The sequence below is a fragment of the Schistocerca americana genome, chromosome 8, assembly GCF_021461395.2.
Source record: "Schistocerca americana isolate TAMUIC-IGC-003095 chromosome 8, iqSchAmer2.1, whole genome shotgun sequence".
In the NCBI taxonomy this organism is placed as follows: domain Eukaryota; kingdom Metazoa; phylum Arthropoda; class Insecta; order Orthoptera; family Acrididae; genus Schistocerca; species Schistocerca americana.
In genome coordinates, this window is record NC_060126.1 from 383,565,074 (window position 1) to 383,822,079 (window position 257,006).

General features: G+C 42.3%; 1 protein-coding gene and 1 pseudogene across 1 annotated transcript; both read right to left on the reverse strand.

Annotated features, from left to right (window-relative positions):
* Nucleotides 1-123,774: 123,774 nt before the first annotated feature.
* Nucleotides 123,775-243,183, reverse strand: LOC124545876 (vitellin-degrading protease-like). Its single transcript, XM_047124836.1, has 4 exons — nt 243,063-243,183; nt 185,809-185,962; nt 155,257-155,426; nt 123,775-123,950 (listed from the first exon to the last, which is right to left on the reverse strand). Exons 1-4 carry the CDS (start codon nt 243,181-243,183, stop codon nt 123,775-123,777), a joined length of 621 nt encoding a protein of 206 aa, XP_046980792.1.
* Nucleotides 212,005-212,121, reverse strand: LOC124546171 (annotated as a pseudogene).
* Nucleotides 243,184-257,006: the final 13,823 nt, after the last annotated feature.

The following is a 257,006-nucleotide window of genomic DNA, read 5'->3' on the forward strand; positions in this document are numbered from 1 at the left end:
CGCAGAGACTGTTGCACTTGCGGTTAAAAAAAATCGAGCAAATGACGACATTGAAAATTTAGTAGAAACTCGAGCGTTTGTAAAGAGATTGATGCACTAAGTTTACATCAACTGCCACTGTCATACCTTAGAAAAGATCTTATCGAGAAGTCGAGAATATTCTGATCCTACTTAAAATCGCTAAGCGGGACGAATACTTCTACCCAGTGACTCGTTAACCAGTTTGTTGTGGCAGTAGAAGATAGCGAAAGGAAAGCCGAAGTTTTAAATTTCGCTTTTAAGAAATCATTCACGCAGGAGGTTCGCACAGACATTCCGTCGTTTGACCGCTGCACAGACTCCATTTTAGAGAACAAAGTAATAGGCATACCTGGAGTAGGGCTGCAATTGAAAGAGTTGAAAACATGTAAGTCCCCTTCCCAGGTTCGGGTGGAATCCCGGTTGGGTTGAGGGCGAGTGCGCCACGTCATTGCCCTCTTACTTAGCTTGCATTCATCGCGAATCTCTCACCCAGCGCCAAGTCACAAAGGAGTGGAATAAGGCGCATGTGGCTCCTGTATGTAAGAACGGGAAAAAACCGGACTCGCAGAACTACGGACCAAGATCCTTAACAAAGAATTTCTGCAGAGTTGTTGAACTTATTCTTAGTTCGAATATAAAAATTTTCGTTGAGATGGAAGAACTTCTGTCCACAAATGAGAACGGATTTAAAAAGCATCGCTCGTACGCTAATCAGCTGGACCATTTACCGCACGATGTCCTGCGAAGAATGGATGAAGTGCAAGTGGCAGATTCCATATTCCTAGTTTTCCGAAAAACATTTGACATGGAGCCCCACTATAGACTGTTGACGAGCACATGGAATAGGTTCTCAAATGTGTTAGTGGCTCAAAGACTTCATAAGTAACGGAACCCAGAGCATTGTCCTCGACGGCGAGTGTTCGTCGGACATAAGGGTATCATCAGAAGTGCCCAAGGGAAGTGTGATAGGACCGTTCTTATTCTCTGTATACATAAATGATCTGAGGGGGAGGCTGAGCAGAAATTTACGGCTGTTTGCTGATGACACTGCGGTATACGGCAATGTGTCGTTGAGTGACTGAAGGATGATTACAAGGCGAGTGAGACAAAATATCTAGTCGGTGTGAGGAATGTAAACTTGCTCTAAGGGTAGATAAACCTAAGTTAATGCAGAAGAGTAGTAAAAAGAACCCAGAAATGTAGGGCTACAGCATTAGTAGTGTGCTGCCTGACACTGTCACATCGATTGATGATCTGTTCGTAACGTTGCAAAGCGATATGGAATCGAACAAGCTCGCAAGGCCGGTAGTAGGGAAGACGAATGGCCAACTTCGGTTTATTGGGAGAATTTTAGAAAAGTGTGGTTCATTTGTAAAGGAGATCGCGTGTAACAGACAAGTGGGACTCATTCTTGAGTACTAACCGAGTGGTTGAGATCCTCGCCAGGTCTGATTTAAGGAACACATTGAACCATTTCAGAGGCGGGCTGCTAGATTTGTTACCGGTAGATTCAATCAACACGCGCATATCGCATTTAATAGACAAGAGGGACACATTCTTGAGTACTAATCTAGTGTTTGGGATCCTCGCCAGGTCAGATTTAAGGAAGACATTGAATCCGTTCAAAGGCGGGCTGCTAGATTTGTTACCAGTAAATTCAATCAACACGCGAATATTACGGAGATGATTCGTGAAAAATTGGAATCGCTGGAGGGAAGACGAACTTCTTTTCGCGAAACACTATTTAGAAAATTAGAAAACCGGCATTTGAAGTTACTTCAGAACGATTCTACTGCCACCAACATGAACTTCGCGTAAAGACCACCAAGATAAGAGCAATTGGTGGTCTTACGGAGGTGTAAAGACTGTCAAAAGGTGTTGACTTTACGTCACTCCTTATAATTCGCAGTGCGTTGCTATGGACTATTTCTAACAATAAAATATTATTTCAGTAGGTTATAATGCAGTTAGAATTTTCATGGATATTCAAGCTGTTGATTTTACGTCACACCTTATAATTCCTCGTTCGTGGTTCTGGACAATTGCTAACATGTTTACATTTCTGGTATTATTCGTAAGAAGTATTTCACTATCATATGTTGAAAATGGTGTTATGCAGGCTTTGTATGCGTTTGTAAGCGTTGTTTTTAAACATCGCCATTTACTACCGGCTAATCTCTGCAGTCTGTTTTTTTCCTTTCTCAGCATTTTCATTTACGTGGGTCCGCCAGTTTAATTTTTGATCCACATATAGCGCCATATGTTTAGGGTGTTCATTCTGCTGTATATCTTACTCATCATTTTTTGAGTTACTTTGGTTGAGAATGACATAAATGGCTCTGAGCACTATGCGACTTAACTTCTGAGGTCATCAGTCGCCCACAACTTAGAACTAATTAAACCTAACTAACCTAAGGACATCACACACATCCATGCCCGAGGCAGGATTCGAACCTGCGACCGTAGCGGTCACGCGGTTCCAGACTGGAGCGCCTAGAACCGCACGGCCACAAGGGCCGGCGAGAATGACATAAATAAAACATTTAACAGTAGGTTTTCTTAGTTCATATTTGCATGAAGTTTTCAAGTAACCACTCTTCAAGGCCATTTATCACTGGGTCATTTTATTAGACAATTGTCCTTAGCGTAAGTTAGTTTAAGTCAGATTCAGTACTGTGTATACCTAATGACTGATGACCTCAGCGATTTGTTCCCATAGGAACTTGCCACAGACTTCCAATTTTTTTTTCTTCCCTAATAAACACCTCACATGGCCTCAGAGAAAGAAATCAAGAGGGGCAAAAAAATGTTGTGTAACTAGGGCCTCCCGTCGAGTAGATCGTTCGCCGGTGCAAGTCTTCCGATTTAACGCCACTTCGGCGACTTGCGCGTCGATGGGGATGAAATGATGGTGATTAGGACAACACAACACCCAGTCCCTGAGCGGAGAAAATGTCCGACCCAGCCGGGAATCGAACCCAGGCCTTTAGGATTGACATTCTGCTTGATGTGTATCAGCTGACATGGTTCCTCAGTCGACTATCAGCACTGGTGCCTGACTAATGGGATACGAGGAAATCGTCTGTGGGTACCTCCCGGCATACAACTGATGAGGTGAGTTGGCATTCCTGCGAGCTTCACCATAACACAAAGGCATGTCAGCATAATCTCCAGATGTGTAATTATCCTGCATGAAGTCGAAACTTAACTATAGTACGTAAAGCACGACAAGCAGAGAACTGTAAACTGACTCTTGCTGACCGTCTGCGTCGTTATTGCACAGTGCCAGTCGATATAAAGGGTGAACTGAAGGATGACAAGCATTATGCGAACAGCTTCCTGTACACAGAGTCAGGAAAACTACGTAGCTGTGTTTTTGCAATCCTCCATACGCAGCAATAACGTAACATCTGTGGATGGAAGGGTAGTTACCCAAGTAATAAATCAAATATCTTCTACTGCTGTAGAAACCGTTCAAATGGTTCAAATGGCTGTGAGCACTATGGGACTTAACATCTGATGTCATCAGTTCCCTAGAACTTAGAACTACTTAAACCTTTTTTTTACATCCTTTACAGTCCTGCTACTACGCAAGATCAATAAACATGACGTGTCACAAAACACAACCTTCAGTACCTTCCCCGCCCGGCTAACCGTGCGGTCTAACGCACCGCTTCCCAAGCGGGAAGGCGTGACGGTCCCCGGCACGAATCCGCCCGGCGGATTGGTGTCGAGGTCCGGCGTGCCAGCCAGTCTGTGGATGGTTCTTAAGGCGGTTTTGCATCTGCCTCGGCGAATGTGGGCTCGTTCCCCTTATTCCGCCTCGGCGATTGCTGCGCAAACACTTTCTCCACGTACGCGTACAACATAATTACTCTACCACGCAGATAAATGGTTCAAATGGCTCTGAGCACTATGGGACTTAACATCTGAGGTCATCAGTCCCCGAGAACTCAGAACTGCTTAAACCTAACTAACCTAAGGTCATAACGAGGTACCCTCCGCCACGCACCGTATTGTGGATTGCGGAGTATGTATATAGATGTAGATAACACACAACCATGCCCGAGGCAGGATTCGAACCTGCGACCGTAGCGGTCGTGCGGTACCAAACTGAAGCGCCTAGAACCGCTCGTCCACAGCGGCCTGCTGTACAAACCGTATTTCCAATTTCTGCGTATAGTTCCTTTTGCAAAATGTTCCGAATTTCATCCTCTACAATCTCCAAAAGTTTTAAAATGTCATTCTGTAACACCCGATATAAGTATTCTACGTTTTGGCGGCAATTCTTCCAGAATACGAGGAACAATTCGTGTGACAAAGTTGAAAAATACTCCGTCAATTAGGTTAACATTGATGTAAAATGGGTAAATAATTGTAGTCACAAGTACTGTAGTACCAAACATTGATGGAACCCCTATACAGATTAACTTTGATTGTCACTGTAAACATTTCCATACCTTGAAAACAGTAAATCAGCATCGAACCTGGGTGGGCAAATATTAGCGGTGTTATTTTAGGTGAATAACTGTAGATATTTCAAAGTGTTAAACGTGTTTATCAGCTTTGTTCCTCATAAGTATCTCTCACAATACAGGCGTTATGACAGACAGACATAGCCATTCATTTCTTTATCCTGTTGAAAAGGCCCCATGATCAAACGGTGCCTAGAGGGATGGCCAGCGAGTCGGGTTAACACTGAAAAGTTGAATCATCAATTATAAACTAAATTTAAAATTAGTTGTAGCAGAATTCCTACAAACAATTTGTCTTTAGTTAAATGGAAAATTAACTTCGCCCTCAAAAACGACTTAAATGCTTCAGGCTTTCTACGAACGGTGAGAATTGTGAGCAACAACATCTTATACCCTTCCCTCCAAAGCCACTTTTCCAGTTATTTGAGGAATTCTGAAGGTGGCCCACGATTCCATAATTGTTTTTGCAATACATAATGAAATGTCTCGAGACAGTTCCATTCTGATTTCTGAGCTGAGAAATATGTGATATTTTACCGTATTTTCATCAACTCAAAACGATATCGGATATTTCCCTGGCAGTGATACGGCAGATCAATAGTCCTCGGAAATAAATACGTCAGTTCAGTCAAAATGTCTACTATATCGTAAATACCTTAAGTGCTCCTGTGACTTGTACTGCAGCCTTAGAAGAAAAAGTATTTCTCCAACATGCAGTACTCATTGACAGAAGTGGTTTTTGACAGAAAGTTGAGCTTGAAACAAGCAAAAAGCAACAAGGTAACTCATTATTGATCTGACGGGAACAAACCACGTACTAGCAAAATTATAAAAATACATTAGAAATTCCGAGAAAACAGCAAATCAAACTTTTAAGTTTTATAAAGCGCTATTTTCGGTTCGAGCCACATCCTCTCTCGATGATATACTGGAAGAATTTTTGCTCTGACTTACCCAGAAAAGTAGGCTTGACATCTTGAGCTCTTAACGTATTAAATTTGATTCGATTGAGAAGTTCGAGTATTTTGCGGTAATTCGTTTTCTGCATTTGAAAGGGAACAATGTTGTAACGATCCATACTGAGTTGATGAAAGAGAACATATAAAATGCACCGTCATGTGACACATCGGTTAGAGGGCGTTGACGTTTCCGTGGTGGTCACCTCGAAAATATATAGTTATGTAACTAATTTTCTGTTTGATAAAAAGAAAATTCTTTTGAAACGAAGATCGCTGAATAATACTTGTATTTCACGATGACCGGTATCGCCAAAAGCTTGCTGCCATCATATGACCTACAACGTAACAAAGGAGAAATGACAGTAAAAGGGGAATTTTTCCAGAAGTTAAGTAATGTATAAAAATAAATTACGCGCCTTCTGAAATTTAAAGTGCGTATATAAAGTCACAGAGCAGGAAAACTTTCCAGTCATGATACAACGTAAGCACGTTGATTTGTCAATAATAACAAGATGAAACTACAAAATACACATAGCATCAAACGTGTTCGCTGGAGTGACGTAAGTGTAAGAGCACCAGCGTACACCGACTACATCAAGGCCGGAACTAAAAACATGTGTAGCTCATGACAGCGTGTGCACTTACAGAAACTGTCAACAGTACATCGTTTAGTGACAATGATATAATATATAATCTTGGACACCCCAAAGCTATGCTAGACATTCTTCTCCTACTAAAATATGTGACAATAATAGTAATAATATGCCACTGCTACATACATATGTGGAGTAACTCAGAAAGTATTCCTAAACGTTTAAATAAGCAGAGCACTATTCTAATTTCCTACCAATTTACCCTGGTTTATTTCCACCATAACGTAATAGGAGTTTGGAGAAAAGTCCTTTACGGTGGCCTCGAGGGCAGACTTGTATGACACTTTACATAACCTCCATCTTGGGGACTGTTAATCTTCCACACTCTTGGACTACCACGTTAGATTCTGGTGTCGTCATGTTTGGTAATAAATTACAGTGCTAAGGAAAATTTTCTGCAACCTTTACACCACATAATTCATTGACTGTTTAGCATCCACGTAGATACCAAATTAAGGCAAATATTGCCAGCTGTGGTGTGAATGCACAGAAAACACATCATATACTGATACAATATACCGTGAATTACACACCATAGTGTGAAAGACATAAACAGAGTATGATCTCACAGACCAGATATCCACAGATACAACAATGCCCTTTCTCAATGGCGAAACAACCAGAGAATAGCCTGGGTCGTATCAACCAGTGTGCTGGGTACGCAAGTAAATACTCAAACACGTCACTCTCATTGAAATTTACAATTACAGAAATATTTTTAGTACTATTACAAAACATTTTATACCATCTACATCCGCCCTCGCACCCCCATCCAATACGATTTCCTGGTCCACATTGACCGCACATTATCTATCTACTTGATTGCTGCAAACCTCAATATCCACAGCCGTGCTCCTGCCGATCTACAGCTGTGGCATCGGTTATCAGCACCCTCCAGGGAGACCTGGTTCCCCTCCTCCAACACACCCCACCCGAATCCAACACCACTGCTGACGTGATCCCGGCAGTTCCCAACCTCCTTGGGTGCTTCACTGCGACCACACCCCCATCCTCTCCACTATCTCTGATGGTCGCCATCCCCACCCCGTCCCTCTACCTGACAAACTTCTCCATGATTATTCCCGCGCCAACTGGGATGCCCACCGGGACTCCATACACACCCAGGTCGAACGCCACAACCCTACCCTCCAATCTCCCGACGACATCTCCCGTACTGCTACCTTCTTCCACTAGACGTTGACCTATGCCGTAGCCACGTATATCCTTACCAAAGCCATCCACCCTCACTGCCCAGCCCTGCCCCCACAGGCCATCCTTCTCCTTCGTGAATCCCATAGCCTCCACCGATCCTTCTCGGCACTCGTGACTGGGACACAAGCACTCGCCACTGGCAATTACAACGACACATCTGCAACATGCTTACTGCGAAGTAACGCCGTGCCTGGTGATATGCACACCACTCAACACCACGCTCCCAATAAACTCTCCGACGTATTGGTCAGCTTTCCACCGCCTTACTGGGAACCGCCTTACCCCGCAATACCTTCTTCTCCACGATGGCCGTCCCTTTCCTGACAACCTCAATCTGATGCCTCTTCCTATCGCCCTGGATGTCTCACCTCGGTGTTCAGCAAGCTCTTAGAATTCATCCTTACCCGGTGCATCCATCACTACCTCCACCAACACCACCTCCTCCCCAACACCCATTGGGGCTTTCAACCTTCCTTCTCTCCTGGCGACCAAATCCTACGCCTCCCACCATCTTAACTCCCTTCGCCCCACCATTTTTGTATCGCTAGACCTCGAAAAGGTCTACAGTTGAGTTGTGTATGGCATCCCGGTCTCCTGCTTAAACTCCAGAACTACGCCCTTTCTATCAACTATGTCCGTCTGATTGCCTCCTTCCTCTCCCGCCGCCCCTCCTACTTTACCGTCCATAACACCGATTTGTTCAGGAAATAATTAAAAGTTGATGGCAGCCTCTCTTGAGGGAAGGGGGTGAAAGAGTAGTACTGATACACTGTACCATACCCTATGCGGTGACTTGTGGCATGCAACTGCAGATGTGGATCGCAAACGTATTAATAGCTCAGAACGCCTACAGAAATAACATTGTACGAGATTTCGGAAGCACGTTATGGTACTTCACAAATAAATCAACAGTTCGAACAGGAAGTGTTTGTAGTTGCGTAATGTCCAAATACTATGTCATTCTTGGTTAAGGAACTTGAGGTCTTGTGCGCCGAGCTTACTAATCATTTACTTGTAAATAGTTCCTAGTTTTCTATACGGAAGATCGATGTCGACGGTGGGGGATGTCGACTCATGAGTGCAACAGTGGATGAAAGTTTCCAGTTGATGATAAATAATGCCCATAGACCGAGTACTACGCAGCAGCTGACAGACGTAACAAAGATTATTTTGGCAGCAGGTTCTCCATCCCGATGCGCAGAACGACTGTTCATGGGAAGCCTCGGTAGACACACATTCCTGTCAAAAAGGACAAGAAGGGAAGAAATGCTTTTGAGTAAATCGTGTAGCCAATGAAGAGATGCTCCACTGGACACAGGCGCTGAAGCAAGAGCTCTATGAAAAGAATGTGATTCCGTAAGCAGGAAGTCCCGTGTTTCTTTGGAACACCACCTCTTTCGTTCTTGTCTTACGAAAGGTGGAAGTAGGGGCTCTCAGAGCCAAAGAAAGGTACATATATTTCCGAAATCGCAAGTGCACTCTTATAAGTATGGTATTCACCTCAGGATACAGAGGTACGTCATCTTTGCACAAGTGAAAACTGTACATTGATAGGTTATGTATGTAGTATGACCCACACGTGCAAATGTTGCCTGTTGCCTGTAACAAGAAAGGACAATAAGTGAAAATAAACCAGTGGTGATGAAAAAATAAGAGTGAAAACAGTTTCCTCACTGATGCTGTTGCAATGAAATAGCAAGTTGAATGAATAATGTTTTAGACTGAAACTTTGACCTGCAAGTACGCAAGTATTAGTACAATTAGTCGCCAAATATTACCCGAGTGGCGTTGTATAGATCATCTTCAGCAACCTCTAACTATATTTGTGAACTAAGAAACATATGTGTCTTTTTGACATTAAAATTGCAGCAATTGTGTTCTTACGTACCAAAACAAAGTGACAAAAATGCATACAGTAAAACCACGTAGTTCCAGACACAGATCAATCGTATAAAAAAAAAAAAAAAAAAAAAAAAAAAAATGCGGTTCGAGATAATTAACTGGGTGGGTATGAGTTAATTTTGTCTTATATGACGTTCGCTATTTCAGGGTCACATGCATCTTCATAGGTGACGCGTCTTAATATGACCTTGAAATAGCGAACCCGATATGTAAAAATATAATGAAAAACAAACCAAAGAAGAGAAAAAAAATCAGATGTACAGACGGCATCCGATGAGGCCAAGCACGTCGCTATAAAATATATAACCGAATTCATATTCCGGAAGAACGGCGCTAAAACTGGCTTCAGGACATTAGGCAACATAAAAACACGAGTGTGTCATAACTTGCCACATGAGAGTAAAAAATGTGGGTATCTGGGGTCAGCAAAATATTGGTATAATATTCAGTGTAACAATACCTGACCGTTTCTTTGTGAAGCACCACCCACCCATAGGGGTGATCCACAAGTATTGCAATTACATATTACTTGACGCACAAGTAGAACTAGGAAAAGTATGTTTACTGTTTTAAGGTCTTAATATAAGCGTCTCTATTTTTCCTACTGTAGTATCTGAACATTGCCACTGTGGGTTGAAACCGGTTACTACAGTTACACTGAAAGTGACTGCGTCGAAAATAAAAAGAAATTAACAATGAGTCAATCACCGATTCTTTAAACCATATGTCTTCCCTGCTATTGTTAGCTTCCAATATTACATTGTACAAGTACAAAACCACTTACACTCAGATTAAAAATGTGACAATACGTGACAGGATTTGCTTCTAACTATACGAATATCCAGAAATATAAATCTGTTTTTCTGTGATGAGTTGGTAACATTTAATGGCTACTATAGCGGAATTCGTTTAGAGCGGTGCAAAATAGCTCTAATTTTTCATTTGTATAGTCATCATACAATAATACTAAAGTGAAGTCTTTATGTTTTGTGCTAACTTTGGGTGACACTGTTTCAATTCATTCCTCTCAGGTAGCTTTTTAACGTGACTGTATCAGTCCGATAGACAACATTTGATGTGGGGCACATGAAGTGGCGAGTAACATTACACATATCTACCTTTGGGACAACGCAATTGACTTTCGTTGCCCAATACTTTCTTTCGAATAGTTGGGCTCAAATTAACGAGTGTGCTAGCAGAGCTGAAAAAGATGAATTATCTGATGAGAATGATTTCAATGTGTATGGTTTTAGTATGAGAAGAGGAATAGAGGCTTTTCATCAGGAAACGAAGCACGAAATACAAACATGATGAATATTTTAATGATGAAAAGAGTACGAAGTGGACACTGAAAGAAGTGGAAGGACGTATAGGGAGAGAAAGAGAGAAAACACATTGAATGCAATCAAGAAAATTCGAGACACATAGGAACAAAACGACGAAAACTACGAACTGGGCTCAGGACGCCACCGAAAACGAATTACATAGGAATGACGTTCCGATGAGGATAAACAAACTGGACAACCGTTAGCATATTTTGAAATGTTTGGGATTAGGTGTAGGATAGTTATTGAAAATTGTAGCAAATTGATTGCAAAATCTGAAAGAATGTTTGACCAACTGCAGGGAAGGAGGGTTTAATGCAGGTGACTGTTTCAGTTATAAACGTATTTAGAAGTGATTGAGAAGCTAAGAAAGTTGACGAGGAAGCCAATTTTTACATGCTGTTTGAAGTGAGCGGTTCAATAGTATTACCAGACACGAATATTAATTCATTTTTGGTTTATTTGGTTCAAAATGGCTCTGAGAACAATGGGACTTAACTGCTGTGGTCATCAGTCCCCTAGAACTTAGAGCTACTTAAACCTAACTAACCTATGGACATCACACGCATCCATGCCCGAGGCAGGATTCGAACCTGCGACCGTAGCGGTCGCGCGGTTCCAGACTGTAGCGCCTAGAACCGCTCGACCACCCCGGCCGGCCGGTTTATTTGGGATAGTTAGCTCTAAATTCGCAATGAATTACGAACAATGTGTTATGAAAATAAGATATGCTCTTATAGTTGTGTGTGTAAAGTTTTATAAAACTGTGTTGAAGGGATTCGATAGTGGACAACATGAAAGTGGAACAACAAAGGTAGGATTATGGTCAATTACCTAAATGTAATACTACAAAGGAGGAAACAGCAGAAAGAAGAATTATTTCTGATGGAGAACATGTTCAACGAAACGGGACGTTATGGCAAAATAGGACATAATTTGCTGGCAAACCGCAGACAGGGTGAAATACTGAATGTGAGCTGTAAATTAAACGTTATAATTAAATTTTCCCTGAGACATTTAAGTCTCATCTTCATCTACGGTAATGTTGGAAGCTGAAGAAACTAATCGAAATTTGTCCTGCGGCCGGGATTCGTAGGTGCGTCTCCTTGCTTACTAGGCAGAAAAGCTGATGATTGCACCACCGCAGCACTATGATGAACAGTGCTGCACGAACTGCCCAAGTCAAGTACCGTCACAAACACAAACTTCAATTCATAGCTCAAGCTTATTTTCTCCTACAGTGTCACTATCACCAGGGCTCTCCGGCATTGGAATAGCACCCCAACGTTGGACGTAATGGGCAAGTCCTGTACTACATGTGATCTTATAGATCGTACATGTGATCGTATAGATCGTATAGATCACAACGCTATTCCGGTCCGCAGCTTGTGGTGTAGTGGCTAGCGTTGCCGCCTCTGGATCATGGGGTCCCGGATTCGATTCCCCACCGGGTTGGGGATTTTCTCTGCCCGGGGACTGGGTGTTTGTGTTGTCCTCATCATTTCATCATCATCATCATCATCATCATTAGTGACAGCGGGGCGATTGGACTGTGTAGGAAACTGGACTGCGAAAAAGTTGGGACTTTGAACGGGTGCTGATGACCCCGCAGTTGAGCCCCCCACAAACCAAACGTCGTCATCATCACAATACTATTTTAATGCCGGAGAGCCCAGGTAATAGTGACAATGTAAGGGTAAAATAAGCTGGAGATATGAAGTTTGTGTTGGGGAGGGCACTCGACTTGGGTAGTTCGTAAAGCTGTGTTGACCATAGTGCTGAGGTGGTGCAATGGGCCGGCACGGTAGCTCAGCGTGTTCGGTCAGAGTGTTAGCTGCCTTCTGCAATAAAAAACTGAGTTAATGGACATACGATGCACTTGAACAAACGTCATGGGACATTCGCCCCGAACGAATATAACGACCTATAACGACCTATAACGTACAAAATGAGATAAAAGAATTGTCAGGATTTCTGTCCAGTAAGCAAGAAGACCCGGGCTCGAGTCCCCGCCGCAGCACAAATTTTGATTCATTTCTTCAGCTTACAACATTATTATAAATTAAACGTAAAAAATCTTTTTCGATACCACCACATCGTCTACATTAATCAGTTGAGCAAGAAGTAAAAACAGCAGAAGATTTATTCGTTTTCAGGGAATGAAGAAAAGGAATAGATGACGTTCTGGGAATTGGTTGAAATAAGTGAAACAGAGTAATAACAGTCTCATTATAGTAGGGAAGAAGACAGAATAGTCTGATTACCGATCAGTGTAGTATAAATGACAAGATTAATGACATTACGCAAAAATTTCATGTAGTGAAATGCATTTCACTGATTGATTCTTTGTTTGTTGTTCACTTCAGCCTGAACACAAGTTTTTGACCATTGAGGTTTGATTGCTCGGGCCCATTATTCTACAGGGTTTATACTTGCAATTATCGTTGCTAAGTATGTGACTGTGCTCCTCTGATGGAGAAATAATCGTTAGAAAGCGTGAACTCGACAAGTGCGGGACCACGCACTGTAAATCTACCCGCAAACGCCACGTTTCCAATGTTCGGTACAGAGTCATCGACGTGTACCAGCAGCCTGCAGTGTATAATTAATCTCAGAATGATTGAGTGGTTGTCTGGACATATATCATGGCATGATGCCGACGATAACCGGTGCAAGGCAGAAATCTAATGGAGCTTCTGGTTCATGTTGACAATATACGACCAGTGGCACAAGCTTGGTGGATGTTCAGTGGCCGGCCGGTGTGGGCGAGCGGTTCTAGGCGCTGCAGTCTGGAACCGCGCGACCGCTACGGTCGCAGGTTCGAATCCTGCCTCGGGCATGGATGTGTGTGATGTCCTTAGGTTAGTTAGGTTTAAGTAGTTCTAAGTTCTAGGGGACTGATGACCTCAGCAGTTAAGTCCCATAGTGCTCAGAACCATTTGAACCATTTTTTTGAAGTTCAGTGTCCCAGACCTACGGTACTCTTCTGCTTAGTTCATTGCTGGAACTGTTAGTGTCTTCTTCCCAATGAAAACTGAGCAAACTGATTAATTTGTGAATGAATTCGTCAGTTTGACGTTCTTATGATTTGACTTAATTATGTGAACCACAGAAAAATAGCGACGGATTTTGTAGTAATAGTATATAACTTATCGATTTCTTTCTGCATTTTCTACAAGCCATTTGATTTTTCGTGTAGATTGAGGAGGCAGTCTGCATGTTTCTCAATATGTGAACGTTGGTTTCATTGATCCCTTGTTTCTCACAGGGCTTTTGATGTAGCTGAGAAACCAGTTTCTCAGAACCCCTGAATTTCAGGCACTGTGTCAATTAAGTGATTCTTGTTCTGTCTTATAATTTCGTGTACGAGCTACAAACGGCGGTCCATTGTGCTCCACTTACTCGTAAAGCCTGCGCTTTCCCTTACAGGAGTCGGACAGAAATGTGGAAACACCGCGAGAAATAGCATGCTTGTACGTAAATGGAGATGCTACCCAAGCCTCCAGGTTGCGATTTGTTCAGCTCGAACGGCACCTGTGCAATGTCTCCAATATTTCCTAAGTGCCACTAGTGGTCAGAACAGTATTCTGTATAGCTGTGAGTGCATTATGTTGGACCTCAGAGTATTTGAACGCCGGCAAACTACACTGAAGTGCCAAAGAAACTGGTATAGGTCTGCGTATCCAAATACAGAGATATGTAAACTGGCAGACTACGGCGCTGCGGTCGGCAACGCCTATATGAGACAACAAGTGGCTGGCGCAGTTGTTAGATATGTTACTGTCGCTCGAATGGCAGGTTATCATGATTTAAGTGAGTCTGAACGTGGTGCTATGGTCTGCGCACGAGCGATGGGACACAGATCTCTGAAGTAACGATGAAGTGGATATTTTCCCGTACAACCATTTCCAGAGTGTATCGTATCCGATATAACATCAATCTCCGACATCAACTGCGGCCGGAAAAGATCCTGCAAGAACGGGATCAACGACGACTGAAGAGAATCGCTCAGCGTAACAGAGGTGCAACAATTCCGCAAACTGCTGCAGATTTTAGTGCTGGGTCATCAACAAGTGTCAGCGTGCGAACCATTCGGATGGACATGTACGGCTATGTAGACAACGTCATGATTCCATGAACCCTGCATATCAGCAGGGGATTGTTCAAGCTCGTGGCGGCTCTGTAATGGTGGGACGTGAGCAGTTGGAGTGATATGGGACCCCTGATACGTCTGGATACGACTCTGACAGGTGATTCGTACGTAAGCATCCTCTCTGATCACCAGCATCCATTCATGTCCATTGTACATTCCGACGGACTTGAGCAATTCCAGCAGGACAACGCGACATCTCACACGTCCAGAATTGCTACAAAGTGGCTTCAGGAACACTCTTCTGAATATAAACACTTCGACTGTTCACCACACTCCCCAGACATGAACATTATTGAGCATATCTGGGACGCCTTGCAACGTGCTGTTCAGAAGAGATCTCCACCCCTAGTACTCTTAAGTATTTATGGACAGCCCTACAGGTTTCATGGTGTCAGTTCCCTGCAGCACTAGTTCAGACATTAATCGAGTCCATGCCACGTCGTGTTTTTGCATTTCTAAGCTCGCAGGGACCGTTAACTATATTAAGCAGATGTACGAGTTTCTTTGGCTGTTCAGTGTATTAGTACTCGTAAGGGCGGTGTTTCAGAAAACAAAGGAACTGATATGTTTGGTGTATGGTTGGTTGGTTGGTTGGTTTGGGGAAGGAGACCAGACAGTGTGGTCATCGGTCTCATCGGATTAGGGAAGGATGGGGAAGGAAGTCGGCCGTGCCCTTTCAGAGGAACCATCCCGACATTTGCCTGGAGTGATTTAGGGAAATCACGCAAAACCTAAATCAGGATGGCCGGACGCGGGATTGAACCGTCGTCCTCCCGAATGCGAGTCCAGTGTCTAACCACTGCGCCACCTCGCTCGGTTGGTGTATGAAGAGGCACCGTATCGAAGATTTATACTGCTAAGTCACAACGCGGACGAATGTGCCTGTGGAGTTATCGTGAAGACTATCATTGAGAAGGATCGTGGCGAATTATAAGGGGGGATAGTATTGGTATGAGGTACCATACACACTGGCTTGCGGGGAATGTATACACACTTCCTGACAAAGAAAGCGAATCACCCAGAATACATGGCGTGACGTCAATGTAGCTTCTTACACTTACACAAATCCGAGGTTATTGAATGATTTGCGTTGGAATTCTCTGTGACAGATACGGCGTTTTCCATAGTACATTAACCTTCTTCGTGTTTAGTATTGTTACCAAGCCTGGTTTGGGACGTAGGGGGCGTGAGCAGCGTCAGATGTTGAGTGAAGGACACAGAGATGCGTACTCATGTGACACGGCGTTATCAGTACCCGAGAGAGCTCTAAATAGGCGTCATTGTGGATCCTTATTTGGCCACTGATCAAGTCGTGCAATATCCAGATTAGGGGAGCAGTCGGATGTCACATTGGACCGATAATAATCTGCATGGGAATGTGAGGGCAGACATTCATGGCGTCAAGGTTCCGGTTGGCCACGTCTGAGCACAACAGTGGAGGACTGGGTATTTTGCACCATGTTCATCGTAATCCTTTCACATCTGCACCTGCCGTTCGGCAACAAGTAATGGACTACTTGAAACATTCTGTAATACTGCACCACTGGCCGGAAACTAGCAACAGCCTGTCTAGGGAATTACTGTCCCATGCATAGGCTGTTGTTGACAGCACAACAGCAACAGCCGCCTCAGGAGACTTCGTACAGGATGTTCCCGTTAGAGCGCATAAAAATTTAACAAGACATAGAGGATGCTCCACTGAGCAATTTGAGGCAGGGAACCTGGGGTCGGAGAAACCAGCTTAAGAGGGTAATAGGAATAAACTCACATTACTGTGTATTTTTTATTTACGTTACTTAACTGCAAATATCATCTTTGACGCGATGAGCGTACCATTTGTACTATGTCTTACAACATGTGCTGAAACTGACGGCCATCCACCTTAGTGCAAGCATTACATCGTCGAATAAGATTCTAGCGCACCCTGACAAATGTCCCTGGTGTGTTTCGAATCACAACACAGGTAGCTACAATTCTGGCAACTGATTCCATCTCCATATCTACTGGGCTCTCATACACATGTTCCAGCGTCCCAGTCCACGGCGGGTCTTTGGTTCAACTATGTGAGGCTGACATGGGGTCCACAGCCAACCAGGGCGAGCCACTCTTCGGCTCGCTACCGCGGGCAGTCGTCTCGGCTCCTGACACACGCCAGAGACTTCCGAGGCGAGGGCCACAGATTCGGACGCCGGATAGCGGGCAGTCGTTGCCGCTGCGTTCTCAGCTACGCCAGCAAGGAAGAATCAGCAGGGGGGCTGGCCTACGGCTCCCAGCGGAGCAGTGCGGAGTCAATGGGGATGGTGGCCGCTGAGTCGGCTGCTGATGCAGCCATCCTGACATCATCGGAACTCAAGGGCCGGTCAAGACCAGCACGACACAGCGTTGTGTTGCACAGGCCGCTGGGGTGCTTCCTCAGCATTCCGGGCCACTGTGATGCAGACTGAGGTGAATGGAGCACTGTTTGGCGTCTGATAATACAACTATACTGATGGTTTTCGATATCAACAGATTTCAGCAATAGGATGCTCATTTCTTGTCCTCCAAGTTGAAATATTCCAAGCAATTTCGTCTCCCCACATGTGGTTTCATTCCTACTGCTGATCTCTGATGTTTTCCCGTTGTCGGCCTCTCTAGGGACTGGACGTGTAATCGTTTTTTCTCGCCTGATTCTTTACATTTTTTGGTGTATATTTGGCTTGTTCTACAGCAAGCAAGTGGCTCGCAGGATAACCCAGAATTGTGGGTTTGCTGAATATCATTCTTTTTGACATGCAATCCGATTTCCAATAACATAAAAAATAATATAAAAAGTATGCGTCTTTATATCCACTGGAAATGGTCATGGTGCCATGTAGATATTATGTCACTGGTTGCGTAATCAACGTCGCCACCCGACGAACGTATCCACAACAGACTCTCAAGTCCTTATTGCATGGAACTGGAGATATTTGGTACTCATATTAGGACACTAGCGGCCTGGTTAATGACGTAGAATTCTACACCACTACATTTCTGCCAGGTGATGACAATTTTTATAAACCAGATTCGAAAGGGCTACTCTAGAATCGAAGGTCTCTGTCATGGGGAGACTAATGTTGTAGCTTGCAACACACTACAGATACTAAAATTTCGGCTTCTTTCGCACGACATTTTTAAACTTTCAAGAAAGAAAATTCTTTTCCTCACGTCATTCACCCACTATATAACCAATCCCCACGTAATGTTGTATGTAATTGAGTATAGGTGTAGAGAAATGCATAATCATCATTTTGTTTTGAAATTGTAAGAGCAGCCGTGTTTGGAGCCTACATTACAGGAATTCTGGTCCGCCTGTTACGCAAACAACTGTTGTTATTTAATACTCACAAATGGTGCTGAAATATGTTTGAGCATTGAATGAAACAGTTGTTTGCATAACAGGTAAACCTGAATTCCCAAACAGAGTACGACTGTTCATAACACCTATTATAAAAGACCTTTAGGATAAAACTGTACCAGCAGTTGAGAATACTAAACTATTTTGAAGCAAAGAAATAATGGCCGTAAAATAATGAATATTTCAAGCAGTACAATGTCTTGAACGACGTCGTGAGGCACATCTATGTAAATTGCATGTTTTTAGGATCTGGTAGTAATCTTATAAAGCTGTAAGTAAAGGTGTGGATGCCCTGTACAACCCTGATGTAAAGAAAAAGTTTCTAGCACCCTCCGTGCCAAAATTTCGTAATGATATCCATCGAATTTGCTGGTGCTACTTTGAAAAACATTACTTAATCGTTTTTAATGTGTCACTGGTAGGATTTATTACTGTCCACAGCTTAAGAATGATTGAAGAAGACAAAACGTACAGACATATATTTGTTATGTGTATCATATATTTTTTCATTTATTCAATACAATAACGAATTTTATACAGCACAGTGGCATGTGGCACAGGTTCAAAGGATCTCCACCCTCGATGCTGTTGTAGACTGTACCTTTCTAATCACACAGTTAAATTTTAATAACAGGCGACATTTTATGTGTCACCTGCTGAGCCCAGAACTCTTTTGATGACGCCACCTTCCTGGTATTAGGGAGCTTAGATCTGGCTTATACTCAGAATATGTGTTGTTTACGATTCTTAACATCATATTACTGTAAAACATGTAGACGAAACATACTACAAAAAGTCAAATTAAAAAAATCATAATTAAATTTAAAGAAAATAGCGGCAAGATGTACTACCTACAAAGCTGGACGTACAGAGGAAAATTTCGTAACATTCATCATCTTAAATGGAAGAAATTTGCTGCTGTGAAGAGAAACTTAGAGAAACTTGATCGCCCCAGTCGCACAGTGTTGTGGTTAAGAGTCTCTCACAAAGATCTGTTTGCTCAGGGAACTTGAGGAGATTGGGTTAGATTGTGCGGCAGAAGAACCATGGATAAGGACCCGTGGAATTGGTGGTAGTCATTTTCAACTTTTACTAAGACTTTCTGTACGGTGAAAGTACTTTACACCAACAAAATCTAAATATACATTTCAGGCACTTTGTCTCTGATCCTAAAGTATTCTGTTTAAGATCCTGTGCCATTCGTGCCATTTACAAGCTGATTGTAAAGGATTATATGCCTGGTACGATCCTGTTGTGCTGAAAGTGCTTTGTAAGCGACCTTCTTCGTAGATGAGTTACAGTGATTTATGATTCTTCCAAAGAATCCGAGTTTTGTATCTGCTCTCCCTATAACCACATTCATGTGGTCGTTTTAGTTTTAATCGCTACTAAAGGATACTCTTCGACATCTGATTCTTTAGTGAGGAAGACACTACTGGGCATTAAAATTGCTACACCAAGAAGAAATGCAGATGATAAATGGGTATTCATTGAACAAATATATTACACTAGAACTGACATGTGATTACACTACTGGCCATTAAAATTGCTACACCAAGAAGAAATGCAGTAGATAAATGGGTATTCATTGAACAAATATATTACACTAGAATTGACATGTGATTACATTTTCACGCAATTTGGGTGCATAGATCCTGAGAAATCAGTACCCAGAACAACGACCTATGGCCGTAATCACGGCCTTGATATGCCTGGGCATTGAGTCAAACAGAGCTTGGATGGCGTGTACAGGTAGAGCTGCCCATTCAGCTTCAACACGACACCACAGTTCATCAAGAGTAGTGACTGGCGTATTGTGACGAGCCAGACGCACGGTCACCATTGACCAGACGTTTTCAATTCGTGAGAGATCTGAAGAATGTGCTGGCCAGGGCAGCAGTCGAACATTTTCTGTATCCAGAACGGACCGTACAGGACTTGCAACATGAGGTCGCGCATTATCCTGCTGAAATGTAGGGTTTTGCAGGGATCGAATGAAAGGTAGAGCCACGGTCCGTAACAAAGTGCCGTCAATGCGAACAAGAGGTGACCGAGACGTGTAACCAATGGCAACCCATCCCATCACGCCGGGTGATACGCCAATATGGCGATGACGAATACATGCTTCCAATGTGTGTTCACCGCGATGTCGCCAAACTCGGATGCAACCATCATGATGCTGTTAACAGAACTCGGATTCACCCGAAAAAATGAAATTTTGCCATTCGTGCACCCAGCTTCGTTGTTGAGTACACCATTGCAGGTGCTCCTGTCTGTGATGCAGCGTCAAGGGTAACCAAAGCCATGGTCCCTGAGCTGATAGTCCATGCTGCTGCAAATGTCGTAGAACTGTTCGTGCAGATGGTTGTTCTCTTGCAAACGCCCCATCTGTTGCCTCAGGGATCGAGATGTGGCTGCACGATCTGTTACAGCCATGCGGATATAATGCCTGTCATCTCGATTGCTACTGATACGAGGCCGTTGGGATCCAGCACGGCGTTCCGTATTACCCTCCTGAACTCACCGATTCCATATTTTGCTAACAGTCATTGGATCTCAACCAACGCGAGCAGCAATGTCGGGATACGATAAACCGCAATCGCGATAGGCTTTTGTCAAAGTCGGAAACATGATGGTACGCATTTCTCCTCCTTACACGAGGCATCACAACAATGTTTCACCAGGCAACGCCGGTCAACTGCTGTCTGTGTATGAGAAATCGGTTGGAAACTTTCCTCATGTCAGCACGTTGTAGGTGTCGCCACTGGCGCCAACTTTGTGTGAATGCTCTGAAAAGCTAATCATTCGCATATCACAGCATCTTTTTCCTGTCGGTTAAATTTCGCATCTGTAGCACGTCATCTTCGTGGTGCAGCAATTTTAATGGCCAGTAGTGTATATCGAGGGACTATACGAGAGACCTCAAGCTATACTAAGGAAAGGGGAGTAAATAAAGATGTACTAGGAGATATGATCCTGAGGAAGGAATTTGACAGAACACTGAATGATGTAAGTTCAGTCAAGGCAACTGGAAAAGATGATATCCCCTTAGAATTACTGAGATCCCTGGAAGAGCCAACCATGACAAAAATATTCCAGCTATTGTGCAAGATATGCGAGACAGACCTCGTGAAGTATGTTACAATTCGAGTCCCATAGAGCACATGTGCTGACAGGAGTGAATACTGCCGAATCGGTTTTGATTTGTCATGATTCCAAAATACTGATACGATTTGTTTACAGAAGATGGAAAAACTAGTAAAGGGCGACCTCGGGGAAGATATTTTAGTTGCGAGAAATGTAAGAAAGCGCGAGGTAATATTGACTATACGACGTATACTAGAAGACAGGGGGGTGAGTTACACAGGGATCAAGACACTTACGCTCTATAGACCAGCGTGGAGAGCTACGTCAAATCGTTCAGTCCGAAGACAATCACAACAGCAAAGGCAACAACAACAGGCGTAATCCTACAATATCAGAGCTTTCACGTATCTACGTACGTGCATTTACTAATTCGCATTACATTTACAACAAGTTCTGTCATCTACAGGTCCATTTTGCGCTTCACAACACCGAATATTTCTAGTATATAAAGGTGTAGTCCGGAAACAGCTTCAGAAAGCTACTGTTATTACTTTCTAGGATTTCATTGAATATTATAAAAAGTAATGATCGCATGGCAGTTCTATGCGGCTCATTCAATGTTGTTTTCACTTATGATAATGTCTCAGCACAGAATAATGCACATTGAGATGATACATGATACAAACAAAAGCTCAGTAGACAGTGAGTCAGGATTTTATAACGTTATATCCAATAATTGTATAACACGAGTACGTGAATCTCATTTGCAATAACCACAGCCGTTCAGAACGAAGTTTCTGTGTATACTTTGCCTTTAATTTTTCCATGTTTAGCACTAAAACAACACCCACTGGCGTAAAAAGCACTATATTAACACCGGCACTAAGGATACACATATGCATATAGTTCCAGATTTATTAATAGTGGAGCTCATAACAGCACCAGCACATAACAACGCGGGAACGAAGACAGAACACAGTGTGTTAAAAATATTTAGGTGATACTAATTTGAGAGATAATAGACGTTAACAAAGTAAAGAGTGCTATTTGCTGTATGTTCAGTAGATTAAGTGATTTTCAAAAATAATATTACCGTAAAACACCAAAATATATTTAAAATTCGCTCTAGTCCCCAGAAGCTTGTACACACAAAATTTGCGCCCTAGACAGATACTCAGAACCACCAGATTTAGTAGTAAAACCACTAACGTGACAACACTAGCTGCGCTTGCGTTAATGAGATTCTTTACTAGCGTACCACATGAATGAAAACTTTTTTGCTTTAAGCTGACAACAAGGCTACGTATATAAGCTGTATGAACGAGGTTGTACGAATTCTCGCAGTTGTCATTTTTGATACATTCTTTTTTCATAGTCACTTTCCACAGATTTCAACGATGGCTTTCCCAATTTGCTGCTATATTGTGTTAAGTAGCTCCAAACAACCAGTTATAATCAGAGTATTGCAGATACACAATGGTTTAAGTAATACTATGTGGATATATTGTTTACGATATTTATAGTTTTACCAAAACTGTTTCCACTGATTTGAACCTGTGAGGGCTAGTGTATTTTTGATAAGCGCTGTGTAAATATGGCTCTTATATTTTATTTTGCGATGTAGTTGTTATCAATGATCTCTTCATACATCTTCGCAGTTCCGTTAGTATATTACTGTCAGATATATTGAAGCTTACTAAAGGATTGCAGCCAGCCTGTGATACCGATATACAGCCGACACACACATAACGAAATACAGACTTGCATTTTACCACCAGTCACTTCCGCGTACCTTTGTATTGCTTGTATAACAATTTTGTCTGTTACTGAATGTTTCTTTTACATATACATTCATGTACCTAAGGAGCATAACGTAGAGTGATAATCATAGTGAATACAATTGTTTGATTCTGCAGATGAAGCTGTTGGTGTGAATTTGGTTTTCAGTTCTGATATTGTTTTTCTATTCGCCATTACATCAACCACCATAACATCTACCTTCTGTCTTCAGTTTCATTAGAGTTCTTTTCTAGCATAACAAAAGACAAATCATTGGAATTTACTCTGTGATATCGCGCCAGTCACTCCTTCACAAACGACCGTTATAAAACCTTCATCGACAATACATTTTCCTAGGAGAATTCTGATCGTTATTTTTAATGTAACAATAAAAGGGCAAAGATTACACCAGTAACTATTTCATTTCTGAATTTACGTGTGCTGAAATAACGAGAATTTTGTTGCTTTGCGAGTAAAGGCAAAGTTAAAACGCTGACGTTAAGTAGATGGAAATAACGACACAGAGGGTCATCACTATAAACCTCTAAGCAAAGCGTGATGAGAATGATATGAAACTGTACTACTATCACACCGCACACTCATAACAAAGAGAGTGCTACGGTACTATCATGCTTTCGAATGTGAGCAAGAAATACGCAGCGTTTTCAATAAAGTTAAAATCAGGAGGAATTTTTGAGATTTTTTTCTGTATAATATATGTTTCTGGATGTTCAGCTGAGGATGACGATACTCTTCTCTATGCATATTGTTCCTAAAACTAACCTGGATGCTGGAACTATCCTTCTGTTATCTCCTGAGTCACTTAAATAGGATCGCAGTATGATTTGTATAACGGTGCAATCGTTAGCAACTGGTGACTCGGAAGTATTATCTTGTAGCTAAAACGTTATTTTCATTCTTTTTACACGTTTACTTTATTTTCAATTAGACCTCTGTGTTAACGCAGAGAGAAAAAGTCTTAATGTCAACACAAATTATTAAAAGAAAGAGAAACGAGAATTATCATTTAGTAGCTAAGGGTCATAGTCTCGCAAATTTAATTTAAAATATGTCGAACTGTCGATGAAAAACAATTTATTCATAGAAACCAGTACTTCAGTTTCGGCCTTGTGACCATTATCAAGGGAACTACATTGTATTGTCTAAACGCAGCGTGTGTAGAGAAATGTAGATACAAAATGTCATGAATATAGCAGTTATATTACAAAATAACACATTACTCACGTTATGTTTCGAAAAATAATCGACATTTATAGAACCGCCTCTAATGAATTAGTTATCGACGGGACTTTAAACTATAATCCTCATTCCTACCTTCCTTGAATAAACAATAAAAATCTGATTTTACTAAAGACAGATCTCAATGCTAGAACTGCAAATATACCAACTCGAAAATTTAATTGGCTTATTTGGAGAAAACGTATGCATGAAAATGGTAAAAGACGAGTACTTCGAGATTTTGGTACTTTTAATGATTCAAAAATTACCAATACTTTCTTTAGGAAGAATGACACACACAAATTCACCTGGTTAGCAAGTGGATGTACGTATTTTACGAAATAATTCACCTGGAAAGAGCAATCACAATCATGTGAACGCTTTATTAGGAATAGGGAGCAAGATTTATACGCCAGACAAAATATCGCTTATAAAGTGATGAAAATAATCAACAGACAAGAAATGATCACATATGCTTCAGTTATATAGGAGAGGACGAATGTGTAATTCAATATAAAAACTCTGCTTTAATTCAGACAGTACCTGAACTAAATAACACAAACGTCCTGGACGATATTAATAGGAGGAACTGATGGAAGCTCTAAAAGCGACAAAGGATAGAAATTACACAGATTCAGATGGTATTAATAGGGAAATGTCGAAATATGGAGGGTTATTCAAACATCTTAGACTTTTTCATATTTTTAATCAGCGTTGGAGAAACAAGAACATACAAAAGACTGGATAAGAACCGAAGTAATATTTATCATTAAAAAAGAAACATAGTAACTGTCGAGAAATAAGCCTACTGGATTCGGCCTACAAATTATGCGCCACAGTCCTGAATGAAGGACAAAAAGATACCATAGGAAACGAGTATTTGAATGAGAACTAGGTTTTAGAATGAGACAATCAACGATTGACTAACGTCAATTTGCAGTACGGTTTTGGAACATGTACCGTATTAGAACATTATGAAGTACCTCGAAGTAAACGATTTATTGACACATAGTCTGCACGGATTCAGTAAATATCGTTCTTGTGAAACACAGCTAGCTCTTCATACTCATGAAGTAGTGAATGCTATCGACAGGGGATGTCAAATTGATTCCATATTTTTAGATTTCCAGAAGGCTTTCGACACAGTTCCTCACAAGCGTGTTCTAACCAAACTGCGTGCCTACGGAGTATCGCCTCATTTGCGCGATTAGATTATCGCGAAATAGGGGAGATAGCGTCACAGACATGATACGTGAACTGGAGTGGCAATCATTAAACAAAGGGTTTTTCTTTGTGACGGGACCTTCTCATGAAATTTCAGTCGCCAGTTTTCTCCTCCGATTACGAAAACATTCTGTTGGCACCCACCTACATAGGAAGAAACGATCATCACGATAAAATAAGAGAAATCAGGGCTCGCACAGAAAAATTTAAGAGCTCCTTTTTCCCGCATTCCGTTCGAGAGTTGAACGGTAGAGATACAGCTTGAAGATGGATCACTGAACCCTCTTCCAGGTAATTTATTGTGAATAGCAGAGTAATCACGTAGATGTAGATATAGAAGAACATGATTCTAGACTGTAGAAAATTATAGAAAAGAAACGAGAATTCAATAGGGAAACCCATTTTGGCTTTATAGATTTTGAATAAGCATTTGGAAACGTGAACAAAGGAATGACATGGAATATGATGACTGAATGAGTTTATCCATCTCACCTCATAATTCCTTGCAGGAGTCTACACAGGAACACTGAAATTCTTAAAGATATGGGAAATATAGTCACAAAGGGAATGAACACAAATAAAGGGGCATGTCGAGTGTGCTGTATTTTAATTCTCCAGTGCTCTTCAGGGTATACATTAAATGGAAAATGTTGAACGTAAGAGTACTTTTAGATCATGTTTTAGATAGTGAGACTAAACTAAATTTAATATGCAGATGACCTAACACTGATTACAGAGAATGAAAACTTTCAGATGAGAGTTGCAGCAGATAGCCTCAGATTACAACCTAACTTTGCCTGTATACACGAGGGCGTGATGGAAAAAAAGCCTCCGAATTTTTTATGTGAAAACTCTTAAAGCTTTTTAAATAAAACAAACATTATTCACATGTTGTGCCTGTCTTCTTCACGTCTATATATTTGCAGCCCTCTGCCGACAGAGGCCTCCGAATAGTAGGACGTAATATGGCGCTGTGTAACGTGACTATGTGGGTGCGTGAGGATCAGCGTGCTGTAATCGGATTTCGAATTCGAAGAGTTCGTCCACACATGGCTCAGCATCTCCTTCATCGTGACAACGCCAGATATCACACGAGCGCTGCATCTGCAGCAGTACGTCGCCTTGGGCTCACTGTCATCGACCGTACTCCATACAGTCCCGATTTGGCCGCTTCCCATTTTCATATGTTTGCAAAACTTAAAGACCGCCTTCGAGGACGTTACTTTGACAGTGACGAAGAGGTGCAAGCAGAGTTAAGCTGTGGCTACGTCAACAGTCAAACATTCTACAGAGATGGTATCAACAGACTGGTCTCTGGTTGGGAGAAATGTGTTCGTCACTAGACAGACAATTTTGAGAAATAAATATGTAGATATGAGGGAAAAAAAAGATGTGGAATGTTAAAAATGTTTGTTTTACTGAAAAAGGTTTAAGAGCTTTCAAATAAAAACTTTAAAGGCACTACTTTTCAGAACTCCGTCCTGTAACGAAAGTGATGTAATATCAGGGTATACAACCACTAAGATCTAAAAGAGTCTTCAACAATAAAATTTGAATGAAGTTAAACATTTTAAATATCTAAGAAGCGTCGTTAACTTCGAACATAACCATGTCGTGGACCAATAATTAAATAAATGTATTCTCGTACATGGAACGCTCGTAACAAGCTTGCAGAATAAATTCAGGGAAGAAATCAAGAAATCCAGCTGAAGTATTATGAAACAATAGTAGTACCAATCCTTATTTATGGAAGCGAAGCAAGGCTCACATAAAAAAATCAAGAAAGTCGAATGCGGGCTCAGGAAATGAGATTTCTAAGAAGATTGAAAGGAAATACAAGAGAAAATCCAAAAATAAATGGCGATTTAAGGAAACGGAGGAATTTATAGCCTAAACGAGAAAATAAAGCAAAATAGGAAAAATGGAGGAAACATGTAGACTGTATGGGCAGAGAAAGGGCCCCAATAAAGGCTCTCAGTTATAAATCTAATGGAAGAAGATATGTGGGAAGACCAAACACGAGACAGAGTACCGTAAGAGGCAGTTTACTTAACACATGAAGTAAAGAGGAAAGGAAGAGATATTAAGGTTGTTCTTTGCATTCTTGGCATGTATTGTGATCATCTTGGAAACATTCATCCCTGACTACAGGTGGAAGGACCATATCCTCAACGAAATTAAAACGTTCAAGAAACAAATTCGTTCACCTACTTCAGTTGACTACTGTTAAAATAGAAAAGAGGTAGTGGTTAAGAATATATATCATCAGTCTTTCTTGCTCCATCACTACATAAATCGTGAAAATATTTATTACACTGTCGTTTTCATCATCTGATTGTCACAGTGTATCTTACTGTAATATATTTCGTCCAATAACTTCAAAGATACGACAATAAGATGACCAGAAGAAATTGCAAGTGACTGATAGCACCAGGATCCACATACAATTAGTTAATTCAAAACAAACTTTTATTTGACCGCCATCTTGCTTCTAATACACAGTTAAGATGATCGTGACGCCGTGCTTTATGTGCCTTTTGCAAGTGTCGTTGATCAGATCCAAGGAGCCATAACAATAGCTGTAACTGAAATCACTACTTGAAGACAGCCATTTCACATGAACAAATTCTTATATTGTGTAAACTGAAGGTGGAGGTGGGGGAGAGGAAAGGATAGGGAAGGAACCCATGATGATAACTGCATCAGAACTTAGTGCGGAAGCAGCGGAGACGAGTGAAAATCTGTGTTGAGCCGAGTTTCGAACTCGGGATCTACTGCTTATTAGGCAGTTACGTTAACCTCTGTGTCAACTGCACACAGTGTTTACTAAAATTGCGTGGACTATTTCGGTGTGACCCCGAGGCGAGCCAAATTCCCACCTAATGCCACCTATCCACAGTTCCTACACATGTCCTTCATGCTCGCTACTTTGAGACTCCCACAGGAAGTCAATTATATGGATATATAATTGAGTTGCCTCGACGGGTTATGACTCCACCACTTTCAGTGTGCATGCAGAATCACATTCGACTTCCTGTGGGAGCCTCAAAGTAGGGAGCGTAAAGAACATGTATAGCAACTGTGGATAAGTATACTTGGACACTTGGATACTTGGACACTTGGATACTTGGACACTTGGCATCTGTTCTTTTAGAAATGTCGCATTGGGTCTTAATGTGGAGTCAGCAGTGGTGAACTAAAATCTGTGCCGAACCAAGATTTGTAGTCGTTATTTCGTGGTTATGAGACCGTTGCTTGGTGTTACTTCCGACTGAACACGCACCAATAAATTCGTATTACTGAGTCGCCTAATGAGCACTTCCAGTGAGAATCCACAAGAACGTTCACCTCCTGCAGGTATCTCAAGGTAGCCCGCATGGAGGACATAGACGGGGACTGCAGATAGGTGGCGATAGCTGGGAATGTGGGTCGCCCAGGGTGCATACCGAGATACTGCACGCAGTTGCGCTAAAGACTGAGTTCGGATGGCGCAGTGGCTAAGGATACTGCCAAGTAAGCAGGAGATTCTAAGTTCGAATCCCGGTCCGGCACAGATTTACACTTACTACCGCTGATTCCACATAAAGTCCCAAAGCAAATAAAGTCAAGAATTTCTTTCCTATCCCTTCTCCAACAGTCCACCCTCAATTTACATCGTATGTAACAACAGCTTCGGATTCCATGTGATGTCTGTTGTTTCGGACACGTAGAAAGAACAGACACCACGCATCGCAACTTTTTTATATGAAGAGTAGATCAACAAACTACGGCTGAGTTCACCAACCAGGCCCAAAAACAAAATAACCAAGGTTACGTGATGATGATAACACGTAAACCGTTTTTAAATTGCCTTTACGGTGCACCAGCGTTAATCGCTGGTCAGCAAACCCTCGTCAGCCAACTGTGCATCTGACCACAGTTAACTCCGTGTACTGCAATGGGAGGACAGAAATATAAAGTGAGATACAGCTGCCTATATATTTTCTAGGCAATTTCTGGTGTGTGATGGCATTGTCACATTCTTTCACTTTCATCAACAAGCAGATGTGTGTTGGTACCCTGCTAATAGTCCGCTCATTTATGCTTGTCGAAAGAAGAACAGCAAACTTCTCGAGCTGGCTGGTGCGAATGCAACTGTTATTGAAAATAAAAGGACTGACGGCTACATTATAAAAGAAGAAATGTACTCTGTCTCATATCGGCAGTTTTTTTTGCGTTCAGATTGAATACCTACGTCATCTAAATATAAAAATAAACAAATATAAGGTAATTAATATAATTAATAGTCATTTTTTCGAAAAATGCACGTCTTATAATTTCTTACTATATGGAGCATACAAAAATTTCATTGCAAACAAAAATTATTAATTACTGATCTTTTATAAAAAAAACTACTTTAAGACCCGCTGCTTCACTAACTTAGACTAAATGTTTTGCACAGTTATTTTTATCTTTAATCGAATTTTTATGTTCTTCACAAATACCTTTTAATCTTTCCACGTAATTAACGTCAAAGAAGCATCGTGTTTTTCGAATGTACTTCTGACCAGAAAACGATTGTGGTAGCTGGAGTCCAAGGTTTAGTTTACCGTGCCTTTTGCGTTCTTGTAGTGATGTTTTGATAAAAAAATTGTGTTCTTATAACATATATTTCTTTATATCTAACCAAGTAGCCGAATACCAATTTTCATAGATTTGGCTTCAAAATCTATTTAATATTGCTAAATATTTTCTCGAAAAATTTTTATCTGCTGTTTCACCTCCTTAGTGGTTGAATTTCCAAAAATCGATGAAACACAGTTTTTTTTATTTCTCATGAAGAAGCTAAATTCAAAATTTCATAGATTTAGCTTCAGAAATACACTCATAATGAAATATATCCATGAAAACGTTTAGCCTCTATATCATCCCCAAACATGTTGAATTTCCAAAAACAGTGAAACATATATTTATTTTATTTCCAACGAAGAAACCGAATACGCTTTTTTAAATTGATTCATTTTCGAAAATGCGTTCATAATGAAATAATTTCAGAAAACCTTTCATTCCCTTAGGGGGCTGAATTTCCAAAAACATTGGAACATGTATTTTTTTTTTTATTTGCATCCGAGAAGTCACATATCAATTTTCTAAAGATTTAGCGTTAAAAATGCTCTCACAGTAAAATATTTTCATCTCCTATTTCAGTCCTTTTGGGTTCAATTTTCAAGAACAGTGACACACTTTTTTATTTCTAGCTGAGAATCCAGATACAAATTTTCCTATGTTTATCTTCAAGAATGCTCTCATAATGAGATATTTTATTAAAAATTTTCACCCCCTTATGGGTTAAATTTACAAAAACACTGAAACACGTAATTTTGTATTTCCAGCTGAGCAGTCAAATACTTATTTTCATAGGTGTAGCTTTAATAATGCTTTAGTACTGCTTTAATAATAATTTATTTTCAAATAAATATCCGCTGACTGTTTTACCCTCTTAATGGTCGAATTTCCAAAAATGCTAGAACACGTTTTTCTTTCTGTCTGACCAAGAAACCAAATGTATATTTTTGTGGTTCTAGATTCAAAATTGCCCTAATAGCAATATATTTTCAAAAAAACCTTTCAACCCCTATTTCACCATCTTAGGGGTGAAATATCGAATATTCCATTGTAAACGGCGCCTACGGATAAGTTCAACATCCTCTCCAGATTTCAGATTTCTATCCTTAGCAGTTTTGGCTCAGTGGTGGTGAGTCAGTCAGTCAGGACATTGTCTTTTATATATACAGATTGTTCATCAAGATTGTGTAACAAAAGAACTAAACATTAATGTTTTTATCTTTTTGTATTTTACGCTTCATGTAAATGCTCTTGGAACCTCTGTTTAAAAAAGTGTCTCTGTACAAGGTGTAGTTCATCTTTTGCATTCTATACTTTGTCGCTGATAACTTCAGAATTCCAAAAACTGTTTTCTATTCAAGATGTGAAAAGCTTTAAAAGCTTTTTCTGAATCTACTAATCTTTTTTCGTGGGGCAATGTCGCCTAGCTGGCTTTTATATTTCTCTGGAATCCAAACACATGTTCATCCATATAGAATGTAATCAGTAGATCCATTCTCCTGCATATATTCATTTTAGTAGTTTGCAGCCAAACCATATTAAAAAAAAGGTATCACGAAAATATGCTCTGATGCATTTTGCTTTTTAGAGAATCAGTTTTCGTCAAGTGACCATCTTAATTATATACATTAGGTTAAAGGATGGTTCCTTGCCTACTCATACATTAACCATACAAGCCTAATCGTTGGATAATATGCTTTACAGCGCAGTTGCAGTATTGGGATCGTTGCACTGTACTTGAAGTCTGACAGTTTTTCACCATTTTCATACACTATCTGTTCGAAAGTACCTGGACATTTCTATCTAATGCGAAACTGGTCACTAGATGTCATGAGGGACGGGCCCACCAGTATAAAAGGAGGCGAGGAGTTCTGTGTTGCGAGGAGAGAAGCAATGAAAGCAGAATGGGTTTATCAGGAGAAATCAGTGACATCCGACGAGGACTAGTCACTGAATGTCATCCGAGTGAGAAATCCATAAGCGATATTTCAACCCTCCTAAAGTTTCCGCAGTAGACTGCTGGTATTGGAGTCAGGAACAACCGCGGCTAAAGCATAACCAAACAGACCTCATGTTACGGCGGTCAGGGTCCGTCAAGCATTGCAGAGGGTGGTTTGCAAAAATTCACATTAAATCATCGGAAGTATTAACTCGCGAGCTTCAAAGTGCTGCCAGCAGGCCAGCTAGTTTAATGACTGCGTAGGGAGTTAAAATAGTGGGGTACAACGGTCGAGCAACACTTCATCATCCACACATTTTTTTTAGTCATTGTTAAGTGACACTTGAGGTGATGTAAGGAACGATGTCACTGTACAGTGGATGACTGAAAACATGTGGTTTGGAGTGATGCTTCACGCTATACCCTGCGGTAATCCGATGGATGTGTTTGGATTTGTCGATTGCCTGGAAAACGTTACCCGCCATCATGTGTAGTCTAACAGTGAAGCAGGGATGAGGCGGTGATACGCCATAGGGGTGTCTTTCGGGGTTAGGGTGTGGTTCCGTTATTCTCTTAAGAAAACGCTAAATTCAGAAGGATATGAGCATAGTCCATGGCATAGTGTACTGCCTACAGTATGGTAAAAGTTCGGAGACGATGTTTTATGAGCAGGACAATGCACCCCGTCATAAAACTGCATCTGCGAAGTAATGGTTTGTGAACAACAACAGTCCTGGAATACACTGGCCTGTCCATAGTCCCTACCTGAATCCGATGCAACACTTCTAAGATGTGTTAGAAAGTCTACTTCACTCCACGCTTCAACGCTGGACATCTCTGCCTCCTCTGGTTACGGCTCTTAGTGAAGAATGGGCTGCCACTCCTACGTAGACATTACGACACCCCATTGAAAGTGTGTCCAATAGGACTCAAACCGTCATAAAGGCGAAGGGCGGATAAACTTCTTATTAATATGCAGTAATAAGTGTGCGGATTATCTTGATCATGTAATGCACTTCCTACGTGCAAGGTGGAAAAATTTTGCATGATTAACTCTTAGAAGGATCTTCATAAGTCTGTCATCTAATGCACGTGACCTGTTTCGATTTAATCCATTTAATATTTTGTCAAACTTCCCTCCTCCTGATGTATTACTCATCTTACCATCATTTATTCTCTACCACACTGTCTTCAAGCTTTTACCTAGACATCCTGTGCTCCACTTAGGATAACTGTCGGAAAGTTTTCGAGGTATTGAATCATCATCTAAATGTACGTAGGTGATAGAGGTATTGAAATAGAAACCAAAGTAGTTTGCATTATAATATACACTCCTGGAAATGGAAAAAAAGAACACATTGACACCGGTGTGTCAGACCCACCATACTTGCTCCGGACACTGCGAGAGGGCTGTACAAGCAATGATCACCCGCACGGCACACCAGACACACCAGGAACCGCGGTGTTGGCCGTCGAATGGCGCTAGCTGCGCAGCATTTGTGCACCGCCGCCGTCAGTGTCAGCCAGTTTGCCGTGGCATACGGAGCTCCATCGCAGTCTTTAACACTGGTAGCATGCCGCGACAGCGTGGACGTGAACCGTATGTGCAGTTGACGGACTTTGAGCGAGGGCGTATAGTGGACATGCGGGAGGCCGGGTGGACGTACCGCCGAATTGCTCAACACGTGGGGCGTGAGGTCTCCACAGTACATCGATGTTGTCGCCAGTGGTCGGCGGAAGGTGCACGTGCCCGTCGACCTGGGACCGGACCGCAGCGACGCACGGATGCACGCCAAGACCGTAGGATCCTACGCAGTGCCGTAGGGGACCGCACCGCGACTTCCCAGCAAATTAGGGACACTGTTGCTCCTGGGGTATCGGCGAGGACCATTCGCAACCGTCTCCATGAAGGTGGGCTACGGTCCCGCACACCGTTAGGCCGTCTTCCGCTCACGCCCCAACATCGTGCAGCCCGCCTCCAGTGGTGTCGCGACAGGCGTGAATGGAGGGACGAATGGAGACGTGTCGTCTTCAGCGATGAGAGTCGCTTCTGCCTTGGTGCCAATGATGGTCGTATGCGTGTTTGGCGCCGTGCAGGTGAGCGCCACAATCAGGACTGCATACGACCGAGGCACACAGGGCCAACACCCGGCATCATGGTGTGGGGAGCGATCTCCTACACTGGCCGTACACCACTGGTGATCGTCGAGGGGACACTGAATAGTGCACGGTACATCCAAACCGTCATCGAACCCATCGTTATACCATTCCTAGACCGGCAAGGGAACTTGCTGTTCCAACAGGACAATGCACGTCCGCATGTATCCCGTGCCACCCAACGTGCTCTAGAAGGTGTAAGTCAACTACCCTGGCCAGCAAGATCTCCGGATCTGTCCCCCATTGAGCATGTTTGGGACTGGATGAAGCGTCGTCTCACGCGGTCTGCACGTCCAACACGAACGCTGGTCCAACTCAGGCGCCAGGTGGAAATGGCATGGCAAGCCGTTCCACAGGACTACATCCAGCATCTCTACGATCGTCTCCATGGGAGAGTAGCAGACTGCATTGCTGCGAAAGGTGGATATACACTGTACTAGTGCCGACATTGTGCATGCTCTGTTGCCTGTGTCTATGTGCCTGTGGTTCTGTCAGTGTGATCATGTGATGTATCTGATCCCAGGAATGTGTCAATAAAGTTTCCCCTTCCTGGGACAATGAATTCACGGTGTTCTTATTTCAATTTCCAGGAGTGTAAAATACTGTCTGCATATCTGGTATTTTGTACGCTCGAAGGAAAATTTCTCGTAGCCAGATGTTTTTCATACTTTCAGCAGAATTGTTGTTTTAAAGTCACCTGCAGAAACATTGGACAAACAGCGCCAATCGTTCGTGTAAGCAGTGAATTTTCCCTGTCACTGAAGTGTCCATAAAAATCAGTCCATAGCGAGTACTCGCTCTACGGATGTTATCCAACACTGACGCTAAATTCTTTTTACACCAATGTATTACCTTGCATTTAAGAACGAAACAGCGACGGTGGTGTCGTCATTGCAGAGACCGCATTTGATCCTCTAAACCAGTGGTCGTCAGACTCTTTTGTTGAAGAGTCAATACTGACATTGTGGCTCGGCACCTCGAGCTGCACATATACCGATCACGTTACTAATTGATGACCTAGATCAGTTAGCGTGTAATGAGGGCCCAATAGACTAGCTCAGCGATTCTCAGCCTGTGAGGCGCACCATCCATAGGACGGGGGTGGGGGAGGGGGAAAGGGGCGAAACGCTAAATGTGGGTGGAGAGCTTAGTGAACAGAAGAAAGCGTAGTTTGAAAAACTGCTTAATTTACTGAAAGGAAAGAAAAGTAAAATACATCCTAACATAATAAAAAACGTACACTAATGTAATGAACTTACTTAAACAGGACAGTATCAGTACTGTACAATAATTTAATGATTAAATTTTCAGTATTAAATTAAAAGCTCGTTTAGTATTTATTAGTGGGTCCTTTGGGCCTACCTTGCAGATCAAAGCTTTTCGAGAGAGGGTTCAATACCAGACCCTGAGTTCTTCTTCTATGTTTAGCTAAGATCTACATTCTTTTCTCAAAGCAGCCAATGCAGAAAATCTGGTTTCACAACGAAAGATTGTTGAAAACAGTAGCAACATACGAATTGCTCTCTATATCAGTACATGAAACTCATTATCCATCCATGAGCAAAATCCAAAGGGCGTTTTATTACTAAATTGAAACTTCTTGGCACATTAATAGTATGTGACGCACCGCGACTCGAATTAGGGTTCAAATGGTTCAAATGGCTCTGAGCACTATGGGACTTAACATCTGTGGTCATCAGTCCCCTAGAACTTAGAACTACTTAAACCTAACTAACCTAAGGACATCACACACATCCATGCCCGAGGCAGGATTCGAACCCGCGACCGTAGCAGTCGCGCGGTTCCGGACTGAGCGCCTAGAACCGCTAGACCACAGCGCCCGGCTCGAATTAGGGACCTTTCTCTTCCGCGGGCAAGTGTTCTACCGTCTGAGCTACCCAAGCACGACTCACGACCTCTCTTCACAGCCTCAGTTCTGCCAGTACCTCGTCTCCTTCCTTCCAAACTTCACAGAAGCTCTCCTGCGAACATTTCAGAACTAGTATTACTAAATTGTTTCCTGGCTTCGCCACTTCCCTTGAAGTCTATGGAGATTTCTTCTTCGGCAGTTGTGTGACCTTCAAGAGTATTTTGAAATGTGTCCCTAACCCATTCGTGACTTCCTTTTTAAGTAGCTGTGAGCAAGAAAATACTTTTTAAAAACTGTTTTTCAGTGTGTTTCACTGATTTACAGTTGTTGCAATAGCGGTTTTTACATGTTCAGCACTATTAGCTTTAACACATTCATCCTCATTTGCGAAGATTTCTAGTTTTTCTGCTTTTAATTTCTTATCCACAATTCCAATATTCTACACAAAAGCATAAAGTTTATGACTCGTTTAAAATAAATACGTACTTCATTCCATTTCTCGATTATGAAGACCAAGTAGCAAAATTTCAACACAAGTAAGCCATCCAGATATTTCTCGGCTTATGGTTGGTTTTCTTCTTCTAAACAAATGGTGGTTTCATATCACCATCCACATTTGTGAACAGTTCTAGGATGTTTGCTTTTAATTTCTTATCCACAATTCGAGTTTTCTACGGAAAGTATAAACTTTATCACTCGTTTCCAGTATATGTGTACACTGATAAGTTAGAACATTATAACCACCGACCTGCTATCGATATAAACCCATCCACGCAATAGCAGCGTCATCTGGCGTGGAATGAATGCTAGCCAGACACACGAACTGTTTATGCAGAATCAGTGAGCGTACTGTCAGTGTGTAGAATTGGGAGTGCGCACGATCTATCTGAGTTTGACCGAGTATAGGTTGAGATGTCCCGGAGCGTCGGTACGAGCATTTCGAAAACTGCCTGACTTGTCGGGCGTTCGAGGAATGCTGTGGTGAGTGACTTCAGAACCTGCCGAAATCAAGCTAAAATCACGTCCAGACCTCGTGGAGTTGCCCGACCACCCACCATTACAGATGTCGGACGTCGTAGGCTGGGCAGGCAGGTAAAGCAGGACAATCGCCTCAGGAGACAATGGCAGCGCACCAGGCGTCCGTACTTGAAACGGCACATTAACAGACTACAGGGCATCATACACGATAAAATACAAACACATAGAACAGAACAGTGGAATCAAAAACTCGAAGGGCTGGACACCGCACGACCTGGCGTGTGGCAACTAGCCCGACACTTCACCAGGGAGAAAATATACACCCCAACCCTTCAAGGGCCTGACGAACCTGCATACTCAGTGGAAGAGAAAGCAGAACTAATGGCCCGAACACTCGCAGCGTCATTCACACCGAACCTGGTACCATCAGATCCAGTGTTCACACTTGCTACTGACCAAGAGGTTACACGCATTCTAGCCCAACCATCGCGCGACGACATTCGACATGCTAGCACAGCCGAAGTCTCCTGGGCTATAATGCATTCCGCTGCTAGGAAAGCCCCTGGTCATGATGGCATTCAAAACCGTGTCCTCCAGGAGTTCACGGATAAAGAAACTGAGTACCTAAGACACATAACGAATGCCATACTAAAACACCAACACTTCCCCGCCTTTTGGAAGACGGCCAAGGTCCTGATGTTCAGGAAGCCGGGGAAAGACCACCACAGCCTCCCACAAAATTACCGACCCATCAGCCTTCTGAGCTCGCTCAGTAAGGTGATTCTCAAACGCATCACTAGGCACTGCATAACAAATGAAATCCTGAGACCGGAGGAATTCGGCTTCAGGAATCACCACTTCACAACACAACAACTCCTACGGGTCGTTGAACATATAACACATGGCTTCAACATAAACAAAGCTACAGCGGCAGTGTTCCCGGACATCGAAAAGGCTTTCGACCGTTTATGGTACAACGGCCTCATCCGTAAACTCAGCGACGCTGGATTCCCCGTCGGGCTGCTGCGTCTAATACACTCATACCTCACAGAGAGGAGTTTCAACACTGACGTGCAGGGAAAACAATCAACACGACATGGTACACACGCGGGAGTACCCCAGGGAAGCATCCTAGGGCCCCTACTGTTTAACCTCTACATAAACGATCTCCCAACCACACACAACACAATGATGGCAATCTACGCGGATGACACAGCCATCCTTGCGCCAGATTGGAAACCATCAAACATTACGTCACGCCTACAGACTGCACTCAGAGTGGCCGAGCCTCGGTTGGAGAAATGCCGTGTTAGAGTAAACGTCGACAAGTGCGAAGCCGTTCTGTTCACTAGAAGACCGAAGCAACTGCGCAAACACCGCTACTGCAGACCAATAACTCTACATGCACGTCCAATACGTTTCCGCGAGAAAGTCAAATACCTCGGTGTCTGGCTGGACCGGAAATTACTCTGGGGGGACCACATACAACACATGACCAACCGAGCTACCGCGAGGCTCAAACAGCTCTATCCTATGCTCAACAGGCGTAGCACAGTGAACAGAAGGGTGTCGAGGTCCATGTACATGACACTTATCCGACCCCTGATGACGTACGCAGCTCCTGTCTGGGGATACGCTGCGCCTACACGCCTGTGCCGTCTGCAGCTCATACAAAACAAAGTACTCAAATTCATACACACGCATCGCGGACGTTCACCGGGAATACCGACTTGAGACTCTCACGGAGGTAATCCACAAACTCACCACAAGACTATACACAAACTCCAGATATTCGCAGAACCCGTTTATTCTGAATCTGGGGAACTACGACCACAACCATAGATGGAAACATAAAAGACCAAAAGACATACTTGTAAGGACATAACATCTATGGCCAATCATACGCAAACATAACGGCACAGGCGAGCCCCTGTTAATCAGACGCCATTACTGGATATCCAGCTGAAATACACTGTCGAATAACTGGCACCACACAGGGAAGCCGTACCGTACACTGCATGCAAACAAGCTCCACACATCCCCCACACAGTGAGATGATCTATGGCCGATCTCCCACTATTGTATAACGATCTTGATTGTTCCAGGAATGTAGCAGCTGCAGCAACTGGGACACATCGCCACCGCTTGCCACGGTAATGATGCATGATACCTATACTAACAAATCCAACCTTGCATGAAGTATCGCAGCTAGTAAGCCACTACTGCTCTTACTACCCAGCCCACTGTCGCAGAGGTTTTTTTCCCACGGCACGAGCCATGGCACTTTTTTCCCTCTGCTCTTCAAATCGCTACCCTCACTCGCGTTTCGTCCACTATCTATCACCTGATGGACCGTGTTAATGCGTAGCCTTACCCAGACGCACGGACAACATCACAGCCCAGCATCCTGTGATCCACTTACTAGACAACTAACATGTTTACGGAAGTGACCGTAGAACTTTTGGTTTGATCACCACGTTGGTGCGGGCGTGGAGGGGCCCCATCTCTCTTTAAAAAGGCGGAGAACAGTGGCGGAAGTAACGTCAGACTTTAGTGCTGGTCAGAGTACAAGTATGTGAACACACAATACATCGAACACTCCTAACGATGGACCTCCACAGCCGACGACCCATGCATGTGCCGTTGTTAACACCACATCGGCAACTACGACTGAAATGCGCACGTGGCCATCGGCACTGGTCGCTGGCGCAGTTGGAAGGTCTGATGAATCCCTGTACCTTCTTTATCATTCCGATGGAATCGGTCGTCTTCCAGGGGAACAGCTCCTTGACATGTGTAATGCGGGACGGAGACGAGCTGGCGGAGGCTCCATTATGCTCTGCGGAGCATTCACGTGGGCATCCTCGAACTTGACAGCCAAGGAGTATCGTACACTGGTTGCAGACCACGTACACCCGTTCATGACGATCATAATTCCCGATGACAATGGCATTTTTCAACTAGATAATGCGCCATGTCACACGGCTAGGAGTGGGATGAATTGGTTCGAGGAATGCAGTGGCGTGTTCCAGTGATGAACTCGCCTCCCAATTCACCAGATCTGAATCCTATCGATCTTTTATGTGATTGAACATGGCGTCAGAGCTCATCACCACCCTCCCCGGAATTAGCCTGAATCAGGTGACTTGTGTGTGCAGATGTGGTACCAACTCCATACGGAGACCTATCAAGGCCTCACTGCTTCCATGCCACGACGCGTCGAAGCTGCCAAAGGTGGACTTACCGGCTATTAGGTTGGTGGTCATAACGGTCTCGCTGATCAGTGTATCTGTTCCTATTTCTCGAATGCGACGACCAAGTAGCACATCCTCATCACAAATAAACCTCGAATCTCCTTGGCTTGAGATAGGATTTTCTCTTCTAGAAAAATAGCGATTTCATTTCTTAATTCATTACCACGTCACAGAAATTTCAATGTGCACACACACACACACACACACACACACACACACATACATACGCACACAAATAGAGAGAGAGTGAGAGACAAACAATCTAAGTATTCAATACATCTCTCGATCTTTCAAAATTATAGAACGTCAAATGGCTCTGAGCACTGTGGGACTCAACATCTAAGGTCATCAGTCGCCTAGAACTTAGAACTACTTAAACCTAACTAACTTAAGGACTTCACACACATCCATGCCCGAGGCAGGATTCGAACCTGTGACCGTAGCGGTCGCCCGGTTCCAGACTGTAGCGCCTAGAATCCCTTGGCTAACATAGACGGTCGTTTGGTCAATATAGCGGATCAATGCTGCGAAATAGCAATAAACTTATTTAATCTTGTTAGTTTGTAAGGTTTGTAAATTCGTAACTTTTGCGTCAAAATGCTCAAATTTAGGGTGGGGGGTGGTGTGGGGGGGGGGGGGGGGGGGGAGGGGAGGAAGAGGCGATGAAAATTGCAACTGAAAAATCGGTCGCCAATAAATATCTATAGTGAGGGCGCGAAAAGTTGGCCACCGGCCACCAAGTGCTGATGGTTAAACTCGGCTCCAAACGGAACACTTGGTGTCATCTTTCCTCTCCTTCAAATTGCTGCCATTCTCAGCGACACCGAAGTTGTGACACTGCAGTCATCTGAACAAGTGTTCTTGTTTTTTGTGTGTCAGCGGATAAGTAATTGATTAATAACTGTAGTTGTTTTTATACTTAAATGTATTAAGCAATATGAGACACGATCACAAACGCTTGCCATATGTTTCTATATCATTTATCTTATTATCATTGCGTTGTATTAAAACACTCGTAATTTAATTTTATATTCAGTGTAACAAATACGAACCGCATTTGTAGATGACCCACTCTATACTGCGCATTCACGAATCAGTGTTAGTTTCGCGTCAAAATTTATATCATAGCGGCTTATCGGTACGAGTTGCGCATGCCCGTGAGTTATCAATATTGGAAAACAAACAATAAAACACTCCCCCGGTTACATCCTCTAACCCCTCAGTGGCGGCGCTTCTTAACCCGCGCTCCCTGAGGTAATCGCCCAACTTTACTTAGCCCGTGGCCAAATTAACCAACGTCAATAAAAAATGAAGCATATTTTAAAGTATAGTTGTCCCTGTAACCTTTTTTGTTTGTTACTGAACACGAAAACAAAAGTCTTAACGTTACTTGACGTTTTTGTGTTCGGCTGTTATTTGCAAGACGCATATTATTATAAAACACTGCTGAGAACCCGTGGACGTACGAATACGTTTTTCGGGTTGCATACGGCTTGCGGGTCGCAGTTTGGCGACCACTGCTCTAAGCTTTATAGCTTCAGGACTGAGCTTCTCTTTGACCACGAATGACCACTGGCGCCCCCTGGTCGTATGGCAACACGTTCCCCATAGAGCTTCTATAAAGAACATCATTCGTTGCACGGAGGCAGTTTCTGTCAAAGATATTTTTGGACATAAATTCCCAGGTAAAAAGCTTCTACGATCCTGCCACAGAGAACAATATCATTCTTAGTTATTCATACGATGCCTCCTACGACGACCACATTAGGGATCTATTTTTCCTTCCGGATATTCTCGGCAGTGTTATTATACGAGCTGCCGTGTTGCCGGTCCGTGAACTGTAATGATGATGGCATGTTGGTCGGGCCGGAAGACAGTGAGAACCATAGCACCCGTTCTAATATCTCCATGAAATGAGTGACGTTAAAGTTACTAAGACAATAAAAAGTCAACAGGCGTTAAAAGTACACTGTGCCCTAACACACACGTGCGTGTACAAACATGCGCGCACACACTGGAGACACACACTTTTTTTAAAAATTATTTTACTTGGACAGTTGTAATGGTCTACTCGAACATCACATAATATGTAAACTTCAAATACTGTCTGGTCTGAGTTGAAAGCTGTGCAAAACAAATATCTCTTTAGAGTTGTTTTTTGTCCTTCTTCTTTCTCTTGTTACTCCCTTATCTGTTCTCCTCATAGCCTCCATCATTGCGGTAGTACGTAAGTGTGTTATTTGTAATAAAAGTAATTACCATAAAATAGCCATAACGCACTGCACTTTTCATTTTTTCTGACACTAACACCATGTACGTGATTTTAATAGCTCGTCCTTTGGAAGCATTGGTGAGTTTTGTTTCATGATCAGAATTAGCCGATTTGAAAGTGGTCTGTTTATCTGCCATGACGGCTATCTCATTGAGATAGCTATTAACTGTAGTAATTATATAGAGTCTGTTTGCTAGATTATGTACGAAGCCCGATTCGCCAGAGGGAAAAAGATTGGTGAACTTGAGATATTTAAAACCCACAGTCGCAGAATAATTAACTGAGTCAGCTACTTACACAATCATAATCTCTTGGGTTCCCAATATTTTCCAAATCTTTAAAAAAAAAACTGAATGTGAAGATCACAAATAGCACAATAGATGAATGTGATGACTGATTCTGAAGTTAAAGAAAACATAACCCAGCTACATTATAATACAGTAACGCGCTTAGGCTGAAGTCAAAATTTCTAATGTTTAACCACTCAAGTGTTGTCGATAGCTAAACTGAAGTGCCGAACCACAATTAAAATTACTTTCTCTCTCTCTCTAAATAAATACTTAACATACACTCCGTTAAAACGTGGCATACAGTGACTTCTACACCACAGGCATCACAAACTGGACTTTGCTATACCGGAATGGGTCGTCATGCATTCATGGACAACGTCCTATTAAGAGGAAAGGCAGACTAACTACATTATGTGGGAGTGACCGTTATGATATAACGAAACAGCCTGGTGACTTACTTCCCTGACTCCAGCTAATTTTTCTTGGCAGCTACTCCTTCTAAGATTTGCGAGACAAGGGCCTGCAGGTACGTGAGGCATTGTGCCATATAGTGTCATGTTCCCTGTCACATTTGTCAGTTGCACCCATAGACTCCTTGTAAACCAACAGATATTTTGATTTCATATTTTCGTTATTACTTTGTCAGTGCATTTTTCCCAGCGTAGTTGTATTTCATGTCGTCTCTTTTCTCATACCAATTCAAAATCATCGTAGTCTCTGTTGACTTACGTACCGTCCCACCTCTTTGTAGTTTGGTCTCAAGTTCTGATGTATCTTTCGTGTTCATGCAAACTGTACCTAACGTATTTATTCTTATTTTGTGCAAGTAGCAGAAGAGAAATGTACTTGTATACCAACTGCCCACATACAGCGTGTATTTCATCGGGTGCATTTACTAAGAAAACTTCGAATCGTATATGTATGACGTTAGTACTCCTGGCATGTTCAGTATACGTCGTTAGCACTGGAGGCACGACGACTATGCGCGGATGTACAGGGTGTTTCACAAGTCATGTTACACACTTGTAGAGGTTGTAGAGGGATCAGAGTAGGTCAAATTTTACGTAGGAACCCAGTCCGGGAACGTCATCCAACGACGCTACAGCCTTTCAAAGTTATAGGCACCGGCATCTGTAAATGTATATATATATGCACGTGATTCCTTGATGATGTATCAGTTTGAGGTAAGGGCCCCTGTACTGGAAACGAACGAGCCGAAAGTTATAAGCGAAAACCGTTGTGATACCTCTGACAGTGGAATACATTTACTGGTACTGCTGTTGCTAAGTTGTAGGGTAGGCAACTTTCAGAGGTGGTACTATGGACCAAAACAAGAAAAAATGTCTAGTAAACTTGGGCTCCAAAATGAATACTTGTTCGATATAGGTTGATAGTTAGTTCGTCGATTTAGAATGGATATGAGAAAACGACGAAAACAACCTTGAAACGACTTTCAAAAAGTATTGTCTGCAGCCGTGAGCGGCGGAATAAGAGGCATGCGTGGTGGTCGAGTGACACCCAGAAACCTACCTGCTGGTTCATTTCACTCGTGGTCGATCCGCATTGCTTCTACCTGTTAACACCTACTTGCACTTACCTGGTCTGCGTTCGTCTGACGATGCCCTCCAAGTGGAGTGGCATGCCCTCTATTTGCATTACTAAAAACAACCCAGCAAAAGTTTGTACGCCATTAAATAGGTAACACATGAATCTGGCTGAAGTACACTATCTTCCAGGTGCCCTGTTTCCTCCATGCAAGATCGTGTACATTGGCAACAATGTAAACACGAATATAATAGTGCCATACACTACAGCTCACGAAGCCTGCACTGTGGCCGCTAAATGATAATACTAATATTCTCTCGTAAATTTGAATATCTAGCGACCTTACGCTAACATCAAAAAATGCCACGACTACCATGTGGGACATCATAAACAAAACACCAGGATAGCCTGAAACTACTTTGCATCGAAACACGCAATGTTGACCAAGAAGATAAGAAATGATGCCTTCAATCGCGAGCAGAACGACATCTACGAACATTAACCCAACACTATAAATGTACACAACAAGGTAAGAAATATTGCCCTACTTACCAGCATCAGTATGAGAGATGATGATATAGAGCGGCACAAGTTTTTTCATCTGAGCTAACCGCTTGCAAATACAATGAGACTGTCACAGTCGACAGTATAAGGTTGAAACACCAACTGAAGTCACTTCCTACGTGACTGTTCACATTTCGACTTTGTGAACATCAGAGTAACTCGCAAAAATATTATTGCCTCACTGCAGTTCAGAATGGTTCAAATAGCTTTGAGCACTATAGGACTTAACCTCTGAGGTCATCAGTCCCATATAACTTAGAACGATGTAAACCTAACCAACCTAAGAACATCACACACATCCATGCCCGAGTCAGGATTCGAACCTGCGGCCGTAGCAGTCGCACGGTTCTGGACTGAAGCGCCTACAACTGTTCGGCTATAGAGGCCGGCTCACTACAGTGTAAACCGACATCAGCTGTAGGTAAGTCCTCACCCATCGTGACCTGCCTGGAAAGATCTCTAGAAAAGCATGACTGAAGGATAAGTAAGTTGCAGAAAACAAAAGTTAAGGGAGCAATCACCGAAAAAATACAGAAGTGAATTGATAAGTACATTTGGAATTAGCCAAGGCTATAATTTGGAATGGAATTTCTTAGTTATACCAAATTATTTGTAATCATTATCTTTGACATCGATTTTACCTGGAAATGTGATTCATTTTTGGATGTAAGTGGGAAAGGAGGGAGATTATTTTAAGGAAGGGAGCACCAATCAATATTCGATTTGGGGAGCACACTATTTGAGTGCAGATCCCAACAAACTGATTAAAAGTTTGTGTAGAAATTGATGGATGGATGCTGAAGAGGGAAGAATATTTGTGGGATAGTCTGAAGGAAGGAGAGGAGGTACAGCTTGTAAAACAGAAAATAGTGGCAATCTGGGGGTAGGGAGGGGGGGGGGGGAATAGGCCCACAATAATAAAGTGACGCAAATAAATAATTGACAATGAGGAAATATCTCCGACTGGGAACTGGGTGCTTGTGTTGTCCTCATCATCCCATCATCATCAGTCGGGACGTGGGGAGACTAGGAAATGGAACGATTGGGAAGTTTCACGGGAGCTGAACACCACGATGTTAAGCACCCCACAAACCAACATCATCATCATCAATGACGAAATATGAAGGAGTATTGGTAGTACTTCGTTATAAGACATAAACTGACCTAGCGAGGTGGCACAGTGGTTAGCACACTGTATTGCATTCGGGAGGACGACGGTTCAAACCCGCGTCTGACCATCCTGATTTAGATTTTCTGTGAATTCTCTAAATCACTTCAGCCGAATGCTGGGATGGTTCCTTTGAAAGCGCACGGCCAACATCCTTCCTAATCCTTCCCTAATCCGATGGGACCGATGACCTCGTTGTTTGGTCCCCTCCCCCAAAGCAGCCAATCAACCATAAACAGAAATGCCATGTTCTTGGTCAAATTGGATGCAAAAAAGAGAAAGGAAGCTTTTTTGCAGACAACACAGGCACTAATTGCGTTTAGGGAGAGGAAAGGGAGTTTTTGTCCATGTCAGAGAACGTACTGGCCATTTGTAGATGGTTGACAGAGAAGTGAATTGCACCATTATCGCCAGAGAGTGTTGGGACTGATGAAGGGATTGGGGACACGCAACAGCAAAACAGAATTGGCAGGGAATTTATTAATTCTACTGTGCAACTAGAGGAGACTAGGACTTCATCGCAATAATAAAATCAGTACATTAGGCAGCAGAAAAGTGAAGTTGACGAAGCATTTTGGAAGGCTACTACCACCACCTGTGTGAAGTTCAAAGACTGTTTCAGTTACATCATCAAATGGAGGGCGTTGAATTCAATTAGAACAGACAACAAGCAATGAAGAGAATGAGCAAAGAAGGAAACCAGCGAACGCCGAACGAGTAATAAATAAGGCTGAGCAAGACACAAATTAATTGAAAATTGATATAAATGACAATCGTAGGTTATTCAGATATAAAGTAAGTACAGGGTGAGACAAATAATTTTCATTGTTTTCCGGTAACTTAATTGTCTTTCTGTCACTAAAATCGATTTGTACCATGAGTGTAAAGTGCCTGACGTGCCGTAGAATCGTTAGCTCCGGGGTCTGGTGTGATGGATGTAGTAACTTTTTTGATTGGGGCGATTGTAGTGGCGTGGGAATTGAGAAAATGAGCGAGACTCATCAGTGGTTCTGTAGGCTATTCAGTAGAGATAGAAAGATTGTGGAACAGGAGGAGAGAATTGCTGCCCTTCAGGCTGAGTTAGATGAGGCTAATGGATAACTGGGCAGGTTAAGGGGGGAGAAGGGTAAACAGGGGTGGGAAGTGGCAACAAGCGTAAGGAACAGGCCAAGAAATTCTTCTGACAGCTTTGCTATTAATGTACAAAACAGGTTTGACCTGCTGCCTCAGTCAGAAACTGATGAGCCTCTCACAGAAGTAGATGCAGACGGGGCTCAACAAGCTTTCAGCAGCAAATTGAATAAGAATGTAGGGTAGTCTGCAAAGAGAAATAAAGTCTTGTTGCTAGGTAGTTCGCATGCTAGGGGTGTGGGCCAACTTCTGCAGGATGAATTAGAGTCAGAATACCAGGTCACAAATTTTTTCAAACCTGGTGCTGGACTGGGGCAGGTTACAGAGGATTTAGGTTCACTATGTAGAGGCATTACTAAGGAAGATACCGTGGTTATTGTAAGTGGGCCGGGCAACAGTATTGACAGAGATCTGGGGTACAGCATAGAGTGTGACTTGGAAAAGATTGCATCAACATCGAGTCATACCAGTGTTGGGTTTGTGTCGGTTCTGGAGCGCCACGACCGACCTCATTTGAGCTCTTCTGGCAGGAAGGTTAATTTGTAGTTGGAACGGCTACTTGGATCTGGTGCAGAGTCACACATTGGTGTGGTTCCTGTTGATTCGCTCTGTAGGTGGGACTATACTAGACATGGCCTACACCTCAACAAGAAAGGGAAGGGTAAACTGATTGGGCTGATAGCAGGAAATTTAAAGGGGGGAGGAACTACATCTCATGGTGGAAACTCTTTTTTAGTGTAAGATCAGTGTGCAGTGGGAAACTCAGCGAGGCAAGTACTAAAGATATTAAAAAAGTTCAAGATACTCACAAAAGTAAAGTGAAAAATAATGTTAGTATATTTCATCAAAATATTGGGGGATTGAAGAATAAAATTGATGAGCTTCTGCTTTGTTTAGAAGATATAGAAACTGAGAATGTAATAGATGTACTATGCCCGTCTGAGCATCACATTGTCACTGATATGCAAAAGGTTAGCATCAATGGGTACAAATTAGCTGCACATGTAAGTAGAGATAATATGATGAGAGGAGGATTTGCCATATATGTCAAAAGCTTCCACAGTGTAAAAAATTTAGAAACTAAAATTTTTTGTGTAGAGCAACGTATGGAAGCATGTGCCACTGAACTTAAACTAAATGATGGCACTTTCATAATTGTAACAGTGTATAGGTCCCCCTCAGGGAATTTCCAGCTATTTCTAGAAAACTTGGATGCTTTGTTGTGCTATCTGTCAGACAGGGGGAAGAAAATTATCATTTGTGGGGATTTCAATGTTGATTCCCTGAAAGAGTGTAATAGGAAGAATGACCTTGTAGTATTACTCAGTTCTTTCAATTGAGCTCCGTCATTGATTGTCCTACTCGAGTAATAAAGAACAGCAGTACATTGATAGATAACTTTTTTATAGACCAAGATAAGTTTAAGGACATAAATGCTTATCCTGTTGAGAATGGTCTTTCAGATCATGGTGCACAGCTGGTTACAGTACATGACATAGCTCCATGCAGTATATCAAATCAGACTTTCAAAGTAGTGCATTCAATATTGCAAACTTTAGGGAAAGCCTACAGCAGCTAGACTGGGATGAAGTGTATAAGAAACCCGATGCAAACTTGAAATATAACTTATTTCATGATACATTTTTAAGGGTATTTGAAAATTGTTTTCCCAAGAAAATAGTTAAACATAATTCCAAGAAAACATATAAAAAACCTTGGCTAACTAAACGAATAAGAAAATCTTGCAACCGTAAAAGAGAACTGTATCTAACAGCAAGAGGGAGTACTGACCCCGAAATTGTTCAATATTATAAAAAGTATTGTGCAGTACTAAGAAAAGTTATTAAAAAGTCCAGAAGCATGTGTATCATGTCTGAGATCAGTAACTCTGATAATAAAATTAAAGCAATTTGGAATATTATTGAAAGGGAGACAGGGCAACCAAGAGCACAGGAAGACTTTAGTGCCATAAAACTGAATGACAAGTGCACTAACAAGCAATCAGAAATTGAAAATATTTTCAATAATCATTTTTTAAATGTTGTGGAGAAAATAAGATCTAGATCTTCGCTAGAAGAGGCAAGGTTACTAATAGAAGAGGCCATACCTGTGCAGTTTGAAACAACTGTATTTCCACCAACCTCTCCCTCTGAAATCAGTAAAATAATAAACTCACTGAAAAGTAAAAGCTCTTACGGAATTGATGGCATTTCCAGCAAGGTACTTAAAGCTTGTTCCCCACAGATAAGTAGGTTTCTCAGCCACATATGTAATAGCTCTTTGGAGCAGGGTGTTTTCCCCGATAGACTGAAATATGCCATTGTAAAACCATTGCATAAAAAGGGGTATACGTCTTATGTCAACAACTACTGCCCAATCTCTCTTCTGACAGCTCTATCAAAAAATTTTGAGAAAGTAATGTATTCAAGAGTAGCCTCCCATATTTGTAAAAATAAAGTACTAACGAAATGTCAGTTTGGTTTTCAGAAAGGCTTTTCAACAGAAAATGCTATATACGCTTCACTGATCAAATATTAAATGCTCTGAATAACCGGACATCACCCATTGGTATTTTTTGTGACCTCTCAAAGGTCTTTGATTGTGTAAATCATGGAATTCTTTTAGATAAGCTAAATCATTATGGTTTGAGGGGGGCAGTGCACAAATGGTTTAATTCATACTTAACTGGAAGAATGCAGAAAGTTGAAATAAGTGGTTCATGTAATGTTAAAACCTCACCTGATTCCTCAAACTGGGGGCTATCAAGCACGGGGTCCCACAGGGTTGGTCTTAGGTCCTTTACTGTTCTTGATATGCATTAATGACTTACCATTCCACATTGATGAAGATGCAAAGTTAGTTCTTTTTGCTGATGATACAAGTATAGTAATAACATCCAAAAACCAAGAACTAAGTGATGTAATTGTAAATGATGTTTTTCACAATATTATTAAGTGGTTCTCAGCAAACGGACTCTCCTTAAATTTTGATAAAACGCAGTATATAAAGTTCCGTACAGTAAATGGCACAACTCCAGTAAGAAATATAGACTTTGAAAATAAGTCTGTAACTAAGGTAGAATTTTCAAAATTTTTAGGTGTGTCCATTGATGAGAAGCTAAACTGGAAGCAACACATTGATGGTCTGCTGAAACGTTTGAGTTCAGCTACGTATGCTATTAGGGTTATTGCAAATTTCGGTGATAAGAATCTCAGTAAATTAGCTTACTACGCCTACTTTCATTCACTGCTTTCGTATGTCATCATATTCTGGAGTAATTCATCGTTGAGTAGAAAAGTATTCATTGCTCAAAAACGTGTAATCAGAATAATTGCTGGAGCCCACCCACAGTCATCCTGCAGACATCTATTTAAGGATCTAGGGATCCTCACAGTATATATAATCACTTATGAAATTTGTTGTTAATAATCCAACCCAGTTCAAAGGTAATAGCAGTGTGCATAGCTATAACACCAGGAGAAAGGATGATCTTCACTATGCAGTGTTAAATCTGACTTTGGCACAGAAAGTGGTAAATTATGCTCCCACAAAAGTCTTTGGTCACCTACCAAACAGCATCAAAAGCCTGACAGATAGCTAACTAACATTTAAAAATAAATTAATAGAATTTCTAGACGACAACTCCTTCTACTCATTGGCTGAATTTTTAGATATAAATTAAGGGGGAAAAAATAAAAAAAACTTAAACATTAGTGTCATGCAATATTTTGTGTAATGTAATATCTTGTTCAGACATCTTTTATTAACCTGACACGTTCCACATCATTACGAAGTGTCGTATTCATGATCTATGGAACAAGTATTAATCTAATCTAATCTAATCTAATCTGTGAATAATGACCTTTTGCTGCCTGTTGCTAAAGTAAGAGGTGAACCAATTGTGAGCTACTCCCCTTATTCCGTAATGGTCCAACTTCTGGAGAAATATTGTGAGATGAACACAGTCAAATGCCTTTGTTAAATCAAAAAATACGCCAAGCGTTCAGAACTTTTTGTTTATCCCATCCAGTACCTCACAGAGAAAAGAGAATATAGCATTTTCAGTTGTGAAACGACTTCTAAAGCCGAACTGTACATTTGATAGCAAATCGTGTGATATAAAATGATCCATTAACCTTACATACACAGCCTCTTCGATAACTTTTGCAAACACTGATGGCGTAGAAATAGGTCTAAAATTATCTACATTATCTCTTTCTTCCTTTTTATAAAGCGGCCTTACTACTGAGTACTTTAATCGCTCAGGAAACTGACCATTCCTAAAGGAAAAATTACAAATATGGCTAAATACGGGGCTAACATGTGCAGCACAGTACTTTAACATTCTACTAGACACTCCATCACAACCATGAGAGTTCTTAGTCTTCAGTGATTTACTTATTGACTCAATCTCCCTCTTGTCTGTATCACAGAGGAGTATTTCAGACATCAATCCCGGAAAGGCATTTGCTAAGATATTTATATGATTTCCTGTAGAAACTAAATTTTTATTTAATTCACCAGCAATGCTCAGAAAATGGTTGTTAAATACTGTACATATATCTGATTTATCAGTAACAGAAATATTATTGCTGCAAACTGACTTTATATCATCAACCTTGTGCTGCTGACCAGACACTTCCTTTACAACTGACCATATGGCTTTAATTTTATCCTGTGAATTAGCTATTCTATTTGCATACCACATACTTTTTGCCTCGCTAATAACATTTTTAAGCACCTTACAATACTGTTTGTAATGGGCTACTGGTAGTTATATTTGTAAAATTGTGTGCAGGTGAGTGGAAGAGATGTACACAGGAGCACAGATGAGCACAGCCAAGTGGCTGAGCAGCGCGAAACACAGCACAGAAGCGACAGCGTGGCGTTTGGCACCAACGTATCTGGGCTGAGCTAGCGGCATTGCTCCACGCAGCAGCTGGGACGGACATAGTGGTATAGGTGAGGATAACTCACCACGGTGGCACTCGGGTGACGTGCCTGACGACCTAGTGCAGCATGACGGACAAGCTGAATGAAGAGGATTGAAGGATGAAGTGGGGCTAATGGCATGGACACTAATTTGCAAGCATGCAGCGCTCGTAACGAAAACGTACACGAATATGATCCTACACAGCAGTGTCTCTACGAGCTTGTTGCACACCCTACATAACTGTGATAAACGTTCTCCTTGTGAGAATAGTAGATAAGTGCCACTTGTCACTCGCAATAACAATGAAAGGTGCACAACAAACCCATTCCGGTAAGAGAATTCTTTTTTCCCAAACATGTCTTGGCGCTGCTCCGTTGGCAATCATTTTTCTTCTTTCTGTCTCTTCACGATATCTCTATCCAGTGTCGTGAGTTGTGATGCCCAGCTATACCCACAATGAAACAGATGATAAACCATTATAAAAGAAGTATTTTGTGACCAGTGCACCGACAGATATATGAAAATAACCCGATTCCACGCCACAGCTACAATGCCTTGTAAATCAACTAAGAAGCACTACGCCTAATTACAACGCCCAACACTATTAGATTAAACCTTTTCACCTGACGACTGCGCTTTGCAGTGCATAATCAGTGTAGGTACTGTGCAAAAAGCCATGTGCAGCAAACTAGATGAGTGAACGTAGGTGGAGAAAAGATATTTGATGTCTGTATCAAGACCTCACAGTGAGGAAACAACTGTAGGTGTATTATGCTTTACCTTACAGTAAACTCCACTGACAATAATTCTTGTCACGATTTCTCATGTTATACTCTGTCTATGCGCATACACTATGCGATCAAAAGTATCCGGACACACCCTAAAACATACGTTTCTCATATTAGGTGCATTGTGCAGCCATTTACTGCCAGGTACTCCATATCAGCGACCTCAGTAGTCATTAGACATTGTGAGAGAGCAGAATAGGTTGCTCCACGGAACCCAAAAATTGGTTCAAATGACTCTGAGCACTATGGGACTTAACATCTGAGGTCATCAGTCCCCTAGACTTAGAACTACTTAAACCTAACCAACCTAAGGACATAACACACATCCATTCCCGAGGCTGGATTCGGACCTGCTGTCGTAGCAACAGCGCGGATCCGGACTGAAGAGCCTAGAACCGCTCGGCCACAGCGGTCGGCGCGGAACTCACAGACTTCGAACGTGGTCAGGTGATTGGGTATCACTTGCGTCATACGTCTGCACGCGGGATTTACACACTCCTAAACATCCCTAGGTCCACTGTTTCCGATAGTGAAGTGGAAACATGAAGGGACACGTACAGCACAAAAGCGCACGGGCTGACTTCGTCTCTTGACTGACAGACACCGACGACAGTTAAAGAGGGTCGTAATGTGTAATAGGCAGACATCAATCCAGACCATCACACAGGAATTCCAAACTGCGTCAGGATCCACTGTAAGTACTATGACAGTTAGGTGGGAGGTGAGAAAACGTAGATTTCATTTTCGAGCGGCTGCTCATAAGCCACACATCACACCTGTAAACGCCAAACAACGCCTCTCTTGCTGTAAGGAGCGTAAACATTGGACGATTGAACTGTGGAAAAACCTTTTGTGGAGTGACGAATCACGGTACACATTGTGGCGATCCCATGGCAGGGTGTGGATATGGCGAATGTCCGATGAACGTCATCTGCCAACGTGTGCAGTGACAACACTAAAATTCGGAGGCGGTGGTGTTATTGTGTGGCCGTGTTTTTCATGGAGGGGGTTGCACCCCTTGCTGTTTTGTGTGGCACGATCACAGCACAGGCCTGCATTGATGTATTAAGCACCTTATTGCTTCCCACTGTTGGAGAGCAATTCGGGGATGGCGATTGCTTCTTTCAATACGATCGAGCACCTGTTCATAATGCACGGCCTGTGGTGGTGTGGTTACGTGACAATAACATGCCTGTAATTGATTGGCCTGCACAGAGTCCTGGCCTGAAATCTATAGAACACATTTGGGATGTTTTGGAACGCCGGCGCTCCGTGAAGAATGGGCTGCCATTTCCCAAGAAACCTTCTAGCACCTAATTGAACGTATGCCTGAGAGAGTGGAAGTTGTCATCAAGGCTAATGATGGGGCAACACCATACTGAATTCCAGCATTACCGATGGATGGCGCCACGAATTTGTAAGTCATTTTCAGCCAGGTGTCCGGATACTTTTGATCACATAGTGTACACATGTAAATAAGCAAAACAATTATTACCGTAAATGATAGATTTTGGGGTTCTCATGTGTGTAATATGTGATCGGGACACCCACAGAAGTCAGTTCAGTCGAATTGTATATGGAGAACTAGAGACCTTGAGATATGTTGTGAAATGGTACACATTCATTAACCCAGGTGAGTGTACTCTCATGTTATATTTATGATGTTCCTTGTAATGTGTGGCTATTTATTTCTGATGAGTTTATATTAATGATTAGGCACGCAGGTACTAAATAGTTGAGTGGATTAGTGTAACATGCGGGAATAATATATCTAAGAATGTCACCTTTTTATACTTCATTTACATTGAATTTCCTTTTTGTTTTAAAATACTAGTCTGTTGTTGAACGATGATATAATTTATTTAAAACCATGATTTGTGTATGACTGGCATTATGAGAATGGGTGTTAAGTGTCAGGAATAATCGAGAGGGTATGGAAACAATACGTACAAGTAATTTGTGTACATAGTTAAATGGAGCCATCGTAGAGTGTGAGTGAGGGACTGTTGCGACAACACAAGGGGTTTCGTTAGTGTACAAGTAAAGGACAGTAATTCTTTTTGTAAAAACATGGGGGTGTGAATGTGGTAATAGCTGAATACCAAATCAAACTGTTATGTGAAGCTAGTTCTGAACCTTCTGCAGATTGGATGGATATAACGTTGGATCAAATGTACGAACGTGGGAACACAGGGGTCAAACCTGTACCCATCATCCCCTTTCTTTGCAGCATTTGGACTTGTCAGTTAGTTTGAAGAAAGTGACTGGGAAAGGTAGCATCCTGCTTCTCAGCGTAATCTCCCCTAGTGTCAGTTTCTGTTATGAGTAGGGAGGTGATGAGCGTTGTCAGTCTTGTCTAGGAGTTTTCTTCACCTTTATATAAACATAGAAATATTTACATTTACTACAGCTAGATCTATATTATGCAAACGACTGTGAGGTGCATGGCAGACGGTACGAAATGGTTCAAATGGCTCTGAGCACTATGGGACTTAACATCTGTGGTCATCAGTCCCCTAGAACTTAGAACTACTTAAATCTAACTAACTTAAGGACATCACACACATCCATGCCCGAGGTAGGATTCGAACCTGCGACAGTAGCAGTCGCGCGGTTCCCGACTGAGCGCCTAGAACCGCTAGACCACCACGGCCGACGCAGACGGTACGTTCCACTGTACCAGTTATTAGGGTTTCTTCTGATTTCATTCACGTGGAGCGCGGGAAGGATAATTGTCTGAATTCCTCTATGAGTGCAGAAATTATACTAATCTTAACCCCACGGTGCCTAGGTGACCGATACATAGAGTGTTCTAGCATTCTCCTAGAGTCATCACTTAAACCAGGTTCTTTACATTTTGTTAATGGACTTCCTCAGGATAGTTTACGTCTAACCTCAAGAGTCTTCCAGTCCAGTTCCTTCAGTGTCTCTGTGACACTCTCCCACAGATCAAACAAACTTGTGATCCGCCGTGCTACCCTTTTCTTTAGACGTTATGTATCCCTTGTTGGTCCTACTTGGTACGGGTCCCATACAATCGAGCAATATTCTAGAACCGGTATCAGGAGTGGTTTGTAACCACTCTCCTTTGTAGACTGATGGCTCTTCCCCAGTATTCTACCAATAAACATAGGTCTACCACCTGATTTACCCACAACTGAGCCTATGTGGTTCAAATGGTTCAAATGGCTCTGAGCACTATGGGACTTAACATCTGAGATCATCAGTCCCCTAGAACTTAGAACTACTTAAATCTAACTAACCTAAGAACATCACACACATCCCTTCCCGAGGCAGGATTCGAATCTGCGACCGTAGCAGTCGCGCGGTTCCCGACTGAAGCGCCTAGAACCGCTCGGCCACAGCGGTCGGCGAGCCTATGTGAACATTCCATTTCATAGCCCTACAAACTGTTACACCCAGGTATTTGTGCGAATTGGCCGGTTCCAACACTGATTCATTGACATTATAGTCATAGGGTACTACTTTTTTTCCTTTTTCGAAGTGCACAATTTTACATTTCTGAACATCTAAAGGAAGTTGCCAGTCTTTGCACCACTTTCAAATCTTATCAAGATCTGACAATATTTATGCAGCTTCTTTGTGATAATTCTGAGGCTACTACTAGCATTGCCTGCAAGGTCATTAATATACGACATCAACAGCAAGGGCCCAACACACTTCCCTAGGGCACACCTGAAGCTACTTCTACATCTGACGATGATTCTGCGTCCCAGATAACAAGCTGCATCCTCCCTACCAAAATGTGCTCAATCCAGTCACAAATATCGCTTGATATCCCATGTGATAGGGCAATAAGCGTACGTGTGGTACAGAGTCAAATGCGTTTTGAAAATGAAATACTGCACCCACGTGCCTTGATCCTGGATTTTCAGTATGTCCCGTGAAACATATCACAAGTAGTTAATTTCTATGAATTACGATTTACTGAGTTAGGAGATAATGAGTGATTACGAGATTTACAAGTAGTCGTTTTTTATTTCTGTTTTGCTTAACTTTATTTCGCTCTAAGCTTTTGAACTAACTGTGTCAGAACGGACTCTGAGTCTGGCCATGCCCTGGACGTGCAGTTCACACAAAGTAAGGCGGTTTCACTACTGCCTCTCGCAGTTCATCTTCAAAGAAACTACCATTGCAGCAGATGGCGTCACATTTGAACTGTGTCGCAGAAAATGTTAACTTCTCATTTTGCCATTTTGTCGGTCGTGGTGATCCACTCGAGGAAGGAGGTCACTCTGGCGTAGGCGGTCGGTATTCGTGGGTCGCAACACTCGGGACCAAAGCTAACGATGCCGATCTGCTTGTAACTTCCTCCGGTCTTTACAACAAGTGCACTTCCACTGTCACCCTGCAATGGAAACAGCTATTTTTGTTCAAACATCTAATGAAGTTATGCTACAAGTGTTAAGGGGGACATATGCAACATTTCAAACTCTTTGGAAAAAACCTTATAATGTCCAAAGTTTTCAAGGCAATGAATTGAATTTGACATAGTTCTTAAGAAATGTTACATGGATACACACATATGTTTTCATGACTCTTGAAATTATACGTTTTAAATTATAAGCAATTGAAATTTTTTCAACAAGGTGAGTACAAAAATTACTTATTGAAAAATCTGTCAGAACGAACTTAATGTATATTTTGTACAGAGTTTGGTATACCGTTGTTACAAATATATATGGAACAGAATATTGATACCTTCTTTTGAAAGATTTACACAGCTCTCCATATTTCTGTTAAAAATTTCAGAGATTTTTTCTTATATAAATGCCTTACTATTGTAGTAAATGAAAATTCCTTCCACAGGGTGTTTCATTATAGTATTGACTAATTGCATGCCAAATTTAAGTAATATAACGTCAGTTGTTTGTGAAGAAAAGGCACACAAAGTTACCAAGCGTAACCCGAATCAAAGATTTGACACTGTTTTTATTAGGCCTTCCCTTATCTGGATGAACTAGAGCAAATCATATGCATTCTCCTCTTCGTCCTTTAGCGTCTTTCTTTGCTTATTCTCTTATTTTAACGTGTTTCTCGAGTTGGTCTAGGGTAGCGTCTTTGAATAGTTATCAAAACGTCCTCGCTAACGGGTTCGAACGCCGCCACAGCTGAAATTTTGAATGATTATCAGCATTGGAGGCCAAAGACGTCCTCATTTTGGCGGTAGAGTTTCAGGGAGCTCTATTTCCCTGGAGGAGGGGGAGGGGGCAGGATTTACACCTTCACGGGAAGAATCAGCAGTGATTAACGGCATGGAGATGCAGAAAACAATGGAAACCACTGGATTAAAGATACATACCCTGTATCAAAAGCCCATGGGCCCTCTACATCTACACATCTACATCTACATCCGTTCTCCGCAAGCCACCTGACGGTGTGTGGCGGAGGGTAGCCTGAGTACCTCTATCGGTTTTCCCTTCTATTCCAGTCTCGTATTGTTCGTGGAAAGAAAGATTGTCGATATACCTCTGTGTGGGCTCTAATCTCTCTGATTTTATCCTCATGATCTCTTCGCGAGATACACGTAGGAGGGAGCAATATACTGCTTCACTCCTCGGTGAAGGTATGTTCTCGAAACTTCAACAAAAATGTGTGTGTGAAATCTTGTGGGACTTAACTGCTAAGGTCATCAGTCCCTAAGCTTACATACTACTTAACCTAAATTATCCTAAGAACAAACACACATATCGATGCCCGAGGGAGGACTCGAACCTCCGCCGGGACCAGCCGCACAGTCCATGACTGCAGCGCCTTCGACCGCTCGGACTTCAACAAAAGCCCGTACCGAGCTACTGAGCGTCTCCCCTGGAGAGTCTTCCACTGGAGTTCATCATCTCCGTAACGCTTTTGCGGTTACTAAATGGAAAAGTGTCATGATGATTTCTCCATTGGCAAAAAATTCCTGAATAGTCTCCCATTCGGATCTCTGGGATGGGACTGCCAAGAGGAGGTGACAATGAGAAAAACATTAAATAACCAACGAAAGAATAACATTCTACGGGTCGGCGCGTGGAATGTCAGAAGCTTGAACGTGGTAGGGAAACTAGAAAATCTGAAAAGAGAAATGCAAAGGCTCAATTACCATACAGTCAGCATCAGTGAAGTGAAATGGGAAGAAGACAAGGGTTTCTGGTCAGATGTAAGTGAGATAATATCAACAGCAGTAGGAAATGGTAGGACGGGCGTAGGATACGTTATGAATAGGGAGGTAGTGCACAAAGTGTGTTACTGTGAACAGATCAGTGATACGGTTGTTCTCATCAGAACCAACACCGACAACAACAAAAATGGTTCAAATGGCTCTGAGCACTATGGGACGAAACATCTGTGGTCATAAGTCTCCTAGAACTTAGAACTACTTAAACCTAGCTAACCTAAGGACATCACACACATCCATGCCCGAGGCAGGATTCGAACCTGCGACCGTAGCAGTCGCGCAGTTCCTGACTGAGTGCCTAGAACCGCTAGACCACCGCGGCCGGCACACCGACAGCACTGGTTCAGGTGCACATGCCGAAGTCGTAAGATAACGAGGAAGAGAGAGTGAAAGTATATGAGGATACTGAACGAGTAATGCAGTACGTAAAAGAAGATGAATATCTAATGATCATAGGGGATTGGAATGCGGTTGTATGGGTATGTGTTGAAGAAAGGATTATTGTAGAGTATGGATTTGGTACTAGAAATGAGGGAGGAGAAAGAGTATTGAGTTCTGGTATAAATTTCGGCTAGTAGTAGCGAATACTCTGCTCAATACATGCAAGAGGCGGAATTATACTTGAAAAAGACCCGTAGATAAGGGAAGATTTCGTTTAGATTACATCATGGTCAGACAGAGATTCCGAAATCAGATACTGGATTGTAAGGCACACCCAGGAGCAGATATAGACTCAGATCACAATGTAGTAGTGACGAAGAGTAGGCTGAAGTTTTAAGAGATTAGTCAGAAAGAATCAATATTCAAACAAGTGGGATATGGAAGTATTAACGAATGACAAGATAATTCGAACTTCTCTAAGTTTATAGATACAGCAATAAACAATAACTCCATAGGTAGTACAGTCGAAGAGGAATTGACATCTTCTCTAAAAAGGGCAATCACAGAACAAAAATGTTCAGGGAAATTCAGGAATACAGAAATACATGTCGCTGAGGAATCAAATAAATTGGAAGTGCAGAGAAGCTAAAACGAAATGGCTGTATGAAAACTGTGAGGAAATAGAAAAAGAAATGACTGTCTGAAGGACTATCTCAGCAAATAGGAAAATCAAAACAGTCTTGGGTGAAATTAAAAGCAGGTGATGTACATTAAGAGTGCAACGGGAATTCCACTGTTAAATGTAGAGGAGAGACCGGGTAGGTGGAAAGAGTACACTAATGGTCTCTAAGGGGGGGGGGGGGGGGGGAGTCATTGGGACTATTCAAGTTGGTCTGTAGAATATATGAGTCTGGCGACATACCATTCGACTTTCGGAAACATATTATCCACACCATTCCGAAGACTGCAAGAACTGAAAAGTGCGAGAATTATCCCACAATCAGCTTAACAGCTCATGTATCCAAGTTTCTGGCGAGGATGATATACAGAAAAATGCAAAATAAAATTGAGAATGTGTTAAATAACTATCAGTTTGGCTTTAGGATAGGTAAAGGCACCAGAGAGGCAATTCAGACATTGCTGTTGATAATGGAAATAAGGCTAAAGAAAAATCAAGACACTTTCATAGGATTTGTCGACGAGGAAATAGCGTGCAACAATGTAAAATGGTGCAAGATGTTCGAAATCTACGAAAAATAGAGGTATGCTAAAGGGAGAGGCGGGTAATATACAATATGCACAAGATCCGAGAGGGAATAGTAAGATTGGACTACCAAGAACGAAGTGCTCGGATTAAAAAGGGCGTAAGACAGGGATGTAGTGTTCCCCCCCCCCCCCCCCCCCCCCCTACTGTTCAATCTGTACATCGAAGAAGTAATGATGGAAATAAAAGAAAGGTTCAGGAGCGGAATTAAAATTCGAGGTGAAAGAACATGAATGACACTATTCGCTGATGACATTGCTATCCTCACTGAGAATGAAGAAGAATTGCGGGATTTGTTGTACAGAATGAACAGTCTAATGAGTACAGAATATGGATTGAGAGTAAATCAAAGGAAAACGAAAGAAATGAGAAGCAACAGAGATGAGAACACTAAGAAAACATCAGGATTGATGGTCACGAAGTAGATGAAGTTGAGGAATTCAACTACCTAGGCAGCAAAATAACCAATGGTGGACGGAGCAAGGAATACATCAAAAGCAGACTAGCAAGGGCGAAAAGGGCATTTGTGGCCAAGAGAAGGCTACTGGCATCAAACATGTTCCTTAATTTGAGAAAGAAATTTCTGAGGATGTAAGTTTGGAGCACGATATTGTATGGTAGTGACACATGGGCTGTCGGAAAACCGCAACAGAAGAGAATCGAAGCATTTGAGATGTTCTGTTACAGGCGAATGCTGAAAATTAGGTGGATTGATAAGGTAAGAAATGAGGAGATTCTGCGCTGAATCGGTGAGGAAAGGAATATGTGGAAAACACTGACAAGGTGTAAGGACAGGATGATAGGACATCTTTTAAGACATCAGGTAGTGACTTCCATGGTACTAGAGAGGGAGCTGTAGAGGGCTACAACTGTAGTGGAAGGCAGAGATTGAATCCACTCAGCAAATAATTGAGGATGTAGGCTACAAATGCTACTCTGAGATAAAAAAAAAGAACAAGAGCAAACAATGAATAATAAGAGAGGAGGACCAAGAACGAAGTTGGTTTGAAAACTTTGTGGTTGCTGACGACACAGGTATGCTGCTAGGGAGCACAGACATGCCCATACCAGAAACACCCGGCGGAATAACTTAACTGGTTCACAACTGGTTCACAGCAAAATACTATGCCCTTAATTTAAGGAAACTTAATATTACGCAGGTCCAGTACCACTGGTCCAGAAAGTGGATAAATTAAAGGAAAAAGAGAAAGAAATTCGGATTTACATTTATAAATCTCTCTCTGTGGCGTGACGTGCAAGTCGAATTGCCATCAGACTTTTCGTGTATTCGCTCACGATTGACAGCATAATATTTGAGGGCGGTAGAGTTATGGTCAGAAATCATCTACTCTACACATTTTTCAAATGGCTCGAAGCACAATGCGACTTAACATCTGAGGTCATCAGTCCCCTAGACTTAGAAATACTTAAACCTAACTAACCTTAAGGACATCACACACATCCATGCCTGAACCAGGATTCGAACCTGCGACCGTAGCAGCAGCGCGGTTCCGGACTGAAGCGCCTAGAACCGTTCGGTCACAGCGGCCGGCCTACACACTTTTCCTTTCTTTATTGTTATTTCATCCTCCTCGCTCCATATCGGCCCGAGGTAGGCTTTAGCTGTACAATGAAACCGCTCTTTAGCCAAGACGAATAACTAAGACGAAAAAAGCACTAAATTAAAAGCTGAGATATATACAAAAGAATTTAAAAAAAATTGTAAACGTGAAACTAATGGATCGTTTAATATAAACTTAGTTGTCACTAAAACGTGAAATAGTTGGCCTCGGAAGGTTTGTTTGAGAAGGGGGAAAAGTTAGGGTGTTGAGGAGGGTAGGAGGAGGGTATTGGAAATTTGTGGTAATGTCTTATGGGATCAAACTGCAGAGGTCATCGGTCTCAAAGCTTACACACTATTTAACTATCTTACACTAAGGGCGGCACACACCCATGCCCGTGGGAGGACTCCAACCTCCGACGGAGGGAGCCGCGCGGACCGTGAGAAGGCGCCTCAAACCGCGCGGCTACCCCGCGCGGCGAGGAGGGTATATTAAGTCTGGCTGGCTGATAGGTAGTATCAGTGGAAAGAAGTGGACGTAGGGAGACAGGAAGAGAGGAGAAGCTGGGGTACCGGGAAGTCCACAATGTGAAGGGAAAGAAGGGGAAAGGATAAGGAAAAGATTGGGATGGAAGCAAAGGCAAACCCTGCTTAGTTGGAATGAATTTGTAGTTAGTAGGATGGATAAATGTCAGGGTGGAGTCCATGATGTGAGAGAGGGAAACGGTTGACTTTCTTTAGGTGAGTATGTGGAGGCCGTAGGATTGGTGGAATGTATCGACAAAGGTGCGGCTGCGTACTAGTGCTGCAAATTAAAAGGGAGAGAATAGAATTTTTGGAGTCGAGTTGACGGATCGTGTAGGTTGTTGTAAGGATGGAAAAGTCCCACCATTGTTTAGTAGCGAAATTCGGAGGACGCTGAGGAAGCAGAGGCTGTTGTACTCTCGGTTCGAAAGGAAACGCACAAATGACGTCAAGCGAAGGTTAATAGACATTCGGGTCTGCGAAAAGATGTATGCGCGAAGCATACAACAACTACCACTGTCACACCTTAACAAAACATCTGGAAGAGAACCCGAGGAAATTCTTGGCCCATGTAAAATCGCTAAACGGGTCTAACGCTACAGTTCCTTGTTGACCAGTCTGATTTGACAGCTGAAGATAGCAAAAAGAAAGCCGAAGTTTTAAATTTCACATTCAACAAATCGTTCACACTGGCGAATCGTACAAACATACCATCACTTGAGCATCGGACAAGTGACGGTAGTAATAATAAGCATCCCTGGCGTAGAGAAATAACTGAAAGATTTGAAAGTAAATAAATCACCAGTTCCGGACGGAATCTCAGTGCGATTTTGCAAAGAGTATTCTGCGGCACTGGCCCCTTACCTAGCTTGCATTCATCGTGAATCTCTGGCCCCGCACGAAGTCCCAAGCGACTGGAGAAACGCGCCGGTGACTCCACTATATAAATAAATGCCGTGCGGCTAGGGTCTCCCGTCGGGTAGACCGTTCGCCTGGTGCAAGTCTTACGAATTGGCGCCACTTCGACGATTTGCGTGTCGATGGGGAGGAAACGGTGCTGATAAGGACAACACCCACTCCCTGAGCATAGCAAATCTCCTACCCAGACGGAAATCGCACCCGGGCCGTTAGGTATGACATTCCGTGGTGCTGACCACTCAGCTACCAGGGGCGGACACTCTAATATATAAGAAGGGTAAAAGAACAGACCCGCAAAATTACAGACCAATATCCCCAACTTCGGTTTGCTGCAAAATCCTTTAATGTATTCTCAGTTCGAATATAATAAATTTTCTTGAGACTGAGGAGCTTATGTGCACGAAACAGCATGGTTTTAGAAAGCATCGCTCGTGCGAAACTCAGCTTGTCCTTTTCTCACACGATATACTGCAGACTGTGGACGAAGGGCAACAGGCAGTTTCCATATTTCTAAATTCCCAGAAAGCATTTGAAATGATGCCCTATTGCAAGCTGTTAACGAAGATACGAGAATGTAGAATAAGTCCACAGACATGAAAATGACACGAAGACCTCCTTAAATAATATAGCCCAGTAAGTTGTCCTCGACGGCGAGAGCTCATCAGAGACAAGTGTATCGTCAGGAGTGCCCCTGGGAGATGTGAGACGAGTGCTGTTGTTCTCTGTATGCATAAATGATTTGACGGACAGGCTGGGAAGCAATCTGCGGTTTTTTGTCGATTATGCCGTTGTGTACGGTGATTTGTCGAAGTTGAGTGACTGTAGGAAGAGACAACTTAGACAAAATTTCCAGTTGGTGTGATGAATAGCAGCTAGCCCTAAATGTGGAAAAATGTAAGTTGATGCGGATGAGTAGGAAAGTCGTTTAAATATCTGGGCGTAACGTTGGAAAGCGATGTGCGATGGACGGAATATGTGAGAAGGGGAATGGTCGACTTCGGTTTACTGGGAGAATGTTAGGAAAGAGTGGTTCACCTGTAAAGGAGACCGCATGTAGGGCGCTGGTGCGACCTGTTCATGGGATCCGTACCAGGTCGGATTGAAGGAAGACGTCGATGCAGTTCAGTGGCGGGCGGTAGGTTTGAACAACAAGTAAGTGTTATGGAGACGCTTCAGCAACTCAAACAGGGATGCCTGGAGAGAAGGTGGCGGTTTTTTCGAGGTATACTATTGAGAAAATTTAGAGAACTGGCATTTAAAGCTGACTGTCAAATGATTCTACTGACGCCAACATACGTTGCGCGTAAGGACCATGAAGATAAGATACGAGAAATTAGGGCTCATATGGAGGCACATAGATAGTCGTTCTTCTCTCGCTCTGTTTGCGACTGGGACAGTGAAGAAAATGACTAACAGTGGTACAGGGTGCCCTCCACCACGCACCATACGATGGCTTGCGGTGTATCTACGTAGATGCAGATATAGCAGATGATCAGTGTGAATGAGGGAGTTGGAAATATGAGACGACGCAGTACGGACATTTTAAACGAATTACCGGCGTGATTTTACTTTTTCTACAGCTTTTAAGGTAGCACACCAGTCGTGGTTCTCGAATTATCGCAACACATGCCGCAGTACTCTACTCGGCACAGAAGAGTTAGTTAACTAACATGTGCAGCACTGGCAAGCTTGCTCAGCCTGTATTGACACCACTTAATCGTTTGCGGAGGAGACATGATCCATCCTTCTTTACACCCTCTGTTGCATCGCTAGAGGCCAGGCAGCCCCACAATTTTCTGACCAACAGCGTTACTCAGTCCACGCAGCGGCTCTCCCCACCATTACGACGGCAATAAACTTTTAATGTGGTGGGTCGGTGGCGGTTTTTGTTGTGTTGGCAGAAGAGCCAACACCGTGTTACTAGTAGAGGCCGAAATGCACGCGTTTTAGCTCACGCAGGCTGGCGTGAGGAGGGAAGAACTATACTCACGTGAGGTCTGGAACATGACAAGGAATTATAATTCAGCAAGCGGACGTAATTAGTTTGATACTTAACTTTAATCCATTAATGGTCAACATCGCTCTTGACGGTACATGATTCACAATATTATCTGTTCAGAATTGATTCTAATTACTGAATGTGGTGCCTTGCTAGGTCGTAGCAAATGACGTAGCTGAAGGCTATGCTAAACTGTCGTCTCTGCAAATGAGAGCGTATGTAGACAGTGAACTATCGCTAGCAAAGTCGGCTGTACAACTGGGGCGAGTGCTAGGGAGTCTCTCTAGACTAGACCTGCCGTGTGGCGGCGCTCGATCTGCAATCACTGATAGCGGCCGATTTAAAGGCTACCACCTAGCAAGTGTGGTGTCTGTCGGTGACACCACAGTTTTAATTGCTATCATTCTTTTTATGAGGTTGACGTATTGCACTCTGTCTCGTCCCCAGTAACGATATTTCACAGATATCATTCACAAACTTACTAATGAAGTTCAAGCAAAAACTCCTGTTGCTTCGAGCTGGAGTAGGCAGGACGTATCCATATGACGTCTGAATATTTCCCAGCGTGAGGTGCAAATCTCAAAAGGGGTTTAAATAATAATATTTCACAATATTGTCAATACTTGAGGAAGCAGATGTGTGTCATTTCGAACGCTCTTCTTTAAAGCCCTTCGGTGTTCCCGAATGCTAAAAATCAGTCTGGTAAGAACGACTTTTCCTGTAACGCGAAAACCATTTTCCGATGCGAACTAGCCACTGCCACTCATCGATACTCAGCATAAATGCTCCGAGCCGCCTACGCAGAATTCAATGGTCACCCTCAAAGAGAACAACTTGTAGCACATTTCATTTTTTTTTTCTACCTGAGACTATGTTGTAATTATTCTAAATCAAATCTGCAAAATCCAATACATAACAGCAAGGAAAATGCTATAATCCAAATAATAAATTGCAATTGACAAATACACTCAAGCTCCTGTGAGCCAACGTACCACACGTAAACGTTTATGAAAGTAAATTTTAACTGTGATGGTACATTACACACTTGGCTATTCATCAAGCTGTATGGCACCTCAGCAATGACCACGTCACTATTTTACTGTACGGTGTTCAGTCGAATCAACGAAGATGTTTCAGATGGAACATCAAACTACGACTATAAATAAGTTTCTGCTTGACAGTGTGACTGCAGAAACGTGAGCAGTAGATCGTAATTCGGCTGTATCATCTGGTTGGACGCTTCCAGGCGCCCAAGACCTAAAGGGGAAACGCTTTAGAGGAAACTGTTCCGGCATGAACAAACAACCACGCGCGCCATCGTGGAACTGCTTTTTGGAATGCTTTGCTATTGCTGTAGTTTCACAACCTGATATGAATTACTTTTTGCTGACAATCGTTACCGTTGGCCCATCGTGGCCTGTTCGGGCGGAGTTTAGTTTTGGTTCCATCGGACTGATACTTTTAGCAGACAGACGAGATGTCGATTATGTCGGGTGATCCAGGTGGCCAAATCATTCGCTCGAATTGTCCAAAATATTCTTCAAACCAATCCCTAACAACTGTGGCCAGTGACATGGTGCATGTCATCCATAAAAATTCCACCACTTTTTGGGAACATGAAATCCGTGAATGGCTGCAGATGGTCTTCAAGTAGCTGATCATAACAATTTTCAGTCAATGATCGGTTCAACTAGACCAGAAAACCCAGTTCTCTCCATGTGCAACAGAACCTACACCATTATGGAGCCACGACCAAATTCCACAGTGCCTTGTTGACAACTTGGGACAATGGCTTCATGGGGTCTGTGCCACACTCGTATCCTACCATCAGTTCTTACAAACTGAAATAGGGACTCATCTGAGAAGGCCCCAGTTTTCCACTTGTCTAGGGTCCAACCGACAAGATCACGAGCCCAGGAGAGGCGCTGTAGCAAAGACAATCGGACCAGTCGTCTGCTGCCGCAGCCACTAACGCCAAATTTCGCCGCACTGTCCTAGCGGATACGTTCTCCGTACGCCCTGTCCGCCCCGGGTAGCTGAGTGGTTAGTGCGATAGAATGTCAATCCTAAAGGCCCGAGTTCAATTCCCGGCTGGATCAGAGATCTTCTCCGCTCAGGGACTGGGTGTTGTGTTGTCCTAATCATCATCATTTCATCCCCATCGACTCGTAAGTCGCCGAAGTGGCGTCAAATCGTAAGACTTGCACCCGGCGAGCGGTCTACCCGACGGGAGGCCGTAGTCACATGACATTTACATTTACTGTACGCCCTGGTTTGGTTTGCCGGCCGAAGTGGCCGTGCGGTTAAAGGCGCTGCAGTCTGGAACCGCAAGACCGCTACGGTCGCAGGTTCGAATCCTGCCTCGGGCATGGATGTTTGTGATGTCCTTAGATTAGTTAGGTTTAACTAGTTCTAAGTTCTATGGGACTAATGACGTCAGAAGTTGAGTCCCATAGTGCTCAGAGCCATTTGAACCAACCTGGTTTGGTTTCTCCGGTTGCATCACGAAGTGTCGCTTGTCTGTTAGCATTGTGCTCTATGCAAACACCGCTGCTCTCGGTCTTTAGGTGAAGGTCGTCGGGCACTGCACTATCCGGGGTGGCAGGTAAAGCCTGAAATGTGGTACCTCGGTGCACTCTTGACACTGCGGATCTCGGAATATTGAATTCCCTAACGACTTCCGAAGTGGAATATCCCACGCGTCTAGCTGCAGCTACCATTCTATGTTCAAAGTCCGTTAATTTCACTCGTGCGACCATAGCCACACTGGAAAGCTTTTCACATTAATCACAGAACATCAAGTGACAGCTCCACCAGAGCGCTGTCCTTTTATATCTTGTGTACTATCGCCATTTGCACGTGTGCTTATCGCTACCGAATGACTTTTTTATGTCAATGTATGTGGACAGTTTGGACTTAGACCTGCGGCAACCGCCAAGTGTCTAGGTTTTGTGTCAAACAAAGTATGTGCTGAAAACGGATCGAATGTGTGGCAAAAGGTTTTTAACCTATCCTGGAAAGACGGATGCATTTACCTTCGCCGGCCGCGGTGGTCTAGCGGTTCTAGGCGCTCAGTCCGGAACCGCGCGACTGCTACGGTCGCAGGTTCGAATCCTGCCTCGGGCATGGATGTGTGTGATGTCCTTAGGTTAGTTAGGTTCTAGGGGACTGATGACCACAGATGTTAAGTCCCATAGTGCTCAGAGCCATTTGAGCCTTGTACCTTCGCGTTCCCTATATTCGATCCTCTGTATGAACGAACTACGAGGGTTGTCCAGAAAGTAAGTTCCGATCGGTCGCGAAATGGAAACCACTGGGAAAATCAGGGGACGCTTTCCCCAGATGTGTTGGGCAGTGTCTCTTGTATGCCCGACAATCGTGTCGCGTCGCTGTTTCAGTTTTTACTGAACAGTGAGCAGGTAAAGATGCGTAGAGAATAGCGCCTCCAGCCAAGTATGAGGGTCTGGTTAGAGTTTTTCGCCCGTGTCACGCAGCCCACATAACACAACTATCGAGCAGTTTCTTCTTCGTGCCAATCCTCGGCCGCACACTGCAGGTTCAATGAAGACACGGCTGCAGCGTATCCGATGAGAAGTGTTTGATCACCCGCAATACAGTCCGTAATTGGCCGCCCATGAGTCTCATCTCTGCTCACAAGAATAGTTGGCTATGAAGACAAAATTTTTCCACAGACAACGAGCTGCAGAGCAGTGCAGATAACTGGCCGAAAGCACAGGCGGCTGCTTTCTATGACGAGGATATTGGAAAGTTGGTACAACGCTGCGACAAAACTCGAAGCTGGAGCGGCGACTCTGTAGAGAAGTAGGTGGAAGGTGTACCTAAATGTTGCAAATAAAAAGTTTCCGGTTTTCACTGTGGTTTCCATTTCGCGATCCATCGGAACTTACTTTCTGGACAACCCTCGTATTTACCTGGAAGTGACTGATGTCATCCGTATACCACAAACTCTTTTATCGTTGACAATAACGTGATTTTAATTCGGATATACTAGATGAGTTCCGCCGTAAGTCTCCATCACAGTCGGCAACAGAGTAAGTCTCTACCTCTAATTACAGTAAATCGACATAAGAATGACTTAATTTTTTTCGTTTTCTTCTTATTTTCGCACAGTGTAAGAGTAATTTGTTAATGAGGCTTCTGGATTCCCCCGAGATCACACGCTTTCTGTCAACGCTTTACAGCAGAGGCTGTAGGTAAAGAGGGAGGCGGAGAAACTGGTACCACCACCTACTATCAACGTTTCATGAGCTACAAGGAAGTTGATTTCCTTACTATGCGATGAAAATTCTGTGATTCACTACATAATTTTAAAATCGAGTCCAAACAATAATGTTTTTCTAGGTAAAATTCAACACACACGAGTATTATCAGTCCATCTACACTGATGGATAAAACTGTATATCGTATTAACACAGGGAAACGAATGTTTTAAAACTAATGAACAACTGTGTTTTTGGCAAAAATATGAGGAATCTGTGAAAAATGTGTGATTTGAAGGTAACAACACGATAAGATGATGGTTGCGGGATGCTGTTGTGATTGCAAGATCAAATGTCAAAGTGCCACTTTTAAGAAAACTTTGTTTCCTAATGAATTAACCAGGCTTAACAGTGTGTCCTCGGAGTCTTTCGCGACGGCATACATGAATAAAACGTTCTCGGTTTTCCAGCCGCGTCAATTAGAATAAAACCCTCGAGCTTGCGATGGCTGTGGTGTCAGCGCCAGACACCACACTTGCTAGGTGGTAGCCTTTAAATCGGCCGCGGTCCGGTAGTATACGTCGGACCCGCGTGTCGCCACTGTCAGTGATTGCAGACCGAGCGCCGGTCTAGAGCGACTTACTAGCACTCGCCCCAGTTGTACAGCCGATTTTGCCAGAGATGGATCAATGACAAATACGCTCTCATTTGCCGAGACGATAGTTAGCATATCCTTCAGCTACGTCATTTGCTACGACCTAGCAAGGCGCCAGTATCATTTGCTGTTAATCTTGTGGTGCCTGTACAGTCAGAGCGATGTTCTCCAATTATGGATTAAAGTTAAGTATTCAAGCAACTCCGTACTTCATTTAGTAGACTCAACTCCTTTAACTGTTGCAGACCTCACGCCAGTCTGCGTGAGCTTAAACGCGTGCATTTCGGCCTCCTCTAGCAACACGGTGTTGGCTCTTCTGCCAACACATCAATGGCCATCTCCGCAATCATCGTCAGGAGTTCACTGACTGCCGGGGCTGTTACGGTCTCTCGCTTATATAGGCATGATGGCATCATCAGCAGCCAATCACATCGATCCAATGTGGCGCGCGCGCGAAAGTCGACCCGGGCAGCTAGCGGAGCTATTGCCCGTGGCAGCACCGGTGACGTCAGGTGGCGCCAGGGGCAGGCGCCACGTTTGAAACTGCCGCTCCAGCGTCGCGCATCTGTCTCTGCTTTCTTTCGATGTCCAACGCCCGTCCCCATGCCCTGCTGAGTGTGTATCCCTGGTCTCTGTTGAAATTGTTGTTGTTGAAGCGAATCTCAGCCGCTTCCTTTATAAGGGAGTCCCAATATGTAGACGCATGAGCCAACACATTTGTATTTTCGAACTGTATTTTGTCCGTTTTCTAGGCAATGCTCCGCTGTGGCCGACTTGTCAAGTTCCCTTTGTTTTATATGGCACTTGTGCTCAGTACAACGCTCCGCAACCGTGCGAATTGTCTGTCCAATGTACATGCTGCCACATTCACAGGGTACACCATACACGCCGGACGTTGTTTTTGGGAATGGCTATGTCAGACATTTCTAAATCGATTATTGTAAATTTCAATTACAGGTGTATTTTAAAGAAATATAAGTCGAGATACGTTAAATTGTGTAACACAGACGTGGATAACTTAATATATCACGTAACTACCAACACATTTATGATTTTGTTAACATTTCGTCGGTCGCGGCAGATCAAATTGGTGCACAACTAAATTTTTTGTCATTCACAACTACTTCAGCAATCAACAGCAATGATAGCTCCTCGGAAGTAGCTTGCTTTATCGGAATGCTTATTGAGTATATCGATATTAACACAGAGAAGCGTATGAATACTCGAGCATCGGAGCGACTGCTCTTTTTTCAAGATAGATGCTGAATGCGCCATTTGATACACTGTGGACGTTTCCATTTCGTTTTAACAGTGTATTTATTTGCTAATAAACATAATTTCTTACGTAATTCAAAACTACTTCTCAATGTAAACCCACTTACTTTTCTTTTAGGCTCATTTAATTGTTTATTAAGACTGTCGATTATCAAGCACCAAACTGATACACTTCATCAGATTTCGTTATTTTATGGGAACTGTATTGTTTAAGATGAGACATAGTTGATTATGGTAGACTACAGTAAGATATAGAACTTCCTCGACCCAAAACATATTGAACAAATCCGTAAGACGATGTAAGAAAACGTTAATAATGAAGTCGAAAAGGATTTTCTATGCGAAGAGGACATACATTGTGATGACGAAGTTTAAGTTCCGCAGAAGTACATAGATAGTTAGTGTACCGGAAGGAGCAGCGAGATTAAATGGAATTAATTTTCACAGTTGCAGGGCCTAAATTGTATGAAAGTTACCTGGATTTCTACGTGCGACGAAACAGCGATAACGCCTTTGGGATGTGGGAATTGCCTCATAACTGACAGTACGTTCTTCATTACAGTTCTACACAGAAATCATAATATTGAGGCCATCACAGCTTCATTTCATCGCGAAAGAGGCTAAAAACCAATAGATCTGATGGTTTTTTTTTTTTTATGGGGCGTTCAACTGCGAGGCCATCAGTGCCCGTACAAAGTCCCAATTTTTACACTGTCCAATCTAGCCACTGTCACGAATGATGATGATGATGATGAAACGATGAAGAAAACACAAACACCCAGTCCCCCGGCAGAGAAAAATCCCCAATCAGGTCGGGAATCGAACACGGGACCCCGTGATCCAGAGGCAGCAGCGCTAGCTGCTACACCACGAGCTGCGGGCACTAATAGAGCTGAAACCGATATTCGGTCTCTTATTTTTATTTGGTGTCAACAAACGTATTCAAACAACAGGAAACGCGAAGAATTAGTGGGAAGGGAGTTGAAAAATTTTGCTCCGTAACGAATATTAAACATTTCAAATTTAACGTGCAATGCTTTAAATTTGTCAGTCGCGGCGATGGCACCAAAGGTGAGTCGACGTAATGGAAAAGTTGAATATTGCGTACACTTCGCAAGAAATTTTGGGCCATCGTTTTATTTTTTGCGATCAACAACAGGAGTCGAACCAGTGCTCAAAGAACTGAATCGCTATATAAGACAACAAGGGTCTGGCCCAGTTGTTAGATCGGTTACTGCTCCTACAATGGTAGATTATCAAGATTCAAGTGAGTTTGAACGTGGTGTTATAGGCGGCGCACGAGCGATGAGACATAACATCTCCGAGGTAGCTGTGAAGTGGAGATTCTCCCGTACGACATCAAACGTCCGACATCGTCGCGGCTGGAAAAAGATCCTGCAAGAACGGGACCAACGACGACTGAAGAGAATCGTTCAACGTGGCAGAAGTGCAATCGTTCAGCAAATTGCTGCAGATTTCAGTGCTGTGCCATCAAAAAGTGTCAGCCATCGAACCATTCAACGAAACATCATCAATAAGGGCTTTTGGAGCAGAAGGCCCACTCGTGTCACCTTGATGACTAAAGGATACGAAGCTTTACGCCTCGTCTGGGCCATCAATACCGACATTCGACTGTAAATGACTGGAAACATATTGCCCGGTCGGATGAGTCACGTTTCAAATTGTTTAGAGCGGATGGACGTGTACGGATATGGAGACAACCTCATGAATCTATGGGCCCTGCATGTCAGCAAGAGACTGTTCAAAGTGGTGGAGGCTCTGTAATGGTGTGCGGCGTGTGAAGATGGAGTGATAAGGGACACCTGATACATCTAGATACGACTCTGACAGGTGACACGTACGTGAGCATCCTGCCTGATCACCTGCGTCCATTCATGTCCATTGTGCAATCGACGGACTTGGGCAGTTCCAGTAGGACAATGCGACACCCAACATGCCAACAATTGCTACAGAGTGGCTGCAGGAACGCTCTTCTGAGTTTAAACACTTCCGCTGGCCACCAAATTCCCCAGACATGATCAGTATTGAGTACATCTGGGATGCCTTGCAACGTGCTGTTCAGAAGATATCTCCACCCCCTCGTACGCTTCCGGATTTACGAATTTATGGACAGCCCTGCAGGATTCATGGAGTCAGTTCCCTCCAGCACTACTTCAGACATTAGTCGAGTCCTTGCCACGTAGTTCTGCGGTACTTCCGCGTGCTCGCGGGGGCCCAACCCTATAATAATAAAGTGTACCAGTGTAAATATAAAAGTATTTATAAACAACATCTTATGGATTAAATTTGCATGATTTTCTTCAAGGAGAATTTGACACCTCAGGCCAAGCTTAATAGGCCAACGTCTCAAGAGAAAACAGAAGACGATAGCAGAAATGTAGAAAATGACACCGAAATCAAGGGGAAAATGTTGAATATCAGCATATAAAATATTGTTGCAGACAGTGTGAAAAGCGAAACAGTTTGATGCAAATCGAAATTGCTCTGATAACAGTAAAATTCCTCATTTGTTACCACACTCCAGCAGTGATGACGAGGCAATTAGATGTTTAATATTTCTATTGTCGTTGCTTTCTTACGTCGTTTTTGTCGTTCTGTAAATAAATTCGTCATTTATAGTGAAATTTAATAGAAAAGCAAATGAATAAGCAACGCGATCAATTTGATACCTCTTAACCGATCTCATTGTGGAGAACACTGTGTGCAAAGGAAGGCTGAAAGTTATATGCGTTTCTGGGAGCAAATACTTGTTGACTGTAATTGATGTGTATTCTAAATATACGTAGACTTGCTCTGATAATTAAATCTGGTGCAGTTGTTGCAAGTGCTCTTAAAAATATATGCAGAAAGAACAACCGGATCTCAACACATTTACTGATCCATTTAAGGAAAGAATTTCTTAACACTAACTTTAAACAGTTAATGACACATCTCAAAATTAATCTTTACTTTCTCAAATACAAAAGTTTCAGCAGTTGAGGGCTTTTACAGCCCTCTGAAGAGTTTAATGTTTAAGAAATTTTCTACTCAGGTTTTACATAAAGGTGTAATTCTCAGAAGGATTTGATTGGGCCATATAATCACAAAAGCACTGGACAGTCAATGTTCATGTAAGGCCAAACAACAAAATCAAAATGGCTAACTCAGATGCTTCCAAGTTCAAAGTACATGACTGTGTTAAAATATAAAAACAGAAAAAAATTTCTTGGAGAGAGTGCCAAGGAAACTGGTCTACCAAAATTTTCCGAAACCAGTCTACCAAATTTTCACAATACGTTAAGTCCAAGAAACTAATCGGAAAACGCATCTCTCCTCTAATTTTCACCCGATAACTGGAGCATTTTGTGCAGCAGAGATGCAGATAACGAAATACGCATCAACTTGTCTCGTGGAGAAACGATAAACGTAAAAAAGACGGCAAAGATTTGATAAACTGCCCAAAAATCAGCAGTACGCATCACAACAGGATGGTCTTGCAGAAATAATAGCGGGGTTCAGTTATATGAAATTATAATACCTTCTAACACGTCATTGTGTATAATCTTTGTCGAAGTAAACATTTGCAGTAGTATGCAAATTAAATGGGACAAGACGATTAAACTCTAATGTGCGAATTTATTGCTTTATGTATAATACAGTAATTAGCTTAATTAATATTAATGACTACTGTGTCCTCCATCTGCTTTACTGAGCCTCTGAACACGTTGTGATATGGATTAGACCAGGTCAAAACGAATGTTTCGTAGATCATCGTCATGAAACCACATCTTACTGCATTTACTTGCACAAATTCATTTGTTGAACAGCCCATTTTACCAAGACCTGTTTCCACAATACTCCACAAATTCTGGAAGGAATTTAAGTCTGATGAATTTGAGGCTACTGAAGCACATTAATGTTGTTTCATTCCATGAACGTCTTGACTGCTTGAGAAGTGTGACACGGGTCCAGATCATGCTGAAATGTTCCTCCACCATCTCCAAAAGTTTGTAGGAACGGCACAGTCACGCGCCTAAGAATTTCCATGTATCTGGTTCAGTTCATCATGCCATTAACTGGAACTAGTACCCCCGAGACCACTTGCAGTAAAGAAACCCAAAAACACTTTTGAGAGAGTATTTTACAGTCTATTCAAGATACTTAAGGTCTCACTGCCTCATAGGTGCTTTGCCTAACAACCATTGCTCCGTATTCTTGAACAATAATATGTGACTCATCATCGCAAATAGTCCAAGAGGGTTGTACCAAAAGTAAGGTTCCCAATGAGCTACAGCCTCGAGGGAAGGTGCTAGGCTAAATCCGACAACAGTGCTATGCACAGTGATTCCCCCACTGTCGAGCCCTCTGGTCGAAATTCGCTACTTCGCTCAATGTTGGCTTGGCAGCCGTCAGAGATGGAAATGTTAATCGCCGCTCCCGCCAAGTGCCAGGTTCGAGCAGTAATCCGGTTTCTCCACGCAAGGAAGTTCCCGCCCGTGGAGGTTCATTGGCAACTGACTGAGGTTTGTGGCTAAGAGTGCATGTCCGTTCAGCATGTCGGCAAATGGTGAAGGGCTTTTGGTGAGGATCACACGGGAGTTCACGATGAAGAACGGAGTGGAAGACCGCCGGTTTCGGATGCGATTGTCAAAAAGATCAACAGTAAACAGCTCAAGGATCGGAGGGTCACTGTCCGTGAACTTTTTGAACGCATTCCTGAAGCTTTCCACAGCACAAACGAAAGAACTTTAACATAAACGTTGGTTTATCACAAGATGTGTGCTCGCTGGTTCCCCTGGATGCTGATTGATATACACAAGGAGTAACGCCTTGACTGTGCTTGCAAGTTTCTTCAACAGTGTGAGGGTGGAGGCAACAAGGAAAAGTTGTTGGACTCTTATCGTTATGGGATATGAAGTGTGGGTGTTTCATTACACCCCCCCCCCCCCCAAACAAAACAACAATCTCATCAGTGGCAGGGGGTACTCCTCATCGGTTTTATGCAACCTGGGACGACAATAAGCTCAGACAGATATTGTGAAACATTGACCAAACTCTAGTGAGGAATCCAGAATCGACGGAGTGGACGATTGAAGGAGGGAGTAGTGCTCCTTCACGACAACGGTGAACTCCATGTCGCTGGTCAAACACAGGAGTTTTTAAAGAAATTTGGGTGGAGCGTTACGCCCCATTCCCTGTACAGCCCGGACTTAGCTCCCAGTGATTATTGCCTCTTCCCGAAACTAAAGGATCACTTAGGTGGCAATTTCTTCAAGAACAACGATGAAGTCTGAGCAGAGATCACACGCTTCCTCAGCGGGTTGGTGGGAGACTTCTTCGACTTAGGAATACGAAAGCTGTTGCACTGGAAGCGTGTCGAAAAAATTGGAGACTATGTTGAAAAATAGACAAAAGTGTAAGCTTTTCAACGATGTATAAATTAATAACAATAAACAATGTTTTATATTTGTAAAAAATATGAGAACCTTACCTTTGGTATAACCCTCATATTTTGGTCCAGGCCAAACGTTTTTTCTTCACGGCGGTTGTTAACAACTCGTTCTTTATTGGTTTCGTGCCTTCTGCCCGCAATCAAGTTCCTTACAGCCGCGCGGGATTAGCCGAGCGGTCTAGGGGGTTGCGGTCATGGACTGTGCGGCTGGTCCCGGCGGAAGTTCGACTCCTCCCTCGGGCATGGGTGTGTCTGTTTGCCCTTAGGATAATTTAGGTTACGTAGTGTGTAAGCTTAGGGACTGATGACCTTAGCAGTTAAGTCCCATAATACACTCCTGGAAATGGAAAAAAGAACACATTGACACCGGTGTGTCAGACCCACCATACTTGCTCCGGACACTGCGAGAGGGCTGTACAAGCAATGATCACACGCACGGCACAGCGGACACACCAGGAACCGCGGTGTTGGCCGTCGAATGGCGCTAGCTGCGCAGCATTTGTGCACCGCCGCCGTCAGTGTCAGCCAGTTTGCCGTGGCATACGGAGCTCCATCGCAGTCTTTAACACTGGTAGCATGCCGCGACAGCGTGGACGTGAACCGTATGTGCAGTTGACGACCTCTGAGCGAGGGCGTATAGTGGGCATGCGGGAGGCCGGGTGGACGTACCGCCGAATTGCTCAACACGTGGGGCGTGAGGTCTCCACAGTACATCGATGTTGTCGCCAGTGGTCGGCGGAAGGTGCACGTGCCCGTCGACCTGGGACCGGACCGCAGCGACGCACGGATGCACGCCAAGATCGTAGGATCCTACGCAGTGCCGTAGGGGACCGCACCGCCACTTCCCAGCAAATTAGGGACACTGTTGCTCCTGGGGTATCGGCGAGGACCATTCGCAACCGTCTCCATGAAGCTGGGCTACGGTCCCGCACACCGTTAGGCCGTCTTCCGCTCACGCCCCAACATCGTGCAGCCCGCCTCCAGTGGTGTCGCGACAGGCGTGAATGGAGGGACGAATGGAGACGTGTCGTCTTCAACGATGAGAGTCGCTTCTGCCTTGGTGCCAATGATGGTCGTATGCGTGTTTGGCGCCGTGCAGGTGAGCGCCACAATCAGGACTGCATACGACCGAGGCGCACAGGGCCAACACCCGGCATCATGGTGTGGGGAGCGATCTCCTACACTGGCCGTACACCACTGGTGATCGTCGAGGGGACACTGAATAGTGCACGGTACATCCAAACCGTCATCGAACCCATCGTTCTACCATTCCTAGACCGGCAAGGGAACTTGCTGTTCCAACAGGACAATGCACGTCCGCATGTATCCCGTGCCACCCAACGTGCTCTAGAAGGTGTAAGTCAACTACCCTGGCCAGCAAGGTCTCCGGATCCGTCCCTAATTGAGCATGTTTGGGAGTGGATGAAGCTTCGTCTCACGCGGTCTGCACGTCCAGCACGAACGCTGGTCCAACTGAGGCCCCAGGTGGAAATGGCATGGCAAGCCGTTCCACAGGACTACACCCAGCATCTCTACGATCGTCTCCATGGAAGAATAGCAGCCTGCATTGCTGCGAAAGGTGGATATACACTGTACTAGTGCCGACATTGTGCATGCTCTGTTGCCTGTGTCTATGTGCCTGTGGTTCTGTCAGTGTGATCATGTGATGCATCTGACCCCAGGAATGTGTCAATAAAGTTTCCCCTTCCTGGGACAATGAATTCACGGTGTTCTTATTTCAATTTCCAGGAGTGTATTTGACACACATTTGAACATTTTTGAAGTTCCTTACTCCTTACGCTTGAAGAGTCAATTTCAACTCAAGTAGACATTAAATCTCTCTGTAGGTCCTTACCTATTTTGTGAGGACGAATTATATTGTTTCTAAGTAGGGTTTCGTCTGTTGTAGGGGTATTTATCGTTTTCATCCACATCCGCCTTTTCTCTTGGGAGACAATGAGACAGTGTCTCTAACCGCCCCCCCTCCCGCTCCACCCCGCCCCGCCCCCCCCCCCCCCCCCCACACACACTAACAACAGAGGTGCATTTTCTTATAGTCATAAATGTGTTTTCATGAATAGCAACTACTTACGTCCTCTTCTTAGGTGAAGTGTCCATTTTAACACGAAAACACAGTTCTCTTATCGGGAACACACAAATAATACACACTTTGCTACACACACAACCACTCAACTGAACTGGAGGGGACCTACAACGTCTTTAATAGTCAAGGCAACACTAGTCCGCCAAGAGTAAAACAATTTTGGGGGATGAAATTGATTACAGCTAACCAACTTCAATTCCTTGCACAATATGAGCTTGTCTGAGTCAGTTTCCACAGTATAGTTTACACTACACTACAGCGCAGTTATGAGACTCTGTGAATACGCTGTTTCTAGTCAAAATGTCGTAGGCGTTCTTTCGTAGCCTGGAGCCTGTAAATCCTACTTGCAGATGTTTCGTCTTCGTACCCCATTTGGCGCCAAACAGTGGACTGCAGCGACGATCACGCGAACGTCAAAATGGCGGGAGGGTTATGCTATCGAACTACTGCTGCCGACTTCGCTATTATATCTAACATTATTCGTAAATCGTATAGCAATAAATATTTCTTATTATAAATTAATTTCATTCTCATCGTTACAATTAAGCATTGGAGATGCTATATCCTTGAAAACAGTTACATATCCGTGTGTGTGTGTTTGTGTGTGCGTGAGTGCGTGCGTTTCTTTATATGCGACCGAGTGCACTTACAAGCATCCCACCAGCTTCCTTTCTCCCTGTTCAATCACACTCATTGCCGCAGATATTGTGTGACGTCACGGGTACGATAGTTGTGATGGAACAGTGTATGTGGTATGTGCAGTTACCCAATGGCAGAAGCCCCGTCAACGAAGTACTCATATCCACAAGTTGAGTTTTGAGTACTAAATTTTTTTTTTTTTAGAAGTACCTCATCACCTTTGGTTTTATTTCCCACTTCATCAAATTAATGCCTGCTTCTTGAAAAAGATGTCCGATTTCGGTATAAGTCCAATGTAGTCTGTTTTTCTTCACAGCACTTTTGTGGGCTCTGACGGATGGGTGGTTTAGTTCTTTGCGAGTACTATACTTTGACGATAATGTGTTCGATTCTCCAATCTGTCTCCCTGCCTGTTTTGCTTTGTAACCGAAAGTAAAACTTTACAGCTCAGCATAAAGAAAATGCAGGCGAGGTGGTCTTACTATTTCTGTCCTTGACTCTACCATCTCAGATTACACTTCCGTATTTTGCACGTGTAGAAGACGGACATTGTCTTTGGCGAGTAAACAAATAGTTCAGTATCCCATGTTCGATCCTAACCACGGCTTACATTCGGAATAAATATCAACAGCAATGGCAGACGAAGACTTCCGGCATAAATAGTCACCCTCGTTCTGCCAACGGCCTTATTAAAAACGGTGGAATAACAGATAGTGGGGAGGAAACCTAATGCTCTCGGAATGGTGGAAGGATCAGCTAAGGCATTATAATGCGGAAGGCAATGGGAACCACTACAATAAAGGCACACCATGTTAATATTCTGAAGACGTGCCTTGAATTGAAGGAGAAAGGTATAATGATCTCTCCATTCGTAAAATACTCTGGATTAGACTCTCATACGAATCTCCTGGAGGGAACTGGTAAGGGCGAGGCAACAATGAGAAAAAGACTGAATTACCATCGAAAGGATAACATTTTATAAGTGAGATGATGGAACGTAAGTAATCTGAAATGATAAGGAAGCTAGGAAAACCGAAAAGGGAAATAAAAGGCTCAATCTATATGTAGTGGCGGTCAGTGAAGTAAAATCGAAACAAGATAAGGATTTTTGATCAGACGAATATCGATACATATCAGCATCAATAGGAAATGATACAACGAAATAGGATTCATTACGAATAGGAGGCAGATGTGGGGTGTGTTCTTCAAACCAGTCCAGTGTCAGTGTTGTTGTCTTCAGAATCGACAGCAACTGAAATTTAAATGCCAACGTCAGAAGCAGAAGCTGAAGTGGAAACAAAATTGTGTGAGATTACTGAAAGAATAATTCGGTATATAAAGTGATATAATAATTTAATTATAACGCAGGTTGGGATATTGTATTGCGGAAAGTTATAGGGGACACCTTTACGGGAGAATGTGGGCTTGGTAGTAAAAATGAGACAGGAAAAACACTAATTAAATTCTGCAAGTTTTACAGTAGCGATAGTGAACAGAGTTCATAGAACACAAGAAGATCGAGTACACTTGGGAAAGACCCAGAGATACGGGAAAATTCTAGCTGAATAACGTCGTCGTTAAACACAGATTTCAGCATCAAATATGGGACTGTGGGGTGTCCTCGGCAGCAGATACAGAGCTATCATTTGAGTAACGATGAAGAGCAGAGTGAAATCCAAGAGGGTTGTCCAGAAGAATCATTTTGGAAGGAATTGGGATACTTGAGTACTGAGGAATCATGAGATGCTTTTGAAACTCTCTGTGGCTTTAGATATTCCGATAATGAATAAAACTACAGGCAGTTCAATTGATGAAGAATATACATCTCCCAAAAGTGCATTCGCAGAAGGTGGACAGACAAGTGCAGGTACAAGGGACTTAACTGCGAAAAACCCGGGTAGCAGGAGAAAAGTTTCAATTGACTGACGAAAGAAGAAAGTACAGGAACCTTCAATTTGTAATTAAATAAATGGGAAGTGTAGGAAAACTAAAGCGAAATGACAACTGGGAAATGTGAATAAACGAGATAGAAAATTAACCTGGAAAAGGACTGATCCGGCACATAGGAAAGACAAAACAACCTTCGACTAGCAATTTGTACATAGCCACTAATAAAGAACTGATAGGTGCCGACCAATGAAGACCTCCATGATGGGGTTATAAGTGTCTTTCTCTAGTTACGGTTATCTCCGAGCCGCTAGTTGTTGCCGAATGTTACACCGAGTTGCTGCATCGGCAAACGTGCAGTGTACTTAGACGCACGCCCTTGCCGGGCCTCTGCCTATACACTATGTGATCAAAAGTATCCGGACACACCCAAAAAATTCGTTTTTCACTTTTGTGCATTGCACTGCCACCTACTGCCAGGTACTCCATATCAGCTACCTCAGTAGTCATTAGACATCGTGAGAGACCAGAATGTGGCGCTCCGCGGAAATCACGGACTTCAAACGTGGTGAGGTGATGGGGGTGTCACTTGTGTCATACGTCTGTCTGTACGCGAGATTTACACACTGCTAGACATCCCTAGGCCCACTGTTTCCGATGTGATAGTGAAGTGGAAACGCGAAGGGACACGTACAGCACAAAAGCGTACAGGCCGACCTCGTCTGTTGACTGATAGACACCGCCGACAATTGAAGAGGGTCGTGATGTGTAATAGGCAGACATCTATCCAAGCCATCGCACAGGAATTCCAAACTCCGTCAGGATCTGCTGCAAGTACTATGACAGTTGGTGAGAAAACTTGGATTTCATGGTCGAGCGGCTACTCATAATCCATACATCACGACAGTCAATGCCAAACGACGCCTGGCTTGGCGTAAGTAGCGTAAACATTGGACGATTGAACAGTGGAAAACGATACACAACGTGGCCATCCGATGGCAGGGTGTGAATATGGCGAATGCTCGGTGACGTCATCTGCCAACGTGTGTAGCGCCAGAAGTAAAATTGGTGTAATGGTGTAGTCGTGTTTTTCATGGAGGGGCCTTGCACCCCCTGTTGTTTTGCGTGGCACTATCACGGCTCAGGTCTACATCGATGATTTAAGCACATTCTTGCTTCCCACTGTTGAAGAGCAATTCGGGGATGGCGATTGCATCCTCCAACACGATCGACCACTTGTTCATAATGCACGGCCTGTGGCGGAGTACCTGCATGACAATAACATCCCAGTAATGGACTGGTCTGTACAGAGCCCTGACCTGAATTCTACAGAACACCATTGGGATGTTTTGGAACGCCGACTTCGTGCCAGTCTTCACAGAACCGACATCTATACCTCTCCTCAGTGCAGCACTCCGTGACGAATGGGCTGCCGTTCCCCAAGTAATATTCCAGCACCTGGTTTAACGTATGCCTGCGAGAGTGGAGGCTGTCATTAGAGGGCGCCACAGACTTGTAGGTCATTTTCAGCTATGTGTCCGGATACTTTTGATCACATTGTGTAGCTATCTGCGTCTGCCACAAGTTGTCAACAGTGTAGCGGTTGTTTCGCACAAGTTGAGTACAATATATTTATTTAAAGCGCACTTGTGACAAATTATCTTTTTCTTGCCCGTTCAGATTCCTACGGCAACAGATTCTTTGACCACCTTCCATCCATTTATAGTTAGGAGTGAGGATGTAACACTTGGCTCCTCGGGACACAGCGGTTACCGACTCGCATCACAACATAGACTGCAATGAGAAATTCCATTGTCAAATGCAGTTGAAGGCTTCTACGAGGGGAGAATTTTTCTTATGACACGATGAAGAAGAAATGGGGATGGATATGAAAGACGTGTAGGATCAAGTATTAAGCAGGCTTTTAACAGAGCATCGGAAGGCCTGCGACTAAATGGATATGGCAGAAGGGATGCATAAATTCCTTCGGATTTCAAAATGATTATGTGATGTGGCAACCAAACGACGTTTCAGGTTGGTTTCTAGAATCTAAGTGACTGAAGATATATCACCTGACTTTGTGAAAAACATCATTCACACAATCGTGAAGATGCGAAGGGCTGACACGAGAACTGTCACATATCAGCTTTATCCTCCATAATCTGACGGGAATCCAGAAAATCGTTTAAAAAAACTGATAATATTGCCTGTGTTTGAGGCCTGGCAGGACTGCGGCGTCCCGTTTATTCTTACTTTGGTAAATTGTTAACACAACGCAAAACTTCCACGGCCGTAATGTCGATGGCTGCAGAGCGGTCAGAGTATCAGTACTACACAGTCCTCGCACTATTCAGCGAGGTCATTCTCTGCTTAATCCTGAGTACTTTCTGTGACAATGTATTTCTCCACTCCCTGGTAAGTCTATTTATGCTGATAACTGTTTAGAAGCACAAAATACTGAAAATTTTTAGAAAATTCCCATATAAACAGTTCTGTACTTTTAAGTCTCGTCACGCCTGTAGCTTCGTGATTTAACACGATAGTCCGCGGCAAAGAAAACTGAAACATAAGGAGGATTTTCCATCTGACACTGCCGCACCGAATGTGAAATATAGTGACTTATGAAGCAAAACACGTTGTTGAAGAATTCGTGCTCAACGATTTTTAGGCCAAAGAAAGGCACCATTCCATGTGTAAGTCATCAGCGGAATACTTCTACTAATTCTCCAAAAGCTGAAGAAATGTAATTTCAAAATAGCAGTGATGACAAGAAACATTTCCAAAATATTTTCAGAACAAAAGAAGAACGAAGGAATTTTAATTTTCGAACGAAATTCGAACCAAAACTTTTGGAAGTAATAGCTAGTTCTTACTGTTAATAGCTAGCTATGTGAGAGCTGTGCCATTTACACTGAAGAATCAACACATGATAGAAAATGATTCCAATGCAACGTATGTTGTGTGGCAGTGAGAGTGAAAGCTTTATTTATGAATACTTCTGATGATTTAATGTTTGTCAATGACTGTTCCACTACGACCAGATGGGAGTCCTCAAGCCCCTTCCTGAAGGAAACTAATAAAAGGTCCAAAAATATAATTTTCTGATTTTATTTCTACTAAATCGATTTCCAACTTCCTACAAAGACTAAAAATCTGAGGGCTGAAAGGGTCAGAGAGATATAAGACACAATTTTCACAAAACTGAGTTTCTCATGCTACGACATTTTTACGGATGACTTCTTCATCGTCTACTGAAATAGTTCCGTTTTTCTACAACAGATGGCAAGATATGACGGAGTTCAGTTACATATTCTGTCATCCGGTAACATTTTCAGAACATACATAGTCACAAACCCCAGGATAACGGCATTTCGCTGAAAAGCGCCTGAAGCATCTTCATAAATTCAACTAGTATTTGTTGGTGGTAGTAGTGGAAATGAGGAGTCTGATCGTTTTGATACCGACAGCGATGAATCTTGACATCCATTGAGCCACAATTCCATCAGAGATGGTATTTGTTCAGTGACTTATCACTCTGTTTCTCTTAACTTTGCCCACACATTTTATTGCCGACTTTGGTGTTAACGAGAAAATTTTCTGGCGATAATTCAACGGCTGCTCAAGTAAAATAGATTTAACGGCCACAGACTACAAAAATATTATTTTCATGAAAGCCAATTCGCCGATATGTACTTTTTTCGAGTGGCTTATGACTATATCGTATTTGAATTCTGAGACAACTTTGGTCTTCAAACCACAAGAACTATATATAAAGTGAAAAGCTTTTTTTCTTTCAGATTAGCATGGAAATTATCAACATAAATTTCAAGATGTCGCTAGTACAGTGTGTCAATGAATCTCTCAATGCTATACCAAAATATAACAGTCATACTGAAGGTAAGACAAACACAGCAGATAGTATTTGGAATGTGCCCACACAACTGCACCGTTATTTTGGTATAACCACTCGTAATAATGCAAAGAAAACATATCCCTACTACACCTGAAAGGAAATACAGAGAAACTTTTGTATTCGAATATAACATAGCCCTCAATATGACAAAAAGCAACATGTGTACAAACTTTCATGAGTTTCTAATGAGAATGAATTACTCGAATTACTTGCAGCAGAAGTTGCAGAAAGGAAATAACAACATGAACAACATGAACTGCAAACAGTGGGCAAAATATGATTGCGTCTTTAACTACTCGTTACAAAGGCAATTCGAAAAAGCATCAAGTAATGAAAGCTGACATGGAGCAAACGTTCCCCACAGGTAAACCAATAGTTGATCCAGCATTTTACAAGAGGAAATATTGGCATATGTGTACGGTATCCACTACCGTGGATCAGGTAAGGAATATATGTCGCTGTGGAGAGAGAAAGATGGAGGAAGGAATGCACATGAAGTTTGGAAATGCTTGGCAAAACATTTGCAGGCTACGAACCCTCAAATAAGACATCTCCAGAGATTTGCAGATAACAACAGAACTGGGTTTTCATTGCTTTGCTAGCGTAGTGACGTAGCTACCACAGCGCAATCTGTGGCTACCCTTCAGCCGGAAGACTCAGTGTGCTGCAAACGTGTGAAGCACATAGGCAACCATGCCACGGAGACGCACACGTGCTTCCTACAGCCAACTGAGCGAGTTTGAAGGGCTCGAATTGTGGACATCCGAGTGGAGGGATGGTCCTCTCGGAGAACTGCCAACGAATGTTGGACGTGCTGCGTCAGTTGTGCATACGATGCTGGTATTAATGGTCATGTGAACATTCTCACACCCGTAGATGAGATTCTGGACGTCCACGCAGCACAGTCGCCCGCCGGAATAATCGTATTGCAGGGACAGGAGCGTCTGATTGTAGAGATTGCACTCACACCACACCATCGATGTGCACAATTAAATTGGTCTCGTCAGAGAATCACTTGGATTGTATTGGATTGGATTATTTGGGGGAGGAGACCAGACAGCGAGGTCATCGGTCTCATCGGATTAGGGAAGGAAGCCGGCCGTGCCCTTTCAAAGGAACCATCCCGGCATTTGCCTGGAGCGATTTAGGGAAATCACGGAAAACCCAAATCAGGATGCCCTGACGCGGGATTGAACCGTCGTCCTCCCGAATGCGAGTCCAGTGTGCTAGCCACTGCGCCACCTCGCTCGGTTGGAGAATCACTTGGAAGATAGAATGGAGCGCGATGGTTTTCAGCGATGGAAGCAGATTCTGCCTGCGTACAAATGATGGTCGTTTGCGCGTACGACGTAGACCTGGTGAGCACTGTCTCGTAGAATGCATTCATCCGAGACACTAGCCATGCTCCACGCCTTATGGCCCAGGGTGTGACAAGCTACAGCTCTGGTTCAACTCTCGAGTTTCTGGAATGGATGCTAACCAGCGGCCGGTACGTGCAAAATGTTTTTGACCCATTCTTATGCCACTCTTGGGACAGCAAGATTATGTGTTGTTCCAACACGATAATGCTCGCCTACACACTGCCCGTGAAACTCAGCGTGCTCTGAAAGTCGCGCAGCAACCTCTGTGGCCATCAGGATCTTCAGACTTCTCTCCAACCGAGCACGTGTGGGATATCATGGGCTGAGAAGTGACCCGTGTGACTCGCCAACCAACAACTCTTACGTACCTACGTTGATAGGTCGCGCAGGCGTGGCATAACGTACCCCAGGACAGTATTTGCCACCTGTACAATCGACCGGATGCCAGAGTCAGTGCCTGCATTGCCGTATTAATACTGGTGTTGCAGCAACGGTCGATACCTGGCACCTCAGAACCGCTTGTGCTATTGATCTGTAAATGTGATCATTTTGTGTACTCCACAAGCACTGTTACACCAATATGTCTTGAGCGAATTGGAAACCTCTAAAAGAGTGTGCTATTTTTTTTTCTGAAAGTGTATATTCGAGAGTACGGTCTGAAGACCGTCGGTCTTTGGACTGAAACCGGGCAGCAGTAATTGTGCTTTGTGGGATCGAGACTGTTTTTTCCAAGTGCAAACTATTTTTTGCCGTAACATCGCTAAAATATTTATGGTTGATATGACATGAGGCAAATGCACTGACGGCGAATGGGAGACAGATCATCTCCCTGAACAACATACAAAGCGCTATGCAACCAAAGCTAGAGTACTGGTTCAGCTTTTGGGGTCCTTACCTGGTTAGTATGCAACAGGTATGAAACGAACTCAGAGATAGTCTCTTAGGATCGTAACAGTTGGTACAACTTGTCAGAAAAAGTAAAAGAGGGGCAGGGGATCTGAAATGGGAATCTTGGGGACAAAGCCTACATAATTATCACGAAACCCTGCTGGAAGACAATGTGATCATTCTGTTGCCGCAAGAGTACTTCGAGTTTAGAGGCTGTATCTTAGGAATATGTGAATCAGAAAGGAGACATCTGCTTACAGAGGAGTAGAGATACTTATATCCCGCATGTCCCAGCCGCGCTCAATTTACGTATGGAATGGCATAGAAAAGAACTAATATTTGTAGACCATATACATACAAGTTCAAAAGATTCAAGTGACCAAAGACCCAAGGGTATGACCTGGTCATAAAGAGATGTTACCGTAAACTAAAGCGGGCACTAATCTGGTCAACAGTTCGCAGTTCTTCGGAGCCGAGCAGCTAACGTTACTTCATTACCTCTAGAAAATCTGACACCCTCTGTATCGAAAGACTGGAATTTTGACTTCTAAGTACGTCACCTTCTAAGATGAAGTACATGTTACATGACTAATTTAGAAGGCATACTAATTATGCTAGCCTTCTGCACCAGTAGTATCGTTTTTTGCGTAGTGATACCACCACTTTAAAATTATCAAGGCATTTATGTGATATCACGAGTCTTGTGCGTCTGTGCCAAGGAATTAGATACTGGCCTGAAACATAACATTCTCACAATTATGTCGTCTTGCAGAAGGACACGACCGACCTAAGTACAAAGATACAAAGATTAATATAATGGTTCACATTTCTCTGAGCACTATGCCACTTAACTTCTGAGGTCATCAGTCCCCTAGAACTTAGACCTACTTAAACCTAACTAACCTAAGGACATCACACACATCCATGCCCGAGGCAGGATTCAAACCTGCGACCGTAGCGTTTATATAATGAGTGGTGCATACGTTCGTAGCCTTTTTCCATAAGTTTAATAAACACAACACCTACACATAACAGAGACTTTAGTCATCATTAATATATTGTCCTTCACTATTTACAACAGTCTGTCAACAGTGGAGTAACTTTACGACTCTGCTACGGTAAGACTTGTCTAGCCCTGTTCGAAACGCATTTCCATCCGAAAAGTAAGTTCCTTGAAGGTTGTTCTATAGAGATCGGAAAAGGTAAAAATCTAAGGGTACAAGATCATATGAATAAGGTGGGTGTGAATGACTTCTAAACTCAACTCCTGCAAGTGTTTTTTGTCAGTCTAGCAGAATGCGGGCAGGCATTATCGTCGAGTAGCATCACTTCACGCAGTCTTTCTGGCCGTTGTTCTTGGGTTGCATCTGCATGGCGTCTCAGTTGTTGACAGTAAACGTCAGCAGTGATGATTACACCTCGGGAAAGCAATTTCTAGCACACCACACCTTCGCTGTTCCACCGGATGCATAACATTATCTTTTGTGGGTGCGCGCAGGTTTTTGTACTGGGAGCTGCTCCTTTGTTTGAGCTCAGCCATTTCTCTTTTTTCCTTACGATAGCATAGAGACTACACTTATCGCCGCCATTCTGTCCGTGCAGGTTAAAATGGTCGGTGTTGTCCACGAGCCAATGGATGACGAGCTAGCAGAATTGCACATATCGCCACCCGCCGATTTTTGTGATTTTGGCTTAGAGCATGCTGTACAAACATCCGGTTTTTCAACCTTCCCCATAGTATGCAGATGCCGTACAACGGTGGAATGATCACAGTTCATCTCATTTGCCAGTTCTCGAGTACAGAGACCAGGATCACTCAGGATTAATGAATTCAAACGATTTTCATCGAACCCCGAATATCTTCCTGCACGTGGAGAGTCACTAATGTCAGAAAGATTCTTCTTAAAACGATAAAACTATTTTCTTATCGTGATCTGTCCAACGACATTATCCCCATACACTGCGTAAATGTTTCTGGCTGCCTCCCCTGCTGTCACCCCTCTATTGAACTCAAACAGAAGAATATCTACATCTACATCTACATGGATACTCTGCAAATCACATTGAAATGCCTGGCAGAGGGTTCATCGAACAACCTTCACAATTCTCTATTATTCCAATCTCGTATAGCGCGCGAAAAGAATGAACACCTATATCCTTCGGTACGAGCTCTGATTTCCCTAATTTTATCGTGGTGTTCGTTTCTCCCTATGTAGGTCGGTGTCAATACAATATTTTCGCATTCGGAGGAGACAGTTGGTGATTGGAATTTCGTGAGAAGATACAGTCGAAACGAAAAACGCCTTTCTCTTAACGATTTCCAGCCGAAATTCTGTATCATTTCTGTGACACTCTCTCCCATATTTCGCGATAGTACAAACGTGCTGCCTTTCTTTGAACTTTTTCGATGTACTCCGTCAGTCGTATCTGGTAAGGATCCCATACCGCGCAGCAGTATTCTAAATGAGGACGGACAAGCGTAGTGTAAGCAGTTTCCTTAGTAGGTCCTGCCAATAAAACGCAGTCTTTGGTTAGCCTTCCCCAGAACATTTTCTATTTGTTCCTCCCAATTTAAGTTCTTCGTAATTGTAACACATACGTATTTAGTTGAATTTACGGCTTTTAGATTATACTGATTTATCGTGTAACCGAAGTTTAACGGCTTCCTTTTAGCACTCGTGTGGATGACCTCAGACTTTTTGTTATTCAGGGTCAACTGCCACTTTTCGCACCATTCAGATATTTTTTTCTAAATCGTTTTGCAGTTTGTTTTGATCTTCTGATGACTTTATTAGTCGGTAAACGACAGCGTCACCTGCAAACAACCGAAGACGGCTGCTCAGATTGTCTCCGAAATCGTTTATGTAGATAATGAACAGCAAAGAGCCTATGACACTACCTTGGAGAACGCCAGAAATCTCTTCTGTTTTACTCGATGACTTTCCATCAATTACCACGAACTGTGACCTCTCTGAGAGGAAATCACAAAGCCAGTCGCATAACTGAGACGATATTCCATAAGCACGCAATTTCACTACGAGCCGCTTGTGTGGTACAGTGTCAGAAGCTTTCCGGAAATTCAGAAATACGGAATCGATCCAAAATCCCTTGTCAGTAGCACTCAACACTTCATGTGAATAAAGAGCTAGTTGTGTTTCACAGGAACGATGTTTTCTAAACCCATGTTGACTATGTGTCAATAGACAGATTTCTTCGAGGTAATTCATAATGTTCGAACACAATATATTTCTAAAATCTTACTACATATCGACGTTAACGATATGGATTACTCCTACTACCTTTCTAGAATATTCGTGTGACCTACGCAACTTTCCAGTCTTTGGCTACGGATCTTTCGTCCAGCGAACGGTTGTATATGATTGTTAGGTATGGAGCTAATGCATCAGCATACTCCGAAAGGAACCTAATTGGCATTAGCCTGGAATAGAAGACTTGCTTTTATTGATTCAAGTTGCTTCATTACTCCGAGGATATTTACTTCTACGTTACTCATGTTAGCAGCTGTTCTTGATACGAATTCTGGAGTATTTACTTCGCCTTCTTTTGCGAAGGCATTTCGGAATATGTCGGAAATGTTTCGATTTTCCCACCTGGCGGTCGATTTTCTCTATCACTATCTCCAAATGACAAAATGACCCTATGTAAATTCAAATAGCAGTAGTTAACCGCAAATAAAAATGACGAGGACCGATAAATAAACTCGAAGCAACCGGTACACCAACACGCAAAACAAAAACGCAACGAACTTATGCACCAATCTAATAAATGCTGCGCAGTGGTTAGCACACTGGACTCGCATTCGGGAGGAGAACGGTTCAATCCAGATTTAGGTTTTCCGTGATTTCCCTGAATCGCTCCAGGCAAATGCTGGGATGGTTCCTTTGAAAGGGCACGGCCGACTTCCTTCCCCGTCCTTCCCTAATCTGATGAGACCGATGACCTCGCTGTTTGGTCTCTTCCCCCAAACAATCCAATTCAATCCTAATAAATGTTGGTATGCAAAACACTTGTACAGAATATGTGAGCGATAAAAGCCATCTTACGATAGTAATTATTACATTTAGTCAGAGAAAACCCCATTTTATTTAAAATTAGAAAATTACTGTAATTAATAATAATAATAATAATGGCGTGTGACGAGGGCCTCCCGTCGGGTAGACCACTCGCCTGGTGCAAGTCTTTCGATTTGACGCCACTTCGGCGACTTGCGCGTCGGTGGGGATGAAATGACGATGATTAGGACAACACAACACCCAGTCCCTGAGCGGAGAAAATCTCCGACCCCCCGGGCCCTTAGGACTGACAGTCCGTTGCGCTGACCTCTTTTTTTAAAAAAAAATTTTTTAAATCTCATTTTGTTCGTTGTGTTTGCTCAGGGCGGACGTCGCAAGACACCCGTTGCAGTTCGTCGTTGATCTATTAACTCAGGTTTTTTATTACAGTGGGCAGCTAACCCTCTGACCGAACACGCTGAGCTACCGTTCCGGCTGCCACTCAGCTACCGGAGGCGGACACTGTAATTTAAAAATCACAACGTGCGCCGATATTGGTCGCTCTTCGCTTCTGCGCAGTTTCTGCTCGTGAAATCAGTCTACCTCAATTTAAGCAGAACTTTAACATCGATTGTTTCAATTCTCAGACACATTCGGCTGATGTACCCTTGTAGGTTTATTTTCGTCTAATTTAATTTTTAAATGCACCCACAAATAAAGACCACTAGTTAAAAAGTGTGAGGAATCAGGTGCCCCATACCTTAGCTAACTGTATGTTCGTCGGCGAGGGGGTCATGAATACAAGACAGAGACTGGAGAGAAGTGTGACACGCAACAAATAATGCATGAGGATAAGAAACGGGATACCAGAAAGTTTCAAATTTAAGGACTTAAGTGCAGAATAGCACCATATAAGTCTAAGTCTCTGTCTTTACGAAAGTCGCTTGACAAATTTTTTTGTCGGCTACCAACAATTTTTTGTAAAATTTTCGCGACCACCACCAGAACCAGAATCGAAGGGTTACGGTTACACTTAAAAAGGAGCCATCACCACTAGACCTCCATTTTGTCATCGACGTCCGAACACCATTATTGACAGGAACATCGGAGATCGGAAACTATTGAAGAAATCCCTTAAATGAGACAGAAAGAATGCAAGCATCAGACACCCCTCAGATTTCACAGAATGCAGCACAGTTCACTTGAATAACTTACGGAACGACTACAAGACACTTACTGCACTTTGAAGCATCAAGCAACAGCTCGAGTTGAGACAAGTTACCACATCCTTTACTTGAATGGGAGATTAGGTGAAGGGGGCAACGTGTTGCTTATGAATAGGAGCCGCATTTATCTTGGACATACAGCAGTCTTGATACTGCAGACAAATGTCTCTTCAGCGGGTAACAGAGGACGACAATCACGTTGAAGGGCTTTCCTAGACTGGATGTAGCGTCCGAAACAATACAATAGAAAGAAGCTGGTAGAACACTTCACTTAGTGGATTTACTTCGAAACACAGATCTGCTATCAAGTGTGACGCATCTACCGTAGGTGGTCCTTGTGGCGACGAAATATGGGGGAGGCCGTAGAGGCGCCTTGTTAGTCAACGGCCGGCTGGTGTGGCCGTGCGGTTCTAGGCACTTCAGTCTGGAACCGCGTGACCGCTACGGTCGCAGGTTCGAATCCGGCCACGGGCATGGATGTGTGTGATGTCCGTAGGTTAGTTAGGTTTAATTAGTTCTAAGTTCTAGGCCACAGATGACCTCAGGAGTTAAGTCGCATAGAGCTCAGAGCCATTTGAACCATTCGTTAGTCAACGACTTTCAGTGTGACCTATGGATGGCAGTAGTAGATTCAGGCTGGAGGAACCCAACATAATGCATGTCGGTGCCCTATATGTCGGCGACAACGGACATTAATTGAGCATTAGGAGAAGAAAAATTTGTAACATAACAGAATCCGAGGTTTGGCACATATTGACAAACTGCATATTATTCATGATGACGCTGGAATACTTTTAAGGGATAAACGTTCTTGGCCGGTGTGTGTGTGTGTGTGTGTGTGTGTGTGTGTGTGTGTGCGTGTGGGTGGGTGGGTGTGGCGGGAGGGTGAGTGGAGGGGCACGGAATAAGGAGTTACGCAAAAGCGACAAAGATTTCTAAAAAATCGTTTTATTGGAAAGATCAAAAATGCACGCTGGTTAGTTAGATGAATATTCACGAACAATGACTGTTTTGAACGCAAGGCGAGAGACTTACACGTGGAGTGGAATAGTTTCTGTGAGGCCTCTTGTGAGGGGCTTGCACGCTTGCTCGGACGCGCAAGAATTTTCTTGTGTGTGTGTAAACGATCTCTGACACTCGGTCAAGATTTCTCTGTTTGATATAGCGTCCGAAAGCCGCCTTCTTACCTGCTGCCGATAAATTCTGCTACCTCAGGCGCACTGCACTAGTAATGCCACTACGCCAACTCACCTTCGCTGCAGAGACTAATAACGAAACTACAACACTTCCATGAAAAGTCTCGGACGATTATGATCCAGAAAAATAGTGGTAAGACAACTATCGCAGTTGGCATATTTCAACTACTTTTTTGTTTACTAATTAATTGAAAAGTCTTTAATGAGTGATAATGAGCATTGTAAATTATCACTACAATCGATCTACATGTGATCAAAATATGGTTCGATGGAACTTAAATTACTGTAATATAAATGCTTCAAATGGCTCTGAACACTATGGGACTTAACTGCTGTCATCAGCCCCCAAGAACTTAGAACTACTTAAACCTAACTAACCTAAGGACATCACACACATCCATATCCGAGGCAGGATTCGAACCTGCGACCGTAGCGGTCGCGCGGTTCCAGACGACTGTAATATAATATTTTTACGTTTCTCAAGGTGGTGCACATAATCCTTTTACATGTTATAGTTCAAGTACAACATTTTTATAATTTATAATTGTGATTGATGTTTATCAGTTTCACAACTGCTTTTATTAAATACTTCCAACACCACGTAACTTTGTTCTCATTGTGGGTACCAACAAGCTAACAATGGTAGTGGGAGAGAAATGCATTAAACGATTTCTAGGTCTTACATTTTCTGTCGTAATCACACCTGCTCACGGTGACAGATCAGTAACAACTGAAAACTACGGAGATTAGATGACGCACTTAATTGTGTTACAATATATGTTAGTAGGTCATCAGTGAGTGGAAACACAGAGTGAGCCTCAACCATCAATAGCAAATATTGTTAACCTGATATAACAAGTAGTGACAAAATGAATTAATTACAAGTTTGTACTGTACATAGCATTTACATTTTGACAACTACTGTATATCTTGGAAAGCTACAGGAGCAGGTGTTACTAAGGAGTAAGTAGGATGTACTACTTTCCACTCACAAAGCATGCAGTTGTGTCGACGTCATGGGCACACAACATACTTTCAACAATGATACCAGGTCTGTAGTACTTCTTGCATTTTTGATTGGAGATGACATACACCGTAGTCCATTGAAGAGTCTCTTGAGTGGTTGAATCTGCAACAATAGGAATTTGATGATATCGTACTTGTATTTCTTAGCAACCTGGACATCCATTCACTATACCCTTCCGCAGCAATTTAAAATAAATTAATAGTATCTATTCACAGATATTGTGTATGTAATGATCTCCACTGAAGACGAAAATTATAATAATAATCTTTTAAGTAATTAGTGGCAGTTCTTAATACAGTTACTGCATTCCGTACTTCCAATTTGTTTCATTATGAAACAGAATCGATTAGTTCTTAGTCGTAAACCATAATATTTTGTATGTATTTACATATTTGTTATTCATAGGCGAACGAAAACCATAGCGAAATATACTAAATTTTATTTACAGGTTTACACAGGGTGGTCAGAAACAATCTGAAAAGCTTGTAGGGGTGTTGCAAGGTGGGTTGTTCTGATAAAAGATTGTTAAAATAAAAATTCGATGCGTAACGCCGTTTCCGAGTTCATTAGCTTTGAAGTTAGACAGTCAGGCTGTCGCGAGCGCAAATTCAAGTGGCCTGCTATAGACGATGCCCCATGCGTGTTTCTCGTTTGGTTTCCTAAAAGTAAACAAGAGAGTGGCACCAAAATTGGCCATGGGACGGTAGTGAGGATCGAACCCGAGTCAAACGCTGAACAGTCTCGTGCGTTATAAGAGCAAATGACACTAATTGTAACTGGCGGCTGGCTTGAATGTGCGTTAGCAATGGCCTGATTGGCTACCTTCGGTGCTATTTAATTCGAAAACGGTGCAACGTATCGACTCTTTTCCTTAACTGTTATTCCAATCACAATTTACTCTGCAACACCCTTACAAGTTTTCCATACTGTTTCTGACCACCATGTAAATATCACCCGTCCAAAAAGTTCCGAGACTGATTTCTTTCGGAGAGATACCATCTTCATATAGATAAGGCTTACCGGCTAATGATCTTTCTTCAGTGCGGATGCACTCACATTGCCCGAACTCTTACGGGACTTGGTGGATTGACTACCGCGAGTAATGAGCGTACTGGGGAGGGCACTACAAATGTAGTGTGTGGACAGTCAGTTGGAAATGTGGGTCTCACAGGGAGCGTGCCAGAGATAAATTCCTGCAGTCGCACAAGCCTCTTTGTCCTCGATGGCTCAGACGGATAGAACGTCTGCCATGCAAACTGGAGATCCCGGGTTCGTGTCCCGATCGGGGCACACATTTTCAACTGTCCCCGTTGATAAGTATCAACGCCTGTAAGGAGCTAAAGGTCTGGATTTCATTGTAATTTCATAGATGATGTTCACCGGTTCTGGTTCATTCGGGTTAGCCCGGTCCCCTACTTTATTTCTTGATGCGAGGGGGATTTCCATGACAGAGCCATCACGAACACTATGCACGCATGATTAGCATGATTAGTTCAGAAATCAACAAAGAATGTATTCAAAAATGTTCAGAGCGATTCGAAATCATGTGAATAATTGGCAGATCAACGAGCACTGGATACTAATCGCTTTGTGAAAACAAGGTTTTTTTTCGCCGCGGCAAGTCTCCCCCCCCCCCCCCCCCCCCCCATCCTCGTCCCCTAGACACGGGCCTGCCTTAAAGTAACAAGTGGTTTGCATTCGACCACTCAGTTGCGTCTAGGCAGGTTTAAGTTGTGAACGTGTGATGACTGTCAACGTTGGTGTGTCGCAAATCGCAATGGAGCAACATCTCTAAGTCAAACATTAAATTATTCCCCAAAATGTTCTGAAGAAGAGAAAATTGTATGCAAAGTTTGTCTCACACATCCCGACTCTCGAACGAAAACGACGACGCATGGACTCTTGCAGCGACTGAAGTGCAAAACGTTTTCTTTTTCTGAGGACGCCATCGCATGTGACCTGACTAGATGTTATCAGTACAAACCTTTCTCAAAACGATAGAGAGTAGAAATTCTCATGCAGGTATCATTCTTTGACGAAATAACCGAAACTGAAGCCAATGCGATGTGCGAGTTGAACAACATCCCAAAAATCACTTTTCTGTCAGTTTCACATGGTTTCATAAAAGTTATGTGCGTTTTGCTCAAGTTGGGAAAGACAATGAGAACACCTGAAATGTTAAATCTACCATATTGACTTGTCTCAAACTGTTATTAATCCAGTCGCAAAACTTCAAAAAAAATCTATGAGAAGTGTTCAGTGATGAACTACTTGAAGGGGTGTCATATGACATCCGTCCATACCAAGTGATGAAAATAATGAGGAACAAAATTTAAAGGAAAAGAGTTAATGTGTCAGACTATAGATCTAAAAAGGTCTCCCATCTGACCCTGGTCACTCATAGGATTTTCACCTGTCAGATATCACTTCTTTCCCTTTTGGTAATCTTTGTTGAATGAGAAATAACGAGTTGCTCGGTGGTTCGGAATTCACATTAAACTGTTGTTCCTTCTGCAACTAGCTGCACAAATCCGTCCAAAGCTGGGAGAAAGGCAATGCCACGCATCCTCTAACAGGACTGTGCCTATTAAAGTGCTGTGCTGTTGAAAACAAGCTTCGGATTGATAACAGCTTTATTTTACTTTTAAAGAAAATTTCTGTATCCTCTTCCCTATGTATGTACACTGTGTTTAATCTGAATTCGCCAGTGGGACGAATCAAGTGGCCCAAACAAACAATTGCAGATTAAGTAAAATGTGTCCGTCGCAACTGTCTAATGTCTCTTGCTGCTTGGGATGATCTACACGTCAGTGAACTGTAAGGTGGGCTCTCTCTACAATTGTGACGTCTCATGATCAAAGTCATTGACTTACCCATGTCATCAACGGATGGCCCACCTTACCGATGACATCTCTTATCAGTGACACCATCACTCTAATAGTGACGACACCATTCTTATCAAAAATGTAATCAAGCCCTGTTCCTTCCCCCGTCCCTCTCGCCAGCCAATAAAAATCCAAGGTGGCGGAACTAGCCCAGTTGTACTGCTGGGAAAATAAAAATTCCAAGATGGCGGAACGAGATGAATTGTGGTTTGTAACCTCTACCCTTCTCTTCAGCCAGTCGTCGTGTAGTATTAAAATGAGGCAGTCAACTGCGTAAAAATGGCGCCAACATCGAAGATATCCAGTAAAAGATTATGTACCTTTCATTTGAATAACCTCCAAGGTCAAAGACAAACATTATTTCCGTGAAATTCAAAGATATTTGCATTCACTTGCGTAAATCTGTATTTAATGAGCATAATAATAAAATAATGTTGAAAATGGTGTCTTGTTGCAAAATATCTGACGAAATCAAACATACACTCATGCTCAGAAGAAACAGAACAACTTGAACGACCAGATATAGGACGTTCATATTCACAGGATGTGTACATTAGTATGTTCTGCTGAAATGATTCGCATTTCAGTCACCTCGCTCAACATGTGTCCTGGTAGGCACAGACTCCGCCAGGACCCAGATACCTTGTTCCACGCGTGATGGCATCGACACGTATAGTGTCCTCTGGTACAGCAATCCATGCTGAATTCACGTGGTCCCAAAGTTCATCTGTGGTGGTTGGCTTTGGGTCACAGCGCTGTTCCTGCCGCTTCCCCATATACACACACATTTTCGATTCGTGACAAGACTGGCGGTGATCTAGCAGGCAAGGGCAAAAGGCTGACATCCTGTGACTCCAAGAAAGCACATGTTGGTGCAGCAACACGTGGTCGTGCATTGTCTAGCTGAACAATGGCGTCTGGGGTCTGTGCACAAGCGGTATGGCTACGGGTCACAGGATGTCATTCATGTAGATCACACTGGACACAGTGGCCTGGAAATGCACCAACTGTGACTTGTGTTTGTACCCAATAACACCGCCCACCAAACGGCCTCGAGTTGGCGCTGTATGTTTCGTGTGAATGCAATCACTGTGATGCCGCTCCTCCTGTCTGCGAAAAATATGACCATCAGTCTCAAACAAACAAAACCTAGATTTGTCCAAAAACACTTTGAGATGCCATTCCCGTCCCCAGCGAGTCGTTCCGTACACCATTGCCGTCTAGCATGTTTCTGCACATTCCTCAAAGGTAGGGGGATACGTGGACGACACGCACGTAGCCCATGCCATAATAAATGGCGACGGACTGTTATCCATTGATAGTATTCGATGTGTTCCACTGTTCCGCTGTTGCGCCAGAGCCGAGCACGCGGATCTGCAATGTTATTTGGGTGAGGTGTCGACCTTCTTGGGAGTGGTGTGGGTGGTGCGACCTAACCCATCTCGTCGTTGTCTACGGCCTTCCGTGAACCATTCTGCACACACTCATTGCCGAAACACTTCGTTCACACGAGCAGCAGTTTTTCGGAATCTACATCTACATCTACATTTATACTCCGCAAGCCACCCAACGGTGTGTGGCGGAGGGCACTTTACGTGCCACTGTCATTACCTCCCTTTCCTGTTCCAGTCGCGTATGGTTCGCGGGAAGAACGACTGTCTGAAAGCCTCTGTGCGCGCTCTAATCTCTCTAATTTTACATTCGTGATCTCCTCGGGAGGTGTAAGTAGGGGGAAGCAATATATTCGATACCTCATCCAGAAACGCACCCTCTCGAAACCTGGCGAGCAAGCTACACCGCGATGCAGAGCGCCTCTCTTGCAGAGTCTGCCACTTGAGTTTGTTAAACATCTCCGTAACGCTATCACGGTTACCAAATAACCCTGTGACGAAACGCGCCGCTCTTCTTTGGATCTTCTCTATCTCCTCCGTCAACCCGACCTGGTACGGATCCCACACTGATGAGCAATACTCAAGTATAGGTCGAACGAGTGTTTTGTAAGCCACCTCCTTTGTTGAAGGACTACATTTTCTAAGGACTCTCCCAATGAATCTCAACCTGGTACCCGCCTTACTAGCAATTAATTTTATATGATCATTCCACTTCAAATCGTTCCGCACGCATACTCCCAGATATTGTACAGAAGTAACTGCTACCAGTGTTTGTTCCGCTATCATATAATCATACAATAAAGGATCCTTCTTTCTATGTATTCGCAATACATTACATTTGTCTATGTTAAGGGTCAGTTGCCACTCTCTGCACCAAGTGCCTATCAGCTGCAGATCTTCCTGCATTTCGCTACAATTTTCTAATGCTGCAACTTCTCTGTATACTACAGCATCATCCGCGAAAAGCCGCATGGAACTTCCGACACTATCTACTAGGTCATTTATATATACTGTGAAAAGCAATGGTCCCATAACATTCCCCTGTGGCACGCCAGAGGTTACTTTAACGTCTGTAGACGTCTCTCCGTTGATAACAACATGCTGTGTTCTGTTTGCTAAAAACTCTTCAATCCAGCCACACAGCTGGTCTGATATTCCGTAGGCTCTTACTTTGTTTATCAGGCAACAGTGCGGAACTGTATAGAACGCCTTCCGGAAGTCAAGAAAAATAGCATCTATCTGGGAGCCTGTATCTAATATTTTCTGGGTCTCATGAACAAATAAAGCGAGTTGGGTCTCACACGATCGCTGTTTCCGAAATCCATGTTGATTCCTACAAAGTAGATTCTGAGTTTCCAAAAACGACATGATACTCGAGCAAAAGACATGTTCTAAAATTCTACAACAGATCGACGTCAGAGATATAGGTCTATAGTTTTGCGCATCTGCTCGACAACCCTTGTTGAAGACTGGGACTACCTGTGCTCTTTTCCAACCATTTGGAACCTTCCGTTCCTCTAGAGACTTGCGGTACACGGCTGTTAGAAGGGGGGCAAGTTCTTTCACGTACTCTGTGTAGAATCGAATTGGTATCCCGTCAGGTCCAGTGGACTTTCCTCTGTTGAGTGATTCCAGTTGCTTTTCTATTCCTTGGACACTTATTTCGATGTCAGCCATTTTTTCGTTTGTGCGAGGATTTAGAGAAGGAACTGCAGTGCGGTCTTCCTCTGTGAAACAGCTTTGGAAAAAGGTGTTTAGTATTCCAGCTTTACGCTTGTCATCCTCTGTTTCAATGCCATCATCATACCGGATTGTCTGGACATGCTGTTTCGAGCCACTTACTGATTTAACGTAAGACCAGAACTTCCTAGGATTTTCTGTCAAGTCGGTACCTAGTATTTTACTTACGAATTCACTGAACGCTTCACGCACAGCCCTCCTTACGCTAACTTTGACATCATTTAGCTTCTGTTTGTCTGAGAGGTTTTGGCTGCGTTTAAACTTGGAGTGAAGCATTACATTCTCTCATGCCAATAATGCGCCCTCTTTCAAACTCAATGATTTAACAGTAGGTTCGCGCATACGTCTGCGAGGCTTCCTGCACGTCTGCTCAAATCACGCTGATCCATTACCTTCGATTTACAGCAAGAACAAGAGCCGCAGTCACATTTTACGAGTAGGTGGTGTTGAGCCGTGATGTCGATGTTGACCTCGAATTCACGGGCTGACATGGCTGAAATGTTTACCATTTCTGCATAACGTGCTGATGCATTAGTATGAACGTCCATCTCTAGGCGTTCAGTGTGTTCTGTTTTTTCTGAACATGAGTGTAGTTTAAAAGCTGGACCTGGCAATTGCATTATTCACCTTGTTGCCCTACCAATGTGGCAGTGATATTTACTTTAAGTAAATCCACCGAATGACTGGCGTATCTGTTTAATTGCTCCACAAATGTGTCTGTGACGCTGTTATGTAAATCTGCATTCTCGCTGTAACCCCCATAGGACACAAATCTTACGTTCGTATGCACAATATTTAATACTTTCAATTATTTATTCATAATAACCACAAGCAACATATATATGTCTAATTTCAGAGTAAGCATTCGATGACACTCATACACCTCCCACACTACACCCTCATAACAATTCATCTTAGTCTCAGTACAGATTAAAATTAAGTGTATGTACATACATGGCATTTTTTCTCCTTAAAATATTACGTGATTCATCTAGTTTCATTATCCAGTTCCACAGCTACTGACTGACTCAGTAAATAGCTTTATTTTACTCTGTGACGTTATATGTAGAGTCGAAATGAATAACGGGCTAAGTGAAAAAAAAGTTTTTTAATTAGAGCCGAGAAACCAAACTAAGTTCCGAACTTCCAGTATGCTGGAGTAGCTATCGGTCAGCAACTTCAGTTAATCAGTACAACAAAATACCAGTCGAAATTTGCAACTTTTAATTCCTTTATTCACTTGATGACTAGTTACGAACCGGAGCCCATCTTCAAACCATGGTAACATAGAAATGGTATTTCCGAAGATTTGAAAACTATATAAAAAATTTGCAACGAAGTTACAGCGATGTAACTGTTCGTTGGACATTTTTGGCATGATTTTCACGTCTTCGGAAATACTGTTTCTGACTAAGTTGCCATGATTTGAAGAAAGGTCTCGCCCGAAACTAGTCGTCGAATGAATTTAAAAAAAGTAAAATATGCAACTTTGGACTGGTTTTTCGTTGCGCTGAAGCTAAGTTCGGCTGCCAAAAACCTGCGTAGCTATCATATGTAATAGTGCCTACAAGGTCGGAAAGACGGCGTGAACGGTATGTGGCAGCCCACTGGTGAGTCCAAATTGGGCTAACTGCCATACAGCTTTTTTCATTGCTTGCGGCGTGTGACAGAATTTTGCCCAGATTGAAAGACGTAAGAGATTGGAAGAATGTCTGAGTGTCAAGTAAGGTCCTTGTAAAACTTATGCAGAATGCGATACCTGACTATCTACTTGTGGTTTCTATTCTCCAATCGGAGGACGTCTTTTATTTCTTTTTTTTTAAAAAAAAGCAGCCTATACACATACTAAGACAACGACAGTAAAAATTTCCGAATGTAGTTGGATTAGAGTGAAAAAAAGTGGACCTGATGTCGTCAAGATGAGAACAATTTTTAACGAACTTGATGACTGGCGCTCCTACAAGATTCTCATGAAAAGGGTTACCACTGACATCATAAAGAACTTCGTTTTACCATCACAACAGTCTAAAAACAACTTGTCAGCTGAAATGAAAAATGGTCCGCGACAGGTACTGCCGTATTAGAAAGTAGCTAACAGAACATTTTCCGTACAGTTCGTCAACAAAAATTTCTTTGTGCACAATAAAATTAAAAGAATGAATAATAATAATTTTATCACAGGATAGTTAATCTGTGAAATGTTTAAAAAAATGATAAAAGACTTTCTAGTTTTTGCTGATACCTCTATCGCATTTAGCACGTTCTGTGTTTTTATAACAACACTTTTATTTTTATTTATAAAAGGAACTGAACTTAAAAAATTTGCGATAGTCATGTGACTCTTACTGCAGACAATAAATAAAATGTTGTTGAGGATTTTCAAAACAAACAATCTGAATAATTCGGAAAAAGTTTATTGGCACTGAGCCAGTTATAGAGTTCTGTTGTACATATGTCAGTAACAGGAATACATCTTCCATTCTGAGTATATATTTTACTAAATGGATTAGTTTTTTTCATATGTGATACCATTTAGCACTCTTCTACTAACTAAATAATTTGATATGTCTCTACTGGGAGTAAATCTTTCACTATGTGTATTTAGAAGTGCTAAAGTAACTTGATTCAGATTTCTATTACACAAAATAAAAGTGCTACACTGAAGGCAACAGGATACATCTACAATCTACATTGATACTCCGCAAGCCACCCAACGGTGTGTGGCGGAGGGCACTTTACGTGCCACTGTCATTACCTCCCTTTCCTGTTCCAGTCGCGTATGGTTCGCGGGAAGAACGACTGTCTGAAAGCCTCCGTGCGCGCTCTAATCTCTCTAATTTTACATTCGTGATCTCCTCGGGAAGTATAAGTAGGGGGAAGCAATATATTCGATACCTCATCCAGAAACGCACCCTCTCGAAACCTGGCGAGCAAGCTACACCGCGATGCAGAGCGCCTCTCTTGCAGAGTCTGCCACTTGAGTTTATTAAACATCTCCGTAACGCTATCACGGTTACCAAATAACCCAGTGACGAAACGCGCCGCTCTTCTTTGGATCTTCTCTATCTCCTCCGTCAACCCGACCTGGTACGGATCCCACACTGATGAGCAATACTCAAGTATAGGTCGAACGAGTGTTTTGTAAGCCACCTCCTTTGTTGATGGACTACATTTTCTAAGCACTCTCCCAATGAATCTCAACCTGGTACCCGCCTTACCAACAATTAGTTTTATATGATCATTCCACTTCAAATCGTTCCGTACGCATACTCCCAGATATTTTACAGAAGTAACTGCTACCAGTGTTTGTTCCGCTATCATATAATCATACAATAAAGGATCCCTCTTTCTATGTATTCGCAATACATTACATTTGTCTATGTTAAGGGTCAGTTGCCACTCCCTGCACCAAGTGCCTATCCGCTGCAGATCTTCCTGTATTTCGCTACAATTTTCTAATGCAGCAACTTCTCTGTATACTACAGCATCATCCGCGAAAAGCCGCATGGAACTTCCGACACTATCTACTAAGTCATTTATATATATTGTGAAAAGCAATGGTCCCATAACACTCCCCTGTGGCACGCCAGAGGTTACTTTAACGTCTGTAGACGTCTCTCCATTGATAACAACATGCTGTGTTCTGTTTGCCAAAAACTCCTCAATCCAGCCACACAGCTGGTCTGATATTCCGTAGGCTCTTACTTTGCTTATCAGGCGACAGTGCGGAACTGTATCGAACGCCTTCCGGAAGTCAAGAAAAATAGCATCTACCTGGGAGCCTGTATCTAATATTTTCTGGGTCTCATGAACAAATAAGGCGAGTTGGGTCTCACACGATCGCTGTTTCCGGAATCCATGTTGATGCTTACATAGTAGATTCTGGGTTTCCAGAAATGACATGATACGCGAGCAAAAAACATGTTCTAAAATTCTACAAGAGATCGACGTAAGAGATATAGGTCTATAGTTTTGCGCATCTGCTCGACGACCCTTCTTGAAGACTGGGACTATCTGTGCTCTTTTCCAATCATTTGGAACCCTCCGTTCCTCTAGAGACTTGCGGTACACGGCTGTTAGAAGGGGGGCAAGTTCTTTCGCGTACTCTGTATAGAATCGAATTGGTATCCCGTCAGGTCCAGTGGACTTTCCTCTATTGAGTGAATCCAGTTGCCCTCCTTACGCTAACTTTGACATCGTTTAGCTTCTGTTTGTCTGAGAGGTTTTGGCTGCATTTAAACTTGGAGTGGAGCTCTCTTTGCTTTCGCAGTAGTTTCCTAACTTTGTTGTTGTACCACGGTGGGTTTTTCCCGTCCCTCACAGTTTTACTCGGCACGTACCTGTCTAAAACGCATTTTACGATTGCCTTGAACTTTTTCCATAAACACTCAACATTGTCAGTGTCGGAACAGAAATTTTCGTTTTGATCTGTTAGGTAGTCTGAAATCTGCTTTCTATTACTCTTGCTAAACAGATAAACCTTCCTCCCTTTTTTTATATTCCTATTAACTTCCATATTCAGGGATGCTGCAACGGCCTTATGATCACTGATTCCCTGTTCTGTACATACAGATTCGAAAAGTTCGGGTCTGTTTGTTATCAGTAGGTCCAATATGTTATCTCCACGAGTCGGTTCTCTGTTTAATTGCTCGAGGTAATTTTCGGATAGTGCACTCAGTATAATGTCACTCGATGCTCTGTCCCTACCACCCGTCCTAAACATCTGAGTGTCCCAGTCTATATCTGGTAAATTGAAATCTCCACCTAAGACTATAACATGCTGAGAAAATTTATGTGAAATGTATTCCAAATTTTCTCTCAGTTGTTCTGCCACTAATGCTGCTGAGTCGGGAGGTCGGTAAAAGGAGCCAATTATTAACCTAGTTCGGTTGTTTAGTGTAACCTCCACCCATAATAATTCACAGGAACTATCCACTTCTACTTCACTACAGGATAAACTACTACTAACAGCGATGAACACTCCACCACCGGTTGCATGCAATCTATCCTTTCTAAACACCGTCTGTACCTTTGTAAAAATTTCGGCAGAATTTATCTCTGGCTTAAGCCAGCTTTCTGTACCTATAACGATTTCAGCTTCGGTGCTTTCTATCAGCGCTTGAAATTCCGGTACTTTACCAACGCAGCTTCAACAGTTGACAATTACAATACCGATTGCTGCTTGGTCCCCGCATGTCCTGACTTTGCCCCGCACCCGTTGAGGCTGTTGCCCTTTCTGTACTTGCCCAAGGCCATCTAACCTAAAAAACCGCCCAGCCCACGCCATACAACCCCTGCTACCCGTGTAGCCGCTTGTTGCGTGTAGTGGACTCCTGACCTATCCAGCGGAACCCGAAACCCCACCACCCTATGGCGCAAGTCGAGGAATCTGCAGCCCACACGGTCGCAGAACCGTCTCAGCCTCTGATTCAGTGATTATCTTTCATGCCAGTACCAGTGCAGTGCTCCCCTTATGTACTTCTAATATTTAATTATTTTTCATAGTTAACATCTTAAAGAATTAATTCAGTGATCATTTACCAAACAACTCCACAAAACTGACTGTAATATTAATTTTAAATAAATTAAAAATTTAATAAATCCTGAAATAAATTTTAAAAAATTTAATTAAACATTTCATTTTAAATAAATAATTTTAAGTAATAGGTCAAGTAAAGCGACCAGCATATTTATTATGCAGCCATACAATGGTGCCAGCAAGAATTTTGTTCAACCTTATGCATATTCTTTATTGCACTAAAGTAACATTTCTGCAATTGCAACTTACCTTTCTGCTGCAGCAACTGAAAACTACTGCATATTTACAACATTACGCATTTGTTTGCAAGGTCATCTTCTGTAGCAACTGTTAAAATATGTTACTATTGGTTATCCATCTTGAGCTGACTCAAATTTAATTAAAAATAACTACACCAGACGAGTTTTGCTTTTATTTATGAAGCATCTTCCGTGGTTATTCTGCAAATTAGATACATACATTTGTACATTTTTGTTTTAGGTTAAAAACAGCGGTTTGTTTATACAGCTGATATGCAAGTTACTTACGGTGTTTCTTTACATACACTGCTCCTTCCCTCCTTAACAGCAGCTGTTGACGTAGAAAGACTTCGATTCACATTTGAATTTGGCAGTTTTTGCAATTCTTCAGTATTTCTCGCCCTGAGTTACTTACATTCCAGTTTTGTAAACTATTTCTCATTACACTCAGTAACAGTGTTTATGTCTGTTCGTCCTTTTCCATTCACATTGTGAGTGTTGCCAATCTGTGAACCTAAGTTTTGTGTGTGTGTGTGTGTGTGTGTGTGTGTGTGTGTGTGTGTGTGTGGATTAGTGAAAATTTGTTAAATTGTCTTGAATGTTAGGTAGAGACGTGAGAGGAATGCAGGTGGGTTGACAGTTTTGTTTTGTAGGAGGCGAGTGGGAATTGGTCTAGGCAGTGATTATAGGACAGAATCTGGTAGGAGATAGTAGTGGTAAATGGATCCTGTAGCTATACGAGTGTATTTAATGGTGTATTAGGTAATCAATGAGTTTAAAGATTATGTGGTTTGGCAAGTTGGTCTGATCACTTATGAGTTGTTTCTTTTCAGTTATGATTTTTTGGATGTGGTAATTTCCTTGTAACGCGAGGAGGTGTCTTTTGTTGTTGTTTATTCTTACGGTTTTCTTCTCTGTGTCTCTGTCTGTAATTTTATGTTGATGCTGGGGTAAGTGATCTGCAAAAGTTGAATGATACGTCATATAATTTCATGCTCTTACATGGTCTTTGTACGTGGTATCAAATGTCCCCCTGGTCTGCATCTCAACCTTCATAAAACTGTCCAACAAGATTTGCAGATCAAACATCTAAGTGTATTAATGTACAGCTTAAATATAGTTCTCCAATGCTCAAAAAACGAGACAAATAGCTTAAAAAATTGGGCTAAACAATGAAATCAAGTCTCTTTATGCCAAAAATCAAACCATAAATTGGGAGCTATATAAATCACATCTTAATCTTCGGAGAGTCCTGAATAATACAGATATTTCCTCCCATATGGTTAGCAAGATTGAAAATCGTACATATGCAGTATGGAAAAAATAAGAAATCTCACAAAAGAAAAACAGCAAATTTAAAAGCTATACAAACACCCTACTCAGCCACAAATCACACCAAATCTGTCGAAAAATATGTCTCCTGTCCAAGACCGGTGAACATAATTGACACTGTTTTGCATGCAGAAGAAAGAAAACTCCTCGTAAAACATCTGAAACACAAGGCAAGCAGACAAATAGACGAAAAATACAGAGAATACATAAAAACTTCATAGTTGACTCAGAAAGCATTCTCACACAGGGAAACAGAAACAAAACAAGAAAGGTAAATGCTGGTCTGCTGAGAGAGCTAGTCAGTAATGACATCAAAAACATAGTAACATAGATGAAAGTAAACACACAAAAGCATATCAATGCAGATTCCATAACACTGACAAAACTTAGAAAGAAACTACAGGACCACAACACCATCATCACAAGGACATGTGAAGGGATCACAGTGCTTCTCATTGCTAAAGAGCAATACGTTAGTTATATATGACAATTAATCACAAAAAAAAATTATTCTAAACAAAGTTGAGAAAAGCTCTGAAACACATTGAACACACAACAGAAAACAATGAAAAAAGAAAACTGCTACAAACAAATCCCAGTGCAAGTTCCCTCCGATGTCAACCAAAGCATCACAAAAAAGATCTCCCCATTAGACCTATTGTGAAATGTAGAGACACTTCCATTTACCCACTGCAAGGTATATGCTGCATATGTTAGCAGAAAACTGGAAATTACAAGAAGACAGAACTGTAAGAAAGACCACAAAATTGATTCAGCACATAAAAGACATACAAGTTCCAACACAGCCACTCTCCTGTCATTTTATGCAGAGAATATGTAATCAATATACCAATAACTGAAATGATAAACATTATAGAACAAACTCTTAAGACACACAGCACACTACCACGCGAATAAATCAAAGAAACAGTCAGGATTCTAGAGATAATATCATAACAGAACTATTTTTGGTTCAATAATGAATTCTGTTTGCAAAGTGAAGGATTACCAATGGGTTCCCCAGTGGTTGGAACCATAGCAAACTTATTTATGAACCATGTAGAGCAGATTATTTTTAACAAAATAATGCCAAATAGGCACAACATCCTATACTGGATTAGATATATCGATGACATCTTGTGCCTGAGAGATGAACCAAGCAATAAAATTCACCAGTTACACGCAGACATAAATTCTGTTCATAATAAGATACATTTTATAACAGAAAAAGAGTAAAATAGACAGTTAAATTTCTTAGACAGTACCATAACGATTCAAAACAACCAACACTCAGTTGACATATGCCGAAAACCGACGACAACAGACACAGATAACATGAGACATCACAGCAAACCAGTGCTCAAAAGCGGGCAGCACTTAGATGCATGCTCCACAGACCAAACACAGTACCATTAGATACAGGCAATTACAAAAAAGAAATGAATACCATAACACAAGTAGTAGCAAGTAATGAATACAAAGAGAACTTAGTAGCAAAGCTGAATGAGATAATCAAGAAACAGCTGTCATCAACTCAAGGACAAAAACACACAAACAAATATACAAAATATAAGAATAGGAACAACACAAAGTGTAAAAGAAGCAGAAAATAAAAATGGTACATACTGACATAGAATAAGAAATAAACACACATAATATCCAATATTTACAAAAATAACAAGACATAAAAATAATCCATCAAAACAACAACTGATTTCAGAAATACTTCCCAAGAACAAGAGGAAATGTTGATCTATATCAGAAATCACGAATATACCAACTGAAATGCTATACATGTGATGGAAGAAACATAGCTCAAACCAAGAGGGCGTTTGACACCAGATACAAAGAACAAGTAAGAGCTGGAAGTATAGGACAAACCATTCAACTTTTGCAGAACACTTACACCAGCACCAACATAAAATTACAGCCAGAGACACAGACATTGAAATCATAGGGATGAACAACAAAAAACACTTCTTCACCTTACAAGTAAACTACCACATCCAAAAGACCATAACAGAAAAGAAACAACTCATAAATGATGAGACCAACTCGACAACCACAAACTCTTTAAAGTGTCTGACGATTTAACCAAATATACACATATAACTACAGGCTCCATTTACCACAACCATCTCCCCGCAGATTGTCCTCTAACCCCCACTCTCCTCCCCCCCCCCCATGCCCCAACAAAAAATTATCAATGCACTCTCAACCCTCTTACGTCTCTACCTAACATAGAAGACAATTTCATAGAGTTTCACTACCTCACACACAAACAAAAAGTAGGTCCATAGGTTGGCAACACTCACAACATGAACAAAAACAAACGAACAGACATAAACACTGTTACATTGTGGAGTGAGAAACAGTTTACAAAAGAATTATCTAAATAATGCAGCGCAAGAAATACTGCAATATGGTAAAAACTGCCAAGTGAAAATGTGAATCGAAGTCTTTCGACGTTAACCGCTGCTGGTGAGGAGGGAAGTAGCAGAGTATCCAAAGAAACATCATAAGTAACCTATACATCAATTTTATAAACAAAATGCTTTTTTTAACCTAAGACAATCAAAAATGTACAAATGAATGTGTCTGATTTACAGAATAACCACAAAAGCTGCTTTATAAATAAATGCAAAATGCGTCTGGTGTAATTACTTTTAAGTAAATTGCAGTCAGCTCAAGAAGGATAACCAATAGTAGCAGATTTACAATATTCTTCATTTTAGGTTAAAATTCAAACTCTTGGAACTTCATTGTTTTCATTAGACTATAAACAAATAAATGTACAAATAATTAGGGTTATATCACCTGAAGTGAATAAATTAAGTTAAACATACTTGTATAACTATCACTAAATAAGTTTTAACTAAAGAAAAGTTTCTTTTCAGTCCTTTGACTGGTTAATGAGCAATTATCCATGTCACCCTCAGCATTAAGAAACATAGTCTCCACTTAGATCTGAGCAATAAATGACTATTATTTCAATCTTTTCATAAAATATTCACTTCCTTGTAGTAAATACTATATATATATGTAATGTAGCACCCTGACACAACCTAGGATCTGTCGCCAATAAACGTGCTTCTCAGAAGTCACCAAAATTGATACAATACTTCATGTAAAACCCATCATAGCTTAATGCTCAATTCAAATATAGATTTATGTCCATATACTTATTGAATACGAGCACTAAACTCATTAATGCTCTATTAGTAGCCATACGTCGCTGACACACACTACATTCAAAGTTTCAACTGAATATTCATTGTAGTTAAAATAACTTTCAAAGTTTACCATCATTATATTATCCAGTATACTCTCTAGAGCACAGAAATTCTCTGTTCAATGTTGCTTGAAACTTACTCAATATTTTAAATATATCCTCGTATTTAAAAGCACACCCAGCAGCTTCTCTTCTTAACTGACCAACAATAATTCTAATTCTCTTAATATTTATCGAACATTTAAGAAATATTCCCTCAAATAATTTAAAAGATACCACTGATTACATATCGCATACTGCATCACATGTAACCAACTTAAGTAATTCTAATTCAACATATTTCACCATCACCTTTTTTAGAAACGTGTTTGACAGATACAAGTACATTAGATTCTGATTTAACGTATCAGATGTATTTTCCAAAATAGTGAATTGAATTTTGCACTCAACAACTTGGACTTATTTAGTGTCTCCTGATATCACTTGATCGAAATTGTTAGATAAGGTTTCTATTTCTGCTAACTGATTCTTACATACTAGTTCACGTGGACTCTAATTCACAAACTTCACTTCTAGCCAAAGAGGAAACTTGATCTTAATCTTGTTGCTTTTCATGGAAGACTTAAATTTATGATTTTTGCCATTTAACTTGAGTGTTTCAATTCATAGTCTATGCTGATAATTTTAACGAAATGTGACCTTATTCCTTTTGAAGTGGGTAACCCTAGTGGATCTTAAATCTGGCCAAGTCTTATTGCAGTTAACTTTATGTTACCGACTGGATGTACGCATCATTTATTGAAAGTTGCCGCTGCTTAAAATAGTGAGTTTTTAAACAATGTCGCTTTCAGCAAATTTCAGCAATATATTGTGTCCAGTGACGTTTCTATAACCACTGCATCGTATACCCGTCTTCTTTCATCGGTATCCACAGTTGCGGCGCTGTTTGTTACAATGTAGCTGATGTTCCAAAAAAATCCCGCTTTTTGCTATCTTGAATAGGCAACTTTAACAAATATCACGTGGTTTTGTTGCGGAGTACTCGACGAGCCATGTTCGGAGCGCATTTTCATCCGGAAAGGTAGTTCCTTGAAGGTTGTTCGACAGAGAGCGCAAAACGTAAAAACCTGAGCGCGCTACATCAGGTGAATAAGGTCGGTGTGTAATTACTTGTCAACCCAACTGCCCTATAGTATTTTTTTTTTCATTATATATCCGAATGCGGATAGGCGTTATCGTGCGTAGCCTCACTTCAAGTAGTCTTCCTGGTCGTTATTCTTGCGCTGCGTCTGTATCATGTCTCAGTTATTGAGAGTGAATGTCAGGAGCGATGATTACATGTGTATCAGATGCGTAAAAAATATCTTTTGTGGATTCGCGCAATCCTTCGAACGAGGAATTGCTGCTTTGTTTGGGTTCAACCACTTTTCTCTTTCGCATATGTTATAAAGACACCATTTCTCGGCACCATTAGCGATACAGGATAGGAATGGTCGGTGTCTTTCACGAGCCAATTGATGACGAACAAGCACAAATGCGCATGTGGCCACCTGCTGATTTTGTAATTTTGGCTTAGAGCTTACGGTACCCATAAACTAGATTTTTGAACCTTCCACTGCATGCAAATGTCGGTCGATGGCGGAAAGATCACACTTCATCACGCCTGCCAGTTCCGAGCACAATGACGTGTATCATTGTGAATTAATGCGTTTAAACAATCTTTGTCAAACCTTGAATGTCTTCCTGCATGTGGAGAGTTACTAATGTCAAAGCGACCCTCCTTAAAATTAAAAAAAAACATTTTTTTGCCGTGCTCTGTCCAATTAAATTATCCCGATACGTGGCGCAAATATTTTAGGCTGCCTCTGCTGCTGTCACCCTTCTATTGAACTCAAGCAGAAGGATATATCGCAAATGTTCCTGTTTCTCCATTTGTCACTCCATTTTCTAGTATCCACAGTTCCACTCATTATCTCCAAACAACAAAATGAGAACAAGTAAACTGAGATAGCAACAGTGAACTAAAATTAAAAAAAATGACAGTCAGTAAATAAACCCACATCAGCCAGAATACCAACATGGAAAAGAAAAACACTACTAATTTACGCAACAACGTAACACATCGCCGTTATCACTAGGATAGGAATGTAAACGGAGATAACTACTGTTTAACGAGTCATTTACACTATGCTTTCTGTGCGGGTGGGATGGGCACAAAGTTTTTGTTACTGACCTCTGTCATCACCGGTCAGTGCCCCACACATTTGTGTACTTGATGACAGAGCGGACGCATCACTCTTCATCGAAGGTTTCCACCGAACAGGACGGTTGGAGCATATAGTCGTTTGCTCCTGATCTAAGGCCAGTGGCAAGAGAAGACTTCCCTTTGTGCTGCTTCTCCCAAGGGTCGTCATGAGCGCCAAACCAATGCAGCAGAAGTCAACAGCCACGTGCCACTGTCTCCGGACTCACTGTATGTGAAGTTGTTTCTGACATCATTTTGCTCGAGTTTGTACGACTTTGTCGGTACCAAACACTCTCAACACATTCATATGTACGGATATGAGTGAGCGAGTCAAATACACGTGTCCAGTTCCCAGTCTTTTGGGCATATCAAATTAGCCAAACATTATCTGGAAGATGGGACGACACACAGTTCATAATTACACAACAGATTTTGAAACGGACTGCTTCGTTTCACTTATGCAGCACATCTGATATGTGATTTCGAATCCACCATGTTCATTAAACCTTACATTCAGGTGACTGGTCCACTGTAGACAATGCAGGTAATTGAACTACCCACGACACAGAATACATATAAAAAGCTATTGCTTAATTTTAATTATTTAATTAACGTCCCCGCTTTGAATCTTTAAGTAGCTTAAACTAATATCTCAGGAAAAATTTAGTGAAAAAAACACAAACATTATAAACAGAAATAAAGTCAATGCATTAGTAATTTGTTTTCATAATTTTATGTGTTGTTAGAGAAATGTAAGTTTGAATTTTTAATGTCTTCCACAATGCCACCTTCCTACGTATCGGCTGATGAAGACTATTGAATCAAACTGAGGACAACAGTAGTTTACTTCGCAACTTGGCTAAAAGAAAGGTTCGATTAATAGGAAGCATCCTGAAATATTAAGGCGATAAGGCAGTGAAGGGAAGTGTAGTTGCAGTTGGGGGCTGGGAGATGAGAGAGCTATTATGAGCAGATACAAGTGGACATTGGTTGCAGAACTTGCAAATCCTGATCAATTTTATTTTTAATGTGATCTGAAACTAATAACATTGGGAATGTGTGAGGGGCTCCTTTATAAGTTGTACTGTGTTGAACTATGTTTGAACCATATTTTCAGCCAAACATAATATTGGTCAGAATCACTTTTAACTCCTGATCGATTTCGGCAGACACTGCTAACTTGAACAGAAACATTTAAGATTGTAGTGGGAATTGTTGCCGAATTCTTGCAGCAACCAGTTGCGTGGTTGTATATCTTTGTTTCTTTAGGTCGGGAATGCTGGCTTGCACTGATGGGTGACTTTTTTGGTTACGAAATTATATACGTGTGAAACCAACGATATTTTTAACACTAGCGACACAACATCAAATAAATTTCTAATTCCAAAATCCTGAACTTAAGAGCGTTCAGCGCTCGATCACCCTACTGGCCATTAAAATTGCTACAATACGAAGATGACGTGCTACAGAAGCGAAATTTAACCGACAGGAAGAAGATGCTGTGATATGCAAATGATTAGCTTTTCAGAGCATTCACACAAGGTTGGCGCCGGTGGCGACACCTACAACGTACCGACATGAGGAAAGTTTACAACCGATTTCTCATACACAAACAGCAGTTGACCGGCGTTGCCTGGTGAAACGTTGTTGTGCCTCGTGTAAGGAGGAGAAATGCGTACCATCACGTTTCCGACTTTGATAAAGGTCGATTGCGGTTTATCGTATCGCGACATTGCTGCTCGCGTTGGTCGAGATCCAATGACTGTTAGCAGAATATTGAATCGGTGGGTTCAGGAGGGTAACACGGAACGCCGTGCTGGATCCCAACGGCCTCCTATCACTAACAGGCGAGATGATAGGCATGTTATCCGCATGGCTGTAACGGATCGTGCAGCCCCGTCTCGATCCCTGAGTCAACAGATGGGGACGTTTGCAAGACAACAACAATCTGCACGGACAGTTTGACGACGTTTGCAGCAGCATGGACTATCAGCTCGGTGACCATGGCTGCAGTTACCCTTGACGCTACATCACAGACAGGAGCGCCTGCGATGGTGTACTCAACGACGAACCTGGTGCACGAATAGCAAAACGTCATTTTTTCTGATGAATCCAGGTTTTGTTTACAGCATCATGATGGTCGCATCCGTGTTTGGCGACATCGCGGTGAACGCACATTGGAAGCGTGTATTCGTAGTCACCATACTGGCATATCACCCGGCGTGATGGTGTGGGGTGCCATTGGTTACACGTCTCGGTCACCTCTTGTTCGCATTGACGGCACTTTGAACAGTGGACGTAACATTTCAGATGTTTTATGACCCGTGGCGCTAGCCTTCATTCGATCCCTGCAAAACCCTACATTTCAGCAGGATAATGCACGACTGCATGTTGCAGGTCCTCTACGGGCCTTTTTGGATACAGAAAATGTTCGACTGCTGCCCTGGCCAGCACATTCTCCAGATCTCTGACCAACTGAAAACGTCTGGTCAATGGTGGCCGAGCAACTGGCTCGTCGCAATACGCCAGTCACTACTCTTGATGTACTTTGGTATCGTGTTGAAGCTGCATGGGCAGTTGTACCTGTACTCGCCATCCAAGCTCTGTTCGACTCAATGCCCAGGCGAATCAAGGCCGTTATTACGGCCAGAGGTGGTTGTTCTGGGTACTGATTGCTCAGGATCTATGCACCCAATTTGCGTGAAAATGTAATCACATGTCCGTTCTAGTATAATATATTTGTCCAATGAATACTCGTTTATCATATGCATTTCTTCTTGGTGTAGCAATTTTAATGGCGAGTAGTTTACCTCTTTTATTAATGTGCAGATGGTCATTACTGAACGGCCGTAGTTTGCCAGTTGTATTTCGCCATGTCAGAAACGATCTATAGTTTCATACTTTCCAGCATGAACATATACACAATACAAACTTTTACTTTGGGAAAGAATACAAGAGGTACTCACCGACAGAAACAGAATTCATTTTGTTCTGTATTTCAGTACGTGCAACAAAAAGAAGTAAGTCACTACACTTACTGCATTCGGTCATTCCCCAGCCGCTGAGCAGAGCTGGTCGTCCCACGAAGGAGTCATTGACGTCGAGTAGGGAAGGTAACGCCACTGGTTTGATGTACCCTTGAGGACAAAATATTACATATCACACTTATAATATGTCTTAGATGAGTTCTCCAAATGTAGAACGAAGTATTTAAGTCATGACGATGACTGAAATACTACTTCATTCTAAAATGCTTGTTACCTTGGCAAGATGTACTAAACAGCGATACTATGAGGTGGCAATACAGTTCGTTAACACAATAATACTAACACCTTATCTTATGGTATTTGTGTTATATTGTGACTTGTTTCTAGAGGATGACGCTTTGGCAACAACTGTGACATTGCTTTTGACCCAGAGGCAGGCTTTAGGAAATGCTGAAAAACCTGAACCGACAGACGCTTGAAGGTAGAAACCAATTATCCAACGAAACCCTACTTACACTGTTTCTAAACCATTATTATTGTGTTAAGAATTGAGAACCATTCTTCACGTCCCCACGTACAACACCTGCGAACGTAAAATTAGAATTGTTATTGCTGGATGAGTCATTTAAACATTCGTTTTAACCAGTCATTCTTCCCACGCTCCATAAGTGAATGGACCACGAAGAAGCCAAAGTACGTGGCACGATGAGAAGTAGCCTCTGTTATGAATTTCACGTGGTTTTCCGAGGACAGATGTAGATACCGCTGCTCTCCTTCTCCTACATTATCATCAACGTCAGCATCATCAACTATTTCATTCTCATCATCAGCACTTTCATCGTCGTAGTCATTGCAGTCTTCGTCATCGTCGTAGATATCTTGGTCGTCATCGCAATCATCATTGTCCCCGTCGACATCAACATCGACGTCGTCATCGTTATCATTGTCGTCATCATCATCATCGTTTAAAAATTAGGCGAAATACACTGCTAGTGTCATTCACGTGGTCTTTGTGCGTCTCTAGTACTGGTATGTTGCTTCTTCGGTCTTTCACTTTGGCTTGCCAACTGATATAGGGGTTCAGTGGTCACTCCGTTTACTGTACTCACCTACTTCATGTACAACGCTGTATAGATCTAATTCTTATCGTATGTCATCTTTGATTCCCTGAAACGTCCATTAACAAGGATACCTCTCGTTTCAGCGGGCTCTAAAGCTGGAATGGTCATTCAGTGGAATATTTTACTTGTTCTTGTGGAATTTGTGTATTTTTCACGTCTGTGACGGAAGAATGAGGAAGGATGTTTTTCGGTTTTACGTCTCATCGAAGACAGGCCACTGGAAACAGGCTGCTTGCTGTGCACTGAGGAGGCATGAGACAGATTATCGACTGCGTCCTTCTCGAAGGAACCGCCCCCGAAATTGCCCTATCTTCACTACTGCCACACCTTCCTCGGTAAATAACAACTTCACAGGGGTGTGTCATAGTGATGGAATGACTTTCCTGCCCCTTTTGGAATGTTCACGGTTTTTAGTATTACTTTTAAAAATATCCAATGTGTATTTCAAAATAATCTGTGTTTGGCTAAATTTACTTTTATTTGCCTGATTTCTCCCTAAAGCAACAAAGCCTACATAATAAAGCTTACAATTATCGCATCAATATACTTGTGGAGTACGAAATGTGTAGGAATGGAAATTCAGATAACAATGAATAGTTGACTGTACCCCTTGTTCTTCGAAGATGGTCAGGTAGTGGTGGCCATTGAAAAGGATGTCTGCCCTAATCTAAGTAAATTGTTAGAGCAATATGATAAGTGGAGACTGAGAGTACATTTTCAAAAGACAGAATATCGATGCAGCGACGAAAATATAGGACACATAATAGTAGAGGGCCAGCACATCACGTATAAAATTTAAATATTTACGTAGAGTCCTGTCGGAAGACGGAACAAGTGATTCGGAAAGCCTTCGGAAAGCCGCAGTCCAGTAGCTGAACTGCCTCTAACGGTCTTCTAAAATGAATTGTAAAGTAAAACAGATGCTCTGTAGATGTACCGTGGAGGCTATAACGATCTGTGGATGCGCGTTCTGGGAGTTTACTGGATAAAATTTAAACAAAATAAAATGGACTATCTCCGAAGATCGTTTAGAATACCTCGGCAAGATTACGTATGAAATACGACGGTTACGAAAATCACCAAGAGAAATGAAAGTATCACAGGTCTGAATACAAGCACATCTGTTCGCCTGGTATGGCCAAACAATGGGAATGACGGGTGACATACGGCAAAACAAAATTTTGATGTACAATCCTCAGGAAAGCAGAAGAAGAAGTAGACCGGATGTTGCTGGTTGGAAGGGAAAAAAGAGGCCATGAGTAAAAGAGAAATAGCAGAACGCGATGACGGATAGGAAGGTACACTGTCCACTCGCACTAATATGACCACCTGTCCAAAGCCTGAATAAGCAAATTTCGGTGTGGAGACCACTGCGAAGTTTGCAGAAGAGAGTCTACGAGTTATTGAAAGGTACCGTCGGGGATGCAGCGCCGGTGGACTATACAGTCGTAGTCAGCTGTCTAGCTCTCTCGATTGAGGATCCATGGTGTGTATAACCCAATCGACGTGATGCCACAGGTTCTCGATTGGGTTTAAATCCTGAGAGTTTGGTGGCCAGGGGAATACGGTAAACTCATCCTTGTGCCCTTCGAACCGCGCACATACACTGCCAGCTGTGTAACACAAGGCATTGTCCTGCTGGTAGAAGCTATCGTGTCTACGGGAAATAAACCGGATGTACGGGTGGACATGGTTCTCAAGGGAGATGCGTACTTCTGTTGACCCCTTGTGCCTCCCAATATGACGTGATCACACACATAATGCGATGAAAATATTCCCCAGCCCATGAGGCTCCGTCTTGGTTGCAGAATGTGTGCTTTCAGATGTTTCACGGCGTGCATGCCAACGGTCATCTGTCCGATGGGGCACAAAATGTGATTCATCTAAAATAGCCACCTGTCGCCACTCATTGCACGTCCAGTTGCGGTACTGGCGTGCAGATTCCAGACTTCATCGCTGGTGAACAGCAGTCAACATGGGTGCATGAACCAGGCGCCTACGGCGATTCCACATACTCAGCAGTGCTTGCTGAGCTGCCGTTGAGAACACACTGTTGGTAGCTCCTTGGTTGTTCTGGGCTGTGAGTTGCTCAACAGTTACACGTCAGATAAATCGCTCCATTTCCGCATTAAGACAACGACTGCACAGTTACACGCGTCCCCTTTACGCCCTTCCACCTTCTCCCCCCCTCCTCCCCCACCACCACCCTTCACCTCGCCGCACGCATATTATACTCTCTGCCGTCTTTGAGTGTTTGTTGCATGTTGGCATCGAATAATGTCGGTGGTCACAGGTCACACTGATGTGGACAAGTCAAAATATGAACAGTAGCATAGGCAGTGACTTAATTCGTGTTGTAGAGTATAATTGGATTGTGATAATTCCTAGAGAAACTTCCTTCCAGATAGAAACAGTGTTCTGGACCCAGACTCGCACTCGGTACCTTTACCGTTCGCGGACAAGTATTCTACCGACTGAGTTACCAAAGCACGACTCACAACACCCCCCCCCCCCCTTACTTTAGTTCCGCCAGTACCTCGTCTCCTATCTTCCAAGCTTCACAGAAGCTCTCCTGCGAAACTTGCAGAACTGGGATATTGCGGAGACATGGCTTAGCCACATTCGGGGGGATGTTTCCAGAATGAAATTTTCACTCTGCAGTCTGAAGAGCACCACCCCGCGAGAGGCAAAGATTCCGATTTCGATTCTCGGCCCGGCACACTCTTTTAATTTGCCAGTAAGTTTCATATCAGCGCATACTCCGCTTATAGATCGTGGTAACCGTCCCTAGATAATTAGAGCAAATGACTTGTTCGATTAACACGCCATATACTTCTTTCCGTCAATGATTTTAGAAATTCAGATCGAATATTATCCATCCCTTCTTCTTAATTTGATATCATGTCTTCCAGAGCTGTTTTAAATTCTAATACTGGGTCGCCTATGTCCTCGTTATCGACTCCAGTCTCCTCTTCCGTCACGTCGTCAGGTGAGTTCTGCGTCTCATAGAGGCCTTCAATATACTCTTTCCACGTACCAGCTCTTTTCTCTGCGTTTAACAGTGCAATTACCATTGCACTCGTAATATGGCGATCATTGCTTTTATTTTATCGAAGGTTGAATTCACTTTCCTACATGCTGAATCATTCCTTCCGACGATCTTTTCATTTTAGATTCCTTCGCATTTTCCCTGAAGAAAGAGTTTCTACGTGAGCCTCCTCATAATTCTGTTTAACTTTGAAGTTAATGCATCCAACTCTGCCACCTCAATTCTGGTCACAAACTGTAAATTACATAAAAAAAGACTGAGCAGTTGAGCGTCTCTATAGCGACCACAAGGTATATTACCTTTATACCACTTTATATTTTACTAAGATTTTTGGTAATTATCGGAGCCCTACACGCATATTCAATACATTATGCAAAGTATGTCAGTATATATATCACTACGGGTAATATAGATACTGCCTATAGGAAAATTAAAGAGACTTTTGGAGAAAAGAGAACCACTTGCATGAATATCAAGAGCTCAGATGGAAACCCAGTTCTATGCAAAGAAGGGAAAGCAGAAAGGTGGAAGGAGTATATAGAGGGTCTATACAAGGGCGATGTCCTTGAGGACAACATTATAGAAATGGAAGAGAACGAAGATGATGATGAAATAGGTGATACGATACTGCGTGAAGAGTTTGACAGAGCACTTAAAGACCTGAGTCGAAACAAGGCCCCGGGACTAGACAACATTCCATTAGAACTACTGACAGCCTCGGAAGAGCCAGTCGTGACAAAACTCTACCATCTGATGAGCAAGATGTATGAGACAAGTGAAATACCCTCAGACTTCAAGAGGAATATAATAATTCCAATCCCAAAGAAAGCAGGTGTTGACAGATGAGAAAATTACCGAACTATAAGTTTAATAAGCCACGGCTGCAAAATACTAACACGAATTCTTTACAGACGAATGGAAAAACTGGTAGAAGCCGCCGACCTCTGGGAAGGTCAGTTTGGATTCCGTGGAAATGTTGGACCACGTGAGGCAATACTGACCCTACGACTTATCTTAGAAGAAAGATTAAGGAAAGGCAAACCTACGTTTCTAGCATTTGTAGACTTACAAGGAGACGGCACGACCGTGGGGTCGGGGATTTGTCCGTAATTTTGTGTGGTGAAAGAGGACCCCTAACACCTCACGTGGTTAAAATATTAGCACGCACTACCCGGAAAATCCCGGGAAAAATCGATCCAAAGTTTATTAGGTGCCTTATGAGTATAAAATTTTAGTACACTGCCGAGCCGCCGTCTGGCCTAAGGGCAGTTCCGCTTGGGACGCGACAGCGATCGGACGTGTCGGTACTTCCGCGTAGTCGTAGCGCCGCAAGCCATGTTTATAGAAATTCTTGGATTGTGACCTGTGATATTCTAAGTGCTTCTTCACTACCGTCGTACACAAGCTTCTTAATTTACTCACAGCGGTCTCGACCGCTCATATAGTGCAGTTACGGCTCCCAGTGTACCTCGTAAGAATACCCTGTGTTTTGCATTTGAGAAATCTTCCAGGAATGTGCAACCGAGTTCTCTAGAAATCCATGACTGGATAGTAGATATTATTGGCATCACATCCGATCAGGTCCACACAGCATATCATGACATGGCGGAATTCTGTTTCTTTGTGAAGTTTTTAGACCAGATACAAGTGGAGAAAATTTTGGTGAATACTGGTGGGAAAGCAGAGTTCTGACATCGTGATTAGTCGGTGAGTACAGTTTCAATAACTAACGCTGACATTGAGTATAAACAAGTGCGAGTGTTCAATTTGCCACCTGAGGTTGGGAATTGTTTTCTTAGAGATGTCCTCACCAAATACGGTGACATCCGATAGATTAGAAACGAAAAGTGGTCGAGCCGTCACAAACTCCAATGTTATAGTGGGGTTCGCTTCGTTGACATGGCTGTTAAAGTCAATATCCCATCCTATATAATGGTTTGTGATTATAAGGCTCATGTCATTTACGAGGGACAAGTAGGCACTTGTTTTATCTGTAACACGAGTGGCCATTTACGAGAGGATTGCCCACGGCGCGTTGTCGTACTTCGAAACAATCTGCAACAACGACAGAGATTAACATTGGCTGATGTCCTAACTCAAAATCAGACGCCTTCTGTGACTGACTCCCAACCGAGTGCATCTGTGTCAGAGGACAACGATCTCGGTAACGGCACCTTCCCACCCTTGCCTCAAAACCCCGTGGCCAGTCACCCCTTCGCCACCGGTGTTGCATTATCTGTCGGTAACAAACGACGACGTACTGGTGACGGTAGTGTTTCCGGCGACCAGGTAGTAAAAAATCAAACCGATGACGCGGAGCCACGGGCCTCCACACAGGACACGCATGTGTCGGATGGCACAGTTACGACCCGTCAAATTCCCATTCAACCGCCCGACGCAGAAACTGACAATACGAGGGCAGTCGAGTGTTTACAGTAATCCGTTCCGATGCCGCTTGTCGACTCGCCACAGGTGACTAACACACAAGAGGCGGCAGTCAGTCAACTGCAACTCGTAAACACAGCGGATGAAGCACACGGCGTAGAGCATAACATAAATAGCCGCCACCTCGAAACTGCTTCCAAACAACACGAGGACCCGGACAGCTGTATACAGACAGCCATTGCGGCTCCAAACAAACACAGTGAGCCTACTGAAGCCGCGTCTTCGGACTTGCCGTCACCCGTTCCGAAGCAAGGACTTTCACATACTGCTTACAGCCATGACTCGCCGACTCCGCCGTCTTCTATGACACTTCGGACGACTGCGCGACGGCGAAATAAAGTGAAACCAAAGGACTCTGTGGCTGGAAGTAACTCAAAAAGTAAAGTCAGAGCAAAAACTGGTACAAAACCTGCGGATGTAGGTTCGAAGTCCGACGGTGAGATGGACTGGCCTTCCTACGCTTCCCATCACTCACAAGTCTCGGACGATCATGAGTCAAGGTTATAAGTTTTTGTCCCTGAACATTAATAGAGTTATGACAGATTTAAAATTAGCAATGTTACGGCAGTTTATCTATGAGTCCGAAGCTGATATAGTTCTGTTATAGGAAGTGTCTATCTTAAGTTTTTATGTATCAGGATTTGCAACAATCGTAAAAACCGTGGCGGACGGAGGTACAGGTACGGCCATTCTATCAAGAGACGGAATACCAGTGAGTAATATCGAAATGTTGAACTCCGGTAGAGGCATAGCTTTCCAAATTTTTGACGTCACCCTCATCAATATCTATGCTCCATCTGGAACGACCTTAAAATCAGAAAGAGCTAACTTCTTTAAACAAGACATCATATACTTGTTACGCCGCAACCCAACCCAGCTGATAATTAGTGATTATTTCAACTGTATGATCCACAGGAAATACCAATCGCCAAACTTTAATTACTGTAGGGAACTACATGATCTGGTGCGTCACCTGCAGCTGAAGGATGCGTGGGAACTAAAATTTCATACCCTGGTAAAGTACACGTACCTGACCACCACCGCATGTAGCCGTCTAGACCGTTTGTACATCTCTGAGAACATTTGCCAACATATTCTGGACGCCGATGTCATTCCGGCTAGTTTCTGCCCTCTGTGTCACGATAAATCTGGCCAAACAGCACACTAAATGGCATAGGATTCCGTGGAGCCTAAATGTTCCTATTCTCGCCGATGCCTTGCTACAAGATGTCATCTCCACGACATGGGCGGATAGTCTCAAGCAATGCTGCAGATATCCGAGCAAGATAGCCTGGTGGAATGCTGTGGTCAAACGGAAAATGCGATTATCCTGAAAAAACTACAGTTGGCAACGGGCGCAAGATGTCAAACGCACTATTGATTTTTACCAGACAGTTCTGCGAGAGTTGTATGCGACTACGACACCAAGCAACAACGAGCTGACGACCATCAAACAAATAAAGGCGAAGCTTATAGGCATAAAGCGAACGCAGCTTGAAGGACTGAAGATCAGATCTAAAGCAAAATCGCTTCAAGAGGACGAACTTGCATCGCTGTATCACCTCATAAAACATCGTGCCCATCGCAAGCGAGCTTTTATCGGGGAGCTGGACACAGATGATGGACTCCGTTTGACCCGACGGAGTGGTATTCTTACTGCAGTTTACCGGTACTTCACGGATCTGTAGTCGCAATGCGATACATATGGTGATGACGGCGCGCTCTGCCAACCGTAGTCACGCCTGCTGACAACTCGGCGGTCGTACACGATTTTGTTCCAGACGAAGTCCTTGAACTGACTTCTGGCTCGCCATCGAATAAATCCCCTGGCCCTGATGGTTTGCCACGGGAATTTTATGTGCGCTTCTGGCCCATAATCGGACACGCATTTACAGATGTTCTCAATGAAGTGATGCGAGGGAGTGACGTACCGGCCGTAATGATGGAAGGCCGAATTGTATTGACACCAAAAAGGAAACACCGAAGAACCTTAGATAACTTCCGACCTATTACTTTACTCAATTTTGATTGCAAAACCTTTGCCAGAGCACTCAACAGCAGATTGTCACCGTTAATGAAGCAAGTCATTCACAACCACCAATCATGCTTCCCTGGTCGCACTATTATGACGCCCCTTTCGGAATATAGAGATGTAATAGCCACAGCGTCAGTCACTAACGTGAATCTCGCATTGCTGACTTTTGGAAAGCTTTTGATAGCGTCCGCCACGAGTACCTCCTACAGCTACTGCAGCGGTGTGGTTTTGATCAACGGGTTATTAATGTCGTGCAACATTTCGTCACGGGCATTACAACCAGAATCAGCGTAAATGGACAGATTACTCAACCCATCGAGGTCCAAAGAGGAGTGCCGCAGGGGAGCCCTCTCTCCTTGATGTTATTTGTTTTATCGCTCGAGCCGCTCTTACGCTTTATTCATGACAAACTTGCAGGCCTTTCGATCGCCGGGACGTCCTTCGTGGTTCGTGCTTACGCCGACGACGTCGGAGTGTTATTGCGCAACGACAGAGACGTATCAACCCTCAAGACCGCGGTAGACGAGTACTGTCGTGCTTCCCGTGCTAAAATCAACGCCGGTAAATGCACCTTTGTCAACATTCGAGGATTCGACGCAGTTATTATACCTTGGGCGAAGCGTGTCGAAGCCCACACCACTCTGGGGATGATTATCGACAAATGCCCGCTAAACATGAATGCAAAAAATTGGAAGCATGTCACCAATAAAATGCAAGGTGCCATCTATGAAAACAATTGGCGGTCCGTTAACGTTCTCCAACGCATACGATTCCTCAGCAGTTATATATTCAGTAAAGCGTACTATATGGCCCAACTATTTCCAGTCCCCAAGATGCAGGCCAAACACGTGATGAAACTCTCTAATAGATTTATCTGGCAAGGGCATCTGTTCAAAGTGAAATACACCACGCTGACGTCTTCCAGACAGGCCGGCGGACTCAACATGCCTGACATTAGCATAAAGTGTACTGCGTTATATATTAAACGAATCACCCATTTGTTGGACAAGGAACCTCTCAGCGTAACCAGTTGGCTCTTCCGAACCTTACAACCCACCGATATGCACCCACCCATTGATGTAGGTAAAATACATTACAAACTACGACATGTCAAGCAGCTTTTTCTTGAAGTAAGCTATATTGATGGACATTATTTCTCGCAGGATTTACCGACGACGCACCTGTTATTAAAAAGATGGACATCTCGAATAGTCCGGAATCCCATTGAACATAAATACCCGAGTGTTCGTTGGAAGGCGGTTTGGGATAACATAAGTTTAACCGTCCACACTGCTGAAGTGGCGTCCACATGGTATAAAGTGGTAAACGATGTTATACCCACTAATGAAAGGTTGCATAGAATCGGTTTAAGTGACAGTGATAAATGCGTCCGCTGTGGTCTGGTCGACACCTTACGCCATCGCTTCACTTATGGCGGTCATCTCATTAACTGGAAATGGGTGCAGCAGAGGCTGGGCCTGATTACCCGCAGCAGCCCAGCCAGCCACTGCACCGACATCCTGCTCTGGCCGGACGCGAAACATTTTCCCACTACCAAGAACAACACCGTGATGTGGCTGTTAGGACAGTTTGTGACATATATCATCATCCACAATAGTGAAGATAATCTCATTAGTTTCGAGGCTTACATGAGAACTGCACGTTGGAAGATGAAACGTTACCCAAATTTCAGGAAGATGTTTGCTAACATATTAGACATAATTTTTGAAAAACAAGGCGTAGGGTAATTCTCGATGCCAGTAAGGACACAAATCACATGCAAGACTATGTAGCGATCAAATTCACAACGAATAAGGGGTTACACCTGTTCCTAGGACTGCTCCCGACTTCTCAATGGTGTTATTAACTTCATTATGACGTTTTCATTAATAAATATTTCCTGTGCATCTCTTGTTATCCGTTTGTATGCTCCAAATGACTTTGAGTTTGAACGGTTATGAATCAAATGACAGAACTGCCATTCTAGTTAAGACAGTCAATTATATATATGTTTGCGTTTTGGTTCTATGTCTCTGTCTGGACTGAAGAGGCTATTGTCAGTTTACTATTTTTGTTCTATTTTGTAAGCTTACAAATGGCAATATATTGAAAAGTGTTCTTCAGTCTATTGTAGGATACAATTCGTGTTGGAACAGTTCCAGCACTTCATTATTTTGTTTTTGTGTTTATGTACATATATGGTTGTTTTAATAAAGGAAAAAAAAGGTGTTTAGGACTCGGATTCTTACGCCAGAGGTCTCGTGTTCGATTCTTCCTCTGGCACTTTTTTTCTGCTGTTTCATTTTCTTTGGTTATTCCACCAATTATTCAGAAAGTTTCCCAGACCTACATTATATTTAACAAATTAGTTACATTATTGAATAAAAATTATTTTCTTTTTGTCCAACAACACAATTCATGGCGGTGGGTTTTCCATTTTCCACTGTAAAGTATATGAAGAGAAACATTGCCTTTTTAATCAGAATAACAAAGTCGATTGGGAAACATCAATTTTTATACATATAATAATTATAAACAAGAACCGCAGTGGTAATTATCGTAAAAGCAAACAAACCAAAAATTTTTGCGACATCTTTCGCAACATATAAAAGCGGAGTTTTTACAATAACAGGGCGTTTGCAATAAATCTGTACGAAAAAATGCCCCATTAACATTTACGAAAATGTTTCGAGTTTCTGACAATTTTGAGGCAACCAGGCATATTAAATGTCTCGGAATATTGGTGACGATAATTGATGGTGAATTATAGAATGAATTTTTATACAATCTTCCCGGGAATTACTTTCACGATTCTCCTGTAACAATGCGCTGCAACTTTGCAAGCAACAGAAGAAAAAAGAAAGTGCCAGAGGAGGAATCGAACACGAGACCTCTGGCGTAAGGGTCCGAGCACTAACCACGTAGGCCAGGCGTCGGCTCGGCAATGGGCAAAAATTTTACACTCATAAGGCACCTAATAAACTTTGGGTCGATTTTTCTCGGGATTTTCCGAGTAGTGCGTCGTAATATTTTAACTACGTGACGTGTTAGGGGTCCTCTTTCACGACACAAAATTGCGGACAAATCCCCGACCCCACGGTCGTGCCGTCTCCTTATTAGAGAAAACGTTTGACAACTTTGACTGGAATACTCTCGTTCAAATTCTGAAGGTGGCAGGAGTAAAACACGGCGAGCGAAAGGCTATTTACAATTTGTACAGAAACCAGATGGCAGTTATAAGAGTCGAGGGGCATGAAAGGGAAGCACTAGTTGGGGAGGCAGTGAGACAGGGTTGTAGCCTCTCCCTGATGTTATTCAATCTGTATATTGAGCAAGCAGTAAAGGAAACAAAAGAAAAATTCGGAGTCGGAATTAAAATCCATGGAGAAGAAATAAAAACTTTGAGGTTCGCCGATGACATTGTAATTCTGTCAGAGACAGCAAAGGACCTGGAAGAGTAGCTGAATGTAATGGACAGTGCTTCAAAGGAGGATATAAGATGAACATCAACAAAAGCAAAACGAGGATAATGGAATGTAATCGAATTAAATCGGGTGATGCTGCGGGAATTAGATTAGGAAATGAGACGCTTAAAGTAGTAAAGGAGTTTTGTTATTTGGAGAGCAAAATAACTGATGATGTTCGAAGTACAGAGGGTATAAAATGTAGGCTGGCAATAGCAAGGAAAGCGTTTCTGAAGAAGAGAAATTTGTTAACATCGAGTACAGATTTAAGTGTCAGGAAGCCGTTTCTGAAAGTATTTGTATGGAGTGTAGCCTTGTATGGAAGTGAAATGTGGACGATAAATAGTTTAGACAAGAAGAGAATAGAAGCTTTCGAAATGTGGTGCTACAGAAGAATGCTGAAGATTAGACGGGTAGATCACATAACTAATGAGGAGGTATTTAATAGAATTGGGGACAATAGAAATTTGTGGCACAACTTGACCAGAAGAAGGGATCGGTTGGTAGGAAATGACCTGAGGCATCAAGGGATCACCAATTTAGTACTGAAGGGCAGAGTGGAGGGTAAAAATCGTAGAGGGAGACCAAGAGATGAATACAGTTAGCAGATTCAGAACGATGTAGGTAGCAGTAGGTACTGGGAGATGAAGAAGTTTGTACAGGATAGAGTAGCATGGAGAGCTGCATCAGACCAGTCTCTGGACTGAAGACCACAACAACAACAACATGTCAGTATATACAACCTTTCCTCCTCTGACCTTATGAATGAAAAGCTTGAATGAGAGTGTACAAGACAAATTTCAGTATCTAGATCTGTGGGAGTGAAAGTAGTCAGTTACTGTGGCAGAATAGCCAACCCTATGAAGCACGCCCCAGGTATCAAAGAGGTTTATGTTCGTCTTGGAGGTACCTTTTCTACAGATTGGTACCACAAAATTGGAAGCTCTCTGAGCACTTCGGGAGGAACGGGACGCGTGGTTTCCAAAAGAGTTCGCTCGGCAGTGCTCTGGGAGACGCGAGGCTTGCGACACCGACTAAGTGTGCCTATTCAAAGTTAATTCATTGTCTTATTTTTGTAGATTTCAGTTGCAGTCAAAATTAACGTGTCGACATTATCGTTCGTTGCCCGTTGAACAACGTATAGAATTTTTCTTGTTAATTTCGGAACATTATAACCTGTTGCACTCAACCACATATGCAAGACAATGTTCTGGTCTGCCTTTGTTCAGACATGTGGACTCGTAATGAATCTTCTCAGTTCAGTCTTATTTAGTTCAAGGGTGATCTCACGAGTATGGTATAATTGAAGTGATTTCTGAAACTTCGCTAATTTCGATTTCGGTTCGCAATCTAGTTTCGACATGTCATTGTTGTCTCGATACTTGTTGGTATGGATCTGAGAGCCTTACATTCACAGTTCGTGACTCACAGTTATGTATCCTGTCCAATTACCACTCATTTTATGCATTTTTTTTTGTGACGACCACGTGTTTGCGGGTTGTGAGAATCGTTACATGTCACAGTCACGGATTTTCGGGACAGAACTTCCAAACTAGTTTCAGAATTCTTCTGTGGTGAAACTATTAATAGCTTTTGCTTATGGATTAATTCTTGTTCACTTGCTTCGTGCACTCAATCCAAGGGAACGACCGTTTGCAACCATGCGCATACTGGTTAAGTATTTTCTTCATCCTTATATCTGTCCTGAATATCTATTATACGTGTATATGTGTGTGAATGCCGCCATTGAAAGACTCCTCTGCCCCTCCTGTATTTAATAAATAATGATGAAACGTGCTGGGCTGCCCAAGACGCAGTTGTAAATGTAATTCTGTAACTCAGCGGAGAGTGTTACGAAGAATGGCAACCATTGCGCATTTGTTCAGCTGTTCTTGAATAAAAGTGATATTTTTACCATACCACATGCTTGATTATTGCAGTTCCATTTTACGTCCTACTGCTATCCGTTGTGCAACAAATAATTACGGTCAAGTTACTCATATAACATTTATTCAACTATCATAATGTGCAGATCCGGCAACTCAGTTCATCTAAACATCAAAGGTGCTTCTTTCGTGTAGATCCAATAGATACCACATTTTTATGGACACCTTCATCACAAGCACCGATCCCCAACCAGATCTTTCACCGACAGATACCCTTCAAATTGAACCTTGTCTGTCCTGCACTTGCTATTTCTTTCATTCTTGAGTGATTAATGTTGCTGGGTTACTATTTTTTGATTAACGTTTCTGTACTACATCTTTTGAACATCTACATGGATACTCTGCAAATCACATTTAAGTACCTGGCAGAGGGTTCATAATACCACCTTCACAATTCTCTATTATTCCAATCTCGTATAGCGCCCGGAAAGAACGAACACCTATATCTTTCCGTACGAGCTCTGATTTCCCTTATTTTATCGTGGCGTTCGTTTCTCCCTATGTACGTCGGTGTCAATAAAATATTTTCGCATTTGGAGGTGAAAGTTGGTGATTCGAATTTCGTGATAAGATTCCGTCGCAACGAAAAACGCCTTTCTTTTAACGATGTCCAGCCCAAATCCCGTATCATTTCAGTGACACTCTCTCCCATATTTCGCGATAATACAAAGCGTGTTGCCTTTCTTTGAACTTTTTTGTTGTAATCCGTCAGTTCTATCTGGTAAGGATCCCACACCGCGCACCAGTATTCTAAAAGAGAACGGACAAGTGTAGTGTAGGCAGTCTCCTTGGTAGATGTGTCACATTTTCTAAGTGTCCTGTCAATAAAACGCAGTCTTTGGTTAGCCTTCCCACTACATTTTCTATGTGTTCTATCCAATTTAAGTTGTTCGTAACTGTAATTCCTAGGTATTTAGTTGAATTTGCGGCCTTTAGATTTGACTGCTTTATTGTATAACCAAAGTTTAACGAATTCCTTTTAGCACTCGTGTGGATGGCCTCACAAATTTCGTTATTTTGGGTCAACTGACAATTTTTGCACCATTTAAGATATCTTTTCTAAACCGTTTTGCAGTTTGTCTTTATCTTCTGATGACTTTATTAGTCGATAAGCAACCGCGTCATCTGCAAATAACCTAAGACGGTTGCTCAGATTGTCTCCCAAACCAGTTTTACAGATAAGGAACAGCATAGGGCCTATAACACTACCTTGGGGAACGCCAGAAATCACTTCTGTTTTACTCGACGACTTTCCGTCAGTTACTAAGAACTGTGACATCTCTGACAGGAAGTCACGAATCCAGTCACATAACTGAGACGATATTCCATAAGCACGCAAATTCACTACAAGCCGCTTGTGTGGTACAGTGTCAAAAGCCTTCAGGAAATCCAGTAATACGCAATCGATCTGAAATCCCTTGTCAATAGCACTCAACACTTCACACGAATAAAGAGCTAGTTGTGTTTCAAGAACGATGTTTTCTAAACCCCTGTTGACTGTGTGTGAATAGACCGTTTTCTTCGAGGTAATTCATAATTTTTGAACACAATATATGTTCCAGAATCCTGCTACATATCGACGTTAATGATATGGGCCTGTAATTAATTGGATTACTCCTACTACCTTTCTTGAATATTGGTGTGACCTGTGCGACTTTCCAATCTTTGGGTACGGATCTTTCGTAGAGCGTACGGTTTTATATGTTTGTGAAGTACTGAGCTAATGCATCAGCGTACTCTGAAAGGAAACTAATTGGTATACAGTCTGGACCAGAAGACTTACTTTTATTAAGTGATTTAAGTTGCTTTACTATTACAGGGACATTTACTTCTACGTTACTCATGTTGGTAGTTGCTCTTGATTCAAATTCTGGAATATTTAATTCGTCTTCTGTTGTGAAGGCATTTCGAAAGGCTGTGTTTAGTAACTCTGCTTTGGCAGCACTGTCTTCGACAGTGTCTCAATTGCTATCGCGCAGAGAAGGCATTGATTGTTTCTTGCCGCTAACATACTTCACATACAACCGGAATTTTCTTAGATTTTCTGCCAGGTTTCGAGATAAAGTTTCGGTGTGGAAACTGTTATAAGCATTTCGCATTGAAGTCCACGCTAAATTTCGTCCTTGTGTAAAAGATCGCCAACCCTGGCGATTTTGTGTCTGTTTAAATTTGACATGTTTGCTTCGTTGTTTCTGCAACAGTGTACTGATCCTTTTGTGTACCAAGGAGGATCAGCTCCGTTGTTTGTTAATTTATCTGGTATAAATCTCTCAATTTCTGCCGATACTATATCTTTGAATTCATATAGTCTACACTTATATTATTAATTTGGAAGGAATGGAGATTGTCTCTCTGGAAGGCGTTAAGGGATTTTTTCTTGAGTAGGTATATTTTTCGCTTATTTTTGGAGGATTTGAGGGTTACAATACCCAGTCTCGCTACGACAACCCTGTGTTCACTAATCCCTATATCCGTTTTGATGCTTGTTATTAACTCAGGATTATTTGTTGCTAAGAGATCAAGTGTGTTTTCACAAGCGTATACTATTCGCGTGGGCTCATGAACTAACTACTCGAAATAATTATCAGAGAATACATTTAGCACAATATCGGGTGATGATTTATGTGTACCTCCGGAATTAAACATCCATTTCCGTCAACATATCGAGGGTAAATTAAAGTCACCACCAACTATAATCGTATGAGTCGGGTACGTCTTTGAAATCAAACTCAAGTTTTCTTAGAACCTTTCAGCAACTGTATCATCTGAATTGGGAAGTCGGTAAAAGGATTCATTTATTATTTTATTCCAGTTGCCAACAATGACCTCCGCCCATACTAACTCGCAGGAAATATCTACTTCAATTTCGTGACAAGATAAACTACTTCTAACAGCAACAAACACTCCACCGCCAACCGAGTTTAGCCTCCTATCCATTCGGAACACTGTTAGGTACTTCGCAAAAATTTTGGCTAAGCTTTTCTCCGGCTTCAGCCAGCTTTCAGTGCCTATATCGATTTGAGCATCAATGCTTTCTATTAGCGTTTGGAGCTCTGGTACTATCCCAACAGAGCTACTACAATTTACATCTATTATACCAATGGTTCCTTTATCTACATTCATCCTGCGTTCAACCTGCACTCTTTGTGACTGAAGCCCTTCTCGTGTTTTCCCGAGACCCTCAAACCTAAAAAACCACCCAGTCCACGCCACACATCCCCTACTACCCATGTAGCCGCCTCCTGCGTATAGTGGACGCATTACCTACTCAGCGGAAACCTAAACCCAACCACCCTTTGGGACAAGCCGAGGAATCTGCAGCCCACACGGTCGCCGAACCGTCTGAGCCTGTGATTCAGACACTCCACTCGGCTCTGTTCCAGAGGTCCGCAATCATTCCTGTAGACTATGCTGCAAATGGTCAGCTCTGCTTTCATCTTGCAGGCAAGACTGGCAGCTTTTACCACTTCCGTTAGCCGCTCGATACCAAAGGGAATCTCTTGAATCCAAAGTGACACACATCATTGGTACCAACGTTAGCAACCACCTGCAGCTGGCTGCACCCTGTGCTCTTCATGATATCTGCGAGGACCCGTTCCACATCTGGCATGACTTCACCCGGTATGCACACGGAATGCACATTGGGTTGCTTTCCCTTTTTCGCAGCCATGTCCCTAAAGGACCCCATAACGCGCCTAACGTTGGGGCTCCCAGCTACCAATAATTCCACCCTGTGTGATTGTCCGGATCTTGCGGGCTGAGAGGTTGCCTCTGAAACACGACAGACGACAGCATCTGGCACAGCGACAGTGTCAGCCACAGACAGCACATGTAACCTATTTGTCAGACAAACCGGGGAGGCATTACGTGCGGCCACCTGGGAAGTCTTTCGCCGCCTGCTACGCCCTGTGGCGACCTCCTACTCAACCACAGGTGAGGAGTCAACCTCAGTGCGAGCAGTAACTGGGCTGGCCACCGGTGAGGACCGATCGGAGGACTCGGACGTGCTGGACGTCCGTTGGATCCCCACAGCCTGAAGCTGAGCGCGAAGTGTCACTAACTCGGCTCGCATCCGCACACAACAATCGCAATCCCTGCCCATAGTAAAGGCCATGGGAAACTAAACTATGCGGATAAATGGACTATCGGCACGTGCTGCGCAACTATACTGTAGATCCTGACAAAACGCAGGAACTGTGTCTAATAAATTTGATTAATGCGCAGAGATTCAAAAACCTAACTACTGAAGCACTCAGGTGAAACGAAATTATTCGTCCTTGATTAGGAACTTGTAATATGTCACAATATCGGTTTACTTTCCGGCTCAAACGAAAACGCGAGAACTGTGCTACTAGATATTAAGTAAACACGCAGAAACTCGAGAAACTCAACTATTAAGGCACACAGATGATATTATGAAAATTCGCTCCTGGTTAGGAACTCGTAAAAGTCACAAAATCGGTTACTTCCACGTTGCTGCTTGTGTCTCGGCGGGCTGCTACTACCTCATTGACTTTGGTAAATCGATTGAAGTATTTTCCTTCCTCGTACCTATGTCCCACGTCTGTGATTTCCCTTTTTAGTACGTCCAGTCCTCTTCAAATGAACTGCCTGCTATGATATTCCTAATCGCAATATTCACATCCTTAGTTAATCTTCGTGTGATATTTGTACTCAAACGTTGTTTAATCGGGTGTAGAGGTACTAATTGCTCAAAGAAACAAAAATGAAAGAACTTTAGATCTGCGTTTTTGTTTGAACGCCATCTGATTCTGCCTGAGCATTCCTCCCAAACATTGCTAACTGTGACAAGGTATTGTGCCTTTACCTTAACTGCATAAAAGGTATTCTGGTAAGAACAACGACAAAAGGAGACAGCACCAAGTACTGCCCTCTGCTGATTTGACAAAAATAGCTATGTGCTAATCACATTGCTTCTCCTAATTTTGCATTCTACAAAATTACTTTTTCTAGTCTTTCTCGTAGAACCAACAAAAAATATCTTTCTGGATGTGCTTCAACTTCGGTTGACCATTTTAAATCAAAACCTATAGACTTCTATAACTGTATAATGGAAGAACTACCCCATGGTTGTGAGACTTTTATATACAGTGTGAGTGATTACACTGTTGACGATTACTTTATCCTTACGTTTCTCTGTTAAGTCCTGTAAACTAACGAAGAATGCTGTAAAATATTCATGGCTCTAGCATACGTTAAATATAACTGATATAATAATCTCATAAAGAAAGTCTGTTCTGCTGAAAGAGAAAGGAGATTAGACGGTTGTATCTTGGAATACGCTTTCAGTCTTTCGACAATAGCCAGTTCTGTGATAGAGGTTTAACAGTTCTTCTTACTCCATTTTGAAAGGATACAGTGGCATTCACTTTATGCGTGCTGCAGCCTTTTTCTTAATTTACGAAAATCACTTCGAAAAAGTAGGGTTTTCTTAAATGTGAAAAACTGTTCCAAGGTGTAGCATGGTCATACATCTGGGAACAAATATTTTAACTTAAAAGTGCTTAAATTAAGAAAATTTTGTCAGAACCATATTTAGTGATATGTGTGTTACGTTATAACTCTGCTATACACCAATAATCATTCAGAAAAATCAAATGAAGAAAAACTATTATCAGAAACCAGTTCCAAGTTAAATACATTTTGAAATTGAATCTGTTGGCAATCAACACAAATTTCCATTTTCAAGACAGGGAAAATAGTCAAGACATTGAAAAACTCAGTTCATTTGAAAATATTACATGTTCCGTTTCAGGGTACAAGATGTCGCACGGCTGACGAAGTAGGGCTTAAACGTCAATATCCATACGTTGCCTAATGAGTTTTAAAAGTATAATTAATATTACGCGCCATAAAATTCTGTAATCTTCAAAGTAGATTTAGTTTAATATTTTATACATTGCTTTAATGTATATAATTCGTATTATTTACAAACGCTGCATAAAACGCAACCTGATGCGTCACAACAGTAAAAACAATGGAAAATGTCGGAAAACGTTTATGGCGGCCTGTAGTGCACACTTTTTCATGTGAGTCTGCAATCGTTCATCAGAGTGAAACACCGACCATGAAGCACCCTGTGTCCCTAAGTACACTATCAGCCAGGTATATCACTCTCCCTTGTCCCTGATATGAACCTGTACAAAATTACACCTATCAGTAAGACCTACACACTTTTGATACTGATATGGCCTACATAAAGTCCTGTGTCACAGTAAAGTAAGTATTAAAATCTGGCTGTTACAGCAAATGTATAAAGAAACTTAGTTAAAATGTTTTGTGGGGCCATACATTAAGCAGTCGAATTGTGTACTGACAGAAAAGAAGCAAGCATCCAGGATCAAGTTATCCCAGTTTGCAATTATTCAATCTGAAAAGCCTTCTCTTCAGAGTTATGGGATAACGAAACAAGGTTGCCAAACAATGATAAAGTTAGCTAAGAATTCTATTTATGTTTTTCGATCTAGCTGCTTGAATCTTGGCCAGAGATGATGTACAAAACTACTGAAGTATTTAGGTATCTCGTGAGAGTGGAGAGCTTAGGCAGGTGTGGCTTCTCAAAGAAGCGGATCTGTGCCCTGTCTCCTTTTCTTTCTCATAATGATGTTTAACGCAGATAATTCGCAATATAAAAGACGACATTAACTGCAGTATATGTGTGTCACGTCCTTCGTGAATTCACAAACATTCATTTTGCAATCTGATTTTACGCCTTAACTGCAGTCATAAAGTGCTAGGGACGCTCAGTAACTAAAGCAACTCATTTTTTTCTGAAAGAGGGTTGGTTTTGTTCAGAGTTCCAATACGCCATATTATTCCCCACTCTTTTGGTTACAAAACCCTACTTTTCAATACAATCTCCGTTCAGTTGGAAGGCCGTGCTCTAATTTATTGGGTGGGCCTGTTTTGCCTGCACCGCACAACTCTACTGGTCGATGTCAGAGGCAACGTATTGCTACGTAAGTAACCTCTCTATCATCCACGTACTGCTTCATCCATCATTGCACCAAACAGATGGAAGTCGCAATGTGCGAGATGTGGGCTGTGGGATGGATGAGGAAGAACTGTCCAATGAAGCTTTGTGAGCTCTTCGTGGATGTGCAGACTTGTACGAGGCCTTGCGTTATCATGGGAAAGGAGAGGTTCGTTTGCATTTATGTGGATACGAGCACGCTGAAGAACAACACTGAAGGAGTCCCAGCCGCGTGCGGCCGGGCAGCAAGCGGCTGACCGGACGGGTATGTGGTACCTTGTTTCGATGATGACAGACGCCTCTCCCAACGACTCACCGTGCTTTTGTTGACTGACGAATTTCCTTTGACATTCTGCAAGCGCCTGTGAATACATGTGATGCTCTGGTTCTCTGCCAAAACAAATTCAGTGACAGCTCTTTGTTTTTTCCGGTTTTGTGACTTTCAGAGCACTTTGAGTCCGCTACTCGTTCATCACGATTGTTTCTCTTACAAACAAGGAACATTTTCTTGATTTTGAAAATGTCTGTGGACGTTCGCACTTTGTGATTAGTTATATGTCGTCTTTTTATTTAAGGTGCTCAGTTTTGGGGTAGCGCCAATGAAATTCTTATTGATGCTTCAAAAAGCAAATAACTTACGATGAACGAACTTCTCAGTTATCAGCATGTTTAAGATGTAAAATCGAGATCAATTATAGCTGTTGAAAGGGAAGGTTGCTAATATAATTTGTCTTTTTCTTAATTTATGGTGTTCAGGCTGCAGTCTATGCTTCTGGATCTTATTCATAACTACATTTTTGACCCAACCCCAACTTACAGAAGTGGCAATGAACCACATTGTCATAAACGAAAGGTATTTCGGTCCGTAATAAACTTAGTGGCACCGGCATCGTATCGTTGAAGCACAATACGTACTGCTCAAATGAAAAACCCGATCTAGAAATATACTGGCTATGGAGACGTGTTCATCCCGAATGTAGTGTAACTGAGACTAATTAACATCACGCAATACATTTGGCTCCAATGCGATCAGCTTACTTCCTATAGTGGCACAGAATTATCTTGCGAAATGTTCTTGATATTTTCTGTCCACTTCCATTAAATATTCTGAATTATTCTCATTTAAAATATAACATTGGTTTATTAAATTCACATTAAGGTCTATCCACCTAGAACTACAACTAATCTCGTCTTTCACTTTGCCTCCCATAGATATGTTTGTGGCAAAAGATAGAGAATGAGGTAAACCGGTTCGCTAGCTACCCTAAAAAATGGTCTCTTTGAGAAGGGGCAGACGCAGTAATTTTTGAGTCTAACCTCGTTGGAGATATAGACAGTGTGGTGCAGGAGATGTTGGAAGTGGTAAGTGGATGGAGCTTGAGGGACGTAAATACTCATCAAGTCTGAAAACTTTTACTCAAGACACAATCCTGCAAACCAGAGTGCGGTAACACAATAAACCACGTAAGGGGACGTTACTTGCACTGAAATCCAACAAATACGCGTCAACTTAATATATAACATGAACTTAATATCTAACATAAAATTTATACCAACGTGGCAAAATTACTGGCCCTTGAAATAACTTTACAAGAACGGGAGAGCACAAGGTAAAATAATAACTGTACCACTAATTAAGTATAGATGTTGGAAGTAACAAGTTCCGGATACAATTCACAAATAAAATGAATCGCTTATTTTTGAATGTCCTTTTGTCACAAAATCCAAATTATCAAGAAACAAAAAGAAACTGTTTATTTCGTAAACTTCTTAAACAAAATGAAATTTCCATATGTAGTGTAATTTTAGATATTCTCAGAACTCTTAATTATTTTATTTCTTCATTTATTTACTTATTTTGAAATTTCTTCGTAACATTTCACCATTTCTTTCTTTTTTGAAAGTCGCTGACATGAGGCATTTCACAAACAAAGATGAAGAAAATTTAGTGCACTTGATTTTCTCGAAGGAAATTGACACTTTAAATCAAAGAAGAACATATTTTATTTACGTCATTTACTATTGGCACAAACTACATTTAAAATACATATAAATATCTGCATTTTTATCAGAAAAATAGCAGTACAACATTTTTGTTTCTGGTTATTTAGCTTTCCGTTTTCGAACTAAAACAAGTCAGACTGTTACCGTAACACAAGTAAATAATTTGTATTTGTGTGCCTAGGTTTATTGTTTGAAATATAAAAACTATAATAATATATAGCTACAAAGGTAAAAGTAAACTTCTTCTTATTATTTCAGTCCTACTTTCATAGTCGACCGCTCTAACAACTCATTGTAAAACCAGCTATTTTCACTTTGTACATATCGAAAGAAATTTTTAAAGTCATTAATCTTTCCTTTGAGATTTGGCCTTTCGTCGTCATAGACCTTTTGCGTTGATAAACTGACCTCAAAAATGGCTCTGAGCACTATGGGACTTAACATCTTAGGTCATCAGTCCCCTAGAACTTAGAACTACTTAAACCTAACTAACCTAAGGACAGCACACAACACCCAGCCATCACGAGGCAGAGAAAATCCCTGACCCCGCCGGGAATCGAACCCGGTAAACTGACCTCATTTGTGAGAAATAAGCTGGTATGTTTTTCTCACGAATCCATCAATGAAGGCAGATTATGAGACTCCTCTTTTCCTTGGGTTTTCAAAGATAAATTAATGTTATACCGATACAGTAGAAAATTCCCTTTATTTCGTTTTTTTCTTAATTTCTTCAGAAGCTGAAGTTCTTTTTCTTATTCAGTAATTTTTTTTTAGTTGGGCCACCACTTCCGTAAATCGAAAATATATTCGGTTTGAACAAGATCAACAACAAATTTCTCTTGTTATGTCGAGGACAAAATGAAAGATGCAACTTCTTGAGCAGTGTAGTACCTGTCTTTTCTCCCAACTTACCTTAAATTATACCAACATCCCTGTCACAGGCTACATAAGAATGTCCTCTGATTGGTAGCCTGCAGATTACTTTTTGAAATCTGCTGTCATTAAGAAACATTCACAATCTTATCATAACATAATTCTTGTTCTGCCCAGTACAGTTGTCACCATACAGGTAGAGTTCGTCAACAGCAGAGGGAATAGTCTCACCGATATATCTCAATAAAAAGGTGCGTATTTCGTTATTTCCCTTTCGTACAACCACCTCGTAACACACATTTAAGTCAAATTCTCGTTCTTAGTCTTATGTACACTAAAAGGAAAAACGGACAGTTGTCTGTGATTGTTGGTAGCGAGACGTTTTATATGTAATCAAAACATAAAAGGAGTGCGTTTTCATGGTTGGTACAGTACTCTTTAGTATTCGGCAAACTGCTGTGAGGACGGGGCGTGAGTCGTGCTTGGGTAGCTCAGATGGTAGAGCACTTGCCCGCGAAAGGCAAAGGTCCCGAATTCGAGTCTCGGTCCGGCACACAGTTTTAATCTGCCAGGAAGTTTCAAACTGCTATAAAATTTATCATTCTTCCTTTTATGGACAAGGAGCTGTCCAGCGGCTACTCTTTTTTCAGTATCATTGAGCTGTGGGTTTTTAAGTCTTACACTGAACTGCTCACACTAACAGTGCGTATCTATTTAAAACCTACCAAAACAATAATTGAAATGTTCCTTGTGAATTTTAGAATAATAATTGTTTTACAATCAGAATGTGCTAAACTGCATTTTTCTTTGAAGAAAAATGCATCATTATAATATCAAGCTTTGCGTCTAAGTACATTATTTCCTCGGTAGTATAGTGACCAGTCTTCACAGGAAATGAATTAATGTGATTGTGAATCATGTCTATAAAGTCGTTGGGAAACGATTGTTTTGCTGTCCCCTGGGAACTCTGCGACCATACCCATCAGTAATGACTGTTTTAGCTTTGACATTCTCATTTCACATGTACCATACAGAGTTATAAACGCTTCTTTACATACCTTAATTCTTGATTATCTAGTCATTAAAAAAATTGAATGAACTTGCATGATCCGCGGAGTGACTGAACCTAGGTTTCATTTCAGCTTCCCCATTATCTGCTATAGACCTAAGCCTAGAGCGTTTGGTGTTCACAGGAAATGCATCTACTAAGGAGTGGAAAAGCAAGTCTTGTTCATTTTTGCCGTTAAAATCTCCATTTTTGAGTAAGATATAAGTTCGGTCATATTCAGTTAGTTTATTGAAAAATTTCAGTATGGACCTGGAAGGAACTTAAAATTAGCCTATAGTAAGAGTATGTTCCAGTACTTATGTGCAAGGCATTTCTGTTTTCTGTGCTTCCACAATGTTTCCTTCGTAGTTAACATGCTCACATCGAGGAATTCTTGCTTTCCCTATCCGACTGACTTTGTAGCTCACAGGCCTACGAAGACCCTTGATACGCTTTTTATATACGTCTAAATCAGCTTCATTAGCACTTTCCCCTCTCACTATCTGACGTTGTTCACGTCACTAAGCCAACGAACACTTTAAAAACAATATTTCACAAAAAAACTAAAATGGAACTTGCTTTGCACAGTCACAGTGTAAATGAGAAGAGAATGCACAGGAAACTGTGACAGAGAACAAATGTGGCCAACACAACAGAACTAAACAAACAGAAAAGCGCAGGTTTCCAGCGCGGCCGCAACACTTCATACTTTGAAAAGACACCTTCTACATGACTAGACGGCTTCCTTAAATAAACACATGTTTCATATGGTCTAGCGACAGTATTGAATCCGTGTGACGAACGACCTTTTGTAAATAAACAACGTAATCAAGCATTAAGATTCCGTTTTTACACAAAATTGATTCTATTAAAAAATGTGACAAGAGGTCTTTCATAAATAAGCGTTTCAAATGGGAACTAACACAAAAACGAATAAAGCTCACAACTTAAACATCACAGAGAATGGCCTACACTATCATGGAATGTAAACCAGACAGACATATCTAGCAAAAACCAACGGTAGGCTAACTGATTAGGTATAAGGTAATCGCCTATTTGAAGACAACGATAATGTAAGACAATGCTAAAGATGGCTGTTACAACTTTCAGTAAGTTCCAAATTAATGAACTACACAGTTAATCAGTTGCGATTTTTATTTATTTTTTGTCTTATCGCAGGTTCCAAACCCTCTAAGGATATCTTCCTCAGAAGATCAAGGATTTACTTGGATTACATTATGTAGAACATGACATATTCATAATGTTCTGGGGCTCTCAAGTCACGTGCAGATAATATTATTAAAATTAATTGCAAATGTAAAATTAAAAACAGGTGTAACTATTGAGCAGACAAATGTTCGAGCTTCTGAGACAACACAGTTAATGCCTTCATGGAAACATGTTTGCTGTTGAATACGCAACCATGATTGTATCCAGGTGTGCACCTCTTCGTCCGAGGCAAATCGGCGGCCATGAAGCCCTTCCTTCAGACCTCCAAATATACGGAAATCGCACAGGGAGAGGTCGGGACTGTGTGGAGGACGAGCAAGGGCTTCCCAGGGTGGGCCCACACGTTGCCAAGGTTGCTTCGAACGCACTGCAGGAGTTTCGCTGGGAAGCCCTTTCTCCACAGTCTTCCCATTTCTCCCCATGCGATTTCCATATTTTGGAGCCATGAACAGAGAGATTCGTGGCGGAAGATCTATATCGAAGAATTGCAGGCCTCGGTACAAGCACAATTTCGTAGGCAATCGCAAACATTTTCCCGTGAGGGCACTGACTGTCGTGTGTCACAGTGGGATAAATGTACTAAGAGTTGAAACGACTATTTTTGAACCAATAAAGGGTTTACTTACTTTTCTTCAAAAATGGTTCAAATGGCTCTGAGCACTATGCGACTTAACTTTGAGGTCATCAGTCGCCTAGAACTCAGAACTAATTAAACCTAATTAACCTAAGGACATCACACACATCCATGTCCGAGGCAGGATTCGAACCTGCGACCGTAGCGGTCACGCGGTTCCAGACTGAAGTGCCTAGAAACGCACGGCCACACCGGCCGACTACTTTTCTTCCATCTGTTTCTTTTTCATTTGATTGCCTATTTTCTATGTCCTCCAGCCAATTTTTTTAGAAGGGTTTCACATGGAAAGAATTTTTCGTGATGGTCATTAGATAAGGAGCGAGATCATGCAAGCTACGGAAATTAAACGTGATGAGGGAAGGGTTCCAAATCAAACTGTTTAATTATTTTATTCTAGTCATTTTATTTTATTTTATTTTTGAAATCAGCATACCGCATCGCGTTACTTGATGCCGTTTTCTTGGTCGTTTTTTTGACGGAAAGGAGTCTCGGCTGTGGCAAGAAATGCCAGATACGATGGACAGTGGGATGCAATTAATGATATACGGCATCCCCTCTGCGTCACTAGATGCATAATATGTCATCTGTATATTGCTTTAGGAAATAATTACTGGCAGAACCCTAAGGATAATGTTTTTGCTATGCAGTTAAGATAAATGCAGCGTATCTGGTCAGTTGTAGCGAAATTGGACAGGAATGCGCTATGGAGAATTGGTGTCGTTCAAGCAAAAATGCGTACACTACTACCTTTTTCAGCTTTGCTGCTTTCAAGTAGAGCACTCTTTGTACCTGCACAACAGACGTACGAATCTTCCTCACAGCATACAAATGTCACAGGAAGGTCAAATGGTTGTTGTCATTACATTTGACAAATTTTTCGTATACTGATGTGGACCGTCTAAGCATTTATCTTCTCTATATTTACGTCTTCCACAATATATTTTATTAATGATGCCTGAATATTCCGTCTTACATCAGAAAAACATTTACATATGTGATTTTCCCGATGAAAATCATCTTTCGTGCAGCACAAATGTTTAGGGCTGGCTCTGCTGTATTCAGAACTCTGTTAAATCCAAAGTGAAAAAGTTGTCTAAATAGTTAGTCAGTGTCCCATTTTAAACTACAGTTTATAACGCATAAGCAACACGCATAACTTCCGTAATCGAAAAATTTATACCTGCCAGTAGGACAAGTACTAGAACTTCAAATTAAAGAAGCTTCAAACGGAGAAAACGTTCAGAGGAACCTACGCATCTCCGTACAAAACAAAAACACTACAAACGTAATTACCAATCTGATATTCTTAGGTAAATTCTAACAGTGGTGTAAATTATGTAGTTCAGTGTCCTTCACATCAAACACATCACGGCAATGGCGACACTCTCGTTATTATGTCACAGTGTTCCCTCCGTTTAACGATGTTCAACGTGCTACAACCACTTGGACTGATAGCGGTCGCTATGAAGCGCTGTCCGTGGCCCGCAACCATTAGTCTCTTTGTCGAGGCAAACCCTCCAGTAGAGGTGTATTCACAAGTTTTTGCCTTTAGTGTTGTATTAAACAGTGTAATAACATATGTTTGTGCTTACGTCAGACTGAGACTCTTAGAATGCAGATGATGAGGTTAAAAAAAGAAAGCTAAATGCTTGAACTTTTGACATCATCTTTACAGAACACAACCTTTATCCCTAGAGCACATACGGCACCAGAAAGGCCCCAGTGAAAGACAATATCGCCTCAACGAAGTCCTTCGTCCTGCAGCGTTGCCAGGTCGTTCAGATTTATGAGAGTCGGAGAGTTTTACTGCCGCCTTATCTGACCTATTGGACTTTGTATCTGCAAGCGGCAGCCAGTTGTGAGGTCTTATGTCAAAGGCCGTACATGCTCTCTAACGCTAGAAACAAGTGAAATGGGACACTTCTTAGGATTCCTGGGCTTGTGTTGGTATATAGTGAGATGTAAAATTTCGTCCCACTGTTCAAGAAAGGGTTCAAATGGCTCTGAGCACTATGGGACTTAACTTCTAAGGTCATCAGTCCCCTAGAACTTAGAACTACTTAAACCTAACTAACCTAAGGACATCACACACACCCATGCCCGAGGCAGGATTGGAACCTGCGACCGTAGCGGTCGCGCGGTTCCAGACTGTAGAGCCTAGAACCGCTCGGCCCGTCCCATTGTCAATTTTGATTTTCAGCAGTATTCCGTCAATTCTTCTGACGTGAATGTCTGGCAGGTTGTTCGGAAATAGCCACTGGTCGACCTCCTTCCCCACCCTTGTTCAGACGATCTTCTGCACCATCTTCAGAATCCTGCTGTCGCTGAGAAGTTATAATCTTCTTTCATCTACAAGGGAAACCCAAAATGCACTGACGAAATTTTGAATGTTGTTCAGGAATCTTTTCATGGAATTCTGGTATCACGGAACCATCAACTTCAGTTATAATAATGTTATTATGATTTATTAGGTTTGTTATTCCAAGATACTATCATTCTGTGAAATTTCTTCTCAGCATTGAGAAAGCTTGTGATATGTAATCACCTTATACGCGCTATAGGAAACACAGCATATGCCAGTATAGCGTTATTACGCTGCACCTCGTTTGAAGTGACTGAATCAATACACGAGATCAGTATCGGCCAGTTCTTCATCTGTAAACCTATCCATACTGTTGGGCACCACTATTGACGTAGAACTCACTGAGAAAACAAGCAGTTCGAAGATTAGGGTGGAGGGTAAAGTCGGAATTACTGTTGTAAAACGTTAGTACTGCCAGTGAAAGGCACAAGTTTAATTCCGGATAAGACGTACACTATTTGATGAAGCGTATCCGAACACACCACCGTAATGAGGAATTGACCGCTGGATGTCACGAGAGGTGGACCCATTTGTATAAAAGATGGCTGTGAGTATTATGTTGTCAGCAAAAAAGCCACAACAGCGGAATGGATCCTTCAGGAGAGCTCAGTGACTTCGAACGTTTACCACTTATTGGATGTCACCTACGTAACAAATCCGTCAGGGAAGTTTTAACCCTTCCAAAGCTGCCCAAGTCAACTGGTGGTAGTGTGTGAAGTGGATACGCGAAGGATCAACCACTATTAAACCAAGACTTGGCAGACCACACGTACTGATGGACAGAAACTGTCGAGCATTGCAGAGGATGGCTGCACACACACACACACACACACACACACACACACACACACACATACAAACACAAAAAAAACTCATCAAACCAGCGGACAGAACGACACGTTAGTTGCAGAGTACTACCAGCAGTCCAGATACATCTACATCTACATCTGCGAGATTACTCTGCTATTTACAATAAAGTGCCTGGCAGAGGTTTTAATGAACCACCTACTAGCTGTCACTCTACCGTTCCACTCTCGGACGGCGCGGGGGAAAACGAGCACTTAAATTTCTTCTGTGCGAGCCCTGATTTTTCTTATTTTATCGTGATGATCATTTCTCGGTGCCAACAGAATGTTTTCGTAATCGGAGGAGAAAACTGGTGATTGAAATTTCATGAGAAGATCCGGACGCAACGAAAAACGCCTTTGTTTGAATGATTGGCAATCCAATTCACGTATCATGTCTGTGTCACTATCTACCCATTTTCACGATAATACAAAACGACCTGCCCTTCTTTGAACTTTTCCGATGTCATCAGTCAGTCCCACCTGATGCGGATCCCACAACGCACAGAAATACTCCAGAATAGGGCGGGAAAGCGTGGTGTAAGCAGTATCTTTAGTTGACCTGTTGCACATTTTAAGTGTTCTGCCAACGAATCGCAGTCTTCGCTTTGCTCTACTCACAACGTTATCTATATGCTCGTTCCAATTTAGGTTATTTGTAATTGTAATCCCTAAGTATTTAGTTGAATTTACAGCCTTCAGGTTTGTGTGACTCATCGCGTAATCGAAATTTAGTGGATTTCTTTTAGTACACATGTGAATAACTTCACCCTTTCTTTATTCATGGTCAATTGCCACTTTTCGCACCATACAGACATCTTATCTAAATCATTTTGCTGTTAGTTTTGGTCATCTGATGACTTCAAAAGGCGGTAAATGACAGCATCATCTGCAAACAATCTAAGAGGGCTACTCATATTGTCTCCTGTGTCGTTAATGTAGATCAGGAACAATAGAGGGCCTATAACAGTTCCTTGGGATACGCCGGATATTACTTTTGTTTTACTCGATGAATTTCCGTCTATTACTACGAACTGTGTGACATTTCTGACAGGAAATCACGAATCCAGTTGCACAACTGTGGCGATATTCCATAGGCACGTAGTTTGGTTAGAAGACTCTTGTGAGGAACGATGTCGAAAGCCTTCTGGAAATCTAAAAATATAGAATAAATTTGACGTCCCCTGTCGATAGCACTCATTACTTCATGAGTATAAAGAGATATTTGTGTTTCACAAGAACGATATTTTCTGAACCCTTGCTGACTATGTGTCAATAAATCGTTTTCTTCGAGCACGTAATTCAGCGGATCTTTCTGTGAGCAAGCAGTTGTATATAATTGCTTTATATGGAGCTATTGTATCAGCATACTCTGAAAGGTACCTGACTGGTATACAATCTGGACCGGAGGCCTTGCCTTTATTAAGTGATGTAAGCTGCTTTGCTACACCGAGGACATCTACTTCTATGTTTGTCATCTTGGCAGTTGTTCCTGATTGCAGTTCAGGAATATTTACTTTGTCTTCTTTGGTGAAGGAGTTTCGGAAAACCGTGTTTACTCTGCTTTAGTGACACTGTCATTAGTGCCGGCCGGAGTGGCCGTGCGGTTCTAGGCGCTACAGTCTGGAACCGAGTGACCGCTACGGTCGCAGGTCCGAATCCTGCCTCGGGCATGGATGTGTGTGATTTCCTTAGGTTAGTTAGGTTTAATTAGTTCTAAGTTGTAGGCGACTGATGACCTCAGAAGTTAAGTCGCATAGTGCTCAGAGCCACACTGTCATTAGTGACTTCATGATTGATATCGCGGAGTGAAGGTATTGATCGAGTCTTGCCACTGGTGCGCTTTATGTATGACCATAATCTCTTTGGGTTTTCTGCCAGATTCCGAGACAGAGTTTCGTTGTGGAAATTATTATAACCATCTCGCATTGAAGTACGCACTATCTTTCGAACTTCTGCAAAACTTTGCCAATCTTGGGGATTTTTCGTTCTTTTAAATTTGGCATGCTCCTTTTCGTTCCTTCTGCAACAGCGAACTGACCCGGTTTGTATACCATGGACATCAGTACCATCACTTATTAATTTATGTGGTATATATCTCTCAATTGCCGTCGATTCTATCTCTTTGAAATCATTCCACATCTTTTCTACGCTTGCATGATCTGAACGAAAGGAATGCAGACTGTCTCTTAAAAAGGCGTTAAGAGCATTTTTATTGGCTTTTTAAGCAGATGTACTTTGCGTTTCATTTTGATTGTTATGGGCGTTACGGCATTCAGCCCAACAGCAACTGCCTTGAGGTCGCAAATTCCTGTATCCGTCATGATGCACGAATGACTGAGTGTAGGGAGTTAAAAGGTGTGGAATACAATGGTCGAGGTGCCCTTATCAGTCACACATTTATTTACTCAATGTCTGGCGAGGTATGAGGTCATCTACAGATCTTTACCACTGAACAGTGTATGAATTAAAAGCAGTGATTTGGAGTGACGACTCACGCTATAGGTAATCCCTATGCCAGTCCTATGGAAAGGTTCATCGTCTGTGATCTGAAGTCGTAGCCACTGATTTCTAACACCCTGGAGACAGGAGTAATACCTCTGTGCCTCTCAAAGTAACTGCAAGAGTGGGGCCTCTTCCTAGATCACCGCCATACATTCTGTCAACGGTCATCCAGGGCAGTGCAAAACTGCGGTTCATCGGTGAAGATAATGCGACGCCATTTAACATCAATATATGCTTTCCACTCTCGGCACCACTCCAGACACGACCGTTCGTGTTATGGTGTTAACGCAGGCTAAGCATAGAACGGTAATTCCTTTGTCCGGCAACTGGAGCATTTCTACCATTGGTGTGGGATAACACAGAGAGCTGCAAGGGGTCCATTTCTTATTCTCGGGTGATACACACAGACGTGGAACTGTTATTATGCGCTTGACGCACAACACGGCGATCTTTCATTGTGGGGGTCATATGTGGTTGCCTGATGTACCTGCCCTCAAGTTCCATTCCAAAATGCTACTCCAGGCGGGTGTAAAATGAATGTGCACAACGGAAAATAATAAACGCTAAAATGAAGGTTTGGCCCTTTCTGCCGGCCTGTGTGGGCGTGCGGTATAGGCGCTTCAGTCTGGAACCGCGTGACCGCTACGGTCGCAGGTTCGAGTCCTGCCTCCGGCATGGATGTGTGTGATGTCCTTAGGTTAGTTAGGTTTAAGTAGTTCTAAGTTCTAGGGGACTGATGACCACAGATGTAAAGTCCCATAGTGCTCAGAGCCATTTGAACCATTTGGCCCTTTCTGACTACCCCCTCAAGCAGCTCTTAGTATCTCTTAATTCTATAAATTACAATCTAAACATAAATGAATTATGAACGCAACTAATTCTACTAAACGATAAACGTTGTTCCTGCTTATACAGGGTGGCCCATTGATCGTGACCGGGCCAAATATCTCACGAAATAAGCGTCAAACGAAAAAACTACAAAGTCCGAAACTTGTCTAGCTTGAAGGGGGAAACCAGATGGCGCTATGGTTGGCCCGCTAGATGGCGCTGCCATAGGTCAAACGGATATCAACTGCGTTTTTAAAAATAGGAACTCCCAATTTTTATTACATATTCGCGTAGTACGTAAAGAAATATGAATGTTTTAGTTGGACCTCTTTTTTCGCTTTGTGATAGATGGCGGTGTAATAGTCAGAAACATATCACTCACAATTTTAGACGAACAGTTGGTAACAGGTAGGTTTTGTAAATTTAACATTTTATTTCGGTTGTTCCAATGTGATACATGTACTTTTGTGAACTTATCATTTCTGAGAACGCGTGCTGTTACAGCGTGATTACCTGTAAATTCCACATTAATGCAATAAATGCTCAAAATGATGTCCGTCAACCTCAATGCATTTGGCAATACGTGTAACGACATTCTTCTCAACAGCGAGTAGTTCGCCTTCCCTAATGTTCGCACATGCATAGACAATGCGTTGACGCATGTGGTCAGGCGTTGTCGGTGGATCACGACAGCAAATATCCTTCAACTTTCCCCACAGAAAGAAATCCTGGGACGTCAAATCCGGTGAACGTGCGGGCCTTGGTATGGCGCTTCGACGACCAATCCACCTGTCATGAAATATGCTATTCAATACCGCTTCAACCGCACGCAAGCTATGTGCTGGACATCCATCATGTTGGAAGTATACCGCTATTCTGTCATGCAGTGAAACATCTTGTAGTAACGTCGGTAGAACATTATGTAGGAAATCAGCATACATTGCACCATTTAGATTACTACCGATAAAATGGGGCCAATTATCTTTCCTCCCATAATGCCGCACCGTACATTAACCCGCCAAGGTCGCTGATGTTCCACTTGTCGCAGCCATCGTGGATTTTCCGTTGCCCAATAATGCATATTGTGCCGGGTTACGTTACCGCTGTTGGTGAATGACGCTTCGTCGCTAAATAGAAGGAAGGCGTACAAAAAATCTGTCATCGTCTCGTAATTTCTCTTGTGCCCAGTGGCAGAACTGTACACGACGTTCAGAGTCGTTGCCATGCAGTTCCTGGTGCATAGAAATATGGTCCAGGTGCAATCGATGTTAATGTAGCATTCTCAACACCGACGTTTCTGAGATTCTCGATTCTCGTGCAGTGTGTCTGCTACTGATGTGCGGATTAGCCGCGACAGCAGCTAAAACACCTACTTGGCATCATCATTTGTTGCAGGTCGTTGTTGACGTTTCACATGTGGCTGAACACTTCCTGTTTCCTTAAATAACGTAACTATCCGCCGAACGACATCACTTGGATGATGTCGTCCAGGATACCGAGCAGCATACATAGCACACGCCCTTGGGGCATTTTGATCACAATAGCCATACATCAACACGATATCGACCTTTTCCGCAATTGGTAAACGGTCCATAATTAACACGGGTAATGTATCACGAAGCAAATACCGTCCGCACTGGCGGAATGTTACGTGACTATTACAGTGCCATCTATCACAAAGCGAAAAAAGTGGTCCAACTAAAACATTCATATATCTTTACGTACTACGCGAATATGTAATAAAAATTGGGAGTTCCTATTTTTAAAAACGCAGTTGATATCCGTTTGACCTATGGCAGCGCCATCTAGCGGGCCAACCATAGCGCCATCTGGTTTCCCCCTTCAAGCTAGACGAGTTTCGTTCTTTGTAGTTTTTTCGTTTGACGCTTATTTCGTGAGATATTTGGCCGGGTCACTATCAATGGACCACCCTGTATATTTATTTTAGATAAAAAACCTTTATATTACAATGTTTGCATTTACTAAGTAAAATCACTAATCAATTGCCCAACTCTGCCCCTTTATTATGACTGCACGGTCTAATATGAATAACGCGAAATGACTGACATCATCTACGTACCGAACACTAGAAGACACTACTTTCAAAGATGATCTACGGTAGTGTGGAACCTCAGTGGAAATAAACTAACGTGATCACAGCTGTTTAGCTTTTGTAGCCCTAATAAGCCGAAGCAGTTTGCGATATCACCTAATGTACTCCGTCCGGTGCGTCGAAGTATTCATCTGCGACGATTGATGAACTCCAGCCACAGATATACTCTTTCGAACACTAGGACGGCAGAATGCGGTCCTCTGACTAATATACGCTAATACTGTATTCTCCTCTCTGTGTTATACAGACACGAAACGCGAACTCCCCGCTACAAGGGCAGAGTTCAGATAAGGTCCCAACGTAAATATAGGCAGAGGATGTGCTCTCAATTACTGAACGCTGCGTACTCAACGACTTCCAGCCTGGATGTGAAGTCCAGAATCGTATAGGTTCGCAACAGTACAGTGCCTAACAGTTCTAACTATAAACCCTCCTGAGAGCAAAGACAGCAAGTCCATCCGTACAAACAAACTTGATTTCGAGCGGCCGTCACACACGGGTGCTCACAACAGAAGACCACGTCTCTCCACCGCTGGCTTCCCAGCAAGGTTCGGCTCCCCACCCTCTTAATTCCGAAAACGAATCATATTCCCGAAACCACGGAATATCCTCCCTCTCCACAAATTCTTCCGTACGCCGACCAACCATATTTTAGTCTTTTGTCGCCCAACGCGGAAGGTTTGCGAGGAAAAACCTATACTAGTACAATGGTACGTTTCTGAGTAAAAATCCTTGGAAATACCCCAGCCTACGAGGTTTCTTTAACTTTCCTGTGGACAGTATCTATCTTACCCCTAGTGAGATATGTCTCTACATCCTTACATTTGTCCTCTAGCCATACTTCCTTAGCCATTTTGCACTTCCTGTCGATCTCATTTTTGAGACGTTTGTATTCCTTTTTGCCTGCTTCATTTACTGCATTTTTATATTTTCTCCTTTCATCAATGAAATTCAATATTTCTTCTGTTACCCAAGGATTTCTACTAGCTCTCGTCTTCATACCTACTTTATCCTCTGCTGCCTTCACTATTTCATCCCTCAAAGCTACCCATTCTTCTTATAGTGTATTTCTTTCCCTCATTCCTGTCAATCGTTCCCTTATGCGCTCCCTGAAACTCTCTACAACCTTTGGTTCTGTTTATCCAGGTCCCATCTCCTTAAATTCCCACTACAGTTCATAACCAATAGATTGTGGTGAGAGTTTACATCTTCCCCTGGAAATGTCTCACAATTTAAAACCTGGTTCCTAAATCTCTGTCTTACCATTATATAATCTATCTGAAACCTTCCAGTGCCTCCAGGCCTCTTCCATGTATACAACCTTCTTACATGATTCTTGAACCAAGTGTTAGCTATGATTAAGTTATGCTCTGTGCAAAATTCTACCAGGCAGCTTCCTCTTTCATTTCTTACCGCCATTCCATATTCACCTACTACGTTTCCTTCTCTTCCCTTTCATACTACAGAATTCCAGTCACTCAAGACTATTAAATTTTCGTCTCCCGTCATTATCTGAATAATTTCTTTTATCTCATCATACATTTCATCAATTTCTTCATCATCTGCAGAGCTAGTAGTCATATAAACTTGTACTACTGTGGTAGGTGTGGGCTTCGTGTCTATCTTGGCCACAATAATGCGTTCACTATGCTGTTTGTAGTAGCTTACCCGCACTCCTATTTTTGTATTCATTATTAAACCCACTCCAGCTTTACCCATATTTCATTTTCTATTTATAACCCTGTATTCACCTGACCAGAAGTCTTGTTCCTGCCGCCACCGAACTTCACTAATTCCCATTATATCTAACTTTAACCTATCTATTTCCCTTTTTAATTTTTCTAATCTACCTGCCCGATTAAGGGATCTGACATTCCTCGCTCCGATCTGTAGAACGCCAGTTTTATTCCTCCTGATAACGACGTCCTCCTGAGTAGTCCCCAACCGGAGATCCGAATGGGGGACTATTTTACCTCTGGAATATTTTGCCCAAGAGGACGCCATCATCATTTAACCATACAATAAAGCTGCATGCCCTCGGGAAAAATTACGGCTGTAGTTTTCCCTTGCTTTCAGCCGTTCGCAGTACCAGCACAGCAAGGCCGTGTTGGTTAGTGTTACAAGGCCAGGTCAGTCATTCATCCAGACTGTTGCCCCTGCAACTACTGAAAAGGCTGCTGCGCTTCTTCAGGAACCACTCCTTTGTCTGGCCTCTCAACAGATACCCCTCCATTGTGGTTGCACGACGGTACGGCTATCTGTATCGCTGAGGCACGCTAGCTTCCCCACCAACGGCAAGGTCCATGGTTACAGCACGAAACTCGGTTTTCTCCATTGTCAGTCGGAGTCGACACAATGACCAATCGAGATAATTGTCAACAATGAACTATACGCTGCAAATTGTTGTGGATCTTCGTACGATCCTGAGGATAATCAAGCTTACCAACTATGAAGGCGCAACAAAAATGTTTCGTTCCTTCATGGAAATTTACTAGACTTATCAAACCACCCTCGTACGTTCAGCAGCTGTGATCTGCCTCTCTCTCTTTCTCTCTGAAACAACGACGTTACTTCTGGGATACTCACGGCTCAGAGGAGGTTCGTCAGTCAGGAAGATAATAGACACGTCGTTGTCGGAACTGCTCGTTGTGTTGAAATCCGGGTACGCTTTGGCCCAGGTGGAGACGGTGATCCAGGCCGTGTCCTCGTCCTCCCGCTGATGGATGCCTCCCAGGCGGATGGTGTACTTTTTAGCCCTGCGACAGTAAATTTCGAATTTCCAGTTTCAAGGCTGAGACTTGTGACACTAATAATTTTTACGAATGGCAGAATGGTAACCAGTAATAGGAGCATTCAAAAGCAGCTGAAACCTCAGTAAGTTCCTGTTAAGCTGTATTAGGTGCACGTTGCTGATGTCTACAGATATATTGTGCTTTTGCAGAAAGCGCTAGGAAACCAAAGAACGTCTACAGTCCTGACACGTAAATACACAGAACATGCACTACTAGTTGGAGGTGACTTTAACGTCCCGAGTATAGACTGGGATGACTATGGATTTATTGCGGCGCGTACAGGTGTAGAGTTTTCTGAAAACTGTGCTGAGCAGCTAGTTCGGCAGCCCACACGCAGTGGAAATATCTTAAACATAGTAGCTGCAAATACGCGGGACCGTATCAATAATGTCAGTCTAGAAACGGGGATTACCGATTTTAATGTCGTTACAGCAACTATGGTTACGGAAGGTAATAAATCAGTCAACAAGGGTAGGCGAGTGTTTTGAAACGTCCCCTTTGAAAAATTTATACACGACTGTGCTTATACTGACATACAATATCTTTAGCGCAACGCAATCTGACTTTCAGAAATCCCTACAAAAGAATGGCCCTGACTAACATTAACCTATGCATTTCACAAATCGCTTACCTCACAAAAATCTTGGTTACTCGAACTACTGCAAAACAGCAAGCGCCACTACTGCCAGCTAAATAAAAGATTCAAACTACGGAAGGCACTAACTACTGATAGGGATAGTTAGCAAATGAAAGATATTAATAGAGAACAAACAATGTATTTACCTTAATAGTCATAATATATATAGCAGTTCATGACAAATTACAAAACTCCGCCATCTCTCTCCCCACATCCACCACTGCTGGCGGCTCACCTCCAACTGCGCAAAGCTACGCGCTGTTCACATCCAGCTGCCGCTGCCCAACACTACAATGGCAGACAACAATGCAAACTAGCCACAGACTGCACACAGCACAGCCAGTGATTTTTTATACAGAGGTGGCGTTACCAATAAAAAAACCTAAACAGCCCGCCCCACAAAAAATTTTACAAATTGTTTTGGACAGTGGCCAATAATGATTTGATAAATTTTTTTTTATAATTACAATAACAAAGATATCAATTGCACACACTTATTGGTACAATGTTGGTCAAAAGCTAAACTTTCTCACAGTCCATAAAGACAGTCCTAATCGTTCATCACAGTAAAATAGCAGTGTTTTTCTCAAAGTCTGAACAGTAAAAGAAAATGCACACGGAAGTAGTGGATTTCCATGCAGTCTTGAAGAAGTAGCGTTGTCCTTCCAATGGAAAGACAGTGCTGACTCTCGACATGCAGACAGGTCATGGGCCACAACAGAGCAAACCCACAGCGGAGTCAGTCGAAGTTTTGATGAATATTGGTAGGTAGGTCATCACAGAGCATACCCATTGTAGTCCTGGTAGAGATTACGATATTGGTGGGCCACCAGAGGTGCAGACCCACTGTAGTCCTTGTAGAAATAATGGTATTGGTGGGCCATCAAAGATGCAGCCCCAATGTAGTCCTTGTAGAGACCTTCCGTAGTTTGAATCTTTTATTTAGCTGGCAGTAGTGGCGCTAGCTGTATTGCAGTAGTTCGAGTAACCAAGATTTTTGTGAGGTAAGCGATTTGTGAAATGCATAGGTTAATGTTAGTCAGGGCCATTCTTTTGTAGGGATTTCCGAAAGATTGCGTAGCGCTAAAAATATTGTGTGTCAGTTTAAGCTCAGTCTTGTATAATTGTTCTAACAGACTGCACACACCACAGCCAGTGATTTTTTATACAGAGGTGGCGTTACCAATAAAAAAACCTAAACAGCCTACTTACAGTTTCTTCAAGTAAGAGCAGATAATCAGTTGTTAGCAGCCGGCCTGTGTGGCCGAGCGGTTCTAGGCACTTCAGTCTCGAACCGTGCGACGGCTCCAGTCGCAAGTTCGAATCCTGCCTCGGGCATGGGTGTGTGTGCTGTCCTTAGGTTAGTTAGGTTTAAGTAGTTCTAAGTTCTAGGGGACTGATGACACCAGATGTTAAGTCCCATCAGAGCCACTTGAACCATTTGAGTTGTTAGCATCTCAGTTAGACTACTACGACTAGCAAAGGTTAGTATAGATTTGTGCCTTTGTGAAAAGGTCTATGCGCGAAACATACAACTGCTACCATCGTCGTACCTTACAAGCAAAACTCCCCAGATTTAGTGTTAAAGTCGCTCAGTGGATAGTCCATCAGAAACTGAACACAGATGAACCATGAAAACAGGAAGAAAGTGTACTGAACTGGGAGAACAGAAGCGAAACAGAAACAGTGAACTGGCCAACCTCAAGATGTGCAACATCGAGGGAGTTACAGCAACACGGAGTAGTGTGTGTGTGGGGTCACTGTTGGTGCCAGGTGGGAAATATGTGATCAAATCCTCCAGGTACTTCTGTGGAACAAATAGGAGGTACGTACATCTCGAGTTCACGTCGTTACAACTTGCAAACAGACGTACACAACGACGTAGCACAAATCTGAATACAGGGAACAGAAATGTCAATGACCAGAGAGTTCATAATTTCGCTATGACCGGATAGTTCATAATTTCATCAAAAAGGTAAAAAAAAAATTGGTCGCGAGGGAGGTTTGAACACAGACCTCCCACATCCCAGTCCAACACCGCAACCGCATAACCAACACGCCGTGGTTTTTCTGTCTCCGTCGATGTTAAACATGTTAACCTTTCACCGTTCATTGTTTCCATTTTGTTTCTTTTTTCGTGGTTCAGTACACTTTCTTCCTGTCTTCATGCTTGATCTGCGTTCAGTTTTTGACAAGCTGTCCATAGCGCCATCTCACCATTTAATCTGAGGGGGATGCGCTGGGGAGTTTTCGTTGTTAGCAAAATATCTAAGAACCCGAGACATTCAAAATGGCTCTGAGCACTATGCGACTTAACTTCTGAGGTCATCAGTCGCCTAGAACTTAGAACTAATTAATCCTAACTAACCTAAGGACATCACACACATCCACGCCCGAGGCAGGATTCGAACTTGCGACCGTAGCGGTCGTTCGGTTCCAGACTGAAGCGCCTAGAACCGCACGGCCACTCCGCCCGCGGACTTAAGGCTTTCGTCCAGCCTCTTGTTGACCAGTATGGTGTGGCAGCTGAAGATAGTGAAACAAAATCCCAAGCTATAAATTTCACGTGCAAGAAATCGTTCACGCAGGAAAACCGTACAAACATACCATCATTTGACCATCAGACAGACTCTCCTATGGATGTCATCTGTAATAAGCATCACTGAAAGATTTGAATGCACAACAGTCACCAGGTCCGGATGGAATCCTAGTTCGGTTTTACAAAGCATACTCTAGGGCATTAGCCCTTACCGAGCATCCATTTATCGCAAAGTCCCAAGGAACTGGAGATGAGCGCAGGTGGCTACTGTTTATAAGAAGGGTAAAAGAAAAGACCCGTAAAACGTACAGACCAATATCTCTAACTTCGGTTTGCTGCTAAATCCATCTCAGTATGAATATAACAATTTTTCTTGAGACCAAGAAGCTTATGTCCACGAATCAGCACTGTTTTAGAGAGAATTGCTTGTGCGAAACTCAATTTGCCCTTTTCTCACACGATATACTGCGAACTATGGATGAATGGCGACAGACAGGTTCCATATTTCTAAACGACGCCCCATTGCAAGCTGCTAACGGAGGCACGAACATGTGGAATAGCTCCACGGATATGTGAGTCGTTTGAAGACTTTTTGAGTAATAGCACACAGTATGTTATCGTCGACGGATCGTCAGAGAGAAAGGTATCCTCAGGAGTGCTCCAGAGAAGTAAGACCGCTTTTTTTCTATTTACATAAATGATTTGGCGGACAGGGTGAAAATACGCCTGCGGTTGTTAATTGATGATGCTCTAATGTACGGTAAGCTATCGAAGTTGACTGACTGTAGGTGGATACAAGGTGACTTGAACAAAATTTCTAATGGAGGTGATGAATTGCAGCTAGCTCTAAATGTGGAAAAATGTAAGTTAACGCGGATGAATAGGAAAAACAACAGCATTAGTCGTGTCCTACCTGACACAGCCACGACATTTAAATATCTGGGCATTACGTTGCAGAGCGATGTGAAATGGGACGAGCATGTGAAGACTTCGGTTTAGTCGGAGAATTTTAGGAAAGTTTGCTTCATCTGTAAAGGAGACCGCATATAGGACGCTGGTACAACCTATTCTTGAGTACTGCTGGAGTGTTTGGGATATGTAGCACGTTGGATTAAACGAAGACATCGAAACAAGTCAGAGGTTGCCCGCTACATTTGTTACCGGTAGGTGGGAACAACACGTAAGAGCTACGGAGATTCTTCGGGAACTCGAATGGGAATCCCTCGAGAGAAGGCGACATTCTTTTCGAGGAACGCTGCTGAGAAAATTTAGGTAATTGGCTTTTGAAGCTGACTGCCGAGCGCTTCTACGACCGTCAACATACAGTGAGGGCAAGGACCACAAAGATAAGATACGGGAAATTAGAGCTCGTACGGACGCATATATACGGTCGTCTTTCCCTCGCTCTGCTTGCATATGGAACAGGCAAGAGAACGGTTAATAGTTGTCCAGGGTACTTTCTGCCACGCGCCATATGGTGGATTGCGGAGTATCTACGAATATACAGATGTAGATATAGATGACTATCGTACTTACAAGAAGTGTGTGAATGACTACTATGTCGTGAGCTGGCGATAATATTCCAAAAGAACGAAAGAGAGAGAAATCCAAATGTAGTAGAAAATTTACTCAGTTCTTCAATAAACTCAGCTCAGATTGCGGCCAAGTGTCTTGGCTGTGATAGCATCGTGCTCAAATATCCAAAGGTATCGCCCATCTTACACCACGTGCTTCGCCATACGTTAATCTCAGCGAAAGTAGTGCAGATAACTATAGCCCTCATTACACTCCAGTGGCTGGTGGTTAGCACGTTCATCGCGTCGTCACTGTCTGCAGGAGTTTCTCATGAAAGCTTCTCACGAAAGTTCCTCGTGAAATAAAAATGCTAGCAAATTAGCTTAAGTTGTTCATCTGACATAATATTAAAGTAAAACGACAAATCTTTTGCTCTCGTTTTATTGACACACTGAGACGACGCAACCCTGTCTAACACAAACAGGCAGGCAAACTTTTATACACATCTATCAATGCTGCAACGTGTTGAGTAGCTGTTTGTACTGACAGATAGCCATACCAGTCACGTCACACGGAACTCTCTTGGTTTGTAACAGTTTTTCTGTGAGAATTCGTTTACTGCAGTTGAACATTGGCGTATTGTGATACCCATGCTCCTGTTGCTGTCCTTGTGCTGGTAGATCACGCAGTCACAATTTGGTGACCACTGTGCTGTTTCAACTTTACGTGGCTGCAACTTGGAACAGACTAAATGGTCTAGTGCCAGAAATCAATGGGATCTGGACCCTTTTGAAGCTGATCACAACAAAATACATCGGTTTACATCGAGAGAAAATAAATACCAAACCTAACCAACAACGTACTGTGGAACTCATTGCCTGTACGAGGAAGTGGGAGACTAACACAGACCTACATGTTAATACAGCATACTCGAAATCCTTCCATGACAATTCGAACTGTGTATTTCACCTATCCTTGTGTCTAGTGCAGTCGTTCATTTCTGGGGCCCCAATACACTTGTTGAGATTGGTGCACCAGCAAATGAAAGGCAAACAAATCTCATAAAATCTTAGTATAGAGGGTGTACCAAGAGAAATAATCAGTATTCAGGGATATGACAAGAACGGTCATTTGAAGAAAAGCTTCATATGGACTTCTGTGCTGAATGACCTTTGAGATAGAACACATCTTTCTTGTTATTCAGTACGTTGTGAGGTTTACACAAATATACACCTACAGCAGTTAGTAAACCAGTGTATTTATGTCTCAGTTTCCATTTTGTACCTACTGACTCGTTTCACCCATTTGTTCACTGGTAAACGAAAACTTACCCACAACCTACACTTTTGATCTACTATAATCAACTTTTTAGTTCTAACTAAATTTCATTTCAATTAGTTACAAAAATGGCTAAAAATGAATTTCTGTCATATCATGTTCGCCAATCTCCAAAACAACTTTTTTTCATAAAAAGGTGAACCTAAGAAAATAAAATTTAATATGTTTTTTATAAATGGTCAATGTAATGCAATAAAATTTACTATTGTTATTATAAAAGTGAGTTTAAGAAAATAAATAAAATGTATTATGGTGAATGTAAAATGTATCTTTTATTATTAAAGGGTGTATGAGCATACACCCTGGAATTATATATTGAAATTCCAGGGATCTGCTTTGAGAACCCTGGAATAATAAATTCATTATCAAAAAATCCAAAATTTTCACATTGTGAATCAATACCCTGAAATTCATTATATCTGTTTTTAAATTTCTTTGTTCTTTCATATTTCATTTTCATCTGTTCATTTTCAAGTATCTGAAAATACCAGTTAGAAATTAATTTAAAAAATCTATCTGGTAAAATAATCTTAAACTCTTTATTAAGCACAACACAAATTGTGGTAATTGTGTCTATTCGAATTTTTGACCAAGAATCCATGTAATCATGTGGATATATACCTTTTCTCATCATTAAATCGACTAACTATTCTGTTGGATGGTGACTGATTAAATTCGGAACAATAAACCAACTAACCAAATGTTAAATGAATGTTAGACACTATAATTTATGTTAATTATCTTTTTGCTGATGTTCATGTGTAGTCTACAGTTCATTTAATATTTGGTTGGTTGTTTTATTGTTGTTTCGAATTTAATCAATCATTGTTCAACAGAAAAATTCTTGTTAATTTTATTTTCATTTCACATTTAATAATTATCTCTCCATTTTGAGTTTAATTAATTTACTTACATTCTTAAGTTGATTAATTTCCTCTATATTCCAATAAGAGAAATGCATCATTACTCTATTTTTTCCACTTTGATGCTGATTAATGTCATCTCTATTCCAATAAGTTTAATTTATCATTACTTAATTTAGCTTAGTTTCAAGTTAATTTTTAGCAGTCGATGTAACAACCACTGAAGTACGTGTTGAATTTTTGTGTATATAGCCAATGACCGCTCCATTATTATTATTAAAAAAATTTTTTCGGGGGCATGTTTGGAATAGTCTTATTTTTTTTCTTATGGAAAGCAATCTTGGAAATTCAGAGATTAAAAAATTTAATCTTTCAAGATCTTAAACAAACTAAACAACAAATAAAAATTATACTATTCTTCGGTAAATTCGACCTCCGTTGTGCTCTTTAGGAATTTCTTCTTGTGGAAAATAATCTTTATATTATTTACTGCTATCAGTTTCGCTTTCTACACTAGAAAACCGAATCGTTTTCTTTTCATTTACATTTGTTATTGCCTTAAGAACATTCTGTATTTATTTGTTTCTACTACTTTAAAAAATAATCCTTTAATTCACAACAGAATCGTCTTCCTCATCATAACCTGCAATTTTTACATTACCATTTTTATGTAAAATTAAGTCCAAACCTTCTACTTGGTTTCTTCATCTAGAAAGCCATGAAATTTTTCTCTCGTTTCTTAGTAATACATTTTATTCTTGTAGGATGGATATAAAATATTAGCATTTCAATTTTCCTCCATTTACTACTACAAATTTTCAGTAAGCTATTTAAAAATTGTCACTACAATAAGTTCTCTTATAGAGTATTTCTTTTTATTAGTAGTAGATATTATTCTCAACTCCCATTTACACAGGAATAAAAATATTAGGTTTGTGTAAAAGTAATTAGAATTAGAGATGCAAAATTATTAATAAAGATATAAAATTTAATTGTTTTCTAAAAGTAGTTGAAACTGGGTGGTTGAAAGCATAGCGCTGTGCTAATATTACCTATATGAACAGCTGTTTATAGTAGAAGAAAAGTGTATGTTCTGGGTAAGTTTTCATTTTCTTGTGAATGAGAGAGTGAAACGAATGCGTGAGCTATAAAATGAAAACTGTGCCCGAAGCTACATTTTTCATGTAGTTAAGCACTACAACAGGTGTTTTACAAAGCATGCAAGGTAGCGGACTATATGAGGCGTGCACTGGGAGTGCAAGGTCCTCATCAATCACCACTTTGCATGATTGTTGGGTTGGGTTTTTTGGGGAAGGAGACCAGACAGCGAGGTCATCGGAGTCATCGGATTAGGGAAGGACGGAGAAGGAAGTCGGCCGTGCCCTTTCAAAGGAACCATCCCGGCATTCGCCTGGAGCGATTTAGGGAAATCACGGAAAACCTAAATCAGGATGGCCGGACGCGGGATTCAGCCGTCGTCCTCCCGAATGCGAATGCATGATTGTAATTAGGATAGTAATGACCAGCAGCGTCACTGATGTGAACAAATTTACGGCTATTAGCGCTATTCTAACAGAGGTGGCTGTGGGATGAGGAATGAGAATGTACTGCATTGCGTTAGGTGCAAACAATACTGAGGACTGAGTTTCGTTCGTGATTTTCGTAGGGAGTTGGTGGTTTGAAGCCATCAGCATGTTAGCCTGGTGGTCAAATATTACAACCTACAGCGCCCCAGGGGTTCCTGGCCCTATACTTCTGTAAATCACCCATTCCTATTTCTTTTTAATCGTGGGCAGAAAAGCTCAATGTGTCCATATAGACGCTTTTGGCAAGGAAGCATCTGGAAAGTGTTTCGGGAGAGCGTCGTCTCCCATAGGCGACAGCAGGATATACTGATGTGACGTAAGCAATGTTTCCTGCGCGCCCACAGTCGGACGAGAGACGTGTTCATTGATTAAAATTTTGTAAAAATTTCGCTATTGGACACTTGCAGCAGCGGAGCGGCAAGCTCCACTAGAATTTGATAGAAATAGGACACTCATGTTGCAGCGTACGTCCAATAAGGGCGCAGTACTTTGCATCGATACGAAGTAATTGCGGGGTAGTTGTGTGCCTTATCCGGAAATGCGGATAATGTCAGGGGACTGTGCCATGTACGTGCGGCGCGGTGGTTGAGGGGGCATCGCACCTTTTCTGCATAACAGCGCTGTGTGGACAGCCAGCCAGGGACCCCGTCATTGAAAAGCAGAATAGGCAATATACTCGACTCTGGCCGTAGTGCGATCAGCCTTGCAGTTTACAGAAGTTAAACAGTAGCCATTGAGCCACCTGAGCATTGCAGAACTTTCTCGCATTTAGTTCTGGGATTAGATTCTGCTGGAAAGAACGTGACGTATAATCTTGTGCTCTCATCCAGTTAAGGGGAAGTGCCAAACCGCATTGCTAGGTTTTATACTTGTAGATTTGTGTTATACTTCTTTCTCATTATTGAGATATTACCCGTAATTTGTCCACATTTAAGAGGCATCACCTCGTTAATTCGATTTCTTAGTGTATGTAAATTCTGAAACAGAATAAATCTAATTACCTTTTCCGGTATTTTAGGGTACATATGTTGACACTCCAAACCTTTGCATTTCATCAAGTCTCAATTTGGTGGGGTTATCTTAACAATTTAAACGGATAATTATTTTCTAAGAGGCCAGCGAGCCCCCCCCCCCCCCCCCCAATCCGATTCTTCTTCAGAGGCCAGGACTGCATAGCCAGATGTTATTAAGCGCGTAAGAATCGCATTGAGGGAATTTATAATAGAATTCCGAGTTCAGCAAATAGTTTATTTGCCTATTGCCTCATGGTAGAAAAGAGAATTCAGAGGCCGCTTCCCAAGCATCGGTTAAAAAGTACATTTTTTTTTTAACACGTACACCTTAAATTACAGCTGCTATGCAGCCAATAACAAACGTTCTAATATATCACAGTCAACTTCTGCGCTTCTTATCTCTTGGGAGAACATGTATTGCTTGTGTGTGTGTCTCTGCACGTTTCTTAATGAGGGCAGCAGCATCCATAGTGCGATACCCATGATGCGATTCATCAAGCATATTCACCTTTCGTTTGCCCATCTCAGACTTCAGCCAAAAGCATAAACAAGAATCTAATGAGAATCTTGGTGGCCAGTTAATTGTACTGCCACGACACAGTTAACTGATGCTTTTCACTGAGACACTCTCCACCTCTCACAATACTTCACTCACAACACAGCATGTGCAGCTGTACTATAGGGGTCGCCCACTGCCTGGTGATATCAGGATGCGTCGTTAGACGTAATAAAATACTAGGGTTGTTTTTTAAGTAAGGGCCGTTTTTATTTTTAAAAAAGGATACAAATACTTTTTAAAAAACTTTTATTTTCTGATTCTACACACTTTTACCTATTTTTCTACATAGTTGCCTTGTTTATTTAAGCACTTGTCATACTGTACAACTAAGTTTTTAATTCCCTCTTCAAAGATTTCGGCCGCCTGTTCCGACAGCCAAGAGTTCACGGCAGCTTTCACTTCATCGTCGTCATTGAAGCGCTGCCCGCCAAGATGGTGTTTCAGGTACCGGAAAAGGTGAAAATCGCTAGGAGCAAGGTCGGGGCTGTATGGTGCATGATCCAAAACTTCCCAGCCAAAAGAATCAATCAAATCCCGAGTCTTTTGAGAGGTGTGAGGCCTAGCGTTATCGTGCAGGAGCAAAACTCCTTTTTTCAGCCTGCCATGCCTTTTGTTTTGAATTGCTCTGCGGAGCTTCTTTAGAGTTGCGCAGTAGGCATCTGAGTTGACTGTCGTTCCTCGTGGCATAAAGTCCACTAGCAAAACACTGCGCCGGTCCCAGAACACAGTTTCCATAATCTTGGGCTTTGACAGCGTTTGTTTGGCTTTGACCTTGACGGGTGAGGTTGTGTGTCACCATTCCATCGATTGTCGGTTGCTTTCGGGAGTGATATGGGATACCCATGTTTCATCTGCAGTGACAATTTGACTCAACATGTCATCCCCTTCTTCCTCGTAACGAATCAAAAAGTCCAATGAAGTGGCAAATCTCTTCCCTTTGTGGCCCTCTGTGAGGAGTGTGGGTACCCACTGAGAACACAGTTTCTTAAAGTTTAGGTTTCTTAAAGTTTAGGTTTTCAGACACAATTTTGTACATAACCGATCTTGAAACTTGTGGAAATTCCAAAGAAAGAGTGGAAATTGTGAATCTTCTGTCCTCACGAATCTCTGTTTCGACTGCACCACCAAATCATCAGTAATCACAGAGGGCCGGCCTGAGCGTTCTTCGTCATGGACATTTTGACGGCCATTTTTAAACTCTCTAACCTATTGACGCACTTTACCTTCACCCACTGCATTCAAGCCGTAAACTTCTGTTAACTGACGATGAATTTCTGCAGCTGAGAGGCTTCTCGCGGTCAAAAAACATATCACTGACCGTATCTCACACGCGGCGGGCGATTCAATAATCGTGAACATTATAAAGTAGCACAGCGATGCGTACACGTCAGCTACAGAGCTGCAACTTGGCATCAGTGTGAACGGGAAGGATGCCGGCAAGTGGCGCGGTGGCTTGTTGCGGCGTCCGCGCGAACTACGGGACTATACGCGCGAACGGCCCTTACTTAAAAAAACAACCCTCGTAGTATTCAAGATTATTCTATTCATACTCAGAATGCAGTGTCTTATGCGACAACGGGGCTACGTAATCCGGAGAGGAATTCGCGGAATCCAATAGCGGACTCACGGATGCCGAGGGGGCTCATCAGTTGGGATTGGAAGTCGATGGCACCCTGATGGGGCGATCTGCCGCCTTCTGGCAAGGTAGGCAGGCCCCGTTGGTGATTCTGTTTGGAGAGGGCGGTGACCGCGACCTGTGTGTTGAATTCACACGCCGTTTTGGGCAGTACTCACTGCCTCACAGATCACTGCCTGGTTTGTTCCATCAGGCAGACCGCGATATCAGATGCAGTGATGTGCTGAGCGCTGAAACTGCCCCATCGGTATGGAAGGCCATCACACTCGTGAGACGCTGGAGTTGTAGGGTAGCTTCTGCTCTGGATCCGTGGACTACCCGTCATTGCTGGCTGACTTTAGGACTGGATTCTGAACTTCGTTATCTATGGAAATGGAAATGAGCGTTTGGCGTCATTGGCCGGGAGGCCCCTTACGGGGCAGGTCTGGCCGCCTTGATGCAGGTATTATTACATTCGACGCCACATTGGGCGACCTGCGCGCCGGATGGGGATGAAATGATGATGGAGACAACAAACACCCAGCCCCTGAGCGGAGAAAATCCCCGACCCAGCCGGAAATCGAGCCCGGGCCCCTTAGGACGGCAGTTCGTCGCGCTGACCATTTAGCTATCGGGGCAAACTTCGTTACCTACGGCAGCGGATAGCTGATCGTCTCGTAGGGCAGCAAGTGTAAGGCCAACATTAAAACACTCTCACCCACGTTATCATAACCAGAGAATCAACTGCGAACGACATGGCCGCCGTGGATACTCCTGATGAGTGCTGTAGGCTAATGGGGTGGAGTATTTATGTCGTCGACGGCGCCCTACGGCGTCATCCTAAGTGATCAAATCGGTTCTGATTTCTCGACTCGTTAGCGGTCTTCACTTGCTCTACATTGGCTTAACGAATTTCATACAGCGTATTTACTGCTTAGTCAAACCTCGGAAAAAGCAGGGTGATACGGGAAGATTTCAGTTAGGTTACATCATGGTCAGATAGAGATTTCAATATCAGTTATTGGATATTAATCCTTACCCAGGAGTAGATATAGACTCAGATCACAATGCAGTAGTGATGAAGATTGGGCTGAAGTTTAATAGATTAATCAGTAAGAATCAATATGCAAAGAAGTGGGATACAGAAGTACTAAGGAATGACGAGATACGCTTGAATTTCTCTAAGGCTGTAGATACAACGTTAAGGAATAGCTCAATAGGCAATACAATTGAAGAGGAGTAGAACTCTCTAAAAAGAGCAATCACAGAAGTTGGAAGCAAAAATAGTTAAAAAGCAGGGAACTGGGAAGACGTCATGGATAAGAGAAGAAATATTTCAGTTGGTCGATGAAAGAACGAAGTGCAAATTGTTCAGGGAAATTCAGGAATACAAAAAAAACCGATGAGTTAAATAAATAGGAAACTCAGGGAAGCTAAGAAGACGAGGCTACATCAAAAACGTGAAAAAATCGAAGAAGAAATGGTTATAGAAAGGACTGACTCACCATATAGGAAAGTCAAAATAACCTTTGGTGAAATCAAAAATAAGGTTGGTAAGAATAAGATTGCAACAGGTATTCCATTGTTAAATGCAGAGGAGAGAGTCGATAGTTGGAAAGGGCACATTGAAGGCCTCTATGAGAGGGAAGCGTTGTCTGATGCGATAAATGTGTCGATTTAGAGGAGATAGGAGATCCAATTTTATAATCAGAATTTAAGAGAGCTTTGGAGGATTTAAGATCAAATAAGGCAGATGGGATGGATAGCCTTCTACTAGAGTTGTTAAAATCATTGGGGGAAGTGGCAACAAAACGATGACTCACGTCGTTGTGTAGAGTGTATGAGCCCGGCGACATACCATCTGAATTTCGGAAAAATATCATGCACACAATTCCGAAGACCGCAAGTGCTGATAAGTGCGAGAGCTTAACAACTCATTCATCCCCCAAGTTTCTGACAAGAATAATATACAAAATAGTGGAAAAGAAAATTGAGGATACGTCACATGAAAACCACTTTCGCTTTGCAAAGGTGAAGGCGCCAGAGAGGCAATTCGGACGTTGCGGTCGACAATGGAAGCAAGAGTATGAAAAGTTAAGACAGGTTCTTACGATTTTTCGACCTTGAAAAAGCGCTCGACAATGTAACATGGTGCCAAATGTTCGAAATTCTGAGAAAAATATGGATAGACTATAGGGAGAGACGGATAATATAGAACTGCAGAAGTGCCAAGAGGGAATAATAACAGTGGACGACCAAGAACGAAATGCTCGGGTTAAAAAGAGTATAAGACAGGGATGTAGTCTATCGGCCCTACTGTTCAATCTTTACATCGAAGAGGCAAAGCCGCGTGGGATTAGCCGAGCGGTCTCGGGCGCTGCAGTCATGGACTGTGCGGCTGGTCCCGGCGGAGGTTCGAGTCCTCCCTCGGGCATGGGTGTGTGTGTTTGTCCTTAGGATAATTTAGGTTAAGTAGTGTGTAAGCGTAAGGACTGGTGACCTTAGCAGTTAAGCCCCATAGGATTTCACACACGTTTGAACATTTTGAAGAAGCAAAGATGGACATAAAAGAAACGCTCAGGAATGGAATTAAAATTCAAGGCCAAAGGATATCAATGACACGATTCGATAATGACATTGTTATCCTGATTAAAAGTGAAGAAGAATTACAGGATCTGCAGAATGGAATGAATATTCTAATGAGTACTGAATATGGATTGAGAATAAATAGAAGAAAGACAAAAGTAATGATAAATAGTAGAAATGAGAACAGCGAGAAACTTAACATCAGTATTGATGGTAACGAAGAAGATAAAGGTAAGGAATTCTGCTACCTAGGCAGCAAGATAACCATCGACGGATGGAGCAAGGAGGACATCACAAGCAGACTAGCACCGGCAAAAAGGGCTTTCCTAGCCAAGAGAAGGCTACTAGTATCAAACATAGACCATTATTGGAGGAGGAAATTTCTGAGAATGCACGTTTGAAGCACAAAATCGTATGGTAGTGCAACATGGGCTGTGGGAACCCGAACAGAAGAGAGTCGAAGCATTTGAGATGTGGTGCTACAGACGAATGTTGAGGATTAGGTGGACTGATAAGGTAAGGAATGAGGAGGTTCTGCACAGAATCGGAGAGGAAAGGAATACGTGGAAAACATTGACAAGAAGAAAAGACAGGATGATAAGACATCTGTTAAGACATCAGGGAATGATTTCCATGGTACTAGAGGGTAAAACCTGTAAGGGAAGACAGAGATTGGAATGTGCTGAAACGTTTAGGTTTCCCAGCTGGTGACTGGTGACACAGCCACATGATTGAATATCACCGACTTACAAAATTTTACTCCCCCATATCCTTACTAATCTGTAGTGTAACAATGCATACAGCGAGCTAATTTAATGGGAGAAACACATGCGAGGAAAGAAGTTGAAAGCAACGAGGTAGATTGGGCTAGAATAAAACGTCAAAGACGGTGGGTGGGAGAGACACATACGTCTACATCTACATCTACATCTACATCTACACACCCAACGGTGTGTGGCGGAGGGCACTTTACGTGCCACTGTCATTACCTCCCTTTCCTGTTACAGTAGCACATGGTTCGCGGGAAGAACGACTGTCTGAAAGCCTCCGTGCGCGCTCTAATCTCTCTAATTTTGCAATTGTGATCTCCTCGGGAGGTATAAGTAGGGGGAAGCAATATATTCGATACCTCATCCAGAAACGCACCCTCTCGAAACCTGGCGAGCAAGCTACACCGCGATGCAGAGCGCCTCTCTTGCAGAGTCTGCCACTTGAGTTTATTAAACATCTCCGTAACGCTATCACGGTTACCAAATAACCCTGTGGCGAAACGCGCCGCTCTTCTTTGGATCTTCTCAATCTCCTCCGTCAACCCGATCTGGTACGGATCCCACACTGATGAGCAATACTCAAGTATAGGTCGAACGAGTGTTTTGTAAGCCACCTCCTTTGTTGATGGACTACATTTTCTAAGGACTCTCCCAATGAATCTCAACCTGGTACCCGCTTTACCAACAATTAATTTTATATGATCGTTCCACTTCAAATCGTTCCGCACGCATACTCCCAGATATTTTACAGAAGTAACTGCTACCAGTGTTTGTTCCGCTATCATATAATCATACAATAAAGGATCCTTCTTTCTATGTATTCGCAATATATTACATTTGTCTATGTTAAGGGTCAGTTGCCACTCCCTGCACCAAGTGCCTATCCGCTGCAGATCTTCCTGCATTTCGCTACAATTTTCTAATGCTGCAACTTCTCTGTATACTACAGCATCATCCGCGAAAAGCCGCATGGGACTTCCGACACTATCTACTAGGTCATTTATATATATTGTGAAAAGCAGTGGTCCCATAACACTCCCCTGTGGCACGCCAGAGGTTACTTTAACGACTGTAGACGTCTCTCCATTGATAACAACATGCAGTGTTCTGTTTGCTAAAAACTCTTCAATCCAGCCACACAGCTGGTCTGATATTCCGTAGGCTCTTACTTTGTTTATCAGGCGACAGTGCGGAACTGTATCGAACGCCTTCCGGAAGTCAAGAAAAATAGCATCTACCTGGGAGCCTGTATCTAATATTTTCTGGGTCTCATGAACAAATAAAGCGAGTTGGGTCTCACACGATCACTGTTTCCGGAATCCATGTTGATTCCTACATAGTAGATCCTGAGTTTCCAAAAACGACATGATACTCGAGCAAAAAACATGTTCTAAAATTCTACAACAGATCGACGTCAGAGATATAGGTCTATAGTTTTGCGCATCTGCTCGACGACCCTTCTTGAAGACTGGGACTACCTGTGCTCTTTTCCAATCATTTGGAACCTTCCGTTCCTCTAGAGACTTGCGGTACACGGCTGTTAGAAGGGGGGCAAGTTCTTTCGCGTACTCTGTGTAGAATCGAACTGGTATCCCGTCAGGTCCAGTGGACTGTCCTCTGTTGAGTGATTCCAGTTGCTTTTCTATTCCTTGGACACTTATTTCGATGTCAGCCATTTTTTCGTTTGTGCGAGGATTTAGAGAAGGAACTGCAGTGCGGTCTTCCTCTGTGAAACAGCTTTGGAAAAAGGTATTTAGTATTTCAGCTTTTATATTGTGAAAAGCAGTGGTCCCATAACACTCCCCTGTGGCACGCCAGAGGTTACTTTAACGACTGTAGACGTCTCTCCATTGATAACAACATGCAGTGTTCTGTTTGCTAAAAACTCTTCAATCCAGCCACACAGCTGGTCTGATATTCCGTAGGCTCTTACTTTGTTTATCAGGCGACAGTGCGGAACTGTATCGAACGCCTTCCGGAAGTCAAGAAAAATAGCATCTACCTGGGAGCCTGTATCTAATATTTTCTGGGTCTCATGAACAAATAAAGCGAGTTGGGTCTCACACGATCACTGTTTCCGGAATCCATGTTGATTCCTACATAGTAGATCCTGAGTTTCCAAAAACGACATGATACTCGAGCAAAAAACATGTTCTAAAATTCTACAACAGATCGACGTCAGAGATATAGGTCTATAGTTTTGCGCATCTGCTCGACGACCCTTCTTGAAGACTGGGACTACCTGTGCTCTTTTCCAATCATTTGGAACCTTCCGTTCCTCTAGAGACTTGCGGTACACGGCTGTTAGAAGGGGGGCAAGTTCTTTCGCGTACTCTGTGTAGAATCGAACTGGTATCCCGTCAGGTCCAGTGGACTGTCCTCTGTTGAGTGATTCCAGTTGCTTTTCTATTCCTTGGACACTTATTTCGATGTCAGCCATTTTTTCGTTTGTGCGAGGATTTAGAGAAGGAACTGCAGTGCGGTCTTCCTCTGTGAAACAGCTTTGGAAAAAGGTATTTAGTATTTCAGCTTTACGCGTGTCATCCTCTGTTTCAATGCTATCATCATCCCGGAGAGTCTGGATATGCTGTTTCGAGCCACTTACTGATTTAACGTAAGACCAGAACTTCCTAGGATTTTCTGTCAAGTCGGTACATAGAATTTTACTTTCGAATTCACTGAACGCTTCACGCATAGCCCTCCTTACGCTAGCTTTGACATCGTTTAGCTTCTGCTTGTCTGAGAGGTTTTGGCTGCGTTTAAACTTAGGGTGAAGCTCTCTTTGCTTTCGCAGTAGTTTCCTAACTTTGCTGTTGTACCACGGTGGGTTTTTCCCGTCCCTCACAGTTTTACTCGGCACGTACCTGTCTAAAACTCATTTTACGATTGCCTTGAACTTTTTCCATAAACACTCAACATTGTCAGTGTCGGAACAGAAATTTTCGTTTTGATCTATTAGGTAGTCAGAAATCTGCCTTCTATTACTCTTGCTAAACAGATAAACCTTCCTCCCTTTTTTTATATTCCTACTAACTTCCATATTCAGGGATGCTGCAACGGCCTTATGATCACTGATTCCCTGTTCTGTACATACAGAGTCGAAAAGTTCGGGTCTGTTTGTTATCAGTAGGTCCAAGATGTTGTCTCCACGAGTCAAAAAAAATGGTTCAAATGGCTCTGAGCACTATGGGACTCAACTGCTGAGGTCATTAGTCCCCTAGAACTTAGAACTATTTAAACCTAACTAACCTAAGGACATCACAAACATCCATGCCCGAGGCAGGATTCCAACCTGCGACCGTAGCGGTCACGCGGTTCCAGACTGCAGCGCCTTTAACCGCGCGGCCACTTCAGCCGGCCCCACGAGTCGGTTCTCTGTTTAATTGCTCGAGGTAATTTTCGGATAGTGCACTCAGTATAATGTCACTCGATGCTCTGTCCCTACCACCCGTCCTAAACATCCGAGCGTCCCAGTCTATATCTGGTAAATTGAAATCTCCACCTAAGACTATAATATGCTGAGAAAATTTGTGTGAAATGTATTCCAAATTTTCTCTCAGTTGTTCTGCCACTAATGCTGCTGAGTCGGTAGGTCGGTGAAAGTAGCCAATTATTAACCTATCTCGGTTGTTGAGTGTAACCTCCACCCATAATAATTCACAGGAACTATCCACTTCTATTTCACTACAGGATAAACTACTACTAACAGCGACTAACACTCCACCACCGGTTGCATGCAATCTATCCTTTCTAAACACCGTCTGTACCGTGTGTGCCACTAGGTCAAAAACGAATACACATTAAATGTTTTGTGTCACGGAAAGCTATCGGAACAGGACAAATCATCGTTTGAGACATTTTGCTTCCAGTGAGCGTTCCTGTCATATCCCTCAATAATGATCGTTAATCCTGGAACATCTTGTGTTGTTGAGGCTCATTGTCCTCCAATTTGGTAGCTGTACATTCGTTACGGCGCTTATGCGACAAGTGCGTTTATTAGACTTCGTGAAGTTCATGCGACCACAAATATTTCGCCGGCCGGTGTGGCCGAGCGGCTCTAGGCGCTTCAGTCTGGAACCGCGCGTCCGCTACGGTCGTAGGTTCGAATACTGGCTCGGGCATGGATGTGTGTGATGTCCTTAGGTTAGTTAGGTGTAAGTAGTTCTAAGTTCTAGGGGACTGATGACCTCAGATGTTAAGTCCCATAGTGCTCAGAGCCATTTGAACCATTTTTGAACAAATATTTCCAGTCCACTGTCGCTACGAATGAAACAGTTGCACCCGTATGAATTCACGATTCTAAGTTGCCGCAACACTGCTATGGTGTGCGGCATATTATTTATGCTCTGTGCCATACGCGACCTAAAGTCACAATGTAAGAATAGTTATGGACCTGCTGACAAAAACTTACATGATATTCTCCAAGACACATAATGACCTAAGTTCGCAGGCACGACGAGCAGTCATCAGGAATGATATAGCGACAACGTTGAAGCAGTAAACGACCAGATTACATCGTCACACTTACCGACTAGTGAAAGAGTGATGGTGTATCGTACGGCCTAAATTTTGCGCGTTATCTCATCATCATCTAAGTCTGTGTAGATGGTCTCAACAAACTATGCTTCATCAACACAAGTTAACGATTTTACTTGATTAGACGTTGTCAATCCAACAAGAGATTAAGAAAAAAAAGTAGGTTATTATTTCATAGAAGGGGAGCTGTCATTCGATGCAGGTCCTATCTGTTCCAACAGGCTGTTCGTATACTCTGAAAAGTCGCTTGTTACACCCACTCCTAACTTGTCTATGCTGCAGTAACGTCAGACCATCGGTATATCCGTCCTTCTCATCCTCGTTCTTCGCCTAGCTCGACTGATCCAGTGGAGACACTCTCAGAAAAATATAACGCTGACAATACATGATTTTGTGATGGACAATTTTCCCTTTCTGTGATGCACAGCCTTGGTCTGTTCCACCTGTTTCCTAACGCCGCACTCGTACCTCGTGACATGATTACTCGCGTTTTTTGTGGGCACCTTATCCCTACTGCTCAACTATGGGTTCTCATGGCTGCTGTCAGCTATCAATTATGATTGTTATGCTCAATCAGACTTCAGGTACCTCGCGATCCCAAACTCGGGTCATAATACTGTTTCCACCAACCGCACTTCAATACGATTGACATCGATGTACGTATGTGTTCACCTGCTTCGTTGTCTTTATCATTACTGTAATCGGCAAATTTGCAATCTAATGCATTAATTTAGTACAAACTGATTTTTACAGTGTCACGTTTAGTTACAGTAAATGTACAGAAAGCAACTGTTCTTTGATGTTCTGAATTTAGCCTTTGTGTTTGCGTCTCAGTCTTGTGTTCAGGTGAACTGAGATATCCGTGCTTATCACAGCCAGACAAATCAACTGTGGCCGAACATTGTATTGATACAAGGCATTCAATGAACTACAGTGATGCGAAGATTCTAAGATCCACCTCTTCCTTTTGGGATTCTGTCTTCAAAGAAACTATAGACTTTAGATTAGCTAATGATTTAACAAACAGAGACAATAGTTTTAATTTGGACAAAGCATGGAATCCGGCTGTTGGGATAATTAAACTGCAGAGAAGTCGTCATGGTGTAATCGCCGCAGAACATACATCGATAAGCAAATCGAATGTCTGTACGCCTTCGTCACATGCTTCGTGTGCGTAAGCGTATCTTTTTTCTGCCGACCTGCGTGTGTGACTCGCAGGCGCGTACCACCGCGGTGGTGGACATAATGCCGCACTTGGGACGCTCGTGTCGATCTTGCAATTCAATATTTCTGAGGGTAAACAATCGTGAATGAAGTATCATTGAACGAGATTGTACATGGATGAAAGTTTGCGATGTAGAAAGTTTCACGTACGAGGAATACCCGCACATTCAGCTTAATTATTGGCTTGCCGCTGGAAGAGCTGTCCTTGCCGGACAAATGTATCGTGAGAGGTTCCCTAACCGTCGCGTTCGATCTACAACAACATTTTACGCCGTGGAGAGGCGCTTGAAGCCGTATGGTGCATGTTTAGCGGCTCGAGGACATACTAGCTGGAGCCGACGGTCGACGTACAGTGCGGGTGACGAAGAGAATCTGCGACAAACTGGGTCAGAGGACCAAAGAATAAGCACCACGTCTCTCGATCGGTCGGGATATCACAATCTGTTGTTACGTTGAAGTCTGCACAGAAGCCATTTCCATGCTAAAGGTACAAACATTGTCGCCGAGACTATCAGCAGAGGCTGTACTTCTGCAAATTTATCCCACTGTCCACCGACGAAGCCTGTTTCACGAAGGACGGCATAGCGAATTTGTGTAGCCGAGACGAGTGGACAGATGAAAACGCCCGGTGGTACGAGGGTATCAACAACAACGCTGTTCAATATCTGGTGTAATGTTATAGATCGGTATCTCACAGAGGTACATGTGCTACCACCAAGGCTGACAGGAGAGCGATGTGTGCGTTCCCTGGATGTTATGTTACTGGAATTTTAGGAAGATGTTAGTTTGGCCTCTCATATGAACCAGTGGCACATGGATGACGGAGCCCCCGCTCATTTCAGCGGCACTGTGTCACGCTCCTGGACTGTTCCTTCCTTTCCAGACGGATTGGTCCTGGAGGCCTTGTAGCGTGGCCAGCTAGATCGTCAGACCTTAATCCACTGTTTTTTTTTCTTTCTTTTATTTGTGAGGCAATCTGAGATCTGTGATTTATGAAGGAAGGATTGTTGATGTCAAAATGTTAGACGCACAATACAACAGGACTGTGATATTATGCGAAGAGATACGGATATGATGGATTATGTCCAGCAATCCTTTGTGCAAAAGAGTTGAACTTTGCCACATACACCGTGTCTATCATTCTGAACTTTGCTTAAGAAACGCCAATGCAGCTACTGGTCATGTATTTCTATGTTAGATTAGCTTTATACAGCTGTACTGTATTCGCCTGGATTAACTGAGACATAACTGAGTAGTCGTGTTTTGTATTCTGACTCTTTGTACTCGTTCCTTAAGAATAAATCCAGGACACAAAAATCACATGTTAAAACATGCATGCATAATAAAGCAGTTCCTCCTCAGTTTCCTTTCCCTATGCCAACTAGCCACGATACGTAATACCGACTGGTTAAAACGGAAAGAGATAGATGTGGATGTTGTCATTGATGGCACTGCCACGCACACCGTCGCACTACTCGCCTTCTAATCGGCAGCATCTACTACCTACAACACTTGCATGTTGCGCAGTGTTGCTGTTCTTAGTCCTTGGCCAAAATAGGCACACAGGAGCGCCCAAAAGCCCGCTTCACATTTCTCGATGTTATAAAGTGTCGATTATTTTGAGAGGTGGTAGTACTCATCGAAATAAGAAACATGTGTCCAATAAACATGTTTCTAGAAATGTATACTTTCTGACATAAGTCCAAAAGTCTAATGAACAGCCGGCCGGAGTGGTCGAGCGGTTCTAGGAGCTACAATCTGGAACCGCGCGACCGCTACGGCCGCAGGTTCGAATCCTGCCTCGGGCATGGACGTGTGTGATGTCCTTAGGTTAGTTGGGTTAAAGTAGTTCTAAGTTCTGGGGGACTGATGACCTCATCAGTTAAGTCCCACAGTGCTCAGAACCATTTGAACCAATCTAATGAACGTGGGTCCGGAAATGCATACTTTCTGTGATAAAAACATGTTTATAGGAGGTGTTCAACGTGACACCTATTCACGACAGTGCACCCCTCTGCCCTCCGGCATGAGGAATGACCCACGCTTTGAAGTATACCGTGTTGTTTTTGTACCTGTTGGCACTCACTGAAGATGCGACCTTGGTGTGGCTGCACATCATTGATTCGCGTGGCGTAGATCAATTCCTTCAAGTGTCCCCACAACCAAAAGTCTAGGGAATTGAGGTCTGAGGAACGAGCAGGCCAAGGCGTGTCGCCCGCTGACCAATCCAGTGGTCCTGAAACTACTGTGACTGATGTTCATGCACAGTGTGACGAAAGTATGCTGGTGCGTCATCACGCATGAACCACATTTCTATTCGTTGCTGCAATGGCAGAGCCTCCAGCAAGGTAGGAAATACATTAAATGAGAAAGTGCAGGTAATGTGCTCAAGTTAACCTTTGTAATGGCACATATGGTCCTATTAATCTGACGCTAAGTACGCTTGCCCGTATGTTGACTGAAAATCGGTGTTGGTGCCCTGTTTCCTGAATGTCTTGGGGATTTACATCTGGCCATACATGCTGTTTACGGAAATTCACAACACCTCTTGTGAACCCTGCCTCACCGGTAAATAAAATCTTGCATGTGAACAGTAGATCTTCGGCAAACTTCTGCTACAGGCATTGAAAGAACCGCCATCTGCCGTGATGATCCTGTGGCCTTAGGACCTGAGTGCACTGTAGATGATATGGGTACAGCAAGTGTTAATGTGTTAATGAAGTAACCCCCCCCCCCCCCCCCCCCCAAGATAAGAGAGTGCGGCACGCCTTCCACGGCTGCTAATTTTCGCACACTTGTCCAAGGGGTTTCTTTCACTGAACGAAGCACACGCTCCTCCGTGTCAGGAGCGTGGACTGTGAGGTGCCTTCGTGAATCAGGCTTGTCCAAGGGTATCTGTGTCCCTCAGATGCTGGGAAAGGTAGCTGAAAACATTATCAGAGAGCACGTTCTCAGCGAAGAAGGCATGGACTCATAGCTGTCCATTTGCATAGCAGAATACCGTAAACATCATTTCACTTGTGGAGTACTAGGCTTCCAATGCTAGCAAGTGGTGGAAGAGAGAGAATGTAAAGGTACTGTTCCATATGTACGTACACACACCTCATTAACGGTAAACACGTTTGGAAGAAGGTAAAACATCGTGATACGTTCCCAGGCTTGAGAGTAGCGTACAATAAGGCTCACAAACATGTCAAAAACTAACGTAGCCTGCAACACTACTTGAACCACACGACTGACTATAGCATACCTAATGGCAGATAGATTACAGTGAGTAAAAGATCATAATACACTCCTGGAAATTGAAATAAGAACACCGTGAATTCATTGTCCCAGGAAGGGGAAACTTTATTGACACATTCCTGGGGTCAGATACATCACATGATCACACTGACAGAACCACAGGCACATAGACACAGGCAACAGAGCATGCACAATGTCGGCACTAGTACAGTGTATATCCACCTTTCGCAGCAATGCAGGCTGCTATTCTCCCATGGAGACGATCGTAGAGATGCTGGATGTAATCCTGTGGAACGGCTTGCCATGCCATTTCCACCTGGCGCCTCAGTTGGACCAGCGTTCGTGCTGGACGTGCAGACCACGTGAGACGACGCTTCATCCAGTCCCAAACATGCTCAATGGGGGACAGATCCGGAGATCTTGCTGGCCAGGGTAGTTGACTTACACCTTCTAGAGCACGTTGGGTGGCACGGGATACATGCGGACGTGCATTGTCCTGTTGGAACAGCAAGTTCCCTTGCCGGTCTAGGAATGGTAGAACGATGGGTTCGATGACGGTTTGGATGTACCGTGCACTATTCAGTGTCCCCTCGACGATCACCAGTGGTGTACGGCCAGTGTAGGAGATCGCTCCCCACACCATGATGCCGGGTGTTGGCCCTGTGTGCCTCGGTCGTATGCAGTCCTGATTGTGGCGCTCACCTGCACGGCGCCAAACACGCATACGACCATCATTGGCACCAAGGCAGAAGCGACTCTCATCGCTGAAGACGACACGGCTCCATTCGTCCCTCAATTCACGCCTGTCACGACACCACTGGAGGCGGGCTGCACGATGTTGGGGCGTGAGCGGACGACGGCCTAACGGTGTGCGGGACCGTAGCCCAGCTTCATGGAGACGGTGGCGAATGGTCCTCGCCGATACCCCAGGAGCAACAGTGTCCCTAATTTGCTGGGAAGTGGCGGTGCGGTCCCCTACGGCACTGCGAAGGATCCTACGGTCTTGGCGTGCATCCGTGCGTCGCTGCGGTCCGGTCCCAGGTCGACGGGCACGTGCACCTTCCGCCGACCACTGGCGACAACATCGATGTACTGTGGAGACCTCACGTCCCACGTGTTGAGCAATTCGGCGGTACGTCCACCCGGCCTCCCGCATGCCCACTATACGCTCTCGCTCAAAGTCCGTCAACTGCACATACGGTTCACGTCCACGCTGTCGCGGCATGCTACCAGTGTTAAAGACTGCGATGGAGCTCCGTATGCCACGGCAAACTGGCTGACACTGACGGCGGCGGTGCACAAGTGCTGCGCAGCTAGCGCCATTCGACGGCCAACACCGCGGTTCCTGGTGTGTCCGCTGTGCCTTGCGTGTGATCATTGCTTGTACAGCCCTCTCGCAGTGTCCGGAGCAAGTATGGTGGGTCTGACACACCGGTGTCAATGTGTTCTTTTTTCCATTTCCAGGAGTGTACATTGCCGAGACATCTGACAGGGGGCGAATGCAATTCCATCAGGACAATGTGCCATACCACACATCCAGCATTGCTACAGAGTGGCTCCAGGAACACTCTTCTGAGTTTAAACACTTCTGTGGCCATCAAATTCCCCAGACATGAACTTTGTTGGGCATATCTGGGGTTGCCTTGCAACATGCTGTTCAGAAGAGATCTCCACCCCCTCGTACTCTTACGGATTTCAGGACAGCCCTGCAGGATTAATGGTGACAGTTGCCTCCAGCACTACTATAGACAATAGTCGAGTCCATACAACGTCGTGTTGCGGCACTTCTGCCTTCTTGCGGTGTATATGTTCCATAACAAATCGCTCATTACATTCGTCTTGAACTGGAAGTATTGAATTAACTCATAATTTACTTTACAGTAACGAGTCGCCATGACAAAGATGGGAAACATTGCAACAATACTCTCATGAAACGCATAGCTGCAACTACTGGAACCAATTACACTACTGGCCATTAAAATTGCTACACCAAGAAGAAATGAAGATGATGAACGGGTATTCATTGGACAAATATATTATACTAGAACTGATACGTGGTTACATTTTCACGCAATTTGGGTGCATATATCCTGAGAAATCGGTACCCAGAACAACCACCTCTGGCCGTAATAACGGCCTTGATAAGCCTGGGCATTGAGTCAAACAGAGCTTGGACGGCGTGTGCAGGTACAGCTGCCCATACATTTCAACACGATACCACAGTTCATCAAGAGTAGTGACTGGCGTATTGTGACGAGCCAGTTGCTCGGTCACCATAGACCAGACGTTTACAATTGGTGAGAGGTCTGGAGAATGTGCTGGCCAGGGCAGCAGTCGACCATTTTCTGCATCCAGAAAGGCCCGTACAGGACCTGCAACATGCGGTCGTGCATTAGCCTCTTGAAATTTAGGGTTTCGCAGGAATCGAATGAAGGCTAGAGCCACGAGTCGTAACACATCTGAAATGTAACCACCACTGTTCAAAGTGCCATCAATGCGAACAAGAGGTGACCGAGACGTGTAACCAATGGCACCTCATACCATCACGCCGGGTGATACGCCCGTATGGCGATGACGAATGTGCGTTCACCGCGATGTCGCCAAACACGGATGCGACCATCATGATGCTGCAAACAGAATCTGGATTCATCCGAAAAAATGCCGTTCTTCCATTCGTGCACACAGGTTCGTCGTTGAGTACATCATCGCAGCCGCTCCTGTGTGTGATGCAGCGTCAAGGGTAACCGCAGCCATTGTCTCCGAGCTGATAGTCCATGATGCTGCAAACGTCGTCGAACTGTTCTTGCAGATGGTTGTTCTCTTGCAAACGTCCCCATCTGTTGACTCAGGGATCGAGACGTGGCTGCACGATCCGTTACAGCCATGCGGATAATGTGCCTGTCATCTTGACTGCTAGTGATACGAGGCCGTTGCGATCTAGCACGGCGTTCCGTATTACCCTCCTGAACTCACCGATTCCATATTCTACTAACAGTCATTGGATCTCGACCAACGCGAGCATCAGTGTCGCGATACGATAAACCGCAATCGCGATAGGCTATAATCCGGAAACGTGATGGTACACATTTCTCCTCCTTACACGAGGCATCACAACAACGTTTCACCAGGCAACGCCGGTCAACTGCTGTTTGTGTATGAGAAAGCGGTTGGAAACTTTCCTCATGTCAGCACGTTGTAGGTGTCGCCACCGGCTCCAACCTTGTGTGAATGCTCTGAAAAGCTAATCATTTGCATATCACAGCATCTTCTTTCTGTCGGTTAAATTTCGCGTCTGTAGCACGTCAGCACGTCATCTTCGTGGTATAGCAATTTTAATGGCCAGTAGTGTGTGTTCTAAGCTGTAATATGTGACATAATACACTTTAACAACAAAGTTTCGGCACCCGAATTTAGACATAAATCTGCGAGGGACGTTCAGTAAGTAATGAAACACATATTTTTCTAAAACCAGGCTGGTTTTAATTAGGAGTCTAATACACAACACTATTCCTCTCTCTTTTGAGTAAAAAACCCTATTTTTCAATGCGGCGGCCTTACGTCACCTTACAGGGAGGACGTGTATGCCCACATGGTACCACGCTACTGGTCGATGCTAGAACCAAAGTCTTGCGTCATCAGTAAGCTCCCCATCTTGTACGTACTGCTTTGTTCAAATGGCTCTGAGCACTATAGGACTTAACTTCTGAGGTCATCAGTCCCCTAGAACTTAGAACTACTTAAACCTAAATAACCTAAGGACATCACACACATCGATGCCTGAGCCAGAATTCGAACCTGCGACCGTCGCGGTCGCGCTGTCCCAGACTGTAGCGCCCAGAACCGTTCGGCCACTCCGGCCGGCGTACGAACTGCTTCTCAGGGAGTGCATCCTGCATTGTGCCGAACAGATGCGAGTCGGTGGGTGCGAGATCATAGTTGTAGGCTGGATGAGGAAGAACAGTTCAACCAAGTTTGTGAGCTCCTCTCAGTGCTTAGACTTGTGAGCTGTTGTGCGACGAACACTCTGACATCTTGAGTGTCCTGAGGGTTGATCATTGCACTGTGAGGGGAGACATCAAACAGAGCAGCAGCTTTAGAGTCCCAGAAGACTTTACCGGCTGAGGGCGCGGGTTTGAAGCCTTTGCTTTGGACGAGAGGTAGTGTGGCGCCACTTCACGGATTGAAATTTTGTTTCTGATTCGACGGCATGAACCAATGTTTGATTGCTTGAAACGATGTTCGACAAAAAAGTATCACGATCAACCTCGCAATGCACAAGGAGTTCCGCACAGATCGGCCTTCATTGCTCTTTATTGTCTTCTCTTAGGCAAAGAGGTACCCAGCGGGTACACACCTTTGAGTATTCCAACTGGTGGACGAGTGTGTCGGCTCTACCAACAGAGACGTCCAGTTGAACAGCGAGGCGTTTGTGATTCGTCAGTCACTTCGAATGAGAGTGGCCGCATGTTCCAGCATTGCAGGAGTCAGGAGACATAGCCGTGTGCTGCCGTCCGGCACGCCGAAGATCAGGCGCGTTTAGTGACCTCATTGCCATGGTGACAAACGCCTCGCCCAACTTGATACCGTGATTTAGCTCACTCTCTCGTCTCCGTGACATTCTGCGAGTACCTACTACACTACTGGCCATTAAAATTGCTACAGCACGAACATGACGTGCTACAGACGCGAAGTTTAACCGACAGGAAGAAGATGCTGTGACATGCAAATGATTATCTTTTCAGAGCATTCACACAAGGTTGGTGCCAGTGGTGACACCTACAACGTGCTGACATGAGGAAGGTTTCCAACCGATTCCTCATACACAAACAGCAGTTGACCGGCATTGCCTGGTGAAACGTTGTTGTGATGCTTCGTGCAATGAGGAGAAATGGCTACCATCATTTTTCCGACTTTGATAAAGGTCGCATTGTAGTCTATCGCGATTGTAGTTTATGGTATCGCGACATTGCTGTTCGCGTTGGTCGAGATCCAATGACTGTTAGCAGAATATGTAATCGGTTGGTTCAGGAGGGTAATACGGAGCGCCGTGCTGGATCGCAACAGCCTCGTATCACTAGCAGTCGAGATGACAGGCAGCTTATCCGCATGGCCGTAACGAATCGTGCAACCACGTCTCGATCCCTGAGTCAACAGATGGGGACGTTTGCAAGAGAACAACCATCTGCACGAACAGTTCGACGTCGTTTCCAGCAGCATGGACTATCAGCTAGGGGACCATGGCTGCGGTTACCCTTGACGCTGCATCACAGACAGAAGCGTCTGCGATGGTGTACTCAACGATGAACCTGGGTGCACGAATGGGAAAACGTCATATTTTCGGATGAATCCAGGTTCTGTTTATATCATCACGATGGTAGCATCCGTGTTTGGTGACATCGCGGTGAACGCACATTGGAAGCGTGTATTCGTCATCGCCATACTGACGTATCACCCTGCGTGGTGCTATTGGTTACACGTCTCGCTCACCTCTTGTTCGCACTGACGGCACTTTGAACAGTGGACGTTACGTTTGAGATGTTTTACTACCCGTGGCTCTAGCCTTCATTCGATCCCTGCGAAACCCTACATTTCAGCAGGATAATGCATGACCGCATGTTGCAGGTCCTGTACGGGCCTTTTTGGATACAGGAAATGTTCGACTGCTGCCATGGTCAGCTCGTTCTCCAGATCTGTCACCAATTGAAACGTCTGGTCAATGGTGGCCGAGCAACTGGCTCGTCACAATACGCCAGTCACTACTGATGATGAACTGTGGTATCGTGTTGTAGCTGCATGGGCAGCTGTACCTGTACACGCCATCCAAGTTCTGTTTGATTCAATGCCCAGGCGTATCAAGGCCGTTAACACGGCCAGAGGTGGTTGTTCTGGGTACTGATTTCTCAGGATCGAAGCACCCAAATTGCGTGAAATTGTAATCACATGTCAGTTCTAGTATAATATAAGTGTCCAATGAATACTCGTTTATCATCTGTATTTCTTCTTGGTGTAGCAATTTTAATGGCCAGTAGTGTAATATCTGTAATGCCATGACTTTTCACCCAAAGAAACTCGGCTGTCTTCTTGGAATGCACCTCGTTACAGACGCCATTTTGAAGGCTACGTAAAGCGCCGCCACCTATCGGAACTTTATGAAACTACAGGGGATGAAGCGGAAGTATTCCACAATATCCCACAAGAAATTCCTAATTTATTCAACAGAAACTGCCCGAGAAAAATAGCTGCTTTACTTACTGAACGCCACTCGTGTGTTACTTTTGGGAAACCTGATACAAGTCGCCTCCTAGCGGCTTTTGCAACTCACGCGATGGTGCAGTGCGCGGCGGTGAGGACTGAAGCCTTGGAGATGAGCGACCCGCCGCACACGGAGCGCTGGCCGATGACGACGAGCGCCTGGTGGGGGAACTGGCCGACCGCTGCGTCCTGCCCGTTAACGACGCGAGGCAGGGGCCCTCTGTCTGAAGCAACACCTCACGTACTGAAACATATCTGGAGCATTCTCTGCTCTGTTGACCAGTCTGAGAACGTTTACATTACGGTAAAAGATTTCTACTTTTTGAAATACGAGGGTCACTCTAGAAGAAATGCACACTATTTTTGTAGAAATACGGTTTTCATTCTGTATTGAAGTCTTACAGTCTGTAGGTACACCCTTCCCGCTTGTTTTCAAACTTAGTTCAATCTGTTCCCGTGAGTGGTTTCGTCACCCCATGTCTTCAAGGTGGCTGCTATACTTGACGTTAATCAACTCCCCCTCCTGGATGATGCCCTCTCTCCCTCCATTTATGCCTCCTATCAACCCTGGTCCTCACCCCCCCTCCTTTCCTGCATTCTTTTCTTGGGCTCACTCTCCCCCCCTTCCATCCTCTTTTTTCCCCACCTACCCTCTTCTGCCCCCCTTCTCTCCCCTGAGTGCTTTTGCATTCCCCCCTCTGCCTTTTCCCATTCCCTCTCTCGTCTGCTCTGCCCCTCTCCCCTTTTGAGTCTTCTTCCTCCTTTGGTTCCCCCCCCTTTCGTTTTTCCTCTCCTCCTTCCATGTTTTCCCCCTCATCTGTCCAAGTCCGACCCCCCCCCCCCCCCCCCCCCCCAATCTGCCCTAGGCTATGGTGTATCCTCTTTGTGCCAGCATTTCAGTGCGGTGTTTACAGTGAGTGTTCAGTGATGTGTCTTTTCCGAAGTGTTGCGAACGGCCATCTACTGTCGCTGGCTGTGATTTTATATCTCTTGCTAACAGAAACCAGACTGTCGCCATGTTTTTTAATTGTCTGTCTACTATGTTACCTGTCTGCATTCTGTGTATTTTATTCGCTTTGCCAATCCTTTGCTTTATGTTTTAACTTTCCACAATTTTCAGCTGTTTTACAATTTAAGTCCACGTTTTATCGCCTCCTTTTATTGTTTCTTAACTTCTCCTTACGTTTAAAAAAAGGTCTGTAGGCTGTAGAGCAGCGTAATAAGCTGCTTCCAGCCCGCCCCCTTCGGGGGAATCGAAATACAATAAGGGAAAAAAATGACGTTCGTCAGAAACAACGTTCTGTCATAGAATTTCTGTGCTGTGAAAACGAGACAATGGGAAACATCCACAAGAGGTTGAAAAAGGTGTATGGAGATGCTGCTGTCCATCGCAGTACAGTTAGTCGGTGGGTAAGCAGGTTGCGTGATGAAAGCGGGCACGGCAATATTGAGGATTGTCCTCGCAGCGGCAGGCCCCGTACTGCACACACTCCAGACAATGTGCAGGGAGTTAACGAATTGGTGACTGCTGACAGACCCATCACAGTGAACGAATTGTCACGCTACCTTGGGATAGGGGAAGCAAGTGTTTGCAGAATACTGAAAGTGTTGGCGTTAAAAAAGGTATGTGTCAGGTGGGTTCCCAGGATGTTGACAGTGGCTCACAAAGAAACAAGAAAAACGGTATGCAGCGAACTTTTGGAACAGTACGAGTATGGTGGAGATGAATTTCTTAGAAGGATTGTGACAGATCATGAAAAATGGCTCCTTCATTTTTCACCAGAGACGAAGAGGCAATCAATGGACTGGTAGCATGCAAATTCACCCAAGAAAAAAAAAAACCACACCTTCTGCTCGAAAAGTTATGGCTACCGCGTTTTTCGATTCCGAAGGACTCTTGCTTGTGGATATCACGCCAAGTGAAACCACCATAAATTCTGATGCATATGTGACGACACTGAAGAAACTTCAAGCTCGACTGTGTCGTGTTCGACCACATCGGCAAAAGCAGGATGTTTTGCTGTTGCCCGGCAACGCACGGCCACATGTCAGCCAAAAAGCCATGGAAGCGATCACAAAACTCAGATGGACAACACTGAAACACCCGCCTTACAGTGCTGACTATCATACAGTCATGTGACTATCACTTCTTTGGGAAACTGAAAGACTCTCTTCGTGGAACAAGGTTAGAAGATTATGATTCCCTCGTGCACGCTGCCAAACAGTGGCTCCAACAGGCTGGTCCAGAATTTTACGTACGGGTATACAGATTCAAGTGCCTCTGAGCACTATGGGACTTAATATCTGAGGTCATCAGTCCCCTAGAACTTAGAACTACTTAAACCTAACTAACCTAAGGACATCACACACATCCATGTCCGAGGCAGGAATCGAACCTGCGACCGTAGCGGTCGCGCGGATCCAGACTGAAGCGCCCAGAACCGCTCGGCCACACCGGCCGGCGGTATACAGGTGCTGGTTCCAAGAAGGCGTAGGGCAGTTGAGAGGGATAGAAATTAGGTGGAGAAATGAAAATATTATTCCTAAAGGATGTATCTACACACTGTAAAACTTTCAAACATGTGGAATAAAAGACAGATTTTAAAAAAAAAATAGTGTGCATTTCTTTTGGAGTGACCCTGGTATTAAAAAGGAAAAAAATCGTACCTCAAATTTGTATTTATTATACGTAATAACGAAGCTGTATCAAGTGTGAAATTGTAATTTTACGAAGCTACAGAATTTAAAACAGAGACAGTTCAGAGGCCTTATCTATTCTAGGTTTTGTTTGAAAATTATCGAGTTTAAAATTTAACAATTATTGGGCTAAGGAATTAATCGAACATAAATAAAGTACGGATTTACGTACAGAAAAAATGGGATCATTGTTAGTCTTCAGCCAACAGCGATATAAACTATTTTGTAGTCGTGAAAGGTACTGGATGGGCCCTGCTGCCAAAGCTGGAAGCACCGAGTATACATAAAGAACGAGGTGTCTACACCTGGGAGGTCATTCGATCGTTGTCAGTCATACGGAAACGGGCTACGCTCCACTACAGAATGTGCCGTGATTTAGTCTCGCAACAGTGGCCGCATAAGCCTCGGATAGCGTTGAAGATGACTGGCATTTTTGTGTTCCGGTCGAATGAGATGTCGCTCATATCTTGCGAAACTGTGTAAAAGCGAATTTCATTGGATTAACGATTTATCTGGAAATCCCGTGCTTTTTTCTCCGTGTTCTGTTTTCTGTACTGTCCGCTATATAGTAGAAAACACTGCGGTTAAGGGTCCGAGATTATTCTCTACTTTTAAGACGACCAGTTAACTTTACAATGATTGGGAACAAAGAGTAGAAATAGTCTCTGACCTGTTTCGAGTGCTGAGAACGATGGAACAAAGTTAAAACATTTTCATACTTAGTACTTGTGCGTGTGAACTCTTATCAAAATATGCTGATCTCTTTAATGACAGCAGACATGTATATGGTGGTGGTTCCTGACTCCACTGCATAATTTTGATGTCACTTTCGGCGAGCTGAATTGTAAACCTGTGGACTGACGATAATTGAAAAACACGTTCCCCATTTTTGTGTCAGCTCCTGTGGGAGTCAGCAAGAACACAAACGAGGAAGGAGAAAGTTGAGAACCCAAAAAAATCTGTACTAAACACTTACTAATTAACAGAAAACTTTATTTCTAAATAGAAAAGAAATTTAGCTTCTCTTGATTGTTGTGTTTCCTGTGCCTCCTACATGCATGTACTTAACACGCTATTACTACTCGCAGAACGTAGGGTAAGTATACTTATTACTCAGTACTGATGCTCTCGAAGTCTGCGACCGAACCGGGCAGACCAGCAATGGTCGGCTGGTTAAATCAGCGTTGACAGGGGGCGCTGAACACTTGTCTCCCTGGAGGTGTTGCGCTGCCCGCTCTTTCATTGGTGCATAGGGCACCGCCTTCTTGACGCCGTCTCGCGGCGCTGCGCTGGTAGGTGTGCAGTCGACGCTTTAGGACTATACATCCATAGCGCTCTCGCAGCTCAAGCTAATAGTTTTCGGGCCCTTGTAAAACGTTGTGGTATCCAAAAATCGCACGCGACAACAACGTGCAAAGTTAAAGAACAGACAAAAAACTTTTACCCATAGCCCCGCCCACAGATGATAGGAGAAAAATATGGAAACACCAAAAATATGAAGCAGTGTTAGCCTAATACGGCGTAGAAAACCAGCTGACGCTCATAACATTTTCCATACGTCTCTGAATGGATAAATACTAATCCTGTACGGTGTTTCAGGAATCTCATATCAAAATTCTTGCTTAATAGTGGCAAGTTCAGATAATGATGACGGGGGTGGATAGCGATCATGAACCCATTCCTTCCACGCAGATCACGAGGGTTCAGTTGTATTTATACCTGGTGATGGTTCAAATGGCTCTAAGCACTATGGGACTTAACATCTGAGGTCATCAGTTCCCTAGACTGAGAACTACTTAAACCTAACTAACCTAAAGACATCACACACATCCATGCCCGAGGCAGGATTCGAATTGCGACCGTAGCAGCAGCGCGGTTCCAGACTATACATGGTGACTGTGGCGGTCATGGCAGATGCCATAATTCACCCTCGTACTCAGAGAACCATTCCGGGACTTGGCGAGCTGTGTGAACAGCTGCCCTGGCGCCTTGCGACACTGAATTACCACTGGGGAACAAATACACTACTGGCCATTAAAATTCCTACACCACGAAGATGACGTACTACGGACGCGACATTTTACCGACAGGAGGAAGATGCTGTGATATGCAAATGATTAGCTTTTCAGAGCATTCACACAAGGTTGGTGCCATTGGTGACACCTACAACGTCCTGACATGAGGAAAGTTTCCAACCGCTTTCTCATGCGCAAACAGCAGTTGACCGGCGTTGGCTGGTGAAAAGTTGTTGTGATGCCTCGTGCAAGGAGACGAAATGCGTACCGTCACGTTTCCGACTTTGATAAAGGTCGGATTGTAGCCTATCGCGATTGCAGTTTATCGTACCGTGACATTGCTGCTTGCGTTGGTTGAGATCCAACGACTGTTAGCAGAATATGGAATCGGCGGGTTCAGGAGAGTAATGCGGAACGCCGTGCTGGATCCTAACGGCCTCGTATCACTAAGAGTCGCGATGACAGGCATCTTCTCCGCATGGTTCTACCGGATCGTACAGCCACGTCTCGATCGCTGAGTCAACAGATGGGGACGTTTGCAAGACAACAACCATCTGCACAAACACTTCGACGACGTTTGCAGCAACATGGACTATCAGCTCGGAGACCATGGCTGCGTTTACCCTTGACGCTGCATCACAGACAGGAGCGGCTGCGATGATGTACTCAACGACGAACCTGTGTGCACGAATGGAAGAACGGCATTTTTTCGGATGAATCCAGATTCTGTTTGCAGCATCATGATGGTCGCATCCGTGTTTGGCGACATCGCGGTGAACGCACATTCGTCATCGCCATACGGGAGTATCACCCGGCGTGATGGTATGAGGTGCCATTGGTTACACGTCTCGGTCACCTCTTGTTCGCATTGATGGCACTTTGAACAGTGGTGGTTACATTTCAGATATGTTACGACTCGTGGCTCTAGCCTTCATTCGATTCCTGCGAAACCCTAAATTTCAAGAGGCTAATGCACGACCGCATGTTGCAGGTCCTGTACGGGCCTTTCTGGATGCAGAAAATGGTCGACTGCTGCCCTGGCCAGCACATTCTCCAGACCTCTCACCAATTGTAAACGTCTGGTCTATGGTGACCGAGCAACTGGCTCGTCACAGTACGCCAGTCACTACTCTTGATGAACTGTGGTATCGAGTAGAAGCTGCATGGGCAGCTGTACCTGTTCACGCCGATAAAGCTCTGATTGACTCAATGCCCAGGCGTATTAAGGCCGTTATTACGACCGTAGGTGGTTGTTCTGGGTACTGATTTCTCAGGATGTATGCACCCAAATTTCGTGAAAATGTTATCACATGTCAGTTCTAGTATAATATATTTGTCCAATGAATACCCGTTTATCATCTGCATTTCTTCTTGGTTTAACAATTTTAATGGCCAGTAGTATATTATACCACCAGATGAACCTGGTCAGACTAAGTGGTCATACAATACTTAACTTTAACGCGACCTTGCAGAGTAACCGTGGGGCCGACGGAACAACACGATATTGCTGCCCAAATCATCACCGAAGACCCGCCATATTTCACTCTTCCTACGTAAAGTCAGACAGTGGTTTAAAATAGTGTGATCACGACTCATCTGATCAAATTACTTTCCTCCATTGCTCCATAGACAAGGTATGCTGTTACGGAGGTATGCATCCCTGATAGATGGTTTCGGAATTTCATCACGCCTTGCAATTCCCTGCATATGAAGCTCCCATGGCATTGTTTTGGTGCAGACAGGGATCGCGAAGGCACATTTAGTTCTACGGTGACTCTTGCAGCTCGCGTCCTCTTATTAGTTTACTCATGTTGAGCTGAAATGGGCGATGTGTAGTGATCCCCTAGGAGAAGAAGAACTTCTAAGCAGAAATCGCTATAGAAATCTTTATTGTAGGCAACCGCTTTCGGTGCAACTAAGTTAGCATTTTCAGATCTTCAAAAAGATTATTACAGACATATTAGGAAAAGTAGATCGATGGCTTGTAACACTTTCTTTGGAAACTGATGCTATTTATACTGGAACACCTGTTCTGAATCCTGCAACAAATAACAATTAATGAAATGTGATTGAAATGTACTGAGAGAATCACAACAGGAAATTAGTTCCACACATAAATTGATTGTTGCCTCAATTACAAATCCTATCTACATTCTGCTGAATTTATCAAAATCAACCGTATTAGTTCAAATGACTCAGATAAATTAACAAGTTCACAAACTATAATAACAATTTCTTGCGGGTCTGGAACTGATGGAAGAAATAATATAGTTACTTGGCACTTGAAACTTATTATACTTCAGAGAAATCTATTTATCTACCTCGTTTGGACTTGCAGGTCTTGTATTTTCGTGTCTGCAGCTAAACTTTTTGGATGCATGGTCCGCCAGTTATGCAAAGCACCGTTTCTTCAAAGTTCAAATGGTTCAAATGGCTCTGAGCACTATGGGACTTAGAACTTAGAACTACTTAAACCTAACTAACGTAAGGACATCACACACATCCATGACCGAGGCAGGATTCGAACCTGCGACGTAGCGGTCGCGCGGTTGACTGTAGCGCCTAGAACCGCTCGGCCACCCCGGCCGGCTCCCAAACATGTTCCAGCACCTATGTGCCATCGTCACTGAGTCTCTGCTTTATTTAATCTGTAATGTGAACATTTTTACTAAATCATTAAAAAATTACGAAAGTATCTAGTTCAAACAACTATTTTTTTCTGTTAGTTAATATCTTACATTCCGTTTGCGTGGTTTTGCAGGGCCACTTGCATATTATTTCCTACTGGCAGCTTCTCATCTCCAACCAAACGATGTTGATGAGAAATTTTGTTGGGCGTTAACATGTCATTTTACGCTACAAACGTAATTCAGGAAACGTAATTTAGTTTTTACTTACGTTTTTGTGTGGCAAGCCCTTTTTTCACAGCATCCTGATAAGGTGTTGAGAAGCACATGTAAATAGAAGACATATTTTCAGAAATTTTGTCGTAAAAATCGCTTTACACTTCACCAAAACACACTGCAATCGTGGTTGTTGTGTTTCCCAGCCCAGTCTGTTTTCATTTGTTCACCAGTGAGTTCGGCGCCAAACTTGAATTTTGTTTACATTTTATGTATGTGTGTGTGCGTGTTCTGTATTCTTCTTAGCTGTTTGTGTTGTCTTTTACAACCTTTATTGTGTAAAATGGTGAGTCTTTTCAGAGTATAGTGTATTCATTTATCATGGAAACGGGGGGGGGGGGGGGGGTAGAATTTTAGCTGTGAGGGTATTAACTAATAGTAACAGAAACAAATAGTAGTTTTAACTAAATATTTCCGTAATTTTGTAATCATTTATTAAAAATGTTCACATTAAAGATTAATTAAAACAGAAACCCATTGATGTTGGCAGAGAGGTGCTGAAACATTTTTAGGAACTTTGAAAAAACGGTGTTTTGCATAACTGGCGGACCTTACATTCAACTATTTATCTTCCATTCATATTAACTCTGTTATCTTTGTATAGCTAAATAGTTGGAAATAAATAACATTTCTCTATTTTGTAGTGTCCACTGATCATGAAAGGAAAAGGAGTCGAAATAGTGGCAGTGGAAGCGATGACGATCATAACAAAAATGAAGTGTCACGATCGACACCTAAAGGTGGCACTTAGGAACACTCAGGTTCAAGAGCAATATCTGTAACTGTAGCAGTACCTGTCCATAATTCTCAGACAGTATCCCAAGTACCTTATATGTTCAAAGACGATTCGGAAATTGCAATTAAAAGAGACTACAATGAAAATGATCTGGGGTGATATATTGGGATCATTAGATAAGAAGAAAGAGCTCTTATTAAATCCTTGGACCACTTCAAGGATTTATGACTCTGAAAGTGATGCAAGGCGGCGGTAGCGTTCTCGCTTCCCACGCCCGGGTTCCCGGATTCGATTCCCGGCGGGGTCAGGGATTTTCTCTGCCTCGTGATGGCTGGGTGTTGTGTGATGTCCTTAGGTTAGTTAGGTTTCAGTAGTTCTAAGTTCTTGGGGACTGATGACCATAGATGTTAAGTCCCATAGTGCTCAGAGCCATTTGAACCATTTTTGATGCAAGGCATTTGCATAGAAAATGTAATCATACTGGGTTAGAACAATACGCACCGTGGCTCGTATATTCCAAGCTACTGAAAAATGCCATATGCAAGCACTGTGTTTTGTTTCCTCTCTCACTGGCACTGTTAGAGGCATTATGGGATCATTAGTAATTAGACCATTCACAAAATTCAAGATGATGATGTTTGGTTTGTGGGGCGCATAACTGCGCCCGTACAAAGTTCTAATTTTTACGCAATCCAATTTTTTTCACAGTCCAATCTAGCCACTGTCACGAATGATGATGAAGCTGAAATGACGAGGACAACACAAACACCCAGTCCCCGGGCGGAGAAAATCCCAAACCCAGCTGGGAATCGAACCCGGTACCCGTGATCCAGGGGCAACAACGCTAGCCACTAGAGCACGAGCTGCAGACAAAATTCAAGAATATGCATGAAGACTGTCGGAAAAATGTTAAAGCCCTGCTTCACTTAACAGCATCAGCTGCAGCAAAAATTTTCTTGGACAGGTACACTCAAATGCATAACGTGCAGCAAAATGTGATCTATGAAAACAGGCAGATATTGGCATCAATTCTTCCTTGTATAGCTTTTTGTGGAACACATGATATGCCCCCTAGAGGAAAAAGGGCAGATGAAAGTGTTTTATTAGATTTATTGAACTTAAGAATTGATTCTGACGACAACAAGTTAAGGAGTCATCTGGAAAATTGTCATTGCGTTGCTGTTTACACATTGGCTAAAATACGAAAGGAATTGATAAATCTGTATGATGATGTTATTAGGGAGAATATAGCCACTGACAATTAAGAGAGCGATGTTTTACGCAGTATTGACAGATGAATCAGCAAATATAGCCGGGAAGAAACAATCATCAGTAGGCCTGCGGTTCTATGATGAAGCAAAGTGAAAATCCGGGAAGAATTTGTAGAGCAAAAGCCACAAAATGTCTCATCAATCGCCGAAGCAATTGACGTTTTCCTGATCAGTAATAATCTTCCAGCAGAAAACCGTGTAGGATTTGGCTTCGATGGCTGTTCAACAATGGCGCCGGCCGCTGTGGCCGAGCGGCTCTAGGAGCTTTAGTCCGGAACCGCACTGCTGATGCAGTCGCAGGTTCGAATCATGCCTTGGGCATGGCTGTGTGTGATGTCCTTAGGTTAGTTAGGTTTAAGTGGTTCTGAGTCTAGGGGACTGATGACCTCAGATGTTAAGTCCCATGGTGCTTAGAGCCATTTGAACCATTTGTACCATCAACAGTGGCAGGCAGAGGGAGCGGTGTGCAAGCCATTTTAAGAAAGCAGTATTATCGAGCCGCATACGTTCATTGCTGGAGTCAGAAACTCAACCTTGTGGCAAACGATGCAAATGCAGTGGCGGAAATTAGAAATACCCTTGCCACTGCAAAAGGCACTACAAACTGTTTTAGAAAATCGACTGCACAGTGGGAATACGCTCCCAGTTTATCACAGATGTGTAAGACGCGATGGTCTGAAAAAGGTAAATCTATCAGACTATTTTCTCAATATTTCCCAGAGGTTGTGAGACCTCTAGAAAAATTGTCCACGGAGGGAAATTATGCAACTAGGAAATTTGTGCATCAGTTGCATTCAGCCATTACGAAACCAGTGTTCCTCGTAACTTTGCAAACAACAGCCAAATACTCGGCAGTTTTGGAACCAGTGGCTAATGTGATGCAATCTAAGTCTATAAACATGTTCGTGATGAGGGACGGAAAGGAAACTAAGTACTTAGAAAAGTACTTAGAAAAGCACAAGGCACTGCAGAGGAACTGTAAAAAGAAATTACTGTTTCATGCTTTGCTTGTAAGCAAAAATTTAGAAACAATCCGCGATCGGAAACTGACAGCGAATACTGGCGACATTCACTTGTAATACCATACATCGAATCACTCTTTTCATTGTTAAACACTCGATTTTCACCAAAAAATATTCCAACGTTTGCTCTAAATAAGCTACATCCCTTGAATATGAGCGACACTAGTGTAACAGAATTTCATAAAAATCAAGAACAGTTGTAAAAAAAATTTGGTTTGGATGACTCTGTCGCAGAACGGAACCTATGGTACAATGTATGGAGAAAGAAAAAACCTTAAGCTAACGAGAACAATACCTTTTTCCTTAGTATGAGATAAGCACTACGAAATTTGCTCATTATACCATGCGCAACGGTGACTGAGGAGACATCCTTCTGTACGCTTCGAAGAGTAAAGACTGGGCACAGAATCTGTATGAGAGACGAAAGGGGTACTGGGTTGTGCCTGAAGAGCATACACCGAAGTTACGTGAAAGGAAACTGCGAGATGTTAGAAAAGAAAGTAACTGGCAAATCTGCGGCAAATTCAAGAAGATTAACATTAAATTAAAAAATTGTGTTGTTATGCAAGTGCATTCTTATGTTTACAATATTTATTAAGAGCAATTTTCCACTGGTTTTCTGTTTTAGTTATTGAGAAATACCGCATTTTGTTCCTTCTCCTCGTGTGCCTTGAGACTAATATGAACTGCCCACCCCCTCCTCTCCCTCCAGACTAGATCGTGGGTACACCCTTGAGTGGGTAGTATAAAAGACTCCTCTTTTTACTAGGCTAATTACTGTTTAGCTCTACAGGGCCGTTATACTGAAATGTTTCCCCACACCATCTAGTATTGTCTTTCTATGTGTGTGAGTAACTGTATGTTCACTGTTGTGGGTAAATACACTCCTGGAAATTGAAATAAGAACACCGTGAATTCAAGGTCCCAGGAAGGGGAAACTTTATTGACACATTCCTGGGGTCAGATACATCACATGATCACACTGACAGAACCACAGGCACATAGACACAGGCAACACAGCATGCACAATGTCGGCACTAGTACAGTGTATAACCACCTTTCGCAGCAATGCAGGCTGCTATTCTCCCATGGAGACGATCGTAGAGATGCTGGATGTAGTCCTGTGGAACGGCTTGCCATGCCATTTCCACCTGGCGCCTCAGTTGGACCAGCGTTCGTGCTGGACGTGCAGACCGCGTGAGACGACGCTTCATCCAGTCCCAAACATGCTCAGTGGGGGACAGATCCGGAGATCTTGCTGGCCAGGGTAGTTGACTTACACCTTCTAGAGCACGTTGGGTGGCACAGGATACATGCGGACGTGCATTGTCCTGTTGGAACAGCAAGTTCCCTTGCTGGTCTAGGAATGGTAGAACGATGGGTTCGATGACGGTTTGGATGTACCGTGCACTATTCAGTGTCCCCTCGACGATCACCAGTGGTGTACGGCCAGTGTAGGAGATCGCTCCCCACACCATGATGCCGGGTGTTGGCCCTGTGTGCCTCGGTCGTATGCAGTCCTGATTGTGGCGCTCACCTGCACGGCGCCAAACACGCATACGACCATCATTGGCACCAAAGCAGAAGCGACTCTCATCGCTGAAGACGACACGTCTCCATTCGTCCCTCCATTCACGCCTGTCGCGACACCACTGGAGGCGGGCTGCACGATGTTGGGGCGTGAGCGGAAGACGGCCTAACGGTGTGCGGGACCGTAGCCCAGCTTCATGGAGACGGTTGCGAATGGTCCTCGCCGATACCCCAGGAGCAACAGTGTCCCTAATTTGCTGGGAAGTGGCGGTGCGGTCCCCTACGGCACTGCGTAGGATCCTACGGTCTTGGCGTGCATCCGTGCGTCGCTGCGGTCCGGTCCCAGGTCGACGGGCACGTGCACCTTCCGCCGACCACTGGCGACAACATCGATGTACTGTGGAGACCTCACGCCCCACGTGTTGAGCAATTCGGCGGTACGTCCACCCGGCCTCCCGCATGCCCACTATACGCCCTCGCTCAAAGTCCGTCAACTGCACATACGGTTCACGTCCACGCTGTCGCGGCATGCTACCAGTGTTAAAGACTGCGATGGAGCTCCGTATGCCACGGCAAACTGGCTGACACTGACGGCGGCGGTGCACAAATGCTGCGCAGCTAGCGCCATTCGACGGCCAACACCGCGGTTCCTGGTGTGTCCGCTGTGCCGTGCGTGTGATCATTGCATGTACAGCTCTCTCGCAGTGTCCGGAGCAAGTATGGTGGGTCTGACACACCGGTGTCAATGTGTTCTTTTTTCCATTTCCAGGAGTGTACATACAGCGTACACAGGGCGGTGTGTGAAACTGATAGCGATTACACTCTTCCGCTGTTGTAGGAATCTGCTCCAGATGCTGCAGATACCGTGTTGAGCTGAAAGTGGCAACCAAAGTACGGAGAAATATTCTTCGGGGCTCTGTTGCATAGCAATCAGATTTCTTTCAGTTCTGGGAAATGTCCAGTTACTATTGTGGATTTGAATGATCCATGAAGTGACTTCTTTTTCGAAGAAAACATCGAACTATTTCACTAGAACTGAACGCTCCCGTCGGAACTGTTCTCAGCTGTTGTTTATTAGTAAATCACAATAGCAGTATATCCCTGGGTGTATAATAAGACGTACCTTCTTGAAATGAACAATATTTTATTGTTATATTAACTGATTTTCTTCCATATGCACTTATATTTTACAATGAGAATCAAAAACTCGCATTGGCGTCGATTTTTTACATCACATTAATGGCTCTCCTCACCTAAAATTAATCTTAACAAGAACAAAAAACTCTATATCTTAAGAATAATTATGTGAGCGCTAACCGCCACAGAGTAATAGACAATATCTTTGTCTCTCTCTCGCACTGTCACAGCAAGTTACGCTGCATGATACATCATATATGCCCCTCTTGTGAACGAACGTTTTTGGGCAAAAACAAACACGAGCGTTCACACAACACTATATCGGTGATTGTTTATGACGCTGTATTAAAGTCCACTAGAGTATTAATGTACACTGTATTTCTTATGATATTTTGGTATTAGTGAATGACTATCTAAATGTAAATTATATATTTGGATGCATATACTGCTGACAAAGCCTGTGCTGAATTCCTGATGCAGCATATATGCATAGCTTACATGCTTGCGTTTTATTCATTTGTAGAGGATGGCATGAGATGTGATTAGAAACCCTTCTCATCATCACTCAAAGCTTCTGTCACTCGCCTTGGGATGTCTCAAACGGATAATCTAGCCATTCGGCCAAGCCCCACAAAGGAAAACCAAGGAAAACTTCGGGGTAGATTTACCATCCTCGTATTTCTCATTTGCAAAGAAAATTGATTGAATTACAATGGAAAATAAAAAAAAAAATTTACAATATGGATTTTTTTTGAACGAATTTAAACACTGTTCACAAAAGAAACACAACACTGTTAATCCTCTGTGTCTTGAGGTGAACCGTCGACGCGTTGGTTTACGTCCATCTACGATTCCCTTCTATCTGTCATCTCCGGGTAACTGATTGAATTCTATTCCCATTTCACCGTCTCCTCGTGGGTATTATGGTTTTCCGCATATGGTTAACATGAAAATAAGAGTCAGTGTAAGTTCCGTGGAAAAGGTGTTTGATCTATGATGATCTGAAATAGAATCTAATCTGAAGTTCTTTCTAATTCTCTGTCCTGAATTCGAAATATTCGGAAGCCGTAAGGTGTTCTTCATTTCTATTAACAACCCTAGAATGCACTATACACAAATCCAACTGCTGCTGCCGTGTCAACTTATGCTCGTCATCTTTCAGATGGACTTTAACACTTGTTGATGTGCTTATAACTGAAAGGCATTCGCTCAGTTGGTAACTTCGCGAGCAACATTTGACATAACATAATTTACATACACAGGTATGTTACAACAATAGTACAATTCTAAAGACAATGTTCATCACAAAAGATTGAAACAAAGTAACAGGTGTCCTTTTAAAACTGAGAACGGGTTACCCCTTCCGAACAGCATGACTTCAGCTCAGCGAGTGAAAAGGCAAATACAAACATACATTGAGATTGTTAAATTTACATAAGAAAAAATATCTTGTCAAAGACCAGATTCATTTGAGTCACTAACCAATGGACATTACGCATTGTGATACCTGATTGAAGTTACTATCAACTAAATAAAAAAATTTTTAAAAGAAATCATTCATACTATAGCTAAATTCTCTGCATACTGAAAAGAAAACTTATCTTTACAGTGGAAAACAAATACATAATGTCTGCATATCTCTCGTACATTATGCCTGAAAAGAAAAACTAACTACTGAATTGCCAAAAGAAGTAAACTATCCTAAGTATGATTCATAGGTTTAATGAAAATTCTCTAATCAATATTATTTGATAAGAATAGCATTTTCAATCTTCAGAATCTTCAGTCATCATGAAATTGCTTTAATAAGTGATGAGGATACATTCCTTTCACCTTCCCATTCTTCACATCCTTCAAAACATAAGTTCCTGGATGGGGTATTTTGGTAATCACAAATGATCCTTGATACAATAATTGCCATTTTGTGTTCTTCCTCTATATAAGTGAAGCCTTAGGATGAGTTTTTACTAAAACTTGGTCTTTCACTTTATATGTTTTTATTTTTCCAAGTCGATTGTCAAAATATATTTTCCTTTTTCTTGCCTTGTCCATTATATTGAGTAAGGATTTTCGTACTTTATTTTGTAGGTCTATTTTGTTAATAGCTACTTTAGGAATTGGTCGAATCCAGTCATTCTGTTCCTGTTTTCCAAACATCAGTTCGTATGGGGTGTATTCTGTCGTAGTATGTGGCATATTGTTCACAATTTCCTGAAAATCGTGAAGATAATCGATCCATTTGGGTTGCTGGTTGTGGCAATATGTTCTCATGAACCGGTTTAATTGACGAAAAATTCGTTCCACGGGATTCGCCGAAGGGTGGTACACTGATGTTAGAATTTGTTTTATACCACAACTGGCTAATGTTTGCCTCCAACGAAATCCAGTGAACATTGACCCATTGTCAGAAAGAATAGCCTCTGGTTTGCCTACCTTGACTATATAATCCTTGACCATCTTCTTGGCTATGGATGCAGCAGTAGCTGATTTTAATGGATAAAGTTTGACATACTTAGTGAATATATCAATAAAAGCTACAATATATTTGCATCCTCCCCTTGATGATGGTAGAGGACCACAGACGTCGACCGAAATGATTGACAGCGGTTTAGTGGGTATAATAGGATGTAGGAAATCTTTCACACAAAAATTTCCTGGTTTGGCTAGCTGACAAATTTCACGTTTCCTTAACTGTCTGTGCACTTTCCTGCGAATGTTTGGGAAGTAGCAATATGCTTGAATCTTCCGAGCACACTTTAATACTCCAAAACGTCCCCAAGTGATGTGCGTATGCAAAATTAAGTCATTCTCATTCTTCTCGGGAATACACACCTTCCAATTATCTGAATCAAGATGCCCTTTGGAAAATAAGACGTCGTCCTCAACTTTGTACAGTCTCTTCAGATCATCGTTTCCAGGCTTTGCTAAAGTTTCATTTATTGAATGCCAACGAGGATCTTCATTCTGTAGTATTTCCATGTTCTTACACATGTCAAGAAAATGTTTCCTATATATTCTATCAGTCATTATAAGAACATTAAATTCGGACGGATTGTCCGTGATGTTGATAGTTGACAAATCTCCATCTGGCATTCTAGACAGTGCATCAGCGATGAAATTATCCTGTCCGCTTAGGTATTTAATTTCAAATTGAAACTCTTGGAGTGAGAGCGTCCATCTTGCTAACCTTGGATGTAATAATTTACATGTTTTCAAAAAACTTAACGCTTTGTGGTCACAGTATACTGTTGTCTTCGCTCCAGATAAGTAATAGTAAAATTTCTTAAATTACCAGACTACGGCCAATGCTTCCCTTTCGGTAGTCGTATATGTTGTTTCACAAGCAGTTAAGAGTCGGCTAGCAAAAGCTATTGGACAGAAAGTTGATTTTCTGTCTATCATCTTTACTTGGAAGAGGCATGAACCTATTCCAATTTCCGAAGCATCTGCCACTAAACCGAATTCTTGGTTCATATTTGGATGATATAATATTTGTGAATTGACTAAGGCATGTTTTCCATTCTGACATTGTTGCGTCCACACCCACGGAGTATTTTTGCGCAACAAGCTGTAAAACGGTTCTGCATTAATAGAGTGGTCGTGAACGAAACGCCTGAAAAAAGAGACAACTCAGAGGAAGCCCTTTAACTGTCTTTTTGTTGTTGGAGCTGCAAAGTTTTTGATTGCCTTTAGTTTCTCGGTGTCCGGTAAGATGCCTTTTCCATTTATAAGATGACCCAAAAATTTGATTTTATCTCGAGCAAAATGGGACTTTTGCAGATTTGCGGTTATGCCTGCTTCCTTGAAACGTTCTAACACTCTTCTCAATAAATCAACGTGCTCCTTCCATGTGGTCGTAGCTATGAGCATGTCGTCCACAAACAAAGTTAAATTGCTTCGAAGTGCAGGCCCCAATGCATAATCTAGAGCATTTATAAAAACTCCTGAGCTCACGTTTAGCCCGAAAGGTAAAACCTTAAATTGATAGCTTCTATCTGCATGTACAAATGCGGTGTACTTTTTTGATGGTTCGTCTATAGCCACCTGCCAAAATGAACTTCTCAAATCAATATTTGTTAAGTATTTCATCCCCTCGAACTTTTGAATTAGCTCATCGATATTTTCCGGATGAGTTCGCACGGGCACGATAATCTTATTTATCTGCCGTGCGTCTAGCACGAGACGAACTTTTCCTCCCTTTTTCGAGACAACATGAAGCAGACTACAGTATGGACTCGTCGAAGGTTCGATCAGATCCCATTCAAGCATCAACTGCCTTTCGTTGGTGCCACGGTACTGGATAAACAATACGGCAGAAAACTTGGTGTGGTATCACATCTAAATAGCATGTGTATCCCTTGATTACACCAGGTCTTTCTTGAAAGACTTCATGATATTCCTGTAGAAGATCATATAATTGCTTTCTTTGGTGTTGTTGCAAATATTCAGGTTCTTGTACCTTTTCATATACCGTATCTTCAGGGTTTAAAACCGGTTGCAAGTAATTAATTTGGTAATACCGTACAGGTTTGCTATGTATCCACTTTATTTGCAGCTTTCGTCCCTGACAATACTTTCCATGGGTACTATATTCCCTGAGAAGATTCACTTGATGTTTCTTATCCATTATTGTAAAACTGGCACGGCCTAGAGAAGAATCGATATGCCAATTTCTCTCTCTAAATTCATCTATACCCAGGATACAGTCCTCAACCAATTTTTCTATTACAAGGAACGTGCAATTTATAGCTACATTTCCTATATCTAACTGGAGTTGAGTCTGCACTTTAACCTGAGAAGACTTATGACCAGGAGGACCTACAATTCTACAACATTGAACAGGAAAAATCGGTGGATTTGCTTTCTGAAGAATTCTTTGAAATAACTTCTCAGAAACGACATTTACTGCTGCTCCTGTATCTAAAGTAACTTGCACAGTAATGCCTTCAATTGCCGCCTGAATTTTCGCAACAGGTTCAGTGATATGTTCCTCTTGACAAGGCATCATATCCTGCTGAAGTTCTTCTATTAATAATTTGCCATCATTGTACCGAAAGAAATTGACGCTTGAATTTTCGCCCCTGAAAACTTCCTCGACTGCACCGTCGGGGCTTCTGACAGTCGAGTTTAGTTTGACGATTGTCCATTATTAGTAGATGTCTGCTCCGTTACGTCGGTTATTATTGGTGGTTGATTTCTCCATTCATTTGCATTATCATTTGGTACCCAACCTGAAGTTTGTGGTTGGTTGTGATATTCTTGGGTTGGTTGCTGATATCGGCGTTTTTGCTGATAATTCCCTTCTTGATAGTATCCTTTCCTCTTCTTATTATTCTTCCTCCATTTTCGTTTATATGTTTGTTCACATTGTTGGTCATGATTACACTGGTCGGGATTTTCGTTACCAAATTTCACGTTTTTCTGGAAATAATTCACCTGTGGGTTTGGTGAATTGTGTGCAAAAGGTTTGTTTCCATTCTGTTTGTTGTTACTGTTGTATTTGTTAGGTTGGTAACTTGGCTGGTTATAGTGCACACGTGATTCTTCGAACAGAATGTCTATTGAATCCAATGTGGCTAGAAAATCTTCCACATGTTGTTCAGGTACATGTAGAAGTTTTTCCTTAACTTCAAGTGGAAGTTTGCCCTTTAATATTCGAATGATATCCTGCGTCGGGATTGGTTCATTCCAGTATTTGCTTTTATTTATATACTTCTCGAAATACTTTCTTAAAGATCCATTTTTGAAAGAAAAACGTTGTGGGTCAAAAACTTCCATACGTAGTATTTCTTGTACTCCCTTATTCCAGTATTTGTGCAACAAAGCGCGTTCAAATTGGTCATAATCTTGACACCGATCTGATGCTTCTGACGCCCACATCGATCCATCTCCATGTATGAATCCTGCAACGTACATAATTTTTTGTTGCTCAGTCCACATTCGCGGCAATATCCCTTTAAATTGCTTGATAAATACCACGGGATTGATCGACTTCCTTTCGGGAATAAAAATCTGGAATTGACGATATTTAAGCATTTTTTCTTCATTCATAGTCACAGGTGTATTCTGGTGGCTACTTCGCGGCGAATGATAATCTCGATAATTTGTTTCTGGTTGATTACGTAAATATGCACCAATACATGGATATTGTTGCATGGATTCGGTTTCACTGGTTTCATCAGGAATAATGTCTGCTTTTGATAAACTGCAAGTAGTATGTGCCCCTCTAGTATTAACTAGACCTTGCTGGCATGCTTTTAATGTATTTTCTATCTTTGCTTTCCAAGCAGGAAATTCATCTCCTATATTCTCCTTAATCTCTTTAACTTCTGCTTTAAGTTGTTCTTGTGCAGCTTCGTTGTTAACTTGCACGTTAGAAACCGTTTCTTTCAAGGATTTGTCAACATAATTTCGCACTGTCTCGGTTTGCTCTTTCGCCCAATCTTCAATGTCCTTAGAGAATGCGATCTTATGTTCATTGAAAAGTTTCTCTATGTGTTTCTCGCCCTCGAGACTGAGAGTGTCTATCCTCCGAGTAAGCTCAATGACAGCTTGCTCGTTATCGTGCTTAATTGTATTCACGTCTTGCGCAATAGTGTTCTGTACATGAATAACTTCCTGCACTTGATGATTTAGTGTATCTTGACGACATAAGATGTCTTTGTATTTGTTTGTTAATTCCTGATAATGTTGTTCTTGTGTAACTATGAGTTGTGCCTGACTGGTAATCAAGTGACTCTGTTTTGTTTCCAAACTCTGGAATTTTTCAGTAATCTTATCATTTATTTCTTTTAGTTTATTAGATTGCTCCTGAGCCAAATTAAATTGCGCACTCTCCAATACTTGGAATCTACGATTCATGTCATTTGCAAAAGTGGATTGCGTAGTTTCCAATGCCTGGAATCTACGATTCACGTCGTTTGCAAACGTGGATTGTGCCGTTGCAAGATTAGATTGCGATGTTTCCAATGCCTTAATTCCTTGTGTTATGACAGTCAAACTTGACACCAGCTGGGATAACAAATCGGTATTCTCAGCAATTGGCGATTGCACTGGGCTTAATGAGGATTGTACCGACACAATTTTCGGTACAGTCATTTCGTTTTCGCACGCGTCTGTGTCAGAGATGAAATTCATGTTGTTTGTTGGTTGCTGCATATTTCTCTGGACTTCTTTCGACATATGAATGTCGGAACTAGCAACCGTTTGTGTCGACGGCGTGAGCGCATTAATTATTGCTGGTTGCTCAGTCGTAACCGACATATCGCTAACTACGGCGGTATTAAATTCTGTGGCACTAGTTGACGATGCATTCACACTATTTAATTCATTTTGTGGCATTGTGATGCGTGCTTGCTTACTTGCTTTGAACATAGATCTAGTTATCACCATGTAAATGAGCAATTGACAGTTTCTCCTCTAAATAAGTCCTACAAAAGTGACTATTGAACTTTTACACACGCAAAAAACGTTAATGTCCTAATGCTGTTAATGTACAATTTACAATGTGACACAAACACAGTACATAGATAAGACATAAAATATTGTCTTACTGTATCTACTGAAATACAGGAATTGTAGTAAAAGTAATATTGACAGTTTCTCCTCTAAATAAGTCCTACAAAAGTGACTATTGAACTTTTACACACGCAAAAAACGTTAATGTCCTAATGCTGTTAATGTACAATTTACAATGTGACACAAACACAGTACATAGATAACACATAATATATTGTCTTACTGTATCTACTGAAATACAGGAATTGTAGTAAAAGTAATATTGACAGTTGCTCCTCTAAATAAGTCCTACAAAAGTGACTATTGAACTTTTACACACGCAAAAAACGTTAATGTCCTAATGCTGTTAATGTACAATTTACAATGTGACACAAACACAGTACATAGATAACACATAAAATATGGTCTTACTGTATCTACTGAAATACAGGAATTGTAGTAAAAGTAATATTGACAGTTTCTCCTCTAAATAAGTCCTACAAAAGTGACTATTGAACTTTTACACACGCAAAAAACGTTAATGTCCTAATGCTGTTAATGTACAATTTACAATGTGACACAAACACAGTACATAGATAACACATAAAATATTGTCTTACTGTATCTACTGAAATACAGGAATTGTAGTAAAAGTAATATAGCAACACTATTTATACTTAGAAAATTAATAGATGAAAGGTCACTAAATGCATAAACGCTCCAGAAAGCTAGTAACTCAAATGTTTTGGCCTTTTTGAAGTTTCTGCTCGGCTGCTGGGACGGCGTACTCGTTCTCTTCACAAGATACTGCCGCACGTTCAGTTAGCATGAAACATACAAAGGACCATAATGTAGTTACTCTATAAAACCAGACATATATACACACAATGAAACATTAATTACTAAATTACTAACATATTTACATCGCAGATTCACTATGAGTGTTGCATCAGGATCGTGTCCTGTCTAACGGTAGACATATATAAAGGACTCCTCTTTTTACTAGGCTAATTACTGTTTAGCTCTACAGGGCCTTCATACTGAAATATTTCCCCACACCACCTAGTATTGTCTTTCTATGTGTGTGAGTAACTGTATGTTCACTGTTGTGGGTAAATACATACAGCGTACACAGGGCGGTGTGTGAAACTGATAGCGATTACACTCTTCCGCTGTTGTAGGAATCTGCTCCAGATGCTGCAGATACCGTGTTGAGCTGAAAGTGGCAACCAAAGTACGGAGAAATATTCTTCGGGGCTCTGTTGCATAGCAATCAGATTGCTTTCAGTTCTGAGAAATGTCCAGTTACTATTGTGGATTTGAATGATCCATGAAGTGACTTCTTTTTCGAAGAAAACATCGAACTATTTCACTAGAACTGAACGCTCCCGTCGGAACTGTTCTCAGCTGTTGTTTATTAGTAAATCACAATAGCAGTATATCCCTGGGTGTATAATAAGACGTACCTTCTTGAAATGAACAATATTTTATTGTTCTATTAACTGATTTCCTTCAATATGCACTTATATTTTACAATGAGAATCAAGAACTCGCATTGGCGTCGATTTTTTACGTCACAAGAATGGCTCTCCTCACCTAAAATTACTCTTAACAAGAACAAAAAACTCTATATCCTAAGAATAATTATGTGAGCGCTAACCGCCACAGAGTAATAAACAATATCTTTGTCTCTCTCTCGCACTGTCACAGCAAGTTACGCTGCATGATAAATCATAGTAGGAAAGGCTAGCGAACAACATGAGTTAGATAAAATAAAAACAAAGTAAATTTAAACAGGCAGTGATTAGTGTCATCACAGAATTTCCGTTTGAAAAAGAGGCCTGTATAGATCATATCCCGAAGACGTTTAAAATTTGATGAGAAACCATTGGTACGGGTTTCGGTGAATGGTAAAATGCCAGTTTGCAATGACATGAAATCAATTAAAAAAGAAATTTATGACACCCAAGAAAAGATATAGGGCACAAAGTCACTCTTGCATAGTACTGGCAGCCTGCCCCAAGTTACAACGTAACAAAACATTTGGATTATGAGCCAGCAGCTAAGATTCACATCGCACGAACAATGTTAAAAGAAAACCCAGGGTAACGTAGGCAAATCCAGATAATTTGACCTGATAAGTGAAGCATACTCCCTATTGTATTTATAAGATCATTTTGATGTATATTGCCATACTTGTGGCCAAATTACAAATGATATGATTTGTTACTCGGTTTTTGCAAGATTTAGCTAATCTTTGGGGCACTGAAACAGAAGAATGTTTCAATAGTTACGAAGATTTTCAACGTGATTTCTTTGCAAAATACTGGTCCAGGGACATTCGGAAGAGACTTCAGAAGGAGTATTTAATCCGAAGCAGTACAACCTGAAGCAAGGAAATTTCAGGAAACAGTTCAAAAAAATATGTTAATCAAACCAAGTACTGAGACAAGTCAATCTCAAACCGAGACATTTTACTGATGCTTAAGCTAAGTGGCCTATTGAATTAAGGGAAAATCTGATTGATGTCCCAGAAACTCACCTGGAGGAAGACATTTTAGTTCTGCATTCCACTGATACTATACAAGCAGAGGCTACACCAGGAACTAGTAATGTGTTTCATTATAGGGACGGCATGGTACATAAAACAGATGGTCCAAATGGCAAGCGCAATTTCCATCGTGATGTGCAAGCAGTTTGTCAGATGAGGTATGCAACATATGGCGTCACCTGGAAGCATATCTAATGTATGACGCGATTTATTCCACTGACATGAATAAATTGTAAAAAGAGAAAATAATGCCTGTAATATTATAAGTCATTTTGTCGAGTCTGATAACATTCTGTGTCAAACATTAATCGCAAAGAAAATTATATTTCAATACGTTCCATGAAAGCATGGAACGTCAAGTGTAATACTCGTATATATACACAAGAGCCATGTTGCACACCTCCGTTTGATCTCTGTTTTTCGCTTGTTCTCTCTCTCCTATGGATCGTTGTATGTATAACTAGCTGTCTGTATAAGCTTTATTAACTGAAAGTATCTCATGTTTCCTTTCAAAAATACCTCTCCCTCACTGTGAAATTTTTTAAAGGTAATAGTAATATTGCCGTCAATTGCAATTATTTCAAAAAATACGCAAGTGTTTGTACCATTCTTTCTATCCGTGTAACATAAGATTAATTTGCTGAGAAAAGAAATCATTTAATGCTCTATATTATCGCTGGGTTAGTTGCAGGTTGCATTACGTTGTCATTCATTGAAAGAGAGCGTAACATTTCCATTAATAATAAATAACCTTTTGCCTGCGTATTGAGATTAAGTCACGCTACGTATTTTTAAGACACATTGACTCGCGCTCAAAATACACGTGGCGTTCCCAAAAACAATATTCCGAATTTAAACTGCTATGTTACATCACTATCGCTGCAGGTTGCGATCTGCACTAACACGAAGTAACTAGAATTAATTCCACTCCACAACAATTACGCAGAAAGGAGATAATGGTACAAACAGCAGTCGGCCTGAGTCACACAACTCTGTCAACATTGGCAAGATAACCGGTATAATTCAGGTTATCAGAATGTAAGTAGTTGGCAAGATCATCCCAGGAGAGGTCACAAAATTAGAATTGAAAGACTTGTCCTACGGAGTCAACGGTGGAAGAAATTAATAACTTTCCAACCATTTCTGAACAAGGACACTACGAGAAATCACATTAAGCCGAAAAATGCTGATTGTGGGTAGGGATAGAGGCAGTGTCAATAACACAAATATGCTCCTGGATGGAATTTTCAAGATACTGGGCTTAAGATTTCCACCGAGGATCCTTTCTTAATACAGATGTTTAACCGCACACGCAGCTGGTTTACGAGGAGCTCCACCTTCCAGAAGAAAGAGTAATTTTATTTGACTAAGGCTTATGGCAGAAAATTCTTAAAATATGAATGTCCACACGAATAGTATATACACAAATAACATTTGTATCAATCAATACTGTCTGTGATACGTATCAATGACATTATTTTATGTATAGCTTATTTATATAGTTCTGACTAGTAGTACACGTATATGCAAAAAAGTCATATCAACCCTCGATGAAAAACTCTTTGTAAATCACATATACTTCAACAAAGCATGAGTTTGAAGGCCCTGTCTATGGCCTTACCCTGTTTCTTCATAGGTTACGTTCGGATGGGGGATAAAAAGATAATCCAGGAAGCTTATTCCAATCGCACGCCATTCATATTATTTTCACCGAATTAATAAAAACTACTGAAACGTATAATACGTATTATGGTGTCATTTCATTCCAAACTGCTGAACTGTACTTCGTATGTCAATACATATAAATAACTGTCTGCATTGATTTCACTTTTATCCTAAAACAGAGTCACTTCTTTTATTGACGTAGCTACATTAAGCTTAAATATGAACTGTTCTGTATTGTACATGATTCAGTTGTGCCATGATTTGTCTGTGATATCAGTCATATGTTTGTGCGCATCCAGAGATACCCCTTACCTCACTCTTCCCTATGTAGTCAAAGACTGGTACCAAAGATGTACCCAACATCAAATCTTAAAAGAAACTGACACCGAGAAGTAAGAAAAAATAAAATGGTGACAGGCAACTTTACAAATATAATTATCCTTCCCATTGGGGGCTCTGTAGCGTCTCAATATAAATTACAAACGATCATTATGGACATTTTAAGTCTCTCTGCCCAAGCGCCAGATGGGAATAGATATGTGTTGACTACACTCGACCAATTCTCACATTTTTTGCACGTGATCATCATACCAAATCAACAGGCAGAATGAGTGGTAGAGACTATGGTTAACCAGTGGACACGGAAATTTGAAACACGAGAAAGTGTAAAAACTAAACAAGGAATTAACATTATGTCCGAGTTATTGAAGAAACTGTGCCGAGTATTATACATTAAGAAGTTACAAACTAGTACACCATATCCTTAAAAATCGATAGGACCGAATGTTAGGAAAAATGCAAAGTTAATTTGTAAATAGTACCCACAATGATTGGAACCCTCTACTACCATATGTAGTAGTACCACATATACTGAAGATCCACTTACATATGGGCATATCACTACATAACGTGCGTTTGACCAAAATATGCCCTCCTCTTTCAAATTATCTGAACCTACCCCTAGGAGAATATATATAGTCCATTTGAAATTATACCATAAAGTTAGAAACGTGTCTGACACCAGGTTAAAAGCACTCCGTCTTCAGGCCACAAATGGTCCATCGGGACCATCCTACCGCCATGTCATCCTCAGATGGGGGGGGGGGGGGGGGGGAGGGGGTAGGCGTGTGGTCACCACAACGCTCTGCCGGTAGTCATGATGGATTTTTTTGACTGGAGCTGCTACAATTCGGCCGAATAGCTCCTCAATTGGCATCATGAGGCTGAATGCGCCACGAAAAATGGCAACAGCACATGGCGCCCAGGTGGTCACCCATCCAAGTGCCTGCCATGCCTGACAGCGCTTAACTTCGGTGATCTGACGGGAACCGGCGTATGCACTGTGGTAAGGCCGTTGCTACCAGGTTAACAAGATGAATAAAAAGTCTGTAGAATAACAGAAGGACGTCCACAACAGAGAGGTAAAATTGACTCAGTAACATGTATGACAGTATGTAATATTATTTAACCCTTACGGGCCGAAAAGTTCATTTCATATTACCAAGGACATTATCAGGTAGTCGAGAAGATCCCTCCAGTTAAGATAAAACTACAACTTCTGACCTGAAGCACAGTGGTACATGCAGGAAGAATTCGTCCTTTTCAGGGTGTTCAATATCACTACCTCGTTCACCAGCAGGTCTTCCAAAAGGGGCAATGGGAGTGAATAGAGAAAATACGAGAATGAGGTAGAACAGAATGTACCTGCACAGCCTAAACTCTTGGAAAACAGCCTTAGATGTTAGACAGTTTGGTGTTAAGTTGTTCGTTTCGTTTTTATACCTGTGTACCATTGTATTTTAGGTAGTTCGGTAATTGCTGTGCTGTATGTTAAGAATACGTCCAAGTTGCTTTAAATGCTCAAAGGTAGACCACACCCTATGGGTTGTTGTTTGATTACTTAAGTGGTACGAAACCGAGAGAGCGTCCGAATTGGTCCCACAGCGTGGTAGCTTGTGTGACAAAAGGTATATTTTTTGGTGCACCATTTGACTCTCTAGCAGCAAATGGATTCGTTGTGTTCTGGGCGCACGATTAATTACTGTAGAGACTTGGCACCGTTTTCTTTGAGCGCTTGATATGTTAAGCACGTGTCTGTATTAAATAATAAATTGAGCCGTTAACTCGCCAGTTAGAATTGAATGGCTTGTCATGATTTTGGGTACTGAACTGTAACTCAAAATTGTCTCTTGTACAGAGCACTGTAGCGTTTAATGGATTTCAGATTCTTTGAATAATTGTCTTGGAGAAGTTACCTGAAAATCCAAATGAGAATAAGCTCTTGTTGTCTGCTGCTAGGTCTGAAGAAGCTGCCAAAACGTAGAGCCTCCACATTTTTCATTAAGCCATTTAGACTTCATTCAACTAGCAAATGTTTTGTTATTGGTTACTATGTTATGATATTTCTTTGACTACAAGGCTGGTGCAAATTTTGAAGCAACCGTCAAGGGCGTGTTTCTGAATCCTTTTAAATTTTCTAAGCCGGCCTTAATTTCACTTCACGATTCTTCCATTTATTTGACGTAGTACTTCATCTTATTTGAATTTAATCAAGTGCCTGTCTTGGTGTAAAGTTTAAAGGAGCCGCCACTATACATCTCTGAAGTTTGAGTAATCTTTGTTTGATGTCCTCAGAGTAATGAGTACAGTTACACTTGGTTAAGCTTTTATTGATGGTGAGTCGTGCGTCCTACAAAACTGTTTAATCACGAACCTCTGTAGTTTGTTAAGATATGGAGTTTGTTTGATAAATTCGTATTGTGTATTAGACTGGGAACTAGCATCTTACCGCTCCAACCTAGCTCCTTGCCGCCTGAGGCTCATAACATTGAATGGAAGGCGAAGGGGAGTATGAAAACAAGAGACACGTATGGTGTTCCTCGGGCTCTTTGGCCATTAGAAATCAGCAGACACAGTAAGCCACTACTTGCGTATCTTCAGGGGCCATCTGGATAAAGCTGACTATCACCATACTTATATGTGGTCTTGCTGAAAGGATCGCCAACAAATCCATGGAGACTACAGAACTGCAGGATGCGCTCCTCCACGCTGCCCATGTGACCCCGTTTCTCTTACTATCGGGACACCTTTCAGAAGGGGCATATAATTATCGTGCAGAGTTGCCAGCACGAATTGTTAACGGCAGTAGAGGAAGAACTTTTACCACTGTGCCCGGTGTCACCAGTACAGAAGAAGAGACCAGGTCGAGGGTTTGGGTACAGATACCATTAATATGTAAAGACTCTCCAGTAGCATTGGAAAATATGCAGAAATTTATATACTTACCGGCAGACGAAACACTGTCACAGACCCTACGCTCCACAGCAGTACTGAACTGGACAATTCACTGTGTGCCCCACAAAACGGATACACACAGTGAATTACGCGAGTACACTCTGATTTGCTCCGAGAAGCCTGTGACCATGTGCCTCAGGAAGCTTATTACAAGTGGAGCCGAATTCCTTCAAAACACGAAGTCACATTGGCTATCCTCAGTATCAAAACCGTTAGTAGTCATTTGCACTTGGTATGAACAAGGTCATTTCACACAGCGAATAGAACTTCAGGGGCAAGTGTTGTAGATAAACGGTAGATCATGCTATATTTTAGGACGTTCTTTCCTGCTACCCACCACCATCACCGGAACCACAATATTAAACACCAACTACTCGTTAATCTACCCGCAGACCTGCTGTTCCAGATCCTCCGCAACCAAAACCTAACTTACTTAAATGACACACTACACTCGGCCATTCTTGCTTCTCCAGATGAAATGATAGCCACACAAAATAGTCACTTAAAAATGGAAAACATTATCGATCATGGGAGGAATCTTAGGACCGGACATAGCTACTGACTCTTCAGAATTGGAACTTGAACATCAGCTACCTGCATAATTCTGATAATAATAAGAACCGCGTACTGTGAACTCACAGGCAGAGTTGTGCAAATACCACCCTCACGTAACTTTAACTTGTAGGTCTATAGTAGCCACGTCAGCAGCAGTGACTCAACCTCAGTGACTGAAGTAAGGTAATGAAGTTAATAAAAGGACCTAAAACATTCATGCTTGAACGTAGTAAAGGTCAGACAGCTTATAGAGTGTAAAACAAAAAAGGGAAGGAAAGTCACATAGTGGTGAAAAGTTACACGAGGAAGATTCCGTCCGTATTTTTACAGTAGAATGTAAAATGTAGTAACAATAATATATAAATCATTGTCTCTGTTGCAGCAAGAGTCCTGAATAGCAATCCGGTGGATCAGATTTGTCTAAGGAGGGAGGGAATGTGACGCCATAAAAGTTTGCCACAGTTCAGAGTCGTAACCAGGCCGCCATCTCTGCCGGCAGCTGTGGACAACGACCTGCCAATGCAGCAAGCTTTCTCTGTTTGGCGACTTTTGCGTCAGCCTCTTTCTGCATGGTGACACTTGTAACTGAAGCACAGAAGCGTGGCTTCTTCCATATTTGTTGCCTTCCGAAAGAGGTATTTAAAATCTGCAGAACCAGTCCCTCATCAATGGTATAACTGAGTGACATAATGGTGCTCAGCCTATACCAGTCGACGCCGCACTTATGACCCAGGTGCCGTCGTCACCTCTGAGATGCGAACGACAACTGCTAAATGAGTACCTGCACTTCTGGCAGCCACCGCACCACTGGTGTCCCATAGTCCGAAAAATGTAGCGAGATCCGACGTGTCGATGACCCATAGCCCATGGAGTCCGTGTTGATCAAATTGAGCAGTACCACTGGGCGAGTCTGCCTATCCCTGTTCACTGGTAATTAATCAGCTAACTCAAGCCACCGTCCTGACGCAGCCAGCAGCCTCCCCTTACAGTGCAGAGGCAGCAAAAGCTCTACACTCCCATCCTGAAGGAAAGTCTGCCTTAGCATGCTCACGTCAGCGCACTTGGCCTAAAGGCCATCACCAGCCGCCTGCTGTTTGTGTGCTGGAGACACGCTACTGCACATTAGTTTACGATTATTAACAAAAAGTTTAGCGACAAGTTGGTTGCAACATAGCCTGCATCTCCACCCATCTGCAGCAGAGAACCCCTCGCTCCTGTCTTCTTATAGACAGCCTTTAAAAACTGAATTTTGCTTGAACTATAACGGTAAAATTCATGTACTGAGAAGGTTTACGAAAGTAATAATGTACTAACGCGTGAAGATAAGTACAATTACAAATTTAGAGGTCCAGCGTCTATAATCACTTTTTCTTTCTTTAATTTGCTTGTGTAAAGCGAACTTTGTTGGTGAAAATGGAACCAAAATTATAGAGTCAGAGGTAGAAGAACGTGAATATTTTCTGAACGTGAGAGAATTAGTGTTTACAATTAAACACGAGAAAGAAATAGTTGAAAGAGTAAGATAAATATGATGTCACTTAGAAAATATGATTGTGAAAATTAGACCATCAGATATTGAGAGCAAGGAACAAAGCGAGGAATGATTTTAATCAACTCAATAGTCAATGTTAAAACGGGAAGAATGTTTAGAACTCGTGGAACAATTAAGTGATGAAACCACTGAAAAATATCCAAAATTGTTGTCAACCAATAATAGTCATCATGAGAAAAGTCTAAAAAATTCGAACTTACATTCAAAGCAGGGGAAAGAAAATTAAGCAAAGTAGAACTCAGGAATAACATTAGACAAATGAGATCTGAATTATTTATTGACAGAGAGAAAATACAGACGCTTCTGAAAATTTTTATACTCATATTAAAAATTTGTATCATATGTTGAAACACAGGTGACAGTAAATTTTGGAGAATTCGAAGTAGTTAGTGAGCTTGTTAATTAAAATAAAAAGTATATAGACTCGAAAAAACAATATTTCTCCTATAACTGCAAAAGATTAAGAGTTACCTAGCGATTTAGTTAGCGAAAAGCTTTTAATTAATTCTTGCCTAGTATTCTAGTGAAAAACGTTCCAGCTGATGAAACTTTGCACTGCATTGATTCTTTGCAACGTATTAGGCAGAATTTTGTACCCAGTCTCATCGACAGCGTGAAAATTAAAACCGTTAAAAATAACTAGCCAGGAAGCGTTATCTTGGGCTGTTCAAAACATTTCTGCAGATGTTTCACAAGTAGATTTTGAAAAAAGACTGTTTATGCATGTGTGGCTCGGAGAACGAACAAGCTACAAAAAACGAAACAAAAAATACCAACTGAATGGGCCCGAACCTAGAGATAGACGTGGTAAGCACTTCTCTAAAAACCAAACAGAGAAATGTCCATACTTCAACAAACCATTTGAAGAGAACATGCTAACATATTCTTTGGAAGTAAGATTACCAACATAAATTCAATGGGAATTAGTGCATTAACCAGATGACTCATTGGATCAATTTTTGAGACATGCAGACTTGATAGACAGAATGATGAAGATTATGAGAGAAAAAACAACACCATAGTTATAATAATAATGTTACATATAATAATAATAACAATTTGCAGCCAAAGGGACATCTACACAGATACAGTGAAATTGTAAGATAAGATCATTCAACAATTCTCACTAATGGTCATTCCAGTGAAAGTCCACTATTTAGGGCTGCATAAACGGATTAATAAATGGACAAACTGTAGCGATGAAGATCATATGGAGTTTGGTAGAGTAATAAGTAATTATTTTGAAAAACTTTTCCATCCTATTAATGTAATGTCAGTAGAAAAAGGGACTTCAGGACCACTGAGATTAAAAAATATACATAATAACTATAGATACACATATATTAACGACGAACATGGAGAAGTACACTGAAGCTCCAAACAAACTGGTATAGGCATGTATATTAAAATACACAGAGATATAAACAGGCAGAATACGGCGCTACGCTCGGTAACGCCTAAGCAAGACAAAAAGTGTCTGGCGCAGTTGTTAGATCAGTTACTGCTGCTACAACGCCAGGTTATCAAGATTTAAGTGAGTTAGAACTTAATGTTACAGTCGGTGCACAAGCGATCGGACACAGCATCTCCGAGATAGCGACGAAGCGGCGATTATCCCGCACGACCATTTCACGAGTGCACTGTGAATATCAGGAATATGGTCAAACATCAAATCTCCGCAATTGCTGCGGCCGGAGAAAGATGCTGCAAGAACGGAACCAACGATGACTGAAGATAACCGTTCAAAGTGACAGAAGCGTATCCCTTCCGCAAATTGCTGCAGATTTCAATGCTGGACAATGAACAAATGTCAGCGTGCGAAACATTCAACGAAACATCATCGTCCACTCGTGTACCCTCGATGACTGCATGACACAAAGCTTTACGCCTCGTCTGGGCCCGTCAACACCGACATTGGACTAGTGGTGACTGGAAACATGTTGCCTGGCTGGACGAGTCTCGTTTCGAATTCTATGTAGCGGATGGACGTGTACAGGTATAGAGACAACCTCATGGATCCACAGACCCTGCATGTCAGCAGCGGACTGTTCAGGTTGGTGGAGGCTCTGTAATGGTGTGAGTCGTGTGCAGTTGGATATGTCTAAATACGACTCTGACAGGTGACATATACGTAACCATCCTGTCTGATCACCTGGGTCCATTCATATCCATTGTGCATTCCAACGGATTTGACCAATTCCAGCAGACAATGCGACACCCTACACGCCGACAAATGCTACAGAGTGGTTCCAGGAACACTCTTCTGAGTTTAATCATTTCCACTGAGCACTTAAGTCCCCTGACATGAACATTATTGTTCATACCTGGATGCCTTGCAACTTGTTGTTCAGAAGAGATCTCCACCCCTTCGTACTCCTACGGATTTATGAACAGTCCTGCAGGACTCATGGTGTCAGTTCCCTCCAGAACTACTTCAGACATTAGTTGAGTCCATGCCACATTGTGTTGCGGCCCTTCTCCGTGCTCGCGCAAGCGCTACACGATATAAGGTAGGTGTACCAGATTCTTTCCCTTTTCAATATAGTTTATTTATCAGACTTGGTCAGATAACTACTACATCTCTGATAATGAAAAGGTACTGCAGTTGGTTCATGTGATTAGCTAGAAATTATAGAACTGTTGCGAGAGCCAGGTAAACAAGGAGTTGATAATATGTTACTTAATATATGCTCCAGCGAACACGAAAAAGTGACACTTTCGATAACCTTTGGTGGCCATGTTTCTCTGCACAACGTAGGTGGTTGAAATGTCCAGAAGTACTGTAGACCTAATTACAAGACAAACATCTTTTGTAGTACCCACGTCGCCACTGCAGTACCCTCGTCACAACTGTAGAGTCTTGTACAGCAAGTAAGCAAGGGAGAGGATGTTATTATGGGTGGCCAGTATCCTCTTTCTACAAGGAAAATGCACACGTGGATTAATGCGGTTCTTTATTTACATGAACATTTACGTATTTCGAATAGAGTCCATGTGTTGTGGTACAAGGTCATCAGTAACGGTCTTCTTGCAGACAATTCCAGTATCTTGCTATCACAGACTTTAGTCTCACTATAGTCACTAACCATGTCGCTATGTACTGTCATAGACTGAGACATGAAATGAACCAGCACTGTTACTAACTGATAGATGCCAAACTAGAGTGTGAGTGAGTCAGTCAGTCCGTTTGGTCAGTGGCGGCAGCCTAAATACTTGCTGTCGAGATGGCGTTTGAAACAGCTTACGCCAGCACTTCTTTACTGTACCCAGGACGGAAAATGAACAAGACTATCTCTAAAGCCTCTCAGTAGGGGTCAGTGTGTGGCTCAAATTTTCAAGATGTAAAACTTGAGCCCATACGACTCACGTCTCATGACTACAGTAGCGAAAGAGGTCTCGCAACATCTGAAGATGACGTGTTACTGATATACACAAAATAGTATTGTTTGATTATAAAATATTCATATATTATATGTGTAAAATCACAATGTTAGTTACAGAAGACAAAGCAAAATTTCCATAAAGAGGATTTTCCAATTCATCCTGTTGTGAATAATAACATCAAGTGTCCATCGTAAAAATTAAACAAATACTTGAATAACATTTTAAAAACGGTATAACATTTTATAAACACTATACTCATATGAATGAGATTTCAGTATCAATAGTAGTTATAACTGGCGCAGATTACTGTAACTGTTGATATTCATCATGATGTAACATTTGCATCACTGAACTTTATAAACCTCTACACTAATATCCCACTTCAAGAAAGTATAAATGTTATTACAGAAAATTTGATATGGTCTTGAATGCTAGAAAACTGGTAGAATTCATTGAAAATATACCACGAATTAACTATTTTTCATTCAAAAATAGGTTGAGCGGTAGCTGATATGTTAGTTAATCATACTTAATGTAAATTTTTTTCAGAAAATCCGGTATTAAGCAACAGAAGTATCTACACTAAAAGATATGTTTATGACACATTAACATTGTACACCTCCGGAAAAGGCTAAATAGATAATTTGGAGGCCACCTAAAGCTACATTTATCGTTGTCAAAATCGAATATAGTAAACAGTGTCCCTCTTTGACTGTTACACGTAAGAAAGGAAATAATTATTTTGGAATTTACAGAAACCCTACTACAATTGAAGCTTTAATTAATGTGAAATATGATCATCCATATAAATAAACTAGCAATTTTCAGTACTTCAATTCACAGAATATTAAGGCTATCCCTAGAACCTAATTAGGTCACAAAGAGATTTCTTTCTCGGAACATATAGGAAGAGTTAACGATTACAGTGCTGTTAAGGTTGACACAATAATGAATAAAATGAAACATGGACCTTTGAATATATTAGCCACAGAAATAATGATTTTATCAGTATGACACAAATGCATCATGTATCAGATGAAATGTGTAGATTATTCGGAATAAAGACATTAACATCAGTTTTGTTATTAGGGTTTCCCTTCAGAGAAAACTGAAGCGCTCTGTAAGAAATCACTGTAACAGAATTGACGGCTGTGATATTTACAAAGTTTTGGGTAGTGAATGTGATACGTGGTACATAGAGCAGACAGGCCATAATTTCAATATTCGGTTTGAGAAACAGGCTGCTGGAGTCGAATGGAGTAAATGTTCATTAGTAGGCAGCCAACATTATGTACAGAAGGAGAGAAGGTAATTGAGGGCAACATTCATTAAAGGAATGTTGTTGTTCTAGTATTAGTTTATTCTTTCCATTATTTGTATGTAGCAACTAGTAATAGTTATTGTAAATATTGTGCACAAGTATATGGTTTGAATGACCTATTCCGTTTTAAGAAATTGTCTTATTGTTTGCTGGAGTGTAAGTTGATTATATCCTTCGTCCATAAAATTTTCAGTTAACTCTAAGGATGTTGAATTAACCATAGCCAGGAGGCTAGATAGACACTTTTTGTAAAATAATGTGACTACCTAATGAAACACATTAGAGAAACAGAAAATCTGTTTAGATTTTCTTAAGAGGGCCTTATGCACTTAAAGAAAGAGGCATCAAAATGACATAAAACAATATAAATGAAAGGGATAAAACACAATAAAGTCATCAAAAGGTTATGTGGGAATATTAAAAGAAATTAAAATGATGGCTCCAGTTAGAAATTAGTAGAATGTTACTTGGGACCTAAAGGTAATGTCAGATTCGAAATTTTCTAGATATTTTAGAAAAGTCTTTTATTGAAGAAAACCAAAATCGACTACCAAATATGGAATTTGTCTTACCCTAATTAATATGCAGATCAGTTGACAACTTAATACTTTACAGCCATGCACACTATACTGCAAAAATGTATTTGCTGATACTCCTAGAAAATGTATATTGATTTTGTATGACAAATTCTATCCACAATTAATCTATAGTAATTTGTGAAAGAGATTTATTTTATCAGCAGCTCTGTGACTTTAAATATGCCCTGAGATAAAAAAAAGGATGCACCACGATGGAATAATCTGAATGGGAGAAAAATCTTGAAAATTGTGAAAATTGGATTATATTATTCTAGAGAAAGAGCTTCACAAATTGAGTTAGTCAGTAATGCACTGGTTTACTTCCGTCGCTTATGTAAGTAATTATTCGGCTTGGCATCGACTGTTGGATGTCCTCCTGAGCGGTATCGCGACAAATTCTGCCCAATTGTTGCATTAAATCATCAAAACCCGTAGTTGGTTGGTGTGTCCTGCACATAACGCTCCAAACGTTCTCATCTGTGTGTATTTGTGTGTGTTTGGGGGGGGGGGGGGGGCGAGGGCCGAGATTCGGGTGCCTTGCTGGGCAAAGAAGGGTTTCGTAAGCATGAAGACAAACACTAGAAACCCTTGCCATCTGCAGGTGGGCAATAATATATTGCTGAAATGTTGCATGGCAGGGCACAGCAGGCTGGGACAACGAAACGGGGCCTAGAATATCATCGATGTATGGCTGTGCTGCAACGGTGCCACGAATAACAACCAAAGAGGTCCTGCTATGAAAAGAAATGGCACCTCAAACCATCACTCCTGGCTGTCGGGCTGTATGGCGAACGACATTCAGGTTGACATCTCACCACTTCCTGGGGCGTCTCGAGACAGGTCTCCGCTGGGCATTGGGGCACGTTTCGCAGCGGGACTCATCACTAAAGACCTATTCCAGTCAATTAAATTCCAGGCTGAAGTCGTAGATATCACCAACTTGTAGGGGCCGTGAGGGTCAGTTGAACGAGAACAACTGGAATCACAGAACAGTTGGACGCTGCTAAACAGGACTCAACGTGACGACTCGGGAACAACGCTTCAGCTACCACTGACAATTAAGAGATTACGGTTCTGAATTCAACGTATCCTGCTTATACCTACTGTATACTTCATTTGTCAGTAAGGAAAGCGCCGTACCTCAATGCTTCCCTAGATAATGTCGTCAGTGGACAAGGTATCAGTAGCACAAGGTGGGCGCAGTAGTGGCCATCAATTGTGTCAACATATGCAGTAGTACTACCGTGTTTAAGGGCACTTTATCATGGTAATAGGAATTACGAGCTTGGGAATTTTCTTAACCTTGATCATCGTTTGGGTGGACACCATCGGTAGAGAGGAGTACTTGCTGAGGTTACTAATGGGACTTTGGGGCCAGACAAGCCGTTCACTCTGTCTACGAGAAGAAAGAAGCTGAATGCAGGCGACTATCTCTTCGTATGGGCTAAAGTAGGCAATAATAATTGTAAAATAAAGATCACTGGTGACTCTATGTTCTATTACAAACAGTAAAGTTCCTTATCTCCTTTCCTTATCTCCCGGGAGATTTTTTTTTAAAACAAAAACACTGATCCACTTATGCACGCTGTGCGCCTGTAGTTGCGCGTTGCGCGTGACCTTGGTGGAGCATTCTTGCTGTAGCAGTCACCATACGCCATATGACAGAGAGTGTAAGGAGGATGAACAGATACTGGGTGATATGGAAATAGTGTTGTGGGAAAGGATCAGAGCGACAAATGTTCATACAGTAGTATTAGGCTGGAATTTCGAGGACAAATCTCTGCCAAGGGATAGAGTAGTGTTGTGGCTTGAGCTTCAGGCAGGTCCTCACAATATATCAAGTCATATGTAGCTCACGCTACGACGTAATTCTGCAGCTGCTGGGCGTTACACTACTGCTGTCGTAGCACCCTGCAGCAAGGCATTCCGCAGCCTGTGGTTCACTGTGTTCGTAGATGGTGTAGCATAAGGGACCGTTTCGACATCCTAGTTTGTGACCTTTCAGAACACACCTTTCCAGAGGAAGAATAAATACTCCCAGATTAGTCTTTGACGTCTTGCGTCGGACCAGCGCAGTCTCTGCATCAGGCAACAGTCGAAAGCACATATAACCTAATCCAATCTTATCGAGCAGCGTCACCCACTAGACGGAGCCCCTGATTTACATTCTAAAACAAAAAAGGCACCACGAAGAAGTTATGTAAATTGTTCATAAATTTATATTCATAGAGGTATTGATGGAAAATGTTAAATTTTAAACTTTCACGAAGCAGCTACCCCGGATAGTAAACAAGAGACATGTTGATTCCGCGGCATAAATTCTTTGCGAATTCTTTCCTTGTACTCAGTTGGACAGCAACAGTGCCTCGCAGGAAGATGCATGAACAATATACGTAGATCTCAGCATTTAAGAAAGGACGTGCAGTTGGGTTCAAAGAAACTAACTGGAGGAATCGACGAACCTCTCGACGTCTGAACAGGAGGAATGCCACTCTTGACACGATGTTGACAGGAATGGGTGAACCATGGCAGAACACAGCGCCAAGAAGGACCAAGGCGACCTAGAGAGACACTGTAGATGAAGTTAAGGAATTCTGCTACCGGGCAGCAAAATAACCAATGACGGACCGAGAAAGGACATCAAAAGGAGACTATCACTGACAAAAAGGGCATTTCTGTCCAAGAGAAGTCTGCTAGTATCAAACATAGGCCTTAATTTGAGGAAGAAATTTCTGAGAATGTATGTTTGGAGCACAACATTGTATGGCAGTGAAACATAGCTGGGGGAAAACAACAGAAAAGAATCGAAGCACCTGACGGGCGAATGTTAAAAATTAGATGGACTGATAAGGTAAGGAACGAGGAGGTTCTGCGCAAAATCGGAGAGGAAAGGAAAATGTGGAAAATACGGACAAGGAGAAGGGACAGAATTATAGGACCCCTGATAAGACATCAGGGACTGACTCCCATGGTACTAGAGGGAGTTCTAGAGGGCAAAAATTGTAGAAGAAGACAGAGATTGGAATACATTGAGCAGATAGCTGAGGACGTAGGTTGCTAGTGCTACTCTGATATGAAGGAGATGGCACAGGAGAGAAATTCATGGTGGGCTACATCAAATCAGTCAGAAGACAGATGACTCAAAAAAATGAAGGACACATAATTTATAAGGACACATGATTTGGAGCACAGATAGTAATAATAGGAGAGCTAGTAGTAATAGCAGTATTAGCTTTATCTCAATGCGGAAAACTTTTCAAGGATAGTGGACATGTCATGCTACTGGGTGCTCATAAGCAAACTTACAGTGTTCCGAGTGCTGCAGTGCGGGCTGTGTACATCACAGGACGCTGAAACATCGTAGATATGTCCATCAATCGGTGTGCTCGCAACATATGCTGAAAAAACAATTGTTCCACTTTCTGCCAACAGATGAAAATCTGGCGCTCTACAGAGACAAAATATGACAGTTTCCTGAAAACGTTCAAATGTATGTGAAATCTTATGGGACTTAATTGCTAAGGTCATCAGCCCCTAAGCTTACACCTAAATTATCCTAAGGATAAACACACACACCCATGCCCGAGGGAGGACTCGAACTTCTGCCGGGACCAGCCGCACAGTCCATGACTGCAGCGACTTAGACATTTTCCTGCTTTCACTTCAGTGTGCTGTTTCTCGTTTGTGTTGATTTCTTTTCTGAAGTAAATATTAGAGTGATACGTTAAGAAGGTTGAAGAAGGTTTGTCCACTGGTGGTAAATATATTTACCAGAACGGCAGCAATAGCAGAGCTACATTGCGGGAATATTTCCAGCAGAAACAGCTGCAAAGAGGCCGCATGTCAATAAATGGGCCAAATAGCATGTACAAGAAATTTGAAGAAATAGGAAAATTAGGTGGTACAGCAGGGAGAGGGACGCGACCCATTCCTGTGGCAGTTGTTAATGAAGTTGCTGTAGTTATAGCCGACCGTGCAGCACAAGCCTCAAATTCTGCAGCCAGGGCTCGAGCAGTGTCATGGGACTTGTCCCTTCCCTGGTCCACAGTTCCAAAGATTTTGAGATGAATTTTATCCTAGTACCTCCACAAGTTTCAGAATGCGTACCAAATGAAGTTCGAAGAAAGGCTGCAACGACGTGGTTTCAAATTTTCTGTTTCTGGCAGGCATGGAAGTGTATGACATGTGGCCGGGAAACATTCTTTGGACAGACGAGACACATGTTACATCGCACAGTTCCGTGTAGGCAAAGAACTGCCACGTAGAGGTCCTACTCCTCCACATGTTGCGCATAAATATTCACTGCACTCAGCTTGTGTGACTGTGTGATATGGTTTCGAAAGCCCCTTCATTCTCGGGCCGTTTTTCTTCGAACATTTGACATCTCATTGGCTGTTAGGTATACAGTGACATCTCCACTTCATAAGGACCTCCTTCTGCAACACGTGATGTCAGATTTGCAAGAAGACAGCCGTATCGTCCCCACTGTTTTCATACAAGATGGGATAACACCACGTGTCTGTTGCCTGATGAAAGATTCGCTTCAAGAAACCATCTATAATGACACCATCGTCTCTAGGTAATTTCAAGACGTGTGGCCTGCCATATGCCCGGAACTAAATCCATGTGACTTCTGGTTGTGGCGATATCTGAAAGATCGTCTCTATCAGGGACGTATCCAGAGTCTTTGTGACCTAAATGATAACATACAATGATATACTGCTCTGATTACGTTGGATGTATTGCGAGCAACCGTCGAGCATGCTTCCTTACGGATGCAGCATGTTGCTGAGTTGGGAGACCGTACTGAACACATGTTACAATTTGTGATCATATCCTAATAAACGTACCAGAACCACCATTATCACATGTTTGAAGGTTTCTTCCCTTCCCTGCACCCACCTCACTTTCTGACTGCCATATTTTCACCCTGTGGCGGAAAGTGGAACTACTATTTTTTCGGAGCACTTTTAGTTTAATTGTAACAACTCAGTATCACAATTTGAGAAGAATGAAAAATAGTTCATATATACAGGCACTACATGCCTACACGCCTAGTTTGACATGGATGCAACAGGTAGACCAGTTCTTTCAGTGGATGTTGTAATGCAGATGTTGAAACCTGCAGGCATAACTTAGAACAGTTGCCACGAACTTAGTGTAAGATTAAGTTGTTCAGAACATTTCCCATGAGCTTCAGATGGCATTATTAGGCTGAAGTGTTTATGTTATTAGAAAAGTTAAACAGTCATTTTATGCTATTAGTTTTTTTTCTAATGGCTCTCAGTTTCCAATCATCTACCATGTGTGCAATTTCAAACAAAATAATGCGAGAACTTAGATAATGTTATACTTATCTTTCACAGGTGGAAAAAGGCAGAACGTATCTCATATTGACTTACGTCATGGTGTTTACCGTGACTTGTGTATTATACACACTTAGATGACAGAAGACATGCAACGGCGATATGCACAAGTACAGATGCTGGTAGTATAGTGTACACAAGGCATAAAAGAGCAGTGCGGTACCACAGCTGTCATTTGTTCTCAGTTGATTCATGTGAAAAGGTTTCCGACGGGATTATGAGCGCATGACAGAATTAGCAGACTTTGAATGTGGAATGGTAGTTGGAGCTAGTCACATGGGAAACTCTATCTCGGAAATTGCTAGGGATTTCATTATTCCCTGATCAAGTGTCAAGAGTGTACTGAGAACACCACATCCCAGGCATTACCTCTCACCACAGACAACGTCGGGGCCGACGTGCTTCAGTTACCGACTGAGAACGGCGGAGTTTGCGTAGAGTTTCAAGTGCTAACAGGCAAGCAACACTGCAGGAAATAACCGCAGAAATCAATGTGGGACGGAGACCGAACGGATCCATTAGGACAGTGGGGAAAAATTAGGCGTTAATGGGCTACGGCAGCAGACGACCCATGACAGTGCTTTTGCTAACAGCGCGACATCGCCTGTAGTTGCTCTCTTGGGCTTGTGACCATATCGCTTGGACGCTAGGCGACTGGAAAACCGTGGCCTGGGTTCGAGTGTGGTGCAGACGCCGTGAAGTCATGGTTCTGTGACGGTACGTCACATAAATGGACATTTGTAGAAAGGGAAAGGAAGTTTTTGTTATGAGACGTGTGAATTATAAATTATTTTAAGACTGTGTACGTGTGAGCGATGTACAACAAATAGTAAAGAACGTAAGTTATTATTATCAAAACACAAATATCGATGTAATTAAAAAAAACAGTTTTTTTGGTATAATCTCTGTGCAACATAGGCCATGAAGATCAGGGACAATGCTTTGATTGAACGATCGCTCCTGTTTTGTTTCGTCTAGCGGTAGGCCGCCATTGTAGTGCTGTCTGACAGTTAACGTGTTATCTGTATTTTTGAAAAATATAATAGAAATTGTTATTAGAAAGCGTGTATTATTGACTTAGTTGTCACCTCTCATGATCGCAACCATTAATTATAATTAACAAATTTTTTACAGAACTTCGTAGTGCAGGGAGCTCATCTCCACTAGCAGGATTTAGTCGGCCATTACGCTCATTGTATCATTCAATTAAAATTTCAAGTCATAATATCAAATGTAAATGCGAGAGACTTCTCAGTTTTGATCTTTCATTGATTTCGAAGTTAAAATTAATTTCAGTTACCAGAATTCACAGCACTGAATGAGTTCAGTATGTTTCATTTTGGCCACCTAACGGCAGACGATATTCGCTCCAGTTTTGCCTTGCAAATAATGAATAAGAAATATTGAAAATCATTACATTCCGCAATATCTCAGTTAATCTTTACGTAATTTGGTACATAAATAACCAGTAGCCCCCGGGATCCATATTAATAATTACAGTTTGCGTAAGAATACGCAAATTTTCTTTTCTAAATAGCAGCGCTCACGTAAACTATTTGTTAGAAGGCGGTGAGTCGCGCGCTGTGTTTAAAAAATATTATATCGTACGTTATTCGGGGGCAGCCGATGACGGTACGAGTGTTATCGCGGTATAAGTTAATTAAAAGTCTCATGCTAGCCCACAATATTTAAAGGCACCCCAACCAAAATCATAAAATCTATAATTATAAAAATGGAACTATACACTTATACCGTGATAGTTCCAAGTTGTCAACAAGTCACTACAAATTGGTGGTGGCTCCATAATAGAGTGGAATGGACTGGGTCCTCTGGTCTAACTGAACGGATCATTGGCTGGCTGTCGTTACGTACAGCTACTTGGAGTCCATTTGCAACCATTCATGGATTTCATGTTCCCAGACACCAATGTGCCGTGTCAGTGGGGCAAAATTGTTCGTGATTGGTTTGGACAACATTCTGGACAATTCTAGAGAATGATTTGGCCACCCAGCTCGCCCAACATGGATTCCACCGAACGGGACATAATCACCAGATCCTGCACTGGTAAGAATTTAACAATTATGGGAGGCTATTGAAGCAGTGTGGCTCAGAATTTGTATAAGGGACTTCCAGTTACTTGTGAGATCACGCCGCCTCGAGTTGGTGCACTATGCCGGGAAAATGGAGGAACGATACCAGATTAGAACGTATCTCATGACTTCTGTCGCCTCAGTGTGTAACACTGTTCGCTATAATAAGTCCGCCAAACGAAACGAATTAAAATTCGTTTCCAAGAACCAAATTTCAGCAGTGTATCTATGTAAACTGTTCAAGCACGGTAGCTAGATAGACTGCCTGAGGCAAAAGGAAGGAAGAATATGGTTTAAAGTTCCGTTTACAGTGAAGTCATTACAAACGGAACAGAAGCTCGGACTAGGGAACGATGGGGGAGGAAATCGGTCGCGCCCTTCCAGAGGAACCATCGTGGGGTTTTCCTTAAGCCATCAAGGGAAATGACAGAAAAATTAACTCTGACGGGCGGAAGGTAGTTTGAAGGGTCGTCCCCACGAATGAGAGTCCAATAAGGAAATCACTGCACCATCTCTCTCGACGTGAGGAACAGGTCATGTTTTTGCCTTAAATGTTACCTGTTAGTGTTAAAGAAGTATGAGCCTGGGCACAGCCCACTATCATATTTAACATAGATACTACAAATGTCTTAACTAGTTTGTGACAAACATTCTTCTTTGTTCTCCTTTTTCTCAAAGTGTGGTATTTGGAATGCGAACGGTTGGTAAGTACTTTCTTGGCACAAAACGATACGCTAAACCAAATGAGTTGTGCTAAGAACGCTAGAAAGCATATTTTTGAGTATTTTATTGTAAATTGCGGAGTAAACCTAAGATAAGATGTCCAAACGTAAAAGACACTGTAACCTTTAGATGTACTTACCCGACGCAGGCTTAACCACAGCTCGACAGATTTCTGACGAATCTGCAAACGAAGATACATTCCTTTAGTGATATAACAAAAATCATTTGGTTCCAATTTAATAACGCTCATGAAGAACATAATGAGCTGAGAGTTTGACTAAACCACACATACAGATTTTAAAATACTCTGGTGTTGCGGAGAAAGCTAATCATGAAGTTATAACACCTTCCAATGGCAATCTCATCTCACGTTCGGTTCTTATATTTTCTGATAGACTTTCTCTTACATTCAGTCTCCCTTTCTGTCTCTGTCAATTTCTATAACTCTCTCTATCTCTGTCTCTCTCTCTCTCTCTCTCTCCCACTCTCTCTCTCTCTCTCTCTCTCTCTCTATATATATATATATATATATATATATATATATATATATGTCTACGTATCTTACTACCTTTTCTCATTTCTTTCCCCTCTTTTCCATACATACACACTTACATAGACTGACACAAACACACACACACACACACACACACGCTCACTCACTCACTCACTCACTCATCCACACAAGCGCCCAGACAAACGTTGGAGAAATACTTCTGTACATTAATGAGATAGATAATTCAGAAAGGAAGCAGAAAATTACAGAAAACTGTACAACAGTCTGCTGATCATTAAAATTGCAACACTATAAACACAGTAAGCAATACAAGTATGAAGAGTGCTTCCTGCTTCGGCATGCAAATAATGAGCATTTGAGCGTAAACACTGTACACTACGATGTCAACGTAATGGATGGCGGTATGTACATATAGGAATGGCGGTAATATCGCGTACGCAAGGTATAAAAGAGCAGTGCATTGGTGAAACTGTCATTTATAAACAGGTAATTGTCATGAAAAAGTTTCCGAAGTGATTATAGCCACACAACGGAAATCAACGCACTTTGGACGCAGAATGGTAGCTGTGGCTAGACGTATGGGACAATCCATTTCGGAAATCGTTTGTGAATTCAGTATTCCGGGACGCACAGTGTCAAGACTGTGCCAAGAACACAAAATTTCAGGCATTACCTCTCACTTAACGACCGTGAGCAGCGGCGTTAGCGTAAAGATGTCATGCTACCAGAGAAACAACAATGCGTGAAATAACTGCAGAAATGAATGTGGAACGTATGATGAACTTATTTTTTAGGACAGTGACGGGAAATTTTGCGATAATAACAGACGCGAGTGCCTTTGCTAACACCGCGATACGGCCTGCAGTGCCTGTCCTAGGTTCATGACCATACCGGTTGAGCCCGAGACGACTGAAAAACCGTAACCTCGTCAGATAAGTTCCGCTTTCAGTTGATATGAGCTGATGGTAGGGTTCGGTGTGATCGACCCCACGAGGCCATCGACCTAAGTTGTCAAGAAAACGCTGTGTTAGCTAGTGGTGGCTCCATAAAGGTGTGAGCTGTGTTAACATGGAGCTGAACGGATCACTGACTGGAAGTAATGTTCGGCTACTTGATAATCATTTTCAGCCATTCAGAGATTTCATGTTACCACACAACGACTGAATTTTTGTGGATGACATATTTTCGGGCCACAGTTGTTTGCGATTGGTTTGAAGAATGTTCTGGACAAATAGAGTGAATGATTTGATCATCCAGATCACCCTACATTCACCCCAGCTGACATTTATCGGACACAATCGAGAGTTCAGAACGTGCACAAAATTCTGCATCGGCAACACTTTTGCAATTATGGACGGCTGTAGAGGCAGCATGACTCAATATTTCTGCAGGAGTCAACGACTTGTTGGGACCACGCCACGTCTAGTTGATTCACTACTCCGGCAAAAGAAGGTCCAAAACGATATCAGGAAGAATTCCATGACTTTTGTCGCCTCAGTATAGTCCATTGAGACAGGTAGCAGAAAAGTACATAATGCTCTAAAATAGGCTGCTGATTATTTAAGTTGCAACACCATAAATACAGTAAGCAGCAAACATATGAAGAGTAATATACACTTCTGGCCATTAAAATTGCCACACTACGAAGATGACGTGCTACAGACGCGAAATTTAACTGACAGGAAGAAGATGCTGTGACATGCAAATGATTATCTTTTCAGAGCATTCACACAAGGTTAGCGCTGGTGGCGACACCTATAACGTGCTGATATGAGGAAAGTTTACAACCGATTTCTCATACAGAAACAGCAGTTGACCGGCGTTGCCTGGTGAAAAGTTGTTGTGATGCCTCGTGTAAGGAGGAGAAATGCGTACCATCACGTTTCCGACTTTGATAAAGGTCGGATTGTAGCCTACCGCGATTGCGATTTATCGTATCACGACATTGCTGCTCGCGTTGCTCGAGATCCAACGACTGTTAGCAGAATATGGAATCGGTGGGTTCAGGAGGGTAATACGGAACGCCGTGCTGGATCCCAACGGCCTCTTATCACTAGCAGTCGAGATGGCAGGCATCTTATCCGCATCGCTGTAACGGATCGTGCAGCCACGTCTCGTTCCCTGAGTCAACAGAACGGGACGTTTGCAAGACAACAACCATCTGCACGAACAGTTCAACGACGTTTGCAGCAGCATGGACTATCAGCTCGGAGACCATGGCTGCGGTTACCCTTGACGCTGCATCACAGACAGGAGCGCCTGCGATGGTGGACTCAACGACGAATCTGGGTGCACGAATGGCAAAACGTCATTTTTTTGGATGAATCCAGATTCTGTTTACAGCATCGTGATGGTCGCATCAGTGTTTGGCGACATTGCGGTGAACGCACATTGCAAGCTTGTATTCGTCATCGCCATACTGGCGTATCACCCGGCGTGATGGAATGGGGTGCCATTGGTTACACGTCTCGGTCACCTCTTGTTCGCATTGACGGCACTTTGAACAGTGGACGTTACATTTCATGTGTGTTACGACCCGTGGCTCTACCCTTCATTCGATCCGTTCAAAACCCTACATTTCAGCAGGATTACGCACGACCCCATGTTGCAGATTCTGTACGGGCCTTTCTGGATACAGAAAATGTTCGATTACTGCCCTGGCCAGCACATTCTCCAGATCTCTCACCAATTGTAAACGTCTGGTCAATGGTGGCCGAGCAACTGGCTCGTCACAATACGTCAGTCACTACTCTTGATGAAATGTGGTATCGATGTACAGCTGCATGGGCAGCTGTCCCTGTACGTCCCTGTACACCCCAACCAAGCTCTGTTTGACTCAATGCCCAGGCGTATCAAGGCCGTTATTATGGCCAGAGGTGGTTGTTCTGGGTACTGATTTCTCAGGATCTATGCACCCAAATTGCGTAAAAATGTAATAACATGTCAATTCTAGTATAATATATTTGTCCAATGAATACCCGTTTACCATCTGCATTTCTTCTTGGTGTAGCAATTTTAATGGCCAGTAGTCTATGTTGGATATGCAAATTACTAACACTTCAGCACAATTGCTGTAAATAGGTAGAAGAAACTTCAACTGCTTTGTGTATACACGGAAAGATTACACAAAGTGTTTCTCATTCAGGAAGAGCATTTGGATGTAGGTTTCTTTTTGAGAAGGTCGTGATATGTTTCGTGTACATACGATGGAGAAACGTCCCACAGCCCGAGTCAGAATTCTGCAAGGAGAGTATCGTCGTCTGTCGAGTTCGCGTTTCATCATTCTGCGATACTGGTGTTTGCGAGTGTCATGATAGTTCGATTGCCATCCGAATATGGACTTGATGATTTCAGAAGGGCCTTGCAGGATCTCAGTGCTCACATGCTGCTAACGTCTGAAATGACACATTGTTGGCCGACGTCAGAAACGTAAGCCACACGACACCAACGTGTATGGGCCTGTTTTCGGCAAAACACGTACATATGGACTGTACAACGACGTCTAGGAGCAGCACAGACTGTCAGCACGACGATCGTTGTGCCTGCTGCGACACGAACGACGTTCATATGTAGGAAAAAAAGAATACATGAGACCCATGTGCAGGCTGACGGGATATCCACCGACCGCCAAGTCATCCTCTGCAATGCGACCTGGGAGCCATGTCACCTCAGTCAGGTTGCTCCTCAGTAGGCATCATGAGGATGAGTGTACCCCGTACCAGTCGTACAAACAGGGAATAGCCCTAGGCTCTATCGGTATTCAAACCCATGTCTTCCGCTTCAGTCTGCTATAGAGGCGGAGTATAAATGCTTCAAGTAGACTATATTGACGTATAGCACTCATCATCGTAATAAGGGCCCAGCACTGCCGTTGGGTACATAAAACCATCACTTCTGGTCGGCACGGCCAGTACTTTGAACTCAGGCGCTACATTTTTGACGAGATAAGACCGGAGACTATCCAACATTCAAGATCTCCATTACATTATCTTTCAACAAGATAACACAAGACCTCATGTGCCCCGTGCTGCCCTGACCTATCTTGATGTAGAGCGTTTTCCACTGTTGACCTATCCAGCTACAAATCTCCCAACCGTGAAAAACATCTTCTCATGGATTGCCAAGGTATTGGCACACCATCACCCTCCAGCCACTATATATGAACTATGGTACAGAGTTAAAGCAGCTTGGAATGCTGTATCTATCATCCGTCCTCAGTACCATTCATAGTGCAGCTGGACTAGAACCGTTGTTGATATCAGAGTTGAAAGCTCTGTGTGCTAAATTTTGCACGTTGTAAACCTCAAATCACATCCTGCAAGTCTGTTTCTGTAGCTGAGTGGTCAGTTTCTCCGATTACTATGCAGGGGACCACGGTTCGTTTCTCGAAGCTGCCAGTGGCTTTTTCTTTTTCTTGGTGGGAGGTCTGTACCGGGATACAGTAAACCTCGTGATACAAACTTCGGAGCTAGTTGAGTGAGGCGTACCAACTACGAGTTCTGGTAAGTTGGCAACGACCGAAGTTGTGTGTACTGACCCCATGTCTGTCCACAATACATCTGAATGACGCCATTGGCGGTTGGTACTGAATGGCCTGTCATGGACAGATGTCGAAGTGGTGTTCATAGATTCTATAGCACTGTACGCGTACAGTATATAAAATATTATTAACTATTCTTCCTGATGTTTCACTTTTGACGAGCAGCTGTGTACGTAACCATAGAAAGCAGAGGATGCTTTCGTACTGGTTATCTTATCTATGAGGAAGGCGAAACTCACGTAAAAATTTAATTCCGATAGTGATAATTCTCGAGAGTGTAGAAAGCCACACACGAACGGTGATGGTAAATTACAGAGATAGGAGTGTCTTTAAGGTATGTTATGCAGTTAACGACATACATTCATTAGGATTTAAACCGATTTTACTTCTGTACTGGAATGAAACTACAAGTTTCTAGCAATTCACATTTTTCCTTATGCTGTTGACGAATAAAAATATTATCACGTTATACCCTTAGTTCCTGTCATTCATGAGTTACAGGAAAAACAATACGGTACGTGAAGGACGCCGAAATGTGCCAGGAGTAAATGACTAATGGTCTATAACGCCGACAGCTGGGCATATTTTATTTGCTTATAGTGTTGATGGCAGTTAATCAAGGTGTGAAAAGACCAGATGCGGAAAGATTAGGAAGGAATTAGTGATCATAGGAAATATGAGGCCATATCAAAGGAAGAGGAAAGACTTTGGAGACTACTCATCATTATCATATTCAGCCTGTTTATTAATTTAGACTGGTGTTAGTTTTCTCGTCCAGGTACGGAAGGTCTACGTTAACACAGATACAGCACGAAACAAACAACTTATGACCACGTATTTCGCCTCTAGCTGAGAACATTAATTTCCTGAATGGAGTGGATAATATAAATGTGATGTATCCTACTGAGTAATTTTTACTAATATTTATATTTTCCATTAAATGATCATTTATTACCTCATTACGTTTGTTGATGATGAATGTTTCCTCCCAACTGAAGACAGAGCAAGGACTACTGATATCTGTATACCTAGGTACTGCAGTATCTCGGCCGACCGGAGTGGCCGTGCGGTTCTATGTGCTACAGTCTGGAACCGAGCGACCGCTACGGTCGCAGGTTCGAATCCTGCCTCGGGCATGGATGTGTGTGATGTCCTTAGGTTAGTTAGGTTTAATTCGTTCTAAGTTCTAGGTGACCGATGACCTCAGAAGTTAAGTCGCATAGTGCTCAGAGCCATTTGAACCATTTTGCAGTATCTCGTCATCGCTTCCCTGGCGGACAATAACCGTCGTTAATTATTTCGCGTCTTAGTTAAGGCAATCGTTATAATGGCCTTTACGTTCCAAAGATTTCCTTCTCGGTTGTCAGCGGAATGTTGTATGCACGTGAATGTGTTGCAGGGCAGCCCTCAACAATATCAGAAAGAATGCAAGAATCAACTGGCTGTCTTTTAGGTCTACTGAGTCCACAGAGAGGATAGTATATGATAACTACTAAGAAGACAGGCTCCATAAAATGGTTCAAATTGCTCTGAGTATTATGGGACTTAACATCTGTGATAATCAGTCCCCTAGAACTTAGGACTTCCCCTAGAACTAACCTAAGGACATCATACACATCCATGCCCGAGGTAGGATTCGAATCTTCGACCGCAGCAGTCATGCGGTTCCAGACTGAAGCGCCTAGAACCCCTCGGCCACCGCGGCCGGCCATTGGCACCATATATTAGTCCCTCCCCCGTGAGGTGTAAGAGCTCTAAAATGCCCTTCCTACTTTATTAGTTGGGTGATGTATTACTTCATAGACAACCTGAAAGACACTATCCTATAGCTATCAAGGTTAAAGAGATTAAGCCCTAAACCACGCACGTATCAGAGATAACTGTCTACAAAACAGAGAGCCCTATTGCCGAGTCATAGATCGACTCGACGCTTCTTGCAGTGAAGCTTCCAGGCGTTTTACCGACCAAGCAGCGATCGTCACAACATCAGGTAGTCGCCTATGACCACAGCTTTCTCCTCTCCTGTATTATGTGCTTTTCATTCTCTGTATCTTTCAGTGTTATCGCCATCTGGAAACTAAGATGTTATTTGATATACGTGTATTTTTGCTTCGTGATTAGTATATGGAAGGAGATTTATCTTTCACCTATCAGATTATATGCACCTGCGTCTCCATGACGTATAATGACCTCGCTTGTACAAAAAAAAGGATTGTACTTATTAACTGTCTGTCAGTTCCATTTTATTTGTAACTGTTGCTCTCAGAGTTCTGAGATATAATGAGACACGGAGTTTCACGTGTGATAAACAGGTACAGTCTATCAAATACAGAAGATGAAAGATGTATGTAGATGATACGATTTGGCGTACCGAAGCATTTTTGTCAAGGTAACCTTTAATAATGCTTTATGCTGAGTGACAAATTAACTCCTGACTATGGAGTCCTAATGAATAAAACATCACAGCTTATTTTTCACTGACAGGCGTAATACTATCGACACACTCGATTTTATCCGTTTTGGTTCAAATGGCTCTGAGCACTATGGGACTTAACTTCTGAGGTCATCAGTCCCCTAGAACTTAGAACTACTTAAACCGAACGAACCTAAGGACTTCACACACACCCATGCCCGAGGCAGGACTCGAACCTGCGACCGTAGCGGTCGCGCGGTTCCAGACTGCAGCGCCTAGAACCGCTCGGCTATATCCGTTTTGCCCCCTAAAGATCCAACAACAGACAATGTACAGTGTTGTTGTACAGTCCGACAACGTAAACTGGTGGGAGTTGTTTAAAACTCCATGAAAACGGAAACGTGCAATAGGGAAAGACCGACAACATGGAATACGTAATAAAGAGCCAGAGGCCAACAAAGAATTACTCAAATTAAGAAGGGCTTAACGTAAGGGTCCCTCCCCCCCGCCCTCCCACCATGAATGAACCTTGGACCTCGACGATGTGTCATCGTTCGCATGTCACAAAGACACCGACAGATGTGCTGGAGATGCAACCACAACGGAGAAGAATCCGAGGAGATCTCATATTAACCCGTGGTTCCTGAAGAGGGGCAACAGATTTTTCAGTCGTTGCAAGGACAACATATTAACCAACGTGGCCTTGCTGTGTAATAACTGCGAAAGGCTCAAACCGAAGAGAACTACACACGTCGGTTTTTCGAGAGCATGCAGCTATACCTTGTAATTCAATGATGGTAAAACCCTTTTCGCTAAAGTATTACAGACTTAAAATACGAGTAATCCCTCATTCGGTTTCATGGACGGGGACGTCACAGTTAGATGTTTCCATTAGAAAAACAAAATTGGTATTCTAGTGGTTGGAGTGTGAAATGCTAGATCTTTAATTAGGTAAATAAGTTAGAGTGTTTAAAAAGGGAAACGGATAGGTTGAAGTTATGTACAGTTTGAATATAATGCGGTAACAGGAAGAAAACGGATTCTGGCTAAGTCAGTGCAGGGTTGCAAATACAAAATTAAATATGTGTAATGGAAGAAGAGTCCTAATAATCAATAAGTAAATAGAAATATGAATAAGCCATTGTGAATGCATTATCATAGACAAGATACGCACGAAGCCCCACCATAGCAGTACAGCTTTATATGCCAAGTAACTCCGCAGTTGAAGAGACTGAAAGGATATAGATGAGTTACAAGAAATTATCCAGATACATAAGGGAGACTAAAACTTAGTTGTATTTCTTGGGACTGGAGTTCGATAGCAAGAAAAGAAAGAGAAAGAAAAGTAGTAGGAGACTATAGTCTGGAAGAACGGAATGAAAGTTTAAAGACCATGTAAGATAGTTTCAGATTTATGATATAATGGTAAAGGAGAGATTTAGAGACGAGATTTTAAACTGTATGACGTTTCCAGGTACAGATGTGAACGCAGACAATAATGTATTGTATATGAACTGCAGCTAAATAACCTGCAAAATTATGGGAATTAAGGAAATGTAACCTGAATATACAGAGGGAGCGAGTGGTTGTGGAAAGCTTCCGAGAGAGAATTAGACATTTAACTGGAAAACACGAAAGAAATGCAATAGACGAGAAATGGTTAGCTTTGAGAGATAAGATAGTGAAGGTAGCAGAAGATTATATAGGGAAAAAGACAATACCCAGCAGAAATACGTACTTGGGTAACGCATAAGATACTGACTTTAGTTAACGATAGGACAAATTATGGAAATGCAGCAAATGAGACAGGAAATTGGTATACACGAGTAAAAGAAGTTAAATTGATAGAAAGTGCAAAAGAGTTAAGAAATAATTGATGGAGAGCAAATGCAAAGCTGTGGAACCATGCAGTAGTAGGGGAGACAGATGCTGCAATACAATAGTTGAAGACACCTTTGGAAAGAAAAGAAGCAGCTGTGTCTACGCCAAGAGCTCAGATGGCAAGCCAGTGCTAAGCAAAGAGGTGAAATGTGGAGTAGAAGGTTATACACGGGAAATAAACTTGAAGGCAATATTATAGAAATAGAAGATGAAGTTGACGATGAAATGGGTGATATGATACGGTGAGAAGAATGTGATAGAGCACTTAAAGATATAAGTGGAAACAGCGCCCCTGGAGTAGACAGCATTCCTTCAGCCTTTCTGAAATCCTTTAAAGTTCCAGTTTCAAACTTAAAAAGAATGTAATAATTTATAAATACTCTAACGGAAAAAATCACAATATAAAAAAAAATTTACGTCGAGCAATGAAATTTCGGGAAGATATTTGTCTAGGCAACATATTTAGTTGTTTTACGTTGCAAGATCACAGGTTAATGTAAACGTGAGATAAACTATCGCAATTCTGAAATGCTGGTACATTAATACCCGGTGTAATCGCCAGGATGTTGAATACAAGCATGCGAACGTGAATGACTTGTGTTGTACTGGTGCCAGATGTTAGTTTGTGGGGTGGAGTTACATGACTGTTGCACTTGATCGGTCAATACAGGGACGGTTAATGCTGTTCGTGGATGACGCTGGAGTTGTCGTCCGATGATGACCCATACGTGTTCAACTGAAGCCAGTCTGGTGATGGAACAGGGCAAGGCAACATGCCGACACTGTAGAGCATACTGGATTACAAGAAGCACATGTGGGCGAGCGTTATCCTGTCAGGAAACACCCCCTGCAATGCTGTTCATGAATAGAAGCACAACAGGTAGAATCACAAGACTGACTACAAATTTGCAGTTATGGTGTGTGGGACAACCAAGAGAATCCTCCTGCATCCATACGAAATCGCACCATAGACCATCACGTGTAGGCCCAGAGTGTTTAGCACACAGACAGGTTGGTTGCAGCTGGTCTCCTTCGAAACATTACCCGGCCATCACTGGCACCGAGGCAGAACCACCTTTCATAAGGAAACACAACAGGTCTCCACCCTGTCCTCGAAAGAGCTCTAGCTTGCACCACCGAAGTCTCAAATGGCGATGTTTGGGTGACAGTGATACGTATGCTACAGGGCTTCTGGCTCGGAGTTCTCCTTGAAGTAATCGATTTGTAATATTTCGTTGTGTCACTGTGGTGCCAACTGCTGCTCAAATCGTTGCTTCAGATGCAGTTATGGTGTGCCAGAAACATGCCCCAAATACGATGGTCTTCCCTCTCGGTAGCGCCTTATGGCTATCCAGAGCCCCGTCTTCTTTCTTCCGTGCCAGCAACCATGTCCAATGGCTACGTTCCTGCCAAGTTTTTCTGCAATATCGCAGAAGGAGCATCCAGCTTCTCGTAGCCCTACTGTATGACCTCGTTCAAACACAGTGAGATGTTGACAGTAGTGAAGCAGTCTTTCAGATGAAGAAACATGCCCACCAACTTTCGTTCATGTCTCACAACTCCTTCTTGGTTTTTCATTAGTCGTATTGTTTGAACGATGTGTTTATCCAAATGATGCGGAATGAGTAAGTTTACAGGGTATGTATATATGTTAACACAAATGAAAATATTATTTTTTAGACGTAGTACACTTAAAACCAATGAGTGTTTTCTTGTTGCTGGCTACCAGTTTTTCAATAGAAGTTCGTCCGTGAAACGGAAGGTGCCGTCCAGGAGACACAATTTTCGATTACATTTAAAACATGCTTTGCTACCTGTCAGACCACATATTTTATGTTGTTGAGCAGATGATAAAAAAAATTTTTTGCTGCGCATTGAACTCCTTTTTGAGTCGCTGACATGTTATATAATGAGTAATGAAGGTCTTATCGCCTCTAGTGCCGTTCTTCTCACACTGTGATGGATTATTTGTGGTGTCACCGCAAGGCAACACACTGGCTAGGTTGTAGGCTTCAAACCGGCCGCGGTCTGTCAGTACACATCGAGTCGCCATTGTCGACGCTAGCAGACCGAGCGCCGCCACTCGGCTGGTCTTACGAGACAAGCTAGCGCACTGGCCAGTTCTACAGCCGACTTTAATAAGAGTGGTTCACTTGTTATAGCTTCAGAGATCATTTGCAGAGACGCTAGTTAGCACAGCCTTCAGCTAAGTCAGTAGCTACGACCTAGCCAGGCGCCACATACCGTTTATTCATTGGCAATTGATCTATATGTGCGAAGCAATCAGAATTGTAAAGCAGTATTCGCAGTTCAGTCTATAACTGCACTTGTAAATATTATTGTACAAAGTCAAGATCGACGCTCACCGCTGATGTTGAAATAAAGCTAAGTATTTCATTTTATTCCTGTCTACTAACTTCTAATCACCTAAGATGTTCCAGATACATCTCGTCAAGCATAGTTCATTGATCCTCACGTCAGCCTACGTGATCAACGCGTGCAATAATGGCCACCCCTTGTGATCAGACTAAGAGTCAAATTGTGTGACTCAGCCGGGTCACCCTCTTTCCATGAGGCCCATAGTTCCGCCTCATACATACCATTATTTATGACTAATTTCGTTAGCGAATTTACGTATTGTGACAGCGCAGTGAAAATGCGTAGTTCGTTGAAGAGATAACATGATGTTCATAGGCGAAAAACACGTATTGTTCTTACTGCTCGTTTTTGTCAATACTTTCTAAGTGGTGAGTTACTCCAGAACATAAGAAGCAGGCTAACACAGGCAAAGATATCATTCGTCGACAGAGTAAATCTACTAGTATAAAAAATAGACCATTACTTGGAAGTTCTGTATAGACTCGTACCACACCTGGAGAAAAAAAATGTTCAAGAATCACTGAGTGAGGGAAAACCAGTAAAGAAGAGATGTAATTTTACAGAAGGACACAGAAGATTAAGTTGATTGACTGCATGAAACTGGCTGGAAATGAAGAACACGTTCAGTATGCCGCGATCGCTATCTAGAAACTTTCATTGTTCCAAGATGACCAGCTTCAATAGTCTTATTCTGCCATCATCTGATCTTACGGAACGTGTTATAAAAATGCCATGTCATATTATATGAAATCAAAGCACAACAGGCATAGCATGTGTATACATATCCCGATAAAAATAACGTTGTTGAGAAAATGCACACAGTTGATAATGTGCTTCTTCTATCCATGCACATCGGCGTCGGACATGACTCTCCCAAGCCTGCCACAATAACGAGCAATTTATCAACGATGTGTTTTTTATCAAGATATGTGTGTGTGTGTGGAGCGCACATTATGATTTTACTTCATGTAATATAACATGGCACTTTTATAAGAAGTTCCATAATATCAGATGATGGCAGCGTATCATCCTGGAACATAAAAAGCTCTTATAGTGCCATTGCGGTGTGTGAAGCTTGTTCGTCGTTTCCAACCATACCGATCTCCCCACAGCACTACATGTGTACCTCACATAGGAAACGTAAAAATTCTGTGCAGAATCGTCACGGAAAGGAATATATAAATAACACCAATTAAAAGGAGGAACGATAAGGTAGGACATGTGTTAAGATACTAAAATATAACCTCAATATTATCAGTGAGTTTCACTGAGTGCAAAATTTGACAGAGGAAGAGAGATGCAATATACTGTATATACTCTTTTTATAGATAATGTCATATTTATTACTTTTTAACTACTTTGTCTTCATTCTTCACACACTGCATTTGTTTCGTAACAGTTCCATTGCAAATAGCCATTGTGAACAAGGACATTTTTCATGTTTCTTTGAAACATCGCACAATATCAAACGACTATAAACAGTAAGTAATTGAAGATGTTCGACGTAAATGACATTCTGAGATGAAGAGGTTGGCAGAGACGAGGAAACAATAACAGGCCATTACATACGTGGGAGATGAAAACAGCAGACATTATAAACACATTAACTCTTGGCAATGAAAACAGTGGTTATATAACTTTATCGTCAATCAAATGTCCGTTTTAGACGTTTCACTGTGGAAAATGACCTTCACTAGCAGGTAGACTCACTGCGTTTGGTAGTACTCGTCCTCGCCGAAACTGCCAGCAAAGCAGACACAAGTGCGAGCAGGAGGTGCATAGTCAGTGTTCTCGCTGCAACTGCCTGATCAGTAGTGCAGTAGCCGGCCATCGCGTCACCTTATATAACGTCTCGGTCATCTCTTAGCAAGTCTTTACATGTCTGTTTTAGATTCGTTATGAACTCGCTGCCACCATCTGTATAAACTACCAAACTCCCTATTAGCCGTAGGCTAAAGAATGTATTTTTAAGATATCTATAATTCTTTGATCCCTCATCTACGTCAATGAGATAGAAATACACTGCAGACGAATGCATTCAACAGATTTTTGCTACAGTACACCTTTCGCAGTATTTACTGCTCCTAAAAATGAGATTAAAAGCAGTAGAGACATTTTATAAGATTAGCTGTTTTTATTCAGTAATTTCCTGCGCATGTGGACACCGATTATTCAAGAAATTTTGTCATATACGTGCGTTAGGGTTTAGTTGTCGGGAGCATTTTTCCACAACGCTCTCGGAGAAGCTAATTTAGCAGCTACGATATTCAGCATGAACACAACATCCTACGCTAAAACATCTCCGAGTCCTCTATAATTTTCAAAACTAGATCTTTGGCCTTATCGAAAGGGAATCTTACGTAATTGACCAATTTAACTTCATCCTGTCCCTAAAACTAGCCACCACTACGCGCATTATATTTACGAAAACCACCGCGGGTTGGTTCGTCTTCAATTACCTTCTTTTCCACTCCATCCACTTGTGCCGTCCCAGCAACTATTGTGTCGTAAAGACATTTAAAACAAAACAAAAACTTGGAACGAGAAATATTATATGACGAACTAAATGCACAAAAACGTTATGTGTTTCACAGGCGCCGGAAAATATCGATGTTTTATTGTAAATATTAAATAGTAATCTTACTATCAAGGAGTAGACTCTTAAAATGCAATAATACCTATGATGTTAATAAGGGAGAAGAATGCTCCTAGATTGTTCTTCTCTTCCTCTTCCTGCGCTTGTTTCTGGTGATAAGAAAAAGACATCTTGCTGCAAAAAAGTAATGTAAGCTTTTATACTGTTAACCTTGTTAATATAATACGTGAAAGTTTCTATTCGAGTTATTTCAGTGTACAGTGAGGCCTGTGTCATGTTCATTGCATTCGTTTAATTTTTCTTAAGACGTTTACAAAATGGCTCTGAGCACTATGGGACTTAACATCTCTGGTCATCAGTCAGACGTTTACAACTCCACAATAATAGCGGCCGCCGCTTCAACGGACGCCATTACGCGTCGATCTAAAAAGTGAAATCATTGCGGATGCGCAGAGATCGCCCGATTTAACATTTAATAAACATTTTTTCACAGCAATGAACCGCAGCGGAGAGCAACCTTACTTTTAAGATTTTACTTTTCAGCTTACGCCGAGAGCCAGAATTCTACTAACACAGCCTGAATATGATGGTAAGAGGATTTTTCGAGTGTTGTGTGGGTCAACAATAAATTTTTGAGTCCATGCTCTTTGAAGGACCAATACGCCGAGGCTGATTATCATACTGTTATATTTTCATTCTCACGTATTATTCTAGGAAGTAGAAATCAGTTGACAATTTCTTCGTTTGGACCACACAATTAAAGTTAGGCATGTTTCTAAGTCACCAATAAAATACAATAAATAAATATACTACTATTTATGCAAAGCCACTTCATTTGGCGCCCAATAATACAATTTGGGGCATGAAAATTTATATATGTATATGTATGTGATTTTTTTAATGTACTTACATAACCAATGTATGATTTTAATGTCTATGTAAAAATTTTTTTTCATGCACAACAACCAACTGCCTGAGACGAAAGAAAGAAGATATTCTTGAGAAAGGAAACGAAAGGGATTGAAACAGAAAACCTGTATAACAAAAGGCTTAAAGTGCACGAGTCCTGAAAATGTTGTGCGAAATATCAAGGCAATAGGCACGTGAAGAATCCTCGGGAAAAGCGGTAAGCAGTGCTAACAGTGTAGTGAGTGCATTTGTGTATGTATTTGTGTGTTTTATTTTGGAAGGGATATATTTACATTTGTGTTGGTGTTTGAACTTTTAGTTGTCCCAAATTAAATCCGTGATGGGTAAAGTAGGTCAGGCAAAGCCACCTGTATCTGACGAGCACCATTTGCTAGATATGGAAGTAGAAGACAACGCATCGCAAAACATACTTTCCGAAGCGGGGACGAGGCTCTGTGGATACCAAATAATTCACCACAGAGTAATGAACAAGTGTTACCCATGACCCCAGTGCATATGCCAGGGAACTGCGTGGGGGGGGGGGGGGGGGGGGGGCGAGTCAAGTGGTAGGATGGATAGAACACCGGTGCATTCACCTATAGCCGACCACTTCGCAGAATTTTTGCGACGACTCGATCAGAAACACGAAAAAAGAGAACAAATTTTTAGGAAACTACTGAGTAACATACTTTCCGAACTTGTGGAAGTGCGTAGCGTATACAAAGAAATACCGGATCTACTCCAGAAATTAACTAGTAAGGTGCAAAATTTACAAGTAGCTCACACTAGCCTTAAAGACGAAGTTCAAAACTTGGCAAATCTTGTCGAAAATGTAGAACTTGTGGCACGTCAGAACGTAGACAAACATCTAGACGCCAAGCAATGAAGGCCGAAAAAGTGTTTGATGATTGGCTAGCTGTAAAGGATCGTGAAATCTCATCAGCGATCGAAGTAAGCGTAAAATCAGCTGTTGAACAAGTGACAGCGGATCTGAGCGCGAAAACCGACGCCAGCGCTGCCGCAATTCAAGCAGAATTATTTCAGCTAGAGTCGCGTGTACCAACGGAGCTACCCACTTGCCAAAGAGATGTCGCTCGGAGACTAACCGAACTGGAAAAGCAAGCTGACAGTCGAAGACCTGTAGCCAGTCAGATTCCTGGCTTGGAAACGAGCAATAAAATAAACAAACGCGCATGCACCACCGGTTGACAACAGTAATTCACATTGCGGAATGCCTTACTGATGCATGGGGGCTTAATTAAATATATAGGATTGAAAATGATTTTTTGTTTTTAGTATGTCCGATTACGCAAGTCTCGTAAACGGTTGGCCCTAACTAGTATTATTACGCAATCTGACTGCAACAAACAATGTAAGGAAATTTTCGTAAACACAGTTAATTAATTAAGTCCCCAGCAACTAAAAAACCAACAACACCAATAAGCACAAGAGTAACTGTTCTGTATGTGGGAGTGTGACTCAACGTCCACATCTGGCACGGTTCTTTTCCAACAAGATAAGAATTTTTAAATACCAACTATGCTGACGTGACAAAAGAAAATTAGAAAACTATAATTACGCAAGAAAACCAGAATTCACTCTAATACAAGAACACAAGCCAGATGCTTTGTTGACTGAACCTGTAGTGACGCATTATTTCAGACACACAATTAATAAAAGAACATTGAAGATTTTACCTTCATATATTGGCGAAATGCACTCATTACAATAACATCTGCTATCTCTCCCATCAAATAACTGCATAAAACATGGAACAACACTCTTTACTACCACATCTCACTCCGACTTCACGACAAGCAGTGCCCACTAGCACATCTCGGTACGAACTCTTAACACACACTGTCCTCTCCGATCTCCTAACAAGCACTGACTGCTACGATCACATAACTAGCACTGACTGCCATGAGCTCTTAACACGCACTGTGGAGGCGGCTTAATAGTACTCTTTGGCGCAATCTCTGGCGCAGTGGCACAGTGTAGCCACCTTTCACTGATCACCGCCGGATATAAGGATGGAAGTGGACTATGGTAATTCACCGTACCGTAAAGAGGGTAATGTGATTAAACATAGGCAGTTTCAACCGTTCAACAACGAAAAGCGTATCGTACACCCCGTGGTATTCATTAAAAGTTTCCGAAATGTTTTTCCGCGGGGATGAATGGAAAGGCAAAGAATTCAGTTCACTGTATCACTGATACAAGGTGATGTGGCCCTCTGGGTAACGGACGCATCCGAGAGATGCCATACCATGCAGCAGTTTTAGTACGCATTTCTACAAACGTTCTGGTCGAATTGTATACAGGAAAGATTAAGGAAGGAGTTGTACAGTTCTGAGATGTTCAATCCAAGACTGGGAACCCTCCGCAAGTATTTTGAAAAGTATATTAATGAGACTAGATACTGGGATGAGATAATGTCTGACCGAGACATAATAAGGCTAATTAAAATGAAATTACCTAGTGACATAAAAAAGTTCTTTATTAATGTACCAGAATATGACTTTGAACAGTTTATGGAGGTTGTTGACGCTGTTGATTTGCTTATCGAAGATAAGAAAAGCGAAGGTAAATTTAATCATGCCGGTTGTAGTAAGCAAAAAGCTGAAAACGACTGCAGCGGTATTAACAGAACACCTAATGGTAATGGTAACCGTAACGAATGGAGGCAACCGAATCGGGGGCTGAACAATGGTAATGGGTATACGAATCAATGTAGGAAAAGGCGTCACGACGGGCGCATGAACCACGGACACAATGGTAACCGTTACCCGCAGTGGCGGGATAACCGTAACCAAGGGCGAGAGTACAATGAAAAACCAGCGCAGTGGCAACCAAATACGGTGCCACAGTCGGCACAGCAGCCAGCAACAGTATCAAAATAATACGGCTTATCAAACTACACCACAGGGGAGACAAAACAACTGACCCAACAATCATAATAATAATCAAAATCGTAATGTGAAGATACTGGAGGTGACCGACAACTGTCAACCCACTGTAACCGATGCGTCAAACTAAAATCAGCCACAATCTGCTCTCCATTCCTGGCTGTGAGAAGGTGTTGTGAGGGCACATTCCACTCACAAGATGCAAATCTAAAAATGCTGAGGTACAATAATGGAGTTAAATTTGAGGATGAATTAATGAAAGTGACTCAGAAGTGTCAACAAACCGATAAAGATGTCATGCAGGCCGTATTACAAGCACATATCAACGGCGTTCCGATCCAGATGATAGGGGACACAGGTGGGTCGGCGAACGTCCTGAGTCTAGAATTGTAAAACCACGTAAGTCGAAATAACAGTATAACTGTCTTACCGATTAACAATAGCCGAGTGATGGGCGCAATCGGCGCACGGTTTCAAGTGATAAGGCACGAGGTGCAAGTTGAGTTCAGAGTAGGAAATGAAAGCATAAAGAGCTCGTTCGTATTAGTTAAAGTGTTGATGGTTGCTTGCATCCTGGGAATAGAGTTCCTACGCCAGAGGGACGCAGTAATCGACCTCTAGTGCGGAGAACTAAGTCTTGTAAACATGGGTAATCGAATCGTATTGCAAATGTCACGCACGCAAGAAAACCACGGCAAGTACTACCGAAGCTTTCGAGTAATTTATGAAAGTTTACAGGTTATGCTTTTAGACGCTGGCTTATGTGAGCCAAAAGAATATTATAATGAATTTTTCAAATGAGAACACCGAAGAAAAAAGGGAACTCATAAATATTAGTGTGTTACAATGGGAATATTTGTCTCCTGCACAACAAAAAGAACTGACTCAGTTGCTAATACAATATGAGAACGTGTTCTCAGAGAGGCCAGGTACTATCAAGGGATATACCTACAACATAGGAGTAGTTCCTCATAGCACATTTTGTCATGCTAACTACACCGTCTCACAGTCCAAAAAGGAGGCAGTAAAGCAAAGGACTAATACGTATAAAGATTTAAAAAGATTTGTTCAGCATAACAGCACCTAAATATGTAAATAGTAGTTTAAACTTGTGATTTGTTTCTTTCCTAGTGTGAAGACAGAATATTTTAATAATTATATGTAGAAAAAACCAAGTAATGAAGGTTAGTTTATGTGAGTAACTGTACCAAGTGCAGAGCAATACTGCTGTTGAAATCATTTCAAAAGTTTAAAAATATGATGTATGACATAAGTTTGTGTATGTTCTAAAGACTTATTCAAGCGTGAATGACAGCACAGAATGCTGAAAGAATTTTAATTTGAATTTTCCATTAGTGTTTAGAAATAGTGTTATTTCTTGTTATTCAACAAGTCAGTAGATATAAATGCTGTAAATTATGCTCTTAGGATATATTTTGAAAAAAAATGGGAGATACGTAAGCACTGATTTTAAAGGCGAACATGAGATTAAGGTGCGCTGACACGAAGGATACCTCATGTGTCGTGTGTGCACGAAATTACGCATTTAAGATACACATCTGAAGACAGGCCCTTGTAAAATGCAACCTTGACTGAAATTACTAAGATTTTTTTCGTTCAGTTCGTTAGGCAGCTCTAAACATAGGAGCTTGCACTTTGAGCCTAAGTAAACGTCATAGACGTCAAAAAAAAAAAAATTAAAAATACGTAGATAGCAGTATGGGCAAAGTTTTTAAGTGGAGCCTGGCTCTGCGAGACAAGTGTGCAAAAAGTGCAGACATGTCACGGTACTCACCACAGATAGGACGAAAATTCAATAGTATTGTCTAAAATCTGTTGGAGACATTTTGTATGTACGCAAAACATAATTATGAACTGTAATTTCGAAAATGAAATGATACTTAAACCAAGACCCAACGCTGTCGACAGATGTTGATATACATCAACGGGGTCAGTTGAAAATGTGTACTCCGACCGGGACTCGAACCCAGGACCTTCTGCTTACATGGTAGACGCTCTATCCATCTTTTTTTCATTTTTTTCGTTGCTGATCGTTGTGTTTGGTCGTTGCGTTCGTCACATGACATCCGTTCAAGTTCGTTTGTTGAGCCTTTCACTCAGTTTTTTATTACAGAGGCCAACCAGCTCCCTGACCGAACACGCTGAGTTACTGTGCCGGCGTTATAAACTGTAATATCCATCTGAGCCACCGAGGGCACAGAGGATAGTGCGACTGCAGAGATTTATTCCTTGCACGCTCCCCGTGAGAGCCTCATTCCCAACTTAATGTCCACACACTACATTCGTAGTGCCCCTGCCCATTACACTCATTACTCGCGCCGGACCATCTTACCGAGTCCCGTAAGAGTTCGGGCAATGCGTGTGCATCCGCACATATGTGTAATTTCTAAAGGAAAGAACTGTAGAATCCTGAGTGAAGTGAAAAACAGTCTGACTTGAATTTTAAAATGTCAGTGCTGAATTTGCTAGCCGAGAAAATTAACCTTGAACTATGTGAAACTGCAAAAGTTAAACTCTTTATTGTAGGTGGTGAAGTGCATATATTGAAAGTTATGTAGTGAAAAGACACGGAAAACGACAATATCGTCCTCGAAAAACTGTGTGTGTGTTCTCTAAAAGTTGGAAACTTTAACACAAAACGAACACAATGCCATTGTCTTTGAGACAGACTATACTTTCACTTAGACTAGCAATACGCATTTGTTCTGCTATGCGTGGACTGTTAGAAATACAGCGAACGCATCGGCGCAACGGATGCTTGCTAAATACACCATTGGCCATTGAAATTGTTACACCAAGAAGAATGCAGATGATAAACGGGTATTCAGTGGACAAATATATTATACTAGAACTGACATGTGATTTCATTTTCACGCAATTTGGGTGCATAGATCCTGAGAAATCAGTACCCAGAACAACCACCTCTGGCCGTAACAAAGTCCTTGGTACGCCTGGGCATTGAGTCAAACAGAGCTTGGATGGCGTGTACAGGTACAGCTGCCCATGCAGCTTCAATACGATACCACAGTACATCAAGAGTAGTGATTGGCGTATTGTGACGAGCCAGTTGCTCGGCGACCATTGACCAGACGTTTTCTGTTGGTGAGAGATCGGGAGGATGTGCTGGCCAGGGCAGCAGTCGAACATTTTCTGTACCCAGAAAGGCCCGCACAAAACCTGCAACATGCGGTCGTGCATTATTCTGCTGAAATGTAGGGTTTCGCAGGGATCGAATGAAGGGTAGAGCCACGGGTCGTAACACATATGAAATGTAACGTCCACTGTTCAAAGTGCCGTCAATGCGAACAAGAGACGACCGAGACGTGTAACCAATGGCACCCCATACCATCACGCCGGGTCATACACCAGTATGGCAATGACGAATACACGCTTCCAATGTGCGTTCACTGCGATGTCGCCAAACACGGATGCGACCATCATGATGCTGTAAACAGAATCTGGATTCATCCGAAAAAATGACGTTTTGCCATTCGTGCACCCAGGTTCGTCGTTGAGTACGTCATCGCAGGCGCTCCTGTCTTTGATGCAGCGTCAAGGGTAACCGCAGCCATGGTCTCCGAGCTAATAGTCCATGCTGCTGCAAACGTCGTCGAACTGTTCGTGCAGATGGTTGTTGTGTTGCAAAAGTCCCCTTCTGTTGACTCACGGATCGAGACGTGGCTGCACGATCCGCTACAGCCATGCGGGTAAGATGCCTGTCATCTCGACTGCTAGTCATACGAGGCCGTTGGGATCCAGCACGGCGTTCAGTATTACCCTCCTGAACCCACCGATTCGATATTCTGCTAACAGTCAATGGATCTCGACTAACGCGAGCAGTAATGTCGCGATACGATAAACCGCAATCGCAACAGGCTACAATCCGACCTTTATCAAAGTCTGAAACGTGATGGTACGCATTTCTCCTCCTTACACGAGGCATCACAACAACGTTTCACCAGGCAACGCCGGTCAACTGCTGTTTGTGTATGAGAAATCGGTTGGAAACTTTCCTCATGTCAGCACGTTGTAGGTGTCGCCACCGGCGCCAACCTTGTGTGAATGCTCTGAAAAGCTAATTATTTGCATATCACAGCATCTTCTTCCTGTCGGTTAAATTTCGCATCTTTAGCACGTCATCTTCGTGGTGTAGCAATTTTAAAGGCCAGTAATGTAGTAATGTACTCGTCATTGGACTCTAAAATGTGCCTGCGAGTGCGACGTGTGCATTAAAATGTCATTCACGAAACTAATGTGAGACGTGTACACGAAAACAATATAACGTGTGAACGACGTGTCAATACAAAACATGTCATCATTTCTGCCACGACGTGCTAGCTTCTGACTTCAAGACCGGCGAAAGCTTCACACTACCTGCCAAATTAATGATTCGTCCTTTTCCCACTAGTTATAACGTCAATAGTGGGAAGGGAGAGTTATGTTGTCTGTGTGATTTTTCATGTACACTGACGGAGACTAATTGCTACGCGGAGCCTTGTCAGCGATCCGGTGGGTGTGGAGGGGGGGGGGGGGGGGGGGTAGACCTCACTCCACTCCAACTTGCCCAGCTGCCGACAGGTGACGGCGTCGAGGCGCTGCAGCAGCCGGCCACAACCGGCGCGCCAACGGATACTGCGCCTGCGCGCACCGGGCATAGACCTCTCCACTTCCAACTGATAACAGCTAGCTGCTACCAGCACCGCCAGGAACCAGCCTCAACAACACAACGCAGATCAGCTTTCTCCGCAACTTCACAACTTCACATTCGCAAAGATCATGGCAAAAATCAAACGCGTCCAATTGTATTATCGAGATCTTGCATAAGTAGTAATTCAATAACGATGAAAATGGGGCAGTCTATCTCTCCGCCTAGGTTTTCCCCCGTGGTTTCCCTCAGGCCTTGCCCAAGTGGGGGGCGAATAGTCACAATCTCTGGGAATTTTCAAAATGTTAGAGTATCCCATATATGAGTGCTTGTGAGCACAAACTGAACTGCAAAAAGTCAAAGTAAGATACGACCACGGTATAGCAATTCAGTTACATCGTTTTACAAAACCAAGCCACAGAAGATTTGTTCATTGTAATTTCACTACCTGTGGATGCAATGTTTATCTTCTTTAAATACTGTGTGATTCCATGTTTTGCTAAATGACTACGAATGTAAATGAAAACCAAAAGAACTTGTAATCTCAACGAGATTTTCAAATTATTACTAAAGTGTGAACCGTAATGACTTTACAAAGTGTGCGGGTGCCGTGGACGCACGGAAAGAAATATTCGTGTCCCACAATAAAAAAAATTGATGTGCCACAAACATTTTGGGAGGCAATGTGACGTCCCAGCGACGATTGTGTCTTAAAGACATTTAAAACAAAACAAAAACTTGCAACGAGAAATATCGCACAACGAAATAAATGTACACGAACCTTTTGTGTTTCACCGACCGCATAGGCGGTAGAAAATATCCATGTTTTATTGTAAATATTAAATTAAAATCTTAGTATCAAGGAGTAACTCTGTAATAATCTCTGTGATGTTAATAAGGGACAAAAACGCTCCTAGATTATTCTGCTCTTCCTCTTCCTTCGCTTATTTCTGGTATTGAGAAGCAGACATCTTGCTGCACGAAACGCTCTCGGAGAAGCTAATTTAGCAGCTACGATATTCAGCATTAACACAACAACCTACGCTAAAAAATCTCCGAGTACTCTATAATTTCCGAAACTAGATCTTTGGCCTTATCGAATGAGAATCTTACGTAATTGCCAAATTAAACTTCCTCCTGTCCCTAAAACTATCCACCACTGATCGCATTATATTTACGAAAACAACTGCGGGTTGGTTCGTCTTCAAATAACTTCTCTTCCACTCCATCCACTTGTGCCGTCCCAGCAATGACTCTGTCGTAATGACATTTAAAATAAAAAAACTTGGAACGAGAAATATTATACGACGAAATAAATGTTCACGAACCTTATGTGTTTCACCGACTGCATTGGCGGCGTAAAATATCCATGTTTTAATGCAAATATTAAATTTTAATCTTAGTATCAAGGAGTACATTCTTAAAATGTATTAATCTCTACGATGTTAATAAGGGACCAGAAAGCTCCTAGATTGTTCTTCTCTTCCTCTTCCTTAGCGTTTTTCTGGTGTTAAGAGGCAGACATCTTGCTGCACGAAAGCAGTGTAAGCTTTTATACTGTTAACCTTGTTAATATAGTACATGAAAGTTTCTATTTGAGTCATTTCAATGTACAGTGAGCCCTCTGTCATGTTCCATGCATTGGTTTAATTTTTCTTAAGACGTATACAACTCCACAATAACAGCTCCGCCGCCTCAACGGACGCAATTACGCGTCGATCTAAAAAGCGAGATCATAGCGGAAGCGCAGAGATCGCACGCTTTAACATTTAACAAACAATTTTTCACAGCAATGAGCCGCAGCGGAGAGCGACATTAGTTTTAAGATTTTACTTTTCAGCTTACGCCGAGAGCCAGGATTCGACTGCCACAGCCTGAATATGATGGTAAGAGGAGTATTCTTCGAGAGTTGTGTGGGTCCACAATAAATTTTTGAGTCCATGCTCTTTAAAGAACCAATACGCCGAGGCTAATTAGCATACTGTTATATTTTCATTCTCACGTAATACTCTAGGAAGTAGAAATCAGTTAACATTTTTTTTCATTTAGACCACACAATTAAATTCAAGCGTGTATTTAAAGTCACCAAATAAGTGTAATAAATAAATAAATATACTACTCCTCATGCATAGCTACTTTACACTCTCTGTCTTTAACTGCCTTCAATATAAAAGCTCATTACCACCTGATTCTATACCTTTGTTTTTAAACTGAGTCATTTCTTTTCGATATCCGAACTGTACATTATTTCAGTATAATGGCAATCCTTTTGCTACACCAACTATAAAACTTCCTGTATTACACTCTCCCACTGTGTATTGTAATTGTCTGACCTACTAGCCTTTTGAGATATGTTGAAGTTACACAAATCCCTTCTTCGTTTCTCCGGTTTAACGAACTGAAAAATACATCTGTAAGTGCTGACAGTGTTTGTGCCGATATGAAATTTCCTCTCCTGGCTGGTCTTCTGTTCATAGTTTATTAGCGACCTGATGTAGTCTATTGGAAGCAGTAGCACTGCCTCAGTTTGTTAATACAGGCTGAGCGTAGCTTGTTCACCTACACAGCCAACATACAAAGGATTTACAGACATTCTAAATAATCCGAAATCTAGGATTAAGCTTCGTCCTGATTTCTTACCCTTGGAATTCATTCAAAGTGATTATTTGCCCCTCAGGTGTAGCCTTTCTAATTTCGTTCTCTTAATGTGTGAAACCTGAATATATTTCACGACTATAAAAATATCGCTGTTGCTACTATTTAAAAAAAAAGTTTTTTTGTAAGTGCAACAGTCGGAACCTATCGCTCCACGTGCTACCGGCGAAGCCGGGAGCGTAGGTCATTACAATGCCAATTAATTTTGAAATAAGAATTGTTACACTTAAGTAACTGATCAAAGAGTAATGCTAAACTTCATCATTAAATTTGTTGTACTAAACTTATCAATTCAAACGCCAATGTTACTATCTACAATATTTGGGAGATAAATGTGATGGACAAATCAAATTTGCCTTAACAAATCGTTGATCTCTCATAGAATCTTTTTATCCGCCTGGAAACTTACGGCAATACTCGGATGCCATCACAAGCACATGATGATTGATTTTGGTAAATAATTTATTGTAGTGCTACATGAGCCTGGCACCTCTGTCTCCCAGATGATTTACAACTTTCACTTTGCTGACTAGGTGTAGAGTGTCGACAAAATCTTAATTTTAATGCCGCAGTACGGGATGTCTTTTAAGGAACGCATTGCTCACGTGGAACGTGGTAGAAATAGTCTTGTTTTGTTAGAAATAAACTGCCCTACCCCACTGCTGATGAATTCTGTTAGTCGATTGATTTCTTCTTGAAACCTTTTAATACTTTCGTTTCATAGCCCGGTCTCGTGATTCAGTATATTGACCATTTTTGTTTTTGAAACAGAAGACGAATTATGATCGAAGAACCAAAACGTGCCATATAGAGGAGACGTATACCATAAGTGGTTTTCAATTTTTCTAGAGTCATGCTATATATATCATCTCCCTATGTTGTTCTTCTCTTAGACTACCTCGATCAAAATCAGATATTCGAGACACAATGATTTCATCCGAGTGTTATTAACATTGTTATTAAGATCTATTACAGGCGAAGAGTATTGTAATTTTTGAAAGCCTGTTACAGTCAGACCCGTGTTTCTACCGCCCTATATTTCCTCTAACGCACTTTACGGGATGATATCACACATGTGATACTTGTAAGGTAAGTACAAGTGGCCTTTCTCTAAAAAGTGTTTTGTCACAACACATGTACATGTGGAATTTCCTGAGTTTGATAGTTAAAATCCAGTTCTTTAAAATAGCACTGAGACCCCTACTAATTTCGAGTTTGACGTGCAGCAGTCGCCCTCTGTTTTCCAGGTCCATATCGGAAGAGGAGTACACCAACGAAATGCTCAGTACCGCAGTTTGAAAGAATTACGTAAAGTATTTCTACTGCAACGTTAAGTCTTAATGTTGATAATAATTACCACCCCGACGATAGCAGCCTACGTTCTCTTATCCCTAATTTGATTCTTTATTTCAATAGCATTTTTCTTAGGGAGTTTCTCCTGCTACTTGTAAATACAACGCCTGTTGACTACAAAATATCTGGACCTAATGTTTCCGTTGTAGATTTCTTGATGCTAACTATCTTTCTAACACTTAATCTTTATTTATCAAAAGCTTGAGAGTCATTACCGTTTGGCATCTTCTTTTTTACTTGTGGCGATGGATTTTTGGAACAATATTTCAGTCGATGTTCCTGGAGGTTCAAGTAACAAAGTAACTTTGATTCAACATTATTTGACTTGTCGTCACCAATTCGACAAATTGGTCTGAGAAAAAATGATTAGCCACATCTGAACGTCAGCATGTTTAACTATCGAAATAAATTACAAGCTTTGAATGAGTAGTGGATTCCGCTTTTATTTTGTTTCCAAAGACATTTATACACAAATTCGTGTTATAAATTCGTAAGTAAATGACTTACCTAACTCATGAATTCCATATTGGCGTCGATGTCGTTCTCGCTTCTTCCCAGACGGCCTT

Bases quoted from the DNA above. Each gene is read 5' to 3' on its own strand.
- LOC124545876 (XM_047124836.1), bottom strand. From the start codon at position 243,183: ATGGCCGGCTACTGCACTACTGATCAGGCAGTTGCAGCGAGAACACTG. The intron at 185,963-243,062 runs GTGAGTCTACCT...GTGTTGCTTCAG, and splicing joins GACGAGTACTACCAAACGCA to ACAGAGGGCCCCTGCCTCGC. The intron at 155,427-185,808 runs GTGAGTTGCAAA...TTACTGTCGCAG, and splicing joins GCCGCGCACTGCACCATCGC to GGCTAAAAAGTACACCATCC.